Source organism: Schistocerca cancellata, chromosome 2, assembly GCF_023864275.1.
Source record: "Schistocerca cancellata isolate TAMUIC-IGC-003103 chromosome 2, iqSchCanc2.1, whole genome shotgun sequence".
NCBI classification, from domain to species: Eukaryota; Metazoa; Arthropoda; class Insecta; order Orthoptera; family Acrididae; genus Schistocerca; species Schistocerca cancellata.
The window spans coordinates 864,514,406-864,772,756 of NC_064627.1; the positions used below are offsets into that span (position 1 = coordinate 864,514,406).

The 258,351-nt window shown below is 40.2% G+C and overlaps 1 protein-coding gene across 5 annotated transcripts; it reads left to right on the forward strand.

The window, feature by feature from the left end:
• The first annotated feature begins 82,004 nt into the window (after positions 1–82,004).
• On the forward strand, positions 82,005–243,544 carry LOC126162809 (ubiquitin carboxyl-terminal hydrolase 45). Of its 5 annotated transcripts, none has more exons than XM_049919550.1 (15): positions 82,005–82,105; positions 87,188–87,318; positions 87,605–87,744; positions 100,518–100,672; positions 128,968–129,083; positions 143,010–143,140; positions 158,806–158,967; positions 159,554–159,772; positions 175,663–175,905; positions 178,617–178,833; positions 184,683–184,937; positions 186,141–186,776; positions 194,333–194,517; positions 202,579–202,686; positions 240,709–243,544. In XM_049919550.1, exons 2-15 carry the CDS (start codon positions 87,222–87,224, stop codon positions 240,946–240,948), a joined length of 2,904 nt encoding a protein of 967 aa, XP_049775507.1. In that variant the 5' UTR covers positions 82,005–82,105; positions 87,188–87,221; the 3' UTR covers positions 240,949–243,544. The 5 variants fall into 5 exon arrangements, with proteins under 5 accessions (XP_049775507.1, XP_049775506.1, XP_049775509.1 ...); XM_049919549.1 differs by having other exon boundaries at positions 82,022–82,186; XM_049919552.1 differs by having other exon boundaries at positions 82,026–82,186; positions 100,521–100,672.
• Positions 243,545–258,351: the final 14,807 nt, after the last annotated feature.

A 258,351-nucleotide genomic window follows, 5' to 3' on the forward strand; every position in this document is an offset into this window, starting at 1 on the left:
GTGGCGTTCTTGGGAGGGTTCGAACCATTGTGTGTTATTACGTCAGACTTTATGTAGATGGTGCGGTCTTGTGTAATAAATTAAAGCCGCTATAATGCAATTATCTGTAATGACGTACTTTATGAAAAAGGCTGCTCAGATATTCATACGGATCTTGATAATTTTTCAAAGTGGTGCAAAGATAACAACTTGCTTTAAATGTTCAAAAATGTGAAACCGTGTGCTTCAGAAAATGAAAAACCGTAGTATCCTATGACTACAGCATTAACGAGTCAGAGATAGAACCTTTCGACTCACGAAAATAGCTGGGTGTAATAGTTTGTGCGGATGTGAAATATAACGATCACATAGGGTTAGTCTTGGGTAATGCAGGTGGTAGGCTTTGGATTATTGGTCGAACACTTGGGAAATGCAACCAGTCTACAGTGGAGGTTGCTTACAAATCAGCCATTGACCCATGCTAGAATATTGCTCAAGTGTGTGGCAACCTTAACAAGTAGGACTAATAGAGGATATTGAACTCAGTTTTTACAGTTTCTAACACACAATTCAACAAAATTGGACGTTTTAATTTCACAGAATAGGCATATGATTAGTGAAACTGAATAGTTCAAATTTCTGGGTGTTCAGATAGATGGTAAACTGTCGTGGAAAGCCCACGTTCAGGGTCTTTTTCAAAGACTTAATGCTGCCATTTTTACTATTCGAACGGTATCTGAAGTAAGTGATCATTGGACACGAAAATTAGTCTACTTTGCTTATTTTCATTCGCTGACGTATGGTATTGTATTTCGGGGTAACTCTTCCCATTCTAAAAGGATGCTTCTGGTTCAGAAACGGGCGGTTCGGGCAAGGAGTGGTGTAAGTTCGCGAACCTCTTGTCGACCCCTGTTCACTAGACTGGGTATTTTGACATTGGTCTCTAAATATATATATTCTTTACTATCGTTTCTTGTTAACAATATTAGCTTATTCCCAAGAATAAGCAGCTTTCACTCAGTTAATACTCGGCAGAAATCCGACCTGCATTTGGATCGGACGTCCTTAACTCTAGTGCAGAAACGTGTGCAGTATACTGCTGCATCCATTTTCAATAAGCTATCACAAGAATTCAAAAATCTTAGCAGTAATCCACGCGCTTTCAAATCGAAACTGGAGTGTTTCCTCATGGGTCACTCCTTCTATTCTGTTGAAGAGTTCCTTGATAAAATTAAACTGATTTTTACGTTATATTGTTTATTGCGTTTACTTAAACTTATGTCTTGACATTTTTGGGTTCATAAACATTTTATTTTTATATATTACCACTTTTATGTTGTAATTTCATGTACTGACACGTCCCATGACCTTGGAGATTTGTTCCTCAATTTGATCCTACGGAACTTGACGTGTAAATAAAATAAAATAGAAATACAGATAAAAGCAGCACGAACCGTCACAGGTTAGTTTAATCCATGGGAGAGAGTGACAGAGATGCTGAAAAAATTGAACTGGCAGTCACTTGAAGATAAATAAATACGGTTCCCCTAAAGTCTATAAATAAAATTTCAAGAAGAGACTTTAAATGACGATTCTAGTAATATACTGCTACTTTCTACGTAACGCTCCCGTAGGGATCGTGAGCACAAATTAGATTAATTATAGCGCACACAGAGGCATTTAAAGAGTTATTTTTCCCGCGCTCCGTACCTGATCGAATGGGAAAAATCCCTAATAATTGGTTCAATGAGACGTAACCTCAATCACGCACTTCATAGTGGTCTGCAGAGTATGGATGTAGATGTAGAAACTTGGTGCGAAACCTGTAACAGTGAAAGCTATGCAGTACAAAAAGGATTTATCGGAAGGAATATGTTCTGCCTATAACCAGGAGACCAGTATCCGAAAGCAAGCTTTACATCATAAATTTTATGGGAGATCATGACTACGTAGCCTTTCGCGAGGTAGTCCTTGGATAAAAAGTTCTCGGCTAACTCACGTCAAATTTGGATAAAATCCCAATCTTTAAATGAGGGGGCTATCATCGAGAGCGTGGAATGTTATCCGAATTTGACGTGGTATGTTAACGACAACTTCTTGTTATTTGGGGCTGAAAATCAGTCCGCAGACCAAGAACAAGAAAAAACTTTCTCTTAGCCAAAACGTGGAAGCATGTGGAAACGGCGAAGTTTCGTGACGATTTAGTGACATTCTTTATATTCGGCAAAAGAAAACAAAGTTCACTTGTAAATAAACTTCAGCTCATAAATACCACTCGATTGTCTTGTCCTCCGCACCATCTCATTAGATGTGTGAGACGTTGAGTGGCTTCTTACCCGTAATGTCGCTGAGAACGTTCATGCGATGCTGGTTCTTGCTGAAAGCTCTGTTGGAAACGGATTGAGACGGGCCAATCTGGATGACTTGCAGCAGCTCAGCCCTTCGGCGCGAAGCAAATTGATCCCTGATCCGTGAGACACGCTCCTCGTTCCGTTCCGCCAGAGTCTTCTTTCGGCTCAGTTGGGACGAGAATTCCTGCAGAACACCATGCCCAGCGTCACTGGGACACGTCGGTGAGTAGGCTACACAAATTCCAGTTTCCGTCACGAGACGCCCATTGAAAGTACCCATACCGTAATATGTGATTTAGTAGTCTCTGTGGCGGAGGTCGCTGGTGTGATGGCGCTTCATCCGGATATAGTCGGTTCCTATCCTCTAGTGTTTTCATAAGCAGTATCTAGATGGCCATGGGATGATGGATGGTTGGTTGCGTGCACCTGGCATCCACAAGTATCTAGGGTTAAATCTCTTACCTCTGCACAGTGTCTGCTGTAGTGTGGATATGAGACATTGTTAATAACAGATGTGGCAGGTAGAGACATTGTTAATAACCGATGTGGCAGGTAGAGACATTATATTTGGGGGCCTTCTTAGAGGACATCGAGACCAGTAGGCTATGAGCCACCACGAAGTTTCACATACTTCTACTTCATTTCCCTGGCCGTCCAAACAGGCACAAAAAGAACGCTACGTTAGTCTAGCAGTGATCAGCGAGAACCATTCACACATGATGTATACAGGATTAATTTGATACGCCAAGAAAGTCGATCGAATATACTACAGTAGCGTAGTATGCCCCTTGAACAGCCAGGAAGACGCATCGCAACGGACGGGCTGGAACAACTAGCTAAGGATTAAAACGTTCTTTGCACTCTATCTTTCGCACCTCGGTTGACATGGAGGAAACGCTACTCCGTCGTGATCACCAGTCGTTTTACTTCCCTGTTCAGTAAAGGCCTCCTGTAGACTTTTCCGTGCATTACGGTTTTCAGTCTACGCGTTCGTTCTGCATGTTTTCTAATGTCATCCCTGAACCTCCCATTAGGTCAGCGCCTCTGTCTTTTCGTTTGTCTGTGAATATGGCAATGGACTTCTTCGGTCCCTCTTACAATCATCATTTGCCTGGTTACTTTCCAGCACACGTCAGTTTCATTTTCACGTCAAACTGATTACATCTTTCAAAGAGAGGAGGCCGGGGAGGAGCAAATATTTGTTTGCAATCGAAACGTCATTACCTAGTGTCGTCCCTAACCGGATCCTTCATACGTAAGTTGAATGTTCTGAATCTTTCGTCAAAGATTCATGGTAACGAAAATTGTAGTTGACATAGGAGCAAGTGTTTTGCTGTGTTTGTAGCAATGTTACCTTTTTTATCTACTGAGAATATTGAAAAAAACTGTTGTTTTCATAAATAAAATAAGGTTTTTATTTTCAGCAGCATTCAACACCCTTTGGAAACAGAAATTCAGAGATATAACATCTGTTAACGTTTGCAGTGAAATTTTCTCAGAAATAGTCATCATTTTCTGAATATGGCAATAGCCCTGCCACACCACCATTCCTGTAAAGAATCAATCTCTCATGTATAAATCAGCATCAGATCATATTTAATGTTTGTTGGAAGCCGTTAAGTACTCATCATCGAACATTTGATGAGTATTGTCTGGGCAACTTGCACCTTGACATCATGTCTGCTGGACTATATGTCGTACAGTGGTATAATTTTGTAGGTACATTCAGCGATATAAGCGAATACTATTTGCCACCTGTATTGCGAATAATTACTACTAGAGAAGTAATATATGAAAACGTCATGCCTGAAGTTGAAGTTTTACTTCCTGAATAGTGAAAATGTGTTAAGTGATAAACTTTTCTCCTTTAATTATTTTGTGGGGGTTATCAGCGAGAAAAAGTTTCGAAAATGTTGGAAATTATGTGTAAAGTTTGCTGGAAGTTGTTAAGTGCTGTCATTCTCAAACATTGGATCAGAGTAGTCTTGGTAATTTGCGCCCGCTAGTTACGCTGCATGAAGACTTTTAATACTTGTCTTACTGTAAACCTTTAACTTAAGACTATACCTCTTAATCAGCAGATAATGACACAGGTTTTAATTTTTAAATTCTGCCAATAATTATATGAAATACAGAAAGTTTTGTTATCCCTGGAAGCTGTTAGATAGGCAACATGGAACAGGAATAGAGTAACCGTTGGAGCCGTTTGGTGTAGCAGATATGCCAAGGCAGACTTCAAGATTGTCTCTGTCCGCCGCTGAAAGCTTGAACATTGTTGCAGAAGGTTCGGCCCGGTGATAGACAGTGGCGTAGCGTGATTGTAAAGGTTGGAGAGACTCTGCAGTTATTATAGGGAGACAAAATAGTACAATAAACAATAATTTAAACAAATGAAACAAAATGCATCAAATAAAACCACTACTACTACTACCACTACCACCGCCACTAATAATAATAATAGTAGAACTCCAGCAGCAAGAGAAGAAGCACAAGTGCAATGCCCCTGTCTTTTCTTTCCACGAATAAGTCTATAACTCGGTCTACAAAGATCTGATCACTGGATAGCTCTCCAAGTTGTGTCTTTTCTATTGCTAACGTGCTCAAACACGACAGCCGGATGTTGGACATTGAATACCTTAACTAATTCTTCACTCGTTTAAGAGTACTCATGCTTCGTTTGCTGCTTGCTGTAGTTGCGGATAGGGTCAAAACCAAACGCAGGAACTTGGTTGTTTCTTCATAAACGGAGTCTAAATCATTGTTAACAATGAACTTTAAGAGGATTCTTGGAGATAAGTGTTTTTTCGCATCAGCGTTTATGTTGCACAGTTCATTTTCAAGTTGTCCTTGTTTGAAAAAAGGGTGCTGTTCTAATAATTGAAGCAGTTTCAACTTTGGGAATTCTTTTTGATAGCTCGGGAAACACTTTTCGTTCAAAAGTTCAACAAACTGAATTTGGGGAAAGTCTTGAAACATGTGAACAATTTGCAAATCCAGTATCTCGTAAGTTAGTGCCCTGAGAGATGTCTTTTGACTGTCACAGAATGATAAGTTGCCATACAAACGCAAGTTGCATTTAATGCATTCATCAACGAATGTTTCCGTTCTTAACTGTCGTAAGTTTCTGAAAACAGTTCTTATTTCGTTGTGGCAGGCAGTTATATTGACAGATTTTGACTGAAGAGCATTAAAGAGATGATCAACATAAATAAAGCACCCTCGGTAGAAGCAAAGCAAGTAGACAAACGTAGGATCATCCATCCGTCGTTTCATTGCCACAGCACAGCTCAACGATTCTGGGTCCCACTGAGTCTGTATCATCAAATATGTAATTAAAAACACTATATAGCCCTGAGAAATGACTAGATGTTGCTGAAACTGCCCTGGAACGAAAGTTCCAGCGAGTGTTGCTTGCATGTGGCAATTTAAATTCTTTCTCAGTTAGCAAGACAGTTCGTTTTGATGATTTGCTGAAAAACGGATGGAATGCAGTAAGATCACTTACAAACATGCGTACTTGTATGATTTTGGAGGCATGTAACAGTGCCAAATTCAGTTGGTGTGCATAACAATGAACAAACAGCGCATAGGGACAGAACTGCTTCACCAATTGTTGTAGCCCTTCCTCTCTGCCCGCCATTACTGAAGCGCCATCATATGTTTGACTAATAACTTTTCCTTCCACATTCCATTCTTTCAATACTGCATGAAAAATGTTTGACACACCTTCAGCAGTTTTATCTCCAGAAACATCGTAGAGTCCAACGAATCTTTCCTCAATTTTGTCTGCTATACGGTACCTGAATATTATACTCATTTGACTCTTGCATGACACGTCTAACGTTTAATCAGCCTGAATCGAAATGAAATTGCAGTTCTGAATTTCAGATTTTATGTTCTCATTCACTGCCAGAGTTAACATTTCTATTACATCATTCTGTATATCTGGAGAAGTTCCTTTAAAGGTTGGAGAAGATGACAGATGGTCTCGGATTAACTGTTCTCCTTGAGCTAGTAAATTCCAGATAGTTACCTTTGTTGCTGGAGGATTCGTATTCTCGATGGCCGCGAAAGGCTAGTTCTTGTTTACAAAGAAATACAATTGCCTGAACAAGACGAGCCAATACTCTGCTGCTGGATGCAACTTGTTTGTTGTATTTTGTTGCTGCCAGACGAGCGGCTTTTGCCCAATAACTGAAATGATTCTTTGTTCTGCAGGTGACGTTTTGATATCTGATGCTTTTGTGCTTTCCTGTCAGAGTTCTTTATTGTACAAACGCTCTCATTGCATCATTCCTTTTCACCACCAAACAGAAGACATATATAACAATATAACCTGTTATTACTGCATTCGCAGTCTGCCAAGCATACTTTTCGTACCAGGCTGTCTGAAAAATGCGTTTTTGTTTGGCTTCATTTAAAACTACGCTGAGTATAGGAGTAGGCCATTTGTCCTTCAATTCGCACTTTTTTTCGTACGTTAATGTAGGAAAAGGCGTTTTTAATAAAAATTCTATAAGGTGTTCAGTTGCTGGCTCACTCATGTTGGCGACACAGTAAAATATGCACTAAAATGACACAAGAATGACTATGAACACAAACCGCGCGACTGTTCACTTCCGTGCTGAAAGCCAGCATAGAAGCGGCAGAGACTAGTCTCGATGCCTGCTAGCAAGTGCAGCACACAGGCCTTCGCGGGAGAGGGTAAGTGGAGGGGACGCAGGCGCACACAGCCAGGTAAGGGCGGAGACTGAGAGCAGTCGAGTCTCAAGCAGGCAGATAAACCAATACTCAGAGTGCGGCGGCGCGGACTACAAAGCTGATGTCTTCGCACATTTTGTGCTCTTAGTAGAAAGTTGTTTATATTTTTGTTATGAATTACTATTGCATCTTTTTTAAGCACGAAAACAGGGAGACTAAGTCTCAAAGTCTCCCCTCACGCTACGCCACTGGTGATAGAAACGTTACAAGGCCTCCGGGCTCGTGGCCAGGGCCGATTTAGGGCACAAGCAACACGGCCGCCAGAGGCGCCACAACTGTTAAGATTTCTATACAGGGCGTATCACAAATAATAGGGCTATTCGGAAAGTAAGGAACGATAGGTCGCGAAATGGAAACCACAGTGAAAATCAAAACTGTTTTATTTGCAACGGTTAGCTACACCTTCCAACTACTTCTCTGCACAGCCGCCGCTCAGACTTTGGCATCTGTCGTAGCGTTGTACCAACTTTTCAATCCCTCATTACAGAAGACAGGTGCCAGTGCTTTTCGACAATTTTATACTCTGGACTGCAGCTCGTTGTCTGTGTCAAAATATTGTCTTCATAGCCAGCGGTTCATCTGAACAGAGATGAACCTCAGGGGCCGGTCTATGTCGACGAGCGGTTCAGTCTGGAACCGCGCGACTGCTACGGTCGCAGGTTCGAATCCTGCCTCGGGTATGGATGTGTGTGATGTTCTTAGGTTAGTTAGGTTTAAGTAGTTCTAAGATTAGGGGACTGATGACCTCAGATGTTAAGTCCCGTAGTGCTCAGAGCCATTTTTAGACCTCAGGGGTAGCCAATTACGGGATGTATTTTGGGTGATCAAACACATCCCATCGAAAACGCTGCAGGAGCATCTTCATTGTCCCTGCAGAGTGCGGCCGAGAATTGTCGTGTAGAACGAACCGCATGACAGCTATGTTATGTAGATTGCATAGCTTCAGGCGAAATCTTTCGCCAGGCCCTCATACTTGGCGGAAGACGTTAATTTCTAGCCATCTTTACGTTCTCACTGTGGGCTCAGAACGGAAAAGAGCGACCTGATGCGATCGACAGGCGTACTATACACAGTGCCCAACGCATCTGTGCAAAGCTTCATCAGATTTTCACTGTATTTTCCATTTTGCGACCGATCGTTCCTTACTTTCCGAATAACCCTCGTAATAATGGGGCGCCAGGCTGAGAGGGGCGCGAAGAAACACACACGCGCACACACACACACACACACACACACACACACACACACACACACACATTGACGAGCCAAAACATTATGACCACTTCCCACCGTGAGGCTGAATGCCTCCTGGTAGTGTCGCGGGCACACGTGGTGCAGTAAGGAAAGAATGAAAGCGAGAGAGACGAATGGGTAGTTATTATAGCGAAGATATGGGCAGCAAATGCGGGAATCCACTGATATGAGGGTATTCCCCCAAGTAAGGTCTGATATTTTTTTATAAGTACATAGACCTGTTTATTTCTACAATGGTTTAGATCAGTTTACAGCTTTTCGACATAATCACCATTTCTGTTGATGCATTTCTGTAGATGCTGTGGCAGTTTTTGTGTACCCATGTCGTACCCCCCCCCCCCCCCCATGAACCATGGACCTTGCCATTGGTGGGGAGGCTTGTGTGCCTCAGCGACACAGATAGCCGTACCGTAGGTACAACCACAACGGAGGGGTATCTGTTGAGAGGCCAGACAAATGTGTGGTTCCTGAAGAGGGGCAGCAGCCTTTTCAGTAGTTGCAAGGGCAACAGTCTGGATGATTGACTGATCTGGCCTTGTAACAATAACCAAAACGGCCTTGCTGTGCTGGTACTGCGAACGGCTGAAAGCAAGGGGAAACTACGGCCGTAATTTTTCCCGAGGGCATGCAGCTTTACTGTATGATTAAATGATGATGGCGTCCTCTTGGGTAAAATATTCCGGAGGTAAAATAGTCCCCCATTCGGATCTCCGGGCGGGGACTACTCAAGAGGATGTCGTTATCAGCAGAAAAAAAAACTGGCGTTCTACGGATCGGAGCGTGGAATGTCAGATCCCTTAATTGGGCAGGTAGGTTAGAAAATTTAAAAAGGGAAATGCATAGGTTAAAGTTAGATATAGTGGGAATTAGTGAAGTTCGGTGGCAGGAGGAACAAGACTTCTGGTCAGGTGACTACAGGGTTATAAACACAAAGTCAAATAGGGGTAATGCAGGAGTAGGTTTAATAATTAATAGGAAAATACGAATGCGGGTAAGCTACTACAAACAGCATAGTGAACGCGTTATACTGGCCAAGATAGATACAAAGCCCACACCTACTACAGTAGTACAAGGTTATATGCCAACTAGCTCTGCAGATGACGAAGAAATTGAAGAAATGTATGATGAAATAAAAGAAATTATTCAGATAGTGAAGGGGGACGAAAATTTAATAGTCATGGGTGACTGGAATTCGAGTGTAGGAAAAGGGAGGGAAGGAAACGTAGTAGGTGAATATGGATTGGGGCTAAGAAATGAAAGAGGAAGCCGCCTGGTAGAATTTTGCACAGAGCACAACTTAATCATAGCTAACACTTGGTTTAAGAATCATGATAGAAGGTTGTATACATGGAAGAACCCTGGAGATACTAAAAGGTATCAGATAGATTATATAATGGTAAGACAGAGATTTAGGAACCAGGTTTTAAATTGTAAGACATTTCCAGGGGCAGATGTGGACTCTGACCACAATTTATTGGTTATGACCTGTAGATTAAAACTGAAGAAACTGCAAAAAGGTGGGAATTTAAGGAGATGGGACCTGGATAAACTGAAAGAACCAGAGGTTGTAGAGAGTTTCAGGGAGAGCATAAGGGAACAATTGACAGGAATGGGGGAAAGAAATACAGTAGAAGAAGAATGGGTAGCTTTGAGGGATGAAGTAGTGAAGGCAGCAGAGGATCAAGTAGGTAAAAAGAAGAGGGCTAGTAGAAATCCTTGGGTAACAGAAGAAATATTGAATTTAATTGATGAAAGGAGAAAATATAAAAATGCAGTAAGTGAAGCAGGCAAAAAGGAATACAAACGTCTCAAAAATGAGATCGACAGGAAGTGCAAAATGGCTAAGCAGGCATGGCTAGAGGACAAATGTAAGGATGTGGAGGCTTATCTCACTAGGGGTAAGATAGATACTGCCTACAGGAAAATTAAAGAGACCTTTGGAGATAAGAGAACCACTTGTATGAACATCAAGAGCTCAGATGGAAACCCAGTTCTAAGCAAAGAAGGGAAAGCAGAAAGGTGGAAGGCGTATATAGAGGGTTTATACAAGGGCGATGTACTTGAGGACAATATTATGGAAATGGAAGAGGATGTAGATGAAGATGAAATGGGAGATACGATACTGCGTGAAGAGTTTGACAGAGCACTGAAAGACCTGAGCCGAAACAAGGCCCCCGGAGTAGACAACATTCCATTGGAACTACTGACGGCCTTGGGAGAGCCAGTCCTGACAAAACTCTACCATCTGGTGAGCAAGATGTATGAAACAGGCGAAATACCCTCAGACTTCAAGAAGAATATAATAATTCCAATCCCAAAGAAAGCAGGTGTGGACAGATGTGAAAATTACCGAACAATCAGTTTAATAAGCCACAGCTGCAAAATACTAACACGAATTCCTTACAGACGAATGGAAAAACTGGTAGAAGCCGACCTCGGGGAAGATCAGTTTGGATTCCGTAGAAATACTGGAACACGTGAGGCAATACTGACCTTACGACTCATCTTAGAAGAAAGATTAAGGAAAGGCAAACCTACGTTCCTAGCATTTGTAGACATAGAGAAAGCTTTTGACAATGTTGACTGGAATACTCTCTTTCAAATTCTAAAGGTGGCAGGGGTAAAATACAGGGAGCGAAAGGCTATTTACAATTTGTATAGAAACCAGATGGCAGTTATAAGAGTCGAGGGGCATGAAAGAGAAGCAGTGGTTGGGAAGGGAGTAAGACAGGGTTGTAGCCTCTCCCCGATGCTATTCAATCTGTATATTGAGCAAGCAGTAAAGGAAACAAAAGAAAAATTCGGAGTAGGTATTAAAATCCATGGAGAAGAAATAAAAACGTTGAGGTTCGCCGATGACATTGTAATTCTGTCAGAGACAGCAAAGGACTTGGAAGAGCAGTTGAACGGAATGGATAGTGTCTTGAAGGGAGGATATAAGATGAACATCAACAAAAGCAAAACGAGGATAATGGAATGTAATCGAATTAAGTCGGGTGATGTTGAGGGTATTAGATTAGGAAACGAGACACTTAAAGTAGTAAAGGAGTTTTGCTATTTGGGGAGCAAAATAACTGATGATGGTCGAAGTAGAGAGGATATTAAATGTAGACTGGCAATGGCAAGGAAAGCGTTTCTGAAGAAGAGAAATTTGTTAACATCGAGTATAGATTTAAGTGTCAGGAAGTCATTTCTGAAAGTATTTGTATGGAGTGTAGCCATGTATGGAAGTGAAACATGGACGGTAAATAGTTTGGACAAGAAGAGAATAGAAGCTTTCGAAATGTGGTGCTACAGAAGAATGCTGAAGATTAGATGGGTAGATCACATAACTAATGAGGAAGTATTGAATAGGATTGGGGAGAAGAGAAGTTTGTGGCACAACTTGACCAGAAGAAGGGATCGGTTGGTAGGACATGTTCTGAGGCATCAAGGGATCACCAATTTAGTATTGGAGGGCAGCGTGGAGGGTAAAAATCGTAGGGGGAGACCAAGAGATGAATACACTAAGCAGATTCAGAAGGATGTAGGTTGCAGTAGGTACTGGGAGATGAAGAAGCTTGCACAGGATAGAGTAGCATGGAGAGCTGCATCAAACCAGTCTCAGGACTGAAGACCACAACAACAACAACAACATGTCGTACCAGCTCGCCACCAACTGTTCAGAAAGTTATGAACCTTATCTTTCACCTCGTCGTCGGAGCTGAATCGCTTTCCGGCCAAATGTTCTTTTAACCTAGGGAATAAGTGATAGTCACAGGGCGCCAAGTCAGGACTATAGGATGGGTGGGTGATTATGGTCCACTGAAACTGTTGCAGGAAAGCAACGATTTGCCGAGCAACGTATGGGCGAGCGTTGTCATGGAGAATGTGTATGCCCTTGCTCAACATTCCTCTTCTCCGGTCCTGAATTGCCCGTTTGAGTTTTTTCAGAGTCTCACAGTACCGTGAAAGGTCTCTGCTGGATTCCTTTCATGTTAATTTCTTAAATCTGTTGTCATTTACGGCATAAATTCCTCTTCTAAATTTACTGTGGCGTTTCTGACTATCTGGGAGGAGCCTGAGTAGTGGAACGTGTTACTTTTACACATAAACAAGAACGATCTGTCACACTACTACACTTTAAAACACAGCTTATATGTAATTCATGTCACACAGTCTCATACGGAACCTACATCCGCTTTCTTTTATATACTGTATATGATAAGATACTGTCATCCCCCTTCCCTTCTGTGTGAGAGGATGAATGAGCAAATGTATTTCTAGTTGCATGCTTGAGGGTAGCAGACAAGCCTGTCTGCTAGAGAACAGTAGGACCAACGTCGGAACAGGTAGCTACGCTTTCTAAAAGCAAAGAGGTTTCTATCCTTAGTATGGTCCTGTCCGTCCCTTGTCATGTTGGTATAGGAAGCCGTCCCTCTGGCCACCTCCGTTTGTATTGGTGAGCCACCCTCAGGAAGGGACCACGTCAGTCTGTCCACGGCGAGCGTCTGAAGTGGTAAGATCTCCAGCTAAGCGTGTGTCTGCTAAGTCCGTAGCACAATGGATTTCTTAAGATCAGCCTAACTGAAAATTTAATCACCTTTATTTCAGGTTTAGCTCTAAAATATCTAATGTTATCTTAAATTGCAACGCAGTGTAATTCGAGTGTGAAGTTCAGAATATATTCTGGTAGTTGGTTTGTCACTACTTTATGAGTAAAGTGGAACCACGTGTTGATCAGTAACTCTAATAGCATCATCAATCTTCAATGCAAATGTGCGTGAGACTATAACGACTCGTCTTGACAATATTTTTCAATATAGCAACTTTTCTTTATGTTCAACCCACGTGGGGTGTACTTTGTGAGACCAGTACCACATGCTTACACAATTGTTTGACCCATCAGGTTAATAGTAAGACGATAGTAACCAGTTCGAGGTTTTTCTTTTGTAAATTGCTTTTCGATCTAATTTATTTTACTTATCAAAATTATTGTGGAGTTACACTCTTTGTGTAAACCAAGTTGACCACGTGAAGCATGTGTTGTAATCATCAAAGTAGCCCTCAGCTATTCTTTTCGGGAAGATTTCACAAAGAGTTAATATGAATTTAGTATACCAGTGTGTGGTAATTAAATGACGAACAGGATTGTGCTACGAACGTAACTTCTTTGGGGAAAATTGAATCGGTTGGTTGTGGTTAATTTCCTCTTGCATATGTTTCAACGTTCTTTGTGTGTTGTTTTATGAATGCAGTGTTGTATGCAGTCTCTCAATCTTGGCTCCATATTTGATGTGTTCTGTAAGATTACAAACTCACATTTTCACAATCCTAAATAAGGCACCAGTTTAGTTATGAATCAAGTTTAATATGCTGAAATTTCAATGATCAATGTTAAAATAAATTTCCAAATATAAACTGATTTATTTCTTTTTATTTAAATTCTCTTTTATATATATATATATATATATATATATATATATCTTTTAATAGTCATACGACAACCGGTGATATATATATATATATATATATATATATATATATATATATATATATATATATATCACCGGTTGTCGTATGACTATTAAAAGATTATAATTAATGTTAGTCTGGTTGGGAATTTGGTAAGCTAGACTGGATACCTGGTGAAACAGTTGCGCAGTATTGCAAGGTTAAATTCCCCAGACAGCTCACAGCTTTTAACCCGCTTTTATTGTCTATCAGTACCGCTTTCATGGCAAATTAAAGCAACAACGTTACAACCTGTCAGCGTTAATTGTGGTCCCAGCGATTCAGCTCCGACGACGAGGTGAAAGAAGAGGTTCATAACTTTCTGAACAGCATGGCGGCGAGCTGGTATGACATAGGCATACAAAAACTGCCACAACGTCTACAAAAATGCATGGACAGAAATGGTGATTATGTCGAAAAATAGCTAAATGTTCAAGCTGTGAACTGATGTAAACCATTGTAGAAATAAACAGGTCTATGTACTTATAAAAAAATAGGAGACCTTACTTTTGGGTTTACCCTCGTATAAGCGGTTTTCACAAAGGGCACGTTCATGTAACGCTGCCGTTGGAAACGAGCATCTCTGAAAAGGTGAAGCTGGACGCCTGTTGGTGTACTACTGTCCTGAGCGCCTGGGGAAAGTGATTGAAGGATGGTGAAACCACGAGTAGGCCATATGGTTTTGTAAGACCACGTCTCATGATAAAACGTAGAGGATGGAGGGTCCACCACTGTGTAATCCAGGATAGACAGCGATCTGTGGCAGATCTGCCGGCAGAGTGCAATGCTGGTACAGGCAGAAGAGTTTCGAAGCACACCGTTCAAAGGCCATTGTTGAACATGAAGCTCGGCATCACATGACCCCCACGTGTTCCTGTGTTGACCCAACGATATCTTCAGTTATGATTGCAGTGGGCACAGCACCACTGAGTTTTCACCGTGGATCATTAGAAACGTGTCGCCTCCCGAATACATCGCCTTTCTTGTTACACTAGGTCGATGCTTTGGGTCCTTACACGCCGTCATCCAGGCGAATGGCTGCACGAAATATGCACCGCGCCACAGGTGCAGGTCGGTGAGGACAGAATTATGCTACGGGGTACATTGAGTTGGGCTTCCATACGATTTGTGGTGATAGTCGAAAGCAACATGGCACCAGTGAACTACGTGAGCATTATTGCGGACCACCTGCGCCGTTTCATGCTTGAAGTCTCCCCCTACAGAGATGACATCTTCCAGCAGGATAACTCTCCGTGTTAAAAGGTCAGAATCGTGTTATATTGATTTGAGAGGCATTATAGTCAATTCACATTGATATTTCGGCTAGAAAATGTGCCTGATCTGTATCGACTGGAATACATGTCGGCCGCCAGCTGCGTGCCCTTAAACCACCATCCTGTAATTTGCGGGAATTGCTTGACCTGTGCGTAGCAGTCAGGTGCCACGTTCTTCTGCAATTCTGTCAAGGACTTGTAGAATCCTGTCAAGCAGAATCTCTGTTGTACTGTGTTTAAAAAGTGGAACAACACGCTATTAAACAAGTGATCATAATGTTTTGGCTCATCGGTGTATATACGGTTATCAGCCGGAACATTATGACCACCTACCTAATTTCACGTATGCCCACGTTTGGCACAGATAACTGCGGTGACACGTCGTGGCTTGGAAGAAGTGAGGCTTGGAAGGTCGCTGGACGGAACTGACACAACATATGCATACACAAGTCACCTTAATTCCTGTAAACTCCGAGGAGGGGGGCGATGAGCTCTGACGCCACATGTACTCACATCGCAGATGTGTTCGATCGGGTTCAGATATGGTGAGATGGGGGGAGATGGAGGAACTCGCCACTATGTACCTCCAACCACTCCAACACACTCCTGGCCTTGTAACGTGGCGCATTATCTTGTTGAAAAATGCCAGTGCCTCCGGGAAACATGATCGTCATGAACTGTGCGTTGTCAGCAACCAGTGTACGATACTCCTTGACCGTCATGATGCCTTGCACGAGCTCCACTGAACCCGTGGGTAGCCAAGTGAATGTTCTCTAGATCATAATGGTGCCGTCGCCAGCTTCTCTCCATTACACAATACAGGTGTGAAGGAACTGTTCCTCAAAAAGACAACGGATTCGCGCCCTCCCATCGCCATGAGGAAGAAGGTATCGGGATTCATCAGATCATGTAATCCTCTGCGACTGCGCCAACGTCCATTGCCGGTGGTCACGTGCCCACTTCAGTCGTACTCGCCGATGTCGTGGTGTTAACATTGGCACATACATCGGTCATCGGCTGTGGAGGCCTATCGTCAGAGGTGTTCGGTGCACTGTGTGTGCAGACACACTTGTATTCTACCGAGCATTCAAGTCCGATGTTAGTTCCACCATAGTTCGCCGCCTATCCTGTTCTATCAGTCTGCCCAGCCGACGACGTCCTACATCTGTAATGATCGGTGGGCCCCAAACCCAAGATGTCAGGACGTGGTTTCTCCTTCGTTTCGCCACGTGTTGAAGATACTCACAACAGCATTCGTCAAACATCCGACAAGTTGTGCAGTTTCCGAAATACTCGCGCCGTGCCTCTAGGCCATCACAGACTGCCCCTGGTCAAACTCAGATAGAACGCCTGCCTTCCCAATTCCACACACGGACACAACGCTCACTGATACTACATGAACTGTGCGTATATCTGACTAACACTAATTCGTCGCCAGGTGACGCAGCTGTCGCCTGAATGGGTTTATATCGACAGTAGGTCGGTGGTTCAAAATGGTTCAAATGGCTCTAAGCACTATGGGACTTGACATCTGAGGTCATCAGTCCCCTAGACTTAGAACTACTTAAGCCTAACTAACCTAAGGACAGCACACACATCCATGCCCGAGGCAGAAATCGAACCTGCGACCGGAGCAGTAGCGCGGTTCCGGACTGAAGCGCCTAGAACCGCTCGGCCACAAGGCCGGCAGGTCGTGGTGATAATGTTCTGGCTGATCAGCGTTTAATATAAAAATATATATGTAATAGTTAAAGAGGAAATCTATATGAAATGTAAATGTTCGTTTGTTCAGAATCGTAAATCTCTGGAAGTTCTTCACCGATTACTTCGATATTTTGACACAATGTTGCATTCTAACATGCACGTGTTTATACACTGAAGCGCCAAAGCAACTGGTAGAGGCATGCATGTTAAATACAGAGATATGTAAACTGGCAGAATACGGCGCTATGGTCGGCAACGCCTATGTAAGACAGCAAGTGTCTGGCGCAGTTGTTAAGATAGTTTGCTGCTGCTACAATGGCAGTTTATCAAGATTTAAGTGAGTTTGAACGCGGTGTTATAGCCAGCGCACGAGTGATGGCACACTTCATCCCCGAGGTAGCGATGAAGTGGGGATTTTCCCGTATGACCATTTCAGGAGTGTACCGTGAATATAAGGAATCCGGTAAAACATCTAATCTCCAACATCGCTGCGGCCAGAAAAAGATCCTGCAAGAACGGGACCAACGACGACTGAAGAGAATTATTCAACGTGACAGAAGTGCACCACTTCCGCAAATTGCTGCAGATTTCAATGCTGGGCCATCGACAAGTGTCAGAATGCGAACCATTCGACGTAAGAACATCGGTAAGGGCTCACGGAGCCGAAGGCCCACTCGTGTACCCTTGATGACTGCACGACACAAAGCTTTACAATGTTACTTATAATCCGTCTCGCCGGCCGCGGTGGCCGTGCGGTTCTGGCGCTGAAGTCCGGAACCGCGGGACTGCGACGGTCGCAGGTTCGAATCCTGCCTCGGGCATGGGTGTGTGTGATGTCCTTAGGTTAGTTAGGTTTAAGTAGTTCTAAGTTCTAGGGGACTTATGACGTAAGATGTTGAGTCCCATAGTGCTCAGAGTCATTTGAACCATTTTATAATCCGTCTTGATTGCATAAAATGTTTATTCACATGACCGGTTTCGATTCCTCTAGAACCATCTTCAGATGTGCAATTTCGGTTACAGAAGTAACCCGTCCACACACAGCAACCTTCACATGCTGCGTCACTGAGTACAGGTATTCAAAGATTAACTTAAGTCTATAGAACATTTGTAAAACAGCGCAAATGGTTCAGTTTAAAAAAAAAAATGCTCAGGATGATTTTCAGCGACAGTGGCATATCTCTGTAAAAAGTCTTGAGAGAGTGAAAATGAAAGTGTTTCGTCCACAATGTGCCCACAGGCTCTTCTTATAATCTAGTATCGTTGGTACTTTTCAAAGTTCTTAAAAAAAATCGGTGGTGTGTGATATGGAGGGCGTGTAGGTCATCTAAGAGCGCAAAACTTGAAGGACAACAATTCTGTTGAAACCGCATACAATCATGAGTCAAAAAATTATGACCACTGTGGCTGCCCATGACAAAACTGAATCCCACCGGATGACGTGGCGGGTAAGTGACGTGGTGAAGAAAGTACACGGTATGTCCCCGTCCCCTTACGACTGTGGCTATGAAAAATAAAAGTCATTGATTATGTTCACAAAATCAGTGTATTTATTCAAAATGTTCCCCTGAATTAATATACAGCTGTAATATTTTTTGAAACGGTCACTGTAGTATTTTCTGGAACTGTATTTAGTATTGCAGTAAAATGTTCTTGGGTGACCTTAATTGCATCGTAATGGCGATTTTTCATTGCCAACTTCAGTTCGAGGGACGATCAGAAGTCGTCTGGGGCCAAATTCGGCGAACACGACGGGTGATCAAAAATGGTTCAAATGGCTCTGAGCACTATGGGACTCAACAGCTTAGGTCATAAGTCCCCTAGAACTTAGAACTACTTAAACCTAACTAACCTAAGGACATCACACACAGCCATGCCCGAGGCAGGATTCGAACCTGCGACCGTAGCAGTCCCGCGGTTCCGGACTCCAGAGCCAGAACCGCTAGACCACCGCGGCCGGCACGACGGGTGATCCAGGACTGTGATCCATTTGCTGGGCAAAAGCTCGGACACAATCTTCACTTTGTGGACTGGGGCGTTGTCGTGGAAGAGCAACCAGGAACCTGCATCTCGGTATTCGGGTCAAATTTGATGCATTCTCGCCCACAGACACACAATCTGCTGCTCCAACGCTATTTTAAGACGAATATCAGACACATACTGTTACGTTTGTGGCCAAGCCGCCTGCTGCACTGACGCTATTGCGTTGACCTACGCGGTTGTTGTTGAAACTTCAGGGATTGTAACGCCGCAACTCGCCACGAGATAGCATTACAGTTTCGAATTTCACACTAGCGGTCCTAACGGAACTGGAACACACTGTATATACAGGGTGGTCCATTGATAGTGACCATGCCAAATATCTCACGAAATAAGCATACAACGAAAAAACTACGAAGAACGAAACTCGTCTAGCTTGAAGGAGGAAATCAGTTGGCGCTATGGTTGGCCCGCTAGGTGGCGCTGCCATAAGTCAAACGGATATCAACTGCGTTTTACGCCCTCATTTTTATTAAATATTCGTGTAGTACGTAAAGAAATATGAATGTTTTAGTTGGACCACTTTTTTCGCTTTGTGATAAATGGCGCTGTAATAGTCGCAAACGTGTAAGTACGTGGTATCAGGCAACATTCCGCCAGTGCGGACGGTATTTGCTTCGTGATACATTACCCGTGTTAAAATGGACCGTTTACCAATTGCCGAAAAGGTCGATATCGCGTTGATGTATGGCTATTGTGATCAAAATGCCCAACGGGTGTGTGCTATGTATGCTGCTCGGTATCCTGGGCGACATCATCCAAGTGTCCTGACCGTTCACCGGATAGTTACGTTATTTAAGGAAACAGGAAGTGCCGGTCGTTGTGGCTGAGCGGTTCTAGGCGCTTCAGTCTGGACCCGCGCGATCGCCACGGTCGCAGGTTCGAATCGTGCCTCAGGCATGGATGTGTGTGACGTCCTTAGTTTAGTTAGGTTTAAGTAGTTCTAAGTTCTAGGAGACTGATGACCTCAGACGTTAAGACCCATAGTGCTCAGAGCCATTTGAACCATTTGAAACAGGAAGTGTTCAGCCACGTGTGAAACGTCAACCACGATCTGCAACAAATGATGATGCCCAAGTAGGTGTTTTAGCTGCTGTCGCGGCCAGTCCGCACATCAAAGCAGACAAATTGCGCGAGAATCGGGAATCTCAAAAACGTCGGTGTTGAGAATGCTACATTAACATCGATTGCACCCGTGCCATATTTCTATGCACCAGTAATTGCATGGCGACGACTTCGAACGTCGTGTACAGTTCTGCCACTGGGCACAAGAGAAATTACGGGACGATGACAGATGTTTTGCACGCGTTCTATTTAGTGACGAAGCGTCATTCACCAACAGCGGTAACGTAAACCGGCATAATATGCACTATTGGGCAACGGAAAATCCACGATGGCTGCGACAAGTGGAACATCAGCGACCTTGGCGGGTTAACGTATGATGCGGCATTATGAGACGAAGGATAATTGGCCCCATTTTATCGATGGCAATCTAAATGGTGCAATGTATGCTGATTTCGTACATAATGTTCCACCGATGTTACTACAAGATGTTTCACTGCATGATAGAATGGCAATGTACTTCCAACATGATGGATGTCCGGCACATAGCACGCGTGCGGTTGAAGCGCTATTGAATAGCATATTTCATGACAGGTGGATTGGTCGTCGAAGCACCACATCATGGCCCGCACGTTCACCGGATCTGACGTCCCCGGATTTTTTTTCTGTGGGGAAAGTTGAAGGATATCTGCTATCGTGATCCACCGACAACGCCTGACAACATGCGTCAGCGCATTGTAAATGCATATGCGAACATTACTGAAGGCGAACTACTCGCTGTTGAGAGGAATGTTGTTACTCGTATTGCCAAATGCATTGAGTTTGACGGACATCATTTTGAGCATTTATTGCACTAATGTGCTATTTACAGGTAATCACGCTGTAACAGCATGCGTTCTCAGAAATGATAAGTTCACGAAGTTACATGTATCACATTGGAACAACCGAAATAAAATGTTCAAACGTACCTCCGTTCTGTATTTTAATTTAAATAACCTACCTGTTACCAACTGTTCGTCTAAAATTGTGAACCATATGTTTGTGACTATTACAGCATCATCTATCACAAAGCGAAAAAAGTTGCCCAACTAAAACATTCATATTTCTTTACGCACTACACGAATATGTAATAAAAAATGGGGGTTCCTATTTTTAAAAAACGCAGTTGATATCCGTTTGACCAATGACAGCGCCATCTAGCGGGCCAACCATAGCGCTTTCTGGTTTCCCCCTTCAAGCTAGACAAGTTTCGTTCTTTGTAGTTTTTTCGTTTGACGCTTATTTCGTGAGATATTTGGCCCGGTGACGATCAATGGACCACCCTGTATAAGCGGAGCAGATATGAAAGAAGTATCATTCTAGCAAAATACGTGCCACATTTGGGGAAATTCACTGACCTAAACGACATTCACAGAGGGCAGATTATTATTGCTTGGCGCCTGGAAACGAACATTTTGGAAACAGCGAAGTGGGTCGATTGTTCGCATGCTACTGCCTCGAAAGTGGTTGGAGGACGGCGAAAGCACGAGCAGAAGGCAAGGTGTTGGACGTCGACGACTCATTACAGAACGCGGAGGTCAGTGGCTTTCCTGCTCTGTAAAGGAGGATACGCGGCGATCTGTGACAGATCTGGCGGGCTCCACAGCAGATGACCCTTACATGTTTCTGTGTTCATCCAACGACAAAGTTATTTCCGTTTGCAGTGGCCACGGAATCATCGAGACTGGACATTGCATCAATGGAAACGTGTCGCCTGATCACGTTTCGTGTGATACAAGCTCGATGGTCATGTCCATATATTCCACATATGCCGTCACAATGGCGTAAAGCTGCTCGAAGCACGCACCTTACTATGGGCCTAGGGTGGTGGGGGCAGTTTATTTCGCTGCGGCCATACACATGGACATCTCTGGTGTCTGTGGTAGTAATAGAAGGCACCATGACAGCTGCGGACTATGTGAACAATATTACGAACCATCCACATCACCTTATGTTTCGTGTCTTCTACCATGATCACCGTCGGTATCATAAGACCAGAATCGTGCTACAGTGATTTGAGGACCGTGGTAGTGAACTCAAACTGATGTCTTGGTCAGCAAATTCGCCTTATCTGAACCCGAGGGTATACTATAGGGCACCTGCTCCACACCCACTAACTACTGGTTGCGAGCTAACATCCCAATGACGTTCGGGCTCACATACAGTTCCTCTTCGTCGAAATGTTTTGGCTCAAACTCGTCTAGGGGTTGAACCGCATCTGTCGCATTACACGCCCTAAATTAGACACTTGTGACCCTCTGGTTAAATTGTCTGGCTGATGTCAAGTTTGCAAAATTGTGTGAAACAAAGTTCATGTAATATATAATAGTAATAATAATATCTGGAATTAAATTAAAGACCCATAAATGATGTAGGCCACACAGTTGAGATTTGGTTAGAATAATGTTTATTCTGAAAGAAAACTAATAGCGAAAGTGGTCGTATTTAGAATTACTATTACACTCGAGCGCATATCCATTTGATACAGTTCCATAATTCACAATCTCTCATCGCGACACATTCCAATACTCCACATCGTTAACTACGCGAAAAGTTAAAGAGTTCACTCCAGGCGCGCTGCTGCTCACCGCTCAGAGACTTTAGTCCCGCGATACCACACAACACGAAATTTTCCAAGTCGTTTCACTTCCTAGCTGCCTAAAGACTGACTGTCCGCTTTCACGTCTCAATCCGAACTGTACCCTTTGGTGTCTAGAGCCGAACTGTCCTCGTTGGTGTCTCGACCAGATATGCCCTCTGCCCGTCTCCGATCGCGTTTCCCGCGCGCCGAACATCTTTGCTCAACTGACTAGCGCAGTTCCCCTTCCTGAAGCCATCCATCTGATTGGCTACAGCTTATTCTACAGTATTTTACATTTTAACATACTTAAATAATCATTGCTTGACCACTTTCACGTACTAAATAAAGTAACAATATTATCCATTACATAATAAACGTTAAATTCTTTTACATAAAACCAATACAATTTCCTCTTAACTTTGAATGTCACGGCCAGTAGCCTTGCACCAATGTGCTTTCTGATAAATAAATAAAGAACAAAAGTAAACTTTACAACAAATATTCTATTACCTAATGATTCAATAAGGTGTCATGCTGTCATCGTTCAGTGTGTTTTGTGTGGAGGAAATGATGATCTGATGCTTAACTGTAAATACTGATAATTTAAATTTATTATATCGTTTAAATAAATAAAGTTACAGAGTTGATAGTTACAACGTTTGTCATTTTAATGATGCGCTTCTATATGAAATGTCTATCGTTAAGATCGACCAAAGTGTTCATATTTTAGCATTCAGGCCTTTGTTACAAAACTTGTCAATTTCACTTTAACAGTAGATCCTAAACTATTATAGGTATGCTCAGTAATCAAGTTTTTTGGGATCACGCTGAAAATTTATGAGGGATGGTTGATTAAAATTACTGTGGCATGATTTCCTGCATTACTACAGAATTAAATAGTTTTCATATATGTTTCTCTTTATGGCCGATCTTAGGTCCGGCATATTTAGCACTGCTACGTCTCCTCGGCTGCAAAAGCCTTCTACAGGGTTTCCTATTACGTATGTTCTCGTTTTTCTCACTCGCACACTACAGCGCATAGGCCTCAATAGACAATAGACGCCTGTGAGTTTCCCCATTTCGTGGTGAATCTGCGCCCCTCGTGGCACACGGTCCTCGATGACAAGGTTAGATTCACAATTTCTGTAGGCTGACTCTTACGGCCATATATTTAAATGAGAGCGCAATGCTCGTTAACTCACATGGTCTGTAATTTACAGGATTTCCATGACTTGTGGATAGACACCTGGTGCTACATAACTTCGGTAACCCACCAAAGACCCCGTGCCACACAGAATCGCAGCTGTACTGTGTTCCAAAGGTAGATCAACACGCTAATAAGCAGGTATTCATCTAAAGGCTGTTAGAGTATTAGCAGACACGGCATTTGGTTAAACAACAAAATCAAGTATTTTATAACTTTGCCAAGACGGGAGTGTTGGCGTGGTGCGACAACAAAAGCGAACAGTTCTGTCAGGTCACGTGCGTAACGGTACTGAATAAGGAAATAGCGATGGTAACCCACTAATCCCAAGTGGCGTCAGATCAAGAGACTTAAAGTAAACAGAGAGCCAAGAGTTATTTTTGTCTACTTCTCTAGTCTGTGAATTACTCTGAAGTGTGCGGCATAGGGCACATTTTATTCTCTGTATAATAAGATACCTTCGCGTTTGATTCACAGATGGATCGAAGAAAGAACGACTTTTACCTTCACGATTATAAGGGAATTACAGACGTAGTTGAAGGAAAATGGTTCAAATGGCTCTAAGCACTATGCGACTTAACATCTGAGGTCATCAGTCCCATAGTCTTAGAACTACTTAAACCTAACTAACCTAAGGACATCACCCACGTCCCTGCCCGAGGCAGGATTCGAACCTGCGACCGTAGCAGCAGCGCGGTTCCGGACTGAAGCGCCTAGAATCGCTCGGCAACACCGGCCGGCCTCAAAGCCAGTTCTTGCAGTTTTCTAAGCAGAGACTCCCGAGGTATGCGAAGTATCTCTTAGAATGACTGCCACTTAAGATTTTCAACGTTTCTGTTACACTCTTCTGCCATTCAAACAAGTCTGTGAGTGTTTGCACATTTCCCAACTGATACATGCTTGTACAAGTCATACAAATGTTTTGCGTGCAGTCTCTTTCGTGTATAATTGTAGTTTCCCAATAACATACCAGTTTATCGAAGCTTCTACATCTACGTCTACGTGGATACTCTGCAAATCACATTTAAGTGGCTGGCAGAGGGTTCATCGAACCACCTTCACAATTCTCTATTATTCTAATCTCATGTAGTGCGCGGTAGGAACTAACACCTTTATCTTTCCGTATGGGCTATGATTTCCTTATTTTATGGTGGTCATCGTTTCTCCCTATGTAGGTGGGTGCTGACAAAAAATTTTCGCATTCGGAGGAGAAAGTTGGTGAATGGAATTTCGTGAGAAGATTCCGCCGCAACGAAAAACGCCCTTTTTTTAATGATGTCCACCCCAAATTCTTGGCATTTGCTCTACCAACAACTGAGCGTATACTGTCGTTCCACTTTATACCTCTACGCATTGTTACTCTCAAGTATTTGTACGTCACGTATGGTTTCAGCTACGGCTCATTAATTCTGCAGTCAAAAGCTGCCAAGCTCTTGTTGTTGTTGTTGTGGTCTTCAGTCCTGAGACTGGTTTGATGCAGCTCTCCATGCTACTCTATCCTGTGCAAGCTTCTTCATCTCCCAGTACTTACTGCAACCTACATCCTTCTGAATCTGCTTAGTGTATTCATCTCTTGATCTCCCTCCACGATTGTTACCCTCCACTCTGCCTTCCAATACTAAATTGGTGATCCCTTGATGCCTCAGAACATGTACTACCAAACGACACCTCCTTCTAGTCAAGTTGTGCCACAAACTCCTCTTCTCCCCAATTCTATTCAATACCTCCTCATTAGTTATGTGATCTACCCATCTAATCTTCAGCATTCTTCTGTAGCACCACATTTCGAAAGCTTCTACTCTCTCCTTGTCCAAACTATTTATCGTCCATGTTTCACTTCCATACATGGCTACACTCCATACAAATACTTTCAGAAACGACCGCCTGACACTTAAATCTATACTCGATGTTAACAAATTTCTCTTCTTCAGAAACGCTTTCCTTGCCATTGGCAATCTACATTTTATATCTTCTCTACTTCGACCATCATCAGTTATTTTGCTCCCCAGATAGCAAAACTCCTTTACTACTTTAAGTGTCTCATTTCCTAATCTAATTCCCTAAGCATCACCCGACTTAATTCGACTACATTCCATTATCCTCGTTTTGCTTTTGTTGATGTTCATCTTATATCCTCCTTTCAAGACACTGTCCATTCCGTTTAACTGCTTTTCCAAGTCCTTTGCTGTCTCTGACAGAATTACAATGTTATCGGCGAACCTCAAAGTTTTTATTTCTTCTCCATGCATTTTAATACCTACTCCGAATTTTTCTTTTGTTTCCTTTAATGCTTGCTCAGTATACAGATTGAATAACATCGGGGATAGCCTACAACACCGTCTCACTCCCTTCCCAACCGCTGCTTCCCTTTCATGTCCCTCAACTCTTATAACTGTCATCTGGTTTCTGTACAAATTGTAAATAGCCTTTCGCTCCCTGTGTTTTACCCCCACCACCTTCAGAATTTGAAAGAGAGTATTCCAGTCAATATTGTCAAAAGCTTTCTCTAAGTCTACAAATGCTAGAAACGTAGGTTTGCCTTTCCTTAATCTTTCTTCTACGATAAGTCATAAGGTCAGTATTGCCTCACGTGTTCCAACATTTCTACGGAATCCAAACTGATCTTCCCCGAGGTCGGCTTCTACCAGTTTTTCCATTCGTCTGTAAAGAATTCGCGTTAGTATTTTGCAGCTGTGACTTATTAAACTGATAGTTCGGTAATTTTCACATCTGTCAACACCTGCTTTATTTGGGATTGGAATTATTATATTCTTCTTGAAGTCTGAGGGTATTTCGCCTGTCTCATACATCTTGCTCACCAGATGGTCGAGTTTTGTCAGGACTGGCTCTCCCAAGGCTGTCAGTAGTTCTAATGGAATGTTGTCTACTCCGGGGTCCTTGTTTCGACTCAGGTCTTTCAGTGCTCTGTCAAACTCTTCACGCAGTATCGTATCTCCCATTCCATCTTCGTCTACATCCTCTTCCATTTCCATAATATTGTCCTCAAGTACAACGCCCTTGTATAGACCCTCTATATACTCCTTCCACCTTTCTGCTTTCCCTTTTTTGCTTAGAACTGGGTTGCCATCTGAGCTCTTGATATTCATACAAGTGGTCCTCTTTTCTCCAAATGTCTCTTTAATTTTCCTGTTGGCAGTATCTATCTTACCCCTAGTGAGATAAGACTCTACATCCTTACATTTGTCTCTAGCCACCTAGAGTAGTATCACATACGCAACGTATAAAAGGCCAGTGAATTGGCCGAGCTGTCATTTGTACTCAAGTGATTCATGCGAAAAGGTTTCCGATGTGATTATGACCGCACGATGAGAATTAACAGACTTTGGACGCGGAATAGTAGTTGGAGCCAGAAACAGGAGACATTCAATTTCTGAAATCGTTATGGGATTAAATATTCCGAGATTCACAATGTCAAGAGTGTGCCGAGAACACCATATTTCAGGCATTGCCTCTCACCACGAACAACGCAGTGACCGACGGCCTTCACTTATTGACCGAGAGCAGCGACATTTTCTTAAAACTGTCAGTTCTAATAGGAAAGAAACACTGCGTGGAATAACCGCAGAAATCAGTGTGGGACGTATCCTTTAGGACAGTGCGGCAAAATTTGGTGCTAATGGGCTATGGCAGCAGACGACATCGCTTGCAAAGCCTCTCCTGAGCTCGTGACTATATCGGTTGGACCATAGACGACTTGAAAACCCTGGCCTCGTAAAATGAGCCCCGATTTCAGTTGGTTAGAGCTGATGGCAGGGTTCGATTGTGGCGCAGACCCCACGAAGCCACGGACCCAAGTTGTCAACAAGGCATTGTTCAAGCTGTGGTGCCTCCATAATGGTGTGGGGAATTGACTGGAAATGATTGTGTCCGGCTACATGGAGACCATTTGCACCCATTCATGGACTTCATGTTACCAAACAGCGATGGAGTCTTTAAGGAAGACAGTGCGCCTTGTCTCCATGCCACAATTGTTCGCATCTTGTTTGAAGACCATTCTGGACTATTCGAGCGAATGGTTCAGTCACCCAGGTAGCCTCATATGAAATCCATTGAACTTTTACGCGACATAATCGAGGTCAGTTCGTCCACAAAATCGTGCACCGGCAACACTTTCTCAATTATGGACGGCTATAGAATCAGCATGGCTCAATACTTCTGCAGGGGACTTCCAACGACTTGCTGAGTCCATGCAACGTTGAGATGCTGCACTACGCCGGGCAACACGAGATCCGACACGATATTAGGAGGTATCCCACGACTTTTGTAACTTCAGTATATAAAACTGCTTCTAAGTATTGTGCGGAATAAAAACCGATCAGTAACACCTACTCACTGCTTTCTACATAGAGAGGCTTTAATGGTGAAGACTGTGGACGGAAATAGTTTGGGTGACGTCATTCAAACGACAGTTTGATTATCTATGGAAAAACTCGTCGTGCAAAATCGGGAGTGTTTGAAGAGCTCTGTAAAGATCGTAAAGTGCTCTTATTCTACAGCAATATCCGTTGGCTTTTCAAAGGAAAAATATTTTCCAGAGTTCTAGAACTTGCATTTTTTTAAAACTAATGATAATAAAATGTTTGGTTACTGTGAATGTCATAAAAACCCCGTTTGGAGTGCTGAGCTGGCTTAGCTTTCCGATATTTTCGACAAACTTAAGTTTTGAATTCAAGTAGGCAGGAACTGCATGAAACGATGATGTTATCATATGATAAAACCAGCGCATTTTCGAAAAAACTCACACTTCAGATCCCGGTCATAGCAGAGAATGATTTAACTGCTTTTCTAGCTACGGTTACCGCGTGAATAGAGTTGAATACTGAAGGGAAAAAAGGGAAAAATCAGACAGAGGAACACATAACAGGACACGTATCCGAGTTACAAGAAGGGACAGCCAAACACTTTCCCTCGATCTCGAGTGCCGGCAGGGAGTGGCTGATTGCATCTGACGAGGAAAACGTATCCAAAGCAGAACTAAGCAGCTCCGAAAACGAGCAACGTGTCGAAGTATCATCAAGTACAGACCTGAAACTGAAGTTTAAAGAAAGTGCTCCCAATGTTCTTTGGATCTCAATCAAAAGTGAATATTCGCATATCGCGAATAAAGTAATTTCATTTGCCCTTTTGAACCTCCTAGCTCTGCGAGTCTGGATTCGCTACATTGAATAAATAAAATTTGACATCCCTCCGTGATGCGGGCAGCGAGGTAAGTGTGTGTATGTTAAGAGTTCGTCCACACATAGACCCACTTTGCAACACTTTTATTTATTTTTGTATTTCTCATGTTAATGTTTATCTTTTATGTTCGTGCTTAAGAGTCGTAAGTTTCTTTATGTTCATATGTTTCTCTTCGAGAGTCTTACGTAATTAATTTGTTTTATAGCTCGTATTCGCCCCATAATAATATGTATTCTATGTACTACCCAACCATGATATTATTGCACTTGGTTGTTATCACAAACACTGGGTGACGTTACGGTAAACAAGTACAGTGGTGACTAAAGAAAACGCGTCTCAATGTCAACGCTTTCAGGTGATTTGTACACATACTATCAACCCCAATTACACCCTGAGTTACGATATGCCGACCGAAGTTCCCTAACCCTCGGGTGCAGTAATATTGTGGTCGACTTATACTTTATGTGTTTTTATGTTCCTGCTGAAGAGTAGTAAGTTTCATTTATTGGATGACTTACGTTTATGTTCATATGTTCCTATTCAAGAGTCTTACGTAATAATGTTGTAAAATTTGTCTCTTAGATGTTCCCTAATTTTAAAAAAAATGTTGTATGTAGTTTATGAGTTCGGTTTTTTGCATCTGGGAAAAAAGTCACAGTTAGGAGTGCCGCTAAAGTTTAAAAGGTAATTTGGTGTGCCAAAAAGAAAAAAGATTGAGGAACACAAGTCTGGTCATAGACTGAGAAAAAGGAAATGCAGATCAAATAGTCGCCCTTGTGGCGTAATATCCTTGAAACTTTTCTGCCTTCACAGGTATGCTCTTCATGGTGCTTTATTGTGAAAGAATAAATTCGACGAATGATAGAATCCACAGTATTCATTAGTAGAGGACAATGTTCGTTTCAACGCAGTGTATATTGTTGCCAAATTTATTCAAGATGGCGGCTCCCCATGGGTGAACCCACTTCCTCTCTGTGAGAGTTAAATGTGGCAACCTAGCAATGTTAACGTCACCGCCCACACTCTCCAATATTCTTCACTTCCCCTCCCCTCATCCACTTAAGAATTGGCTGGAAAAAGGCTCAGTCTGTACTTCATTGCTGCAGATGAGGGACTTACGGTAGTGTCTTCAATTATTTTTTTTTAATTTTTGATGGTGTTATCCCACTGGAAGAAGTTCCTAAATTTTGACAGAGAAACTGAACTGACAATTACCCTACAGCCTTGTTTCTTGAAACTCAAATAAACACAAATGCTAAAAATTTACATAGTGATAGAAAAATGTTCATGTGAACAAACGTATCTCATGACATAAAATGGGCAATAAATTTGAGTAATACATTGGTAATTTATTTAAATATTAATTAAATTGCTGGGAAAAGTGTTCAATTGACAAGATGTTGATGTGGGACAGAGAGTACTTTTTTAACGGTGAACGAAATGGTTTACTGTTATAAAATGTGTATAAAAGTCAGTGTCCAGTATAACCTGTTGTAGCCGGCCGAGGTGGTCGAGCGGTTCTAGGCGCTTGAGTCTGGAACCATGCGACCGCAACCGTCGCATGTTCGAATCCTGCCTCGGGCATGGATGTGTGTGATGTCCTTAGGTTAGTTAGCTTTAAGTAGTTCTAAGTTCTAGGGGACTGATGACCTCAGATGTTAAGTCCCATAGTGTTTAGAGCCGTTTGAACCTTTATTTTTATTTTTTTATTTTTTACCTGTTGTCTACAGCTGAGAACTGCATACATACACATGGAATGGAGGGATGTGATAAGAGAGGGGCGTAGGAGGCAATACTTTTCAGCAAATAGTGGTGATGTAGTTGCGTTTCTGCCTACTGTTGTTCGTATTTTAGGTATTTGGGCAAGCTCTGTTTAAAAAGAATAGCTCGATGTAGTCACAGGGCTGAGTCGCACGTGTCTGCTTTCATGGTCTACAGCTAATTCACTACAAATAATCCTGCAGTCAAATAGTCTATGCATTGGCTAGAATTGCGAGTTAATAAATTACACAGAAATATAAAATAAAATTAAGTAATAATATAATAAAAAGGGTTCTGCTCTAACGTCTGTAATTGCTATAGGCGGCAGAGAATTATGATGAATATTGTTTATTCAAGAAAGGACATCTCATATAAACGGGAAGTCTTCCTAAGATATTCAATTGTAAACAGACAGAAGATACCCTTGCCAAATGCAGTGAAGTTACGTTGAGAGCATTACGAGAATGGTAGAAAATTCCCCAGACTAAACACTCCTCATAGAGACGCGAAAACTAAGTCCTTTCCTGATTACAATAGACGAAATAGTCAACACCTCAAAGCAATCCAGCGTTCAACATGATGATTCACAATTTAACACACGTGTTGCAATGAACAGTAACTCGTGCTCTTCTGTTCTCAGTTCCGTACTACAGGCGGAAAAAAATAGACTCCTAGTCTGGAACACATTCAGACGTCTCGAAATATAAAGTGCCTTCAGAAATTACACTATGTTAGCGCCGTTCGCCGCCCAGAATCAACCACCCACTCCATCAAAAGACACACGATGCCACAGGCAGGTTTTCCCTTCTTCCCAAACTCGAAAGAAAGTGTTTAGAATCGCTGTCTTGAGTCCTTCACTCGGTAAGTCCCAGTGTCCACTTGGCTCCAGCAATGGTCCGCCACTGTACAACTCTCATTGCCTGAAGGCCGTCCCCAACAAACATGCAATACGTCGTTCTCAGGTTCTACATACATTATCTACATCTACATCTACATCCATACTCCGCAAGCCACCTGACGGTGTGTGGTGGAGGGTACCTTGAGTACCTCTATCGGTTCTCCCTTCTATTCCAGTCTCGTATTGTTCGTGGAAAGAAGGATTGTCGGTATGCTTCTGTGTGGGCTCTAATCTCTGATTTTATCCTCATGGTCTCTTAGCGAGGTACACGTAGGAGGGAGCAATATACTGCTTGACTCTTCGGTGAAGGTATGTTCTCGAAACTTTAACAAAAGCCCGTACTGAGCTACTGAGCGTCTCTCCTGCAGAGTCCTCCACTGGAGTTTATCTATCATCTCCGTAACGCTTTCGCGATTACTAAATGATCCTGTAACGAAACGCGCTGCTCTCCGTTGGATCTTCTCTATCTCTTCTATCGACCCTTTCTGGTACGGATCCCACACTGCTGAGCAGTATTCAAGCAGTGGGCGAACAAGCGTACTGTAACCTACTTCCTTTGTTTTCGGATTGCATTTCCTTAGGATTCTTCCAATGAATCTCAGTCTGGCATCTGCTTTACCAACGATCAACTTTATATGATCATTCCATTTTAAATCACACCTAATGCGTACTCCCAGATAATTTATGGAATTAACTGCTTCCAGTTGCTGACCTGCTATATTGTAGCTAAATGATGAGGGATCTATCTTTCTATGTATTCGCAGCACATTACACTTGTCTACATTGAGATTCAGTTGCCATTCCCTTCACCATGCGTCAATTCGCTGCAGATCCTCCTGCATTTCAGTACAATTTTCCATTGTTACAACCTCTCGATATACCACACCATCATCTGCAAAAAGCCTCAGTGAACTTCCGATGTCATCCACAAGGTCATTTATGTATATTGTGAATAGTAACGGTCCTATGACACTCCCCTGCGGCACACCTGAAATCACTCTTACTTCGGAAGACTTCTTTCCATTGAGAATGACATGCTGCGTTCTGTTACCTAGGAACTCTTCAATCCAATCACACAATTGGTCTGATAGTCCATATGCTCTTACTTTGTTCATTAAACGACTGCGGGGAACTGTATCGAACGCCTTGCGGAAGTCAAGAAACACGGCATCTACCTGTGAACCCGTGTCTACGGCCCTCTGAGTCTCGTGGACGAATAGCGCAGAAATTCTATGACAGCACGTTGCTTCTGACGAACGTCAAGTGTAGCAGCCATCTTGAAGACATGCTGTGACGGCGCCACTCACGGGGAACAGGTTGAACTAAGTCTGAAAACAAGTGGGAAGGATGTATCTACACACTGCAAAACTTTCACACATGCAAAATGAAAACTGTGTTTTTACAAATATAGCCTGGATTTCTTTCGGAGTGACCCTCGTAGAAACAAGTTATTTCATTGTGTCACTCTTCTGCGTCTTCAGTGAAATGTCTTTAGTGAAACCAATAAAAAATACTACACTGTAACATACACCGTCCGCCCAAATAGTCTAGAGACTGGTTTTCTTGCTGGCGTATAACGCCTCATCGCAGCTGCTGTAGTGGCAGCTTGGACTAACAACTGTAAACAAGAGATGAGCATTAGACCAGTTAGTTGCGAGCAGGCAGTGTTAAGGAGTAGGCGTGCGTCCGCCGTGCCAACATGTGTCACAAACTGCAATGTAGCAATATATCTAAATCGAGTGTGTAAGACATCCAGCAGAGTTTTCCGATGAAGAGAATAGTGTACGTAAACTTTGCCCCGCACACCTTGACCCACGAACAAAAACAAAACGACATATGGACACCTGTCGCGCCTTGATTGATATAAAAAACGCGGACAGTTCATTTATGGAAAAAAACTATTATGGGTGACGAGATTTGGTGTTAACTATACGAAACTACCACAAAACGACAAACTGCAGAAGTTCACATGAAGGGTCAATGCTTTGACGACATAACCAACATTCATGCCTGTGCGAAGTACGAGTTGAAAAACATCCCAAACAAGGCTTTTTCAGAAAGTTTCGTATGATTGTATGAACATTCTGTGCGTTGTACTCAAGTGGAGCGAGGAGAGCTACGTAGAAAACTTGAAGCATTAGAACCACCATCTTAACTTTTCTCTATTTAGGTTGATACAGCCTCGTAACTTTTTAGTCTGACAGAGTAGATATCTATTAGTAGCAATATCAAGGACAATAAAATTTGAGGGTCAGTGCTTTTTGTAATGTTCATCCTAATATAATATTTTTGTTGTTCTTAATTTGGGACTCAAAATGACGACTTAACCGCGACCAACAAATATTTTCTCGCCAGTACAATGGTTCAAGGCACAAGGCACATTTCGTCACCTTTTGTGACTGCAATGGATAATGAGGGCTTAAACTGTGGAATATTTTTGCATCTATCCATGGCATCTGACCTCATCAGCCATGATATTTTGCTACAGAAACTGTATTGCTATGGAGTATGTGGAAAAGCATATAGCTGGTTTCAGTTGTATCTGTGCAATAGATATCAAAGAGTTGAAATAATAGATAATGGCACAGAATATTACTCAACATATCTGAAAGTCGACTGTGGTGTACCCCAGGGTTCTGTTCTAGGCCCTCTGCCCTTCTTAGTTTTTATTAATGATTTTCCTAACCATCCAACAAGAGCAGAATCAGTACTTTTTGCAGACGATACGAGCCTTTTTATCAAGGGAGTTAGTGAAGCTGACCTACAAGAAAAAATAACTTCAACAATGAATGAGGCAGCTGAATGGTTCAAGGACAATTACTTAATTATAAATGACAAAAAAACCACTTTGATGAATTTTAGGCACATAAGGAACACAGTAAAAAATAACACAAGAGTAGAGATTGGGAAAGGTCTGATAGAACAAACTTCTTTTGCAAAATTTTTAGGTGTATGGCTGGACAATAACTTGAGATGGAAAAAACATGTTGAACTATTGAGTAAAACACTTAATGAATACTGTTATATATTAAGAAAACTTAAAGAAAAGTGCAATTTTGAAACAGTACTATGTGAAGAAAAGTGCAATTTTGAAACAGTACTATGTGCCTACTACTCTTACATACATAGTAATCTAAGATATTGTATTATATTTTGGGGGAATACAGGTTTCACAGAAAGTTGTTTTAAGCTCCAAAAGAGAGCTATTTGTATTCTGAAGGATGTAGCCTACAGAAATCCATGTAGAGGACTCTTCATCGAGTTGAAAATTTTGACCCTCCTTAGTTTATTCATCTATGAATCAGTATGTTTCCTGAAGTATAATCAAGAATTATCTTCTCTAAACAGTGAAGTACACGACTATCAAACCAGAAACAGGCTTGATTTCCATATAAACATACATTCAAAATCCCTATGCCAAAATAGTATGATGTATCTGCCCAAAATAAATAAAAAGCATACAAAACCTACATATATGTAAAAAGAATTAAAGAGGCTACTATTAGGTCAAATTTTCTGTAATGTTGATGAATTTCTTTGCTATCTAAACAGATAGTGCTCATCTTTTTATTTTTCTGCATAAACCTTTGTTTTTTCCAACTTGCGTGTAAAAAGACGACAAAATACGTGAAGTGTAATTAAGAAAATGTTATTTCCCTTAATTGTTAAAAATATAAAGCATGCTCTCTCTAGGCTCTCTCTCTCTCTCTCTCTCTCTCTCTCTCTCTCTCTCTCTCTCTCTCTCTCTCTCTCCCTTTCTCTCTCTTTCTATGTGACAATTCCTGTATCATGTATATGATAAAATGGATGATAATAAATTGAACTGAATTGAAATCGAAATCAGTGAGCAAGAGTATATACGATTACAGAGATTTAAATTACTCCCACTGCGTCTCTGGTGTAGCAAGTATACTGTGCTAGAGCAGGCATAATATACTCATAAAGTGTCGTATTTTAAGTATCGTTTGACTGAGACGCTATAAGATGAAGCTTGCAGAATATGTGGAAGCTTTGGCACGCTAGCACACAGATTCACTTGTGGAACAGCTTCACGATTTATGAAGCTAGCTGTTGGTTGTCTCGTCACTGATCGACGTCTTCTGAACGTAAAAGGGAGACGCTCCAGCCCAACGGTGTACGATGCCGGCACACCAAACGCAACGCTGCCTTTTAGATTCGTAGACAGTGCCAATTACATCAACTGCTGGTTATTTGTCCTACAGTGAAAGCAAATTTTGGCGTTTACCAGAACAAATAAACACAATGCAATTGTAGGTAAAACAAATTGCAGGCTTCGGTTCATTCATAGAGTATTGGGAAACTGCAGTGAGTCTAGAGAAGTGTACGCTTACCTGACACTTCTGCGACCCATCCTAGATAATCTTTGAGTTTGTGGGACCCATACAAAATACACTTGGATACCTCCTAATATCGTGTCGGAACTCGTCTTGTCCGGCGTAGTGAAGCAAGTGGACACCACCTGGACTCAACAAGTCGTTGCAGTCCCCTGTAGAAATATTGAGCCATGCCGCATCTATAGCCGTCCATAACTGCCAAAGCATTGCCGGTGCAAGACTCTGTGCACGAACTGACCTCTCGATCATGTCCTATAAATGTTCGATGGGACTCATGCAAGGCGTGCTCGGTGGCCAAATCATTCCCTCGAAACGTCCAATCTCGAACAACTGTGGCCTGGCGACATGACCCATTGTCATCCATATGAATTCTATCGTTGTTTGCGAAAATGAAGTCCACAAATGGCTGTAGACGGTCTTTAAGTAGCCGAACATAACCATTTCCAGTCAATGATCGGTTCAATTGGACCAGAGGACCCAGCCCATTCCATGTAAACACAGCATAAACCATTATGGAGCCACTACCAACATGCACAATGCCTTGCTGACATGGGTCCATAGCTTCGTGGTGTCTGCGCCACATTTGAACCCTACCATCAGGTCTTACCAACTGAAATCGGGACTCATCTGACCAGACCACGGTTTTCCAGTAGCCTTGGGTCCAACCGATATGGTCAAGAGCCCAAGAGAGCCGCTGCAGGCGAGGTCGTGCTATTAGCAAAGGCATCCGCATCGGTCATGTGCTGCCATAGCCAGTTTTCCCAAAATTTCGCCGCATTGTTCTGACGGATATGTTCGTCGTACGTCCCACATAGATTTCTGCTATTATTTCGCTCAGTATTGCTTGAATCTTAACACAAACACCGCGGCTCTACCACTGCGTTTCCGTGGTGAGAGGTAATGCCTGAAATTTCGTATTCCGGCACATTCTTGATCCTGTGTATTTCGGGGTTTGAATTCCCTAACGATATCCGAAATGGTATGCCCTGTGCATCTAGTTCCAACTACCATTGCGCATTCAGAGTCTACTAATTACCGTCGGGCAGTGACAATGACGTCGGAAATCCTTTTACATGAATTGCTTGAGTACAAACGACAACAGCTCTTTCAGTACACTGCCCGTTTAAACCTTGTGTACGCGAAACTACCGCCAGCTGTGTAGGTGCATATTGGTATCCCACGACTTTTGTCACCTCAGATGTATAAAGAACAGTAAAATAATAAATGAAAAGCACCAGTTTGCTTTTGTTCTACAATATAACTTTTATTGTGTTAACCGGTTTTCGGCTTACAAGACCATCTTCAGACATTTATTGAGTCTTCTCACCAAATAAGTTACAATGTTTGCAAAAAACATTGGAAGAGAAGTAACACATCTAGACTGAAGCAGAAACATACAGTAAGTAACATCTTTGACAGTATGGTGGTAATGCAATGAAAAAGCAAAAAACTGAACAGTAAATAAATAACAACGGAGTATACAGGAAAACCTTTAACACAAAATAGGAACAGCATGCCTACAAAACAGTTTCCATTAATAAACAAAAGTAATAAAATAAAATGAAATTAGTCCTAGACAAGGCTACATCAGGAGGTATGAAACATGGAGAGCGATACACAAACCAATTAAAAGAAGAAACAATTATCAATGTAACTACAGAATACGTAAGGTTGGTTGGTTGGTACATAAAGAACTTAACCAATATCAATAAGATAAACAGAATAAATTAATGCAGGAAAGTCTAGGCGTTTGGAGGAACATACAGTAAATGCAATCTTTGAGAGTGTAATGGTAGTGCATTTTAACATTAACATTATATTAAAAACAGTGGCTATGTAACAGTTTGCATTAAATAAATGAACAAAGTAAAATATGAACAATATCTGATGAGACAACTACAAGAGGTGTTAAACACGGATAGTAATACAAGTACTAGTTAAAAGAAAGCCTTAACTATTGAAACTACAGTCTATATGGAATACAAAGACAATTTCGATAAAACAAAAGAACTTAATGAATACAGGAAAATGGGAATATGTAGGAACAGACAGTATGGGAAGTTATGAACAACAGAGATGATTATATCAAGTTTAGGAGAGGGGAAGTGTTGAACTGTGTCAGGTCATTTAGGATTAGATCTGGACTTTGAGCAAGGTGCTCACAGGTGGGGCAGTAAATGTTTGAAGATGGCCTTGTAAGCCGAAAACCGGTTAACACGATAAAAGTAATATTGTAGAACAAAAGCACACTGGTGCTTTTCATTTATTATAAAGTTGTCTACCAAGAACCGACGGAAGATTGTGTTAACATGAGTAGGAAAATAATTGGTGCTGAGGGCAAGCTGAAAATCTCTGTATCTGTACTACACGCTACGAAAGCAAAAGGAGCTTCACAGCAAATCTAAACGTAGCGAAAACCTCACAGACAAAAGGAAACCAAACAAAGCCAAAATTAGTGAAGGCAGAGCTGTACGTGAGGCGTTCAACGAATTCGAAACTAAAATTCTATCTACCAACTTGATAGAAAATTCTAAGAAGTTTTGGTCTTATGCTAAATCAGTAACCATAATCACATCAGAAACCTTTTCACACGAATCACATGTGTGCATATGACAGCACCTCCAATGCACTGCGGTTTATACCATGTATACTACCTCTGTCTGTTTATGTGCATATCGCAGTCACGTGACTTTTGTCACCTCAGTGTAAGCCCAACGGAGATACCGAACTTAGGCTAACTAGGGCGGCACGAATCGTCATAGCCGTCATAGGTTTGTCTGACTCACGAGAGAACGTCACTGAAATGCTCAAAAACCTGAATTGGCAGGTGCTTGAAGATAGACACCAACTATCGTGTGAAATAATATTTACTATGTTTCAACAACTTTTTTTTTATTTTATTTTATTTTTTTTTTTTTTCAGAATTCCTCTCTTGTCCCAGTATCTTCATGTCAGAGTAGCACTTGCACACAACTTCCCCAATTATTGGTCTGTTAGATGTAGCCTTTACAAGTCACTCTAGTTTCGTGGATGTTTATCCCTGATGTCTCAGTACTCGTCCTATCACTCTGCTCCTTTATCTTGTCGGTGTTTCCCACATGTTCATTCCTTTGCCGATTCTGCGGACAACCTCCTCATTGCTTACCTTATCAGTCCACCGAACTTTCAACAATCTTCTGTAGCACATCTCAGACCCATCAATTCTCATTGTTCTTCCTACAGCGATGATTCACTACTGTCAATGCTGTGCTCCAAAAGTACATACTCAGAAATTCCATCCTCAGATTAAGGCCTATGTACCAGTAGACTTCTTTCGGCCGGGAATGCCCTGTTTGCCTGTGCTGGTTCGCTTTTCTCGTCCTCGCTTCGTCCGCCATAAGTTATCCAAGGTAGCAGAATCGCTTGACTTCGTTTACTTTGCCTTCACCCATTATGATGTTAAGCTTCTCGCAATTGTCATTTTTGCTATTTCTCATTACTTCCGTCTTTCATCAGTTTACTCTCAGTCCATATTCTGTACTCATTTGAATGTTCATTCCATTCAACACATATCGCAGTACTTCTTCACCTTCATTGAGAATAGCAATGTCATCAGTGTAACTTATCATTGAATTTTAATCCCACTCTGTAACACACTACTTTCTAGTCACTCAGGTGTACTAGCCCTGTATCAGACTTGTAGTCGCCCCAGTCAGTTTCCGGCGGCTAGGGGGAGATGGTTTTTGTTCGGCCTCAAAATGGACTGAATTTTTCCTAAGCCTTCCAGACTGGTGCCGACTGCAGTGGTCTAGAGTGACTTACAGGGAGAGATATTTCCACATGACGGCCGTTAGAAAAAAAAATGGCCTTAAGCACTATGGGACTTAACATCTATGGTCATCAGTCCCCTAGAACTTATAACTACTTAAACCTAACTAACCTAAGGACAGCACACAATACCCAGCCATCACGAGGCAGAGAAAATCCCTGACCCCGCCGGCAATCGAACCCGGGAACCCGGGCGTGGGAAGCGACGGCCGTTACAGAAAGGAATCTTAATAGTAGTAGACAACAGCTGACTGAAGTGCTGTGAGCACTGGAGTGGCCGATGACAGTCCCCTAATTCTGCTCTTGATTGCGAATTGTCTGGTAGGCCTATATGTTACACAATTTCGGGAGCGTTTGCAGTTCGCGAAATCGAGAAGCTGGCCATCAGCCGTCGTGAGGTTGAAGTATCAAGTCGTGGGCCTTCTGGGTCGGAGTTTGTGTTTAAATGTGATTATCGTTTTGGAGTTCCGGAGATACTGATTCTCCAGGATGTTACTTTTTCTATACGGTAAGGAAAGTGCGTTCCCGTCATGCGCGCTCTGAATTCTACTTAGGTGCTTCCCCTTCTTTTCAGCGTTTTTTGTGGGTTACTGAGCGAGGAACTGTTCTGTCAGAACAGGCCTCGGAGCAAAGCATGGAACAAATAATTAGCAGGAGAGAGTGTCGAATAAACGTGAGAGACTTGGTTAGGGGTAATTCGTACCAATAAACTTCATTTGTTGCTGTGCGAATTTGAGCGTGGGTGTTTTTGTAAGGTTTTTGCTACATTCACATTGAACTGGATTGCTATATTGTTGTGTGGACACTATCGGCGGGAGTTGTTACACGTTTATAGGATTTGTCGACCTGGCAAAAGCATTTGACGATGTAAAATGGTGCAAGGTGTTCGAAATTCTGAAAAAATAGGGGTAAGCTATAGAGAGAGACAGGTAGTATACAATAAGTACAAGAGCCAAGAGGGAATAATGTGAGAAGACGACCAAGATAGAAGTGCTCGGATAAAAAAGGATGTAAAACAGGGATGTCGCCTTTCGCTCCTACCGTTCAATCTACACATCGAAGAAGCATTGCTGGAAATAAAAGAAGGTTCAGGAGTGGATTTAAATTCAAGGTGTGTGTGTATTGAACCTGGGATCTAGAAACGACGGAGAGGCTTTGTTCCGCCGTAGCCCTCAGTGGTTCACAACCTCACAACAGGCCACAGCAGTCCACCCACCTCACCGCCGCCCCACACCGAACCCAGGGTTATTGTGCGGTTCGACCCACAGTGGACCCCCCCCCCCCCCCCCCCCCCCCGGGAATGTCTCATACCAGACGAGTGTAACCCCTATGTTTACGTGATAGGGTAATTATGGTGTACGCGTACGTGGAGACAGTGTTTGCGCAGCAATCGCCGACATAGTGTAACTGAGGCGGAATAAGGGGAACCAGCCAGCATTCGCCGAGGCAGATGGAAAACCGCCTTAAAAACCATCCACAGGCTGTCCGGCACACCGGACCTCAACACTAATCCGCCGGGCGGATTCGTACCCTCTCGGGAAGCAGCGCGTTGGACTGTGCGGCTAGCCGCGCGGGCAAAATTCAAGGTGAAAAGATATCAATGAAACGATTCGCTGATGACGTTGCTATCTTGAGTGAAAGTGAAGAAGAACTGCATGATCTGCTGAGTGGAATGAACAATCTAATGAATACAAAATATGGATTGGCAGCAAATCGACGAATGACAAAAGTAATGAGAAGTAGCAGAAATGAGAACAGCAGGAAACTTAACATGAGGATTGATGGTCACGAAGTAGAAGAAGTTAGGGATATCTACTATCTAGGCAGCAAAATAACCAACGACGGTTGGAGCAAGGAGGACAACAAACGCAGACTAGCACTGGCAAAAAGGATACTCCTTACCAACAGGAGTCTATTAGTATTAAACATAGGCCTTAACTGGAGGAAGAAATTCCTGAGAATTGCGTTAGGAGCACATAATTGAATGGCAGTGAAACATGGAGTGTGGGAAAACCGGAACAGAAGAGAATCGAGGCACTTGAGATATGGTGCTGTAAACGAATGTCGAAAAGTAGGTGGACTGACAAGGTAAGGAATGAAGAGGTTCTGCGCATAATCGGAAGGGAAACGAATATGTGGAAAACACTGACAAGGTGGAGGGACAGGATGATAGGACATCTGTTAGGCAATGACTGCCATGGTACTAGAGGGAGCTGTAGAGAGCAAGAACTATAGAGGAAGACAGAGACTGGAATACATCCAGCAACAAATAATTGAGGATGTAGGTTGCAAGAACTACTCTGAGATGAAGAGGCTGGCACAGGAGAGGAATTCGTGGCGGGCCACTTCAAACCAGTGAGAAGACTAAAAAAAAAAAAGGAAAAAAAGACCCTTAGCGCTGTAGACAATGGCGCCTTGACCTCAGGAAGGCATTTGACACCATCCCGCACTGCCGTCTAATGGAAAAAAACACTAGCTTATCGAGTATCGAACCAGATTTGCTGGATTCAGGACTTCCTTGCAGACAGAACACGACATGTCGCTCTCAAAGGAATAAAATCTGCAGATATACGTAAACGTAATCTCCGGAGTACCACAAGGAAGTGTGGTAGGAACGTTACTGTTTAAAATATATATGAACGATCTAGTACAAAGCTTCGGAATCTCTTTAAGACTGCTTGCAGATCATGCGGTTGTCTATAATAAAGTAGCAACGCCAGAAGACAGTATTGATTTCAAAATTACCTGTAGAAGGTTGACGAATGGTGCAGTCTCTGGCAGTTGACCCTGAACGTAAATAAATGTAAAACATTTTTAAAACACAGGAACAGGAATCCACTAATGTGCAACTAAATTATAGATGACAAATTGCTGGAAACAGTATATGCAGTAAAATATATAGGAGTAACTACCAAGAGCGCCTTAAGTGGAATGACCCCATAAAACAAATAGTAAGAAAAAGCACACACCAGAGCGAGATTCATAGGAAGCATCTTAAGGAAATGTAGTTCATCCACGAAAGAAGTGGCTTACAAGGCCCTTGTTTGACGAAGTCTTGAGTACTGTTCATCAATATCGGACCCTTACCAGGTAGGACTGATAGCAGATATACAGAAAATCCCACGAAGTGCGGTACGTTTCGTCACGAGATCGTTTAGTCTGCGCGACCGCTTCACAGAGGAGGAGGAGGAGGAGGAGGAGGAGGAGATTAGGGGTTAGCGTCCCGTCGACGTCGATGTCATTAGAGACGGAGCACAAGCTCGGATTAGGGAAGGATGGGGAAGGAAATCAGCCGTACCCTTTCAAAGGAAGTATCCCGGCATCTGCCTGAAGAGCTGTAGGGAAACCACGGAAAATCTACACTACTGGCCATTAAGATTGCTACACCACGAAGATGACGTGCTACAGACGCGAAATTTAACCGACAGGACGAAGATGCTGTGATATACAAATGATTAGCTTTTCAGAGCATCCACACAAGATTGGCGCCGGTGGCCACACCTACAACGTGTTGACATGAGGAAAGATTCCAACCGATTTCTCATACACAAACAGCAGTTGACCGGTGTTGCCGGGTGAAACGTTGTTGTGATGCCTCGTGTAAGAAGGAGAAATGCGTACCATCACGTTTCCGACTTTAAAGGTCAGATTGTAGCCTACCGCCATTGCGGTTTATCGTATCGCGACATTGCTGCTCGCGTTGGTCGAGATCCAATGACTGTTAGCAGAATAAGGAATCGGTGGGTTCAGGATGGTAATACGGAACGCCGTGCTGCATCCCAACGGCGGATCCCAACGGCCTCGTATCACTAGCAGTCGAGATGACAGGCATCTTATCCGCATGGCTAACGGATCGTGCAGCCACGTCTCGATCCCTGAGTCAACAGATGGGGACGTTTGCAAGACAACAACCATCTGCACGAACAGTTCGACGACATTTGCAGCAGCATGGACTGTCAGCTCGCAGACCATGGCCGCAGTTACCCTTGACGCTGCATCACAGACAGGGGCCCCTGCGATGGTGTGTTCAACGACGAACCTGGGTGCACGAATGGCAAAACGTCATTTTTTCGGATGAATCCAGGTTCTGTTTACAGCATCATGATGGTCGCATCCGTGTTTGGCGACATCGCGATGAACGCACATTGGAAGCGTGTATTCGTCATCGCCATACAGGCTATCACCCGGCGTGATGGTATGGGGTGCCATTGGTTACACGTCTCGATCTCCTCTTGTTCGCATTGACGGCACTTTGAACAGTGGACGTTACATTTCAGATGTGTTACGACCCGTGGCTCTACCCTTCATTCGATCCCTGCGAAACCCTACATTTCAGCAGGATAATGCACGACCGCATGTTGCAGGTCCTGTAGGGGCTTTTCTTGATACAGAAAATGTTAGACTGCTGCCCTGGCCAGCACATTCTCCAGATCTCTCACAAATTGAAAACGTCTGGTCAATGGTGGCCGATCAACTGGCTCGTCACAATTCGCCAGTCACTACTGTTGATGAACTGTGGTATCGTGTCGAAGCTGCATGGGCAGCTGTTGTACACGCCATCCAAGCTCTGTTTGACTCAATGCCCAGGCGTATCAAGGCCGTTATTACGGCCAGAGGTGGTTGTTCTGGGTACTGATTTCTCAGGATCTATACACCCAAATTGCGTAAAAATGTAATCACATGTCAGTTCTAGTATAATATATTTGTCCAATGAATATCCGTTTATCATCTGCATTTCTTCTTGGTGTAGCAATTTTATTGGACAGTAGTGTAAATCAGGATGGCCGGACGCGGGTTTGAACCGTCGTCCTCCCGAATGCGAGTCCAGCTTTACAGAGATGCCCAACAAACTCCAGTGACAGACACTAAGGGAGAGTATTAGTGCATCACGGATAGGTTTATTATTGAAATTTCGAGAGAGTACTTTCCGGGAAGAGTTGGACGACATATTACATCCTTCCACCTACATATAGAGAAATGACCACGATAAAAATAATTCGAGAAATTAGAGCTAATACAGATGCTTATCGACAATCATTCTTCCCGCGCGACGTTCGCGAGTGGAACAAAGAAGGAGAAATCATTTAGTGGTAACAGAAGTACCTTCCCCCACACGCCATCAGTCAGCTTACGGAGTACTGGTGTAGACGTACAGGTAGATACAGATCTTCCATACACGAATGGAACACAAAGAAACTCTAATATACGGCATCCCAGAAGGCGTAAGAACGCCATCTGCAGTGCTGCAATGAGAAATACTCTCCGCCATGCACTTCACAGTACTTTGCAGAGTGTGGACGTAGATGTAAATATTTTTCAACGAACTGCATATAGTGGCCACTAAGTCTTCATCAGCCTGCAAGGAGGTTTCATTGAATTCATGTCCTCAAGGAGGAGAAGAAAAGAGCTGAAGAGGTAAGCAATGTAATTTTTAAACCTCAACTCGTTTATGCTGATAAACATTCCGATGTTATTCCTTTTAATCTTGTTCAGAGGAATAACTCACTTTCAATAAATTTCACGATTATTTTACATTTGAAAGTCTAATGAAAGAGAATGGGATAAGAATGAGAAACGCACTTAGTTTTTATAATTTGTGTATTATTTAACTCATCATCTTAGTAATATATAAGATATTTTTATTTCTAGTTTTATGCGAAAGAAGATTACTTTTATTTTTGCAATAGAAAATGACTATGAAGCCAGAGCGAGAAGGCAAATAAATTGGCAAGTGGAAAGTAGGCCTGGAGGGGAAAGTCCTAAAATTAAGACATTGACAAAATAAATAGAAAAACAATAAAACATGGTTAGCGTTGCAGGCTATTAATGTGCATGCCCCCTATTTGATTCCCGGCATCTAGCATGGAAAAGTGTGGAATGGGGTCCACTTCAGCCTGGTGAGGCCAAATGAGGAGCCGCTTGACTAAGCAAGTAGCGAACATGACACGTAAGTCGTTCAAATGGCGTCGCATAGAAAGGCTGGAACCCACATGTCATCTGTTTACCCGACAGCGACACACTTACTGGCACCCGCCGCTACGCTTCACCGGGAAGTCTGCGGTATGTGGAGCGCGCTACGGCCGCATCTGTCTGTAACCCCCCACTCTTCCGCGCTGTTGTCCGGTGACGTGTCCCACCAAGGCCACCAGCCCAGTTGCGCTGAATCAGCTGACAGAAGCGATGATGGCTACCGTTTCTCAGCTGTTTACGCTGACAGCGTTCCGGGGTTCACAGTGCAGTCGCACTCTGCAGTCTGCAGCACAGCAGAGACAGCTGTGCGCGAACTCGTTACTCTCTCGTCTGTGTTTTCGGAAACACGGACATATCTAAATGAACGTAATTTTACTTATACCGACGTTGGTATATTCTTCAGTTCACTGTGACGAGTGTGCCAGAGGGTGTCTTGTCTTTTAGGTCTACTGTATACCCAGGTGATAAAAATCACGGGATACTTCCTAATATTGTGTCGGACATCCTTTTACCGTTGTAGTATGGCAGCTCGACCTGGGATGGACTCAAGTTGGAAGTCCCAAGCAAAAATACTGAGGCAGGCTGCCTCTATAGCCGTCCATAATTGTGAAAGCATTGGCGCTGCACGATTTTATGCACGGACTGACCTCTCGATTATGTCCCATAATTGTTCGATGGGATTCATGTCGGGCGTTCTGGGTGGCCAAATCATTTGCTCGAATTTTCCAGAATGTTCTTGAAGCCAGTCGTGAACAACTGTGGCCCAGTAACATGGCGCATTGCCATCCATAAAAATTCTATTGTTGTTTGGGAACACGATATCCCTGAATGGCTGCGAATTGTCTCCAAGCACCCGAACAATCAATGATCGAATTGGACCAGAGGAACCAGTCCATTCCATGTAAACACCATTATAGAGCCACCACCAGCTTGCATAGTGCCTTGTTGACAGGGGTTCATGGCTTCGTGAGGTCTGCACGACACTCGAACCCTGCCATCAGCTCTTATCAACTGAAATCGGGACTCAAAAGCCCCGGCCACAGTTTTCTAGTCATCTAGGGCCCAACTGACATGGTCACAGGCCCATGAGGCGCTGCAGGCGATGTCGTGCTGTTAGCAAAGGTTATGTCTCTGTTATAGCCCATTAACGCCAAATTTAGCTGCACTGTTAATGAATACGTTCGTCGCACGTCCCACATTCATTTCTGCAGTTATTTCACGCAGTGTTGCTTGTCTGTTAGCACCGAGTACTCGAAACAGACGTCGCTGTTCTCGGTCATTAATTGAAAGCCGTCGGCCACTGTGTTGTTCGTGGTGAGAGGTAATGTCTCAGATTTGGTATTCTCGGCACACTCTTGACATTGAGGATCTCGGAAAATTGAATGTGCTAACGATATCCGAAATGGAATGTCCCACGCTTCTAGCTCCAACTACTACTGCGCGTTGAAAATCTATTATTACCGTCGTACAGCCACAATCACCTCGGAAATCTTTTTACAAAAATCACCTGAGTACAAATGACAGTACCGCCAATGCACTGCCCATTTATATCTTGTGTACGCGATACAACCGCCATCCATTGACTTTTGTCACCTCGGTGTGTATTAAAGGTTTCTTTTTTCATTCTACGCATATATAAAGAATAGGAAAATAATTAGTGTTGAGGGCATGCTGAAAATTTCTGCATTTGTATTACATGCTACAAAAGCGAAATGAGCTTCACTGCAAAATTAAATGTAGCTAAAGCTTCACAGACAAACGGAAACGAAACGAAGTCAAAATTAGTGTAAGGAGGGCTGAACGGATTCGGAAGTATAATTCTAACTACCAACTTGACAGAAAATGCTAAGACGTTTTGGTATTAGGATAAATCAGTAAACGGATCGAAACTATCTGCCTAGACAATTTGTAACCATAATGGCACTGAAACACAGGATGACGCAGGACGTGTTACAGGCCCTCTATTGTTCCTGACCTGTATTAACGACATAGGGGACAATCTGAGTAGCCGTCTTAGATTGTTTGCAGATGCGTCTTGTAAAGTCATCAGACAATCAAAACGACTTGCAAAATGATTTAGATAAGATATCTGTATGGTGCGAAAAGTGGCAATTGACCCTGAATAAAGAAAAGTGCGAAGTTATTCACATGAGTACTAAAAGAAATCAGCTAAATTTCAATTACGCGATAAGTCACACAAATCTGAGGGCTGTAAATTCAACTAAATACTTAGGGGTTACAATTACAAATAACCTAAATTGGAACGATCACATAGGTAGTGTCGTGGGTAGAGCAAATCAAAGACTGCGATTCATTGGCAGAACACTCAGAAGGTGCAACAGGTCTACTAAAGAGACTGCTTACACCAAGCTTGTCCGCCCTATTCTGGAGTATTGGTGTGCGGTGTGGGATCCGCATCAGCTGGGACTGACGGATGACATCGAAAAAGTTCAGAGAAGGGCGGCTTGTTTTGTACTATCGCGAAAGAGGGGAGGTAGTGCCACACACATGATACGTGAATTGGAGTGGCAATCATTAAAACAAAGACGTTTTTCGTTGCGACGGGATCTTCTCATGAAATTTCAATCACCAGTTTTCTCCTCCGATTGCGAAAACATTCTGTTGGCACCCACCTACATAGGGAGAAACGATCAACACAATAAATAAGAGAAATCAGGGCTCGTACGGAAAAATTTAAGTGCTCGTTTTTCCCGCTTGCCGTTCGAGAGTGGAACAGTAGAAAGAAAGCATGAAGGTGGTTCATTGAACAGGCACTTTATTGTGAATAGCAGAGTAATCACGGAGATGTAGGTGTAGAAATACTAAACATCTTTTGCCAGAACTGTTTCATAGAGAAAGATCGAGGAAGATCCTCCTGTAAATAGGCGCACAAATCGAAATAAATAATCAAAGTAAACAAAATCAACTGAAATCAGTCAGCAGAGTATTCTACACAGGCTATGAGAAAGATCTTGCCCCTCTTTTAGCAGCAGTGTACTGCAAGTCTCTAGAGGAGCGAAGCGTTCCTAATGATTGGATTAAAGCACAGGTCATTCCTGTTTTCAAAATGGATTGTCGAAAAGACGCACAAAACTATACGCATATATCTCTAACGTCGATCTGTTGTAGAATTTGGAACATGTTTTAAGCTCGCATATTATGAGATTTCTGGAGATGGAAAATCTGTAGAGGAATCAACATGGATTTCTAAAACAATGATCGTGTGAAACCCAGCTCGCCCGGCTGTTGTGGCCGAGCGGTTCTAGGCGCTTCAGTCCGGAACCGCGCCACTGCTGCGGTCGCAGGTTCGAATCCTGTCTCGGGCGTGGATGTGTGTGATGTCCTTAGGTTAGTTAGGTTTAAGTAGTTCTAAGTCTAGGGGACTGATGACCTCAGATGTTAAGTCCCATAGTGCTTAGAACCATTTGAACCATTTTTGAAACCCATCTCGATCTGTTTGTCCACGAGACCCGGAAAGCAAGGGGCACCCAGGAAGATGCCATGCTCCTTGACTTCCGTGTTTTATAGTTTCGCACTGCCATCTAGTGAACAAAATATTATCTTACGGAATGTCATACCAACTGTGTGATTGGACTGAAGAGTTTCTAGCAAACAGAAGACAGTATATCACTGTGAAAGGAGAGGAGTCTTTAGACGTAAAAGTAACTCCGAGTGTTCCCCAATGTAGTGTTACACGACAGTTAGTTTTCATACTACAACAGTTTGTAAATGTTATAGTTGCTAAAGTCAGAAGTTCCATGAGGCTTTTCGCGGATGATGGTGCCGTATACAGAAAAGTCGCAACGGTTGAAAATTGTAGCGAATTGCGAGAAAACTTACGGAGGATGGACGCCTGCTGCAGGGAGTGAGAATTGAAAAAATGGTTCAAATGGCTCTGAGCACTATGGGACTTAACATCTATGGTCATCAGTCCCCTAGAACTTAGAACTACTTAAACCTAACTAACCTAAGGACATCACACATATCCATGCTCGAGGCAGGATTCGAACCTGCGACCGTAGCAGTCGCGCGGCTCCGGACTGAGCGCCTAGAACCGCTAGACCACCGCGGCTGGCGAGTGAGAATTGACCCTCAACATAAACAAATATAACGTATTGCGAATGTATAGGCGGAAAGACCATTTATTATATGATCACACGATGGCAAAACAATCACTGGAAGCAATTACTTCCATAAAATATCTAGCAGTATGCGTACGGAGAGATTTCAAATTAATCGCGAGTAAGGCAGATGCTAGACTGAGATTTACTGGAAGATTCCTCAGAAAATGTAGTCCATAAACAAAGGAAGTAGCTTACATATCACTTGTTCGACCAATACTTGAATATTGCTCGGCAGTATGGGATCAGTACCTGAGAGGATTTACGGAGGAAACAGAGAAGATCCAAAGAAGAGCGGCACGTTTCAGTACAGATTCATTTCGTAAACGCGAAGCCTGGCGGATTTGTGTCGAGGTCCGGTGAACCGGCCAGTCTGTGGATGGTTTTTAGGCGGTTTTCTATCTACCTCGGCGAAAGCGGGCTGGTTCCCCTTATACCGCCTCAGTTACACTATGTCGGCGATTGCTGCGCAAACAAGTTCTCCACGTACGCGTACACAACCATTACTCTACCACACAAACATAGGGGTTACACTCGTCTGGTGTGAGACGTTCCCTGGGGCGTCCACCGGGGGCCGAATCGCACCATAACCCTGGGTTCGGTGTGGGGCGGCGGAGGGGTGAAGTGGACCGCGGTAGTCGTCGTGGGATTGTGGACCGCTGCGGCTGCGGCGGGGACGGAGCCTCTCCGTCGTTTCTAGGTCCCCGGATAACATACATACATACATAGAGCAGTCGACCAGTATACTGCTTCCTCCTATATAAATCTCGCGAAAAGACCATGAAGAAAAAATTGGAGAAATTCGAGCCCAAACGGAAGCTTAAGAGCAATCGTTCGTCACGCGAACCATACACGACATTAGCAGATAAAGGGGGTAGTATCGGTGTACACAAAGCACACTCCGTCACACACCGTTAGGTGGCTTGCCGAATACAGATGTAGATGTCAATTGTAGACAGTGTCAAACCGTCAGTTCTTCCACAGTCAGTTGCTCTCTTGAGGAAGACAATAGTACATACTGTCGAAAGCTCGGATTTTCATATAGAATTAATGCTGTAAATCCACTGAGAACATTTAATACAACAAATCCATCGCAAAAGACTTAGTGGTTGTACCATAACGAATTACTTACTGCAGATTATACTTGTAAAAGTTAACCAACTTACATCTTACATCGAATCACCTTACGCCGTTTGTATCTGTAGTTAGGGACAACCGTGTATACCTAAAATGGTTGAGACTTTCGCGGCCGCCTGTTCACGCATTGCTGTTTGGCATGCTTCTCGGCATCTTTGGCCTAAGGCCGTCTGACTTTTCGCCAGCAGGAGTGGCTAGCACTGTTAAAGATTCGTCCTCGATAGCTGGTGACGAAACTGTGAATACCTCAGAGCGGCTTGTTACTACTCTGATTTTATCATTAGATTTTGTACGGGAGCAGCATGGAGATGTGTGTAAAATACTAATAGATTCTGCCCCGAAAATCGGGATCTAAAAATTTTATATGTAGTTTGCTCGAAATATTAAACCTCTTCAAACTCCTGCCAGCTAAATTATTTCTTAATTTCTGTTAAACTCGTCGAAGTGCTATAGATCCACAGTGATAAAAATCCGATACACCTGAGCAAACTTCAGAGCAAGCAGTGCAAGTATTTTGTAAGATATATCTGAGTGAAATAATAAAGTTCCCAGTATCCAATCGACAGATCAAAGCCTGGCCTTTGCTTCGCCTATAACCGAGCACTTGTGATCATTGCTCCACTTCATATACGCACACAATTTCACAACCAGGCATTTGTGTGAAATCACTGATTTCAGTTGTGAGAACTTAAGTGTGAAACAGAATCTTAGCGAAAGACCTCTCACAGGACACAAAGAAATTCTGATTGTTTGTGAAGGCTGTTAGTGGCACAAAAGCTAGTGTCCGGACGGTCAGGTATGATACAGGAACTGACATTGAGGGTAGCAAAGCAAAAGCGGAAATGCTGAATTCCGTTTTCGAATGTTCCTTCACAAAGGAACCCTCTGCCAGGCACTTAAATGTGATTTGCAGAGTATCGATGTAGATGTAGATGAAAGGAAAGTCCTGGAGTGCTGTTCCACTTTAATCCTCGCAAAACTGCAAATATGAGTAATATAGATATTAGTGCAGTGGCGCTGAAAAAACATCTGAATACACTAGAATCGAACAAAGCTCCAGAATTCGAAGGAATCCCAGTCAGATTCTATACAGCATCTGTGGCCGAATGATCACCTCTTTTAAACGTAATGTGTCGTAGATCCATACAACAATAAACCGTAGATCCGTAGAACCAATAAACGGTGTCCATTAGTTGGAAGAAAGCATATATCACGCCCGCCTACAAGAAGTGATGAACAGTCCGCTACCATTGACATCCAACTACTGTAGAGTCTGAAAAAGTAATCTAAGCTCACGTCAACCAGCATGGATTCCGGAAACATAGCTCATCGAAACTCACACTTTTCTCACTTGACACACGTAAAGCCCTGAAAAAAGGCAGTAAGATGGATGCAATATTTCTGAACTTGCGAATTGTATTTGACTTGGTGCCACAGCAACGCTTATTACAAAAATACAGTCAAGTGGGGCATAAAATGAAATTTCTGACTGGTTTGAGGTTTCCTTAGTCAATGAAAATGTTGGTATGAAAACTGCAGCGTTTACTAGGCGTCTAGACATGGTCATGTTGGAGGTGGTATAGCACTTAGCAAGCCCCATCAGTCAAACAAATTAGTAACAGCTTGCACTGTACGTGCTTGAGCACTGTCCTGCAAAATGATGGTCAGGTCCTGCAGAAAGTGCCATCACTTCTATCTCTATGCTGTTCATTTTTGGAACACAACCTACGACCAGCTTAGACGCAGAAGTCATGACACTTTCTGCAGGACCTGACCATCATTATACAGGACAATGTTCAAGCACGTACAGTGCAAGCTGTTACTGATTTGTTTGACTGATGGGGCTGCTAAGTGCTATACCATCTACTGCACTCCCCTGACTTAAGCCCTTGCAAGTTCAACTCAATTTCTAAACTGAAACACTTCACGGCATTCGCTTCAGAACTGCTACTAATTCGTCGGACAATAGACCGCGCCGCTAGAACTGTCAACACACTGGCTCTGCTTAGAGTATCCTACGACTTCCACATCGCAGGAAACGGGTTAAACACAATGCTGGTGACTACTTTGAAGGTCATATATATATATATATATAAATAGGGGTGGTCCACTGATAGTGACTGGAACAAATATCTCACGAAATAAGCAGCAAACGAAAAAACTACAAAGAACGAAACTCATCTAGCTTGAAGGGGGAAACCAGATAGCGCTATGGTTGGCCCGCTAGAAGGCGCTGCCATAGGTCAACGGATATCAACTGCATTTTTTAAAATAGGAACCCCCATTTTTATTACATATTCGTGTAGTACGTAAAGAAATATGAATGTTTTAGTTGGACCACTTTTTCGCTTTGTGATAGATGGCGCTGTAATAGTCACAAACATATGCCTCACAATTTTAGACGAACAGTTGGTAACAGGTAGGTTATTTAAATTAAAATACAGAACGTAGGTACGTTTGAACATTTCATTTCGGCTGTTCCAATGTGATACATGTACCTTTGTGAACTTATCATTTCTGAGAACGCATGCTGTTACAACGTGATTACCTGTAAATACCACATTAATGCAATAAATACTCAAAATGATGTCCGTCAACCTCAAGGCATTTGGCAATACGTGTAACGACATTCCTCTCAACAGCGAGTACTTCGCCTTCCGTAATGTTCGCACATGCATTGAGAATGTGCTGACGCATGTTGTCAGGCGTTGTCGGTGGATCACGATAGCAAATATCCTTCAAATTTCCCCACAGAAAGAAATCCGGGGACGTCAGATCCGGTGAACGTGCGGGCCATGGTTTGGTGCTTCGACGACCAATCCACCTGTCATGAATTATGCTATTGAGTACCGCTTCAACCGCACGAGAGCTATGTGCCGGAATTCCATCATGTTGGAAGCACATCGCCATTCTGTCACGCAATGAAACATCTTGTAGTAACATCGGTAGAACATTACGTAGGAAATCAGCATACATTGCACCATTTAGATTACCATCGATAAAGTGGGGGCCAATTATATCCTTCCTCCCATAATGCCGCACCATACATTAACCCGCCAAGGTCGCTGATGTTCCACTTGTCGCAGCCATCGTGGATTTTCCGTTGCCCAATAGTGCATATTATGCCGGTTTACGTTACCGCTGTTGGTGAATGACACTTCATCGCTAAATAGAACGCGTGCAAAAAATCTGTCATCGTCCCGTAATTTCTCTTGTGCCCAGTGGCAGAACTGTACATGACGTTCAAAGTCGTCGCCATGCAATTCCTGGTGCATAGAAATCAGGTACGGGTGCAATCGATGTTGATGTAGCATTCTCAACACCGACGTTTTTGAGATTCCCGATTCTCGCGCAATTTGTCTGCTACTGGTGTGCGGATTAGCCGCGACAGCAGCTAAAACACCTATTTGGGCATCATCATTTGTTGCCGGTCGTGGTTGACGTTTCACATGTGGCTGAACACTTCCTGTGTCCTTAAATGACGTAAATATCCGGCGAACGGTCCGGACACTGCATGATGTCGTCCAGGATACCGAGCAGCATACACAGCAGACGCCCGTTGGGCATTTTGATCACAATAGCCATACATCAACACGACATCGACCTTTTCCGCAATTGGTAAGCGGTCCATTTTAACACGGGTAATGTATCACGAAGCAAATACCGCCCGAACTGGCGGAATGTTACGTGATATCACGTACTTATATGTTTGTGACTATTACAGCGCCATCGTTTATCACAAAGCGAAAAAAGTGGTCCAACTAAAACATTCATATTTCTTTACGTACTACACGAATATGTAATAAAAATGGGGGTTCCTGTTTTAAAAAACGCAGTTGATATCGGTTTGACCTATGGCAGCGCCATCTAGCGGGCCAACCATAGCGCCATCTGGTTTCCTCCTTCAATCTAGACCGAGTTTCGTTCTTTGTAGTTTTTTCGTTTGATGCTTATTTCGTGAGATATTTGGTCAGGTCACTGTCAATGGACCACCCTGTATATATAGCACATTTTTAATTTCCATGTTTCTTTTTTATCATTTTTCATAAACAAGTAATATATTTCATCGTGAAACAGTTTTAAAAGGCTCATATTCTGATTAAAACTAAAGTCGTTCTTCGTTTTGGAGTGATAGTTTTATAATCAAAGAAATGAAATTTGTTTTCCCTTCATGAGAAATAAATTAAATGGTCTTCACTTCCATTAGAACAAGGGACTTCATTTACATCGGATAAGAGCTTAGAAGAAAGATAATGGGAAAAAATATCGTTGCATAGATAAGGATGATAACTGCATGACGTGAAAAGGAATTACATGTAGTAGATTAAGATATTAAAAAATAGGAAAACCTGTAAAACATTTAACTACTTGCTTCTAGTCGAGAGCTTCATACTTTGTCACAGCGCGTGCCGTATGATTGCTGAATTCTACATTTCTGAGCCACCGGGGACGCGGCGTGTTATCTTTGCTAGAGCCAATTCCTGCAATATTACTTAAGTGTATGAGATGCACACCAAGTAACACTAGCTGGGGATGTTAAACTTACCAAAAGACAAGCAGCGCGAATTTTCACCGGTTTGTTTGGGCCAGGGGAGAGCGTCACCGAAACACCGGAAAAACTAACTGGCAGACGCTTCAACATGGAATTCCATGATATGGCTGCCCAAAACATCACAGTATCTCCGCCATGTTTCACACTTGGGACCTGAACTCGGCCTGTTGTTGGAAACATTGTGAAATGAGACTCACCCGACCAAGTGACATTCTTCCATTGCACCATAGTCTAGATTTTATGGCTTCGATACCACGTTTTCCTATTACGGGCATTTGCATCACTGATGATTGGTTTTGGAGTTCCAGCCCGCCCTGAAGTTCCCGGTTTATGGAGACCCCTGCGTGTAGTTATGGTGCTGACGGGGTTCGCGAGTTCGACATTCAGTTCTGCGACTTTTGCAGCTGTCGTCCTCGTATTTCTCGCCGCACGGGAGTAGCCGAGCTGTCTGAAGCGCTGCAGTCGTGGACTGTGCGGACGATCCCGGCGGAGGTTCGAGTCCTCCCTCGGGCATGGGTGTGTGTTTGTCCTTAGAATAATTTAGGTTAAGTAGTGTGTAAGCTTAGGGACTGATGACCTTAGCAGTTAAGTCCCATAAGATTTCATACACATTTGAACATTTTTCTTAGTTCTCGTCACAATCCTCTTCAATGACCGTCCGTTGCGATCACTCAACACACAGTTTCGTGTGTTGTGACATAGCGGATGACGTTTTTCCGCTTTCCCCGCATGTGGTATGAATTCTCCATACTCTTGAAACTACACTTCGGTTCCCTTCGTTACGGAGACATCCACCATGCGATCACCAGCAATCTGCGCACGTTCGAATTCACTTAGCCCCCAGGTAATGCACTCACAACTACACGGAACACTGTTTTGTCCACGACTGAAGCTGGCGCTACAGACTTGGCAAGCATCAGCATTGATGTTGAAACATGTGTTCCTCGCGGTGTTTTCATGTTTTTGTCCGACCACTGTACTTACGAAATTTTCAGAATGAACATTAAATGAAGAATCTCGCTGCAGTCCCCTACGCACCATTACTGCTGAGACTGTGAATACAGTTTTAGACTACATCTGCATACACAGTATACAATCCGCAGGCCGCCTTACAGTGTGTGGCGGAGGGTAGTTCTGATATCACTATCTTCACCCCATCACGATCGTCGACAGAGCTCCATATCGCAACCTAATATCTCTGATTTTCTCGTCTTGATCATTTCGTGAGACGTACGTAGGAAGAAGTAATACGCTGCCCTCTTTTCTTAGAACGAATGCTCTCAAAACTTCAACAATAAGCCTCTCCCTGACGCACATCGCGCGCCATTCTTCGCGCTATCTATACGCGAGTGGAACGGAAGAAAACTTAACACGAGGTACTGTGGAAAGTGCCCTCTGTCAGATACTTCATAGTAGTTTGTAGAGTGTAAATTTAGATGCAGTCAAAAATACATACTTTTACATTTTTTTCACCTTAGAAACCTGTTACCAATGTTTGCACAAGGCGCATACTTTTAGGATATATGACTGAATATTATAGGCATTTTTGTCGAATAATACCTTGTCATAGACAAACATGACATCCGCGAAATACCTAAAATTATGACTAATTATATCCGGAATAGCAATAATATATTGAAACATTATCGGTAGCGTCTTATCGCATTTCCTTGCCATGTTACCGAAAATGTTTCTTACATCTTCGCCGATATCTCAGTTTACGACAGAAAGCTCTTAGTGAATGTTCACCAGTTAACCTGCGTGTGTTCATCACGAAATAATGGTTGAGCAGGCGTCTCTCGCCACTCGTAGGGTACTTTGTGACTGCAAGTCATTGTATTGTCAGCAACAGATCTTCCGAAAATGTACACTCCCTTGATGCTATGCCTTGCTAAGCGAAGAAGGGTGCAGACGCGCCTATAGGGATGGTGTTGACAAAATCGAGGGAAATTTTATCCTTATTCTAACAGCTAACCTCACAGCCATGTAAAGATGGCCAATATCCTTAACAATAAGTCGAAAAACCGCTCTTCGCATTATCCGATTCCAAATCAGAACTTACTCATCTGAAGCGGTTATGCAACGAGAGAGGTAATTACTTCGCTGTGTACGACATGTAGGAACTGCTGAGATGAGACTTCTGGATAAAGGCGGAGTGCGGCATTACGGGAAATGTAGTGGTAGATAAGAAGGGCACAAGATTGACAAATTACTCACTGTGGAATTCTAGCTGGCGACTTCCTGCAGTGGGTTGGAGCTTCCGCTAGGATAGTGCGGAACGAAGGTTGGCGCGAGCGCTCCGGAATCCGTAAGTAGGGGAGGATCTTACGCATAAACACAGCCTTCGCCGCCAATGAGTAACTGGTATGTCATCTGCCGACGTTCAACGAGCTTCAGAACCAGCGTCGAACGCCTGATCGTCAATCGTGGCTGCTTCAAGAAATATCTGCAGCGCATATATGTAGCTTGTACCTCCTGAGAGACGTCAAGTGCAGTTTCTGTGGTGTTTCCTCAGATATCAGTGTAGCTGAATCAGCCCCAACAAATTTCGCCCTGGTTTGCAGCGACTGCTACCACCATGCACCAGCGCTGCTTATTCGCTGGTGGAGTATCGGTTATTCTTCTTGTTTTACTGTCCCAGTTAATACAAGATTACAAGAGTGAAATTGCAGATATCTGCCGAAATGTCAGAGATAATAATGAGGTTTCAAAAAACCACGAGCCAAGAAGGGACTGTCAGTCAAGTGAGTCATATGCTTTCTTGAAATCGACGAAAAGATTGGGCTGTTTCGGATTAGAACCATTCCTACTACGAAGGAGAAAGCTTAAACCGAACCCTCACAGAAGCTAAACGACAAGGAACTGTTATATCAGTTGGTGAGCATTAAGACAAACAACTATGAACCAATAAAGGACATGGAGAAGGGAGATGGTAACATCTCTCGGAATGACACATAAATGAGAAATAACATGACACAGTATTTTGTAAATAAATGGTGAAAGTTCAACTACCAAACTGGAGGAGTCAAAAAGGGAGGAAATTATTCAAGATGCTGGGCCTCCCGCTAGCAAACACAGAAACAGGAATGAAGCCATGGTAGCAGGCATAGCAGGCATAGCGCCAAGAAGATCACGGCAGTTGGAGTGCAAAGATTTCAATATTAGTCCTAAGCACGATGTGCGAAAAAGGAAAATTTCTCTGCGATTGGGATGAAGATGTTACGTTTCCTCTGTTTACGAAATAAGACAGATGGAAACCCAGCAACTACAGGGGCATTACTCTACTGTCTCATAGTCTCAAGGGAATGGAACGGATATTATCTCTGTTGCCCCTCTGTGAAAGAAGCGGCAAGTGACATAAAAATCCTAGGTCCGACTGGGGATCAAACCGCAAGCTCTGAACCCGTAGTCGGACAGTTTTCTGTTGAACCACCGAGTCACACTTGACAACTAAATTCCCGCCAAATGATCACTTAATAACTAAGTACCCGCCAAATGATCTCTTTTGATATACATGCACCCAATAATCGATGGACAAAGCGTAACTGTACAGTGTACGGGGTAATATACTAGTACATATTGAAATTAATGACTAGGATTTTTTTAAGGAACGCTTTTAAGAGAAAGAACTTTCACCACAATCTGCAGATTGTATGCACTTATGACATCATTAACACATCGTTAGCATCTACGGCAGTGGTTCCCAACTTTTCTGAGACCAGTAACCTTGAGTGTATCTAGATATTAGCTAGTATCCCCCCCTCCCCCCTCCACACACACACACCACAATCATCAAAATTAGCAACTACGAGGGCTTTTATTTTTAAAATAACAAAGGATAAACGATATTTCGTTTTTGTAGCTGTTTTATTAAACAGTGAATTAATGAGTCAGTGAGACAGTGGTCCTACTTATTTGCAGTAACATTTTTTTTATAGAGTGATGAAGAAATTCTCAGTGCATCGCGAGTGCTGCCCACATCCTCTCAGAAAAGAAAGCGAACTATCCACCTTGAGGGCAGACACTTGTTACGAAACATGCCTTTCTGCACCGCTCCTCTTCCCTAACGACACTTCCTTCATCCACAGAATGCACCCCAACTTAAAGTCAACTAAGTTAAAATGTGCGTACTATACGTATTATCTGCAAATCACTTGACTGCTGGACTTCTTACTTCTGAAATGACAGAAACTGGAAGCCAGTAGGTAGTTACTGTTATTTTGTGCTGTCAATTAGTTCGCTTATGTGTTGCGAAATGAATATGGCTCAAATGGCTCTGAGCAGTATGGGACTTAACTTCTGAGGTCATCAGTTCCCTAGAACTTAGAACTACTTAAACCTAACTAACCTAAGGACATCACAGACATCCATGCCCGAGGCAGGATTCGAGCCTGCGACCGTAGCGGTCGCGCGGCTCCAGACTGTAGCGCCTAGAACCGCTCGGCCATCACGGCCTGCTCGAAATGAATACTGAAGCAATTTCTGGTCCATTGAGGTAACTACCTACAGTACGGAGAACTCATTTTCATATGATATTTAAACATTTGTGATGTACATGTCTCAGTTTTACCGTGATAGATCCATGGTATAAAGTACAAACTAGACTGAGGTGACAGGAGTCATGGGATAGCGATACGCACATATACATATGGCAGTAATATCGCGTACACAGCGTATAACAGGGTAGTGCTTTGGCGGAGCTGTCATTTGTACTCAGGTGATTCATGTTGAAAGATTACAGACGGGAATTAACAGACTTTGAACACGGAATAGTAGTTGGAGCTAGACGCATAGGTCAGTCATTTCGGAAATCCTTAGGGAATTCAATATTCCGTTATCCACAGTGTCAAGAATGTGTCGAGAATACCGAGTATCAGGCATTACCTCTCACCATGGCCAACGCAGTGGCCAACAGCCTTCACTTAACGACCGAGAGCAGCAGCGTTCTCGAAGAGCTGTCAGTAGTAACAGACAAGTAACACTACTTGAAATAACCGCAGAAATCAATGTGGGACGTACGTATCTGCTAGGATAGTGCGGCAACATTCGGCGTCAGTGGTCTATGGCAGCAGATGACCGAAGCGATTGCCTTTGCTAACAGCACGACATCGCCTGCAGCGCCTCTCCTGGGCTCGTGATCATATCGGTTGGATCCTAGACGATTGGAAGACCTGGACTTGGAGAGATGAGTCCCGATTTCAGTTGGTAAGAGCTGATTGTAGGGTTCAAGTGTGACGCAGACCCTACAAAGCCATGGACCCAAGTTGTCAACAAGGCACGATGCAAGCTTGTGATGGCTCCGTAATTGTGTGGGCTGTGTTTATGTGGAGTGGACTGGTTCCTCTGGTCCAACTGAACCATCATTGAAACGAAATGGTTATGTTCGGCTACTTTGCAACCATTCGTGAACTTCAAGTTGCCATGACAATGCGCCATTTCAAAGGAGTCACAATTATTCGTGACTGACTTGTAGAACATTCTGGATAATTCGAGCGAATAATTTTTCCACCCAGACCGTCCGACAGGAGTCCCATCGAACATTTATGGGACATAATCGAGAGACCAGTTCGTGCGCAAAATCCTGCACCGGCAACACTGTCACAATTATGGACGGCTATAGAGGCAGAATGGCTCAATATTTCTGCATGTGACTTCCAACGATTTACTGAGTCCATGCCATGCCGTGATGTCGTGCTGCAGAACTATGCCGGGCAAAGGTGGTCCGACACGATTATAGGAGGTACCCCATGAATTTCGTCACCTCAGTATATGTGTGTAGGTGTGTAGTTGGTGGACTACGTGAGGAAGACGTCGTTCACATATTCGTTTCAAGAGCTGTAACCTCCATCACTAAGTGTCACACGTTATTGCTAGTTTTTGAAAGAAAAACGTAATTATTGGTGACCTTTGTACTTAATATTACAGTCTTATGAAATAACGATAATAATTATGATCTTTTGAAAATAATTTAGTTTTTTGATTTAAACGCAATCGAAGCCGTTTGTTTTTAAGCCTCAGAAAATGTCGTTATACCCCTCAGGAGGCAATTATCTCCAGCTTGGGAACTAATGGTATATAACGTGACCAGCGCCAGTAGTCAAGAAAAGACCGATTGTGTAAGTTCGTTTCTGCGTCGTATTGACCTTGAATTCCTTGTTTGTTAAAGAAGCGATCACTGGTACCGAAATCAAAACTCTCCTACCTTAAAAGAAGAGAGCCACCTCGCACTGAAGTTGGGGAATAAAAGCTAAGTACACAATTGACCCCGGCGGCCGTCCGTAATCGGCAGGTCACTGCCAGAAACTGTGGGTCCTGGCCTGGCCTTTCTGCTACAGCAGGCGATTTGGAATCAATTCCTTCTTCCTGAGAGTCACGGAGGTGATATAAAAATTGTATGAGGCAGCAGATGATCCCCACGCCTTACAGTATTGCGACGTGTGCAACAGTCTTAGGTTCACAGTCCTCGATCATCCTCCATACAGTCCCGACTTGACCCCATCCGATTATTATCTGTAAAGAACACCTTCAAAGACTTCACTTTGATAGTGATGAAGCGATGCAAGCAGAGATGAGGTTGCGGCCCCGTCAACAAAGTCAAACTTTCTACAACGACGGTATCAACAAACTGGTCTCCCGTTTGGAGACAGTGACACAGTGTCACTGTGTTGAGATGAGAAATAAATATGTATACGTGAGGAATAAAGATGTAAAATGTTATTAAAGTTTTTTTTTTAAAAAAAGCTTCAAGGGTTCTCATATAAAAAATTCGGAGGCATTAGTTTTCAGCACGCACTTGTATTATTTCTGCTCCTATTGTCAGTTTGTTACATAAGCTGTTGACTCGATTTTCGATTGTACAGAATAACTGGGGTGGAGGGACTATCGTTTTTTATTGGTGGGATGGCACACCTCCATTAGTCCAACGTAATAGTGGATACCACATAGAGTGAAAAAATTTTAGGACGGAACGTTACTATGGCCTAGACAAAATAACATGTTTTTTTTTAACGCGAAACAAAAATTGTTTAGCATGATAAAATTTTGCTTCTCGGACGAACAAATATGCTCGTTTTTGCAGTCGCATCGCCATACAGAATTATATGCATCTTCTTAGACCTAACAAAAAAAAAAAACAATGATGTCACTCTTACCAATATCGTTTCGCTTTTTTGTGCTTTAAATACAGCCACTGCCGTTTTTTTATGAACAGTGACAGAAAATCTAGATGAAAACAAACTGATACTTCGCTTAAAATCAAGAATTGCTTAAGACAGTTGGTAAATAACAGAGGTCGAAAACGGGAATCTATGAAGAGTTTGGCCTTGCTAACACTACACTATTGTCGATGATTAAAAATAGAGTTCATATTACGGCACTGGTAAGTACATGTTACACACAGAGAGAAAACGCATGAGAACGACTGAACACAAAGACGTTGAGATGTTGTGCCGGCAGTCCCGGATCTACGATATTTCCGAACCGGCAGAAAAACTTGATGGTGGCGCCGCCCTCCCCCCACTCCCACCCCTCGAGCGTTTGAGACTGGACGTCAAAAATTAAAAAAAATTTTTTTTCAAAAAGTGTTCATTTTGTAGCGCAGATCTTTCTGAAGAATTTGTTGTATAAAACTTATATGTTCGAGGAAACGTAAGAAATGTTGTTTGGTGTTAGTGTGTCAAAGTGCAGTGCCATGCGTCATCACAGAGCATTCTTCTATCGCACATCACTGTTGTTTCGCTCTGTGGAATTCAAATTTGTGTATTTTATAATGGAAGTCATCAAACCTATATTCAGGACAGTAGAAATTAAAATATTTTGTGGTGCCTTTCCTGCTCCCAGTCGGCCGGTTTGTCATCCTAATCCCCTTAAAAAATCACAATTAATACTGGGTTGGATTATTTGTAACCAGGAGAATAAAAACTCTTCAGAAAATTTGCATTCTTTGTTGCCTATTAGTTAATAACTTTCTCTTTTGTGTGACATAAAATTAAATATAGGAAACATAAAACCAGACAAGAAACAAGCAAGACAATATACATTTCTTGAGTCCTTAGGACTCAGTATTGTTTTCTCATTAATCTTGTTTACAGGGCGTGCTTTCCTTTTTGCGAAAGAATCTGTTACCTCGTCAAAGTTCGTCAGACGTTTTTCTACATGAAAAATCAAAATGTCTTTGCCTAATATTGAAAAAGCTGTTAATACAAATGGTACCCAAAACTGGTGGTTTCTCTATTAGATTACGTCTATTTTGTCACTGCTAGGTAAAACGAAATAGGCCTTTCTAATATTGTAGTAATTGTTACGCACGCCAGATAAGCGAGATTAAAACAGTCTCGCACAAATGGTTACTTTTATCCACCTCATTTACATGAATAACACGACAGAATATAATTCACGAAGTACCAATATCAAATGCCTATTACGCTAACTACAAGCAAAAAGTTTTATATTAGGAAATAGTTTCACATTTCATTCATACGCTCCAGTTTCTCAAGCATGATATCGAAAAGAAGTAGTGCAAAATTTTTATGTACATTTCGAATCGCCACATTGTTCCACATAATTTGTGTGAAGTCCTCGTTTCTTCTCCTTCCTCGTTCTAACAATCTTGTCATCACTAATTCTGTAACTGTTGTTGCTATTCACAAAACTTATTCTCCGGTTAACTTCACTAACCCTGCCAGAATCACCAGTTTAGTTATCTCACGTTTGTTTTCCGGTTAGACGTTATTATGTGTTCGTGCAACGCGTTTTTTGCTCTATCTCGGGAACAAAATTAACCAGCTGATAACCGCGAACTGTACAACTGGCCCTATAATAGCGTAGCGATGTCAAAAAGTTTCTCAAAATTTCATTTTCTTGAAAACACCAAGACGATAATATGAAATCTTTCTTACCTGTTATTCTTGTTAGTCGTTTATTTCCACTCTGGTAGTCGCTAATAATTATAACAACGCTGATCATTCGCACACTCATTGGACCACATAAAGAAACGGCGACTGGCATTCACCCGTTCGGGTTTGTTCGCCTCAACCTTGTCCCCTTCTGCGGGAAAGCTTTTTATTTCTAGATGCGACGGGGATTGCCCTGGCAGAGACGTTAAATAAACTATGCACGCCTTCAAAAATCATCTTATTATTCAGAAATCAACTCAGAATGTGTTGAAAAATGTTCGAAAATCAACAGGGATGCGTTTCATAATCATATGAATAATCGACAGACCTTGTGAAACAAGGCCTTTTTTCCCCAAGAATATGAATTCGGCACCACCTGAAATTGTCGCCCAGGGCAAGATACCCCATTTTGCCGCCCGCCACCCCTCCCCCTCCCCCTAGATCCGAGCCTTGTACCGGATGCGCTTTTGGTCGACTATGAGCAATCGCCTTATCCACCTCGCACGCAGCTTCTTCACAGCCAATTCTCCTTGCAGGATATTGTGCACTCGCTCAGTTGAAATGCCTACAGTCTCAGCAGTCAAACGAATTTTATTCGAAGCTCTTGCTTTACCATATCATCTAATTTGTCAATGGTTCCTTTCGCAGTGATCTCAATTGGACGTCCGAAGCTCGCTTCGTTCTCGGAGCTTGTCCGATCACGTTTAAATTCGTTAAACAAAAAGTAAATGATCCTCAGTCATGGTGCAGTGTCCGCGCGAACTTAATGAAGGTCTGTTTTGATTTTTGCAGCGATCCATCCATTCAAATGAAAATGTTTAATAACAGCACGAAAATCGGTTTTCCCAGTTTTCAATCACAGTCGACGCACTGACCAATTCAGAGGGCAGTCAACATTGTTGAAATTCTTTATGCGATCCTTAGAATAATCGAGCATACCAACCATGAAGGCGCAACAGAAATGCCAGCACCTCGGACCCCATTTGCACCGGTCTTCTTGTTAATTGGTTCTGAGCACTATGGGGCTTAACATCTGAGGTCATCATTTCCCTAGAACTTAGAACTACTTAATCCTAACTAACCTAAGGACATCACACACATCCATGTCCGAGGCAGGATTCGAACCTGCGACGTAGCAGTCGCGCGGTTCCGGACTGAAGGGCCTAGAACCGCTCGACCACCACGACCACCTTCTTGTTAATTGGTAGACAACATAAATTAGAATGTTATGCGTCCCCAATAAGCTAGCTGCAATAAGGGAGCAAAAAGTTGGCCAAGTGTCCTCCAAGTACTGATCGTTATAACTTTGCACCGATCGAAACACTTCGTGTCGAGTGTTCCTGTTTCATATTGTTCGCAGCCTCAGCGACTTTGAAGCTGGGACGAAATGTTGTTGTGATTTCTATATGAGCGGAAGCTTAACTGATTAGTAACAGGAATAGTACTTATATTTAAATGTATTCTCTAATAACAGATACCATAAGAAATGTTTACTAAATGTTTTCTTCTACTCATTGCGTTGCAGTACAAGAATCTTAATTTGATATCATATTCCTTTTACAATTACTGGGTGCTAAAGCGCCGCTTCCGGGATGCGGATGTTTGCCACCACTGGATCGATTCCACCCGGCGGATTGACGACAAGGGTGAGTATGCCGGCCAGCCTACATGTGATTTTTTGGCGGTTTCCCACATCCCTGTGCCTGAATACCGCTGTGCTTCCGATGTCCCGCCTCAGTTTCATGATTCGCAAACATTTAGAGACTTTCGCTCACTTTCACATGAACAACGCTACATGCAGACTGTTGGGGTACGCGCTTTCCGTCCCGGGGGTAATGGATGGCGACAGGAAGGACATCCGGCTCGAACTAACTGTGCCATGTCAGTATAGTAACAATTCCAGCCCCGCACCAATACGGGACAAAGGCACAAGTAAAAGAAAGAATAATATTTCTTTTTACAAATATGTACCACATTTGAAGCTTACTGTTTCTATGATGCGCATTCGTGAATCCATGTTACATCTGTTTGAAATTTATACCACAGCTAATTGGTACGAGGGACACACGCCCATAAGTTCTCAGCACTGGGAAACAAACAACAAAACATTCCCCCTATCACATCCTCTCACACCACAATGACGAAGCTTTCTGCCCTTGCATCCAGCTCCGCCCCTGAGGTGACTGGCCAACTTTTCGCTGCCTACTCTTATTTCCTCTGGTACATTTTCGATTCGATGAATGAATTAGGTACAGCCAACAGTTACAAAAAGTGAGTATTTACTCTTTACCAGTTTCGGATACACGTAAGTTATATTTCTTCAGAAACAATTAAAAGTTAATATTTGTTGTAAATGGAAATTATTTGAGACCAATAAAGAATAAACTCGATACACTTGGTTGTGTCTGACTTCTTCGTCGAATTAAATTATTGTACTGCTGATGACAATGATCAGCTTTGCTTATGATATTAAAATACTCTGATATAGCGAATAACAATTCAAAATTGTTACGTACCGATTTGAGAACAATTAGATTTCAGTGGATGTATTCAGAGTCGAGTGTTGATGCTAACTAATGTCTCTGCTCTCGAGGTAAGCGATCAACTTTACTTAGATCACGGCCGAATTCACCAACCAACATCAATGAAAAATAAGCGCATTTTAAAATATTTCTCTCTCTCTGTAAGTATTTTTGTTTGATACTGAGCAGGAAAACTTCACTCTTAAGAAGCTGCTATATTATTAGAATTTTTGAATTCTATTGTTAGTCGCTAGACGCGTATTATTATAAAACACGGCTGAGAATGTCGGGTCGCACGAGTACTTGATTTGGGTCACATGAGGCTAATGGGGCACAGAGCGACGACCACTGGTCTTAAGAGAACAATAACGGTATTGATAGGATGTATCTGGAAACTTCCTGTATTTGTCACTGAGAAAACTTAATAACCGCTGTGTTTCAAAAAAATTATTGTAAAAAATGCGTTAATGGTGTCCAATGTGTCCATCGATTGTATTGTCAATATGCATACACGGCAAAAAAATTTAAAAAATATATAAAAGTACAAAATATTATATACAAACTGTTTATGTACATTATGTGTATTGACGAGCCAAAACATGACCACGACCCACCATGAAGCACAATGCCATCTGGTGGCATTGCGAGCACCTGACATGGCAAGGAAAGTAAATGAGCGGAGCAGAGAAAAATGAGGAATCATTTTTTGCGTACGAGGTCCTGACGTCACACGGGCGCCTGTTCCGCTCCTACCTCGCTAGGAGTCTGTCCACGTTCTCCCGGCTGGTGGAGTGTCCACAGCGCGGTCGACCCGTGTTGGTGTGCCGCAGCGATCGGTGCTCGGCCCCCTACCGTACTCGCTCTACACAACCGGCGTAGGCTAGCACACTGGACTCGCATTCGGGAGGACGACGGTTCAATTCCGCGTCTGGCCATCCTGATTTAGGTTTTCCGTGATTTCCCTAAATCGCTCCAGGCAAATGCCAGGATGGTTCCTTTGAAAGGGCACGGCCGACTTCCTTCCACGTCCGACGAGACCGATGACCTCGCTGTCTGGTCTCCTCCCTCAAACAACCCAACCCCAGCAGCCGATGTCCCGAAGGAGGCACGCGTCCAGCTGGCGCTGTGCGCAAGTGAAACCGTCCTCTTCAACAAAAATGTGAGTGCAAAGATACTTCGCCACCACCTGCAGCTCTCTTGTGACATCCTTGGTGCCTGGTGAACAAAAGTTCAATGCCACGAACAGTCAGGTACTATAAGGAGATTTTCACTCTGCAGCGGAGTGTGTGCTGGTATGAAACTTTCATATCAGCGCACACTCCGCTGTAGAGAGAAAATCTCATTCTGGAAACATCCCCCAGGCTGTCGCTAAGCCATGTCTCCGCAATATCCTTTCTTCCAGGAGCGCTAGTTCTGCAAGGTTCGCAGGAGAGCTTCTGTGAAGTTTGGAAAGTAGGAGACGAGGTACTGGCGGAAGTAAAGCTGTGAGGACGGGGCGTGATTCGTGCTTGGGTAGCTTAGATGATAGAGCACTTGCCCGCGAAAGGCAAAGGTCCCGAGTTCGAGTCTCGGTCCAGCACACAGTTTTGATCTGCCAGGAAGTTTCACTCAGGTACTATGTTCACATGGCAGGTGCTTCCTCCTGTGCTGCCTCCAGCCACTATCTCAGGAGGACCCATCCACTGGTCTACAAGGAGCGAATACCTGGGGTTGACCCTGAACCGCCGTTTCACCTGGCTACCCCGTACGCGGGACATCCGCAGGGCCTCCGCGCCTTATATCGGCTTCTCAACACGGCGTCTACTCAGCCTCCGAACTGTAATGTCACATTCTACTTGGTCATGATTCGCCCTGTGCTGGAGTATGCTGCCATTGTGTGGGGTAGTGCTGCTCTGACCCACATCAAGCGACTTCAGACAGTGCAGAGTCCGGCCATACAGCTTGTGCTGAACATCTCGCTCAACTACCCTACTCACCAGGTTGATGTGGACGCTGGCATCCTGCTCCTGGACCACCCTTCCATCAGACTTCACGTCTTTTATATGAAAGGGCACAGCTGTCTGACACCGTCTTCATCCAACAACTGGGAAATCAGGCTCATCCTTGGATGGACACAAGTTGGGTAGACTTATTTCAGGGGTGTGGGACGTTTGCAACATCACAGAATAACTTCTTGGACGACTTCATGCCGTGATACCATTTCGAACTTGATGTCACCAATTCAAGTCAGAATCACACCGGGACTGCAGGAACAGATCAAGACTCCTTAAGTTGCACAACATCAAGCCTGAGGGGGTATGTCCTTCGTGAGTAAGTGGGGAATAATTCTAGCAACGACACGGACTTCAAGGGTGGAAATCCATTGCCATAATTGACTTTGACAAAGGGCAGATCCTTATAGCACGGCGCCTGGGAAGGAGCGTCTCAGAAACATCGTATGTGGTCGGTTGTTCGCTTACTGCAGTCGTGAGCATCTATGAAAAATGGTCCAAGGACAGTGTAACCACGAGTACGTGACAAGATGTTGGATGTCTACGCCTCACCTCAGGAAACGGAGTTCGGAGGCTTGCCCATTCTGTAATGGCAGGATAAACAGAGAAGCAAATCTGAGAACAGAGTACAAAGCTGGTACAAGTATTGCAGAGCACACTGTTCAGTTCATATTGTTGGACATGAAGAGCTGCAGCAGATGCCCTTTGGTATTCTCCTGTTTTCCAGTGAAATCATCAGCTGCAATTGCAGTGGGCACTGGTTCGTCAAGACTGGACTTAGACTAATGAAAACATGTCACCTGACCAGATGAACCACGTTTCTCATTACTCTGTGTCAGTGATCGTGTCCGGATACTCCATCATCCAGGTGAACGGCTGCTGGAAACATGCACTGCACCATGGATGCAGATCACTAGGAAAAGAGTTATGCTATTGAGGACATTCACACGAGTCTCCATTGTACCTGTGGTAGTAATCAAAGGCACCTGTGACATGTGAACTATGTGATCGTTGATTACATACAGTTGATGTTCCTGAGACGTACTGAGTCTCACCTTTGTCTAAGATAATGATGTAGACCGAAGCAATGAATTAAAATGTGTACCAACGTCGAGAATCACAATGGACTGAGGCTTGAGTTGGCATTTACATGAGGGAGGAAGACGTGCCACCATATTCCGTGCAGCTGCAATGCCAGGGTGGCGCAATGGCTAGCGCATCTACCTAACAACAAGGAGACAAGGGTTCGAATTCTAGCGCTGGTGCAAAATTTAATTCATAGTTTCGGTCTGCATCACTATGTGATCGTTGTTGCCGAATACTTGCATCTATTCTCTCTTGAAACTTCTTGGCAGATTAAAACTGTGTGCCGGCAGTTTCGATCTGGCAGGATGTTTCATATCAGCGCACACTCCGCTGCAGAGTTAAAATTTCATTCTGGAAACAGCCCCCAGGTTGTGGCTCAATCATGTCTCCGCAATGTCCTTTCTTCCAGGAGTGCTATTTCTGCAAGGTTTGCAGGAGAGCTTCTGTGAAGTTTGGAAGGAAGGAGAAGAGATGCAGCGGAAGTAAAGCTGTGAGAACGTATTGTGAGTCGTGCTGGGGTAGCTCAGTCAGTAGAGCACTTGTTCACGAAAAGCAAACGTCCTGAGTTCGAGTCTCGGTCCGGCGCACAGCTCTGATCTGCCAGGAAGTTCCAGATCAACGTACACTCCGCTGCAGAGTGAAAATTTCATTCTCTTCTCTCTTGATTCCTTCTTCTGCAGTGATGGCGTCTTCCAACAAGTAAACTGTCCATGCTACAAGGCTGGATTCTTGCGACAGTGGTTTGAAGAGCATGATAGTGAGCTCACGTTGATGTTTCGGCCACCAAATTCGCCTGATCTGAATACGATGGAGCACTCTGCGACGCTATCGGGCGCCATCTCAGTGCCTGTAATTTACGAGAATTACGTAACCTGTGTAGACGTCTGGTGCCATAAACCTCCGTAAATCTACCAAGGAATTTTCAAATACATGCCACGCAGAATCGCGAATTGCATTCCAAACACGCTGTTAAGCAGATGCTCATAATGTGCCTCATCAGTATATCTACAATAGTAAATATGAGAGGGAACGTGAAGTGCTGTACTGTAATGGAAATTAGCTTAGCTTGAAAATGTAGTACCACTTTTTCCGCATTCTTCGAATAAAAATATGTATTTCGGTTTCTTCTCTTTCGTTTTAAGCCTTTTTTATTGTACTTAGTACAGGTACAACTAGCGTTTTGCAACTAATATCTTCCGTAGACATGGTGAATTTTCCCAACACCTTGGCAGTAACTATGAAGACTTCGCTTTTACTGATCCTGTATTGTATGTATTGTACGTTAACTGGGAACCTAGAAACGACGCAGAGGCTCCGTCCCCGCCACAGCCGCAGTGGTCCACAACCCCACGACGACTACCGCAGTCCACTTCGCCCCTCCGCCGCCCCACACCGAACCCAGGGTTATTGTGCGTTGGACTCCCCAGGGAACGTCTCACACCAGACGAGTGTAACACCTATGTTTGCGTGGTAGAGTAATGATGGTGGTGTACGCGTACGTGGAGAACTGGTTTGCGTTACATAGTGTTACATACCCCCCCCCCCCCCATGAACCATGGACCTTGCCGTTGGTGGGGAGGCTTGCGTGCCTCAGCGATACAGGTGCAACCACAACGGAGGGGTATCTGTTGAGAGGCCAGACAAACATGTGGTTCCTGAAGAGGGGCAGCAGCCTTTTCAGTAGTTGCAGGGGTAACAATCTGGATGATTGACTGATCTGGCCTTGAAACATTAACCAAAACGGCCTTGCTGTGCTGGTACTGCAAACGGCTGAAAGCAAGGGGAAACTACAGCCGTAATTTTTCCCGAGGACATGCAGCTTTACTGTATGATTAAATGATGATGGCGTCCTCTTGGGTAAAATATTCCGGAGGTAAAATAGTCCCCCATTCGGATCTCCGGGCGGGGACTACTCAAGAGGACGTCGTTATCAGGAGAAAGAAAACTGGCGTTCTACGGATCGGAGCGTGGAATGTCAGATCCCTTAATCGGGCAGGTAGGTTAGAAAATTTAAAAAGGGAAATGGGTAGGTTAAAGTTAGATATAGTGGGAATTAGTGAAGTTCGGTGGCAGGAGGAACAAGACTTTTGGTCAGGTGATTACAGGTTTATGAATACAAAATCAAATAGAGGTAATGCAGGAGTAGGTTTAATAATGAATAAAAAAATAGGAGTGCGGGTTAGCTACTACAAACAGCATAGTGAACGCATTATTGTGGCCAAGATAGACACAAAGCCCATGCCTACTACAGTAGTACAAGTTTATATGCCAACTAGCTCTGCAGATGATGAAGAAATTGATGAAATGTATGACGAGATAAAAGAAATTATTCAGGTAGTGAAGGGAGACGAAAATTTAATAGTCATGGGTGACTGGAATTCGTCAGTAGGAAAAGGGAGAGAAGGAAACGTAGTAGGTGAATATGGATTGGGGGGAAGAAATGAAAGAGGAAGCCGCATTGTAGAATTTTGCACAGAGCATAACTTAATCATAGCTAACACTTGGTTCAAGAATCATAAAAGAAGGTTGTATACCAGGAAGAATCCTGGAGATACTAAAAGGTATCAGATAGATTATATAATGGTAAGACAGAGATTTAGGGACCAGGTTTTAAATTGTAAGACATTTCCAGGGGCAGATGTGGATTCTGACCACAATCTCTTGGTTATGAACTGCAGATTGAAACTGAAGAAACTGCAAAAAGGTGGGAATTTAAGGAGATGGGACCTGGATAAACTGAAAGAACGAGAGGTTGTAGAGAGTTTCAGGGAGAGCATAAGGGAACAATTGACAGGAATGGGGGAAAGAAATACAGTAGAAGAAGAATGGGTAGCTCTGAGGGCTGAAGTAGTGAAAGCAGCAGACGATCAAGTAGGTAAAAAGACGAGGGCTAGTAGAAATCCTTGGGTAACAGAAGAAATATTGAATTTAATTGATGAAAGGAGAAAATATAAAAATGCAGTAAATGAAGCAGGCAAAAAGGAATACAAACGTCTCAAAAATGAGATCGACAGGAAGTGCAAAATGGCTAAGCAGGGATGGCTAGAGAACAAATGTAAGGATGTAGAGGCTTGTCTCACTAGGGGTAAGATAGATACTGCCTACAGAAAATTAAAGAGACCTTTGGAGAGAAGAGAACCACTTGTATGAATATCAAGAGCTCAGATGGCAACCCAGTTCTAAGCAAAGAAGGGAAGGCAGAAAGGTGGAAGGAGTATATAGAGGGTTTATACAAGGGCGATGTACTTGAGGACAATATTGGAAATGGAAGAGGATGTAGATGAAGATGAAATGGGAGATACGATACTGCGTGAGGAGTTTGACAGAGCACTGAAAGACCCGAGTCGAAACAAGGCCCCGGGAGTAGACAACATTCCATTAGAACTACTGACGGCCTTGGGAGAGCCAGTCCTGACAAAACTCTACCATCTGGTGAGCAAGATGTGTGAGACAGGTCAAATACCCTCAGACTTCAAGAAGAATATAATAATTCCAATCCCAAAGAAAGCAGGTGTTGACAGATGTGAAAATTACCGAACTATCAGTTTAATAAGTCACAGCTGCAAAATACTAACGCGAATTCTTTACAGACGAATGGAAAAACTGGTAGAAGCGGACCTCGGGGAAGATCAGTTTGGATTCCGTAGAAATGTTGGAACACGTGAGGCAATACTAACCTTACGACTTATCTTAGAAGAAAGATTAAGAAAAGGCAAACCTACATTTCTAGCATTTGTAGACTTAGAGAAAGCTTTTGACAATGTTGACTGGAATACTCTCTTCCACATTCTAAAGGTGGAAAGGGTAAAATACAGGGAGCGAAAGGCTATTTACAATTTGTACAGAAACCAGATGGCAGTTATAAGAGTCGAGGGGCATGAAAGGGAAGCAGTGGTTGGGAAAGGAGTGAGACAGGGTTGAAGCCTATCCCCGATGTTATTCAATCTGTATATTGAGCAAGCAGTAAAGGAAACAAAAGAAAAATTCGGAGTAGGTATTAAAATTCATGGAGAAGAAGTAAAAACTTTGAGGTTCGCCGATGACATTGTAATTCTGTCAGAGACAGCAAAGGACTTGGAAGAACAGTTGAATGGAATGGACAGTGTCTTGAAAGGAGGATATCAGATGAATATCAACAAAAGCAAAACGAGGATAATGGAATGTGGTCGAATTAAGTCGGGTGATGCTGAGGGAATTAGATTAGGAAATGAGACACTTACAGTAGTAAAGGAGTTTTGCTATTTAGGGAGTAAAATAACTGATGATGGTCGAAGTAGAGAGGATATAAAATGTAGACTGGCAATGGCAAGGAAATCGTTTCTGAAGAAGAGAAATTTGTTAACATCGAGTATAGATTTAAGTGTCAGGAAGTCGTTTCTGAAAGTATTTGTATGTAGTGTAGCCATGTATGGAAGTGAAACATGGACGATAACTAGTATGGACAAGAAGAGAATAGAAGCTTTCGAAATGTGGTGCTACAGAAGAATGCTGAAGATAAGATGGGTAGATCACGCAACTAATGAGGAGGTATTGAATAGGATTGGGGAGAAGAGAAGTTTGTGGCACAACTTGACTAGAAGAAGGGATCGGTTGGTAGGACATGTTTTGAGGGATCAAGGGATCACAAATTTAGCATTGGAGGGCAGCGTGGAGGTTAAAAATCGTAGAGGGAGACCAAGAGATGAATACACTAAGCAGATTCAGAAGGATGTAGGTTGCAGTAGGTACTGGGAGATGAAGAAGCTTGCACAGGATAGAGTAGCATGGAGAGCTGCATCAAACCAGTCTCAGGACTGAAGACCACGACAACAACAACAACAGTGTTACATAGTGTAACTGATGCGGAATAAGGGGAACCAGCCCGCATTCGCCGAGGCAGATGGAAAACCGCCCAAAAACCATCCACAGACTGGCCGGTTCACTGGACCTCGACACAAATCCGCCGGGCGGATTCGTGCCGGGGACCAGGCGCTCCTTCTCACCCGGAAAGCCGTGCGTTAGACCGCACAGCCAACCGGGCGGGCTTTACTGGTCCTACTTGACCACTCCATTTCATATCACTACACGTTGCCGCTTTCAGGTAGTAGTATGAGGGTGGTTTTATAAGTCTGGTAAAAAAAGCAAGAAAAAATGTTCGTTTCTTAAACAATTCACCATATATCTCGACAGTCTCCTTTGAGAGACGTACACTTGGTCCAGCGATCCTTCAGATTTTTCATCCGATCGGAAAACAAGTCCTGTCAAAATTTACAAAATACTAATTGACTGCACTATCACTTCCTCACTTGATAAAAATTTCTTCCCAGCAAGCCAAAGTTTCAAGTTAGGGAACAGGAAAAAGTCACTTGCGGCTGAGTCTAGTGAATAGGGTGGATGAGGAACCAATTCAAAGTCCAGTTCATGCACTTCCAACACCGTTGTCGTTGATGTCTGGGGTGGTACATTGTACTGGTGAAAAAGCATTTTTTTACATGCCAGCCTTGTTCTTTTTACAGCCAAAGAATGTTTCAAACGATCCGACAATGAAGCATAGTGGGGTCTAGTTACGGTTCTTCTTTTTTCCAAGTAACCTATGGGGATTATTCTTTGGGAATCCTAGAAAGCAATGGCCATCACTTTACCAGGTGAAAATATGAGCTTTTTCTTCTTCTGTGCACTTTCACCAGCCTTTGTCAGTTGTTTTGACTGCCTTTAGGACTTTGGTGTGCAATGATGGATCCAGGTTTCATCAACAGTGACAAATCGGCGCAAAAAGTCTGGCGGACTGCTATTAAACATCGCCAGACATTGTGTTGCAATGTTGTGCTGGATGCGCTTTTGGTCGATGGTGAGCAATCGCGGCATCTACCTCGCACACATTTTCTCCTAGCCAGTATTTCATGCAGGATATTATGCACCCATTCAGGTGAGATGCCTAGAGTCTCAGCAATCACACGAATGTTTATTCAGCGGTCTTCCTTTACCGTGTTATTTAATCTGACCAATGATTCTCTTCATAGTGATCTCAAGTGGACGTCCCAAACCGCTCTTCGTCTTCGATGCTTGTCCGATCACGTTTAAATTCGTTAAACAATAGGTAAATGGTCTTCTGTCATTGTGCAATGTCTGCGTAAACTTCATTCAGTTCTGTTGTGATTTGTATGGCAGTTCGTCCCTTCAAATAAAAATGTTTAATAACAGCACGAAATTTGGTTTTCCCCATTTCCAATCGCAGTTGATAAACTGACCAATTAGGAGGGCTGTCAACAATGAACTGTACGCTGTACATTGTTGAAGTTCCTTATACGATCCTTTGAATAATCGAGCTTACCAACGATGAAGGAACAACGTTGGTTTTTCATGGAAATTTACGAGACTTATCAAACCACCCACGTATGATATACCTTGACTTGTTATACCTCATTAATCGTCTACGCAACAGCTACTAAATTCTTAATTTCTTGACGTGTAAAACTTCTAATCTCTCAACAAAACTGCCAGTTTTGCACAGGTGATACTTTGCGAAGATATGAATGAATATTACTTTAAATAAAAAAATAATGAAATAAATGAACGGAAAAGAAACAGATTCTCGTAAACAGCCACTTCACATGCAAAAGTCTGACATGGCGACTAACAGTACCTTCTAAATTATTTATACTATCATGGACAGTAACGAACGTATCACACTTCTACAAGGCTTAACCGAAGGAAGGAAAATTGGGTTTAAAATCCCGTATAAATCGAGGTCATTAGAGACGTAGCAAAAGCTCGGATTATGTCAAGGATGGGGAGTCGGCCGTGCTCTTTCAAAGGAACCATCCCGACATTTGCCTGAAGCGATTTAGGGAAATTACGGGAAACCTAACTCTGGATGGCCAGACGCTGGTTTGAAACGTCGTCCTCCCGAATGCGGATTAACCGAGATTGCTTATGTGTCTGTGAATTACTCTCCTTCCGAGTGACTGCTGTATTCCACGTGAAATAAATTTAAAAAAGCACCAGTCACACGCTACAACACAAAGTTTGTCAATTATCTGATGGCAAAAGCAGCTGAACTTAAACGTTTTAGTAGAGCTACTACTATGTGGGTTTTCCAATTTATATCTCCATCCATATGCACACCTAAGAACTTGAAACTTTCTACCCTGTTCATTATTTTTTGTTAGTTCTCTACATAAATAGGAAGTGAGGTACTTTGGCAATACAGAACTCAATGAGCTGTGTTTTTTCATTGCAGGGAGAATAGGACAACACAGGTAAGGTGATAAGAAGCTATACAGTGTTTCTAATTTTACTGGATAAATTTCAGTAATAAAAATATGTAACAATAGCAGCGCACAAATTGCCTACCTCCAAAGTAAGACGGAGAAGTACTTTCATGTGTAGTGAGTCGTGAACCCTCTGGTTCCTCTTCAGTGGAGGTGGTAATCGTCGCTGGTAACCCCAGCATCGACAAGAATTTCCTTCATAGTCTTATCATGCTTGCAAGCGTCGCGTCCACAGTCGTGGCCCAAAGGAGCCAATATTCAGTTCATCGGGACGTTAACCATGTAAGAATAGAAACAAGTGCTTGGGTCTCGGTTCCACTTGCTGTCAATTAGTCAACGTCTAACCTATTTGTAAGAAATAGAAAAGAGCCTATAGTGGATTCCTTTAGGTTCAGATTTACACCACAGTTGTCATACAAGATGAAACTTTTCCAACAAGCATGAATGAAGTCATCCTTGTTTAACAATACAAACTACGCAATCAGAAAGATAGATTTCTTTGGGCGTGTTCAACAATGAGGGTCGCCTGTTGTTGGAAACGAGTAATGAGTTGTCGGATCCTAGATTACTTCCCTTTTCCAGTCATGACTGCTCACTTTTAAACCATGTCCGTCCCACCAGCGCCACGATTAAAGCGTTCCTAGAGGTGATGAGGAATTTGTAACTGGCCCATCGGGGTATCAGGTATCAATCACGCCGAACTGTATATTGTTCTCAAAACAACAAACATAATGGAAATTGCCAATACACTTCCTTCAATAACTTATTCACAGCGGCTATCAGATAATTCATCGTTCGTTCACTTGTCCATGTTTGCACAGTTAAATGGACAATTTCGCTATATGCCATGGTCGGATAATGCATTGTTCACTGTCAGAGGGGCATGGTAAAAGGAAATTACACTGTACTCGAGTGCAAAACGAGCAGCAAAGTCTTAACAGTAAACATCGGCCACCTTATTGTTATTGTGGTAAGTGGGCCGGTAATTCAGGCTGCAGTATCGGAACCAGCTGAGTGGCCTCGAAGCTGTTCCTGCGTGTCCTTAGCGGTCTCCAGACTATCAACAATACTGCGCAATACATCGGCGGTTGCCCCCAGCCAACAAAGCGATAGTGCACAAACTTCGTGTTAAATCTCGGACGTGCAAACATGGCGAATACCGAGATTAGTTGTTATTTATTTGGCTCGTGTGAAGAAAAAGAGGCAATGTAGATAAATGGAAGAGCGGTGTAAGAAGAGAGCGTGATTGACACATGATAATTTACTAACTGATTTGAGTATAAGTGAGACAAATTATTACTGGAACGTTCTGAAGATGAACGCTTGCTCATTTGATGTACTTCTGCAAATGGCTATACCAATAATTGTAATTATATCTACGTACTATTTATTTATTTAAATTCGATTTTAAAAATGCAAGAAGTTCACAAATTTTTATTTACATTGTGTCGTTGTTGTTGTGGTCTTCAGTCCTGAGACTGGTTGGATGCAGCTCTCCATGCTACTCTATCCTGTGCAAGCTTCTTCATCTCCCAGTACCTACTGCAGCCTACACCCTTCTGAATCTGCTTAGTGTATTCATCTCTTGGTCTCCCTCTACGATTTTTACCCTCCACGCTGCCCTCCAATACTAAATTGGTGATCCCTCGATGTCTCAGAACATGTCCTACCAACCGATCCTTTCTTCTAGTCAAGTTGTGCCACAAGCTCCTCTTCTCCCCAATTCTATTCAATACCTCCTCATTAATTATGTGATCTACCCATCTAATCTTCAGCATTCTTCTGTAGCACCACATTTCGAAAGCTTCTATTCTCTTCTAGTCTAAACTATTTATCGTCCACGTTTCACTTCCATACATGGCTACACTCCATACAAATAATTTCAGAAACGACTTCCTGACATTTAAATCTATACTCGATGTTAACAAATTTTTCTTCTTCAGAAACGCTTTCCTTCCTATTGCCAGTCTACATTTTATATCCTCTCTACTTCGACCATCATCAGTTATTTTGCTCCCCAAATAGCAAAACTCCTTTACTACTTTAAGTGTTTCATTTCCTAATCTAATTCCCTCAGCATCAGCCGACTTAATTCGACTACATTCCACTATCCTCGTTTTGCTTTTGCTGATGATCATCTTATACTCTCTTTTCAAGACACTGTCCATTCCGTTCAACTGCTCTTCCAAGTCCTTTGCTGTCTCTGACAGAATTACAATGTCATCGGCGAACCTCAAAGTTTTTATTTGTCCTCCATGGATTTTAATACCTACTCCGAACTTTTCTTTTGTTTCCTTTATTGCTTGCTCAATATACAGATTGAATAACATCGGGGATAGGCTACAACCCTGTCTCACTCCCTTCCCAACGACTGCTTGCCTTTCATACCCCTCGACTCTTATAACTGCCATCTGGTTTCTGTACAAATTGTAAATAGCCTTTCGCTCCCTGTATTTTTCCTCTGCCACCTTCATAATTTGAAAGAGAGTATTCCAATCAACGTTGTCAAAAGCTTTCTCTAAGTCTACAAATGCTTGAAACGTAGGTTTGTCTTATTTACATTACGTTAACAATTTTTTGCCCTTCAAGGCATCGAAGGTCCAAAGTGTTGTCTTTAGCAGTTCGTCGGGACCAACTCCGCTAATTCGATGCACTCATAATTATTTTGAGTTAATTCTTATAATTTGTCTGCAACGAATTTAACTTGTATACTAACAAAAGCGCTTTCGGGTACTGAACATTTCCTTACATTTCGACAAAAGCTGATTGTATTTCTTTGTTTTCTTTTGGTGACACTTATACTCGTTTCATTTAACACGCCGTAAGGTTGACAATACCCTGCATACTTCCAATAATTCTCAAATGAAAGTGCATTCCTTTGATTTCGAAGCCATTTCTATTTCACAACAAACAAATCCCGCAAAATAACCAGTTCAACATACGAATCTTAGCTGACACAGATATACAATATTGGCCAGAGACTATACAGTCTAAGCAGTTTGTAAAATAAAAGTTGAATTTCAGTAGATCCGATAGTATATTTTACAATATATCGTACAACTCTCAGTGTTTTCCATAGAGTACGCGCACATTCCGCTGCACAAAGAAAATTCCTTTCAGGAAATGTCCCCCAGTCTGTGACTAAGCAGTGTCTCCGCAATATCCTTTCTTCCAGGAATGCTAGTCTTGGAAGTTTTGTAAGAGAACTTCTGTGACGTTTGGAAAGTAGAAGATGAGGTACTGGCGGAAGTAAAGGTCTACAGGCTTTCGTTCTTGGGTAGCTCATTTGGTAGAGAACTCGTCCGTGAAAGACAAAACTCCCGAGTTCGAGTGTCGGTCCAGCACACAGTTTTGATATGCTAAAGTTTCATAACAACGCATATTCCGCTAGAGTGTGAAAATTTCATTCTGGAGTAATAATCGATGATAACAAGTCACGAAGATGGTAATAAACATAAAAAGTAAAGCTGTCTTCAGCTGGAACTAGTTTGAGTGCCACCGTATTTTACTAGGTTTAGTTGATGGTACTATAAAACTGGCTCTGACACATGAATAAACTACAAGAAGCAATAATACTAAAATAACTTTTGTCATATAGACCAGTTGATAGGAGATGCATTGGAAATCCAAGAAAACATTTGTAACAACTCATTACGCGACAGGAATAGCCTAACTGCTTACTCATCAGAAGAAAAAGAAGAAGGACGCATTGGAGATTTTACGAACTTACCTTTTCCCGACGTGTGAATTGTTTTACCCAGCCAGACACAGTGGATCTAGCGTTTAACGAGGAACCTAAACTACAGAACGAGATTATTACTCGCATATTATACTCAAAGCATAGACAGAAGAATCTCTGATACCAACCTGGCATTGAACTCACAGGTTTGAGTTTATAGTCTGATTCTTACTCAATTAGCCATCAAGCTACACTCAGTGTAATTTTTCCTATTATTTTGATAATCAATTTATTCACGTGCTTTAACATTTGTCACGTATTTATGAATCTTAACAAACAGCACACATAAGAGGGTAGCAAAGTAGGCGAAGAGAAAAGCACTCCTTTGCTTTAGTTTTTATTGCTTAGTACGTTAATCATTTGTTTTCTGAACATATCTAACAACAATAAACTTGGCCCAAAATTGTACAACGGAGCCGAAACAAATTCGACTTGTGGGTAATGAATATTTTGATAGAATTAGTGGTACCCATATGTTGAAAACTTAATGAAAGGTTCGCCTTTCAACTGCGAATTTTGCTGTACTGTTCCGAATACGTATTTATATTTTATGGCACTTTCCCCAAAGCAGTTTTGTATAGACCAATGACTATATTTCATTGCATGTCAAGTCACGTGACTCCTTAAGAAGACCAAGGATTCGTGTGCTGAGAGAATTTTTTTTATTTTATTGGCTTCTTGTAGCAAAACAACACTGGGAGAAATACGCATGTCGATTATCTATGATTTATGATTTCTCAATCATATCAGTAGAATTTTGTCTGGAGTCCACACAGGCCATGCTTCATTTCATTCCTCACTCAACTAGTGCTACATCTGTAGCACATTGAATACGGAGGACGCCAAAACTTAACAAATAAAAAAAAACTGTTTGTAGCAGGCTAACCAGACACGATATCTAGTAACTACATTTGAAAGTTAGCGCCGTTTCACCAGAGATTAACTCTTCAGACCTGGAAGCGCTGTTCTTGTAACCCCTCTGATAGTTGCCATGAGGTTGTCGTACGAAGGTGATGGTGTTCGTGATGCCCAACTTTGGAACAGATATATCAGTACAGAATTAAAATAATGACATTTTCTCGTAAGTCGATAACTTAAAAAAGGTGAAAGACGTTGTCAGCTATTCGTGTGGAACTGTACTATCCTGTCTAAGCGAACGCTTGTGAGTAAAATGTTGTTGTAGACTGGTTACCGAAAACCCTACTTGTGGCACACTGTTTAATTGAAGTTACTCCGTACAAAAGATAATTGATGTTGGTGTAGTCATCGAATGCCAGATTGGTCTATAGTCTTGCAGGCTTATGTTGTGTTTATACTGCGAACATCTGTGAGTGAGCACTTCTAGGGCTACGTTGTGTTGTTGTGGTGACACTTAATGGAAGGTGAATTACCACTGCCATCGTTTGATGTGGCACTTCTCATGAAAATTGATTCGTTACATTTAGTGAAGTAAACAAGTAATTGTCATTCCCTGTAGTCAAAATGGTCAGACTGAGCACGAGACAAAGCACCTGAACACGTCTAACTCACCTGAGGAATACTGCACGTAGCAGTTGCTGCCATTCATAACATTTTCGCCTTGATGCATGGTGCTTTATTATGTAAACAGTAACAAGGCAGATAATTATTTTGATATTGTTCCTACAAATTGTGCTAGTATGCCATCCTTTTAAACTATGTCAATTTTCTTGCGCCTTTTAAGGTATGCCCCCCCTTCCTGAATTTACAGAATCTTTCGAGATTGTTGTTAATATTACTTCTATTCATTATCCGCAAATGTGGCTACTCGGGCACGGTAGTTCATTGGTATTGTAGTTAATTTGCAGTTAAAGACATCAAAGGCCACTTTTGACGCACTATTTCTCAGCGTTTGAAGATCAGTTTCTTAACACAAAATTGTAACTAGCCTTGAATAACAAATAAAATAGCTATTAGAGGACATGATTCTGGATATGTGGCCAGTATGTTGATATTGCAGTGTCATATTTCTTTTCATAAAGAAAAGTGTTTATAAATTGTTAGAAAAGCACCAGTTGGCTAGCGTAGAATGAACTAAATTTAAAAACATCCACTTTGGAACAGTGGTTTATTCATAGTTCTCACATTTATCTAATCTGTAAAGAGCAAACACAATTATTAATTTGAGTTTCGTGCTGACCAACATACTATGCTTCTGCCTAGTTATGTTTTTTGTTTAATGAATAGAATAACTTTTCATTGGCATGGCGACTTAAACAAATTATCTGAGCCTTTGCCAACTGTATGCATTTAGGCTTATATTATTTTACTGATGGCAGAAGAGTGTACTTCCTAAAGTAATTTATTTGCCACCATGGTTGAAGTAGATATGTGCTATAATAATTTTACCAATTTTTCCTCCCCATACTTGCACCATGATTGGGCTTCACTGTGCTTCAGCTTTGCAAGATTGCACTTTTTCTACCAGTAGCTCCGAGATTGAGTGAGTGCTAGATGAAACAGTGCAGGTGTGTGTGCTTATTTTGTAGATTCTACAAAAGTTGCAAAACGGCTAAACCACTGGGCTCATGCTCAATGTCAGAATTGCAGAATTTATCATCTGATCCTTTGAAATTGATTAAATATTTAAGGTCAATGGAAGCGTCCGATTCTGCTCATCTGCTTTGACCCATGACATAAGGTGGTGTGGTGTGTGACGTCATTACGGTGCGGAGATTGAGTTGGTTGTGTTTGTAGATGTTGTCTTGTTGTGTTTTATGGTGTTCTCCCCCCCCCCCCCGTGTGTGTGTGTGTGGGGGGGGGGGAGAGGTTTATTTTGTTTTTGGGATGGCTAACCGAAATTGTTGGTGGTAAGTAATTGTTTCTTTGGGTCTATTTTTCTCAAGTTGTGATGGTTTGTGTATTTATTGTGTATTGAATGTGTTTTAATTTACGTAGGGATATTTGAGTTTTTAATTTTTGAGGTGTTGTGTTTTTGGTTTTGTTTTTCGTAGTTGTAGGTGTTGGTTTTTACGTGTCAGTAGTTGTAGTTGACCTATATAGTTGTTTTGGTACCGTCAGCTGTGGTCAAGGGGAATATCTGATTCCAATTTCCGTAGTTTTTGCTGTAGGCGTTGGTGTTTTGGTATCGTCAGCCGCCCTTGACCTATATAGGTCAAGGGAAGTGTGCGATTCCTGTGTGTTTTGTTATTATTATTATTATTATTATTATTATTATTTTTTTTTTTTTTTTTGTTCGTCATCTTGTGGTTTTGGGATGGTGGTGAGTTTTTTTTTTTTTTATTTTATATTTAGCTTGTACCCTCCCAAAAAAACCCAATTTCCTGCGGTTGTCTCGTTAGTTTGATTGTATTTTTGGAGGGAGATGCTGTTGTCTTATTTATACGTATTTTCGTGTTTGTTGCCTTGTGTGTGTAGTGATATCATAGGCGCCATATTGGAGTCACTTAGAATAGCCATTTCCACTGTATTGATGACGTCATGGGACAAAGCAGACGGATGGAATCGGACACTTCCGTATTCCCAATATTTATATACTTGTCATAATATATCCACAGGAATCTTTGTTCCCAAGCACTAATTCTTCTGGTGAGATATTTTTGTGTATTGACTGATAACAACTGCGTTATCGGGAATAATGCAGAAAGCTCCTCAGCAGCTTTGCATGGGTGTTGAAGTGATGCTGGTTCCGGCGGGGCCGGGAGGGGCAGGGGGTTATGCAAGAGGCATAGGCATTCCTATAAGGAATGAATGTTATGAAGAGCACTCCATCCCAGTCATGCATTTTTTTGCAGTTGGTGATTTGTTTACATTGTATTACAGTTTCCCTGAATATACTTTGGAGTTAACAGTTGTTCTTAAAAAAAGGTACATTAAATATGAAGGGAACATGGAGCCTGGTCTGTGCTCCAGATCAATCAGTTATCATAATCTTTATTTTGTATTCACATTTGTTAGTTTCGCCAACTCACAAGTGAATTATCACCTTTCAGACTAACAGATACCTTGGCTCGACTGCTGATTAGACTGTTGACAGAGCCAAGATTTTGAAGGGGACTTACTATTACCACACACTGACCCAATATGGACTCCAGTTGAGCTTATTCTTGATGTGGAGAAGACCTGTTACCATACTTCCAAAAAAGTCATTTCAGGACATAATGTTGTTAAGTTGATATTAATTTGTTCTAATAAGTTTGAAAGTTGGCCTGAAGATCCGTAATGATAAAACTGAAACAACAGGTAAATGACACACTGGAAACAAACTTGTACAAATTATTAATGAAGTTATTAAACTGATTGATGGGACAATTAAAGATGTGTAGGTGGTTAAGGAAAGAAACAAACAAGAGTAAGTGGCCTGGATGGTCTTTGTAAAATAAGAGGAGCTGTGAGAACTAAGCCTCTGGTGTGTCTAAAAATCATTGTTTGCTAATTTAAACTCGCGGCAGAGACTCGTGGAAATTTATTCCGAAAAAAACATTAATTACCTGAGGATTGCTTTCCAGATAATGGAGAGTGGTATGTTAGGAATTGTGGAAGAGATAGGAAAGTAAACGGATAGATTAGCAAATATGTTGGAGTGGAAGATTTAATTATAATTATAAAGGAAGTAAAATGCTGGTACCTGGATGTAAAACTGTATTATTGGATGATATTGTATGATTAAATTAAATTGTGATAGTTTGTGATTTGAGTGGTGGGGATCAGGCATCAGCCAACCACAGCTTTCTTTGATGACAAACATTCTTTGTGTTACTTGTTTGATAGCTAAGTGCAGAGATAGGTTACATGGGTTAGAGGTGGAGAGCCAAACACAGAGTGATGCCTTGTGTACATGGAAAAGCAGATTCGCCCCTCCCCCCAACCCCTCCACCCACACTACTGACATCTGTCAACAACAAATTGATTTTCTATGGTGGACCAAATAGATGTATATAGATGGACCAAATAAACTCTTTCTTTCTGCACATGAGAATGAGAATGCTTCACAGAAGAAGAATGAATATTAGGCATTGTGTTTCCTTAAATTTCAGGATAATTTAATGTTTTTCATTAAGTCATCGGCCTTTCTGATGCACATATATGGTAGGAGTTATGTAGTGACACCCCTGTTCGCTTTTCCCTTCTGCTTATGGTCTTATGAATAGTGCAGTCCATTGGTGTATTCTTTGAACTGTGACATATGTTTCAGAGACAGCACCTATGATGTTTCTTTGTGTGTCGTAATAAATGTCATAAGAGTGTGGACCTATATCTCATGGTAGTTGGCTGGAGTATAAACAGACGAGAACTTGAGACTGCATGAGAAAGGAGGATTTGAATGTGAGCCACCCCCATGTCCCTCTATATATTGCACCCCACCCTGAGTAAAAGACTGATTTGTAATGCTGTCCATTATGTAGGTTGACTGAAGCTAACAATTTGGTAGTGAGTTGAAGCTAGTGAGTGTGACTACGAAATATTTTGGTAACAGATTGACCTGTAGCAATGCCACAGTTCTGTATTTACTTAATCTTTAGTGCACTTTTTTCATAAATAAGTAAATACGTAGAAGCTATAATACGTATTAGGCAAGTCCCTGACAAATATTTTTTATTCACTGAATTTCGTTTTCAGCCAAAACTCCCCTATACTCACGAGGGCCCCAGTAGTTTGTTAGTTTTTGTTCTGGAGATGTCGTGTTTGCTGGAGATGTCATCCAGTAGTTCTTTCTTGAGCCACAAATATCTGCCATGTTGACATCATTGTTGGTGTGATATCATGATTTTTTTAAAGTGTATGTGTGGTATATGTTGATAAACATGTGTGAAAAGACTAGTTGGTGATTCGTGTATTATTTGATACAGTTTCCTGAACTTATCTTGCAGTTTCAGTTTCGATAGTGAGAAATGAGTTAAATTTGGTGTCATTGTAGACCAAGGGCTTCACTATAGATCAGTTTTTCTATCACTATTCGTATTCTGTAGTCACATTAATTGCCTTACCAATTCCATACCATAGTTCATCGTAATCTAGACTTTGGTCTACGTTAGAGGTCAGTCTGTCAACCCAAACAAGGTATCGGGAGGGGGGTTGGTGGTGGAGGACGACGACACTTTCAGTCCCTTACTCAGTCTTAGGTGTAAACGGTTCCATGGTGAGCTTTTGTATTGGTGTGTAACACACATTGTTTTACATTCAGTTTTCAGGTAGCCAGAGCACACTTAAATTTTAACATGGGAAAAAAGAAGAAGAGTCGTCAACAAGAGCCATCCTTGCAAAATGGAGCTGATTCAACAGATTCTAATGATGAAAATCAGGCTAGTGCTACAGGTAAGAGTGTGTATTCTACATTGAGCTTATGCTTTGCTTAGTTTATGGCGGTTGTGTGATGATACTCAGTGTTGAAACAATAGTTAAGGAAATATTGTTATATTAATCAGTAAGAGTCTTAAACCGTTACTTAGATGTATGTATGAACTGTTTTACAAAATGTAGGACAATGATGTACAAATCTGTAGTTAAGTTTTGCAGGAGAAGTTTACAGTCAAAAATATTTAAATTTCTTTTCAGTTGTTTGTTCAGTTTTTGATATTATTGAAATGTTTTTTTAATGCAGGTGGTAAGTGCTGTCCCCATGTGACAAAAGCAGTTGATTTCACAAGAGTGAAGAAGGCACTGAAACCAGGAGGCATAGCAAGTGAATGTGCAGAATGTTTAAAGAGTGGTGCTGGGGCAACAGTATCAACTGATGGAATAGTAAGTGGCTATTACTACCCACATATTAAGACACCTTCAGTTTGGTAAAATTTAGATATGGTAGAGGATGGCCCAACTTGTGAAATAATTATAACACAGACGGATAAGTACAGAAGTATTGGTTAAGTATTGGGCACTGTTCTAAAAATTCAGAACTCCTGTACTTAGTGGTGGCTTTCTATGTCAATATATAAATGAAAAAGCATCCCATTCATTTGACATCACAGTTAGTGAGTAGTTTTAATTTAATTTTCAAGGGAGAGCAACAAATTGAGTGTTTTTTGAATTATTTTTATTTCTGGTGTGTTTCTTCAGTGTGATTTGTTGGACAGGCTGTAATTAAATTATAACAGCATATGATGAATTGAGTTTTATTTCTTGAATAAAACGAAGACACTTCAAAATTCCAGACACAGAACATTTCCTTGAAAATAATGCAAACACATGCAAAGGTATGCAAGACAGTGTTCCGGTCAGAAATGGCAAAGATCATGAGACACTCTATCAGCACAACAAGCTATACTGTGCAACACTCCCACTCTTGTTTGCTGATTGTAAAGACACAATCAATAATTATTTACAATCAGATAGAAACTTTTCTTTTGACAGTGATTTTGTGAACATGTCTGCCAGTTGATGTACTGACTTCAAGTAAGGAACAAGAATAGAATCATCAATCAGTTTTGTGAAATGTAATTGCACTTCTTATCAATATGTTTAATCCTTTTGTGATGATCATTGTTTCTCATTAATTGTGATGCAGTTTGGTTGTACACAAAGTGTAGTTGGTTGTTCCATGTTAACTCCAAGCACCTGTAATAACGTGCAAAGCCAGGTGATGAGCTGTATCAGATGCTCCGACATACTCCGCTTCTGTTGTGGATCTGGCAACACATTTTTGCCTGCAAGATGATCATGTGACAGAAGTTTAAGCTTATTACCACTGTGTTTAACTCCTTTGTCTCTTGTACCTTGGAGATGCTTTAGAATTTGCTTAACAACAGTTGAGTGCTCAGGCCCAGGGTTGTTAAAGAAAAAAACTGACTGAGTTGATTGATAGAAAACATGTCACGTCTTGTCATTGTGCAGCAAACATCAGTCCACCTACAGCCTCATGAAATGGAACATTTTCCATAGATTTCTGATTTTCGTTTGCTGAGCACTGTCCTAAATGCAACTGTAAACTGCAGTTAGTGGGTGTTGCGTAGGACTTGCAATTGTTCATGTGAAATTTGTCTAAGGGGTGACTAATGTACCCCTCATTGCAGACAAAGTAACTGGGATTCCCAAGCACAGTTTTAAAATGAGTTTTGAATTCTTTGTGTATTTTATTTATAGTTGTTGTTGATTGACTCATAATTAGTCCATCGTCAACAAAATAGATAAAAACAGTTCTTGGCAGTCAGTTTAAGCACAAAATACACAACTATCTGAGTGAAGCTGTTTGAAATTGAAACACTTAATAACTGGAAAATTTTTTGATTCTGACATTGAGGACTCTTTCAGTCTGTAAATGCTTTTGTTTAAGTTGCAGACTAAGTATGCATTTTCACAAATAAAACCTTCAGGCTTTTTCATGAATATATCATATTGCAAATCACCATTGAGAAAATTGCTTCATGACAATATAATACACTCCTGCCAAAACTAAAAAATGTGAATTGATTCATACCGAACAACAGGTGAAAAAATTTCTCTGTAATCAAGTCCAGTTTTCTGAGAATACCCTTTTCGACACAACCTAGCTTTATACCTCATTATGCTACCACCTGGTTTAGTTTAATTTTGTAAACCCACTTACAACCAACAGTCTGGTGATATGGAGGTAGACCAACTAAATTCTCCCTATTATTTAGTGCCAATGATGGTGTTTGATCTTTCATTGGTTTGTACTACTCGTCAGAGTCTTTGGGTGCCATCACCTCCCTGAAAGCTTGTGGTTCATCAGTGATTGCTGCATAAACCACATAATTTTGGAAACAAACTGGAGAGCAAAGTTCGTAACGGTTTCTAAGATTTGTTCCTGACTGAGCAGCCTTTTTAGTAGCATAGGATCCGTGGTCTTGCACAAATTCCTCTTCTGCAGCTGTCAGGAAGTTATACTTCTGTGTAACATTCTTGGGCCTGAGTGTTGTAGTGTGCTCTGTGGCATTTTCATCGAAAACTACATCTCGTGAACAAGTTACCTTCTTTGCTGTGTGATCATACAGCCTATAGTTGTTACTGTAACCAACCATTACCATCATCTTTGATTTACTTTGAAATTTGGACCGAAACTGTTTGTGAATCTGCAAAAAGCATTCAGCACCAAATCTCATCATATGCTTTAATGATGTTTCCTTCCTGAACCATTCTCATAAGGCACCTCATCACTATTAGGCATACATAGACAGCAATTTAGTGTACAGACTCCCATGTTGACAGCTTCTGTCCAAATTATGTCTGGAAGACAGAATTGATAAGCATTGTGAGAGCACATTCCACTTTAGATCTGATTTCACATTCAACTTTAACATTCTGCTGTGGTGTATGTGGTGAGCTGGATTCATGGATGATACCAGTCTTCTTGAAATGATTATCAAGTTAATCATTAACAAATTCTGTCCGAATATCAGTCCTTATAACTTTAAGCTTATTCCTTGCCTGCCTTTCTACAAACTGTTGAAACTCTAAGAACACAGAGGCGACGTAAATTTTGTTCTTGAGAAAATGTAGAAATTTGTATGAAATACAGTCATCTTTAAATACAAGAAAATAGTTAGCTCCATCTAATAATGTGTGTTGCATCTTTCCACATACTTAAACATGAATAAATTCTCCTGGAGCACAGGCATGAGTCTGAAAATTTGATCTAAATCCCTTCCTATGCAATTTAACATACTGAGAGAGAAAGTTACTTAAGGCATTTTATTTTATTTCTGGGATCACATCACAGTCAGCAATTTTCTTCAAATATTTGAAATTTACATGTCCCAACCTCTTGTACCATAACAGAGCTAAGTCAGAAGATGCACAGTTTGCTTCTTACATATTGTCCATGCAAAATAACATTCTGTAACATTGATTTTCAGCTGTTACATTACTTGCCACTAGGCTAATACTAAAGACCTCAATCTGATTATTATTAAATGTGGCTTCCGAACTTTTACTGCCTACATCTCCCCTTGAAAACATTGTTGTTGTTTTTTTTGTTCTCCATATAAGATACATACAGTGTAACCTCCAGTGTATGAGGTTCCCATGCTCCATTTACTAATGCATTTAACTTCTTTGATCAAATACCTTCAGCAAAGGCAACTGAATTATCTCCTATCTGAACAGGAACTTCAAACTTCCCTAATGGTTTGAGCATTAAAAACTATTCCTAACATGACTTCATGTGTTTTGACCTAGTGCTATCAGCAAGACAAACCGTATCACAGTTAGTAACCAAAATGTTCCCCATTTTTGCACTCTGAGCTTGATGTTTAGCTTCTTGAACTTTCTCTTGAAAATTTCATGTCTTTCGTGCAGTCAGCCTTATAATGAGCATTCTTTTGACAGTAATATCAATCAGCATTCTTCTTACTCGCAGACCTTTTGCTTAAAGTGCTTTTCAAACACTGATTCTGATTTTTAACCCTTTTGTAATTACCATTGACAGCAATGAATGCAGTTGCCGTTTCTCCACTCTGTGACACGTTGCTCGTCTTGCTGTTAAATTATCAAACGTCTGCCTGCTTTTGTCACAAGAGTCCCATGTTATAACAAACCAACCATGTTTTATCAGAACTCTGCCTAAAGCTCTAGCAATCCTGTCCATCTCCTACTGGTACACCAAAATCTGCAATGGGGCTGTGCCAATGCTTCAACTTTACTAATACATTGCGCTGTAGTATCACATAGTGACATCTTATAATCAGAGAACTGTCATTTCAATGCTACTTTATTTATTGCAGATTACTGCTCATGAATTACCTTAAGCCGATTCCACGTACCATTTGCTGCAGCACACAACATAACAGTTTCAGCTGGTCAGATTCTGTGCCAAATAAAATAAAAAGCATTGCTTTTACGTTAAGCTCATACCACAAGTTCTGTGCATCTGCATCTGTGTCTTCACCATATATTACATCTCTAATGTCAGCAGCCTCTCGTAATTTCTCAACTTGAAACATAATTTCCATTTGATACTTCCATAACTGAAAATTACCTCCATCAAATTTTTGTATGTTGAAAAGCGTCATTCAGTTTATCTTTCACATTTTTACTTTCCAGGTAAAACACTTGATGTAATTGAACACATTTTTGAGACGAGATTTTCGTGAAGAAAATAAAGCATTGCCACCAGTAAATTAACATGTTTTTCTAGGCCCATAAACTATTGGATAGGTGATGATTAAATTATAACAGCATATGATAAACAGGTTTAAGTTTTTGAGACACTTAAAAACTCGAGGCACAGAACTTTTTTTTTTTTCCATTCAATGCAAACACATGCAAAGGAAGAAGACAGTGTGCTGGTCAGAAGTGGCAAAGGTAGTAAAATATCAGAAATACAAAGACATTATATCAGCACAACAAGCTACACTGTGCAACATGATTATTTTATCAAACACGCTTCCTGTGATAATGGACTCAGATCTGAGTTCAGTTTTTAAGGATTTTTGCTGTCACCACCATCAGCTTGCCACATTGATTGATTTTTATCGGACCCAATGCCCCCTTCTATGATAATGCTGAAAATTGATGAAGTACATCACTGGACAGGCTTAATCAGAGCATTGTACCAACAAAACAGAAAGCTCGTGGAACAAAGTTACAACAGTATGGTCAACTATGAAAGGGGTATGTGAAGTATGTTGATGAAATAGCTACACTTTTAGCAATCCTATACAACAGCTTGCTTGATGAAAGGCTCATGCTCAAAGACTGGAAAGATGAGTAGGTCATATCTATCAGTACACAAAAAGAAAATAGAAATAATCCACTGAATTGTGTATCTGTATCATTGAAATTGATTTGCAGTAGAATTTTGTAAGCTACACTATGTTGCAACATCATAAAATACTTCATAGCAGACAATTTATTAGACACAGATTCAGAAAACATCATTCTTATGAAATACAGCTGAGTCTTTATTGACACTAAGTAATGAGTGCTGTCAACAGGGGATCTCATTTTTGTTGCACAATTATAGTTTTCCAAAATGCTTTTGGCACAATTTTTCACAAACAAATTTGAAAGAAATTGTGTGCCTATGGAGTATTGTCTCAGATGTTTGATGTATTAATGATTTCCTTTCAGAAAGGTAATGGTTTGTAGTAACTGACAGGAAGTCATTTAGTGAAACCAAAGTGGTGTGCGGCTGCCCATGAAAGTATTAGAGGGTCTCTGCTATTCATAATCTATATAAATGATCTACTACACAATGTGAGCAGCCCTCTTAGATTGTTAGTGAGTAGGGCCAATGTGGAGACAGATTGCCCGGCCTCGCCCATTCACCCTGTGAGTGGACAGGTGGCCGCACCTTCAGCAGCGTGTGAGCAGGCACATGGAGAGAGGGGTTTACAGTTTATTGAGAGCTCCAATGTTAGGTGCTTTAGGAGCCCCTTAGGCATATAGCATTCAGGGCTGGTGTGCACTCGGTATGTTTGCCGGGGGGGGGGGGGGGGGGGGAGGGGGGGGGACTCATCCGAGATGTGGAGTTGGCCTTGCCAGTGGCTGTGGATCTCTCTCTCTCTCTCTCTCTCTCTCTCTCTCTCTCTCTCTCTCTCTCATTTTTTTTCAAACACCAGTTATCGTAGGTCTAGCTTCAAAATCCTCTTAATAGTGATATACTTTCAAAAAGCTTTTCATCTCCTATTTGACCCATTTAGGAGTGGAATATCAGACAGTCCATTTTTAAATAATTCCTACAGTATAAGAGCCACACCCTCTCCAAACTTCAAAGTTTCTGTCCTAGTGGTTTGGGCTGGGCAATGATGAGTCAGTGAATCAGTCTGACCCTGTTCCGCCCTCATTAGGGGTCGAATTTCCAAAACAGTTAAACACGTAGATTTTCATCTCTAACCAAAAGCAGATCACCATTTTTCGAAGATTTCACTTTAAAAATGCTTTTACAATGAAATATTTTCATAAAATGGTTCAGTCCCTAAACAATCCTTTTGGGGTTGAATTTCCAGAAACAGTGGCATGCGTATGTTTTATTTCTAACTGGGAAGCCAAATAGAAATTTTCATATATTTAGATTCAAAAATGCTTATGCAATGAAATATTTGCATAAAAACTTTCATCTGCCATTTTACCTCCATAGGGGTTGAATTTCTAAGAACAGTGAAACACGTTTTTTTTAATTTCTAATTGAGAAGCCAAATTTTTAATTTTTGTAGATTTAGTTTGAAGGCTTTAAAATGAAATATATTCGTACAAAATCTCGTCCCCTATTTCATGCCCTTAGAGGTTCAATTCCCAAAGTACTGAAGCACATATTTTTTTATCTGTGATCAAGAAGTCAAACTACCAATGGTCATAGAGGTAGCTTTGAAAATGCTTTAGTAGTTCTGTAATAATGATATATTTTTTCAAAAAAAAAAAAAAAAAAAAAAAAAAAAAAAAAAAAAAAAAAAAAAACTTTCCCTCCCTGTTTCAGCCATAGGGTTAAATTTCCAAAAATGCACACTTCTTTATTTCTGAGCAATTTTCATAGGTCTAGCTTCAAAATTGCTTTAATAGCGACATTTTTCAGAAACAACTCATCATCCCCTATTTCACCCACTAAAGGTTGGAGTTTTGATAAATACCTTTTTAAATGACCGTCCAGTATAAGATTCACACTTCTCGAATATAAAGTTTCTGTCATTTGTGGTTTGGGATGATGGGTGGTGATGAGTGAGTGAGTCAGTCAGGACATTACGGTACCTTTTACGTGTAGATATTACAATTACAAACAACTTACACTGGGACAGTCACATAGAAACTGTTGTGGGTAAGATGAGCCACAGAATACTTTGTTTTGGCAGAACACTTAGAAGATGCAACAGATCTCCTAAATAGATTTTCTACGCTACAATTGTCCATCCTTTTCTGGGGTATTGCGGCATGGTATTGGATCCTTACCATATATGATTGCCAGAGGATACTGAATAAGTGCAATGAAGAGCAGATCGCTTTGTATATATGTAACTGAAATAGGGAAGAGTATATCACAGATATGATAAATGGATGGTTGTGACGATCATTAAAACAGACACCTTTCATTGTACTAAGATCTTTCCATGAAATTTCACTTACCACCTTTCTCCTCAAAATGCCAAAATAGTGTGTTGATTCACACCTACATAGGAAGAAATGACCGTCATAATAAAATAAATCGGAACTTTCCTGGAAAGATTTAGGTTTTCATTTTTCCAGTGTGCTATTCAGAAGAGAGATGGTAAAGTAGTAATTTGAAAGTGTTGCCTTGAACTGTTTGTCAAATACTTTGGTGTGAGTGCAGAATAGTCATGCAGATGTAGGATAGAATGACAATGTGCAACATATCACACCTCTCTTGTCTGAGAATGAAACTGTTAATAAACCACCAAAGTTAGAAGAAAAAAAAGAAAAAAAGTCACTCGCTGTCAGTAGTTCTCAAGTTACATAAAATTTTTTATAGACGAATCGCACGGTTCCTTTATGAAAATGGATGCTCATAAAATAGGGTGCATTAATTGTCGAAGAAGAGTGGTGAAAATCTTGAAGATTGTGGACTTGTTGATGGATTTGAAAAGTGAATTGCTGTAGAGGAACAGTACATAATCCTGTATAGTGATTTGAGATACATACTAGTAAAGTTATTCATCAACTCAATTGAATCTTCATCCCATTTTCTGTTTCGAATTAAATATAAGTTAAAGTATAGTGTCTAATGTCAGTTCGCATATGCATAGTATCCATATTTTTGGTATCGCATTGGCTACCCTCACTCTGGAGTACTGTACGTCAGCACTTAAATTTCAAGATTTGTAATAGGAAGAGGAGATTTTTTCGAAGCTGCTCACCATAATTGAAAAAGGTATTTGTCGGCAAGATACAAACATGAGGCAGCCCCTAAAATGAAGAAATAGGTGTATATATTTTACACAAATTTGATAACAAAAACTGCCAGCGTGTAACTTGTGTTTACTTTGTGTCACAAACGGACAGTTATGTTAAGATTTCTGGCCACTGGGGAAACATTCCAGTCATTGGCCTGTGCAACAAGAATTACAGCAAATAACATTGGCTATTGCAGATAATACATTTTATTGAATTAATAAGAAAGGCCCAGAATCCTCTTTTGGGGGGTGGCAATAAGTTGCAAGAGGTGTACATTAACCTTGAACCTGCTACTTTTTACTTTCTAACTCACGATGCTATCAGCTACTCTACTACAGCTTCAATACCTCCTTATTTGGCAATAAGATATATACAGTCTAAAGACTGTACCTGCAAATGTCATTATTTGATATTTAACTGTGACAGATTGTACCAAAACAATTTGTTTTTGATAGATCACCATAGTGCCATAGCATTGAAACAGTCTACTTTCAAAGCACAAAGTTATAAAACTAAAAACACCAAATACACGAAGCATTTAAGTACCAGTATGTAGTTTCCTGTCATTTTATGATAACAGATTGTAGCTAAAACAACACATTTTTGAGAGATCCTCAATTTGCATATGCTTTAAAACAGCTTATATTCCTTCCATTTACTATATGATAAAGAAAACCCTCAATGTACAAAGTTTAATTATATACAGTATGATGGCTCCTAAGTTTCACTTGTAACATAAAAACGACGTTGCATCTCATTAGGCACATTCCTCTGCACAGAGCAAAAATCTGGCATATCAAATTCTTCATTTCATGCTCCTTATCCATGTGTGTTTTTACATCCTCTTGTAACCTCCCCCTCACTTATCGACCTTAATGATAGTGAGAAATTAAACCGCGTGTACCTAATGGAAATTTGGGAAAAGCAATCGTCACCGAAGTTAATCTGTCGGTAAAGAGGGAGGAAAGGGTTACATCTAAATGAAAGGAAAAATGCAAATGAAACTGATGGAAATTAATTTTGAAAAGGGGTAAAGTTAATAAAGAAAGTAAATGTGCGGCCGTTACATTAACAATTAACTAGCGGTAATTAGATATTTGAGATTTGGGGGAAATTATGGTCGCCAGTCCTATGCACAATTACTATAGTAACTGAAAAAGAAAGGTTATTACACATATAATTAGCACTAGAAGCGTGGCAACTGAAGGTTGACACGTGTAGTGTGAAAACTGAAAGTTTGCCAGAAGTAATAAATTTCGCTACACTCTGACTTAATTTAGCAAAATAATTAATAAAACCGGAAAATTGAAAGTTAATTTAGCGACTGAAATTAATAGTGAGCTTTGTTTCTGAAGCACATCGAAATTCAGTAAAATACGGTTAGTCTTGGGCTACCTCAACAATCATTTCAAAAGCTACTTGAATCTACGCAATTTAGAAATAAGAGATTTAACTTTGAACTTGAATTAAATGATTCTGAACAATTAACAATAGTAAAATTTAGTACGTACCAAGCTGAGCTGCAGTCACAGGTAAGCTAAAATATGGTAACAAAACTCGCACTCTTAATTTGTGCTTGTGTAATCTAAATATTGTAGCCAGCTATGAATACTTTAACTGAACTTTGAACTTAAAGCAGTGAAATGGAATGATATTACTTTAATGCTGGCGTATGAATTTCAACGACACTCGGGCTCATTCCGGAAATGGAAGGGACCCTGCTTGGTAATGCAATTGGGACAATGAGCAACAAAGGTTCATGCTACGTTGCTGTAATTTTGTGATTTGAACAGTTTTAAAAGCTGAGGTCTGCCATACAGTTCTAAAACTTTACGTGCTTCCAGTCTTCCTTGTTGGTTGATTGAAGGTTTGAAGCCGTCGATCGAGGAGGTGGCGACAGTCATTCATTGTCGGCTGTTGCTGTTGCAGAAGCTGGATGTCCTTCTCGACACGCTCACCAGGCGAAACGGGCTCTTGATGTGCGCCAGCTAATGCTTCCCGTCCGTAACACTGTGTCAGAAACTATCATAGGAAGTCGAGCGCAATTACATGCTGCCAAACCCCGAAAGCGCGGCAACTCGCGGGAGCGTCACACAACACACCTGCTCCCCTGCACTACTACAGCCAGACTCCCTCTGCCCGTGCTCCGTGCGGCAGAGTTAACACTACCAAAGATCCTAAACACTTTGGTTCGCCACACGACCTATCGATGTAATCGTTCGATAGCATATTTTTCCCTAGGCAAGACCCAGCGTAAAAATACAAATAGTATTTACAAAACAAACCAATTATACATTGACATAAATGCATAAATATGTATATACAAACAGTAAAACAATTACAATATATAAAGACACAGAAATGTCATATCTTGAGGTAACAAAACACGGAAAAAAATTATAGTACAATAGATGGAAATAGGAGGATATGCATTTCCGGCGTTACACAGTATGGATTTACCTCAGTCATCATTATCTTAAGCTGCTGATCAGTGTTATCCTGTCAGCCTTATATGGCGTATGCCAAGAACAGTATAACCTTCTTGGTAAGAGGCCGCCAACAGTGTTCCTTAATTCATTGACAGAAATTTCAGTTTTTGTCACATTAATTGCAGCAGCATATTCAAAATAGTTAACTCTTGGGTGCTGTACGAATGCACCAAGAAAATTGTTTCAAGTACTTGACTGAGAAATGTGTGAGGGTTCTTTCTTGTCTTTCAGAATTTAGTTATACTTATTATTTTGAGGATGTTATAAGAATTCTGAAAGTTACTTTTAATCATAATATTCGCTGATTGTCATACTTCGGGGTTTGAAGACATGGTTCTTCTAAGACACATGCATTTTACAATGCATTTGCTAGGTCATATTAGCAGACAAAGCATGACTGCTTTAGTTCTACAGGGTATTTGCACGATGATGACTATTTTAGCCGCACAATGTTAGGTTTACCTAAACACTGTATTTAAAAGTAGTGGGTGTAGTACACCATCAGAGAATGTGATAGGCAGTGGTGTTGCTGGAAGTCAGTCCCATTTTTAGTGTGTGCAGAGGCTTTGAAGGTGCCATCCAGGTGGCCATTCCTCATTTGAAAGGTGCAGAAAGGGTCTTCTTTTAAACAGACACCTTAGTACCATACTGCTGCTTACCCTGTCGTGGCAACCATTTGTTAACAATAGTTCAGCAACCATTAATATTTGGGCTTGCATAACAGTAATGGAAATACCTGCATGGAACAGTATGTAAAATAAGGGAAAGGCAACCACTCACCTATAGCGGACTGCAGTGAAGCGCACAAAAATGCAACAGATAACAGAATTCGCATTAGCTTTCGAGCTCGTGGTCTTTTTCTTGTACAATATACATTCACACACACACACACACACACACACACACACACACACACACACACACACACACACACACACAATGTAAACTTCCACAACGAGGCCATTACTACATGGATTTGTGTTCAGTTGTCTGTGCGAAAGTGTGGACTTTCACTAGAAGACTAGCGAGAGGTTGAAGTATAGAATTTTGTTTCCTGTTACTTGTTTATAAGCTCCACACATCAGTCCTTAGATGTGAGCGGTTGCTATATTCCCTTATTTTATGTTATATTTGAGATTCAAATCCAAAGTTATTTTTTAGAAATGTGCTTAACATGATTCTTTCAAGGCACTTGCATTTTACAATGCATTTGCTAGTTTCTGGGGAGCAGACGAAGCATGGCTGCCCTAGTTCTACATGGCATTTGCATGATGCTGACTATTATAGATGCGCATTGTTAGGTTTATCTAAATGCTGTATTTAAAAGTAGTGATTATAGTATACCATCAGGGGATGTGATGCGTAATATACATCAGGTAACTGCCTCTCCTAGACCAGAATTACCTTAGACGTGACAAATTTCAGGAAAAACAACACCCTGAGTGAGGGACAAGCACTTGATGTAGGGGACGGGGAGGATCAGGTCACAACATACTCAGCATCCACTAAAAACATATGTCATTTAGTATTGTGTGAGGTCACCAATTGGCAGGAAGTATCGTACTGGTCGAGCCTGTAGATGACAATTCCCTGCCCTGAGAAAGAGTTCTCCACTTCATTGTAGATAAAAATGTGTGTATCTAGCAACATAATGTGCTTTTGTTGATGGGACATTAAAAGAACAGCATTATGAAACCACCAAAAGCTGCTATAGTGTGTGTGTGTGTGTGTGTGTGTGTGTGTGTGTGTGTGTGTGTGTGTGTTTGTATTCGCAAACTGTTTTCTGTCAACTGACTTCCTTCAAGTTGTAAATTAACATTACCTTAGTTGAAAGGACTGTTTCTTGCCATTAAATACATAATTGATTTCAGTTACAGCAGCTATCATGAACACATACATCTGTTATATATTTTTCATTTATCACCAAGTACTACAATAGACAACCATTTGCAGTGTTCAACATACTGTCTGGCCAAAGTCATATTGTAAACAGCTGGTTGAAACAATTATGATTTTGATGCCAAGGAACCTTTCTTAAAACTTGGTGTAGTGTTAATATCTGACTGGTAGTTGTTCACTTGTTCAAAACTTGATGTCTGAAGAAACAGCATGTTACAATAGCTTTCGGTGCTTCTGTGATACCATTCTTTAAATACGTTGAGGTTGTGCAATACTATTTATAGAAAATATTTTGAACCTTTAAAAGTTAAGACAGTAATCCCTCAGCAGGATTCTGGTTCCATGGGAGGCCTGTGGCTCTGCCTCCGCTGTGGGCATCAGGGCTGCGGACGCATGCGAGCACAGCATGCCCTCAAGCACCAGCGGACCCCCCACTCGGACAGCCATGCCCTCGCAGTCAACACGGAGCAGTGGAAGATTTGGTGGGTACTAACGCACTTCCATTTTTGGTTTAGCTGTGATTTATTCTCTCTCTCTCTCTCTCTCTCTCTCTCTCTCTCTTCTTTCTGGAGGTACCTGTTGCTGCTGTTTCTTGTGTTTTTTTGTATGTTATGTGTTTAAATCTTTTTAACTTAGTGAATCCACTTTTGTTAATTTTTTTGCTTCAGAGATGGTAGGAGAGCTGTTTTGTTAGCCTGTTGACATTCAACCCGTGTGTGTGTGTGTGTGTGTGTGTGTGTGTGTGTAAATAAAATCAGTCATTTCCTTACTGTTTCTGTTAGTTGTTTCTGTATTTTGATACTTTTCATTATTGCTTCTTAATTTCTTGGCCTCTGTGCTTCTTATGTGATCTTAAATGTTCCAGAGGATTCTTTGCTCTAATATTTCTTGTTTGTTTAAATGACAATTCAGTGCTGGGCATTCCCTTACGTAGAGGCATTCTGGTTTCTGTACCACGTTGTAATACATTGTTTTTGCGTTTCTTTATGCCCACTTTCTGCTGTAAAAGAAATGGAATACGATGTTAGTTTCATAAACACCGATGAAAATGGCTTTAAGAGTAATATATTACATTTTTATTGTCTCTAACTGTATGCTGTCACCTTCTTTTACTGGCATATAAAATATGTACAAAATCATCTCTCTGTAGATTATCAAAAGTGGTAAATTATTTCACAGTATCAAAGGCAAAGATCAGTTAAGGAAACTGTAAATTTGCAATAAGACAGAATTGCTGGTCAGTTGCTGCCTCTACTTGATTGCTCACAGACGTTGAAAACCTACACTGACGGAAAAAAATTGCTACACTAAAATGTAATTAACATAGAGTAATGAAATTCCAGCAATACATTTGTCTAGGTAACATAGTTAAGTGATTAACATTGCAAGGTCACAGGGTGAAGTAAGTGTGAGATAAGCCATTGCAAATGTGAAATGTTGGTATGTTAATAACCAGTGTAACTGCCAAAATGTTGAATGCAAACATGAATGCATTGTGCTGTACAGGTGCCAGGTATGAGTTTCTGGGATTGAATTCCATGCCTGTTACACTTGGTCAGTCAATATAGGGATGGTTAATGCTGTCTGAGGATGACACTGGTGGTGTTGTCTGATGATGTCCCATACGTGTTTGATTGGAGATGGATCTGGTTATTGAGCAAGCCAAGGAACCATGTTGACACTATGTGGAACACGGTAGATTGCAACAGCAGTATATGGGCAAGTATTATCGTGTTGCAAAACATCACCTGGAATGCTGTTCGGGAATGGTGGCACACCAGGTCAAATCACGAGATCGACATACAATTTTGCAGCCAGAGTGATTATAACTCTTTAAGTGTAGCTCCACTGTGTCTAGGATGCAGACTGGTTGCTTGCAGGTCCTTGACTGGCTTCCTCCTAATCAACAAACGGCCATCACTGGCACTGAGGCAGAATTGGGTTTCATCCAACGAGCTCTCACTTGACACCACTGGAATCGCAAATGGTGATGGTTTGATGTCAGTGAAATGCCTGGTAAAGAGCATTTGGAGCTGTAACTGACTAGTAACAGTTCACTGTGTCACTCTAGTGCCAACTGCTGCTGCAGATGCAGTATGATGTGCCAGAGCCATGCACTGAGCATGATGGTCTTCCCTCTTGGTAGTGCTACTTGGCTGTTCAGAGTCTGGTCTTCTTGCGGCCATACATTCTCATGACCACCGGTTCCAGTGATCGTGTACAGTGGCTACATTCCTGTCAAGTCTTTCTGATGTATTGCAGAAGGAACACCTAGCTTCTCGCAGCCCTGTCACATAACCTTGTTCAAACTCTGTGAAGTCTTGATAATGCCGTCTTTGCTGCCTTAAAGGTATTTTTGTCTAATGTAAACTCACCATATCCAAACTCAAAGGTAAGTAATGCTCACAACTATTACAGGGTGTATTTAAAGCAAACATGATTCACATCCTCATAGTGGCACTACTAGCGCCACTTTTATATGAGTGGCATGAAATTTGAGTAGACATCGTCTTTCAAATGGTGAAACACGCCTACCAACTTTCATTTGTGTTGCACGATTCCTCCTTGATGGATGTTGCAGTTTTTTTCCCCGTTGGTGTGTATTCATTTTTTGGAACTTGAATGTTCCTTCCTCAGAGGAAAGAAGGGAAAGCTGGAAAGGAGAGCAGATCACTGTCACCTGTTGTGGAGCAGAGGGCAGGTGAAGATGAAGGGAAAGGCATTGGGAAGAATGTAATTTCTACTGCTGAATTATGATAGGCACCCTGAGTAACAGTTTCTTCTACACTGACTAGGTGTATGTCTACGTCTGCTCAAGAAATAATAGGACAAATACTCTGAAACTGTAAGTGAAAGAGGAAAAAAAAAAGATTATTAGTTACAAATCCATTCTTGGTGATCATTTTTAACTTGTTTTCCCTGGAGAAGATCGGAACTTAAAGCAGTGAGCATTTGTGGCAAGTCAAAAATGTGTGTACTGGATTGAGATTTGAATCCTGATCTTTGCCTTTCATCTGTAATGCTTTACAAAGTTATTTAATACATATTGTAGTGCCTGTTTAGTTCCAGTAAATGCTTGAGAAGCTCCAGGCCTGTGAAGCCTTGGAGAGAATAATTGTATTGAGTCATCACTCTTCGTGACAAGATTTAATTAAGAGAAAATGTGGATTACTGTTGATTAAATTGTACTTGCAACTCAGCTACTCCTTCCTGTGATTCAGTGGGTAAACAAACAGGCACACAAAATAAGTACATTGACCTTTCTCTTCTTATTTCTGAGAGAGATTTCTTAGCAACAATTTTTCTTTTAATCTTCACATTTATGGAGATCTGAAACACTAAATGTACCCTGTTGACAAATTTCGGTTATCACTAATCTACATTTAGGATTTTGACTGTTTTTCTGCTGTGATACATGGTGTGGTGATACATGGTGTTGGTAGGCATGAGATTCATACCAAAACGGCTTCTTGTCAGCCTTACCTCTCTTGCTCCTTATTATGCTGACTGATCAAGAGATGAGAATCTGAGTGCTCCCTGTAAAATTGCTGTCACCTTGATCATTAGCATCTGACCTCGCTAACAAAAACGGGTGTTTCAATTGTAGCATGGTTAAGATTATTTAGGGCCAGAGGGAAGGGCTACAGAAGAAACTGATATACTGCATATTGAATTAAGATCAGTATTATGCTCTCAAGAACAATGTAAAAAAAATGAAACAGCTTTCAGAAAGTGGGAATAGCCCAGAATCCTCAGTTTCAGATTACAAATGGCCTCAATAAGCTATGCACAGAAAATTGATAGATGATTTAAAATAGATAATAGTGAGAGTTTATCCAGCCTCTCATAAAAAAATATATGTAGTATTTAGAGAGAATCAGTCAAGGGAGGATACACACACAACAAATGAGCCATGAGATTTGGATGAGGAAAGAGAACACAAGTGTACCAGCGTGTTGCTTATCACCAGTGCAATGTACAGTAGGCAGTGGACCACCCACAGGCCTGTACACAAGCACATGTTGTCACTGTGTTCATGATCCTGTCATGCATTATTGAAAAATGCAGTTGTGTTCTCATGTCTTTACTGAACACATTTGGCTGCAAAGTAATTATTTACAGAATGTGTCACGGTTAAGATGTTCGCTGACTTGCATGTCAGTCTTATGATAAACTGTAATCAACCAATGAAGATCAGGAAGTTCTTCAGATTTAGGTTCAGAGCCTGTGGCTCCTGGTTTTATCATCTTGGGATGACAAACTAGTGTTGCTACTCTGGAGGAAAAATAGTTCAATATAGCCAGCCTGATTAGGGGGCAGCACTGTCTCTCCTACAGCAAGTCAGTGTGTGTGTTTTGGTGTTGTCATTGTCCTTTTGGTCTCGCCTTGACAGATCCTTTAAAAAAAAAAAAAAAAAAAACCACACACACTTAATGAGTAACTCACCCAGAAACTTTTCCCACTGCTTATTGTCACTGGGGAGTAATCCCCTCCAACTCTTGTGCCCGAAGGAGCAGCTACTGGCTCCGAGAGCTTGTAAAAGTTAAATCCTTTTGTGTTTATGCCATTGCTTGATGAGTAGATTTTTTTATCTATTCATTTATATTATATGGTTATAATAGAAGGAAACATTCCATGAAGGAAAAATATACCTAAAAACAAAGATGATGTGACTTACCAAATGAAAGTGCTGGCAGGTCGACAGACACACAAACGAACACAAACATACACACAAAATTCAAGCTTTCGCAACAAACTGTTGCCTCATCAGGAAAGAGGGAAGGAGAGGGAAAGACGAAAGGATGTGGGTTTTAAGGGAGAGGGTAAGGAGTCATTCCAGTCCCGGGAGCGGAAAGACTTACCTTATGGGGAAAAAAGGACGGGTATACACTCGCGCACACACACACATATCCATCCACACATATACAGACACAAGCAGACATATTTAAAAGTCTGCTTGTGTCTGTATATGTGTGGATGGATATGTGTGTGTGTGTGCGAGTGTATACCTGTCCTTTTTCCCCCATAAGGTAAGTCTTTCCGCTCCCGGGACTGGAATGACTCCTTACCCTCTCCCTTAAAACCCACATCCTTTCGTCTTTCCCTCTCCTTCCCTCTTTCCTGATGAGGCAACAGTTTGTTGCGAAAGCTTGAATTTTGTGTGTATGTTTGTGTTCGTTTGTGTGTCTGTCGACCTGCCAGCACTTTCATTTGGTAAGTCACATCATCTTTGTTTTTAGGTACATTTATATTATATTATCAATACACATAATAAGTATGTTTACTCTTTGTCTTCATATTTCTATTATACGTTCATTAGAAACAGTTTTTCTTTTCGGAGTTTTGAACACTAAACCTTCTCTGTGGACATGTTTGTGTTATCTTAATGTACATCAAGGAATTTGGCTATTTTTCTACTGTGGTAGATGATTATACCAGAAATGAGACTGATATCGAAATGACTTCGTTTTGGCCTTATCTTTGATCCTCGTGCCACAGACTGGCTGGGAGGTAAGAGTATGAGTACTCCCTGTACTTTGCTTCATTCTTAACAATTTTTTTGCGTAATGACACTTAGCCCTGTGTCAGTTGAATCAATCTGTGTAACTGCAATAGCGCATTTTCAGATTACCAACCTGGTTTCTCGTAGTTAATCCCTCTTTATTATTGATAAGATCCACTTTTTGAACCCCCAACTAAACAATAACAGTTTTTGCATAACAACTTCACTCTTATTTTCATAATCCCAATTCCTTGCCTGCTTGGAGAAACTAGTTCTCTGAAGTTATGGGTTTCTGTTGACATAGTTCAGTGGCGGCTCGTAGATATACATTCTGGGTGTTCACAAATTTTTAAATCCATATAAATATGAGAGTGCAAAATTAATAGCATCAGCTGTTTAACAGTTGTGCTCATAAACACATTTATACTACTTTAGCTGCTGTCAATAATAATAATAATAATAATAATAATAATAATAATATACAGAGGTGACATATCAAGCTAAAACTAAACAAAGGTCACTACACTACGCATACATTGATTACCAAAAAGCTTCTGATAGTGTACCCCACTCATGGTTACTACAGATATTGGAAATATACAAAGTAGATCCTAAATTGATACAGTTTCTAAACATAGTAATGAAAAACTGGAAAACCACACTTAATATCCAAACAAATTCAGATAACATCACATCACAGCCAATACAGATTAAGCGTGGAATATACCAAGGAGACTCATTAAGTCCTTTCTGGTTCTGTCTTGCTCTGAACCCACTATCCAACATGCTAAATAATACAAATTATGGATATAATATTACTGGAACATACCCACACAAAATCACACATTTGCTATACATGGATGATCTAAAACTACTGGCAGCAACCAATCAACAACTCAACCAATTATTAAAGATAACAGAAGTATTCAGCAATGATATAAATATGGCTTTTGGAACAGACAAATGTAAGATAAATAGCTTAGTCAAGGGAAAACACACTAAACAAGAAGATTACATATTGAATAACCACAGTGACTCCATAGAAGCGATGGAAAAAACAGATGCCTATAAATATCTAGGATACAGACAAAAAATAGGAATAGATAATACAAATATTAAAGAAGAACTAAAAGAAAAATGTAGACAAAGACTAACAAAAATACTGAAAACAGAATTGACAGCAAGAAACAAGACAAAAGCTATAAATACTTATGCTGTACCAATATTGACATACTCATTTGGAGTAGTGAAATGGAGTAACACAGACCTAGAAGCACTCAATACACTTACACGTTCACAATGCCACAAATATAGAATACATCACATACATTCAGCAACAGAAAGATTCACATTAAGCAGAAAGGAAGGAGGAAGGGGATTCATTGGCATAAAAAACCTACATTATGGACAGGTAGACAATTTAAGAAAATTCTTTCTAGAACGAGCAGAAACTAGCAAAATACACAAAGCAATCACTCATATAAATACATTGGCTACACCACTGCAATTTCATAACCACCTCTACAACCCTTTAGATCACGTAACATCAACAGATACGAAGACAGTAAATTGGAAAAAGAAAACACTACATGGCAAGCACCCGTATCATCTAACACAGCCACACATCGATCAAGACGCATCCAACACATGGCTAAGAAAAGGCAATATATACAGTGAGACGGAAGGATTCATGATTGCAATACAGGATCAAACAATAAACACCAGATATTACAGCAAGCATATTATTAAAGATCCCAATACCACAACAGATAAATGCAGACTTTGCAAACAACAAATAGAAACAGTAGATCACATCACAAGTGGATGTACAGTGAAACCTCTATATAACGTTTTTCAAGGGACCACAAATTCTGAACACTGTATAGAGGAAAACACTATAAAGAAGAAGGCTTCCAAATAATAATTATAGGGCATTACTGAAGATCAGGATACCACTAATCAGCTTTGACAAGTGGTGCCATAGATGACGTTTTAAATTTTCACAACATATGATATTCATTGCAAATCATCAATGTATCAACTGATTAGTTTTTTTAATTAAAACAAGGGGCTCGGTAGGTGGATGGGTGAAAGTAAATGGATCAGTTTGTACAGTAAAAAGTGATAACAGATTCTTAAGATTGACATCATTCTCCAAAGCTGACAGGTGGTATCCTATTCTTCAGTTGACCCAATTACAGAATACGAGCCAAATTTTGTTTATGATATACTGAACATATTACATAAAAACACAGTAAATGGGACAGATTAAAAAAGAATGTTACAAAAAAATTACTTCAATAATTAAATTATCAAATGGAACTTAAATTTGCACAAAACTCTAGGAATCTAAGCAATCTGAAAATAACATACCTACGATTTTTTAAAATATTCAAGCAGGCTTGCTTGTTTTCTGTTTCTCCTAGACTCTATGGCAATGATTTCTTGCTCCAAACGAGCAATTTGAACTACTGTTCTGTCCTTAAGTCTATGGGCCATCATGTACCTCCTGAATGTTTCAAAGGCTTCAGCTGCCTTAGTATATGAGGGCACAGGGTCATCTTCCTTGTCACTGTCACTTTCACTACCACTATTACTCTCCAAGCTTCTCTCTGCAGTCAGCTCCTCGATACTTTGTACTCCTGTGGTCGCCACGTTGCCATCCACAGCCACAACGTCCTCAAAAGTGACAGAATCACTGCCTATTAATTGGTGAAACTCTTGCAAATCACTTGCAACTTCTTCCACAGGAGCTGCCATCTCATTCTCACAGAATCCCATTTTTGTGAAACAGTTTTTAATAGTTTCAGCACTTACTTCCCTCCACGAGTACATAATTAAATTTATTGCCTGTAAAATGTTCAGTTTCATTTGTGAGCTTTGCTGGCTTCCCAGTTTTCTTTGGTCCATCAAATTCAAGGCCTTTTTTACAAGGGCTATCCTATATTTAACCTTAAGGGCGTGAATTATGCCCAAGTCCAAAGGCTGCAGACGGCTGGTGCAGTTGGGTGGCAGGAAAATCACTTTAACATTTCTCAGAAAGGGTAACGTCTGGTGGATGTGCCGCACATCTATCCACAAACAGCAGCACTTTTCTCACAGCACTCCCCATTTTGGCTTCAAATTCCCTTAGAAAACGTAAAAATATTTCACTGGTCATCCATGCCTTGGCATTGTTTGTATATTTGCACGGAAACGTGGAAATGTTTTTGAAGCACCTCGGATTTTTTGGCTTCCAAATAACCAAAGGTTTCAGTTTTTCACTGCCATCAGCGTTTGTACACAACAAAACGGTAAGACGTTCCTTGCTCTTCTTACCGCCATGGCAATTTTCCCCACGAAAAGTAAATGTCTTATCCGGCATTAAATTGAAAAACATGCCGGTTTCGTCAGCGTTATAAATGTCACGCAGTTTGTAGCCCTGTATCAGATTAGGGAGAGTCTGTATCCACTGAGCTACAGTTGGTTCGTCCACACTTTTACTTTCTCCACATTCCGATTTGTACACAACACGATGACGCTGTCGAAATTTATCAATCCATCCATTGGACGCCTTAAAATTGTCCATTCCTAACTGAAGTGATATTTGAAGCGCCTTCTTCAAAATAGTTCCGTTTATAGGAATGTTTGCAGCACATGCTTGCTGAAAGCAAGTTAATATAACTTTCTCCATTTCGTCGTAAGTCGATTGTTTCAAACGCATAAGTTTCGAATTTCCACAATTCTCAGACCCTTCCATTATCGACGATCTATTTTTCATAATAGTGTTGAGTGTTGAAGGGGCCAGTCCCAATTTCTTCGCTAGCTCCACGCGACTCACGCCAGGAGATGCCTCCACTTTTTTAATAATAGAAACCTTCTCTTCCAGCGAAATATTCTTCCGCTTTTCACCCATGTCCACTGATGAAAGCTTTAAAAAAACGTTATATCGAAGACACACACTTACAAGGCACACGAACTGTTTGCTGCTCAGCTCACACAACACGCTACTAAGTACTAATACAAAGCATCGACTGAAATGGCGCCAAAAAGATTGCAAGCAGAATGTGCGTCACGTGACTGGGTTTTGCCACTGACATATGAAATACGCTGAACGCGGGCTTTCCGAGCCAGTGCAAACTGTGAAACAACATAACGGAAAACGATGCGTCTACATCCAGTCACTTAAATGTTATAAAGAGGTAAATAATTGACCAGGGTTCCAAAAATATGAGCGTTACATGGAGGAAACTGTAATATAGAGGAAACACTGTAAAGAGGAAAATTTAACATTGTTTATATGGGCTTTTAGTCGGGACCGAAAAAAACGGACGTAACATAGAGGAAAACATTATATGGAGGAACGTTATAAAGAGGTTTCACTGTACAGTACTAGCAAATACAGAATACCCCAGAAGACATGACAATGTAGCAAAAATAATACATCAACAGCTTGCCTTACAACATAAACTTATAAAACAACACGTTCCCACATACAAGTATGCACCACAAAATGTACTGGAGATTGATGAATACAAATTATACTGGAACAGAACCATTATAACAGATAAAACAACACCACATAACAAACCTGACATCATACTCACCAATAAAAAGAAGAAATTAACACAACTAATCGAAATATCCATACCCAATACAACAAATATACAAAAGAAAACAGGAGAAAAAATTACAATTACAGAAATCCGTAATTATTGATACATGTTCAATTACCCGAAAGTTCCTAAATGCAATATAACATATACCGTACAGTTAAAAGGAAGTGACGCTTGATCAAGGTCCGCGTCACGTCCCATTTTCAACCAGACTTAACGTCTGAGAAAGTAAAGAAATAATAATAATATGCATAACTTGTCTGTAAAAGGAAGACTTGTTGTCATGGAATTTTGTTGTTTTGCACATAATTAAGTACAGTTTATGGCAAGAACGAGATAATGTTTAAGCTCTTGCTACTCTCTGTTTCAAATTTCTGTGTAAGTGGGAGTTTTTCATGTTTTTTTATTTTTTTGGACTAAGGTACAAGCTCCCTAATTCATGTATTAGTTATCAAATTAACTTCTGGGTTGAAAATCGGGCACTCCTACCTTGCACCCACATAGCGTCATACACTTATTATACACTTCTTTGTTAAACGTTTGCTTTTTGTCACGCTGATCTGATGTCTTCACTTTCTCAGACAACGAATCTGGTCTGGAATGCCCTAGTTTCTTTGTGCTTAACTTTTCCTGGTAATTATCTTTTCTGTTAGCACTTAATACAGCTGGCTGTTGTGGCCGAGTGGTTCTAGGTGCTTCAGTCTGGAACCACGTGACTGCTACAGTCGCAGGTTCAAATCCTACCTCGATGTGTGTGATGTCCTTAGGTTAGTTAGGTTTAAGTAGTTCTAAGTTCTAGGGGACTGATGACCTCAGATGTTAAGTCCCATAGTGCTGAGAGCCATTTGAACCACTTAATACAGGTTCAACAGAGTTCATGTTGACACTCCACAGGAAAGCCGATTACTGCACAGTAGACAACCAACTCCAAACACAAACCACCATTTGCAAAAATGATTAAATTCAAGTAGTACTATCAACCAACAAGGTCACTTGACTAGAATACAGACGAGGCACTGAGAGCCATAAGAGCCAAAAGCACACGGTCTTCGACCCACCAATTTATTTGAATATCAAAGAAATCAGTGAGACAGCTTTTCATGAGTGTTCAAATATATATACAATATGGCCCTACAGTACAGATAAACCATAAAATCAACAGATGTCTGGAGCACGAATAAATGCTGCAGTCTCAGAATCGATGGTGATGTGTTTTATGGTTTTTCGTGAGAATGGATTACTCTGTTATAAAATCCAAAACTTTATGTATCATATCTCATTCAGGACCCCACAAACTGATATCTGATCTAATTTTAGTATATAGTGTGTGAATGTGCATACCTGTGGAGTGTGCTACCACATAGTGGGGTTTATGGTGAATGTGTGTGCTACCACCTGTGGCATTGATGTAAACCAGTAGTTGAGTGGTAAGGGCTGGCAGTGCACACTGTGAACTGTACACTTTGTTCATCAAATCTGTATGTATTTGGTCTGTAAGGCAATTATGTTATGTCAGTTACACTTGCACAGTTCCTTAAAATGTGCACAAGTGAAGGCTTGCTCACGACCCGGTGCCAAGTTTCGCTGAGTCTAGTGGAGCAATATGTAGCAGAGCAGGGTAGATTTTGTGCTGTGTATTTCAGATTACTGCATCTACGTTACTTTTAACGTCATTCAAAGAAAAATAACCAATAAATTTGCAAGGTGTCAAAAGTTAGGGTGTTCACATGCTCTTGTACTCTTAAACAGCAGCTGCCACTGGTGTAGTTTACATTGCTTGCACTGATGTTTACTGCACCTCAGGATTGTGGTTAGTATGAGCTATGTATTCATCTGGAGACAATCAATGACATAGATTGATCCTTCAATCTGATCTGCAATTGGCTGGTACTTAGAAAAGGAGTAGGGTGCGCCGGTCAGAACCACACCATGCAATGGCAAACATCTGAAGGGTGTATCCTGCAATAGGAGAACAGGTCCAAGTCATTTCCGTTCTTGCCAAACCATTCCTACTTGAGGACAAGTGTCTGTATCTCCAGATTCTTTCACAACTGAAACAGAGTTCACTCCTGAATACTTGTGATGCCTCTACTAGCAGAGGAAGTTTCTTACATTTTGCCTCTGGATCCTTCTTGTGGAACTACTTGCCGTGAAGAGTCTATAATCTTAAATTTAAATATACCTAACTAACACAGTCCTTGTCTGGACAATAAACGCCAAATGGAAAATTTTCTTAAACCGTTTATTAATGGTTCTGTCAACAGGCGTGGTAATTTATTAGAGGACTAGTTTCAAACCCTTACAGGTTCATTGTCAAGCCTGGCCCACTGTGACTGCACTGACAGTGCCTGGTCTTAATAATAACATAGAGTGGCAACACATGCTCTATAAATGTTAGCAGGATGAGCGAGTCAAAATCAGTTTGACTTGGTAAGAGGGATGTGTGAATTGTAGCATTCATTCTGCGAACATGTTTTTATTAAGATCAGGCACTGTTAATACAGCCTCAGTGGGCCAGGCATGAAAATGAACCTGTAAGGGTTTGAAACTGAAACTGATCACCTTATAAATAACTGCAACTGTTGACAGAACCATTAATAAACAAACGATTTAAGGAATTTAAATAAAGTTGCTGTTCCCTGTCAATGAAATGTTGAAACCAAAGAAATAAAAAACTTCTAACAAACCACACCTGAAACAACATTAAAGCAAAACAACTAAAAACATAATGTCTGGTTTTGATGTTAATTTCAGGAATTTTCTGAGAAATGGATCCATTAGTGGATGAAAGCCTTTAGATTGCTATTTTGGGTATCTGTTTTCAAGCCAGTGTCTACTACTAGGTACAAATGATTGCTGATCACCTTTTCTTTTTTACCTGATAAGGGCGTAAAAACAGGAGGTAGAATTTGGATATCTTGTTTATCTAGGTGATCTGAGCCACAAATGTTCCAATCAACACCATGCCACCTATCTTTATGGAAGTTGTTGGCAGTTCTGCCATGAGCCATTCTTTTTGTAGTGCTTCCTTACCTCTTTTGTTCTGGGGAGCGGTTTTTGTTTTCACATATGGGGCTGAGGATAATTTTTCCTTGTCTCTAGGGGGTGTGGCTGTATGTTTTGCTGACATCCATTCGGCCTGTGACCGGCCATGGATTAGAATGTTTATTGTGCTCTCAGATTGTGGGATGTACTTGGCCCACATGTTTTCCTCATCAGTGCACCTGGGTCGGCTTTTCAACTTCGCAGAAAGGTCTCTCGACAGGATTGGCTGCTGCATGGTAAACACCTCTCCTGTGTACAGTGATGTGCCCCACTGTTCGATGTTACACAGATCCAAGCTTGGGACATAAATTGGAGTCCATAGTCCAATAAGATTTGGTTGCCAAACTCTTCAGCGAAATGGCTCATGCATCTTACCAACACCATGGCCAACGTTGTTCTAACTAGATACAACATTATAGTCTTAGTGTAACAGTCTAGTGCAGCAAAAAAGCAGCACCCACAACTTGCCTTTAGATGAGGCTTCCCATTTTGCTACAGGTTGGGAGTGAGGGTACATGTTCCCGACCAGTGTGGTGGCTCAATTTTCTTGCAAAATTTTGTCAGTAAAAAGAGTAGGTGAAGGTTGATGCTCCTTAATTAGTCAAAAATGTTGCTTTCCTTGTCTTTTACATTTTTCCTGCCCATTTCCATATGATAGTTCAGAGTTTGGCTGTTATGTAGGAGCCTGCATGCACTGCAGTAAAACATTGTCACTTTTGTATGACAGTATTTCTTGCAAACTGTCACTTTGCTAACCTCTATTTCATTGAAATCAGCATGAAACAATATTTCTTCTAAATAATCCACTGGCTGCTTTAATCCTTATGCTTAATTTTTCTGTCAAAATAGACTGTAATAAATCTTAATTGCAAGTATGTCTGCTTGTTTGCAGATGATGACTTGTCTATTCTGCCCCTTTTGAAATCAGAACCCATAGAGGGAACACAGTTATTCAAAATTTTTTCTAAGGCTGGAAGCTTAGTTCTATGCAACAGAGGCTGAAATTTGCAAAGGTGGTATTCCTTGTATTGCAGAAATTTTTAACTAGTAACAAAATTATTCCTACCACCGACATACTTACTCTATGGATTTTGCTTCTGCTTTGGGGCAAATACCTGAATCCAGATCGGCCGGCCGGAGTGGCCGTGCGGTTCTAGGCGCTGCAGTCTGGAACCGAGTGACCGTTACGGTCGCAGGTTCGAATCCTGCCTCGGGCATGGATGTGTGTGATGTCCTTAGGTTAGTTAGGTTTAATTAGTTTTAAGTTTTAGGTGACTGATGACCTCAGAAGTTAAGTCGCATAGTGCTCAGAGCCATTTGAATCCAGATCAGATCAACAACATGACCCTCCTTCCCTAATTTGCATACCATTGACATATCTAACTTTCGATTGTCAAAATTTGGTTGCATATCTCCTCACTTCTATTATCACTGCCATTGCCTTCTCCTCATCATTGTCAACACATTTTAATGAGGTTAACAAACAATGGAAAGTTCAGGATGGAATCAGCCACCGCGGACAATGGCAGTAGCCATGTGTGTGAATTGTGCTTGTGAGAATGTGTGTTTCTTTTATTCTTCAGGAGGAGGAGTTTTGACTGAAAACTTAAATGTATAGCAGTCTTTTCATTGTGCCTGTCTGTGACGCCATGTCTCCTCTCTATCGTAACAATGTACCCTTTCAATAATATTATTAATGAGGTTAATAGTAAATCATGTGATCAAGTTAGTTCCTGCAGTGACCGTGTCTATGGTTAGGTTTGGTGAGTTAACACCTGCCAATTTTTTAAATCCAGACCTTATATAATATAGGAAAAGGTATGAATTCTATCTATTGTGTAAAAATGAACTTGGTTGATCTGTGTCTTACTATTATAAAGAAAGCCTGTAGAAATTTCAGCCTAACTAAGAAATTGTGCAGCTTACTAAGAAAAAATATTACTGTCAGTTGGGAGTAAAATACCCCTATAGTTTGATTAAAAGTATTTGATAGTTGGTAATTCACATGTTGGAGATGGCTTTGTCCAATCAGAGCAATCCCGGGGTATATGTGATCCGGCACAACAGGGAGATCTGGGAAAAACCCGGGAATTTTAAAAATCTGCGAGAAAATTGGGAAAAACCTGGGAATTTCTTAGAATTCCGGAAATTTTTCATTATTGTAGTTCCTAATTGAATTTTTTTGATTATAACTGGTAAGAACCCAAAAAGGAAATTACTGTACCTCGATACTGCAGAATAATACTGCAGCAATGAAACATGAACGAGAGAAAAAATGGAAATAAAACTTAAGTGCGGCTGTTAGCTGTGGAAGCAGTAGCAGCAAACAGTCAGATGCTACCCAGAAAAATTTTTGTGGCGCTCCCAAGCTGCCAGATTCACCCATATGGAGCAGGCTTCGATCGGGGGGAGGGGGGGGGTTGTCGCAAACTGGGGTATCTGCCCCAGGCATATTAGGCATTTGATATTGGTACTTTGTGAATTATATTCTGCTGTGTTATAAAAATGACCATATGTGCCAAAACAGTCTGGTTTATTTGCTGTATGTTACAGTGGCTGCAATATTAGAAAGGCCTATTTTGTTTTATCTAGCAGACAGTGACAAAATAAACATAATCAGATCGAGAAACCATGCGAGTCTTGGGTTCTATTTGTATTGACAGCTACTTCAGTATTAGACAATGACATTTCGATTTTTGATGTAGCAGAATGTTTGACAAACTTTGATGAGGTAATAGTTTCTTTTGCAGAAAGGAAAGCACCCCATGTAAAGCTGTAGCAAGAGTATAGAGAAAAAATTACTAGGACCTAAGGATTTAAGAAATGACTACTGTCTTGCTTGTCTCTTGTCTTTACTGGTTTATGTATCCATTATCTAATTTTATGTCACATGAAACAGCAAGTTACGAGCTAGTAGGGAATAAAGTGTGCAAATTTTCTGAAGAGCTCTTGTTCTCCCAGCTACAAATAACCCTATCCAGTAGTAATTGCGAGCTTTTTTTAAAGAGCGGTAGGATGTCAAACCTGCCCTGAATGGCATCCATTTCAAAATATATGTGTTTGAATTCCGCATAGTGAAATTCACTGACATACAATAGAAGAATACTGTGTGAAGAGGCATGGCACTGCACTTTAGCACACCTAAAACCAAATAACATATCTTACATTTCCTCGAACATATATGTGTTTTATGTATCAGACATCTTCAGAAAGATGTGTGCTACAAAATGTACATATTTTTTGTAAAGTTCTATCTCAACTGCTCGGGGCCGGAGCGGAGGGGGGAGGGGGAATATCGTAAATCCAGGGCTGATGCACAGACGATCTGAGTTGTAGTGGGGAGGTGGGTAGTCTCCACGTGACCCATATTTATGTTTAGTGATTTTGCTGTTTTCTCTTCGTTTAATGCTCTCACATCAAATAAAAACAGAATGGGTTTCTGTGTCCGTGAGCTATCGAATGAATTAAATACATCCACATAGCTACGGAAGGCTAAAATGTGTTATTAGCATTAACCACCTTGTAGAATGCTGAAGTTTTTTTGGCCGGTTTGCTACAGAAATTTGGCTTTCATTAATCTTTTCCACTGAGGCAGTCAATTTATTTGAAATGAAGTGTTTCATTCCACACTATTGGCTAGTTTCAACTGTTTGCTGCATTTCTAGTGCACATTTTCATCTTCTAGCGCATAGGGCGTTATGCCATAATAAAGAACCAAATGAGATAATACAGTACTGGTACTTGAAGAAAATTTACTTCCAGAAAACCAGCCTACTTCATTGGGAATCTGGACATACCAATGTGCACTTTAAACCGAATTTTGCATTTTAGTATGCTTCTCAAAATTCTGATACTATTGGATTATCCTCTGATGTCTTGTTTCTTTTATGACATAGTGTAAGAGCTTTTAATGTTTTACACGTACGAACAAACAGGCTTCCTACGTCATTGTAGTTGCGCAAGTGCAGTGATGCCTGTTATCTGGTGCGCTCTGGCAACTGCTGGAACAAACCTCTTTCTATCAGGTCGTGGGAAAAATTCCGAATGGTGGTTTGAAAAGCGTTACTTTCAAAGTAAATTTCCTTTTACGCAAGATGACCAATGTGTGAGAATATTGTAGTGCTTCGAGAATTTACACGTAAATTCTGGAACCACTCGACCTTGCTGGCCGGAGTGGCCGAGCGGTTAAAGGCGCTACAGTCTGGAACCGCACGACCACTACGGTCGCAGGTTCAAATCCTGCCTCGGGCATGGATGTGTGTGATGTCCTTAGGTTAGTTAGGTTTAAGTACTTCTAAATTCTAGGGGACTTATGACCACAGCAGTTAAGTCCCATAGTGCTCAGAGCCATTTTTGAACCACTCGACCTTCTGCCGCCTGGAACATGCGATATTTTAAAGATAAGTGTGAGAGAGAGCCCATTTACTGCACAACATCTGTCTGCGTGTGCAGGATTGACGTTGATTGAGGGAAGATAGGAGCTGCAACAGATGAACGGCACTGACAAGTGTTTGACGCAAGCGCCACAGACGCTGTAGGAGAGGACACGGAGTAATTAAATGCTACTCTTTGCTGTGTTAGTGAATGTGATGTGTGATTGTTGTTAAAAAACGAACATTTGAATATAGACTTTTAACTAACTTCATATCTTAACTCTAAACAAGGCAAGATGCAGGGGACTTCTATAAATTGTTTGGTTGTTAAAACCAGGCAATTGTGATTATGTTTAATTGTGTCTAATGGGAGTTGTCATAGTTGAGTTACAAGAACTTGTATGTTTATGTGAAACTTGTGGAGATAAAAATATACCGGAACTGAACTGAAAGTATGAGGTTACCGAATTATTTCCAGGGAGAGAGAGAATATTTGTTAGTTCCTCTAACCAGCATTATTTCTTTGAAGAAGCTGTGGAGATAGATTTCAGCCGCATATTCAGAGAAGAGGATCGGCTAAAAGTTTCAAGTAAGTCAACTGTAATAAGAGAAGTATGAAGTTAGTAATCCAGCTTTGCACCATTTCTCTTGTTGCCGAAACTGTTAGAACGTGGCGACTGACGTGATCAGGACTCGAAGAAAGAGGGATTTCGAAACAAAATCAAGATAAAAGGATATTGCGAGTTGCCATAGCAACCATTAGTAACAAGATAGGGAAATGGTTCACAGAGTTGGATTCTGCATAAACGGCAAAAAGGAGTGAAAATTAATAAATACTATACAAGAAAAGACGCAAGGAAAATTTCAACAGTTTAGACTAAGAAGAGTTATGACGAAAACTATTCGACGACGAAGATCCAGTGTGGGGAGTAAGCAGCACTCGCACACATTGTGGGGGCATGGACCCTGTAACTATCAACTTTCGCCAATGACGCCAGCTGCTGCTCATCGGTGCTGACTAGAAATCTGTTCACTGACACTGTTGCTGAAACCAACCTTTGACGCTGCCGGCGCCTGTGGTGTTCACCGGCGCTGAGTCCACACCTGCTCATCAACGCAGCTTAAAACTCTATGTGAAAGACAATTAACTGAGTGTGAAGTTAAGGACACTGTTCAATAATAGACTGTTAGTATAGTTATTATTGTATTGTATTGTATGGTAACCGGGGGTCTAGAAATGACAGAGAGGCTCCATCCCTGCCGCAGCCGCAGTGGTCCACAACCCCACAGCGACTACCGCAGTCCACTTCACCCCTCTGCCGCCCCACACTGAACCACTCTTTCAGGGTTATTGTGCGGTTCGGCCCCCGGTGGACCCCTCCAGGGTATGTCTTATACCAGACGAGTGTAACCCCTATGTTTGCGTGGTAGAGTAATTGTGGTGTATGCCTGCATGGCGAACTTCTTTGCGCAGCAACGCCAACATACCACACGACTAACCGGGCAGGCATAGTTATTACTCAGGGGTGAATTTTTTTAATGATAACTTGATCCAAAAGTAGAAAGAATACGGATCAAGAACAGCAACTAGCAGAACCAGCCACAGCTATTAGAGTGACTAGGGAAATGCCAGACTGGTCTGAAGTAGTGAATGTAATCAAAGCTCAAAGCGCCCAGATTACTACTTTTAAGTAAAAATCTAGAGGCTCAGAGTTTACAATTAAATTCTAGATTAGACGCGCAGAGTGCAAATTCAGCTACTTTAAGACAAGAACTAAGTCTAATTTAAGACTCAGTAAACACTCAGTTAAATGATAGATGATATGAACAGAAGACGGATTCAGCTGCTGTAAGAAAGGAACTAAGTGCTACTTTAAGTGAAAAACTAGAAGCACAGAGTGAGGTTTTAAATGCTAAATTCAATGCCTTAAATTATGAAGTGGAGAGTTTGCAATTAGATTTAAAGAATGAATTAAGTAATTCCCTGACTATCCATGTAAACCAACTGTTCACTGACTTTAGCCAGGCACAGAATAACCAATTTCAGGACTTAGCTAAAAAACTAGAATTTGATATTGTAGATAAATGTAATAATGTAGAAACTGAACTTTACGAAAAGTTAGGATCATTTCAAAGCATATGCACTGTTACAGTCGATGCTGTAAAGCATAGGCTGCACACCTTAAAGGAGAGTTTGGACAAACAGGATAAATTAATACCTATGGTCAAATTGCAGTCATGAGCATTCGAGTAGATGACTTGGAACGAAATGTTAAAGAGGAAACTAGCCACTTCAGACAATAGTAAATATAAGTAATCTGGAGGAACAGGTAGAGGAAATAATCGACCGAAAAGTTGCCGAGAGGGTAACTCCCGACAATGTTTCTTCAGATTTAGCTTCAGAACTTAATGATACTAAGAGAGCCATAGATAATTTATGGAAAGAATTCAAACTTATCCAGGATAAGGTAGACAAGGTGACTTCTCTTAACATGGTGTTAACCAGTGAGGTCAAAACTGACCTACAATAAGGGGCAAATTCTGGGCTATCAAGACAGTTTCCAAAGTTTAAGCCAGACGGGGAAGTACATCCTACTCATTTTCTGAAATGGTTTAATCGAGCCTTGCCAAAAAACTGGGAAGATTCAACAAAGATTGAATTTGCGTTGGGGTACCTTTTAGGAGAAGCTTCAGAGTGGGGCACAGTGAACGTAGAGAATTTCTTGTCTTTGGCAGACTTCCAGAAAAAGTTTAAGGAGAAGTATTGGTCAGCATGCACCCAGGAAAAACTAATATCCAGCTTTTAGGACCCAAAGTATTACAACAGTTCGTGGGGTATGATGCGAAAGTATTTTGACTGTCATTTAACGAGAGCACTTAGATAAGCCCTTGGAAGAAGAAGGGTTGGTGCGAATTTTAATAAGATGTTTACCCATTTACGCAAGGAAGGATATATTATTTAGTGGGTGGAAAACCGTAGAAGAATTATTATCCTTTAAAGACACACTTGATGCCTTAAACAAAGACCACAACGAGAACGTGCATCAAAGTGAAAATCACAATTTCAGAAGGGGTAGTAATAACAGTAATAGTAATTTGAAGAGACATGATGCCAATTTAACCTAGAGCGATCTGGATCTAGGGCCGGGGCCCAGGTCTTAGAAATATATTAGGAGGCTTGGTTTATAATAGGTATGTTAATTTCATGCATAAAATACCAACAAAAGAATGGTTGTTACTGGAAGAACCGAGCTTAACTGCCATTAATCCACATCCAATAATAATAATAGGAAAAGTAGAGAAGTTAATATATTTATAGATTCCGGTAGTGAAGTGTCACTTATTTCTAGCGTTTTCTTTCACACACTATGAACGAAATATCACTTACTGGTATTACCAGTAACGGGAGTGTACATAGTTGGTATTACTGGAACAAAGAGCAAAGTTATAAAACATGAGACCCAGGTGAACTGCAACATTGGGAATATCCCATTTCATCAGACACTCTTAGTAGTAGAAAATATCAATAGGGATATGTTATTTGGCTTAGACTGGGTATCAGAATTTAACATCATATTGAATTTTGAGGAGAGTCTTCTTTGTTTTGGAAAAGGTGACTACAAATATTGTGTAAAGTTTGTGACGGACAGCTATATTAGTAAACAAACAACTAAGAGTCGATGTCTGAGACTAACTGCTACAGCAAGATTGTCACCAGTGATTGATAACGCAAGTCACATATCACACCGTGCTGACACACAAAACAAAATAAATGAATTGCCAATATTAACCAGTGAACAAAAATTAGATTTGTCTAAAATTCTATTGGAATATGAAATAGTATTTTCTGATAGTTCGGGTAGTATTAGTGACTATGTATGTAAATTTAAAATCGAAGGTAGTAATCCATTTTTCTGTAAGCCTTATCCAATACCAGTAAGTTTAAAAGAAGCAGTTAAGGAAGAAATTGACAAAATGATTGACAATAACATACAAAGGGTGTTTGAAAAGTCCGTGCAAAAAAAAAAAAAAAAAAAAAAAAAAAAAAAAAAAAAAAAAAAAAAAAAAAAAACCACCCTTATGTGTTTTGGGTAAACCTTTTTTGTTTTTCGACATAGTCTCCTTTTAGACTTATACACCTCACCCAATGCTATTCTAATTTGTTGATCTCTTTCGAATACTAGGAATTGTCCAAGTCTGCAAGATAGCTATGAGTTGCTGCAATCACCACCTCGTTTGAATAAAATATTTATCCCGCCAGCCATTTCTTCAAATAAGGGAACAAATAATAGTCCGAGGGAGCCAAGTCTGGAGAATAGGGGGATGTGAAATGAGTTGGATTCCTATTTCCATTAATTTTGTGACCACAACTGCTGAGCTGTGTGCTGGTGCATTGTCATGATGGAAAATGACTTTTTTGTGGTCCAATTGCTGGTGTTTTTCTTGCACCTCAGCTTTCAAATGGTCCAATAACGATGATTAATATTCACCTGTAATAGTTTTACCCTTTTCCAGGTAGTCAATGAGGATTATCCCTTGTGAACCCCAAAAGAGTCGCCGTAATCTTTCCGGCCGAAAGAATGGTCTTTGCCTTTTTTGGTGCAGATTCTCCCTTGGTAACTCATTGTTTAGATTGTTGTTTGGTCTCAGGAGTATAGTAATGCATCCATGTTTCATTCACAGTAATGAAATGACGCTTAAAGTCCTGCGGATTCTTCCTGAACAGCTGCAAACCATTCTTGCAACACTTCACGCGATTCCGTTTTTGGTCAAGCGTGAGCAATCACGGAACCCATCTTGTGGACAGGTTTCTCATGTGCAAACATTTATGCAAAATATCATGTACCCATTCATTCAAGATGCGCACAGCACTAGCAATCTCGCACACCTTAACTCTTCTGTCATCCATTACCATATAATGGATTTTATCAGTGATTTCTGGAGTTGTAACCTGCACAGGGCATCCAGAACAGTCAGCATCACTTGTGCTCATGTGGCCACTCTGAAAATTTTGAAACCAATTATAAACTGTTCTAATCGAAGGTGCTGAGTCACCATAATGTTTATCAAGCTTCTCTTTAGTCTCCTGAGGCATTTTGTCTTTCATAAAGTAATGTTTAATCACGACATGAAAATCTTTTTCGTCCATTTTTTGACAATCACTCGACTTCCTTGATTCACACGAATGCCAAACACAAGGAAATAGACCAATATGGCTGAAACTTGGTGTGTGTTCTTTCCAAAGATGCTATTACCTAAACATGACCTCGACATGTGCCGGTGGTGCCATCACTCGGACTTTGCATGGACTTTTCAAACGCCCCTTGTAGTAGAATGTAGTACCAGCGTCATGAATAACCCCTTGGTAGTAGTAAAAAAGGCTGCAGGAGATGTGCGGTTGGTACTAGATGCTCGTACTTTGAATAAGCATATAGAGACGGAACGAGACACACACATTAACATCGATGAATTATTGTCCAAATTTGAGAAAGCACAGTGTTTTAGCACGATGGACCTGACTGCTGGGTATTGGCAAATTCGGATACATCCTGAATCAAAGAAAGATACAGTGTTTCTATTTGATGGGAAATCTTATCATTTTAATATGTTGCCATTCGGGCTACATATCTCAGTATCTGTGTTTATACGGGCACTGGACGAGGCGTTAGGAAGGGAATTGTTAAAGGGTTTAGTAATATATGTAGATGATATATTCGAAATCTCATCTACTTGGGAAGAGCATTGCCTGACCTTGAGTAAAACTCTGAAAAGGTTTAAAGAAAAAGGTATTACAGTAAAATTGTCTAAATCGCACTTTGCGAGGCAAGAGCTTAAGTTTTTAGGGCATATCGTAGGAGTGCAAGGAATTAGACTAGATCCGGAACGTATAAAGGCCATTAAGGAGTGTCCACCCCCTAGAAACATAAGACAATTGAAGGGATTTATTGGAATGGCCGGGTACTATAGATGATATATATGAAGTCAAGAGCTAAAAGACTCAAGAAACATTTATTAAGGAAGGGAATACTGTGGGTTTGGGACCAAGAGACCAATGTAAAAAGAGCACTAGTCGAATCACCCATATTACACTATCCGGTTACGGATGAGCCATTTAAAATTTCAACAGATACATCTGAGTATGGTATAGCATCAGAACTTTTCCAAGGAGAGTGGGGTCTGGAAAGTACAGATCACAGATCTATAGCTTTTGCTAGCCGGAGTCTTGACAAACATGAATTAAAGCCACAGAAAAGGAACTATTATGGGGTATTCAAAGATTCCAAACACTAATAAGGGGGTCAGAAATAAATTTATATACGGATCACCAACCTTTATCCTTTTTAATGAGCAGTCGATTATTGCATAGTTGATTACTGTGGTGGATGCTGTTTTTACAGGAATATGACATTAAAATACAGTAAATGAAAGGTTCTGAAAATATTGTACTTGATGATTTGTCTGTGTTACCTGTACACATGAAAGAGTTAAAACGTACAAAAGGGCCCGGCGAAATTTTTGCGATTAATTTTTTCACAGTAGAATATCCACGTAGCAGGGTACAAGATATGGCTTGAAGAATAACCGAAAACATCCATCATGATACCTACTTTACAGAAATATATGCCTCTAACATCATGGCTTGTATTGCCTCTAACGAAGGTAGTTGAAGGAACTGCAGATGGCTTGAAGATACACAAAAATACTGCCATCAAAATTTGTAAGGAGAAATACTGTGCAAAAAGGGAAAGAGCTGGTTCATCTAAACTGCACACACATGAAAAGAGGTTGAGGACGGAAACATGCATAACAAACTTGGACTGTCTTCAACATGATGCAGTTGCACAAATAATGCCAGAGAAGTGGAGAAATGTATGTCACACAGAAACCATTTTTAAAGAAACATGGAAAAGTGAAAGGAGTGTAGAGGGTAATATTGAAAATATAATTATATCCTTGGGCAACTCCAGTGGCTCGTCGATGGACCAGAGGTCAGATAATGACAGTGTCGAGGAAGAAAGTGATTCTGCAGTTGGTGGCATTTACCCTCTGGCTTAATTAATCTTTATTTTTCTGTTTGTATTTCCTATTTTTGACCAAATGGCATGTACTGCAGTTGCACAATAAATCTTCTCATTATTAAGGAATAATCCTCTGCACAAGTATAAAACTATACGTGCATGCTACAGTGATTGGTAAGTACTCGAGCAGTTTATGTTATTTCAATATTGTTAGTTATTGTATTTGCATGAATGATTCAGATCCATTTTAACACCCCTTACATATCGAATATGACAACTGAACATGATTCATTCTGGTTATTGTAAAAACAGTGCGCTTCCTGCTTCTTTTGTTGAGCTATACAAGTTCTAGGGACACATTGTCATTTTATACATGGAAGTACTTTGGTTAAGCCACAAGGCTATAACGACCCTGTAAAGTGAACTCAATACCACACATTAACGGTGGTATTAATAGATAGTCCAACAAGGAACCGCACAGCTGTTGCTGTTAAAACGATAATCCGTGCATACTCACCGGCTAATGAGCAACATCCCCCGTTCCACACTCAACTGTACTTCACTATCAATTACTTTGTTATTCTGATCCAGGTATAATGTAGTTTGTTAACGATTATTTTTACATGTCACCTTTGCACAACATTAAATGTGCTGAGTGTATCTTTCATCAGCTGCATATTTCTCCAAATACTGAGTTAAGTATGTACCAAGTTTCCTTGAAATTTCTCCGTGTGTTCAAGGCTTGTGCTCGAGTCTAGTTTACACCAGAGTAAACACAAGCAAACTAGCATTCTTTTTGGTGTAAATAGTAAGTGAGCATGAGCAAACAGCATTTGGTCATGTTTAGTTTGCATTCACCTATTTTCCGCTAGTGTTGATCTGTCAGTGAACCACCTAAGCAAGATCATGCACTCTCCACTACAGCGCTTGCTTGCTGCACAGTAAGCATTCATTTGATGTTTTGTGCACAACTACTTTTGTTATTGAACATGTGTTGTGTGAGCAGTGGATTGGTTAGAAGAGAATGTTATGTTGCTAACAAGAAGAATATAGGTGTTCCAGATGCTTGTGGGATCCAGGAGACCCACAGCACAGAATCTGTAAGGAAAATAGAATACTTGGTCAGAAGTCACCAAAGCACTCAAAGATGAAAGTGGGGGCTTAAGAAAGATAATAAATTCCATGTGACTAATGTGAAATTAAATATATATGGAAGTTCTGATTATTCTCACGGCTAACATTCAACGTAGCTGTGATTATATCACAGATGTATCACTATTATTTTAGAAGCTTTTGGTGGAACTATCTAATAAATGAATATTGCTTTCTCTCTATCTCCTTTACAACAAAATACATCGCAGATTTTATCAAGTAGTGTGTGTGTGTGTGTGTGTGTGTGTGTGTGTGTGTGTGTGTGTGTGTGTGTGTTATTGACGAAGGCCATTGGCCGAAAGCTTTAAGTGTGAAAGTCTTTTTGTTGTGCCTATCTGCGACTCAGCATCTTCGCTGTGTGGTGAGTAGCAACTTTCCTTCTCATAACATGTTACATTCCATCCTGGATTGTCCATTGTTTATTCTATTAATAGTATTTTATTGAGATTGTCTTCCTCATGCAAATTTTAATAAAATCCTGAAGTGCTTTGCAAATTGTATATATTACTGCAGACATCCAGAACTGTCAGAACTGTCGGAAGTTCCATGCGGCTTTTCGCGGATGATGCTGTAGTATACAGAGAAGTTGCAGCATTAGAAAATTGTAGCGAAATGCAGGAAGATCTGCAGCGGATAGGCACTTGGTGACGGGAGTGGCAACTGACCCTTAACATAGACAAATGTAATGTATTGCGAATACATAGAAAGAAGGATCCTTTATTGTATGATTATATGATAGCGGAACAAACACTGGTAGCAGTTACTTCTGTAAAATATCTGGGAGTATGCGTGCGGAATGATTTGAAGTGGAATGATTATATAAAATTAATTGTTGGTAAGGCGGGTACCAGGTTGAGATTCATTGGGAGAGTCCTTAGAAAATGTAGTCCATCAACAAAGGAGGTGGCTTACGAAACACTCGTTCGACCTATACTTGAGTATTGCTCATCAGTGTGGGATCCGTACCAGATCGGGTTGACGGAGGAGATAGAGAAGATTCAAAGAAGAGCGGCGCGTTTCGTCACAGGGTTATTTGGTAACCGTGATAGCGTTACGGAGATGTTTAACAAACTCAAGTGGCGGACTCTGCAAGAGAGGCGCTCTGCATCGCGGTGTAGCTTGCTCGCCAGGTTTCGAGAGGGTGCGTTTCTGGATGAGGTATCGAATATATTGCTTCCCCCTACTTATACCTCCCGAGGAGATCACGAATGTAAAATTAGAGAGATTAGAGCGCGCACAGAGGCTTTCAGACAGTCGTTTTTCCCGCGAACCATACGCGACTGGAACAGGAAAGGGAGGTAATGACAGTGGCACGTAAAGTGCCCTCCGCCATACACCGTTGGGTGGCTTGCGGAGTATAAATGTAGATGTAGATGTAGATGTACCTACTATTAAAGTACGAAACTGTTAGGGTATTAATTTAACTGTCTCCAGTTGCTAAAAAATCTGTATAATTACTAACTTTTCTTGAGGTTGTGTTGCTAATCAGTAATTAGTACTCTGCTTTTAAATTTTCTTCTGTTGCAATAGAAGCCAGCAAAAAGTGTCAACCAACATATGTGACGGGATTTAGAATTATCTTAATAAAGGCTGGAGGTGCAGTTTAGTGATAACTGCAGTACCTCCACGCATTTCACACTTGAACAAAAACCCAGCTGCCTACATTTTTCTTTCCTTAGGCCATTTTGCATGTTTTCTCAAAAATAGCGCTCTTACTATCCAAAATAATTGTATCTGAATACCCCAGATTTGTATTGTGGCTATAACTTGTGTGTTGTATGAAGTGAAACCTATAAGGCAGTTGAAAATAAATAAATAAATAAATTGCAGATTTTGTAGTATTAGCATTCTATACACTATATTTTATGTTCTCTGCCATTCCCTCCAATGTAAATGGTCATTGACAGGTATAAGTGAGTGGTAATGAACACTGTAAATTGTCTTCGAATTTATGTACAGTTGTGTTCACTGGTACTCACTCTTATGTAAAAGAGGCTTTACATGTCACTATTTTCCCACTCCTGTCTCCATTCCCATAAATAATGATAATCGATTGTCTCTGGGTACTAAAATCTTAACAAGTTTGGTTGAAATTGGTGTGTGTGTGTGTGTGTGTGTGTGTGTGTGTGTGTGTGTGTGTGTGTGTGTGTGTGTGTTTGTGTTTGTGGTTTTTGTGGGGTTTGTGTGGTTTGTGTGGTATGTGTGGTTTGTGTTGTTTGTGTGGTTGCGCACGCCTCCATCTCCAGAGAGAGAGAGAGAGAGAGAGAGAGAGAGAGAGAGAGAGATAAGGTAGGGATCCAGATTCAAGTCCCAGATTTTGCTTAAGCCATTTCAATATAACTACACATCCACTTAAAAATGGCTTAAAACTAAAATCAGCTAATCATTGTTTGCTAATAAATACATCCTAGGTGAAAAAAGGAATTTATATCTTTTACACAATTTTGTCATCACAAATTTTAATCTATGTATACAGTGCTGGCAAAAAATTTAAAAAAATCTATTTTTCACCAAGTTAATGCAGCTTATCTTGTGGTTAGAAGTAATAGCATACAACTAGATGAGCAAATTTTCTTGGCTCCCAAAATTTTACGGTACTGAACAAATTTGTACACATCCATATTTACATTTATGTTAGTCTAACACTTATGTTGTGTTGGGAACTGTGAAATATCATGTGTTTGCTGTTAGGTGGGCGGAAGAAGTTTCTGAGGATTGGGGAGAAGGTGTAAGATGTAATTACAGAAGAAGTGACTGGATAAATAGGTGAGAGGTTAACAGTGATGGTGTGTGAATAGGCACATGTGGAATGAGCGTGATGATGAGTATCAAACATGGAGAATAGAAAGATTCAAATATTAAAAACTGCAAATGACAAGTAGTAGAATTGGAGGTGGCAGTGTACAACAGATTTGGTTCTGACAGGCACCACATTGAAAAGACAGTTTACTGCCAGGTCACGGTTGCAGAAGTCTTTGGTAGATATGAATCAGTAGGGTGTCAATAGAAGTTAAAAAAGAAAAAAAAAGTGCATTAAAATATCAGCGTCTCATTTAAATATTGACACTAACAAAAAAACTTAATTTCTAGGTGTTACGAATGTGACACAGAAATAGATCCAGTCTGCAGGAAGAAAGTACATGAATGTGTCGAGTTCCTGAAGCGTCTAGAATGTCCAAAGCCAGCAAAGGAGCCACATTTAAATGGTAAGCATCAAAATATAAATTGTTACTTTTTGATGTATTTGCTGTATAATGTGTACAATGATGGATTGGAATACCACGTGGAAAACAAAATTGCTAATGACAAAAAGATTTGCAACTGCATTACCAAAAAGATCCTAAAAGTTTCTTGTTTCAATTGTTGCACAACTGTAAAAATAACAGATCAGAAATAAGAGAATGTAAAACTAAAAGACAACTCAGACACTTGATAGAGAAAATTGTGCTATATCTAATAAGATAATAAGTAAATTCAGAATTCTGAAGAGCTAGCTCCCCTTCTAGTAACAGCTGTTCCAGTTGGCTAGTACATGAGGCAGGTGACTAGAGACAAAGCAAAATTCAGGTGCCTCCAGTACATAAAGAGGGCTCTAACAGCAGGGATCCAGTTGATGGCAAATTTTTTTGACTTGTGTAAAGCTCTCAGTACAATTCCAATCATTGTGTAGTAAAAATAATATATTTATATGGAGTGTTGGTGCAGGTTACATTTGGATAGCAGACTTTGCAGCAAATAGAACTGAGGGGAAGCCCTCAGACATGGTCAACCGATTCGGCTGATATTTGGCAGGTCACTTGTATATATCCTAAAATAGAAGGCTCTAAGCTGGCATGAAGGTACGTTTGGGTTCACCCTCTTCAGACACCTTTATCTTGGAGAATGGGATGCCTCAAGGTCCTGATCTTAAGGTCATCCTCTTTGCTATAGACATTAACCCTATTATGGCCTGTCTACTGCCAGGCATGTCTGGCTTCCTTTTCGTTGACGAATTTTTGATCTCTTGCATTTCTCCATGGACATGCCTTCTTGAGTGGCGTCTTCACTGATGTCTCCATTGTCTTCACTTGTGGAGCATCGACAATGGCTTTGACTTTTCCACTGAAAAAACAGTTTGTATGAAATTCTGGCAGCACAATAGCTTTTTTCCACCATCTTTACACCTTAGCCTGTTGCTCTTCCATTTACTGAAACTACAAAATTCCTGGGACTCATGTCTGATGCAAAACTTTCTTGGTCCTCCCATGTGGTTTACCTGGCTACTCATTGCCCTGTGTGTCCTCAGTGGTACTTCCTGGGGTGCAGATCGAACAACCCTCCTCTGTTTATACTGGTCCCCTGTCCATTTGAAACTAGACTGAGGGTGTTTCGTTAATTCCTCTGCATGTCCGTCCATCTTACTCAGTCTTAATATTATCCACCATTGTGGAATAAGTTTGGCCACTGGCTTCTTTGACACTAGCCAGGTTGAGAGTCTCTATGCAGAAGCTGCCAAACTACCACTGTAATACCAGCCTGATGTCCTCCTTGCTTACCATTTGTCTACTACACCTGGCCACCTATTCTGTGCCCTATTTTTCAATGACTCGCTTGACCACCAGTATTTGGTGCGCCCTTCTTCTCTGTTACCTCCAGGGGTTCACTTTTGGCTACAGCGGCGGCACTTAACTTCACTACCTGATGGGTGTGAACCCTTCACCTCCTTGGCTTTGTGCAGCGGCCCATGTTCATCTTGGATTTCATTCACTTCCTGAGGAAACTACTCCAGATCTGAGCTATTGTTGTAAGTTTCTTGACCTCTGCACACAGCTTAGCAATACCGTTTTCGTGCACACTGAAGGCTCTAAAACTGACTGTTGTGTTGGGTGTACCTTGTATCTTTGGCATCAACATTTTTGATATCGGCTTCCAGAACTCTACTCAGTATTTATAGCAGAACTCTTCACTCTCTATCAGGCCACCCCATTACATTTGGCGACACAGCCTTTTTATTGTGTCATTTGCTCCGATTCTCTTGGTGGCCTTCTAGCCTCTGTGCACTGCACACAGTTAATCCCTTTGTGCAGTGGGTCCAAGAAAGCTTCCACATGTTCACTGTTGAAGGAGCCACTGTGATGTTCATGTAGGTTACTGGTAACATCTGTATGGTAGAAAATGAGGCTGCTGACGCTGCTGCCAAGGCAGCAGTCCTCCTATTTCGGCCTGCTGCAGTTGTCCTATCTTGGCCTGCTAGCTCTTCCATTCCTCCAGATGATCTCCATGTTGCCATCTATTGGCAGGTGATGTCACTTTGGCATCACCATTGCTCTTCTCTTCGTGGGAACAAGCCCTGGGGAATTAAACCTCTCCCAGTGGCTTGGCCAACCGCCTCTTGGCCCTCTCGTTGCAAAGAGAGAATTTTAACTAGGTTGCATATTGGGCTTTGTCTTTTTAGCCGTTGCCATTTGTTAAGTGGTGATGTCCCTCTCTGTTCATTGTTGTCAACCTTTGATGGTTTGCCATTTCCTTACCGAATGCCCTTTTTGTAATTGCATACTTCCTAGTGTATATTTGCTGTCTGAGTCATTGGCAGTTTTAGCAAAAAACGCGCGGGCTGTCGACCACATTTTACTTTTTATCCATCACAGCAGTATGGCGGGGACATTAATCTTTGATTCGGCACCTCCACAGTCTCTGTGGTGTATTTTGTGGACCTTTCTCCAAGAGAGAGTCCTTGGTAGTAGCTCTTTTCCTTCCATCGATTGGGCTTAACATGTAGTCGTTTTTTATTAGTGTTCTAAGGTTATGACATTGGCACTTATGACCTTAGTTGTTTTTGTGCCCTAACACAAAACAAAACAAAAAAAAAGAAAGAGACTGAGATACATCTGCATTTTCTAGAAAACCACCCCAAAGTTCAGGGCCTGCAGTCAATTCAGGATTGACAAAATTGATAGATAATTGAAAACTGAACATTTTCATTTTTCATAATAATATATTGGGTTCACATACACACATTCTCCTTGAAATTGAGGGAAGAAACTTTTATGACTGCCATTTACGAACCTGCATGTCCTCAATTAACTTTGAATAACTTGATCAGTAGTACTTGTCATATAAACATTCAAAGCAAATCCACTTGCAGAATCAAGAACATCTAATATATAGAATTAATTTTGATGTATACCAAGCATACGATAACATTGCCTGAAAAATTGGTGCTGAAAGTTGATAATGAATTTTACTGTGAATTGTTATTCCATCCAGGCAGTTGTGCAGTTTCTGGTAGGTTTTCAGAATCAGGCTGCAAGTTTGAAACCTCGAAATAAAGTTTGAAATTTGGTGATACAAATAAACATCACATGGTTGGCACACAGGTATGCAGTTCAATAGTGTTACTTCTACCGTGCAAGTTGGTTCAACCTTGCCATCTATAAAAATGTTGTCATACATTATGGTATTAGTTTGTTCATTCCGAGAATCCAATATAAAAAAACTTGTTGTTACAGTGGAACTTCGATTTTACAAGCAATGATTTTAAATTTTTCGTGATTTGGCACCATAAATTCGTAGCCTCTGTGGAAAACCCATAAGATCGATGCTAAAAATTCCCTGATTTTACATTTCTTCCTAGTAATGTTTACCTCATTTCTAGGTTCTTACTTGATTTCTCACTTGACTTCATCCCTTTTTTTCCTACTGGCATTTGATGTGATTCAACGAGTTCTAAGCGGCACGAAAGACAGATAGTTAACATCACGGCTTTTGGCAGAGTTAAGGGAATATTTTAGGTCTTTGTGGAGAGCTGAATTGTGAGAGAGGAAATGCTGACGTAATCCATGATCGATGTTGCCAACATAACTTGTAATGTTTAGCTTCACTGCACAATTATGATACGACTACTGCTAGGTTGCAGCATTAGCAACAGTATCAGTCGTCAACCTTTTAAATTCAAACAGTGAGTCTCGAAGAATTTGATTGATCATAATTGAGGAAACGTCGTCCATTCCAGCTAGTGAACTCTTTATCGGTTAGCGACTTGTTAAGTCACCTAATAGCTAGTGCAACCACCACACCACACTAACACACACAAAATGAGCTCGCCTAATGGATATGTGGAAAGGGGGTGCAGGTAGGGATGAAAGCATTCTGTGAAGTGCTGAAAACACTTTTTTTTTTTTTTTTTTTTTTTTTTCCTCCAGATGAGATGTGACAGAGATGTCATTCAGAAATAAAACAAAGGTTTTGCAGTAGCACATTTTAATGACTTCCATGTTCAAAACTGACATGATACAGCTGCAGCAACTACATACACTACTCGTGTATATACTTTGCACCGCAGATGCCACGTACTATAGATCAGAGATATTGGCAGCAATGATAGAGGCCATGAAGTGAAACTGTTGTACCTGAGCTTTCTTTCAAATTTACATTTTACACAGCGAACAGAAATTTCACTGAGCCCCCTTCTAATAAGCTTGTAATATCAATTGGGGAAGTAAACTCATTTTTTTACATCTCTGTTTCTCTCCTCAAACCTAAAATAACACTTTAACGGAAGTGAGCATATGAAGTGGGCCCACAGGGAAAGCATTAAACAATAACAGCAATGGTGACAAAGTATGTCATTAAGCAGATGTCCGCATCTATGCTTACGGCTTAACCACTTAGCTGCTGTGATGTTTTTGGTTTAATTCAAACATCGTCATAAACTTTTTGCCTTTTTCTAGGTGAGCACAAAGGGTGATCCCTCAAAAATGCACATTTTGAATGAATAATTTGTGGTCGTAGCATGTCTGAAAACAGCTTGATTATGTTTATGCAGATACCAATTTCAATTTTTTGATGAGTTTTTATATGCTGTTGCACATCTGTGATTTTTCAAGAACTGAGAAAATTCACCATCACAAATTAATGGGTAAACATGGTATTAAACTTCCTGGCAGATTAAAACTGTGTGCCCGACTGAGACTCGAACTCGGGACCTTTGCCTTTCACAGGCAAGTGCTCTACCAACTGAGCTACCGAAGCACGACTCACGCCCGGTACTCACAGCTTTACTTCTGCTAGTACCTCGTCTCCTACCTTCCAAATTTTACAGAAGATCTCCTGCGAACCTTGCAGAACTAGCACTCCTGAAAGAAAGGATATTGCGGAGACATGGCTTAGCCACAGCCTGGGGGATGTTTCCAGAATGAGATTTTCCCTCTGCAGCGGAGTGTGTGCTGATGAAGTAAAACTGTGAGTACCGGGTGTGAGTTGTGCTTCGGTAGCTCAGTTGGTAGAGCACTTGCCCGCGAAAGGCAAAGGTCCCGAGTTCGAGTCTCGGTCGGGCACACAGTTTTAATCTGCCAGGAAGTTTCATATCAGTGCACACTCCCCTGCAGAGTGAAAATCTCATTCTGGAAACATGGTATTGTACATTTAATTCCTTCACTTAGACAGATTTTGTACTAAGTATTGGAGAGTATTGTGATTGTTAATTGTAAACGACAATTACATGTATTTCTGCTCATATCTTGGACTGTTTTTTAACATTTTCCTTGATTCTGCATTTTCTTAAATTTTGCATTTTTAAGTACACACCACATGAAAAGGTGAAATAGGGATTTCACTGCATCAGGAATGTATGGGCTTACAATGTTCTTGAGATATGTTTTGTAAATTGTATTTCTCAATTTCTTGTATTTGGAGCAAGTGATGTAAATAATTTTTTAACATGTCTGGCTTACGATTGACTTCTTCTATATCAATCACTTTGACCCTGTTTTTTTTATAAGCACTTGAAAACATTAGGCAAAAATTTTCCAGTTGCAGTGATGGAGTATTTTTTTCATGTATGAATGCATTACACTATCAACTGCAACAAAGATTCGCTTTTCTCCCATATGCTATAATGTGAATCGAATGCTCATATTTGCAGCAGTGTTACTTGGAACTGATGTTGTAGAATGCTTAAAATTGTAGGTCTTTATTAACCCAAGTAATTTGAGAAATTTGTTCATCTATTTTGTTATTATTCATTATTGATTCACTTACTTTATTAATTCTCATATTACTACCAATTTCAGTGCGGAAAAATACAAGTGGAGGGAAAAAAGGACTGCTGAATGCATCTTTGAATTGAACATAGGTTCTCTGCTCACCAATCAGATGCCTTGCTCGCTAAGACAGCGATGCTTTTGTTGAACAGCGTATACCTTGTGCCTACATAATCTACAGTCATAATAATTTCTTTACTTGATTTCTAGGAAAGTGTGTGTTTGTGGACTTCATATATGATGAAAAATGCACAGTTTTCAATTATCTATTGATTCCGTCAGTTTTGAGTTGATTGGGAGTCGTGAACTTTAGGGGTGGTTTACTCAAAAACAGAGGGGTGATGAGGAAAATAGCTTAGTCTTTCTTTTTAGGCTGTACACAAATGGCCTACCAAATATAAGCCGAATCGTTTGGCCATATCTGAGGCCTTCCTCTTTTCAGTATGACATTCTTAATGAGACACTATTGGAAGCAAAAGCAGCATCTGGTTACTTCAAGGCATTGTCATATGACTGTGAAAAGATCTAACATTGTTTGACTGTGGGATCAGTGATCAGTCACTGAAATCACTCAGTCATCAAGTAAAGGGGAGTGGCTATCTAGAATGATTTAAGGTGGCGTAGTTGTTCAAGTGTAGTGATGGGGAGGAGATGCCATACTCAGTTTTATGGGATGAATTCTAGGGTAGGGCAATTGGTGTAGGAAAGATATTACATAAAAAAATCTTCATTTAGATGTTGTTTGTGGTTCTGGGATCTAACCAGATAGGATTAACAGAAGAAATAGAGAAGCTTCAGAATGGAGTTTATGGTAATACGGGGTGAGGAAAGAAGACATCAGAAATTGGGGGAAGGATAGGCTTCTGGGAAGAGGTGGTGTGCTGTGAGGCTGTTCCAGCACAATGGCAATTAATATCCTCTTCCCTTTGCACAAGGAATTCAATGTATTTTGTGTCTCCTTCCCTCTGCAGTTATTCATCATACAAAATAATCATGTTTATAAAGAAAAAAATAAATAAAAAGAGTTTATTTAGTTCCTTGGTGAGAACATAGTTATTTTGTTCCTTGGTGGGAACATGGTTGAAATTGGTCTATCAGAACAGTTTTCTTTGTGTTAAGAGTGTCACTTATTTATGGGTAAAGGATACTTTAAATTTTAAGGTTGTACATGTAGACACGCCCACCAAAATTGAGAGGATGGAGTATGTTGCAAGGGAAGGTAGTGATGAGCCAGGCTCACCTCATAAAAAAACAGCTCACATGTTGGCACAGCTAGCAATGAATGCTTTAACAGGGACAACAATCAGCATGGACTGAGGGAACTGAACTCTAGACAACACCATGCTGGTAACTTTATTATTTCACTGTTCAAAATCAGCAGCTCTCCCACTACATGCTTTTGGATACCAATTTAAGAGAGGCACAACTCGACTGTTACCATCACAAGCCAAGGGCAAGCATTTCCCACAGTTGGTGAGGGGTGACCACAGCGCTGAAGGTAGTGGGTGTGTCTTGTGCTGTACCTATGGTGCAGGGCTGTCAGGAAACCTGGTATCCCTCTTTGTAATTGCTAATATTGGTGACTTTTTACTGCACCAAGACTTTGATGTAGTTTTCCTCACATTTATTTGCAGCATAATAAATGTGCCATTGATATCACACTTAATGGGAGAACAGTAGAAGTGAAGGATAATTTAGTGATGTGACTAGCTGTACTGGTAATTTATAATTATTACATTTATTCACTTTGTTGATGAAGTGCTGATTTACATATCATCTATTCATCCCTCCACTTGGAAATATCCTACTAAATCATACATGTAGGTTATGTCTTTGTAAAGAGAGAATGGCAGCTGCAGCATTCACTCCTGCTTAGGAAATACCATGTTACAATTTGTTTAGTCATTATGAAAGAGTCCCACTAGTTAACAAATAGAATGGGGAATAATGGAAAAGTATTTTGCATTGGCGAGAGCCCTATTTATAAAGACACAAAGGCCCACATTGCAAATAGACAGCAAAACATATTACTTCCTCCAGAATACTTTTCATGTAGTGAGAATGATCTTGAAATTAGAGAACTGCAGGTCTATGCAGTTGATAGTCTTTCTTCTTATGTAAAAATTCAAGGTGGAATTGGAAAAGGGGTTGGGTGCATCTGATGCAATATGTATGTACCACTTTACTCCATAGGGTGATTTGCAAAAAAGAAAAAGAGAGAGGTAGAGAATATTGATTTATAAAATACACTATTTTGAAGTACATCCATTGTTGTATTTTAATTTGGTAATACTGAAAATTTAATTTATGAACAGAGGCACATTTCCATACTTGAGGTAGGGGTAAGTAGATTCAATTTCTGCAGTTTGGCTTAAGACTACATTTGTATTACCCATTCATGGCTTCTTTTAGGGATGAACAGCAGCAGACCTGCTTCAGCCCATGGCTGATTTAGGTGCTTTTAAATGGCCATCGACCCTTTCAATGCTGCCTAAAGTGGCCATGAGCTGCAGCAGTGGTGCTGCCCTTAAAAAAATAATCTGTTTGTCAATATTACAATTGTGCTTTTAAGTCAAATCTGCAGAAATTGGCTTTTCACAGGTATGGTTAAATTTGGGAAAGTGGTTACTGACTCTCCCATGTACCTTAAACACTTTCAAAGAAGCATGTTGATTGAAATGAAAGGTAGTGAAAATAGTTTTCAATTCATGTAAAGAAGAACCCACAATTTGATGGGCAACTGTAACTAGGGTAGAGCAGTTTTGAATGGCTGGGGGTATTAAGTGCGTTTGACCTGAAACTTCTAATAAAAGAAATTTGTTAATTATGAAATTTTTTGAAATATATAAAGGAAAATAATAATGTTTGGAAATATTATGGAATTGGATTGAGGAAAAATCTACTCGCGAAGCGGTGGCAGGAGAACACACATATAAAGGTATTTAAATTTGCAAGCTTTCGGAGACTGTTGCTCTTTCTTCTGGCAGAAAGGTTGAAGGAGAATGAAGGGGGATGAAGGAAAATGACTGGTCAAGTTTAGGAAATGGGGATAGTTCAGAAAAAGCACCCAAAACCCCAGGTCAAGGGGAGATGTACCAGACAGGATGAGGAGGAGAGGCCTTTCCTTCTCATCCCCTCTGGTAAGTCTTCCCTGATCTGGGGTTCTGGGTGACTTTTCCAAATTATGCCCATTTCCTAAACCTCACCATTCCTTTCCCTTCACTCCTCTTCCTTCTCTTTCAGCTCTTCTGCCAGGAGGAGGAGCCACTAGCTTCAAAAACTTGGAAACTTAAATACATTTGTACGTGTGTCCTCTTGCTGCCACTTGTTCAGTGTTAAACTCTACTGAAAGAATTGAAAGTGAAGAGAGTTTCATTATATAGCAGTTGGTCAGTACTGAAGGTGAACCTTCAGGTTATGGGGATCTTAAGACGGAGTGATTATACAGGGTGTACATAAAGTCCGGGAACACTTTCAATTATTTATTGTACAAGAACTAAACATTGTACAGATGTCATACATATTGCATTTTGAAGAGAAACTCTGAAAGTTTTTTACAGACATTCAATATGTGAACCATGAGTGACATGGCAGACATCAACACGGTAATCAAATTCTTAAATTCCTGGCATACCCGTCCCAGCATGGCATTGTCGATTGTGGCAGTTGCTTCCCATATTATCTCGTGGAGCTCTGCTACATCACGTGGTAGAGGCGGTACATACAATAGATCTTTAGAGTGTTCTCACAGAAAAAAGTCACACGGAGTGAGATAAGGCGATTGGGGAGGCCATTTCATGAAACAGCTGTCCCCTTCACAGCTGATCCATTGATGTGGCAGCTCCGTGTCCACGTACCTATGAAGTTCATGATGAAAATGGGATGGAGCCCCATCCTGCTGAAAGATGAATGGAGAGTCTGATTGCATTTGAGGCATCAGCCATTGCTGCAGCATGTCAAAGTAGAAATGTCCACTGACATTGCTCTCAGCGAAGAAGAATGGCCCGTACAGTTTTTGACGTGATAAGACACAAAAAAATTTACCTTTGGGGAATCTTGCTCAAATTCAATGCTTTCATGTGGATGCTTTGTTCTCCAGATTCGACAGTTATGCCTGTTCACTTTCCCATTAGCATGAAAAGTGGCTTTGTCACTAAAAATTAAGTGATCAACAATGCCATCCCCATCCTAATTCAGTTGTTGCAACTGCGAACAAAACTGAAAATGTTTGTCTTTGTCGTCGTCATTGAGCTTCTGCACCAGCTCCAATTTGAATGGTTTCATAGAGAGCTTATGTCGCAGGACTTTCCACACTGTCATTGGAGCCATTTCGAGTTCACGGGATGCACGACACACCGATTTCCTTGCACACCTTATGAATGTCTCTCGTACATGCTAGTGTGTCTCGTATGCACTCCACATTCACTTCACTCACACTGGGATGTCCGCTTCTCTTTGCCAGGTGTAAGCAACCCGTCGTAACGAATTTGTTGTGCCCGTGATATAAGGCCTTCCTTTTTGGTGGCTTCTTCCCGTGCTTGGCTCTAAACATCCGTTGAACAGCTGTAGCACACTTGTTTTTGTCGAACTTCAACACACAGAAAGCTCGCTCCACACCTGAACTTGCCATGTTTGCGACTAGCGCTAACTATCAGCAAGCATACCAAACTATGCTGTGGTGGTCTACATGAAAAAAAAATTTCAGTGGTTCTTTTCAAAATGACATATGTATGATGTCTGTACAATGTTTGGTTCGTGTGCAATAAATAATTGAAAATGTTACCGGACTTTCTGTACACCCTGTATTATGTAAATGTTGTTAGGGTCAGTGTGGATTACGTTACAGTATCTTATGACAAATTTAAGAATGATTAGGGTTTGTTTGTTTTTTTTTTTTTTTTTTTTTTTTTTTTTTTTTTTTTTTTTTTTTTTTTTTTTTTTAGGTACACCAATGCCTGTAGTCTGTCACTTTATGTGACATGTTCCAGAAAACCAGGTCTCTGTCATAAGATGGGTGAGGAATCGACAGAGATACGGTTGATAGAGGTTGATTTTTTTGTGTGCAGTTTTTAAGATAACATTCGGCACTATTTAGAAATGGAAAATGAAAAATATGAATCCAAATATTTATAATTTTTGGGGTGCATGCAGTGGACAGAAAATAGCAATGTAAATACCTTTCTGTGGTTAGTTACTGTTTTTCCAAATAATATCCTCATTACAGTCATCACTTGCAATTAACTGACATATGCATAAACCATTCAAAACTAAGTTTTGCGCCATCTACATATCTGCGAATCTATGTAGGTTTATTCTCAACAGGGAATGATAGAATAAGCCTTTGGACTTAGGACTGAAAAACTAAACAACAACAACAACAACATCAACAACCAAAATAAAGGCAGTCTGTTTGAAAGTGTACACTTTGCTAATCTGTGAAATAGAAATCAGTTGTGGATAACATTCAATACATTGTTGATCTACCACTTGCATTGTAAAATGCCTGGATCATACTTGGTATACCATCCACAATATAGTTGATATGTTGTTGCCTAAGCCTAGCCCATGTTTCCTTGAAGGCTTCTTTTATACTCATTTGGGTTCATGTCAAGAGATACTACAGGATATTCCATTTGGTTGGTTCCTGCCTTCTGCAGAAAGGTGCTCACAAGGTGGGTGTGGTGTTCTCATACATTATTGTCTTGGAAGTTGAACACAACTAAATGTTGAATGTTGGGCTGGAGGAGGCTCCTGTCCCAATGCTAGACAGCCCTGAGATTAGTCGTGATAGTGACGAGGTGTCAGACATTGGTACATAATACTGATACAAAACATGTTTGACCCACCTTGCTGCAAACCAATGGTACTGCGTAGCTTATACATATATTGGTACTTAGCCACCTCCATACAACATACCTCAGGTGTCAAACAAGTCCTGCATTCATCCATCAAGAGAACATGATGCTGTTGATCCAGGTTCAGCTCCAGGTATTCTCTTGCTCCCTAAACCATGTAAGGTTACTGACCTGGATTGTACATTGGTTGTAGTGCTACTTCTCTTTGTTGTCCATCTTCCTGCTACTGTATTACTTGGTTTAATGATGAGTTATTAAAGGACAAACACAAAACTGTATGACTTAAAGTTACAAACTTTTCACATTTATTGATGTCAATGAAATGGTGATAATCAGCTTTCATTCGATGATTTGAGCAGTTCACCTATCATACACCTACACTATGAGTGTTTTGACAGAGCAGAAATGTTTTTGCAGTACACTTTCACAGTTAAGTTCTATCAAACAACACGAAATTAACTTTGTTACACGGTCACTTCACTATCACTATCCAATTAGTATTATTGACTAAGCATAATAACTGTCTGTTTTTGATGGCAATTAGCACAGAGAGATGTTTAGTAGGTGATCATAAGGTGCTGTCTGACTTTATTACTGAGCACATATAGGTGCAAACTCATTTCTAATTTATTAAGAACATTTCAACAACTAACCGTATACTGACTTCAGTATTGACACAGAGATGTTGACTTTACTACAATACTGGTTACATGATGCTGTTGAAATGAGTGCAAACTACAGACTGACATATGGTAACTGAACATCTCGCTAGATAGACAGGGATTGCCTGAAGCATTGTCTTGCTAACATGATTATAAATGTGCATAAGAATACAAATCAAAGTGTGGTTTAACATATTAGTTATTAATATGAGAGAGCAAAATCAGATGACACAAAATCCCAATAAGCAAAAGAGCAATTTAACTATGACCTTTGTTATCAGAAAGAGTCAAAATTATGAGGACTATTTCATAGACATAATTTCTACTTCCAAGGGTGTTCCCAGAGGCGATGCCCCCCCCCCCCCCCCCCCCAATGTTGCTTAAAAAATTAAATTTTCCAGATTGAATAATTATCAAACTAACAAGTTGGTTGGTTCAAAATGGAAGAACAGAGCTTTGAGTATGAATAAGTTTTGAAAGAGCAAGTTAAAGAAAAACAATGATAAGAGGAAAATGGGAGCTTCTAAATGAGTATGCCAATTTGTAAACACACAGTTATTTGCTCACCAAAAATTTCAACTCCATGTGTTCCTTATGAATATTAAATTATAAATATTTCCTTATCAGAATTATTTCCAGGTAAATTAACCATACAATTGTAATGAGTAATCGAGAAATTACACTGCGAGTAACAAATAAAGTACAAATAAAGTATTGTGAATTCCTGCTTGAGTAATAATTTAGATATATTGTGTAACAATCGTATATGTGTTTTCCCCAAAATAGGGAGAGAGAGAGAGAGAGAGAGATCCCTAAATTGAAGCTAGCAGTCTTTCAGCTCATATTGTTGACCACAAGTGACTACTAGGCATCAGGTCTTCCATGTTTCGGATCTTATAAATACTTGAGCAGTGTCACTGTATAGTGTGTCAGTATAGGAGTGGCTTTGTGTAATCCCAACTCTCCCTGCTGTAAAGTGACAAAGTACACATGATCTAAACTTGAAATGACAGTTGGAGGCATGTTGAGTGACTGCTATACACAAGCTGCTTTGTTCCAGTTACACTGCACTGAAAATGTGCGTGTGTGCGAGTGTATACCTGTCCTTTTTCCCCCCTAAGGTAAGTCTTTCCGCTCCCGGGATTGGAATGGCTCCTTACCCTCTCCCTTAAAACCCACATCCTTTCGTCTTTCCCTCTCCTTCCCTCTTTCCTGATGAAGCAACCGTTTGTTGCGAAAGCTTGAATTTTGTGTGTATGTATGTGTTTGTTTGTGTGTCTATCGACCTGCCAGCACTTTTGTTTGGTAAGTCACATCATCTTTGTTTATGCAAGTGTTTAGTGGTGAAAACTTTGTTTTGAGCAGTTTTCATTATCAAAATTACGCTTGCAAGACCTCACAGGAGTATAAATGTTGAAATTTATGTACTGAAAGAATTCTTTTAATAATGGTTTGCTCATGGACTGTTGTATGTTGACATTTTAATGTAAAAATTTTAGGTTAAGTCTAATTGTGACTTAGCAATATGAAATGTTTGTTCTGATTTCGAGCCATGCTTTTCGTATGCTTCAGTTTCTCGACGTTTTCTATTGCAGGTGATGTTAACATGGTTAATGAACCAGATACAAACCAACCACTTTCAGATGTAACAAACACTATTGCAGTAGTGGCTTCGTCTGTTGAACAAATAAGGAAGGCTGTTTTGAATGATCTGCCAAGAGTGAGAGTGAGTTGTAATCTTCATATGTTATTTATTATTTTTTGTAGGGTGGCCAGTATTATAATTTTGATTAATAGTTTATACAGATAATACACAGAAAACACTGTTTTCTTTCCACAAGAAAAACAGTCCTTTACTTCTAAAATTTGCTCTCAAATGCTAAAGGAAAAAAATTGACTGCAAAATCAGTAATACATACAAACTAGTCAAATACTGGCTGAGAATGGGGGAGTGAAGTGTATCAGTTTATGGGATGCAATGGAGAGGGACTGTGTAAGTTTTCTTCTCCACCCAGTATCATTTGCTCCAAATTTGACTTTCATCTGAACAATAGTTATGTTATTAATTTATCTGAAAATGTATAGCAAGAAATAAATGTTGGATAGAGGTTTTTGCCAAAAGGAGAAAATCCTAGGACACTCGTATTCATGACTGTGTATACATTTCATGTATAATGTTTTACATAACAAAGGATTTTGACAGAGACTGAACAGCATTGCTATTTGCAAGCCTTAACCTTCATAGTTTACGTCCCAGGAGCTGAATTTGACAGTTACAGATACAGGAATAGTCTTTAATAACTGAAAATATGTAAGAACTTATAGCTTTGTTTGTGAAAGTGTGTGTCAGTCAGTTTTAAACTCGTGCATAGAATTTAATATTTCTATTATGTTTTGCCATAAACACTTGACTTTCAACAGTAGTGTATCACCTGTTCTTTACTTAGTCATCTCTTCTCTCTGTCTTAGTTTAGTTATCTATTTTATCACAATTTTGTTTTACCGCTACAGTCACAGGTTCGAATCCTGCCTCGGGCATGGATGTGTGTGATGTCCTTAGGTTAGTTAGGTTTAATTAGTTCTAAGTTCTAGGGGACTGATGACCTCAGAAGTTAAGTCCCATAGTGCTCAGAGCCATTTTTGAACAATTTTGTTTTGTCATTTCTTTGTCTGTCTGTTGATTACAAATTTTGCAGTTGATTTTAAATTAACTCCCCGATGACCTACACACTTGAAATTTTAAACATAGCTCAGAACTGGATGACAGTGCAATGTTAACTCATTTTCTCATTGGTCTGTTCAATTGGGGTTTGGGTGAGGGTCAAAAATTTTAGGAACACCTAACATCTAGGCTGCCTACAGGATTGACATGTAGTGCATGTTTTTCAGGGACATATACGCGGTTGAACACAGTTGGGTGGAGAGGTGCTAGGAGGAGATGGATACTAAGAGGGGAAAGGTTGAGATGGACAGAAACTGGGGGAGAAAGAAATGGGCAAAGAGAGAGGGCAAGGAGATGGACAGAAGGGGTTGGAGAGGAGAGGAGAGGAGAGGAGATCTCAGAGGTGTGAAGGAGGAGGAGGAGGAGGAGGAGGAGGAGGAGGAGGAGGTGGTGGTGGTGGTGGTGGTGGTGGTGGTGGTGGTGGCTGCAGTATATGTGACATATATCTACATCTACATCTACATTCATACTCCGCAAGCCACCCAGTGGTGTGTGGCGGAGGGCACTTTATGTTCCACTGTCATTACCTTCCTTTTCTGTTCCAGTTACGTATGGTTCACGGGAAGAACGACTGTCTGAAAGCCTCCGTGCGCGCTCGAATCTCTCTAATTTTACATCTCCTTGGGAGGTATAAGTAGGGGGAAGCAATATATTCGATACTTCATCCAGAAACACACCCTTCGAAACCTGGCTCTTGTGGAGTCTGCCACTTGAGTTTGTTAAACATCTCTGTAACGCTATCACACTTACCAAATAACCCTGTGACAAAACGCGCCGCTCTTCTTTGGATCTTCTCTATCTCCTCCGTCAACCCGATCTGGTACGGATCCCACACTGATGAGCAATACTCAAGTATAGGTCGAACGAGTGTTTTGTAAGCATCCTCCTTTGTTGATGGACTACATTTTCTAAGGACTCTCCCAATGAATCTCAACCTGGTACCCGCCTTACCAACAATTAATTTTATATGATCATTCCACTTCAAATCGTTTCGCACGCATACCCCCAGATATTTTACAGAAGTAACTGCTACCAGTGTTTATTCCGCTATCATATAATTGTACAATAAAGGATCCTTCTTTCTATGTATTCGCAATACATTACATTTATCTATGTTAAGGGTCAGTTGCCACTCCCTGCAACAAGTGCCTATCCGCTGCTGATCTTCCTGCATTTCGCTACAATTTTCTAATGCTGCAACTTCTCTGTATACTACAGCATCATCCGCGAAAAACCACATGGAACTTCCGACACTATCTACTAGGTCATGTACAAGGGCAAGGCCATGGGCATAAAGCTAGTATTTAAAGAAATAAAAATCTTGTATAAAATGTAGCGTATGATCAGTTATACTTGGTTATGTATTTTATTTTACAGGAAAATAACAAACATAATGATATACTATTAGCAGGTAGGTATAACACTATTCAATATGTTATCAGGGGAAAAGATACAGAAATAAACCTGAAATTTAACTTGTCTCTCCTCATCAGTATGTTTAAAATCATTTGAGATATTTCATACACAAGACTAAAAAACACAGTTATATAAATAAAAACAATTTTTTTATGTAACACATTTTAAAATCTAACTGAAAAGTATAAAAAAGTTCTCCTAGCCCCAAATAGGTTCCTAACACCTTCAGGTAGTTCTGAAAATTTGTGATGGTATGTATAAAATTCTTGCAACAGTTATGTATTGAATTGAACCCATGTTTTTCATCATAAATCTTGAAGTATTTTCGTAACCACTGACAAGCACAATCTGAATTTTTCAGAACTATCTGCATGGGGTTATGAATTTGTATGGGACTAGGAGAAGTTATTTTATACTTTGTACTCACTGTAAAAATGTGTTACATTACACATTTTTTATTTTAAAAATTGTTTGTTATTTACTGATTTTATTCTCACCGAAATGAGAACAGTAGTGAATATACTGCCTTCTATTATTTATATGGGTTCATTAGATTATGAAGGGGATTGTCTCTGAGCCCAATAATGATTTAACACCAGATGTAGTAACACAGATCGAATACCTTTGTAAATCGTCAGCTTGTCATCTTGTGTGAAAGTAATCTCATTTCGTCATATTGTATGCTGCTTCCTCTCTCAATGTCTGTTGTCTACATTAAATGGTAACATTCTTGAGCAGGCTTTTTGCTGTGTGACTGATTTATTCAAACACTTAATTTTCATCATTGTTCTGCGATACATTGTTGATACTTTGTGCTCACGTAAGTGTTAGCATTTCCTTTGAATTTACTGTACTTTTAAAGAATAACCAAAGTTCTGTATCATGGTGCATTAACTGTTCATGCAATGCAGTTATTATTTTTAATTGCAGCATGCTGACCATTGTGCTGATTTATTTTTCAGTTGTCCAGCTGAGTAGAATTTAGAGATGCACAGAAGTGCATCTGAATAATAGTTTCCTTGTTTCACTTCTACTCCTTGTACATAGCCCTTTCTATTGAAAAATCTTGTTGTTGTCTTCAGTCCATGCTACTGTATCCTGTGCAAGCTTCATCATCTTCAAGTAACTACTGCAACCTACATGCTTCTGAATCTGCTTAGTATATTCATCTCTTGGTCTCCCTCTACGATTTTTACCCTACATGCTGCCTTCCAGTACTAAATTGGTGATCCTTTGATGCCTCGGAACACGTCCTACCAACCGATTCCTTTTTCTAGTCAAGCTGTCCCATAAATTCTGCTTCTCCCCAATTGTATTCAGTATTTCCTAATTAGTTACGTGCTCTACCCATCTAATCTTCAGCATTCTTCTGTAGCACTACATTTTGAAAGCTTCTATTTTCTTCTTGTTTACACTGTTTATCGTCCATGTTTCACTTCCAAATGTGGCTACACTCCATACAAATACTTTCAGAAGACTTCCTGACAATTAAACCTATACTAGATGTTAACAAATTCCTCTTCTTCGGAAATGCTTTCCTTACCATTGCCATTCTATATTTTATATCTTCTCTACTTTGACTATCATCAGTTATTTTGCTCCCCAAATAGCAAAACTCCTTTACTACTTTGTGTCTCATTTCCTAATCTAATTCCCTCAGCATCACCTGATTTAATTCAACTACATTCCATTATCTTAGTTTTGCTTTTGTTGATGTTCATCTTGCATTCTCCTTTCAAGACACTGTCCACTCCATTCAACTGCTCTTCCGGGTCCTTTGCTGTCTCTGACAGAATTACAATGTCATTGGCGAACCTCATAGTTTTTAATTCTTCTCCCTGGATTTTAATACCTACTCCAAATTTTTCTTTTTTTTCCCTTTACTGCTTGCTCAATATACTATTTGAATAACATTGGTGATAGGCTACAACCCTGTCTCACTCCCTTCCCAACCACTACTTCCCTTTCATGCCCCTTGGCTCTTGTAACTGCCATCTGGTTTCTGTACAAATTGTAAATACTTACTTGCTCCCTGTATCTGACCCTGCCACCCTCAGAATTAGAAAGAGTATTCCAGTCAACACTGTCAAATGCTTTCTCTAAGTCTACAAATGCTTGAAATGTAGGTTTGCCTTTCCTTAACCTAGCTTCTAGCTAAGTCAAGTCGTAGGGTCAGTATTGCCTCTGGTGTTCCAACATTTCTATGGAACCCAAACTGATCTTCCCCGAGGTCAGCTTCTACCAGTTTTTCCATTCATTTGTAAAGAATTCATGTTAGTATTTTGCAACTGTGACTTATTAAACTGATAGTTCAGTAATTTTCACATCTGTCAACACCTGCTTTGTTTGGAATTGGGATTATTATATTATTCTTGTAGTCTGAGGGTATTTCGCTTGTCTCATACATCTTGCTCACCAGATGCAGAGTTTTGTCAGAGCTAGGTCTCCCAAGGCTGTCAGTAGTTTTAATGGAATGTTGTCTACTCCTGGGGCCTTGTTTTGACTTAGGTCTTTCAGTGCTCTGTCAAATTCTTCACGCAGTATCGTATCTCCCATTTCGTCTTCATCTACACCCTCTTCCATTTCCATAATGTTGCCTTCAAGTACATTGGTCTTGTATAGACCCTCTAAATACTCCTTCCACTTTCCTGCTTTCCTTTCTTTGCTTAGAATTGGTTTTCCATCTGAGCTCTTGATATTCATACAAGTGGTTCTCTTTTCTCCTTACACCTAGTTATATATGCCTGTACTTCCTTGCATTTGTCCTGTAGCCAACCCTGCATAGCCATTTTGCACTTCCAGTTGATCTCATTTTTGAGACATTTGTATTCCTTTTCACCTGCTTCATTTGCTGCATTTTTATATTTTCTCCTATCATGATTTAAGTTCAATATCTCTTCTGTTACCCAAGGATTTCTACTAGTCCTCATCTTTTTAGCTACTTGGTCCTGTGCTGCCTTTACTATTTCACCTCTCAAAGCAACCCGTTCTTCTTCTACCATATTTTTTTCTCCCGTTCTTGTCAATCAGTCCTAATGCTCTCTCTGAAACTCTCTACAACCTCTGGTTCTTTCAGTTTATTCAGGTCTCATCTCCTTGAATTCCTGTCTTTTTGCAGTTTCTTCTGTTTTAATCTGCAGTTCATGACCAATAGATTGTGGTCAGTGTCCATATCTGCCCCTGTAAATGTCTCATAATTTAAAACCTGGTTCCTAAATCTCTGTCTTGCCATTATATAACCTCTCTGAAGCCTTCCACTGCCTCCAGGCCTCTTCCACGTATATAACCTTCTACCATGATTCTTAAATTAAGTGTTAGCTGTGATTAAATTATGGTCTGTGCAAAATTCTACGAGGTGGCTTTCTCTTTCATTCTTTACCTCCATTCCATATTCATCTACTACTTTTCCTTATCTTCCTTTTTCTACTATCGAATTCCATTCCCTCGTGACTATTAAATTTTTGTCTCCCTTTGCGATTTGAATAATTTCTTTTATCTCATCATACATTTCTTCAATCTCGTCATCTAGACAAATGTAATGTATTGCGAATACATAGAAAGAAGGATCCTTTATTGTATGATTATATGATAGCGGAACAAACACTGGTAGCAGTTACTTCTGTAAAATATCTGGGAGTATGCGTGTGGAACGATTTGAAGTGGAATGATCATATAAAATTAATTGTTGGTAAGGCGGGTACCAGGTTGAGATTCATTGGGAGAGTCCTTAGAAAATGTAGTCCATCAACAAAGGAGGTGGCTTACAAAACACTCGTTCGACCTATACTTGAGTATTGCTCATCAGTGTGGGATCCGTACCAGATCGGGTTGACGGAGGAGATAGAGAAGATCCAAAGAAGAGCGGCGCGTTTCGTCACAGGGATATTTGGTAACCGTGATAGCGTTACGGAGATGTTTAACAAACTCAAGTGGCAGACTCTGCAAGAGAGGCGCTCTGCATCGCGGTGTAGCTTGCTCGCCAGGTTTCGAGAGGGTGCGTTTCTGGATGAGGTATCGAATATATTGCTTCCCCCTACTTATACCTCCCGAGGAGATCACGAATGTAAAATTAGAGAGATTAGAGCGCGCACAGAGGCTTTCAGACAGTTGTTTTTCCCGTGAACCATACGCGACTGGAACAGGAAAGGGAGATAATGACAGTGGCACATAAAGTGCCCTCCGCCACACACCGTTGGGTGGCTTGCGGAGTATAAATGTAAATGTAAATCATCTGTGGAGCTAGTTGGCATATAAACTTGTACTCTTGTGGTAGGCATGGGCTTCGTGTCCATTTTGGCTCTATAATAATGCAATCACTACACTGTTCATAGTAGCTTACCTGTGCTCCTATTTTTTATTCATTATTAAACCTGCTCGTGCATTACTCCTATTTGATTTTGTATTTATAACCCTGTATTCTTTGGACCAGAAGTCTTGTTCCTCCTGCCACCGAACTTCACTAATTCCCACAATATCTAACTTTAACCTATCTTTTTCCCTTTTTAAATTTTCTAACCTACCTACCAATTAAGGGATCTGACATTCCATGCTCCGATCCTTAGAACGCCAATTCGTTTCTCCTGATAACCACGACGTCCTGAGTAGTCCCCTCCTGGAGATCGGAAAGTGGGACTATTTTACCTCCAGAATATTTTACTCAAGAGGACGCCATCATTATTTAAGCATACAATAAATCTGCATGTCGTTGGAAAAATTTGAGCTGTAGTTTTCCCTTGCATAAGGCCAGATCAGTCAATCGTCCTGGCTGTTTGACCCTGCAACTACTGTAAAGGCTGTTGCCCCTCTTTAGGAACCACACATTTGTCTGGCCTCTCAACAGACACCCTTCTGTTGTGGTTGCACCTACAGTATGGCTATCTGTATTGCTGAGGCACAGAAGCCTCCTCATCAGTGGCAAGGCCTAAAGTTCATGGGCAGCGGGGAGGGGGGGGGGGGGGAGGGTTGAAATGTATGTATCTTGTCTGTTTGTTGTGCCTCAGTACAGACTTTCCTGGTTGGAATCCATTCGCGGTCATGCCATTGATCAGTCTCATTCTTTGTCTCCCTCTTCTCGTTGTACCTTCAGTCTTTCCCAGCCTTAACATGTTTTCCAGAAAATCATGTCTTCTCATAATATGTCGAAAGTAGGTCAGTTCTTTTTACAGTATCGGGCCTTCCAAGAATCAATCTGGTTTTATTTGCTGTAATAGTGACCTATTTGTTTCCTTATTTCCTTGGAACTGCCAGGATAGCAGTGTACATTAGTGTGCCTCTTCTGGGATTCAAGGAGATGCACTGGTTCTGGATCAGATACATCCAATGGATAAACAATGTTGGCCAGTGCACCGGACAGTCCGGATATTCTTTTTAGGTAGTTTCCTGCATTCAGCTAGCTGAATACTGGGCTGGTAGTGACATCTCACCTCAGTTACATGATGCGCAAATACTTCAAAAATGTTCTTTCACTTTTACATGTGATAACACTATACAGACACATGGGTTTTACAAATTTTGTCTGGGTGGGAGGGAAAGTGTTGGGACAGGGAGGGCATCTGGCTACCCTACCACTAATATTGTCAAATCCAGATTAACATGCCGACACCACTAAGATACAGGATAAGGCCAGGAAAAACAAGATGACCTCACTTCTTTGGAGAGTTCACTTTTTCAGAAGCTATACACCAGTAGTGTGCTGGATAGCCAGATGCATGCTGTATGACTGTGACAACCTTACCAAATTGCAAGATGGCAATGCTCTAATTTACATAACCAAATCTGTTAGCCTGTGGTTTGATGGACATATGAGAGAGCTATACACGTTTCTGTTTCTGGAGCCTAGTTGGTATTGTGGTAACCCTGTTGGCTTATTGCTGTCACATGTAGGCCTACTATATTTGAGACAATGTATGAAGATCCCTGACAGATTTCAGCTGCAAAGCACTAACGGCTGCAGGTGAATACAATAGGTGTCTACAGAGCTGTAACAACACTGAGGTGTTGCCATGGAGATGTTTACAAAATCACAATATGTTACTGGTTGATGTAGGCCTGTGAAGCTGCCACACCCAGCCCACTGCAACTGTCAGGGATCAGCTTATGCTGACTCAATTATAGATTGTGGTTTGAGCCTAGATGTTTACACTTCTTGTAATATTTGTTTGGACTCTTAAATTTCACGAAGTAATAGTCGTAGTCTTCAGTTCAAAGACTGATTTGATGCATGTCTCCACACTACTCTGTCCTGCGTCATCTCCTAAATAACTACTGCAACTACATCCATTTGAACCTGCTTATGGTATTCATGCTTAGGTCTCTCTTTACAATTTTCATTATGTATAGAGATATCTAGAAGCCGCGTAAAAATTGGCCACCACTATTTCTTTCCTCTTACACTCATTCTATATAACGCTACATTTTCATCCATTCAGTCAGTTCCTCCCATATTTTTGTTGTATTCTCCAATTACATTAGGTTGAGGTACAACTATTGTTTTCTTCTTTTGTCTAGAGTATTGGGCAACGGTGCTGACTGGACTGATACCATGGCTTGTGGGAGCAGTTGTTACTGTAGAATTATCTAGCCATCTGGCAATGATTATTCCACTTTCCTTGCTGCTCTTGTAATCAAAATCTCTCTTATTCCTTTTGGACATAGCGTTAGAAGGTATGAGATGACACTCTTTAGGCAGACAATTTTCACGAATAGTTCCAGTTGCACCAAAACCTCGTTGCTTCAGGTAAATAAACAATGTTTGTGATGTAAACAGGTTGTCAAAATAAAATCTGTAGGGAAGATGTTTGTTCTTTTCAGGAAGAGAATTGATCATTTGAATCAAAGGAGCAGCACATTTTCCAAATGATTTCTCATATTTTTCATTCCTCTGAGGATCAGCTCCTTGGTACATTTGAAAGTCCACTAGATAACCCATGGTTGTGTTTAGACACGATGCTTTGTACCCAAATCTAATGGGCTTACCTTTCAGAAACTGTTTACATCCATGTCTACCAAAATACTTTATCGTCCTCTCATCATAAGACAAATCTTGCTTAGGCTGAAAGTGGAGAGCAAACTTTTTTCTTAGCATATTTATTAATGGACAAAGTTTCCACATTCTATCATTAGCATCTATTTTTGTGTTGTCACACGAGTGAATGAATCTCATAATTGTTTCAAATCTGTTCCTTCTCATCGTGCTGTGGACCATTTCATTTCTCATGTCCAATCCAGAATCCAGTAATATCTTCTGCTAGGTAAAGGATTATAGCCAGAAAGAATTAGAATTCCTAGAAAACCTTTTATCTCTTCATATGTTATTTTTGGATCTGAGCAGTTCTTGAACAAAGCGTACTTTGTCGATTCAGTGAGAAGAAATTCAATTACTTCATCGTTCCAAAATAATTCGAAGCACTGAACTGGAGACAAGTTTCTGTGTTTACTATAATCACTCTCAGGAAATACAGAACTAACACTACGCAGATCGTCTTTTTTCCAATCTCTGATTACAGTTTTTAAGATCTGTGACTTTTCCTGTTCATCTAGTTTGTCATCAGAAGAGAAATTAATCTCAGGTTCACTACCGAACCTGTTTTTACTTGCTAAAACCACTTCTGCAACAGCCTGGAGTTGCCTTGGTCCAAAATTATCGACGTTTCCTCCCCCATCTTCTTCCACAGAATCTTCACCCAAATCCACATTAGCTTCAGGAGGTTCAATAAATATATCTGTTGCATCTTCTTCCTCCCCTTCAAGAATAGCCAGGATCTCATGGAGAGATAGACTTCTAAAGAGAACGAATCGTTATTTTCTCTGTTTTGCCTAGCGTGACATATATGCAACACAACATTAAAACTGTATTCATTAAAACTGTATTTGGAGCCAAAAAAATAAGAATTGCATTTTGTAGATAACCATTAACATAAATTTCAGTACTTTTAACATTATAATAAACCATAATTTAAACAAATTGTATTATAATTTGCGATAAAAAATGATACTTACTTCCTATTCCAAGACATAATCTCATTCTGAAAAGTCTTCCGTACTTGAAGCACCAGACACTGACCACTTAATGCTTGCAACTGACTGAAACCTACCTAAACATGAACAACAAAGCCTCCTTATCTGAAAGCCATACAACAATAGCCACTCCAAACACACATTGTTGCCGACGAGAGAAAACAATGACAGGCTGTTCCGTGACATATATGTTACACTAGGCAGAAATGGGTTAAACTGACAGTTTACGGGAAGGAAAGTTACTACTCGCCATTGCATTGGAGATGCTAAGTTGCAGATAGACATAAAAAAAAGGCTCTCACAATTAAAGCTTTCAGCCATTAAGGCCATTGACAACAATAGACACCCCCCCCCCCCCCCCCACACACACACACACACACACACACACACACACACACACACACACACACAGACTGTAGTCTTACGCAACTGAAACCACACTGCGAGCAGCAGCACCAGTGCATGATGGGAGTGGTAACTGGGTGGGGGTAAGGAGGCGGCTAGGGTGGGGAGGGGTGGGGATATTATGGTGGGGGTGACAAACAGTGAAGTGCTACAGTTTAGGCGGAGGGCAGGGGACAGGTGGGGTGAATGTAGCGGAAAAGGAGAGAAACAAAAAGACTGCTGAGTGTGGTGGTGGGATGACGGCTGTGTAGTGCTGGAATGGGAACATGAAAGGGGCTGGATGGGTGAGGACAGTGACTAATGAAGGTTGAGGCCAGAAAGGTTATGGGAACATAGGATGTGTTGCAGGGAAAGTTCCCAGCTGTGCAATTCAGACAAACTGGAGTTGGTGGGAAGGATCCATATGGCAGATCCCTCAACATGCAAACTGACCTTACATCCACAGAAAGAACTGCAGTCTACCATCTAAAAACTAATCCCAACCTTATAATTGTACCTGCAGACAAAGGCTCCATCACTGTTATTTTGAACTGCAAGGATTACCTGGCAGAAGGACTCCACCAGATTTCAGATACTTCCACCTACGAACCTTGCCACATTGACCCCCTTTTCCAGCTGGAGTAGTTTTGTCATTTCTGGCTCTCTCATATATCTTAATGATTATGAGGCAATGTCTTCTACTGCAGGGGCCTTGTCACCTCTTAGGTCTTTCAGTGTTCCATCAGATTCTTCTAAAAGTATCATATTTCCTATCTTATTTTCACTTACTCCCATTCCCCATTCTATTGTATTATCATGAAGTTTGTTTCCCCAGCATAGACCCTCTGTATATTCCTTTCATCTTTTCCTTCTTTGCTTAGTGCACGTTTGACATCTGAGATCATAATATTCATACAGGTGCTTCTCTTTTCTCTAAATGTCTCTTTATTTTCCTGTGGGCTACATCTGTCTTTCACCTAAACCACTGCATTGGTCCACTAGCAATTCCTGCTTAGCCACTTAGCCATTTTGCACTTCCTGTCAGTTTTCTTTTTTAGACATGTATATCCCTTTTTGCCTGCTTCATTTGTTGCAATTTTATATTTTCTGCTTTTATCAATTAAATTCAGTATCTCCTTTGTTATCCAAGAATTTCTATTAGGCCTTGTCATTTTACTTTCACAAAAAGTGGTGCCTAATAGCTTCAAAGACCATGAGGAGAACCGAATATTGTGGGAAAGAATAAAAGAACTTGACTGTCTCTGAAAAGGATTAGCTAGAAGTAACCAGCCTTTATCACTTGTCAGCAATTTAGCAATTGTTAAGTGACTGTTCCTGTACATCCAACTCTTGCAGCCCTTTGTCCTTAGCATTTTGATGCTGTAGACAGAGTTGTGGCTGTGACTGGTGCACTTCTGAGACTCATTTGTTGTAAAGAAGCTCCACCGGGTAAGTTGAGTTCCCCTACGGTTACTGAACAAAATTGTTTTCTGAGTATGCAGATAATCTCAGTGGATTACAGTGCACTGCAATCTGCTGAAATGTTTGTAATAGACATGGAGGAGGTCAAGCCAACACTAAATAGTGGGGAAAAAGTATACACTAATTTGTTAAGAGTTTTATGGCAGCACTGCACTTAACCTGCACTTAACCTGTACTCAGTGAAGAAATGACATCAGTCTTGTCATTCTCTCGTGATCTTCGACTTTTCCTGACGTTAGTAACGGATAGCAAACTAGTACTGCTTCTCGCCTGTTATAACTCCACTCAACTTACCCTGAGTCACTTACATTTCTCTGTTCATGGTTGAATCTTGATGTTGTTAACTCTAAAATAAATGGACAGCTCAGAATTGTAGACAGCAGGAGAGAGAATGCCAGATGTTTGTATACATACCAAGTGTTCTGAGCTTGCAGTGTACAATTACTGAGCAAACTATAACTCTTCATGTAACCACTACTGCTGAAAATTTTCTTGCAGTCATTGTTTAGAGCTTGTCACATATTTAAGTTCAGTTTCTGCTATAGAGTTAGCACTTCATATTTACTTTCTACTGGCCTGCTGTTGTAATGTCACTACTGTACCAGCCCTACAGGGTGATGGGAAGCATTCCATTTTATTCTGTGATGTAGTCTGTTAAATTTATTTTTCATCTGTGCGTTAATTAAAAATTCAATTCTACGAGAGGATTTTTGAAATTTTTGAAAACATAGTCAGCGATCTTAAAAGTAGTTCAAAGTAAAATTTAAAACAGTCTTGATCGCAATCTTGTTAAAATATTTTTTATTGGAGTGAGTGACCGGTTTCGACTCTGTGGAAGTCCTCTTCAGACTCCAGAGCGGTGGATGTACACTGCTAGATGAGTTCCGTCGACTCTCAACGCTCGTGTAACTGCTTCAATAAGTAAGTTATGCATGTCATCCCAAACCAAGACCGTTACACAACAAGAGTGGTGCATTGTCAGAAGAGAGTACGTGTTCTGTTTCCTCCAACACAGTTACACTGTGGTATAGACAACAGCTGCATCACAGTGGGGAATGAAATAGTGTGGTAACTGAAAATGTTCTCCATAGTGGAATTATGCGGGACAGTAGGATTCTTGTGGACGAAACATCTGTTGTACACAGATTCACTGTGAAATTCTGGCAATATATGGACCAGATGTGATGTTACATCCAGCTGTAGTGAAATGGTGCCGACAGACAATAATATCCAGGCAGTCGAGGAACTGACTTGGTGCAATCACAGATTGTCTGATGATGAGGACATTCATGTAGCGCTTTTCAAATAGCTCTTGACTATGGAGTGGATTTCTATCTTCACGGAATTGAACAATTGACAGAACTTTCGATCATTGTGTACAGATGCTTGGTGACAATGTAAAAAATTAGTGTTTAGTATCTGTGGCACTTTGAAGTGTAGTTTACCATTCAGTAAAAGTTACTTGGCCTGCCATTATAATGTGTAACTTAACTTTATGAAATTGTCTCATAAGTTTCCTATTGCACAGAAATCTTCAATGACATGCCATTTAAGTGTTGTATACTCAATAACTTTCAGTTTTATGAAAAAAGAAGCTGATACACAGGTTTAATCAAGTGTGCTTGTTATCTGTTCCTCTCCAGTGTTCCAAGAAATGTTGGCATTCAACTAGATTATTATTACAATTAGCAATCATTCTTTCAAGTCAATGATAGTTAGCTGATGATGTTGCTGCAGGCAAGCTGCACCAAATAAGATGGAGAAAGGGTAAAGCATAGTTGGCCTCAAGAAATGGCCAATCACTTTTCAGAAACCCTTACTTTTGAATATTCAACGGACAATAATTTGGCAGAGTTAAGATTTGCTGTATCTTATAAACATTGGTAATGCCTTGAAATGACTAAATGCGTCAAAACATCTGAGGACTCTGTCCAGATAAGCAGGATTGAAACAATGTCTTTGTGGCCTGTGTAGTAAATTTCACGATGAGACTATACACCGACCAAAGCAAAAGTGAAAACACAGTTGAAATATTCAGTCTAATGCTCTGCATTTTATCTACAAATTGCATAACTATTTGGAATTGGGAGGGTGTTCTTCATTTACAGGTAGCACAGTTGGGGTTCTCTGGGCAATTCGTGATTATTATTTGCAGTGATTGCTCTCATTTTTCTCTTCCATTTGCCTCTTTTCTCCAAGTATACTTACCTTTTTTATCATAGGGCTGTCTTAGGATCCACTGATGTGTACAAATTGAAGGAAGTTTTGTTGAGAAGAGATGAAGGAAACACTTAGGAGGGCTAGGACTGTGATAGTTTCTTAAAAATTTGTGGGCGAGTCTTATACAATTAGAAATAAATATGGGAGGAGAAGCACAGATGATGACACGCTGAAATGATGTATAACAATAATTGGAGAGACTGTCACTAGTCACTGGTGAAGGAAGACAACCTAGTCTCATAAGGGTTTGGACATAAAAGATTGCTTATGACCTAGTGGCAATATGGGCCACTTAGTGAATGTTTTCTGAAATTAATATATTATGTCTCTTCTCTTGTCATTTCAAGGTTTTACGTGACGTTATTCACAGCAACACTGTTTCCTTTTGGAAAACTGCCTGTACAGATGGTTTTGATATTATTGACGGTATAGAAACAGGGGAAAGGCAAGTAATGAACTTGCCACAAGAGTACCCTCTGAGTATTTGTTCTGACAATAACAAAGAAAAAGTTATAATGACTAATCTGTTTTTAATGCTGATGCTTATAAATGTTTGTCTGCCTCCATAGCTGAGTGTACATTGTAGATGGCTACCACGTGGAGGATCTGGTGCTATTTCTGGTGCTGCCAAGGATTTTTCTGTAGTGTGCCTCATGATACCAGTTTAGGATCTACTTGATTGTGTAGTAGCTGCTCCACGGTCTGGAAAGTCACCAAAATGGTCAAAGAGCAGTGTGCTCACCAGATGCCCTTCCATACTGCATGACACTGCAATGTAGGGGATGACACAGTTCCGAGTCAAAATCCCTTGGCCTTCATGGCTTGGATGAGAAACTCATGGTGTTACATAACACCTTGAATTCCTTGTCCAGGCTGTGAAGGCCGAAGGGAGTCGACTGGCTGCTGTGTCATCATCTGCCTTGTGGTATCGTGTGGTTTGGAGGGGTACATAGTTAGCTCACACACAAATTGGAAAGATAACTGGATTAGAATTTTTGATGCCTGTGTTTACCACAGGCCAATAAAATTTAAGACAGTCATGAGCATAATAGGTATGATGGACAGTTGGTTTGACAGGTTATTAGTAGTTTAGGGAAGGATAAAGCCTTTTGTCATGCTTGCCTAAGCCCATGGCTTTTTTTGTGTCACAGGGTTTGAAAAATCTGGGAAATACTTGCTTCTTCAATGCTGTCCTGCAGTGCCTAGCTCAAACACCCTTCTTGCTGCCCGTTCTGGAGGAAATGAAAGAAGCAGGTGCGAAATTTCAGCTACCAGGGGGTGCCCACCCACTGCTGGAAAATGAAGAAAAATTGGTAAGAAATTGTGTAGTATTCATTATTAATTTAATGATGCCATATTTTGTATTCTCAATATTTAGTCTCAGATGGATTGTACAATTAAGCCCCCATTGGTCATCCTATTTTTTCAGGAGTTAATATGACTTTAACATGTGACAGTGCTTTGGGAATCCAAGGGAAGAAAAAAGGCCCCATTGAACCCTTAATCAAATTCCATTTTTGTTGCAAGGTTTGGTTGGAGAAGTTTGCTCTGATGTTTATGGAGCATCATTGTGCTGCTTAAATCAGTGTTTAGATTGTGGTAGCTTTTCTTTATTTGCACTTAAATTTGTTACATATTCTGTCTTTGGAATATGATACATTTAGTTTAATAGAAGATTACAAATAAACAAATACTGTGTGTGTGTTCCTTCTGGTTAGTTTTCGTTACTGTTTTGAAATAGCTCCAATTTTATCATTTGTAATTTTTAGTTGATTGCAATTCATATGGACAAGAATTTTCACAACTCTTTGGTTTGTTGTTGTCCAACCTTACAGTATTAGAATGCCACAGCTAACACTGTGGAACGACATTGATCTTACAGCCTACTCTTTTCTCTAGCCTCCACTGGAAGGTGATCTATGCAAGTGGCGGGAACTGACAGAGTTGCTGGTTGACATACTGCACCAGCTCCGGTCAGGCCGAGTTGAAATACTAGATCCCCGGCAGCTGCTAGATAAACTATCTCAGCGCTGTCCACAGTTTGCTGGCGGTGATCAGCATGATGCACATGAGTTACTCAGACACTTGCTTGAAGAAGTGCGCACCGAAGACCTTAAGGTGAGTGGGTTAGTGGGCTTTTTTTCTTTTTGATTATGTGCAAAGCGTGATAATTTTGGAATGCATTTGTGTCCATATGTAGAGAGATGGAATTTCAAATAATACGCATGTTTTCGTGCTCTTACAGAATTTAAATGAAGTTGTCCTTAATCTGAAAACTGCTTTCATTAAGCTCTGTACAAAAAATTTCTTTCCTTGCTTCCATTTATCCAGTATAACATTATAAATACTGGAAAAGTTGAGACTATAATTGCAGACTTTCCTTTGTAAAACAAAGTGAGCATAATATTTAGCTGCTCATCAGACGTTGATGTCTCCATTAGGTAGAAAATGCAACATGCTCGGAAAAGTGAGCATAAGGATTTAGCTGTTATGACAATAGTTGTATTAGATATAAAAAGCGACTGGAATAACACGAAAGTGTCCCTGTAAGAAAGGTAGCAGAAGTCTCTCACAGGTGTATAAATACCACATTTGAATTGAATTCCATGTCTACATTGAAGAAACAATCAAAATTGTTGAACACTGCTGGTAGATGGAGACAGCTGTGTTGTTGCACTTAGAGATACTGTTTCAAGACGAATGATTACGAAGTTACAAAGTGTAATAAGGCTTTCCCATTTATAACAAATGTCCCCAGGTGCTTCATTGCCAGCTAGTGGAAGTTTACAGAGTGAGTGTAATATCACAAATACAGGCATGGGTTTGGTGGTAGGAATTTGAGGAAGGCAGAACAGAAGTGTGAGACGAGGAAAGGTCAGGAGAATCAACTACGTCCAATTCTGATCATGTTGAAGGGCTAATTCACACTTATCATTGCAGTTGCACACAAACTCAACATCTCCATTAGCAGTGCAGTGGATATTATGCACAACATATTGGACTATCAGAAGATATATTCTCGCTGTATGGTGTGGCAACAATATACCATGGCAGCTCTCAGATGAGAATAATGCCAAGCAAATGGGGTTATCTTTCGTGCACTTTAATGCGGTATGAGGCAGATATTGATCCCTTCCTCTACTGTATTGTCATGGGTCGAAATGTGGCTCTCTTGATCACATGTATGAGCAGAATGGGCTATGTTTCATAGAGGTGCCTGTTTTGAAATTCGTGGTGATTTGTTAGAAACTTTCTAATCGCAAATAAGTTCAAAAATGTGCTTGACTTCTGAGCCATGAAGAAAGTTATGGCTCAGTCTTTTGGGACACACACTGTGTGCTGCTGTGATGGATTTGCTCATCCATGAAGGACTGTAAGTGCTGCAGGTTACTGATATGTGATAGAATGGTTACAGAAGACAGTTTGGAGAAAATGACTGGGATTGATTTTTAAAAGTGTTGTGTTGTTGCATGACAATGCCCAACACCACACTGTTTCATTTATGTTATTTGGTCCAGATTTCCATTGGGCTGTATTGTAACACCCTCTGTACAATATGGGTCTCTCACAAAGTAATTTTTGTCTCTTCAGTCTGTTAAAGAAGCACTTGTAGTCACTTTAGTACTGATTCTGAGGTTCAGCATGCTCTTGTTAAATGGGTTCTAGACCTGTAGCTTGATTTTTAAGCCAGTTTTGACAGGTTGGATTTCCAATGGAGCAAATACTTGCACAGCCACTGTGGCTGGGGAACAGTGATATCTTCCAATGCTTTAGCAATGTTGTGCATATTTTTTGTTTCCTGAATACATCCTTTCTCACTAACAGCTTGTTACTATACCTTTAGACACATCTTCATATCGGAGAATTAATTGAAGCATGTGTCCCGAGTAATACATTAGGCAAAGCAGTGGCCATGCTGCTGAGTAGTATGTAGAAAGCAGCTTTAGTGAATTCATAGTGATTGCTGGACAGCGATATTCAGCACATAGTGCTAATAAGGTAAGCTAGATTGTTTATCAAATAAGAAATAAAAAATAAGTGATCAGAGTAAAACTGGGCCCCTAGAAAGCAACTTCGGCAGAAATAATGATAATTTGAAGTTAGTGGCCACCAAATTCAATGATTACTTCATCACAGTGGCAGCAAACATTGCACCCACTAACAAACCCACAGTCTAAGGGCAGTGTCTGTGTTTAGTAATCAGAACATCCTCTGTCTCGGGTTTGAACTTTGCCACTTCTTAAATTTTGAACAAAAATCATCAATTACGGCTGAAGGCTTCCGGTAAAAAGATACCCTTGTTCTATGAATGGGCTTGTCAAAAAGGGTGGAAGAGCAGATAGAGGTTCAGTGCATTATCTTGCCCTTGGAATGGGAAACTGCCCCAAAGATGCATAAGAATCAGGAATGATCAAAGGTTGCAGAAGCCAATGGCATCCACTGCCTTAAAGAGACACAAAGTGTATCCACAGCACATGTGGCCTGTAATTGCAGAAGTGTCATGATGATCTCTCCATTGGCAAAAAGATTGTGGACTAGTCCCCCATTCGGATCTCTATAGGGAACTGCCAAAAGGGAAGTGACCATGAGAAAAAGATTGAATAACTGAAAAAAGAGTAACATTCTATAAGTCAGAGTGTAGAATGTCAGCAGTTTGAACATGGTAGGAAAGCTAAAAAATCTGAAAAGGGAAAGTTAGAGGCTCAATTTAGACATAGTGGGGATCAGTGAAGTGAAATGGAAAGAAAATAAGGCTGTCAGGTCAGACGAGTATAGGGTAATATAAACAGCAACAGAAAATGGTATAATGTGAGTGCAATTCATTGTGAATACGAAGGTAGGGTAGAGAGTCAGTGTTCTTACCATCAGAATTGACGGCAAATGAACACCAACAGCAATAGTTGAGATATATATGATGACTTAGCAAATTAAAGATGAAGAGATATGAGTATATGATGATATTGAGCAGGTAATTCAGTACATAAAGGGAGGTGAAAATCAAATAGCCTTGCTTGATTGGAATGCAGTTGTGGGGGAAGGAGTAGAAGAAAGGATGATGGGAGAATATGGGCTTGGAAGTAGGATGTAAAGACGAGAAAGACTAATTGAGTTCTGCAGTAAATATCAGTTAGTAATAGTGAGTATTCTGTTCAAGAATCACAAGAGGTGGTGGTATACATGGAAAAGGCTGGGACATACAGGAAGATTCCAATTAGATTACAACATGGTGAAGCAGGGATTCTGAAATCAGATTGGATTGTAAGGTGAATCCAGGAGCAGATGTAGACTCATATCGCAATTTAGTAATGATGAAGAGTAGGTTGAAGTTCAAGACACTAGCCAGGAAGAATCAGTACCCAAAGAAGAGTGATATGTAAGTACAAAGGAATGAAGAGAGGCTTGAAGTTCCCTGTGGCTGTATATATCATGATAATGAACAGCTCAGTAGGCATGTCAGTTGAAGAGGAATGGATATACCTAAAAAGGGCACTCAGTGAATTGGAAAGATAAACATAGGTCTAAGAATGGTAGCTGTGAAGAAACCACAGATGACACAAGAAATACTTCAGTTGATTGACGAAAGAGAAAAGTACAAAAATGTGCAGGGAAATTCCCCGTAATACAGAAATACAAATCACTTAGGAATGAAATAAAAACAGGAATTGCAGAGAAGCTAAGGTTAAAAGGCTGCATGAAAAATGTGAAGAAATTTGAAAAGAAATGATTGTTGGAAGGACTGACTCAACATACAGAAAAGTCGAAAGAACCTTTGATAAATTTTTTAAAAAAGCAGGGTGGTAACGTTGGGTGCAGTGGAAATTCCTCTGTTAACTGCAGAGGAGAGAGCACTTAGGTGGAAGAAGTACATTGAAGATGTTTGGGGGGTGGGGGAACTTGTCTAATTACATGGTAGAACAGCACACAGGAGTCAACAGGGAAGAGAGAGGGAATCTAGTATTAGCATCAGAATTTAAAAGAACTTTAGATGAGTTAAGATCAAATAAGGAAGAAGGGATAGATAACATCCCTTTGGAATTTTTAAAATCATTGGGGGAAGTGGCAACAAGACTATTCATGTTGGTGTGTAGAATACATGAGACTGGTATTACACCATCAGCCTTCCGGAATCATCATCCACACTATTCTGAAGATAGCAACAGTTGATAACAATAGTGCATCCGAGTTAGTGGGAAGAATAACCATATGGAAGACTGGAAAAGAAATTGAGGATCTTTAGATGACGAAAAGACTTGGCAGTGGAAAAGGTAGAGAGGTATATCTGATGAACTGCATAATGGAAGCAAGACTGTAGAAAAATAAAGACATGTTTGTAGAATTTTTCAACACTCAAAAAAGTGTTTGACAATTTAAAATGATGCAAGACATTCAAAATTCTGAGGAAAATAGGGATAAGCTATAAGGAAAGGGGAAAAATATACAATATGTACAAGAACCAAGAGGGAACATTAAGACTGGAAGACCAAAAACGAAGAGCCGGATTAAAAAGGGTGTAAGACAGGGCTGTCATCTTTTGCCTCTACTGTTCAATCTATACATCAAAAAGCAATGATTGGGGGGGGGGGGGGATGAAGAGTCTGATTAAAATTCAGTTGAAATGATATCACTGATAAGATTTGTTGATGCCATTGCTATCCTGAGTGAGAGTGAAGAATAATTACAGGGAATGCAGATTGAGAGTAAATCGTAAAGAGATGAAAGGAATGAAAACAAGCAGAAATTAGAACAGCAACAAATTTAACAAAAGAATTGGGGATCATGTAATAGACAATGTTAGGAATTCTGCTCTCTAGGCAACAAAACAACTCATGATGGACAGAGCAAGGAGAACATAAAAAACAGGTTGTTGTTGTTGTTGTTGTTGTTGTGGTCTTCAGTCCTGAGACTGGTTTGATGCAGCTCTCCATGCTACTCTATCCTGTGCAAGCTTCTTCATCTCCCAGTATCTACTGCAACCTACATCCTTCTGAATCTGCTTAGTGTATTCATCTCTTGGTCTCCCTCTACAATTTTTACCCTCCACGCTGCCCTCCAATGCTAAATTTGTGATCCCTCGATGCCTCAGAACATGTCCTACCAACCGATCCCTTCTTCTAGTCAAGTTGTGCCACAAACTTCTCTTCTCCCCAATCCTATTCAATACCTCCTCATTAGTTACGTGATCTACCCACCTTATCTTCAGCATTCTTCTGTAGCACCACATTTCGAAAGCTTCTATTCTCTTCTTGTCCAAACTATTTATTGTCCATTTTTCACTTCCATACATGGCTACACTCCATACAAATACTTTCAGAAATGACTTCCTGACACCTAAATCTATATTCGATGTTAACAAATTTCTCTTCTTGAGAAACGCTTTCCTTGCCATTGCCAGTCTACATTTTATATCCTCTCTACTTCGACCATCATCGGTTATTTTACTCCCTAAATAGCAAAACTCCTTTACTACTTTAAGTGTCTCATTTCCTAATCTAATTCCCTCAGCATCACCCGACTTAATTTGACTACATTCCATTATCCTCGTTTTGCTTTTGTTGATGTTCATCTTATATCCTCCTTTCAAGACACTGTCCATTCCGTTCAACTGCTCTTCCAAGTCCTTTGCTGTCTCTGACAGAATTACAATGTCATCGGCGAACCTCAAAGTTTTTACTTCTTCTCCATGAATTTTAATACCTACTCCGAATTTTTCTTTTGTTTCCTTTACTGCTTGCTCAATATACAGATTGAATAACATCGGGGAGAGGCTACAACCCTGTCTCACTCCTTTCCCAACCACTGCTTCCCTTTCATGCCCCTCGACTCTTATAACTGCCATCTGGTTTCTGTACAAATTGTAAATAGCCTTTCGCTCCCTGTATTTTACCCCTGCCACCTTCAGAATTTGAAAGAGAGTATTCCAGTCAACATTGTCAAAAGCTTTCTCTAAGTCCACAAATGCTAGAAATGTAGGTTTGCCTTTTCTTAATCTTTCTTCCAAGATAAGTCTTAAGGTCAGTATTGCCTCACGTGTTCCAACATTTCTACGGAATCCAAACTGATCTTCCCCGAGGTCGGCTTCTACCAGTTTTTCCATTCGTTAGTAAAGAATTCGCGTTAGTATTTTGCAGCTGTGACTTATTAAACTGATAGTTCGGTAACTTTCACATCTGTCAACACCTGCTATCTTTGGGATTGGAATTATTATATTCTTCTTAAAGTCTGAGGGTATTTCGCCTGTCTCATACATCGTGCTCACCAGATGGTAGAGTTTTGTCATGACTGGCTCTCCCGAGGCCATCAGTAGTTCTAATGGAATGTTGTCTACTCCCGGGGCCTTGTTTTGACTCAGGTCTTTCAGTGCTCTGTCAAACTCTTCACGCAGTATCTTATCTCCCATTTCATCTTCATCTACATCCTCTTCCATTTCCATAATATTGTCCTCAAGTACATCGCCCTTGTAAAAACCCTCTATATACTCCTTCCACCTTTCTGCTTTCCCTTCTTTGCTTAGAACTGGGTTGCCATCTGAGCTCTTGATATTCATACAAGTGGTTCTCTTCTCTCGAAAGGTCTCTTTAATTTTCCTGTAGGCAGTATCTATCTTACCCCTAGTGAGACAAGCCTCTACATCCTTACATTTGTCCTCTAGCCATCCCTGCTTAGCCATTTTGCACTTCCTGTCGATTTCATTTTTGAGATGTTTGTATTCCTTTTTGCCTGCTTCATTTACTGCATTTTTATATTTTCTCCTTTCATCAATTAAATTCAATATTTCTTCTGTTACCCAAGGATTTCTATTAGCCCGCGTCTTTTTACCTACTTGATCCTCTGCTGCCTTCACCACTTCATCCCTCAGAGCTACCCATTCTTCTTCTACTGTATTTCTTTCCCCCATTCCAGTCAATTGTTTCCTAATGCTCTCCCTGAAACTCTCTACAACCTCTGGTTCTTTCAGTTTATCCAGGTCCCATCTCCTTAAATTCCCACCTTTTTGCAGTTTCTTCAGTTTCAATCTGCAGTTCATAACCAATAGATTGTGGTCAGAATCCACATCTGCCCCAGGAAATGTCTTACAATTTAAAACCTGGTTCCTAAATCTCTGTCTTACCATTATATAATCTATCTGAAACCTGTCAGTATCTCCAGGCTTCTTCCATGTATACAGCCTCCTTTCTTGATTCTTGAACCAAGTGTTAGCTATGATTAAGTTATGCTCTGTGCAAAATTCTACAAGGCGGCTTCCTCTTTCATTCCTTCCTCCCAATCCATATTCACCTACTATGTTTCCTTCTCTCCCTTTTCCTACTGACGAATTCCAGTCACCCATGACTATTAAATTTTCGTCTCCCTTCACTACCTGAATAATTTCTTTTATCTCGTCATACATTTCATCTATTTCTTCATCATCTGCAGAGCTAGTTGGCATATAAACTTGTACTACTGTAGTAGGCATGGGCTTTGTGTCTATCTTGGCCACAATAATGCGTTCACTATGCTGTTTGTAGTAGCTAACCCGCACTCCTATTTTTTTATTCATTATTAAACCTACTCCTGCATTACCCCTATTTGATTTTGTATTTATAACCCTGTAATCACAGGTAGCACTGGCAAAAAGGGCATTCATGGCCAAGATAAGTCTACTAGTATCAAATATAGGCCTTGACTGAAGGAAGAGCTTCATGAGAATGTACATTTGGAGCACAGCATTGTATGATAGTGAAACCCAGACCAGAAGAGATGAAAGCTTTTGAGCTGCTACAGAAGAATGTTGAAAATTAGATGGGCTGGTGGGTGAGGAATGAGGTGATTCTCCCTGGGAGTGGTGAGGAAAGGAATATGTGGAATGCACTGGCAAGGGACAGGATGACAGGCTGTCTGTTAAGAAATCAGGTGATAACTAACATGGCACTAGAACGAGCTGTAGAGGGTAAAAACTGGGGATTGGAATATACTCGGCAAATGACTGATGACATAGATTACCACCAAGAGACATTAAAGTTCTCTGCTGTTCAGTGAACAAGACATTTGTGCTCTGTGCCATGAAAACAACAGACACAAATTTGCTTTTGATCAGCACACATATCACTGAGTGTGACACAGGGTTCATTGACTTCTAGATCACATGGATGAACAGAGTGGGCTAAGTTTCATAGAATTGCTGTTTTTGAAATTTGTATCAGTTTGTTAGGGTCTTCCTAGTCTCAAATAAGTTAATAAACTGTGTTAACTTATTCTGACTGACGTCAGTGTTTGAAGCTGTAGTCAAACACATCTGTCTGATGACACTTCTTTAAAACAGGAATATGACACTTCTTTAAAACAGGAATGGTCTTCACATCTTCATGTTGCTATAAGTGCTTTGTTCCTCTAACCGACTGTTATAAAGTTGCTGTTAGTATGCAAGAAAATCCTTTTGTATATCTATGAATAGGGACAGGAAAAAATCGGTGTTACGTATTTTTTGCACAGTGTTATTTTCTGGCAAGCTCTTCCTATTATCAATTATATATTTTCGTCATATTTAACCATTTTCAGCGCTATGTTGAAAATGGAGCTATTCCTCTAAGATAGGGGGGCCAAACATGAGACCAAAGTATAGAAAAATTATTTTAACAAAAAAGTTTGGCACAAATAATTATTTAAAAACAAATACCAAATGTAAAAATGAAAATAACAGTATGCTGCAGATTTTTATTAATGACATGTTTCACACTTCGTCATATCGTTCTTGAGCTGTGAAGACCACAGAAGCCGGTCTCAGAGGCTCAAGAATGATCTGAAGATGGCACTAGAAGTGTGAAACGCATCATCAGTAAAGTATCTTCAACGAAGACTATTATTTCAATTTTTAACATTTATATACTATTGCTGCACTCGGCCAGAATGGTGTGGAGTTGATACATATATTTTAAATACTGCAAAAAAAAAAAAAAAAAAAAGAAGAGAAAAAAAAAGGAAAAAAGACGATGTATCCAACAGATTGGAAAATATACAGAACTCCCCTTGTTTCAGGTCCGCAATTTGTTTTTGACACTCAGCAATTTTTCTCACCAACTTAAATATTTATGTTAAATAGTTGAAATTTCGTATGAAATAGCAATAATGAAACAGTTTTTCGAATGACAGCATTATCATTATTTCAGTGTTGTCTTCAGAGAGATTGTGCTGCCTGTCTGTCAGTACTTCGTTATAGTTTGAAAAGTCTCTGGCTGTCAACATTGGAACAAGGGAACCAAACGGCTTTCAGTCCTGCAGCTGCAAATTGCTGATTGTTTCAAATTGCTGATTGTCGACTGCAGTTGCCTATAGACATTTCACTATGTCAACATGTCCCAACTACATTGACATTTGGTTATGAATAAAATTCCGTAGAGATTGATACCCCTTCAGAGTATGTGCAGTACTAAGAACAGTCATCCCAGGTACAGATTGCAAGATCCTGGCCACTTTGGAGTTAATAGGATTGAGAATTATTGTCTTTGGATGAAAACAAGAATCCAAGGCGTTGAAAACTGATTTACTTGGATCTGTGACACCATGAGAGTTGACAATCTTGTTTGGAAGTGCAGTCCAGTTCACTTCATTCCCCCCTTAATTTCTGCCTCAAGCACTTCCCTCTTTATCGTTTTTAAAATCTCACTGTTTTCATTGCCAAATATTCCTTTTCCCACAATACTGAAGCATACTTAAACATGCTTCAACTTTATTCAACTTCTTTATTCAAAGTTCATGTGAAGTTGGATGCTTTGAAGTCGCTAAGAAGACAGCCATGCTCATCAAGTCTCTGTCTCTGGCATGTTCTTTAACAAACATGGCCTCTGCAAGAATCCTAGTTACATCATTATCTGCCAGTGAAATAATATACTCAATGCCTGCATTCGACAGCTCTTGCATATCATCACTGTGGAAGAATTCAATCATTATCTCAAAATATTTTGCTATGTAAGTGGCTGTGGAGAGCCAAGAGTTCCTTCATGCAAAAACTGTAAGAGGAAAAATCTTTCTCTTGAAGAAACTGCAAATATAAATGTTTCCTCTTTCCGGTGTTTAAAAAAGCACTCTTTAAATAAGGGATTGTATTATTTAACTTACGAAGTTCCTTGGAATAAATTTTAGCAGTTAGATTAATTTTACGTGCCCAGCATTGAACATGGATTAAATTATCACCTATTATTGTTTTCAAGGAGTCGACACATTTGTTCATCTACCTAGCACTGTCACTCACTACTGCCTTAACATTATTGTACTGTATATTATATGTTTCAAGAGCCCCAAAATAGCACGAGCACATTGTGTCGAGTTCGCTGCATTGAGAACTTTCACACCTGCCACAAAAATTTCTGCTCATTTCAAGATTCAATAGTTCTCAACAAAACAGCAAAAACACAACGGCCTCTTCCGTCAGTGGTCTCGTCGGCTAATATATCATCTTTCCCTGCTAGTTGTTCCATTACCCCAGGTTTCCTTTGCTGTTGTATTGTAGGCAAATAGTCTCTCTTTGCTTTACAAAATGGGATGTTGCTAGCACCTAAAAAGAACAGTCTGTTAGTTATCTGAACCTTTAAAATAATGTGATACTGTACAAAGAGTAAAATAGGGGGAACCGGAGTAATTGGAACGTCAGGTTATTCGAACAATGGCCTACAAACAGTAACCCAAGCAAGTTAAAGGTACCAAGAAGTTGTTGTGGATGTGTAACAATTAGATCTTATGCTTAAATTAATACCATTATTTAAGATTCACTAATTAGATTTTGGTGAAAATTTCTGGATATGTAGTGCTGAGGTTAGGTAGGTTCCTGACAGCCCTACAATACATTCATTTATTATAAGTGTGAAGGAGTGGGACACACTGTTTCAATACCTCCAGATGTGGTAATTAGAACTTACAGTTGCAGACTTAACATTATTATTTTTTTAACAGTTAATGGTTTGTCCCTTAAATAAGATACAAAGATGGGAAAATTGGAAAAGTCTGAGCATTAGTATAAATTTTAACTGAAATATCTGAGTTGCTTTGGTTTGAAGCTTTGCAAGTATTCAAAAAGATATTAATTTCTGTTCTAATTGCTCCGGTGCCCCCTATTTTTTTTTATCAAAGATGAGAGGTACAGACTTCAATTTTGAACTGATTGGGAGTACACATAAAGTGAGTATTCACCAAAATAATTTTGAGGCAGGCTGTAGCCACAATATAAATAAAAAAGTAACACCACTGCTCACCTTCATGAACTCGTTCATCCACTGCCGAAAGTCTTCGTTCTCCAGTTTGTGGAGTGGAATGTTGGCCTTCAAAAATGTTTCCACAGTCCTTTCGACCAGATATTCACAATCGCTCTTCTTCTTTTTTGCAGTTTCAAAGCTGCTGCTAATTGTAGACTGCTACTTTATTGGCAAACTGGTCTGCTTCAACTTGTTGCTCTTATGTTTTCTGGTCTGCACATGTTTCTCTATAGAATCTTTACGCTCCCATGAAACTGTGATATTGTAGATTTTACAAAACACTGTTAACGTATTGGGAACATACAATCAATTGATTTCAAATTCTCGCACCCTTTCGTCAGCGGTGACTGCAGGCTTCGGCATTTCACAGAACACATGTGTTCATTGCTGAGTCTAGAATAAGAATACAATGGGAAAAAAATCAGATGGTAAAAATGAGTATCTGAACAAGGGACTGCAATAGCTTTGAAATGGTCGAAAACCGTGTCACAAACAAAACATGAGTTAAGTGAAGTGTACCCCTACTCTAACCCAGACAGCTATGCGCATGCCCGAATCTGGCAGCGTGGCAGTGTCAGCAAAATTTTTCTGGGTAGATTCTGGCTTCTTTCTCTCACTGCTTATACACGTGACAGCCACACTCCAAGTAGCCAAAAGTGCGAGTAGGCACCACTTATACACGATTTCAACTCCGCGCATGCGTGGCAAGCTGTCTGGTAAATTCTTAAACAAATCTTATTTCAACGAAATTTGAAAACCAGCATATTGATATTAATTGAAATTTTGGTAAGTTAATACATGCAGAAAAATTTGCACTCAGCTTTGAAAACCACAATGCAATTGGTATATGCACAATATTGTTTATTCGCGAGGGTTGGCAGCGACCGTATGCAAAACAGTTGTCCTGCCAATGAATGGTGTTTGTAAACTTGACTAATGGCTGAAACACAAGCATGTACAATATTAACGTGGTTTGCGTGCTATCGCAGAGTACACCTTTTTCTTTGGTTGACTGATTTGAGAATGGGTTCTGATATGCGAAACTGGTCATCAGTTAAACAAAAGTAACTGAATTTTGCAACTATGGCTGTTTTCTACATCAAACTGGTTAACTCAAGTTGCTGTCATGTTGTTATTCCAGTGTGCTGGAAATTCTAAAAGATGAATTTTATATAGCTGCTTGTTTCCATAGGAGAAATTAGTGCTGTCCTGTAAGATACCTGCCACACCAACCATTCGGAACTTATCATATATACGGAAATAAACACCCAAATATTTATTTCATTCTTCGATCTCCAATCAGATGGTAATGTTATCATCATTTATTGCAGAACATACTTTTATTACATTTTCGGATTTTTCCTTTACTTTTACTGTAAAACATGGTAGTCATAAGTTGAAGACGGTGTTGGCAGTGTTCATGCCCACCTCCTTCTGTGAATACATGCATTACATTCATAGCAAAGACCCAGACTGTGTTGACAGTGCTACGATGGAAAAAAATACGTACTAGCATGCAAACCTACATCCATTCGTATCATAAACCACGAAAATATCCATCACGTTATGGCTTACTCTTTCGGCTATTGTCTCAAGTGTCAATGATCACATTTCTTCAAGCCATATATTGTTGCTGCATTATTAACTCCATTTGATGAGCAGGATGATGTGTTTGTGATATATTATCATTGTGCCATTGCTTGGAAACAGCATGATGTGACACTTACACTACAAAAGAAATAAATAATCAAAATTCATACAGTAGTCATTTGTATGTGCTCGCAAAAGTTGGTAGTCAAAAGGACACAGTGACACAACGAATGCAAAAAGTAGTGAGACGGTTGAACATGGAACATTTCAGCATTAAATATGTCGCTAACATCATTAGATTTACGACATTCTTACCAGGAGAGACACAAATTTTGTTGAAAAATGCCGATTTTGCATTACTTCCTTAAAAACAGCCTAATTCACGTTACTTCCTTAAAAACTGATGAATTCGCATTATTTCCTTAAAAATCACCACCAAATTCGCGTTATTCCTCGTGTTATTGTTGAAATGAATTTTTCCAGTCCCTATCTATGAAGAATCAAACTGGTGTCTCCTTAGGCTCTGTACCATTTGTTCATTCAAGCAGTTCTATTTGATTTCTGGTTGTAACAATTACTTTTCTGCATGTGTCATTGTAGTTCTTATGTGGTAGTCAAAAGAAGGAACCTCAGTATTATCTTCTGCGGGGAACAATTTCAAAAGAAGGAACTCATTATTTCCGCCTTCTCTCTTTGAACTGTTAACATACCATTGTGATTAATGAATGACTGGATAAATGGCTTTGATCTGTGGACAGATTTTAAATTAGGTGAAAATTTCTTAGGACATCTTGTCTAGTAAGAGCAAGACACACAACCGAGGTTCAAACAAGAAGGAGAAAATTAAGTTTTTTAGTAGGAATGCTCTTGGTACTCCCTTTGAGTCAGTCATTGTACACTGAGGTGACAAAAGCCAAGGGATAGTGAGTGCACGTATACAGGTGGCTGTAGTATTGCGTGACAAGGTTTAAAAGGGCAGTGCATTGGCAGAGCTGTCATTTATACTCAGGTGATTCATGTCAGAATTTTCAGAATGATTTTGGCTGCACAACGGTAATTAACAGACTTTGAACACAGAGTGGTAGTTGGAGCTAGATGCATTGGACGTTCTACACTCCTGGAAATGGAAAAAAGAACACATTGACACCGGTGTGTCAGACCCACCATACTTGCTCCTGACTCTGCGAGAGGGCTGTACAAGCAATGATCACACGCACGGCACAGCGGACACACCAGGAACCGCGGTGTTGGCCGTCGAATGGCGCTAGCTGCGCAGCATTTGTGCACCGCCGCCGTCAGTGTCAGTCAGTTTGCCGTGGCATACGGAGCTCCATCGCAGTCTTTAACACTGGTAGCATGCCGCGACAGCGTGGACGTGAACCGTATGTGCAGTTGACGGACTTTGAGCGAGGGCGTATAGTGGGCATGCGGGAGGCCGGGTGGACGTACCGCCGAATTGCTCAACACGTGGGGCGTGAGGTCTCCACAGTACATTGATGTTGTCGCCAGTGGTCGACGGAAGGTGCATGTGCCCGTCGACCTGGGACCGGACCGCAGCGACGCATGGATGCACGCCAAGACCGTAGGATCCTACGCAGTGCCGTAGGGGACCGCACCGCCACTCCCCAGCAAATTAGGGACACTGTTGCTCCTGGGGTATCGGCGAGGACCATTCGCAACCATCTCCATGAAGCTGGGCTACGGTCCCGCACACCGTTAGGCCGTCTTCCGCTCACGCCCCAACATCGTGCAGCCCGCCTCCAGTGCTGTCGCGACAGGCGTGAATGGAGGGACGAATGGAGACGTGTCGTCTTCAGCGATGAGAGTCGCTTCTGCCTTGGTGCCAATGATGGTCGTATGCATGTTTGGCGCCGTGCAGGTGAGCGCCACAATCAGGACTGCATACGACCGAGGCACACAGGGCCAACACCCGGCATGATGGTGTGGGGAGCGATCTCCTACACTGGCCGTACACCACTGGTGATCGTCGAGGGGACACTGAATAGTGCACGGTACATCCAAACCGTCATCGAACCCATCGTTCTACCATTCCTAGACCGGCAAGGGAACTTGCTGTTCCAACAGGACAATGCACGTCCGCATGTATCCCGTGCCACCCAACGTGCTCTAGAAGGTTAAGTCAACTACCCTGGCCAGCAAGATCTCCGGATCTGTCCCCCATTGAGCATGTTTGGGACTGGATGAAGCGTCGTCTCACGCGGTCTGCACGTCCAGCACGAACGCTGGTCCAACTGAGGCGCCAGGTGGAAATGGCATGGCAAGCCGTTCCACAGGACTACATCCAGCATCTCTACGATCGTCTCCATGGGAGAATAGCAGCCTGCATTGCTGCGAAAGGTGGATATACACTGTACTAGTGCCGACATTGTGCATGCTCTGTTGCCTGTGTCTATGTGCCTGTGGTTCTGTCAGTGTGATCATGTGATGTATCTGACCCCAGGAATGTGTCAATAAAGTTTCCCCTTCCTGGGACAATGAATTCACGGTGTTCTTATTTCAATTTCCAGGAGTGTATTTCTGAGATTGTGAGGGAATTAAATATTCTGATGTCCACAGTGTCAAGAGTGTGCCGAGAGTACCAAATTTCAGGCATTACCTCTCACCACAGATAACGCAGAGGCCAATGGTCTTAACTTAACAATGAAGTACAGAGGTGGTTGTGTAGATTTACCACTGCTAACAGACAAGCAACACTACGTGAAATAACTGCTGAAACCAGTGTGGGACATACGACAAATGTATCTGTTTTTAGGAAAGCATGGGGAAACTGGGCATTAATGGGATATAGCAGCAGACAACAGACATGAGTGCCTTTGCTAACAGCACGACATTGCCTGCAGTGCCTCTACTGGTCTCGTGACTGTATCAGTTGGACCCTAGATGACTTATAATTGAGATGTCGTGCACGACATCTTGCACCGGCAACAATTTCACAATTAAGGACAGCTATAGAGACAGCATGGCTCAGTATTTCTGCAGGGGATTTCCAATGACATGGTGAGTCCGTGCCGTATTGAGTTGTTGTGCTGCGCTGGTAGAAAGGAGATGCTACATGATATTAGGAAATATCCCATGACTTCTGTCACATCAATGTAAGGGGTGAGCTATTTTTCTAATTTAGTTTAAAGAAATCAGCTTTGATGAAAGTTTGATATATTGGTACTTTTTCCACAGCGCTATCAGAAGACTATCATGGCAAAATTAGGACTGTCACCAAAAACAGATCCAGCATCAGTGGATGAGGAGGTGAAGAAGAAAGCAAAAGTGTATGGCATGCAGGCACAGGAGCTAGTGCTGCATCCAGAACAGGTGTTCAAGGGGCATCTGGTGAGCACCCTGGAGTGCCAGGACTGTCTCCACCACTCTCAACGGATTGAGAGCTTTCTCGATCTCAGTCTGCCCATTAATAGCGATAAGGTGAGTCTGTGGCTATTTGTGTGACCACACATTGAATTGTACTACTTAACAGTGTATTGAAGAAAGATTCCTAGGCATATGTTGGTATTCATAATTGGAACTGTCCTGATTATTTGTGAAACAGTCTTTCGCTTGGAGGACAAAAGTTAAATAGCACTTTGGGTGTGAGGGGAGTGCAGCTATGAATTAGCATTCACAAATGGTATCACCTACACCTCTGCTTGCAAATTTAAACTGGATTTCTAACAGTGAATGTAACATGGGATTACCTTGCCTACCATAACTCCCCATCTCATTAACTTTTATATAACAAACATTATTAGTTTCTCTTTTTCCCAGCAATCTCTCTTTCTGGAACTAACATAATCAGTTTCTCTCTTCTCCCAGCAGTCTCTAGTAACAAACTCCTTGTTCCATACTGTGACTTTCACAGGTGTTGTCAGCCAAACTTGCGTCTGGACCGTCTTCCGTTACTGTGAAATCAGGAACTTATTCAATACTACTGTTGTGCATGGTAAACAAGTTAGACTAATGTATGGGATTCATAGGCAGTTCACTCGTTGCTAGCGTATTCATTTTTTACAGTGTCAGTTGTTATATCCAGTTCCAAAATTAACCTTTCAAATGTGTGGGATGTACACATATGTGATGTAGCTGTCAAGACAATTGCCCTGTTTTGGAGTAGACTTGTGTAACGAAACAAAACGCTTTTTCTGAAAATTCCTTAATGCTTTCATTGCGTATTACTACCTTAACTGTAGTTTAGTAGATTCACACTGTCATTTGTTAGCATAATTAGCTCATTAATTTCTGTATGACCGGTCATGACAAAAATTGTTGTTCTCAGTCATTGTAGAAGCAGATGGGATAATGTTAATTTTATGCATAATTGAGAGCATTAACATGGTTCAGTCTGTCATGACGTAGATTCACTCTCAGGTGAACAAATCACTCTCTTTTTTGCATGTTAAACTGGTTTCTGTTTTCAAGAATGACATTTATATCGTTAGTAGCATATTCTCTGAGTCATACTCCTGTGACAGTATTGGGCATGCCCCAAATAGAGGCTTAGACCTCATAAGCAGTTCTGTCCAAGTTAGCCACTCAGAATGTCTCATAGACTGTCTATTGTTTTGTCCTTCTCAAAACTTATTAATGGCATTCCACAAGTTTCAGTTGTAGTTGCTGTCTATAAATAACCTTCCATCTTACACTGATAAAGCAGAAACTGTACTCTTTACTGATTATGCAACCATCAAACTCTAGCCCAACAGAGCTTCAACAACAGAATGAGCAATAAATAAAATATTCAAAGATGTTATTGATTGTCAGTGAACAGTCTGTCACGGAACTTACGAAAAACAGTCCATTCAGTTCTGTATAAGGAAAGATGTGTCACCATCAATAACAATATAACGTAGGGGAAATTCAGTGCGTAAAACTGGCTGTTCGAAGTTCCTGGTCGTGCATATCAGAACTTGAATTGGAAATCATATATTACATATATTCTCAAATGCTCAAGCTCTGCAACATTTGCTCTACATGTAATTTCTGATTTTGATGACGAAAGCATTAGAAAGTTAGCTTACTTTGCATACTTCCATTCATTGATGTCATAGAGAATAATTTTCTGGGGCAGTTCCACAATAGAATAAGCATTCATTGCAAGGAAACATTTTTAAGGATGCTAATGGTATACATCCTCAGTATTCATGTAAGCAACTGTTAAAAAAATTAGTAATGCTAACAAGTCTCGCAATGCATTTACTGTCTCAAGAAGTTTGTTGTGAAGAATCGGGCAGTATTTGAAAAGAATAAATTATTCATAAATATAACACTAGAAAGAAAAATATCCTCCACTAAGAAAAATATCCTTCACTATTCACAACTTAATGTTATTCTCGCACAAAAAGGAACAAAATGTGCAGCCATAAAAATATTTGACCATCTCCCTTGTGAATTAAAGGTCTTGGCAGATAATGATAATCCTCCTCTGTAGATGATCATATTAATAAGCAGCATGTGTGGGGTTGGGTTACATTTATCAAACTTTGCTGCAAATTAAGATTAAAAGAAAAAAAATTGCTATATGTATATACTATGTAAAGCTCTTTATATAAATTTCAAATATGACGACTTCCTCTAATTGGTTTTGTTAACTGTATATGGTGTTTTAATTAAAAGAGGTATGCCTATTTTTACAGTAAGTACATTACAACAGTGAACTGTTTCTTTTTGCCCATCCGATAACCTCATAATAGGGATGCAACAAAAGTTTCTGACATTGTTCGCTTTAACTCTGGGAAGTCGTCATCATGTTGATCAATGAGTGCAATGTTTGTTACAAATTTGGTTTCTTTGGATTAATGATCAACTTCGGGGTGCCATCACTTAATTTTGATGACATTTATTTACTTCATTCAAATATTTCTAGTAGTTTTCGATGGTTAGTTTCATTTCTCAGCTCATTTGTACACTATGTGCATGGAACAAGTGGGGGGAGTCTTAACATGTATACCTAACTAGCACAGTTGGTGGATTCCTGTAAAAAAAAAAGAAAAGAAGTGTAGTGATACTGTAATTCTGTGTCAAAAAAATTGTCAAGTTACCTGACTGTAATGAAAGGAGCCTGTCCCCATTAAGTGAATAGAACATTAGCTGATTCTGTGATATATAGGAGTGCTAAGAATATTTGTGATTGTCATTTGTAGCCTCAGCCTCCAGCAGTGAGGAAAAAGAACAGCATGGAATCATTTGATTTCGGTGGGAATTCTACAGACGATCACCCTTCAAAACATCAGCTGAAAAAAGAACGAAGAATGCAACGTAAAGCCAGAAAAATAAAGAAAGGATTTAATGCTGATCCACACAAAGCTGAACCAACAATAGCAGAGGAAACAAACAGCAAAAGGAATTCTGGAGAGTCAGGTAAGCGGTTTTAAGGTAGTGAGAGAGGGGCACAGTGGTTCAGTCCACTAGACCTGCCTTTGGGAAGAGTGGCACCCAAATCTTTGGCTGACCATTCAAAAACAATTTTTCTGTTGTTTCTTTAAATAACTTCAGGAAAATACTGAAACAGCACATTTGAAAATGTCTCAACCAAAACTGTTAGATCGTTGTACAGTCCACATATGTACTCCATCTCTAGTGACTATGTTATTGCTGGGACATGAGATCTTAAATTCCTTTCCTTTGCATTACAGAGCTTACCTTTGCTAAATGATTGGTTAATTACAGAGATACGTGGGCATGCCAGAAGGACCTCTGAAGAATATAGTTCTGTGCAATAAAGGGAGAGTAACTAAGGCTGTGAAATTGACCAGTTGAAGTAATTTTGAATATTTAGTATAAAATCTGCTTCATTAAAATAATAGATTTTCCATTCTGGTCAGTGTTGATCTAGACAAATTACAATAGACCTAAATGTGTATGAAGATAATACATCAATAATTAATAGTGTTAATTATGTGAATAATTTTGAACTAACTGTTACTAACTGCTTTTGTAGTTTAGAAAATGTGGAAATACACTCCTGGAAATTGAAATAAGAACACCGTGAATTCATTGTCCCAGGAAGGGGAAACTTCATTGACACATTCCTGGGGTCAGATACATCACATGATCACACTGACAGAACCACAGGCACATAGACACAGGCAACAGAGCATGCACAATGTCGGCACTAGTACAGTGTATATCCACCTTTCGCAGCAATGCAGGCTGCTATTCTCCCATGGAGACGATCGTAGAGATGCTGGATGTAGTCCTGTGGAACGGCTTGCCATGCCATTTCCACCTGGCACCTCAGTTGGACCAGCGTTCGTGCTGGACGTGCAGACCGCGTGAGACGACGCTTCATCCAGTCCCAAACATGCTCAATGGGGGACAAATCCGGAGATCTTGCTGGCCAGGGTAGTTCACTTACACCTTCTAGAGCACGTTGGGTGGCACGGGATACATGCGGACGTGCATTGTCCTGTTGGAACAGCAAGTTCCCTTGCCTGTCTAGGAATGGTAGAACGATGGGTTCGATGACGGTTTGGATGTACCGTGCACTATTCAGTGTCCCCTCGACGATCACCAGTGGTGTACGGCCAGTGTAGGAGATCGCTCCCCACACCATGATGCCGGGTGTTGGCCCTGTGTGCCTCGGTCGTATGCAGTCCTGATTGTGGCGCTCACCTGCACGGCGCCAAACACGCATACGACCATCATTGGCACCAAGGCAGAAGTAACTCTCATCGCTGAAGATGACACGTCTCCATTCGTCCCTCCATTCATGCCTGTCGCGACACCACTGGAGGCGGGCTGCATGATGTTGGGGCGTGAGCGGAAGACGGCCTAACGGTGTGCGGGACCGTAGCCCAGCTTCATGGAGACGGTTGCGAATGGTCCTCGCCGATACCCCAGGAGCAACAGTGTCCCTAATTTGCTGGGAAGTGGCGGTGCGGTCCCCTACGGCACTGCGTCGGGTCCTACGGTCTTGGCGTGCAGCCGTGCGTCGCTGCGTTCTGGTCCCAGGTCGACGGGCACGTTCACCTTCCGCCGACCACTGGCGACAACATCGATGTACTGTGGAGACCTCACGCCCCACGTGTTGAGCAATTCGGCGGTACGTCCACCCGGCCTCCCGCATGCCCACTATATGCCCTCGCTCAAAGTCCGTCAACTGCACATAAGGTTCACGTCCACGCTGTCGCGGCATGCTACCAGTGTTAAAGACTGCGATGGAGCTCCGTATGCCATGGCAAACTGGCTGACACTGATGGCGGCGGTGCACAAATGCTGCGCAGCTAACGCCAACACCGCGGTTCCTGGTGTGTCCGCTGTGCCGTGCGTGTGATCATTGCTTGTACAGCCCTCTCGCAGTGTCCGGAGCAAGTATGGTGGGTCTGACACACCGGTGTCAATGTGTTCTTTTTTCCATTTCCAGGAGTGTATTTCTCGCAGAGTATGGTGCAGTATGTCATGCTGCTATAGGCTTTTATCACCCCTCCCCCAACCTCCAACTTTTTACCCGATGAAAGAATTGCATTACTGACTCAATTACTTAATCAGATTGGGGAAAAAAAATTATGTCACAACTTTACTAAATGACGCAATTGGTTGATGCAATACATTCTAAAGCATCAAGGAATTGTCAGTTGGATAATGCCAGGAGGTGTGTGCAGGATGGAGGGTCTGCACAGGATAGGCTACAGTCGAGACAGAGAAAGAAGATCCTTGACAGCTTGCTGTGCTGTTGTCAGCTTTCAGGTGTGAAGCAAAAATGGCTGCAGGTAAAAATAATTGTTATCTACAGAGCTGTGACAACATGAGGCATTGCCATAGAGATGCTTATAAAATCACATTATGTTATTGGTTAAGCTATGCCACGCCCAGCCCACTGCAACTGTCAGGCATTAGTTTTTGCCAGCTCAGTTATAGTATGGGAGAGAGCTATGTAAAACCAACTTTTGGGTTCCATTACTTCTCCCACCCTCTCTCTCTCTCTCTCTCTCTCTATCTCTCTCTCTCTCTCTCTCTCTCTCTCTCTCTCTCTCTCTCTCTCTCTCTCTCTCTCTCCCTCCCTCCCTCCCCTCTCTCTCTCTCTCTCTCTCTCTCTCTCTCTCTCTCTCTCTCTCTCTCACACACACACACACACACACACACACACACACACACACACACACTGGGGTTTCCAATTTCCTCCTAGTCCCTAATTGTATTTTCATGCCACTATAATTTCTCTTCCTCTTCTGTCTTTACATTTCACTCAATACCTTCTATCATCTCTGGATTGAAACCAGCCCAGTGCTTATCATTGTAATGTCTTTGACTTCCTGCTGTCCTTTACACATTCTTCAGCATCTTTGAGGACGTAGAAAGACAAAACAGGTGAATCCCTATCAGTATAGTGTCAAAGTGACCTGTCACTTACCGTATTTACTTGAATCTAAGGCGCACTCAAATCTAAGCCGCACCTGAAAAATGAGACTCGAAATAAGGGGAAAAAAAAAATTCCCGAATCTAAGCCGCACCTGAAATTTGAAACTTGAAATTCAAGGAGAGAGAAAAGTTTTAGTCCGCACCTCCAAATCGAAACAAAGTTGGTCCATTGTAATATGAGGCACAATTTAGGTCGAATGAATGACGATACACCTATAGTAGTTTGGTTCGAGTTGTAAGCTTAGCAGTTAAGCTTTACCAGGTAGCCCTTGCTATGCGTCAGGCACTCCGTCCGTATTTATACGGGTACCCTTCCTTTTTCATGTGCTTCGTCTGGTTTGAATCGATTGCTTATTTTGCTTTCATCTGATAAGTGCTGTTTTCTTTGTTATAGGTGTTTACGTCACTCTAAGCTGAAAATGCATTACTGTACTGTGTCTTGCATTGTTTGTCGCATTCTGATAGTGTGTGTTTACGGCCTGTTGCCGCTCGCAGCATGGCTTGCTTTTGTGCGTTACCGCCGCTTACAATTTAAAAAAAATTTAAAAAAAAGGAGAGGAATCATCTCATTAACGAAACAATGGAAAGAGACTACTATTTGTTGTTGCTTACACTGCTGTTTTCTTTGATAATGATCAACAAGAACCAAATAATAGACTGCGTATGATTGAACATGTTCTGAACGAGAGTTAGGTGAAAATTTTTCTCCGTTTGAAAATCTTTGCGACCGCTTCTTTAGTACATCAAATTCTGTACATAAATTAGTCATCTTACATTTTAAAATCTAGTCAGTTGCCGTGCTTCATTTCTGATTGTATCACTTTTAGGCATAAGAATAATGTGAATATAAACATGACACGATAGGTATATTCTTCCGCATTTGCTGTTGTCTCACTCTAGTTTTGTAGTTTATTAGGCAGACAGGATTTAAATGAGATAGCAGCAAACACGAAAGAATACATGGCAAAATGTTTATATTCATATTATTCTTATGGTGAAGAGAATACTGTATGTGATTCACATTTCATCAGGTTCCTATTAGCAACCATCTCTTCTCACAGGTAGGCAAAAATTCAGAACGTAGAGTTGGCCATATTGACAAATATCCCAAACAGTCTTGCCAGTTGGATTTTCATAGTACATTGAAATTCTGCTACATTCGAAGATGAACAATACGGAATTTGTTTTTACTTTGTTGAATAATGTATGAAAATGCAGTGGTTGAAACTCGGGGCAGAGAAAAAAAGCTCGTCTTGCACCTTTTTTTATATTTATTTACTGACGCAGAGGTTTTGGCGCCAGTATTTATCTTTGTGCCTACAAATTATGCCTGTGTAGCGCTACATATATTCAACGGCAGAAGTTAGTTGTGGCGGCACCTATCAACATTTATCAGAACTTCCACTTTGCACTCGATTCTAAGCCGCAGCCGGTTTTTTGGATTACAAAAACCGGAAAAAAAGTGCGGCTTGGATTCAAGTAAATACGGTATATCCAGCTGTCCCAACCATCCCCACTTTTCTTCTAGAGACAGGGAATTAAAAAGTTCCAATAGCAAGGAATATTTTTTTCTACTTTTAAGTGTATCTGTTGGCAGTATTTGGAGGACCTCATGAATGTAAGTACTGGACAGCCATTCTGTCTCCTTATAATTCAGTATTTTAGTGTTAAGCTAGTGAAACTCCTTTCCTTATTTAGCTGAATAGCCCTGCAGAAACATGTCAGTATATATAAGTTCTTACAGTTCTTTGAATTGCAGAAGTATATTTTTATTGAGGTAAATTTCTGCATTTTGGAAGCAGGCTGAAGCTAATTTGAAGAATACGGATGGTAGTTTATGGCAACACTCCTCTGAATTACTTCATCTCATTACTAGAACATACAGTAGAACAATAACCAGATTGTGATGACTCAGCCTTCACCAATCAAGTTGATTTTAGCCATTTTCCCATAGCTTCAGTAGAGATTTTATATAAAAAAAAATTTAAAAAAAGATTGGAGTACCACTTTCAGGAAAATGTTTCTTTTGTGCACCACATTTTTGACTAGTATTACAATATGGAAACAAAAACTTTGAATGGTACTACATTATGGAATAAATACAAATAATTTTTTCCTATCTCAACCTTCACAAAATTGCAAAAGCCAGAGGGCATCATTTTAGTCAATATTGTTCTGTTCCTCTACACTGCATCACCATTTGCTGTGCAATATGTGTTTTATTTACATTTACCCAAAATTTGATCATTAGACCAATTTCCAAGTAAAGAATGAGTAAATCAAATAAAACTGTATTACAATTGCTTCAGAATAAAAAATTGTACATCAGACATGATCAAAAATATATGCAATATGAAGTGAACTTCTCCATATTTACTTTAGTTGCAAACTTTTGATTGGAGTCATATTAGTGGCAGTTCTAAAAGGTTTTATATAATATTCATTAAAAAAAGTCTACTGATACAGATTTTTAGTTTTTTATACAAACATTGCCTGAACTCCGAATTACATCTGTGGAACACTGATGAGGATACTTAAGAAGGAATTGAGATTGTTATGAACCATTTTTGGACACACAAATCAGATACATACATATTTTCCCTACTGAAAAAGCTAACTTGAGAGAACTTTAAGTTGTGTGGTGTTGGTGTTGATACTGGATGTGAGTATGGGGAATTTGGTAATTCAGACAACTTATTTGTATATAATACTCTTTATCAGTGGCAAAATATTTGCAGAAAATGGTTTGTTGTTTGATAATTTGTTTAGTTGAGTGTTAGTACAAACTTGGTTGCAGTAAGGCCATTAGAAATAAGGTGTAAATAAATGTTGGTCTGTTTGATATGCAGAGCACAGTGATGCTGATGTAGAAGATAACTTGGAGCAAGAAGCAACACTGGCACCAGGGCAGAATGGAGAGTCTGGCTACAGCTCAGAGAAGGCAGATGTGGGTCGGGAGGACTCGGGAGCTTCAAGCCCCATTTTGGGCGCTCCACTGCTCTGTGATGAGTATGCTGATTACAATGACGATGAGCACATTGTGGTGGGGCCATTGCCCAACAATGGTGATTCAGCATTAGCCAGCCCTGGGTCTCCAACTGCTTGTGAGTATTCTGAATGCAATCATTGTGAGCAATTTTTGTTTTCATATAAGCAGGTTTTTGTGCTGTTTCATGGTTTTGTGTTGTTGATCGTGTAGGTTGTATTTGCTATTATACAGGATGAGCCCAGACTCATGAAATTTTGGAGGTTGTGCAGGAATATTTTAAGAGTATTTTTGTAGGAATGGGATAGCTTCGTAGCCTATCCTCCATCTGTACGTAGAGCAGGCAGCAAAGAAACCATAAAGAAATTTGAGAAAGGGATTAAAGTTTAAAATAAAGCAATAAAAACTTTTACATTTACCAGTGAAATTCTGTCAGAGATAGCAAAGGGCATAGATAATCAGTTGAATTGAATGTGTAGTGTCTTGAGAATAGGTTCTAAGGTGAACATAAATAAAAATAAAGCAAGAGTAATGGAATGTAGTTGAATTAAATCTGGCGATACTGAGAAAATGAGATAAGGAAATGAGACACTTAGTTTTGTTCTTTGAGCAGTAAAATAACAGACAGTGGCCTAAGTAGAAACATTATAAAATGTAGCCTTGCAGTACCAAGAAAATGGTTTCTGAAAAAGAGATAAGTTCCTATTCAGTATTAATTTAAACATTAGGGGGTCGTCTTTGAAAGTAATTTTCTAGAGAGCAACTTTGCTGTGAAAAGTGAATGATAAACAGTAAAAGCAATAGGAAAATACAAGCATTTGAAATATGCTGTTACTTAAGAATGCCAAAGATAGGTTTATTGGATGACTAATTAAAAGGTAATGAATAGAAATGGGTAGAAAATAGCTTTGTGACACAACTTAATAAATGAAGGGCTAGGTTAACAGGGTATATCCCGGAGCATCAAGGAATATTTGATTTGGTAATAGCAAGGCTTGGGCACAGTGAGCACATTCCAGTGGATGTATTTGTATGTATTATGCTGAATAGGAGAGACGTAAACATAAGTCATCTGAAGAGCTGCAGAAAACCAGTCTTCAGACAGTAACATGCACAATAAACTAGTAGTACTGTCAGAAAGAAGCTTAAGCAGTTGGTAATGAGCAGTGTGATTGTTGCTTTTGCAAAATTTGCACCAAAGTTAAGTTGAAGTTATAAAGACCTAGGTTTTAAAAGGCGTAAAAGTTTTAAAAGAAGTAAATATTATTAAGTAAATATTATTAAGTAAAGAAGTAAATATTAATACATTTTCTGTTCATAGGTGCAAGAGAAGCAGACCCATTGTCCATCATACCACTTCCTCCACCACCACCACACTCACCTTCACCGACACTGTCACTCCCGGGGCGGTCTGAGCTGACACTCTCACTGCCACAGATAATCCCTCTGCCTCCACCACCTGCATCTTCACCGACAGGAGCACCCAGTCCTGCCTCCTCTGATGTCAGTGTGGAAGTTGCATGTGGCAGCCCCGTGCCGGATATGGGTTCGGCTGACTTTGCTGATCTGGAGGATAGGCCGTTCTCTCGCTTTGGATTCCGTGAGGCAGATGACATGGTGCCCACACCCAACCAGTCAGTTGGTGAAGAGACACCCGTTGTGGACATCTGCAGTGGAATTGGCACTCTGTCTTTGAGCCCTGGTGGTGCAGCTGGTGATGAGACAGGTGCTGTTCTGAATGGTGTAACAAGCTGTACACCATCTCCCATCTTGTCACCTCCATCACCTGAGGGAACAGATGAATATGATACCAAAAACCGAACTCTTGCACCACGGTATCAGTGCGCAGAGGCAGAGTGTTCAGTGCTCTCCTGCTTGAACCAGTTTACTGCAATTGAGCTGATGACTGGTAACAACAAAGTGGGCTGTGTGAACTGCACCCAGAGGCACAACAAAGGTGAGTTCAGCAGCAAGATTGATTCACGAGTCAATCACATTGGCTGCTAACTAAATATTGTTGATGTAGCCTTATTTTTGAAGTATGATTTTATCTCCAAGAAGACTGTATACTCAAATATAACATTGATTTTTTATTAGCACATTTGAGGATGGGCATTGAGCTCAGTTTTGCAAGATTCATGCTTACATATTTGCTATTTGTGTGATATGCGCAATAAAATGCCCTCATTTTTGTTTTAGTATCATGTAACTTATACTCATGGTCTCATCCATTTGAAAATGGGAGTAATGTATCTTTATTATTTGCTGTTTCCCTTCCTTAACTCTTGATAATACTGCTAGAAGTTTCATCAGAAAACTGTATCCCTGCCTCCTCGCGCACGCGCGCGCGCACACACACACACACACACACACACACACACACACACACACACACACACACACACAGCAACAGCTGCTTGGGTTTCTACCCCTCACAAAAAGTTAGCACTTTTTCATTTAGCATTAGCGCTTGTACATATGGGTGCAGCAATCTTCCCACAATTTTAATAAAAATTCCAAGATCAGCGACATGTTTTCTTGGCATAATACTATGAAAACCACTCACATGTTGGGCATCTGCTTCTGTGACCTCCTTGCAGTTTTAAGTAAGAAGGCAGTACCACATGTAATCAATAAGACACATTACAGCACTCTATCCCGTACACAGCCCATGCAGTTATTCTTAGTAATTTGAGAGCTATTTATGCCAAACTCTGTATGTTACTAACTTGCTTCTATCACCGAGATTGCCGTTGTATTCTTGTGCAGTTGCACTGTATCTAGAGGTAGCTAGTTCAAGCAGAAGTGAGACCGAGGAAGTTCTGAATCGCCATATTCTTTGTCAGCGTGTGTGGCTGGTGCCCATCGATCTTGGTACCTGACTGTCAGCTCAGCCACCATATGACAGAGTGGGCTAGTTGAATTAATATGTGCTGGGCCGACGTCTCGCATCCTGCTGAATTAACGGACAGCGAGGTGCTGGTGTGATAGAAGTGGTAACCAAGTGGTACCACACACTGCATTGTTTCATCTACATAATATACCCATGAGTTTGATTTTCATTTTTTGTATAACTAAGTAATTGTTGTACTCTTCTATATGTATTTCAGTTGTCACATTTGTCGTCCTCATACATTGAAGAGTACCCACTTTCACAATGCCTATTTAAATATCATCACTGATATGGAAGAAGTTGATATTTTACATGCTGCAATAATGTGAATTAATCTGGGTGTTTCAATTGCCTGATGGTATTACAGTTCCTGTGGTAGTAATAGCACTCCCTTAATGCAAGTGATTCATGATGTAAGCTATTTTATGTTCTCATTAATAGTTTGTAGTTCTATGTTCTTTTATACAAATGACAGTCTAGAGATTTTACAGTGAAAGCAAGGTAGTCATGAGATTGCCAGGCAGTGTAATATGTTTTGACATATCTTAAATTATGGTACCTAATTTCAATATATCAGTGATGAATTTTAAGACTGTGTGTGAAAATGTTCTTCGCTTCATACAGTCTGTATGATTTTAACTGCATTTTTGCAGTATAACTGTGGTCGAAATGTTCAAATATTCAAAAATAAATTAGAATAACAGTTGCAAAATTCCACTAAAAGTATTTGTGTGTTCAGATTTAACTTTGTGGTTATTTTTCAATTCTTAACTGCTGTGCCTGACCAATAACTTTCATTTGTGGACTGTTGACTGTGCAGCACACACAAGCTTACATTGGATCTCAACATGCTATCACTTATTGTATTTCAGCTTTTGGTAACGGTAAACCATTGCTCATATGTACAGTTTATCATACATTTACTCATTACGTTACATTAATGAAATTTTTGACAGTTCTCTAGGCCTCTTCTGTCAACTGGCTGTGGCATTGTATTGCATTGTCATGATGTATTCGTTACTCAGTGGCACACCACGCTGCGCCAAACCAGCACGCCATTTCACAGAGATTACAAAAACCTCGCATAGGCACCACAGCTTGTGGGGAAAACTGTCATTGCCGTCTGTGGCATGCAGCCATATAAGCTTAATGTGCAAAACAGGCGACAAAAGCCCACAAACAGCTTTCCATCCTTAACCACTAAACTATTGTGTGGTTTCAACTATCGTGACCCTCATTCGTCAGCTAGGTAGGCATAGAACTACACATCACTCTGCCAGAGTGATATGTTACACCAAACAGCCTAAGGCAATTATACAGTATTTATAAAACTCAACTTTCTGTAACCCACATTTTGTGTGGTAGTACCTTATCTTGGGAATGGTTTAGTAGTAGTTCTTGTACACCAGATATGAGAAGCAGTACATATGTTATGTATAAGTGTTACAAAACTTGAAAAATGGGGGTAGAAAAAACTGGCCAGAAGAAAATTTGTTAAAATTAGTGGCAGACAGTAAAGAGTAAGTGTGACTAGGCTTTGCCTTTTCTTGCATGATATCTTGTGAACTATGGATGAAGGACAACAGGTGGCTTTAATTTCTCCAGATTTCCGGAAAGTGTTCAACTCAGTACAACATTGCAGACCGTTAATGAAGTTCTGAGCATACAGATTAGGTACTCAGATATGTTAGTGGTGAGAACACTTTTGATGTAATAGAACCTAGTATGCTGTTAAAGACGGCAAGTGTTCATTGGAGACAATGGTACTGCCACAAGTGCCCCAGGGAAGTGTGATAGGAGTGCTCTTGTTATCTGTATACATAAAACTATGTAAGAGACAACGTGAGCAATCTGCGACTGTTTGCTGTTAATGCTGAAGTCTGCAGGAAATTATTATTGCCTGAGTGATTGGAGGATGATACAGGATGACTTGGAAAAAATTTCTAATTTGTGTGATGAAAGGCATTTTTCACCAAAAAAAAAAAAAAAAAAAAAAAGGTCAGTGTAAGGAATATAAATAATCAGTTTTGTTTTACTTGGGACTTCTAGGGACATTTAGCTAATCTGTAAAGGAGACCATGTACAGAACACTTATATGACCCATTCTAGAGTACTGCCAGAGTGCTTGGGGTCCCCACCAGGTTGAATGAAAGGGAGATATGGAAGCATTTTAGAGACAAACACTTGGATGTTATGGAAATGCTCTATGAACACAGCTGTGAATACATTTAAGGAAGATGATGATCTTATCTTGCAACACTATTGAAAAAGTTTAAAGGACTGGAATTTGTGACAAACTGAGAACGGTCCTACTGCTAGCAACATACAAGACAAGATAAATCAGGGCTCATATGGGAGTAAGGATATAGATAGTCATTTTTTCCTTCCTCCACTTGCAAATGGAAGAGGAAAGGGAATGACTAGTGATTTACAAGGTACCTTCTGCCATGCAGCATTGGTGTATGTAGATATTGATGATGTATAGAGCAATGCTGTAAATGTCACTCCAAATCTCTAGCCTTGGGAGCTATAGAGTAAAAGGAAAATGTGTGCTAAGCTACTTAAATTAACTCAAATCTGGAATAATAGTTATACTCAAAACTTTTAATACTCTCGGTCATTAATGAATCTAAAACGTCATGTATGAAGAGTGTAATTCTCATATTCGTCGTCTTCTTCTTCTAATTATTTTGTTGAGTCCTTTTACTGTCATGGACACTTTTTATTGTTTAATGTACATTGTAGCATTTGTTATCAGTTACAGAAAAACACTGTTTTTGATTAATCTCTGGGGATCAAAATATTTTTTTTCCTGAGTGATGATTATTCTTAAAAGGTGCTTGATGTCTTGCACTTTGAAGTGTTTCTCAGTCAGAATTGGTACATAGTAAGTAGGGACAGTTTGGCTCAAGCCATACAAGCTGCCCAGCTGCCACTTGGGGCACCAAGTTTAGAAGAGCATCCAAGTGGAAGATTGGTATACAGTGTGTATTGCAGTTTGTGGCGAAAGTTGACATGGGTGAAACAGGGAGGACTGTCAAATGATAAGTTGCCCATGTGGAAAAATGTTCATGGACCAGAACTGTTTGTAAGGTATTAGTAATATTCTTATTGTGAGCTCCAAACTAAGTAGAGCTTCGCATGAAAATAACTTTCTTTTTTCAGATCCTAATATACAAAAAGATATGACTTGTGAGAAGAATTAAACAGAGCTTTGAAAGACCTAAGTCAAAACAAGGCCCTTGGAATAGAAAATATCCCCTCAGACTTGGAGAAATGTTACGGAGAGCCAATCATAACAAAACTGTTTCACCTGGTGTACAAGATACGTGATACTGGAGAAATACCATTAGACTCAGAGAAGTATGTAATAATTCCAGTTCCTAAGGCACTACCCAATGTGAACACTACTGACGTATCAGATTAATAAGTCATGGTTCCAAAATACTGACATGAATGATCTACAGAAGAAAGGAAAAACTGGCAAGGTTTGACATCCGGGAGGATCAATATGAATTCTGTGGAAATGTAGGAACACCTGAGACAATGCTTCCCCTAAGTCTTACGTTAGAAAATGGCTGAAAAGGCAAACATGTTTACAGCACTCTTAGGTTTAGAGAAATCTTTAGACTGTTGACTAGAGAATACTGTCCTTGAAATTCTAAAGGTAGCAGGGTAAAATATAGGCAGCGAAAGGCTATCTGCAACTTGTATAGAAACCAGACTTCAATTATATTAGCTGAAGGATATTAAAGGTAAACAGTAGTCAAGAAGGGAGTGAGACAGGATTATAGCACGACTCTGATGTTATTCAGTCTGTAGACTGAGTAGCTATAAGGAGTAGTCAGATAAAAATGAAACAGATGTAAAAAAGGAAGTAAACAGTTTATTATTTCAAAAGTAATTGGCATAACTGTCCATATATTTATCCCATTGTGTGACAAGATGGTCAGTACCTTAAATAGATGGCCACAAATGTCCTCCTTCAGCCCCCCCAAAAAAAGCATGTTGAGAGATTGGGACTATTTGGAGGATGTGTAAGGGCTTCCCAGTGAAACTTCTGTTGGGCATTATCCTGCAGCAGAATGATGCCATCCATCAACAATATACTGGTGTGCATTAATTTTGGTGCCATGAGCCAAAACGTCAATCAGCAGCAGGCCCTAGCAGTCAAAGAAAAAGGTTGGATTGAGCATGCTCAGATTTGGATTTTTTTGGTGGGATTGACTCCATTGTACTTCCATTGTTGGCTCTGGCACTTCCTCTCCGGCTAAGTACAATGACAATATTGTGCAGGAAACAATACTCTTCATCATGATACCATTCCATGTGCTGCAATGATGTAGACATTAATTTCAACTTCTTTAAATGTGAATATTTTAGGTTAGGCTTTACTGTGGCTGTTATTAACATTAAATGAAACAACAAGTTTACTGTTACCTGTCACTGTTCATTTATCTCCACAATGCGTTTCAAAGGTTTAATCCTCCATCATAAGGAAGATTTATTTTTGTTAGTATGACATTAGTGTGTGTGTTCTTTTAAGATTTTTTGGAGGAACTTGTGCCACTGTCTAGTGGAGAAACAAAACACTATTTCAGAAAATGGTTTTGGGTTTTGACAAAAACTTAACATACATCAAAAAATAAAAATAAATTAAGTAAAATAGAGTACCTCCAGTGGTCACAGGTTCCTTTCATTGTTGTAACACATCACTATTAGGTGCAAGAATGGTGTAGCAGAAGACAAAACATTATCACAAAGTACAAAGAATATACATCGTAACAACACCATTACAGAATAAACTTTAAAGGATTTTGGAGATGTTTGTTTTGTAGTGTCGAATACATGCATTGGAATAAATATTTCAGCTGGTATATAAATCCGATTTTTACAAGTTAATATAGCTTAAACTTCTGGTCTTCTGTCAGGCTATGGGTAAACCCATTGTGCACAGATTTTCTGTACCTTTGGATACCCTGTTATGAAGGTGTGAGTAGTACCATGACTGATGCCCAACATGAGCCAAATATCTGCCACCAACTACTGCCCACCTTTTCCGATGACAGTAAGGGTAATGACACAATAAGACTGCACGGGCTGATTGCTGTCTTTCCATGACACTTGACCTCAAAATAGTTTATTTCATGAAAACCCTTGCACATCAGATATTCTGTTTGCCATACACAGCAGACATTCAGGCTTGAATTTCGCTTCCTGACAGTCCTTCCCAGTCGGAAACTGCACTAAACCTCGCTGTTCCTCTTTTGTGGCTGCTGTAGAGAAGTGGGTTGCATACATGATTCAGTGACCTCACATCGAGCATGACTGATAGACAAATGGCACTGCTGTGGACATTCACATTGTTCCTTTCTGATCCCAATAGAGAGCACTTACACACACACACACACACACACACACACACACACACACACACACAAAACCTGCATTACCAATGTCTGCTCTAAGCAAGCAGAGGGAGGGGGGGGGGGGGGGAGGGAGAGAGAGAGAGAGAGAGAGAGAGAGAGAGAGAGAGAGAGCACACCAGTTGTGAAGACTCATCACTCTCTCTCCGGAGCTTATCTAGTTGCACTAGAACTATCAAGCTTCTTTTCACATTCCTCAGTTGTTTTTGATTTGCTTGCTTTGCTATTTTGACATAGGAACATGTGAACAAATATTTTGTATTTGTTGCTAGGTGGATGACAATATGTATAAAATATTTTTCCTGATTTATGAGTCACCCTGTGCATTGAACATCACTCCATCCTACAGTGATGGTCTTGAGGGAAGACAGACATGATTTTGTGCAGTCTTTTGATATATGTATTATTCACAACACAACTTGCCCTATCGCAAACAGTTCATCCAGTAATATTGTTAACAGACTAACGTCTCATGTCACATAAAACGGTACTTTATGTTTGCAAATCGTCAAATTTGAGAATTTATTTTTACATCTCTCTGTGTGATATAGCTTGTAACAATTTCTGGTAAACTTTTTACATTCAACTGACCTGTGAGTTAGTGAACACAGTCAGAAAAGGGAATGTTGTTGATAATTCTTCCGGGTTATATGGCCGTGGTCCATGGAATTCTTCTATTCCTAACGTTTCGTCCAATACTACATCGGACATTCTCAGAGGTATGGCTGGTCCTGCTGAGTCCTGCCGGCTGCCGGCCATATAACCCGGAAGAATTATCAACAACAGTACCATCTGGTCGTGAAAGCCTTCATTTTATGATTAGAAAAGGGAATGATGAGCAAAATACCCTCTGTCATGCTCTATACAGCTGTTTGTGAGATATATGTGTAGATATATATATCTTTGGTAATGTGATGTTACGCACTTCTACTAGGCAGAGACAACTTGAGCATAACTGGATTTCTGGAAGGAAGGGCAGTGACATAGTTGATACAATGAACTAATTAAAATGCAGTAACTGTTTAATTAGAGGTCTTGTCAATTGTGAAACTAGTCGTACTTATTCGACAATGTCTCAAATCGTGTATTTGTTAACAAGACATCTTCATGTTTTGTTGCAGTCTTGAAATGATAATATCAGTAAACTGTAGATTGTAAGGATTTTGTTTGGCTCATAGTCCTTTCTTTTTCCAGGAAAAGAGGGTAAGATGGTGTGCACCAACTCCACGAAACAACTACTGATCAGCAGCCCACCAGCAGTGCTGATCTTGCACCTCAAAAGGTTCCAAGTTCATGTGAACACATTGCGGAAGATCACTCGCCATGTTACTTTTCCACTGGTTTTGGACCTTGCACCTATTTGTTCCACAAAATCTAAGGTAACTGAATATGTTAATTTTGTGTAACATAATATAGACCAACATCATGTTACAAACAGTGAAAAATTCAGGATGGAACAGTGCCAATATTATGAAAAGGGTAGTTGCTACTCACCATTTAGCAGGGATACTGAGTCACAGATAGGCACAACAAAAAGACTGCCAAAACAAAGCTTTTGGCCAAATGCCTTCATCAGACTAGACAAGACGCGTGCACACACACACACACACACACACACACACACACACACACACACGTACACGTACACGTGCATGTGTGTTGTCTATTCTGAAGGCCTGTTTGGCTGAAAGCTTTGCTTCACAGGCTTTTTTTGTTGTGCCTTTGTGCGATTCAGCATCTCTGCTATATAGTGAGTAGCAGCTGTCCTTTCCATAATATTAAAACTTTGTGATACAGCTAGATAACACATTTATCATAAATATTCCACTTTACTCTTATGGCCTGATTTAAAAAACTGATAATGTCTTGTATGTCTCACTGAAGAAGTACTGTTAAAAAAATTCAAAGGTACTGCTTTGAAATAGTTACTTAGTTGTTATGAAGATGCATTTATTCATGTATATATTTTAATATATATTGTCTATCTAAGGGAAAATTCACTTGAGAAAACTGTGGAATTGCAAGAAGGTATGACAGCCAGTACCTATCTTCAGAAGGTTAAATTCCATAAACTGCCAATACACACATGTAAAAGCCAAGAAAACTATCTTAGCTTTTTGCACTGTTAATCCATCTTTAAGTAGTCAAGAGAGAGAGTTTTAGGAAGATTTTAAAGGAGGTCCAGGTTGCTCAGGCCCTAATAAAGAGGGATATACCTGTTGTGAGAACAGGTGGGACAAAGATGAAAGGGGCCGCATCGGAGTAGGAGATAAAACATAGTACATTGGTAAGCACTGTGTCAGTATTAGTTTAGAGATGATAGAACTGAGTGAGAAGAAAAGACGCTTTAAGAGGAAGAGAAATGAGAACTGTGCAATTAAGAGCTAGGAAAAAAGTAGAATAGGATGAAAATCACAATGAGTAAATAAATGCTACCAAAAAGAAATAGGATTGGTTGTTAACCAAGATAAAGTTCAGGAAGGTGGTGAATAAGGGCCTATCTTACACAGCAGTTTCCTTTCTTTGGAGCTCAGGAAAACTAGTACCAGATGGGAAGACTCAAATGACCCCTGTAGCATAGCGTGCTATCTGGTCATTAGACACATTCTGTAGAGCATGCTTAGAAATTGAATATTAGATTATCCCAGTATTTGAATTTGAAAACATTTTAAAATGTCTCATCATTCAATTTCTTATTTGCAGTCTGCAGTGTACAAAATTATTATATACAACATTAGGTATCACATGTTTTTATGAATTGTAAATGTATATAAATCGCTGACAAAAATGTGTATCAGACTGTGAAAAATATAACTACTGGAATTTCAAGCAAATTAGCACCCTGATGAAAATGCATAATTGATGTGACACATACTAAATCCACTGATGTTAACCTATAAGATAGCTGATATCTAGATCTGCAGTAAAACCAGATTCCTGTGACACTGCTGTAAATACCTACCTTGTTTTCCAAATCATTGTACAGTCATAGAGAACACTAGTTCCCTATGGAATCCAATCCCATGCATGTCAGTTTTGGTTGTGAATGAATACAAAATGCTAATAATACAAATATTTTATTAAATTATTAGTTATGAAACATTGATGTTGTAACTGCACAGTCAATTGAGGGAAGTTTAAAATGTGGCAGATGTCCCATCTCAGTTGCCTTCACCTGTGTCACCTTCCTCAGTGAATTTTTCTCATTCATCTTCTTTACTGCTCATATCATCTGTGGTTATTGAATCATCATTGCAGTTGATGATAATAGGCTCGATTACAGTGTCTCGGATGACTTCTTTCTCAAAACCTTTCTGTAGATTTTCTGCGTGCTGAACACATTTCTGCCATTGTTAGGTAGTGGTGTTTTCCAAGGCCTCGTGCAGTAAGCAGTCAGTATCTGTGATTTTAAATGTGTTGTTTTATGCAGCTACTTCTTTCATTACTTGGGCCCAAATGAGTTCAGATCAGGCTGTACTGGCAATGATAAGGCTGTAAGCATACTACTTAGTGCCCCCTTTCATTTGCAAATACATTTAGCTCAGAAAGAGGTTGTTCTTTGTTTAAATGAACTTTATCCAACATATCAGCTTTCATTTCTGTAGATGAGAAGACAGTATTTTTCCAGTCAGCCAAGTTGCTACGTCACCCTTCTGTGTTTTCATTGTTGGCACTCAGTTCATGCCTGTTGAATGATACTTGGCATTGTCCATGACAGTGATGAAACCTTCCTCCAGTTAATTAAAAACACTGATCCCAGACCAGTTTTTAAACTTAGCTGTGTTCATTTCTGAATGATGATCTTCTGATTTGTGTGTTTTGCTACATCTGTAAACTAATTCACTTTCTTCAAGAAACCAATCTTTGCTGACCCCATATGTGCACCAGTCAGCATGGCCTCTTTCCCAACATATACCTTAAGGCCCCCCACATTGACTCAAATTGTACCACATATACTATAAAGAATGGTTTTGAATAACCCAAGTTTGTACAAATTGAATATAGGTACATCACCTGAAATCCATAGTGAATACATCGTTGAATTCTGGGAGGCCAGTATGTTGTTATATTCAAGTAGAAATTGTCTGCCTTCAGTCTGACTTTTGTATTTCAATCCTATATTGTTTAATATGTGTCGAGCAGATCCAGTAAATTTTATTTTTCAATTAACTTATCAGTTTTCCTGATGTTGGGTATTTCCACTGTTGTAAAATTATAGACATTCCGCCTCGCTTCGTCTTTATCTTAAGTCATTTAGTTTGATTAAAGAGCTGTGTTGTTTAATATTTTTCATGGGAAAATCAGACATTGGGGACTTTCCCTTACAACATACATGCAGGATAGTTCTTAAACCAATGCCACAAGCTGCTGCGCAAGTAACCTTCACATTAGCAAGGTTTTTTTTCTTACAATGGTTGTTTTTCAGTAGCATATCACCACACACACACACACACACACACACACACACACACACACACACACACACACACACACATATATATATATATATATATATATATCATCACTTTTGATTTTCCCTACATTCTGCAAGTCTTCCCTAAAGGTAGTATATATTGATGCTAACACTGCAGCACCATTGTCTACAAGATGTTCAGTTGCCTTTCTCAGTCACATTCTTCCTGATGTCCAAGTGCGTCTTGTTTGTTGGAGCTGTTTGTAAACCCAGTCTTCAATTTTCAGCTTTCACAAACACTCTCGCTCAGTAAATAAACTGCATGAATAATACCATAAAATATGCTTTTGCTTTGTGGTAGTTTATCAAAAAAATGTACACACCATCTTGTTACTGACACTCTGCTTAGTGCTTAGGCTAGAACTAGGCAACAATTGTTGCTCAGTGTTGCCATTTTTTTGGAAAGGGGGGGGGGGGGGAGAGAGAGAGAGAGAGAGAGAGAGAGAGAGAGAGAGCTAGCTTTGTGAGATGAGGCCAGTAGGCCTGACCAGAGCTGTAGTAGTGTTTCATATGTTGCTCTGCCTTTGGTGTTGTCAGGTTTTCAAGCAGTGGTGTTGGAACAAGTGTTATTTGGTGAAGGGATGGGGCTGGTTTTACAGTGGGAACAATTGTAGCCATAGGAGAATTGGGTTAAGAATAATGGTCTAGCAGTGCCCTAATGTTAGAGTAGGATTTTGTGAAGGTTAGAAGGGCAATGGAAGACAACTGTGGGTGATAAAATAAGTCAATCTTATGTGACTGGGCTCTTGATGTAAGCCATTTGGTTGTCACCACTTCAGTGTCCTACATGTCAATTTTGCTGCTTATTTATTTCAGCAGCTTCTTATTTGGCCTCATGAGGCTGAGTGTACACCATTTCAGAACTTACCACCACTGACAGTTAAAACCAGGTCCATTATGTCAATAGCCATCAATACTGACCACTAGACGATGGAGGCAGCAACTGTGGGTGCTTGGGAAGTGATAATTAAGTGACTAGAGAAAAAGATTTCTCTATTTCCAGTACTCAGAATTTTATCTTGTTTAATTTTAAGAGATACATATTTTGACAGTAGTAGAAAAAATACAGGAATTGCAGGGAAACAATACGGTAAGATTTTCTTTATGTGGCCTATGTAAGGAGTCCAAAAATTACTTTCTGATGACAAGCTTCCTACTATTTAACATAAGCATGTCAAAGGTGCACTTAATGTCAGAATTTTGAGCGTTATGGAACCAACTTAAATTACTCTAAAGGGAATATTTTAGGCAAATGTAGAGAAAAAGCTGACAGGCCATCATGGATAAGTGATCCAGAATCATGTCTAGTTAGTCACAGATCACCACACCCCATAAGTTGATGCACAGTCTCTTTGGAAAATAAGATCTGGTGCTATTTGAGCATTTGAGAAACAACAAATAATACAAACTTACTGAAGTTACTGCAGATTTGATCTTACTGCAGCAGACAGATAACTAACTGCCACTTTTTTCATTTTAAAGTGTACACCAAACATTCACGTTTGAGTCACCTCTCATACCGTATTTACTCGAATCTAAGCTGCACTTTTTTTCCGGTTTTTGTAATCCAAAAAACCGCCTGCGGCTTAGAATCGAGTGCAAAACAAGCGGAAGTTCTGAAAAATGTTGGTAGGTGCCGCCACAACTAACTTCTGCCGTCGAATATATGTAGCGCTACACAGGCATGCTTTTAAGGCACAGAGATAAATACTGGCACCAAAACCTCTGTGTCAGTAAATAAATTTAAAAAAAAAGGTGGAAGACGAGCTTTTTTTTCTCCGCCCCGAGTTTCAACCACTGCATTTTCATACATTATCCAACGAAATAAATACAAATTCCGTATTGTTCATCTTTGAATGTAGCAGAATTTCAATGTACTATGAAAATCCGACTGGCAAGACTGTTAGGGATGTTTGTCAATATGACCAACTCTACGTTCTGAATTTTTTCCTACATGTGAGAAGTGATGGTTGCTAATAGGAACCTGATGAAATGTGAATCACATGCAGTGTTCTCTTCACCATAAGAATAATACGAATATAAACATTTTGCCATGTATTCTTTCGTGTTTGCTGCTATCTCATTTAATCTTGTCTGCCTAATAAACTAAGAAACTAGAGTGAGACAACAGCAAACGCAGAAGAATATACGTACCGTGTCATGTTTATATTTGTAATATTGTTATGCCTAATAGTGATACAGTCAGAAATGAAGCACGGCAACTGACTAGATTTTTAAATCTAAGATGACTAATTTCTGTGCAGAATTTGATGTACTAAAGAAGCGGCCACAAAGATTTTCAAACAGAGAAAAATTTTCGCGTAACTCTCGTTCAGAACATGTTCTATCGTACACAGTCTATTATTTGGTTCTTGTTGATCATTATCAGAGAAAGCAGCAGTGTAAGTAACAACAAATAGCAGTCTCTTGCCATTGTTTCGCTAATGAGATGATTCCTCTTCTTTTTTTTTTTTTTTTTTAAGCGGTGGTAGCGCGCACAAAAGCAAGCCATGCTGCGAGCGGCAACAGGCCGTAAACACACACTATCAGGATGCGACAAACAATGCATGACACAGTACAGTAATGCATTTTCAGCTTAGAGTGACGTAAACACCTATAACAAAGAAAACGGCACTTATCAGATGAAAGCAAAATAAGCAATCGATTCAAACCAGACGAAGCACATGAAAAAGGAAGGGTACCCGTATAAATACAGACGGAGCGCCTGACGCATAGCAATGGCTACCTGGTAAAGCTTAACTGCTAAGCTTACGACTCGAACCAAACTACTGTAGCTGTATCGTCTTTCATTTGACCTAAATTGTGTCTCATATTAGAATGGACCAACTTTGTTTCAATTTGGAGGTGCGGCTTAAAACTTTTCTCTCCCTTGAATTTCGAGTTTCAAATTTCAGGTGCGGCTTAGATTCGGGAATTTTTTTCCCCTTTATTTCGAGTCTCATTTTTCAGGTGCAGCTTAGATTCGAGTGTGTCTTAGATTCGAGTAAATACGGTAATCTGTTTCACTTAACCAAGGGCCTCGAGTCCCAGTTGCACATAAAATGTCGATTAATTGCAGCACATGAAGCAATTCCATTCTGTACTGTACTCCACATCATAGTCCACTAACACTTTGAACTTCCAAAATAACAACACTTGAGATATGGAATTGGTTACCTTTTTGGTGTTAATTGAAAACACTGACATGAAATTACTGCTTTTGGGCAGTTAATTTGCTCCAAATACACACTGTGATGACACCAGAAACTGCATCCTGACAGTGACTTGAAATATACACATCTGATAATAAAAGCTCACCTACTATTGCCTTTGTAATGCTTTAATACTAATACTCTGTCACAGTGTTTATACTCAGCTAAGAACACTGCCAGGCTGCTACTTATAGCAGCAGCCTTAGGCAGTAATTAATAATGTCATGTTTTTCATTAATTATAGGTAAATTGTAATTTGAATGATGATACGAAAAAGTAAATAATATTAAATCAGCCATATCAGACTTTGGAAGTAATAATTCCAAGTAAAAAATGATTTGTATTCTTGTATTTTGCTGTAAGACAAGACATCCCTTTTTGATGTCATATGTTCATCCACATTCATGCTTCACTGAATTTCAGTATGGAAACCATCTATAAATTGTTAAATGATAGTTAAAATCTTTTATCGTATGTGAAATAGAAAGTATGCTAAATCCAAAAAAACAGTTATTTTCAGAAAACTTTGATTTACAGAATTTTCGAAATAGATTTCAGAAATATGTTATGATAGAAGAATGTGTGCTGCCCCAAAATTGTATCTAATACAACTAAAAACATTTGAAATTTAGAATTTTGTGGTTAACTAATTGCTTTCTCGGAATACGCAAGAATTGGGGCTGTAAAATTGCTAGGTGATTGGCTCTTAATTTGTATTTTTAAACTTTGGCATTGCGATGAACATACGAAATCATTGAATTGTGATATCTCCTGAACTGATAGACTTAATGCAAAACTAAATGCATCACAGTGTTCACAATAGAGAAGTTTGTAACTGTAGGTTCTAAAATAGTCCAAAAACTGAAAAATAGTTGACAAACCCTTTGTGCATATACAGTGCAGTCACAGTTTTGTACTTCGGGAAAAAAGTGATGAGAAGTTTTGTTAGGTTGCCTGAAACATGTTATGTTTCACACTACCATGAAAGTTCACGTAGGCCTTAAGACAAACATCCAGAATACATGATATTTCATCTGCAGTCGACATTTGTGTAAAATATATGTCTCTTAGTGGTGCTCTAGAATTTTTTGGGACTCTTCAGAAAAAACTGTCTCGGTTATTTCAATCCCCCACTCCCCCGCATTAATCAGTTCTGCATTAACACATTAGAATCTCTCTCCAGTTTTGCTGCAATATAAAATTATGGTGCACACTGCACCTTTGTAAGTAGCTGCTCTCTAATTATAACCACCCGGTGCATAGAGATTATTAGCAGTTCTGTGATGCTTCCTGGAGACATACCTGTTGGCACCTTAATTTCTGTCAATCATAGCCTATAATGAAATATAACACACTGGCTCTATCAGTCACAATATATTTCAGGCATTCTCATATCCTTGTCAATACGTTTTCAACATTTTGGTTTGTTCTGCTCATAGTTGTAACCATAGTGATTTAAAATAAACTGCAATTAACAAAATGTTGTGTATGACTTATCATGTGAGAGCTGCTTTAAGGAGCACGTACAGATTAGGGCACTCAAACCAGTATGCATATTTTGTATGCTTGTTATGGTAGTACTTACCTATCATTTGTAGTAACTAAATGGGAGACAGTGTATGAAACACACAGCCTTAGAACGTTTGAAATGATTATTTCTTAAAGACTCACACCTTTATTTCTGATACCCAGATTTAGAAAATATTTACTGATATGTGTTGCAGTTGCTAAGAGCCCTTCCATTCTTTTTTCAGGAGTCTCCAACTGTGAGGACAGATCAAAATCAAATAATGTATTCTCTGTATGGCGTAGTGGAACACAGCGGAACACTTCATGGAGGGCATTATGTTGCATTTGTCAAGGTAAATATGATTTATCAGAGGTATTTGACTTCAGTATTGTGTTTTAAAGAAGCAAATAGGGTCATTCCATGTCAAATCATCCAGAAATGTTAGGAAATGACGCCCATTGTCACGCAAATCCATGAAATTTTGGATAGTGGAAGTTTACGTAGATATATTCACATTTCCAAAATGTAAATGCAGCAGGTGAATGACTTTTTCATTTTTGATAATAAGTTGTGTAGATTCAGGCTTTCATAGATGAGCTCCTTTATAATTTAAAAATGCAATAGTTCCTACAGTTTTTGCAGCGGAAGCTGCTGCTGCTTTTTTTTTTTTTTTTTTTTTTTTTTTTTTTAAAGAGGAAGGTTTATATTTTTATAGTCCTGCTTCTTGTAGTGAATATCCATCATCCACAACCCAGAAAAAATTGTAAATTATTTCTTTTAAACAAAATCTGTGCATGGACATTATAATTTTAAGGTATTGCCCCCTCATAGATAACTTTGAAAAATTCAGGATATAGACATAATGGGAAGTGTGAAAAACAATGTTATTGTAAAAGAAATATTGAAGTTGATATTTCATGACTACCATGTCACCACTAAATTGCTGAAGTTAGCTGCACTGGATTTCCCTAGGAACAAATCATATCTGGGAACACTACATGTATTGCATCATCCAGTTCCTTTGTTTTAAGCCGTGTTCACTGAGCATGCACTTCTGAGCTCTTGTACTGGGTTGTACCCAGATTCAATTATTGGTTGAAAATTCAGTTGTTGCAGTTTTTAAATATTCACTCCAAAACAAAAGTAATTCCCCTAATGTTACAATAATAATGTAAAATACTTTTGTAATGAAACAATGGGATAGAAAGATTTTTCATTATTTAATTACTTTTTAGGTTACACCAAGCACCTTTTGAATTATTTATGACAGTTATTGGTTTTATGGCTAAAGTAGTGTGGAAAGTACAAGTAGGCAGTGTTTCTTGGACAGTATCTGCAATGTATATGTCATAATGCGGTGACTTGTGTGAATGAACCGACCAGTGAAGAACAAGAACTTTTATTATGGCGAAGCAACAGTCTTTCATACTGTGATTTAAGTGTTGTGTGTGTGTGTGTGTGTGTGTGTGTGTGTGTGTGTGTGTGTGTGTGTGTTAAACACAAAGGCAGGTACCTTCGCAGATTATCTCTACATAAGACAATTTGCCGTGAACCCTTCAAGTGCCATAAACGTGTGAAATTAGTTTAGAAAAGGCAAAAGCCTTCAAAATGAGAGGCTTTAGCATTATTCCTGGGGAGAAAATGTGCCCACTCCATATCAAACTTATCTATGAAAAACGAGCAAGTGATGATTCATCGCCAGGCTATATAATTGACAGTAATGTGAAGGTGCAGACTCCTGAAAAATCTGTGCTCAATACTAGCTTAACTAGCTTAGGAGTATCTCCTGCATTCAGTTGCTTAGCATAGTCAGTACACAGCAGCCAAATGAAAATTGGAATCGGCAGCTGGGGCTCCTGCAGCAGGGCGGGGGCGGTTCGTACCTCGTACTGGTCGTATTAAATGTCCATGTACCTCAGTACGGCTGCCGTTCAACGTCCCTTCACTCTGCAATCATAGGTACTTACCAGGCAGCGAAAAAGGAACATTGAAGAAAAATGCCACCTAATACCTACCCTGCTGAGGCCGTGTAACTCTAGTAGTGAGAAACAGTTCTTCAAGGCCATATTTATCAATATTTTGGGCGGTAATATGGTGTATTTTTGACTTTAATAAGTGTATGAAAATTCCAAGACAACGCCTTTTATTGCTTAGGCAAAAATTGGGAATGGCTATCAAGTCCACATTTAGTGAGATACTACTCTATCATTCTCAGTTCACAGTCAAAACAACAAAATTCACATGCAGAAGCAGCCAGAAATCCATTTCCAGTCCGACCTGATGGAATACGCAAACCAGCGATCACTGATCCACTACTATAAGTGATTTTCACATTCGGTCTTATCAGTTGTCTTCTATAATAGAAGTGCTCGCCAAGTATTCCATAATGAACACAGAATATGCTACACTGATTTTTCACTAAATGCCGAAATCTCACACGCTCATAACTTTCCAACAAATCAATCCAAAAAGTCCTGCTTTCGTCAGAATGTGCGTAACTGCAACAGCTTTAGTCATGACTCATACTAAACGCGAGAAACTCGGTATTCCTTCATTTTACACATAATGCACACTGTGACATCTAACATGACCTTATACGTCCCATAGCTAGTGAGCGACTATATCGATGCTACCCCACTCCCTGCCTATCTAACTTTCGGTGCATGGGAACATCTTAATTCTGACTGGCTGATAAGTCTGACTGACCAATCAGAATGATCCTTCTAGATCATTCTTGCGCAAAACTAAACAGCGGCAATCACTAAACAGAAAGTCATTGACGTTATTCCAAATGCAAATAGTTATGTATTGTTTAATAAAAATGACTGAAATGAAAAATAATCTTGAAATTAATTTAGAAACCAATTACACTTCCAACTGATATTCTGGCTGCTCTTTTACAAAAGCACGCCCACCTCGACATACATCATAAACAACGTGGGTATAATACATCTTTCTCACTGTCCAGTTTCAACAAGTTTTACAGAAAATATCGAATTTTAACGTACGTCCCACATACACACTCTCATTCATTCCCATTTATTCACACGACAATATAATAACCAAATATTATTTTTTCATGAATTTTATACTACGAAATGCAAGGTAATTAAAGTTTTTGAAAAAAAAAAAATCCCATTAAATTATTTTATATACTGAAAATTCTGGTAATGGGTTCAAATGATAACAAAAGACCAACTGTTATTACTCCTATCAAAGTTTTGTTAACTGAGTGAATGTCTGTTTTATGACTTTTAAGTAATTTTTTTCAATCTCCAAAACTATAACAGATAAAAAGCTGAAATTTTGACGAGATCTTCTACTGAATAACAGAAAGTAGTATACCAAATTTGAAACTAATTGGATAATATTTACTGTAGTTTATTTATATCTAAAAACAAAGATGATGTGACTTACCAAACAAAAGTGCTGGCAGGTTGATATATACACAAACATACTCACAAAATTCAAGCTTTCGCAACCAACGGTGCCTCTATACTTCCGCCTCGACTGACATCTCTGCCCAAACTCTTAGCCTTTACAAATGTCTGCTTGTGTCTGTGTATGTGCTGATGGATGTGTGTGTGTGTGTGTGTGTGTGTGTGTGTGTGTGTGTGGGTGGGTGGGTGGGTGTGGGTGCGCGCGCGCGTGTATACCTGTCCTTTTTCCCCTTAAGGTAAGTCTTTCCACTCCCGGGATTGGAATGGCTCCTTACCCCCTCCCTTAAAACCCACATCCTTTCGTCTTTCCCTCTCCTTCCCTCTTTCCTGATGAAGCAACCGTTGGTTGCGAAAGCTTGAATTTTGTGTGTATGTTTGTGTATCTATCAGCCTGCCAGCGCTTTCGTTTGGTAAGTCACATCATCTTTGTTTTTAGATATATTTTTCCCATGTGGAATGTTTCCCTCTATTATATTCATATCTATAGTTTATTTAGATTCATAGGGGGTATGAATATACGTTCGTACTAGATGACATGGCAGCCCGTTCTCATGCTGGCTCGTAGTGACAGCTATGCTATGAGTCATCACTAAGACACAATTCTGCAGCCTCCTTTCAACCACCAGTTCCACGTCTGTGTATCTTACTGGAATAAATGTTATCCCGTAATAATTTGCTGCTTAACACTCCGAAAACTAAAATTTCACATACATATCAAGTTGAGCTGGCTGCTGATGCAAGCACTATCCCTGACAGTGATTTAACAGAACTGGAAGAAAAGGCAAAACATCATGATCAACTCATGGACAAAATCAAATAGAAAATTGAATATGCAAATAAGTGTGAAAAAAATTCAGTTACTGACTCTTGTGCCGTCAACTTGGTCTCGACAGAAAGTCAGTTCCAGATTTCGGGTTTCTGAATATTTGGTACGACAAGAAAGAGCTCTTTTAATGGAGTAGGGCATTTTATCGATGGCTGAGCATAAACGAGGAAAGACATTGCCACGTGATACAGTGCAAAAAAGAAAGAGTTTTAATTAGGATGATGAAAACACAAGAATAATGCCTGGGAAAAAGACAAAGTGAGCACCAGCAAAAATACATATGAACAAAAGCATCTTGTTTTAAGTAATTTAACTGAACTGTGTTAAAAGTATCCTAAAGACAAAGTAGGATTCTCAAAATTTGCTTCTCTTCGACCAAAACAGTGTATACTTGCAGGATCATCAGGAACACATACCATGTATATGTGCATTTACCACCAAAACGTTAAATTGCTTCTAAATTCTATTTCTATTAAAGAAACATGCCAAGATCTAATTAAAATAATATGTGATGTAAATAACTGAGCCTGTATGATTCGTCTGTGTAAAAAATTTCCCTGCCAGTTCATTGCTTAAAACTCACTTAGAAAATGAAACAGAAGATGGTTCAGTACAATCAATGGGTATCAACTGATCGAATAACTGTAAGTGTTCAAATCACTTCTCTATCAGAATTCTGTGATACATTAAGAAAATTGAAAAGAATTGCTCCATGTTCTTTTATTTCTCAATCACAATCTGATTATCTGAAAATGAAGAAGGAAACACTTGATGATTGATCAGTGTCAATTTTAGTGGAGTTCAGCGAAAATCTCAGTTTTGTTGTTAAAGATGAAGTACAGGGGTACCATTGGAACAATGGCAGCTGCGCTCTTCGCACTGTCCATGTATGTTACAAAAAGGACAAACAGTTGCATGCAAAAAGTATTTGTATTGTTTCTGATGATCTCGAATATGATGTTGCCTTGGTGTACCAGACATTACAAGACTGTACTGAATTTTTTTAAAGTGTGAATTCCCAGAAATTAATCTTGCATATGTTGACTATTTCACTGATGGTGGTGCTGCACAATATAAAAATTGTAAGAATTTCAGAAATATCTGCTACCATGAACGTGACTTCAATGTAAAATGCAGCTGGTCCTTTTTTGCTCCCAGTCATGGCAAATCTCCCTATGATGGTATTGGTGGCACTGTTAAGACTTATCACAAAAACAAGTTTGCAAAGACTTATCACAAAAACAAGTTTGCAAAGAGTTTATAAAGACCAAATACTTACAGCTTCACAGTATTTGAATTTGGACGCGAGAACCTGCAAAGCATTTCAGTTATCTTTGTTTCAAAAGATGAAACTGTACAAGTCAGACATTATCTTTCTGAGCGCTTCACAAGTGCAAAAACAATTCCTGGAACAAGTTCTATGCATCACATTGTACCAATATCACCAACCAAGATTGGAGCAAAAAGGCTGAGCTGTGATATGGATTTTAGTATTGTGCATGATTTCTCAGATGCACTTTCGACACTAATGCCAGAATGCACTGTGCAGCCTAACTGCTATGTTCCATGTACATATGACTCTTCTTGGTATTTGGGAATTGTTGAGAAGGTGAATTGTGAAGGAGGAGATGTTACAGTAAGGTTCATGCATCCTCATGGACCATCCCCGTCCTTCTGTTGGCCTGATAATGATGTTTGCGATGTTTCTTTCTCTCATATTCTGTGTGAAGTTGATATAACCACAGCAACAGGCCGTACTTATTCTCTGAGCAGAGAGTCCTCAAAGTTGGTGGGAGAAAGTGGTTTTCAGTGTTGATAATATTGACTTTTGACAAAATGCTTAAGTATTATAAACAAAATGCTATGTATTTTTACATTGAGTTAATTTGGTTATTGCAGATGTAAGAAAGTGTTCATATGTCATGTAATGTGCAAGTTGCCCTGTATTTTATAATGTGTAATTTTGTTTCGTAAATTAAACTTTTTGTTCAATTTGGATTTTGTTATGTGTACTTAAGTTGTTAATGTCTCTTGGCTAGTAATTGTATTTCTCTCCAGGATAAATTTTTTCCCCAGTGCCATTCATTTCTCAAAACTGATTTTTTTGTGTGATGAAACTTTATTATTTGTAGATCACTTTCTAATTTTTTTCAGTGTTTTCCAGAGGGGCAGTTGTACAAAATATTTTTTTTCTAATTTAACAATAAAATTAATTTACAAAAATTTAATTGGACAATTCTAACATGTTTTCAAAAACTACATGTCTGAAAGGATATTCAGGGAAAAACTGTCAGCATACCATTTTTTGTTAAAAACTGCAGCCAGTTTTCAAATTTTTACAGTTTGCTTTGAAGTAACGCATTACATCAAACTTTCAGCAGTTGCTACCAATAGAATGTATATAATGCAATAAAAATTGGCAGAAGTTCACGATATTAGATACGAAAGCAGTACACAAAGTCTCAAGTTCACAACTAGACAATGGGTGTCATGGCCTAGATGACTTGACAGGGTGTATACAACAAGGGACAACTGGCAGATCCAGGAAAAACCCGGGTATTTTTTCATCCGGAAGAAAACTGGGAAAAAACCCGGGAACTTTTTAGAATTCCGGGAATTTTTCATTGTTATAGTTTTCAGTTAAATTTTTGAATTTTTGTAACTTTGGACTGGTAAAAACCAATACTCTGACAAAGAATATTACTGTGTCTTGCTACTGCAGAATAATACTGCAGCAATAAAAAACGAATGAGAGGGAAAAAAATGAAAATAAAACATAAGTTGCAAAGGAAATGCACCAATACAACAACAAAACACAGTGCTCATACAAGTGTCTGCCAACAGCAAAATGTGTCAAAGGCTTTAGGAAGCTATGCAATGTAACATAACAACAAATTGCCTCCGATGAGCGTGACGTCACAACTGTTTACATTAGATTCGTTTTTAGCGGTTGCGAGTGAGCTTATGTGCATGTGGAGTTGAGTCGCGTATGAGTAGTACCTTCTCCTGCTTCTGGCTACAGAAGTGTGGCAGTTAGCTGTATAAGCAGTAGCAGCAAGCAGCCAGACGCTATTCAGAAAAATTTTACTGGTGCGCCTAAGCTGCCAGATTCACATATGCCCAACAGGCCCGGAACTAGGGGCCGGGGGCAAACCGGGATATCTGCCCCAGGTGGCAGTTTCAGGGGGGCAAATTCATATTATTGAGTAAAAAGACCTTTCTTCACAAACAAATTCTGAGTTGATTTCTGAATGAATCATAAGTTGATTTTTGAACACGTGCATAGTGTACGTGATGTCTCTGCCAGGGGAATCCCCGTCGCATCTAGAAATAAAATTTCCTGCAGACAAAGGAGACGGGTCTATACGAGCTGAGTGGAATGAAGTCGAACGGGTGAATGCCGATCACTTTTTATGCGGTTGACTGGGTTTGTAAATTATCAGCGTTGTTATAATTACTAGCGAATTCCATAGATTCAGACCACCAGAGTGGAAATAGATGACTAACAGGAATAACAGGCAACAAAAATCACTTATTGTCTTCTCCGTGTATCCAGAAAATTTTTGGCCAGACCTCTACACTACTAAGGACCAGTTATACAGTCCCCGGCTAGCAGCCACTAAAGTTCTGTTCTGGGAGTAGTGTAGAAAACTCATTGTACGAACACGTTATAACGCCTAACAAGAGAATAAATGCGGGATAACTAAAGCAGTGATTGTGGCAGGGTTAGTGAAGTTAACCAGAGAATAAGTTTTGTCACTGGCAGGAATAGTTACAGAATTAGTGACGACAGGATTGTTTGTTAGAATGAGGAAGGAGAAGAAACGGACTCACACAAATTACGGAAGAATATGACGGTTCCAAATTTTATACAAAATTTCGTACTACTGCTTTTCGATCTCATGCTTCAGAAGCTAGAGAGTATGAATGAAATGTGAAACTATTTCCTGACATAAAACTTTTTGCTTGTAGTAGGCCTTATAGGCATTTGATATTGGTACTTAGTGAATTATATTCTGTTGTGTTATGAAAATGACCATTTGTGCCAAAACAGTCTTGTTTATTTGGTGTGTGTACCAGTTGCTGCAATACTAGGCAGGCCTCTTTCGTTTTATCTAGCAAACAGTGACAAAATACACGTAACCAGATCGAGGAACCACACCAGTCTTGGGTACAATTTGTATTTATTAACAGCTCTAATGTATTAGACAACGACATTTCATTTTTTCATGTAGTAAAAGGTTGACGAACTTCGATGAGGTAATAGAGTCTTTCCCAGAAAAGAAAGTACGCCACATAAAGCGGTGGCAAGATTACATAGGAAAAAAAAGCTAGGACTTAAGAATTGAAGAAATGTGTACTATCTATCTTGTCTCTTGTCTTTACTCGTTTTATGTATCCTATATTTAATTTCATGTCACACAGAACAGCAAATTACTAGCTAATAGGCAATAAAGACTGCAAATTTTCTGAAGAGTTCTTGCTCTGCCAGTTACAAATAATCCTATCCAGTATTAATTGCGAGATTCTTTTTAAGAGGGCAGGATGTCAAACCGGCCGACTGTGAGCACGAGAGGCACCACAGTACATTTTAATTTCCACTGGCCTGAATATAGTTTGATGGCACCCATTACAAAATATTATGCGTTTGAATTCCACAGAGCGAAATAGGGAGATGCGTGATGGAAGAATGCTGTGTGAAGAGGCGTGGTACTGCACTTTGGCACACTTAAGATCAAATAACATGTCTTATGTTCCCCCTTCAGAAAGATGTGCACTACAAAATGAAGGTATTTTTGAAAAGTCGATTTTTTAAATTTTTGGTGCATTACTTCAAACGCTCGAGGTTGGGGTAGCGCCACTATCTAATATTGCTCAGGTTCGAAAATATAGTAGATCCGGACCTGATGCATAGAGCAGTCTGAGTTGTAGTGGGGAGGTGGTAGTCTCCATATGTTTACGTTAAGTGATTCTGCTGTTTCCTCTTCGTTTATTGCTCTCACGTCAAATGAAAACAAAACGGATTTCTGTGGCCGGGAGCTATCAAGTGAATTAAAATACATTCACACAATTACGGAAGGCTGAAATATGTTATTAATTTCAGATTTTATTTTGTTGCCATCTTTCTGACAGTCAATTGTTAATCGCCTTGCAGAACAGTGAAGTTATTTTTGTCGGTTTGTTAAAGAAATTTGTCTTTTATTCATCTTTTCTGCTGAGGCAGTCAATTTGATTGAAACGAAGTGTTTAATTCCACACTGTTGGCTAGTTTCAACTGTTCGCTGCATTTAAAGTTCACGTTTTCATCTTCTAGCATGTATGGCATTATGCTATAGTAAAGAACCAAACATGAAATAATACAGTACTGGTACTGCAAGAAAATGTACATCTGAATCTGGACATATGAATGTGCACTTTAAGCCGAATTATGCATTTTAGTATGGCTCCCAAAGTTCCCATGCTCCTGGAGTATCTTCTAATGCCTTGTTTTTTTATGACATAATGTAAGATCTTTTAATATTTTGCACGTACGAATGTACGGGCTTCCTGCGTCATTGTAGCTGTGCAAGCACGGCGTTGCCTGTTATCTGGCGCTCCCTGGCAACTGCTGAAACGAAACTATTTCTAACAGGTCGCAGGAAAATATTCCGAATGGTTGTTTGAAAAGCATTACTTTCAAAGAAAATTTCCTTTTATGCAAGATGAACTCTGCACGCGAATGTCCGATGAATATCTTAAATCGCAGAGCGTTTGACTCTCATTCAAAAATCAAATGTTTGAGGACGACCATTTAGAATATTTTTGAGCCCAGAAGATCAGACATTTATGTCGTTGTTAAAAATTTTACTGGCACATTTGTGTGATGTATCTTAAAGAGTAACACGCACAAAAAAGATCAACATTATGTGTGAAAGCTTAGCTTCTCATGCAGCTTATTAATCTTAGAGACCAATATTATATGTGTAAGCTTTTCTTTTCTTGTAGCAGCACTATGTATATTAATTTAAACCGTTACCTTTTCCTATTTGTGTGTTCGCGCTACTAAACAGTGATGTTGCTATTGGCCGACTACATCACATATCCTATGCTCTGAATATGCTCTGTCATTGGCTGGCGGGATCTCTTGACATGAGCACTACGACTGGTTTACAAAAGCGCATCACAGTCTCAATTTCAATCCTTCGGAAACTAATGTGCGGTGTTTGGTGGAATTCGAATTTATACTTTCGTGCAATACGAAAATATGCAGTGTACATGTTGCTACACATCAGACATCTTTCCAAAACATGTCTTTTCCTCTGAGTTTCGTTTTCTAAAGTGCCAGGAAATTCTACGCCGGTGTGTAAAACCACAACCATTGAAAGAATTGATAAGTTTTACAGTTCTGAGGAAAATTATACTATCACTTACCACGGAAAAAGTTTATTTTCATCCAGGATGAAGTGTATTTTTAACCGGGAAATCCACAAAAATTCCGGGAATTTTTTTTCTTCGTCCACATATACACCCTGCTTGAGATGGAATGGCCCAATATGCAAAATTAAACTACAGCAAGCTAAAGAACCTATATCTGCCATGATATAGTAGAATGGAAAAAAGACCTGACACTGTTCTACTGAAGAGTTTTGCAGCAGTTACTGGACCCTTGTCACAACCATCACATATCAAGTTACCCCAATTTAATGCCATGTAAACCTAGTTCTACATCTACACTCTGCAGACCACTGCAGAGTGCATGGCAGAGGATACATCCCATTGTAGCTGTTACTAAGGTTTCTTCCCATTTCATTCATGTACGGAGTGCAGGAAGAATGATTGTTTAAATGCCTGTGCGTGCTATAATTACTCTAATCTTGCCCTCACAATGCCGGTGTGCGTGATACACAGGAACGGACTTCAGTCCACATCAAACCCACCAATCACCAACAGTATCTACACTTTGACAGCTGCCAACCCTTCCACACCAAAAAATCCCTCCCATACAGCCTGGCCACCTGTGGCAGATGCATCTGCAATGATGAAAACTCCCTTGTGCAGTATGCTGAAGGCCTCACAAAGGCCTTTGCAGTACACAAAGATCTCCCGAGCCATATCCCCACTCACACCTGCTCCTCATATCCATCCCAAGAACCAATAACAGAGAAGCACCCCCTTTGTCACCTTATACCGCCCGGTATTGGAACGACTAAGCCACGTCCTTTGTCAGGGCTTTGATTATTTATCATCCTGCCCTGAAATTAGGACATCCTACCCAAGATACTTGCATCCCCTCCTAAAATGGTGTTCAACTGCCCACCCGACCTCCACAGCATCATAGTCCATCCCTATGCCACTCCCATCTACATACCCATGCCACAGGGATCATACCCTCGTGGAAGAGCCAGATGCAAGACCTGCCCCATCCACTCACCCAACAATACATACTTCAGTCCCATCACAGGCTTATCCTATTCCACCCAGGCCGCCTGTGACAGCAGCCATGTTATATAGCAGCTGTGCTGCAACTACTGCACAGTGTTTCAAATCAAATTGATATTACAACCAACCAGCTGTCAACGAGAATGAATGGTCAGCGCCAAACTGTTGCCAAAAACAAGATGGACCACCCAGTGGCACACCATGCAGTGGAGTACAACATGGAAGATTTAAATGGCTCCTGAGCTGTGCAGATGGGAGCTATCCTTACAGCACATCCTTCGCTCCTGTAACCTCCCTGGTCTAAACCTAAGGTAACTTGCTGTGCCTACCCACCCACCCCCCTCTAGTGTGTGTGTGTGTGGGGGGGGGGGGGGGACACCATGCCTTGTCCAGTTCCCCCACCCAATTCGTGTCAGCTAGCTGTGTGTTGCTATCTCATGCACTAGTCTGCGAAAACACGTGCCCAACCGTCTGCCACCTGCCCCCTTAGCCCACAGACGGCTCCCCACTGTACCACGAGCTGCTAGATGCTTCCCACCAACCCCTCCCTGCCTCCCGCATCTCTCCATCCCTCACCGCGAAAATTCTGGGAATTCCCTACCCCACCCCACCCTACCCTACCCCACCCTACCCTACCCTACCCCACCCCACCCTACCCTACCCCACCCTACCCTACCCTACCCTACCCTACCCTACCCTACCCACCCGTACCCGTACCGTAGACAGGCATGTGCGTGTGAGTGAAAGTGTGTGATTGTGCACATGTTTTTCCTACAAGCTTGAAAAAGGAAGGTCTTTCTGAAAGTTAGCAAAACTCTTTACCTTTTGTTTGTGTACCTATTGGCAACGCAGTGTTTTTGCTTTTCGGTGAGTCATTTCCTTTATTCCTAAATTACTCATAGATACCACATAATGTTTGAGCCCAGAATATATTCAAAGATTGTACAAGAAATTGATGTCAAGGATATTGAATGGTAGTTCCATGGATCAGTTCCGCTACTCTTGTTGTAAATGTATGTGACCTGTGCTTTCTTCCAACTGTCCGTCCCCAGTAGCTGAGTGGTCAGAATGACAGAATGTCAATCCTAAGGGCCCGGGTTCGATTCCCAGCTGGGTCAGAGATTTTCTCCGCTCAGAGACTGGGTCTTGTGTTGCCCTAATCATCATCAATTCATCCTCATCGCCGCATGAGTCACCAAAGTGGCATCAAATCGAAAGACTTGCACCCGGCGAACGGTCTACCCATCAGGAGGCCCTAGTCACACGACATTTACATTTACCAACTACTGAGCACGGTTCTTTGTTCAAGGGATCTGTGATGGAGCATAGTTACAAGGGAGGTGAACTCTGTCACAAATTTAAAAGGGAGTCTGATAGGGATTCCAGCAGTCCCTGGAGCTTTGGTCAGTCTTAACTCTTTCAGCAGTTTCTCAACACTACTCACATTAATTCTTATTTCACTCATCTTTCCAGTGGCATGGGAATTAAATAGGGAAAGTCTCGTGGGTTTTCCTTTGTACAGCAAAGTTTGAAAACAGAGTCAAACCTTTCTGCTTTTGCTTTGCTACCCTCAGTTTCAGTTCCTTGGGTTTCGTGAAAAATCATTTGACAGTATTTGCTACAGTATAGTCATTGAAGGCTTCATGCATTGCTCTCTTGATAGCCAAAATCATTTCTCTTAACATATCTCTGTCTGTAGCCTTATTCTTTGTTTTGTACCTATTTTACAGTAGTATCTGTTCCTTTAGAGGTTTCTTTACAGTGACTGTATACGATGGAGGATCCCTTCCATTATGAACTGTTTTTCTGGGTACACAACAATTAAGTGCACATATATGAAGATAGTAACTATTCCCAAAAGAATAGAACATGTACATCTACATCTACATTTATACTCCGCAAGCCACCCAAGGGTGTGTGGCGGAGGGCACTTTACGTGCCACTGTCATTATCTCCCTTTCCTGTTCCAGTCGCATATGGTTCGCGGGAAGAACGACTGTCTGAAAGCCTCTGTGCGCGCTCTAATCTCTCTAATTTTACATTCGTGATCTCCTCGGGAGGTATAAGTAGGGGGAAGCAATATATTCGATACCTCATCCAGAAACGCACCCTCTCGAAACCTGGCGAGCAAGCTACACCGCGATGCAGAGCGCCTCTCTTGCAGAGTCTGCCACTGGAGTTTGTTAAACATCTCCGTAATGCTATCACGGTTACCAAATAACCCTGTGACGAAACGCGCCGCTCTTCTTTGGATCTTCTCTATCTCTTCCGTCAACCCGATCTGGTACGGATCCCACACTGATGAGCAATACTCAAGTATAGGTCGAACGAGTGTTTTGTAAGCCACCTCCTTTGTTGATGGACTACATTTTCTAAGGACTCTCCCAATGAATCTCAACCTGGTACCCGCCTTACCAACAATTAATTTTATATGATCATTCCACTTCAAATCGTTCCGCACGCATACTCCCAGATATTTTACAGAAGTAACTGCTACCAGTGTTTGTTCCGCTATCATATAATCATACAATAAAGGATCCTTCTTTCTATGTATTCTCAATACATTACATTTGTCTATGTTAAGGGTCAGTTGCCACTCCCTGCACCAAGTGCCTATCCGCTGCAGATCTTCCTGCATTTCGCTACAATTTTCTAATGCTGCAACTTCTCTGTATACTACAGCATCATCCGCGAAAAGCCGCATGGAACTTCCGACACTATCTACTAGGTCATTTATATATATTGTGAAAAGCAATGGTCCCATAACACTCCCCTGTGGCACGCCAGAGGTTACTTTAACGTCTGTAGATGTCTCTCCGTTGAGAACAACATGCTGTGTTCTGTTTGCTAAAAACTCTTCAATCCAGCCACACAGCTGGTCTGATATTCCGTAGGCTCTTACTTTGTTTATCAGGCGACAGTGCGGAACTGTATCGAACGCCTTCCGGAAGTCAAGAAAAATAGCATCTACCTGGGAGCCTGTATCTAATATTTTCTGGGTCTCATGAACAAATAGAGCGAGTTGGGTCTCACACGATCACTGTTTCCGGAATCCATGTTGATTCCTACATAGTAGATTCTGAGTTTCCAAAAACGACATGATACTCGAGCAAAAAACATGTTCTAAAATTCTACAACAGATCGACGTCAGAGATATAGGTCTATAGTTTTGCGCATCTGCTCGACGACCCTTCTTGAATACTGGGACTACCTGTGCTCTTTTCCAATCATTTGGAACCTTCCGTTCCTCTAGAGACTTGCGGTACACGGCTGTTAGAAGGGGGGCAAGTTCTTTCGCGTACTCTGTGTAGAATCGAATTGGTATCCCGTCAGGTCCAGTGGACTTTCCTCTGTTGAGTGATTCCAGTTGCTTTTCTATTCCTTGGACACTTATTTTGATGTCAGCCATTTTTTCGATTGTGCGAGGATTTAGAGAAGGAATTGCAGTGCGGTGTTCCTCTGTGAAACAGCTTTGGAAAAAGGTGTTTAGTATTTCAGCTTTACGCTTGTCATCTTCTGTTTCAATGCCATCATCATCCCGGAGTGTCTGGACATGCTGTTTCGAGCCACTTACTGATTTAACGTAAGACCAGAACTTCCTAGGATTTTCTGTCAAGTCGGTACCTAGTATTTTACTTTCGAATTCACTAAACGCTTCACGCATAGCCCTCCTTACGCTAACTTTGACATCGTTTAGCTTCTGTTTGTCTGAGAGGTTTTGGCTGCGTTTAAATTTAGAGTGAAGCTCTCTTTGCTTTCGCAGTAATTTCCTAACTTTGTTGTTGTACCACGGTGGGTTTTTCCCGTCCCTCACAGTTTTACTCGGCACATACCTGTCTAAAACGCATTTTACGATTGCCTTGAACTTTTCCCATAAACACTCAACATTGTCAGTGTCGGAACAGAAATTGATGACTGTACAGCTTCTCTAGAATAAATGATAATTAATCGAAACCCTCAGCTGCCGACAGGTGTTGTTGATTTACCTCAATGAGGACAGCTGATAATGTGTGCCCCAACTGGGGCTCGAACCCGGGATCTCCTGCTTACATGGCAGACGCTCTATCCATCTGAGCCACCGAGAACACAGATGAATAGCGCAACTGCAGGGACTTATCCCTTGCACGCTTCCCGTGAGACCCACATTCCCAACTGTCCACAATCTACAATCGTAATGTTCGTAGTAGGTATTTGCCCATCCACTCATTACTCGTGCCCACTAAGGAGATGAGTCCCGTAAGAGTTCGGGCAACCTGTGCACATTCGCACAGAACGATGGTCAATGGCTGGGTAGCCTTTAACTATATATAAAGATAGTAACTGTTCCTGAAAGAACATATACCATTGATGATCGTGCAGCTTCTCTAGTATAAATGATAATTAATTGAAACCCTCAGCTGCCGACAGGTGTTGTTGATATCATTTCGATTGATTATCATTTATTCTAGAGAAGTTGCCTGTACCAAGATAGTCAAACACATTAGTTTTGTCACATACTTGAGTACGATAGGCAAAAAGAAAGAAACCACCATCATTGTCCATCATTTGATTGAGAATAGATGTACACAACAGAGGATCAGTGGTGGCTACTCTGGGTCAAAGAAAACACTGGATGAGATGAAAATCAACTATTAAATGCCATACAGAAACAACTAAGGCTTACAATTCACCTGTGTGTCATTTCACTATCTTTGTGCAGCAGGAGTACCAACTTGTTAATGGAAGCAAATGTCTTCATTCGTTCATTACCTCTTGCTGTGATTGGCTGCTGCCTGTGGAACGGAGAATGATATGAGCAGTGAGAGTAATGGATGGGGCAGTACTTGCATGTGACAGGTTGAGAATTTGAGTCAGACGGAAAGTTTGTCTTGATGGCCGAGGCTGTTAGGTAATTGTTCTAGAGAAGCAGAGCATCCAGATTAGTGCACTGGTTTGGCACAAATTTTCAACCTTCGCTATTGTTTTATTTCAACACCTGCAGATGGCCAAATGTAATGTAATCGTGTAATTTATACAGCCACTGTGCCACCAGTGTTAGAACAGACACTACACATCTATATCTATTTTTGTGCATATATGTTTTGTGCTAATGAGGTCATGTGTGTCTCCCAGTACTCTTCAGTTTTACAGTTTCTAACATATGAAAATCAGTCCATCAGCCCAGTGCAGTAGCACCTTTGTTTTCCAAAAACACACTCTTATGGACTCATTAGCTTTCCTTGACACACGGGGGTGGGTGGCGGCGGCGGCAAGTTCCTTGTTGAGCATATGTGTCATGAATTATCTTATGCTACTCATTCAAATGACCATGCCCCCATCATGCCCCCATTTGTCTGCTTGTAACTGCAGAATCTTTCTTTACAATTTACCAACAATAATTTGAAGATCACCTACTCCATCAGTCCAAAAAGTTATTGGAGTAATAAAAGAAAAGAAAATTTAAGATGTTAGTATGAATGCTGCAGGTGTTGTACAGTCTCGCCCAGCCCCCCAATTTGAGTATAACATGCAACATGCGCAGTGAAACTCAGAAAAGTTCCTCTCCATATTGTTTTCACCTCATGTGTTGCATTGACTTAAATGATGACTGCATCATCAAAGTGTTCACCCTTCGTCTGAATTATGATTTTGAGAATTAAAAGGGGTCATTTGGTGCCAAATCAGGTGAATATGGGTGCTTATTGAGAACTGGCACTTCTTGTTTCTCCAGAAGCCATGTAAGAAAGTGCATTTTCATGCAGCAAGAAGAAATCCCTCCTCTTCCATTGTAGCAGATTAACTCTCTGAATCCTCTTCCACAACTGATTGATGACACCCAGATAATACTGGGTCTTTACAGGGGTGCTAGTGGGAACAAATTCCCTGTGGGTAATGCTATGAGCATCACGAACTGTGAGGAGCATAGGCTTCGCTTTCGATATTGTCATTTGCGTGTCCTTTTGTCTTGCATGGTGTATACACCCAGGGACAACTGGGAAATCTGGGAAAAACCCGGGAATTTATTCATCCAGGAGAAAACTGGGAAAAACCTGGGAATTTTTTTCATCTGGGGGGAAAACCGGGAAAAACCTGGGAATTTAACATTGTTTTAGTTTTCAGTTAAATTTTTGTAATTTTCACTGGTAAGAACTGATACACTGACAAAGAATTTTACTATATCCCATCATTGTAGAACAATAATGCTGCCATAAAACATAAACGAGACAAAAAAAATTAAAATAAAATGTAAGCTGCATAGGAAGTGTGCCATTTACAACAATGAAACACAGTGCATCCACAAGTGGCTGCCAACAGCGAAACATGTCGAGACTACAGGACGAAGACTATGCAAGTCTTCATAACAAACTGCTTCCAATGACCGTGACGACACAGCTGTTCACATCAGGTTCGTTTGAAGAGTTGCTAGTGGGCTCTTGCGTGTGAGCAGTACTCTCTACCGCTATTGCCTACTTGAAGTGCGACTGTTAGGAGTGTTAGCTGTATCATCAGTACCGACAAGCAGCCAGATACTATGCGGAAAAATTTTTTTGGCGTGCCCAAGCTGCCAGATTTGCACATGCCCAGAGAAGTCTGAGTTGTAGTGGGGAGGGGGAATAGTGTCCACTTCTAGTGATTTTGCTATTTACTCTTTATTTACAGCTTTCATGTTAAATGAAAATGAAATATAATTCCGTGGCCGGGAGCTATCAAGTGAATTAAAATAATTCACATAATTACGGAAGGCTAGTTTCAGTTTGCTGATTTTATTTTATTTCCATGTTTTTGGCAGTCAAGCATTAATACCTTGCAGAACAATGAAGTTATTTTTGTCGATCTGCTAAATAAATTTGCCTTTTATTAGTCTTTTTCGCAGAGGCAGTAAATTTATTTGAAACGAAGTGTTTCATTCCACACCATTGGCTAGTTTCAACTATTTGCTAAATTTCAAATGCACATTTTCATCTTCCGGCACGTATGGCATTATGCCATAATAAAGGACCAAACACGAGATAATACAGTGGTACTCCAAGATAATTTGCATCCTGAAAAGTTTATATCAGGTTGGGCCTACATCTTTAATGCTATGCAAAATCTATAAATGCTATATACATACGGGCTTCCTACATCATCGTAGTTGTGCGTGGGCAATAACACCTGTTTTCTGGCATTGCCAGATAATTGGTGAAATGAATTCTACCAGGTCACGGGAAAATATTGCGAATGGCGGGTTGAAAAGTGTTACTTCAAAGTAAATTTAATTTTATGCAAGACTGTCCTTTGAATTTCTTAAATCACAGAGTGTTTGACTCTCATTTAAAGCTTAACATTTTGAAGACCAGACGTTTACGTCATTATTTAAAATTTTACTGGCACGTTTGCGTGATGTATCTTAAAGTGTAACAAATGCAAAAAAGACAAATACTATACAAGAAAGCTGAGCGTTTCTTGTAGCTACACTATGTACATTAATTTAAACCATTAATTTTTCCTACTTTTGTGTTAATGCTTCATAACAGTGATGTTGCTATTGGCTGACTACATCACGTGCCCTGTCCTCTGAACATCTGCTGTCATTGGCTGGTGAGATCATGTGATATGAGCTATGACTGGCATGCAAAAGCATTGCAATATCGATTTCACTAAAGTGCTGTGATTGCTGGAACTTCAATATATACTTTTGTAATACGAAAATAGGCAGTGTACATGTTGCTGCACATAGAAACTTGTCCCAAAATGTGCGTATGCATTGTTGTGTGTGTGTGTGTGTGTGTGTGTGTGTGTGTGTGTGTGTGTGTGTGTGTTCGTTTTCTAAAGTGCCCGGAAGTTCTAAGGCGGTCTGTAAAACCTAAACCTAAACTATTCAAAGCTTGATAAGTTTTACAGTTGTGAGGAAAAGTTTACTGTAACTTTTTTCCTTGTCCCTGTATACACCCCATCTTGGCAAACCATTCCAGAAAAGAATTGCCTGCATTTTTTATTTCAGTGAAGTCGCAGCAGGCATCCACATGTTGTTTTTGATCAGAAGCCAAGGTATGCAAGGCAGACTTTGCACACACTTTTCTCCTTGGTGAAACATTCTGGAGAATGCCTTGAGCACTTGATTTAGAGATTTTCGATTCTTTAGCTACAGCTCTGTGTGAGAGATGATGATGCTTGCTTTTCAAAAGACCACAAATGTTCTCAATGTTTCTGTTGGATGAACTTGAGGTGGGATGCCATAATCTCTTGTCAGCCTCTAAAATGTTTAAACTAATCAAACACCCCGCACAACTTAAACAATTAATACCTTAGGTTGACTTCGTAGACTCAGATGTCTCCATAGCCATTCTGCTGAGTACAACTTGAAATAAAATCACTGTTCATTGCTCCATCTGCTTGCTTCATTGCATTAGTGACACAACAGCATTGACACATTAGGATTGCACTTCCACCACTCGACAATGCTTGCTCACAATTGGCTGGTCGAATGCACATATGTTGCTTACAGTTGTTAATTCAAGTTGCCACCGCAGTTGTTGCACTGACATTGCTTGTACACTAGAAATAAAATCTTGTTCGGACTATTTGGATTTTTTTGGCACATGTAGTTCAGAACTATAATACCAATATCCAAAAGAAATTCAATGCACCTCTCAAAAATTCTCGAGAAAATAGGCTTTGAAGTTTTCAGAGTGCCGTTAATACCCTGGAGCAAGGTCATATTTTTGCCGAGCCATGTGGCTGCGTGGTTGAATGATTGACTGTCACGTGGATGGCTGATGTTTGATCCTGGATGTGTAAATTTTTAAACAGAGTTGCATGTTCTACCAGCATGTCTGTGAAATGTAAAATACACTAAGGTGAAAAAAGATCATTTAAATTTAAATAATCTTTATTAACAATCCTTTATAAAAAGTCAATAATTAAGGATTTATAGTTTCAGTGAAAACTGGATTTTTGTGTGTGATGTGCAATTTGAAATAAGAACATGTGTGCACATTTTTCATAAAAATTGATTATGTGTTAATAAGTACATATTTTGTGTATTTTAAATGACATATGTATAAAATTGAATGGAAAAAAGTGAAAAATATAGTGACTGAAATGAGACTTGACTCAGGGATTAATAGTATCGAGAGCTACCAATATTACCCCTCCCTTCCCCCCCTCCCCCCCCCCCCCTCCATCTTTATTCCTTGTGTTAATGTATTAAGGATGATCAGGAAGACCTCACAGTCAATTTTCTTAAGAATTTTTTGAGAGTTGCATAGGGGCAAAATGAGTCACCAGTGCAGTTCAGAAAAGTTTTATGAATCCATCACCACCTTCTGTAGCATAAACCAAATTTGAGCAAGCTTACTCAGGTTTTGGCATCAAACGTCTCCATTTTATTGAATGTCTTGGGTGCCACTGTCATGGACTGCTTCAGTCTTGATACTGACAGCAACAAGTGCTGTTTAAAAAGTTGTTACACACACACACACACACACACACACACACACACACACAAATTCCACTTTTACCAACACAGTACCAGCCTATTGCTGCTGGGTCTACACCCTAAACCAAATGATGACAGACTTTTTTCGAGTCTTCTCAGAGAGAATCCAAAGTTGACTTCTTCCTCTGGTTAGCAGGTGGCACTCTGCATTGTCACTGACAGCATACAACATGACTGGACCAGGATGCGTGTTGTCACCTGGTGGCATTCACCTGTGTTATCAAGCAGTTGTGGCTTCTCTACCTTTATCCCCTTGTGATCTAAATTATGTGAAGCAAATAGCAAATAAACATTGAGAGCAGGCAACAGTTCACTATTAGATGAAAGATTAGTGGCGGATGGACACATTTAAATATCTGAAGATTGGTCTAGCTTTTAGTATTATCTCTGTTTCTAGATCTAGCACATGTATTTCTCTGTCTCTCTCTCTCTCTCTCTCTCTCTCTCTCTCTCTCTCTCTGTGGTTCTTGAAACTTTGCGTAGTGTTTTATGAGGTAGGTTCCATCTTATTTTCAAGCATAAGGCAGTTCAAGTTTTTCAGCATGTCTGTGTTGCTCTGTGACAGAAGTGGAACAAACATGTGACCAATTGTGTTGCTCTTCTTTTTGTATGCTAAATATTCCTTCTCAATCCTGTTTAATATGAGTTCCAAATAGGGGTGGCAGTGGTTTATCAGAAATATCAATATTGTATAGAATTAATACTAATAAATTGATATTACACTGTTGATATATCAATATTATCAGTACTTACCGTAAATATATTTCAACATTTCTAATTTTGTGCTGGGTATTGAACATCAGTAATCTTCCTCCACTCTTCCTGTTAAATAATATTTATAAAACAGTCATTAATATTTATAGTGTGATGTTAAGGTATGACACCTCAGTTTGTGTATATGGTAAGTATTGAATTATTTTTTAATGAATTCATTTTGACTTCTTGGCAGTCTAGGTACTTTACATACAGCTCACATAGTTGTGTTTCCCCATTCTAAGTAAACTTAAACAACTTTGTTAATTCCCAATTAATTTGAAATCCTGAGCTCACCACTTCATCTGAATCAGTTTTTACCAAATTGTCTGAGAGTGAGCCTATTCTTGAACTGATGATTTATTATTAGTGATAGACTTAGGCCAGTTACTTCTGTTAGGGGTGATCGTTCCTTAGTGAGTATGCACTGGCGAGCCTAGGGTGCCAAGCCATTGCAGCACATTTTCCTTGTCTGTGCTGAATTTTACTTTACTATGTCATTACTCTGATTTGTTCTCTAGGATAGATTTCCTGCTGACAGTCCAGCTCACTTTTAGGATGTCGATTCTGCCTTCTCCCATTTTTTTCCTGTATTTCACTCTATTTATTTTGGTTAATTTGTGTTCGTTCCCTGCAGCACATTTTGACCTGTGCCTCTTAAAACTTTTTACAGATTGTGTGGTTCATGCAGGGAAGGGTTGCTCAATAACAAGCATGAAAACCAGTTGATGTGGGGGATCATCAGGTACTCATATGGTGGATGCCCCCGGACCATGCAGCAATCACATTATTGTTGCCTGATCTGTCACCTTGAGCATGCTGAGGTGGTGGTCCCAGTCGACTTGGCAGGCACTTGGGACTCCGGACACTGGCCGTTGTGCCAGGTGGCCTTGTAAAGCTTTGTCACGGTCATTTTGGTTTATTTGTTTCGATTAATTTTTTGTGCTTACTGGACTATCCACTCGGGTATGGGAGCTATGTCTTTCAAATATTAAAATTACCCAGTTGATAAATGTAAAATGTCACTTCGAAATAATAACAGTACAAGTAAAATAACGTAATTTTATCATCCCTTTAACACATAACGTACTTCCCTAACAATGTTTAAATTCATCCACTCCTGTGTTAACAGTGAAGATCATGTAGCATTAATTCTGAAGTAACCATTGTTTCATTGCATTTCCACTTTAATCAAACAGGTAATAAGTGATCATGGAAGCCTTTTCATGTACATTCTGCTGTCAATATGTTTCTTCACTACATTTACTGATTCACAAATAAAACACTGTTTGTCATAAATCCCATAATTAATACCGTGTGCCTTTCCATGAAATAACTGAGTTACTGAAAGACTTTTCTTTTACAGTGTGACATAACACTTTCAACTCTTAATTATCTTTCTAACAGATTTTTCATACTATTTATTTGCAATGCAGCTGTGTGCAGCTGCTCTGTGCGAAAGCCTGACACTGACACTGTCTTCAAATGTTCCAGAAGGCAGGGATAAGTAAGGAATACAATATCAATATGTTGCAGTGTCAAAGATAGCAGTACTCCTTACATCTCCCCAGGAGAATTTTTTAAAAATGGGAAAAAAATATCTTTCTTGAAAACCCCCCAAAAAAGTAAATAGAAATATCTTAGAAATTTTGCCCAGCCACATGGTCCCCACAGAAGACAATCACACATTGCAAACAACACAGCAATGGCTCGTCCTGAGTTATTATACTGTAATACGATAAAAATATTAAGCACACTTCACACTCACTTGTCCCTGCACTGAAATTTTACAGTTCTTTATATTTGGATTAATATATGTGACAAGTGGGCAGTCAACACACACAGAAATGAAAATGGGTGTGTGTGTGGGGGGGGGGGGGGATAATAATAATAATAATAATAATAATAATAATAATAATAATAATAATAATCCCCGTGGAGGCCCGGGAAAAGAATAGGCCTCCGGTATGTTCTGCCAGTCGTAAAAGGCGACAAAAAGAACAAACCACTAATAGGGCTAACCCCCCTTTTAGTGTGATTACTTGGTTCAGGACAGAACTAAAGAAGCCTCGGACTAGCCAACTGGAAAATGATTTAAATCCAAATAGAGGTGTTTTGCAGGATATGCTTCCTGCAACCACCCTAGAAGGAAAACAAAGACAGAGGATGAGATGGTCAGATGAAGTTAATCGACACCTCATGTTCTGTTATTACCAAGCAATAAACCTAGGAACCAACACAACTGGATACAGATCCCAAGTATACACAACATTTATTACCAGATACCCAGAATTAAAATTTTTAACAGAACGACGACTAGCTGCTCAGATCCGTGTAATAATAAAAAATAACAGGATACCCCAGTCAGAATTGGAAAACATCAAACAACAAGTACAACAAATACTAGAACAAAATAATGTGCTATCAGAAGAAGAAGAAAATACAGTAACGGACTCAAACGTCCCAGAGAAAACAAACAAAGAACAAAACGTGTCAATTAAACAATCAGAGGAAAACGACAGCTTAAGACAGCCACCAGAACAAGCACAAATAGAACACGAAGTGACACACATGTTGGATATAGAAGAAAAATTTCAGCTGACATATATAGAATACGAAGACACAAATACAGACATTAGACCATTCTTGCATAGACCACCAAATAACCCACAAGTCGAAACAACAATAACAACTATCAACACAATCATACACAACAAAATAAATGAAAACACAACTATGGAAGAGTTAAAACTACTGGTTTATATAGGAGCACTCACTACACTAAATACACACACTAGGCAGAGATCAGAACCAACCAACACACAGAAGAAACCCACAAAACCAGCATGGCAACACAGGCTACAGATCAGAATAGAAAAACTGAGAAAAGACATCGGACAGATAACACAATTTATAAGAAATGAAATATCAGACAAAAAACGAAAAAGGTTAGGTAAAATCTCACAATAAGAAGCAATAGAGCAATTAGAGGAAAAGAAGCGGAAATTACAAGCATTGACCAAACGACTTAGAAGATACAAAAAAAGTGAAAATAGAAGGAAACAAAACCAAACATTCAACACAAACCAAAAGAGATTTTACCAAACAATAGATAACACACACATTAAAATAGACAATCCACCAAACATAACAGACATGGAACACTTCTGGAGCAACATATGGTCAAACCCGGTACAACATAACAGGTATGCACGGTGGATACAAGCAGAAACAGACTCATACAAGATGATACCACAAATGCCTGAAATGATAATTTTGCAACATGAAGACACCCGAGCAATTAATTCTATGCACAATTGGAAAGCCCCTGGAAATGATAAAATAGCAAATTTCTGGCTAAAGAAGTTCACCTCAACACATTCACATCTAACTAAATTATTTAACAGTTACATTGCAGACCCATATACATTCCCTGATACACTTACACATTGAATAACCTATCTGAAACCTAAAGATCAAGCAGACATAGCAAACCCAGCTAAATATCGCCCCATAACATGCCTTCCAACAATCTACAAAATATTAACTTCAGTCATTACACAGAAATTAATGACACAACACAGAACAAAATTATAAATGAAGAACAAAAAGGCTGCTGCAAAGGAGCATGAGGATGTAAAGAGCAACTGATAGTAGATACAGAGGTGACATATCAAGCTAAAACTAAACAAAGGTCACTACACTATGCATACATTGATTACCAAAAAGCTTTTGATAGTGTACCCCACTCATGGTTACTACATATATTGGAAATATACAAAGTAGATCCTAAATTGATACAGTTCCTAAACATAGTTATGAAAAACTGGATAACCACACTTCATATCCAAACAAACTCTAATAATATCACATCACAGCCAATACAGATTAAGCATGGAATATACCAAGGAGACTCATTAAGTCCTTTCTGGTTCTGTCCTCTGAACCCACTATCCAACATGCTAAATAATACAAATTATGGATATAATATTACTGGAACATACCCATACAAAATCACACATTTGCTATACATGGATGATGTAAAACTACTGGCAGCAACCAATCAACAGCTCAACCAATTACTAAAGATAACAGAAGTATTCAGCAATGATATAAATATGGCTTTTGGAACAGACAAATGTAAGAAAAATAGCTTAGTCAAGGGAAAACACACTAAACAAGAAGATTACATATTGAATAACCACAGTGACTCCATAGAAGCGATGGAAAAAACAGATGCCTATAAATATCTAGGATACAGACAAAAAATAGGAATAGGTAATACAAATATTAAAGAAGAACTAAAAGAAAAATATAGACAAAGACTAACAAAAATACTGAAAACAACTGACAGCAAGAAACAAGACAAAAGCTATAAATACTAATGCTATACCAATATTGACCTACTCATTTGGAGTAGTGAAATGGAGTAACACAGACCTAGAAGCAATCAATACACTTACACATTCACAATGCCACAAATATAGAATACATCACATACATTCAGCAACAGAAAGATTCACATTAAGCAGAAAGGAAGGAGGATGGGGATTCATTGACATAAAAAACCTACATTATGGACAGGTAGACAATTTAAGAAAATTCTTTCTAGAATGAGCAGAAACTAGCAAAATACACAAAGCAATCACTCATATAAATACATCGGCTACACCACTGCAATTTCATAACCACCTCTACAACCCTTTAGATCACGTAACATCAACAGATACGAAGAAAGTAAATTGGAAAAAGAAAACACTACATGGCAAGCACCCGTATCATCTAACACAGCCACACATCGATCAAGACGCATCCAACACATGGCTAAGAAAAGGCAATATATACAGTGAGACGGAAGGATTCATGATTGCAATACAGGATCAAACAATAAACACCAGATATTACAGCAAGCATGTTATTAAAGATCCCAACACCACAACAGATAAATGCAGACTTTGCAAACAACAAATAGAAACAGTAGATCACATCACAAGTGGATGTACAATACTAGCAAATACAGAATACCCCAGAAGACATGACAATGTAGCAAAAATAATACATCAACAGCTTGCCTTACAACATAAACTTATAAAACAACACGTTCCCACATACAAGTATGCACCACAAAATGTACTGGAGAATGATGAATACAAAGTATACTGGAACAGAACCATTATAACAGATAAAACAACACCACATAACAAACCTGGCATCATACTCACCAATAAAAAGAAGAAATTAACACAACTAATCGAAATATCCATACCCAATACAACAAATATACAAAAGAAAACAGGAGAAAAAATTGAAAAATACATCCAACTGGCTGAGGAAGTCAAGGACATGTGGCATCAGGATAAAGTTGACATTATACCAATTATACTATCAACTACAGGAGTCATACCACACAATATCCACCAGTACATCAATGCAATACAGCTACATCCAAACTTATATATACAATTACAGAAATCCGTAATTATTGATACATGTTCAATTACCCGAAAGTTCCTAAATGCAATATAACCTATACCGTACAGTTAAAAGGAAGTGACGCTTGACCAAGGTCCGTGTCACTTTCCATTTTTAACCAGACTTAACGTCTGAGAAAGTAAAGAAAGAAATAATTATAATAATAATAATAATAATAATAATAATAATTCCTGTGCAAATTGATTTAGCCTCCGTGGTTTACCACTTATCCTAATCATAATTTTTCTCAATAAACAGGGTCATATTTACAATGATAAGAACTTATTCACAAATACCATAGGTTGTGCGAAAAATAAGAGTGCTGTACAATATTGTCAGTTCTCAAAGAATTCAAAACTTTGTATACCCTTCTTTTTTCCTAGCTCAGCATCACTCTAATTGTGCATTACTTTTACTTCCTTTAGTCATATTTTCCTAATCTCAGCAATTATGATATCTCAACTGTCCTTACCTTGATCAGTGTAAGCAAAAGGAATGTTGTTATACACATATCGTATTTACCTAAATGTAAGCCGACCTTGAATGCAGGCTACACTCCAGAAACGAGACTCAAAGGAAAAAGAAATTACCCTAGTTTCAAGCCAAACTTATGAATCAAATATGACTCATCATATAATGGATAACGTATAAAGTGGCCCCACCTCTTAGGGATTTGCGGGGAGTACTACGTGTTTGTAATAATTCATATAGAATTAAATGCAGCCTGTTGGGCTACTGTTACATCGCAAACACTGACAACAGTGAGTATTCACAATATCTATCAAAATATTTCAACTGGAACTGGGGCAGCTGGGGCCACTGAGACTTTTCTAGACCGTACCACAGCATGTGTTAGTTTTTGCATATCACATTAATGTCATCTGAAGTTTTTTTTTTCTTTTTCTTCGAATGAAATAGTGTTTTCATCCAAGAAAGTTACATTTTGGCCTGACAGAGTATCACATTTGATTTAAAGGATATAAACTGAGTGAAGACCAGTCCACGTATTCAGGACACTGATTTGTATCATCTCTTGTAGTGGTTAGACAGCGTACTTTATTAGATTACTTTTTAACATTGTAAACAGTATAATTTGTCTACATACAATCATCTCCAACACAAATGATCCACGCAAAGTGTGAACTGTAAGTATTGTCATCACTGCAGAAAATCTTTCTCCTGCAGTGTCTCCTATGCCTGTCAGTGTTGTTTGGCAAACAAGTTAGGGTGTGACTGTGTAGAATACAGGTGGCTGTAATTACAAACTACATGCAGGTGGTCTGTGAAGGGTGACATCACAGGCGAGTCTTACTGCACTGCTTACCTGAAAACAGTGGAATTTCTCGTTGCATCGTAAATATTGACAGTATTGAGAAATGTCTAGATGTACTAAGTTGGTGTATAAGTTAGTAGCATTTTTATTTTGCATGTTAGTGTTCCTGTTGTGAGTTTATTTATAGATTGTCATTTTTTATTTGTAGTTCACTGTTGCTATTTTGAGTTACATATTGTCATTTTGTCATTTGGAGGTAGTGAATGGGGCTGTGGACACTAGAAAATTAAGTGCCAGGTGGAAAATTCAGAACATTTCTGACATGTTCTTGTGTCAGAGTTCAAGAGAGGGGTGACGGCAGCAGAGGCTGTGTCTGGGGTAATGCCATTGGACAGAGCACAGCAAGAAAATGGTTTTCTCATTTTAAGGAGTATCTTTTTGACATTAGTGACTCTCCCCATTCAGGAAGACCTTTGGGGTTTGATGAAGGTCATTTACATGCATTAATCCAGAACAATCCGCTTGAGTGTATGTGAGAACTGGCAAATGTGATGAACTGTGATCATGCCACCAGTGTGCAAGATTCGCATGCAATGGGGAATGTTTAGAAATTGGGTTTATGGTTACCAAATGCTATAAGTCAAAATCAAAAATAAGCAGTTGGCCATATGTGCATTGTGAACAACACTGACCATTCCTATCCTGCACCATTACTGGTGATGAGAAATGGTGTCTTTATGTTAACGTAACGAAAAGAAAGGAAGCACCATTTGCATGAAGTGATGCTGCTGCATTCTGCTAGACCAACAAAAAACACTGGACAGGAGTTGGGTTGGGAAGTCATTCGGCACCCACCTTACTCGCATAATCTTCCACCATCAGATTTTCATCTTTTCTGCTCTTTATTGAAAACAGCCTTCAAAGAGCTTCCTTTCCAGGTGAAAATGCACTCCAAACATGGCTCAACGAGTTCATCTCAAAACTACATGATTTATAGTCGCAGATACAAAAAGATACCCAATGTTGGCAAACAGTTGTAAATAGTGAAGGAAAATATGTCATTGATGACTAAAGTCTTTGTTGTGTTTATTGAACTTGTGGGAAAATGCAACAAACTTGTGCACCAACCCAGTTCATTGACATGTGCAGACAGCTTCTGAATGGAGCTGGAACTGTCAAAATGTAAAACTGTATTACTCGTGCTTTCCAACTTCTGCACGTTTCTGCAGTTTTGATGGTGTGTGTGTGTGTGTGTGTGTGTGTGTGTGTGTGTGTGTGTGTGTGTGTGTGTGTGTGTGCGTGCATGCGTGCGTGCGTGCGTGCATAAGTCGTGTTTTTACTGGTATAAATATATGAAAAACTGCTAAATTCAAAGTTGAGCAATTTTAAATTTGAATTTCCCACTTGATAAAAAAATAATTAACTTAAGTACTTGTAACACTAACAAAATGGCTTCTGTGGCAAAGTAACTATGTACAGCAGCTTCTAGCAACATACTTAGGTTTTGCCCCTGAATCTAAGCCACAGACACATTTTGGACCATGAAAATCATAAAGTAAGTCAGAATCAAACAATAGAAAATCCAGAATGGACTGTAACAATATTATGAAAGGGAAGTTGCTACTCACCATATAGCAGAGATGCTGAGTTGCAGATAGGCACAACAAAAAAATCGTCACAAATAAAGTTTTCGGCCGTTAAGACCTTCGCCTACAATAGTTGAAAAAACACACACACACACACACACACACACACACACACACAAAACTGCAGTCTCAGGCAACTGAAAAAAGGTCAGCTTGCATTTGCGTTAATACGATAACTGCTGCTCAGTGCGTTGAAGAATTCAAAGAAATGCAAGCTTTCATTAAGCAGGAATTCAATTAGTTACCAGCTGGCTACTTAACGGCATTTTACAGCTGATCATCCTATAGATCATCATTTCTCATGATCAGATTGGGAAACAAAAGATAATATATACATCTATGGAAAACATGACCTCGACCACTTTTTTGGTCCTGTCTTCCTCAGTTGCGTGTAATATTATGGTATATTGATAATTTTTACTTATGGACCGTCGGACAGCAACTGAATAAAACACAGTTTTAGTGTCATACGCGTTTCGCCTTTATTTTCTACAAGGCATCATCAGTGGCAGGTTGCGTGGACAATTTCTTACATATTAAGCTCCTGTTGCATTTTTGGTGGTGGTGTTCTTCTTATGAATGCCAATTTGCGGGTTTTTTCCCCACATACCACAGCACTATGAACTGAACGCTTATATCAATGTGTTTTATTCATCTATCTTGACATAAAGAGTTAAATAAAAATTGGATGTGTGGGTTATGTATGGCAGGTAACAAATCTGTTATTTACAGTTGAAATAATGTTTTTAACACAAAGAAATACAAGGTGGTGATTGTCAGTTGAAACTAAACACTTGCAAACACACACATAATTGACGCTATACTTTTGTACACTACAATTTAAGCTCTGTGCTTATTCACTGACAGATGGACATAGCAGCTGACTTTGACATTTCTGCTCTTGTTGAGGATGCCAGGCAAACTGCTGTGTGCTTCAGTTATTTCATAACAGCCGGCAACATGTTGGTGGCGAGATTTAAACAGAGCAACTGCACAGTCCCTCCAAGCAGCATTGGCTCCATGGAGGCACAGCTGGTGGCGACTACCAGAGTCAGTGCCGGCACATCCCCCACCTTCTAGAATGCAGATGAGGTGAGGTACGGTGGTAATGATGACTCCATCACCGGAACCCCCATTCCGTGATGTCTGAGTGCAACGAATGTGGAAACAATCACACGGCACAGTGTCTGTATGCCTGACAAGAAACCAAAGCACACACACCATGTAACACTCTTAAATTTTAAATGTTGCAATTATGAAATGCCAAAAGAAAGGAAATTTTACTGTTCACTATAAGGACAGTCTTCATTGCTGCTAACTTAACACACATTTAGTATTTTAACATATCAGTACATAATTATTAAATAAATCGCTGTTCATAAACATTTGACAGTTCTTCTTTTCATAAGTGCCAGTCAGGATTCTTTTGGCTGTATAGTGCACAAATCATCGTGTCGACCTCTTCATCTTCCTCTTTCTTCTCCACTTCCATTGCATAATATTTATGTTTTTGTAAGTGATCGGCCTATTCTGCTTTGCGCCATTCTGCGCAATCTTTTCTCCTTTTATTTCTTCCTCTGTTTCTGTCCACCTGTTGCAGAGCCATAATTTTCACACGTCTTTGCAGTGGTAATCACACCTTCTCTTATTCCTTTTACTTGTATTTTCTCTCGACTTCATTGCTTCTTGTCTATTCTGTCTTGTGTGGGTCTTCTTTGCATCTATCTACAGTACCAGTTATTGCACCACTTAGATGAACACAAACTTTGAGCAGTAGGCGTTGTGTCGTCCTGCATACAGTGTTCTCTTTATACTGAACTTTAAAATACTGAGTTTTTTCAAAAAGTCTGTATACATTTTGTCATATCTCTGGTAATATGGATGGTCGCAAATAAAATTTAAACTCTCATCTTTTGTTCTTTTAGACCAATATGTATTTAAGAACATCTCAATCTCTTTATATGACGAAATTTCCTTTTCTTGCTCCCCAAATAACATGTATTCAAGTTTCTTTTCTTGATCTATCAATCACTGACATTTCTCTTCTAAATCCTGTGTTTGTTTTCTAACAGTCTGCTCCAGTTCCTTTGTGGTGACAATCTTCGTATCCTCTGCTTAAATATTCCAGTTCAAAATACATTCTTCATCTACTGACAAGACATCTGAATCTCCACTGAGAATGTGTATAACCAGTAAGGTCTCTGCATCATCTGCTTGATCCTTCTGTTTCAGATTACATTCTTCATAGACTGACAATGCAATACTATCACAGTCTGTGCTTGTACTAGTCATTTCTTCACCTAAGATTGCAGTACCTGTCATTCTGCATGACATACGAAGTTTAGAACTAGGTATTTCAATTAACAAGTCAGTGACTGAAGTTGCTTCTAATTGTGTCTCCACTGGTAATGAACAGGTGCTTTTTGCATTTCATGACATACGAGGTGTGTCCAAAAAATTCCGGAACATTCGTAAATTCTCGCCAATGGTATGTGGGAGCAAAATGCATATGGCATCGCTGCATATGCCTGTGTTTAATGTGTAACTGCCCGAAGTTTCATTGTTGTATGTCTGTTAGTTATTGTTCAGTGCTGTATTCAGTGGAACGTTGTATCGCACAGTTTGTGAATTTCAAGATGGCAGAGTTAGAGGAGAAACACATCTGCATTAAATTTGTGTGAAACTAGTGAAAACCTGTACAGACACACATCAAATGATACAGGAAGCCTAAGGTGGTCAGTGCTTAAGTCATACTCGCTACAGATGGTGGAAACGGTTTAAAAAATGGCCGGACAGATGTTAAAGATGACATCTATTGATGGTGCTCATGTCAGGAACGTCAACGAAATTGTGCATGTCAACCAAAGACTGACTGCCCGAGGGATTGCAGAAGAATGTAACATTTCCTTTGGATCATGTCACGAAAACCTGACACATCATTGTGGAATGCATTGTGTTGCCACAAAGTTCATCTCGTGGCTCAGTCAAGACCAGAAAGACCTTCACCTCACAATCTGTGAAGAGCTTTTGGATCGTGCAAGTGAGAACGAGATGTTCCTTAATAGAATCATAACTGGTGATGAGACAGGTCTATGGTTATGATGTTGAGACAAAGGTTCAATCTTCACAATGTGTTGGGAAGACCGAAATAAGCTCATCAAGTCAGGTCAAATGTCAAAGACATGCTGACAGTTTTCTTTGACTTCGAAGGATTAGTTCATTGTGAATTTATGCCACAGGGACAAGCTGTTAATCGGTTGTACGATCAGGACTTGTTGTGATGCCTGTGAGAAAATGTGAGAAGGAAATGGCCTGAAATGTGGTGAGACAGTTCATAGCTCTTCCATCACATCAATGCACTGCACATTAATCCCTGTTGGCACGTGACTATTGCACGAAAAACTATGCTGCCTCATTCTCTGTAATCTCCAGATCTGGCCACTGTGGACTTTTTTTAATTTCAGAAGTGGAAAACTTATTTGAAAGGACAAAGATTTGCAATGATAGTTGAGATAAAAGAAAATTTGCAGCTGGCAGTTTGCATGATCCAGGAAGAGGCATATCAAGACTGTTTCAGGAAGTGTGTCAGTTGTGGGGGAGAATACTTAAAAGGAGACCATGTAGAATAAGTGAAAGGTAAGAATAGAAAAATATTGTGGACACAGTTCCAGAATTTTGTGAACAGATCTCGTACGTGTGTTTCTCTTCGTGGCTCTCTTCAGATATCGTCGCTGTTTCTTCTCTACATTCCTTAACAATTTATTTTACTTCATCACCAATTTCCTTTTGACTTTCTTCCACTTTAGTTACCTCAACCAGCAGTTTGGTATATGATGTCGCTTTCATCTGTGTTCCCATTTGTATTGAATATTTGGATGATGAATAGGCATGTTTTATGTTTCTTCAGATGCTTCTACTTGTTTCATTTCCAGGGTCACTGCAACTAACTTATCTATATTCTTTAATTTTTTTATATATTTTTAAGTTCCTGCCTCTTTCCTAACCCGTCTCCTCCACCTCCTTTATCTTTAATTTTCATGTTCCCCTAATTTATTTGTGCATTTCTCTTCACCCTATCCCCAAGATATGGATATCTGTGTTATTAAAACTGATTACCTCCCTTGCCTATACCTTTTCTTTCTCTGTCAAATGAATTCCTGAAACGCTAATTACTGGTACTTGTTCCTTTTCTGATGACATTTTTATGCTTGAAAGTCAAAAAGTACAAAACACTTCATACACATGAAATTCACCACATGCCTAATGATTATGTTCGTCTACAGCAGCAGTTTTAAACTACATACAATTGGCGTTACTGCGGCACCTGTTGGTTGCTGTGTAATGGTGTGATTCTGCAGACCGCAGCTTTTATCTTATTGAGATGGTTGTCTCAGACCACTGCAATCCAAGATGTAGAATTCCTCATCTTATCTCAAACCACTGCGCTCCAGGATTCTGTATATTTCGGTTTCACACGTGATTCTGTTGAAAATGATGTTCTCCCCATGGAGTGTTGTTCCGTTATCAGTTTTTTTCTCATTCCTGAGTATCGAATTGCTACTCTGTACTAGAAAACAATTGTCCGTGCACATATACCAAATGTAAAGCTGCATAATATTCTTCACGAAAGAGCAGTCATCCTTCATGCGGCACCAGACATAAAGCTCTGTCGTCGTCTTTTCAGTTTATTTTTTTGTAGATTAATTTTTCCAGCTGTTGGGCTGTAGTATGGCAGCTTTTCACAGAGAATCCACTTCATTATGAAATAAATCTATGTTCCTAACATGAACAGAGGTCTCTTATACATTCCAAATATTAAAGTTATTCAGTAGAAAAATTTAAAGTCTAACTTTGAAATAATAATAAAAGTCAAATGACTTTATTTTATTGTCCCTTTAGCACATAACTCACTTCCCTAACAATGTCTAAACTCATCCAGTCTTTTGCTAACAGTTAAGCTCATTTCACATTCATTCTGAAGTAACCATTGCATTTCCACATTAATTAAACAGTAATCACTTATCACAGAAGCCTTCACATTTACATTCTACTATCAATATTTTCCTCCATGACAATTACTGATTCATAAACATGTCACTGTTTCAAACCAAACTTCATAATTATTCCCACACACCTTTCCTCGAAGCAACTAAATTCTTATAATACTTTTCTTCTACGATATGACATAAAACTTTCAACTCGTGTATCTTTCTGCCAAATTTTTCATATTATTTATCCACAACACAACTGCTTGCAATTGCTCTGTGTGGAAGCCCGACAGTCACTCTCCTCTGCCCACAGTGAGACCACTACTGCTCGGGCGTTGTTGTCATTATTCAGCAAACAATGCTTCCTCCATGGAAGAGGCACACTCAGCTTCGAAAGTTCCAGAAACCAGTGATAAGTAAGGAATATGAGATTGATATGTTAAAACATCAAAGATAACAGTACTGCTTCCGACTGTTTTCTCTATCTGGGTGGTGCTTGCAGGTAGAGCCCTCATCCAGAGTAGACAGCATCATAGCGGATATTTTGGCATCAAGAAACTACCCAGTGTATCAGCCAGTGTTTGTGAGGATCTGGCAGGCAGTCTCTTCAGACAGACCGCAATTTAGTACCAATTATTATGGTCTTACGTACTTTCCCTTGGTTACTCCATGAGGGGAAAACAAAACTGTAAGATTTGCAGTCAGTTATTCTCCTCATATTCTAGTTTGCCCTCCTTTGTCTCTACTAAATGAATGCTTTTTGTTGGAGGCTATTGAAATCTTACTAGGTGAACTCTTTTCTCTTAGCAAATTACAAAGTGATTCCATCTTAATTAAGAGTCAGATCCTATCCTTTCCTGGCTGTAAACACCCCATAACAACCTGGACATGGTACAGTGATTAATTTTTCACCAGGACCCAACACTGTAAATGAACGAAGAACTACGCACATACTCAGGGAGGTGGGGGATCCACTTTCTACATTGTGTATCAAGGCCCGCCAGACAACAAACTAGACACCGGCACGGCACATTCATCCTCATTTTTGAAAGAGATTTATTTCCAGAAAAAGGTCAAAATTGTGTTACTGCTGCAGTGTGAAGTTATATTTCTCACTCCTGTTTTGGTGTTCTACATGCTACTGCTTCAGGTATATGTCTTCCTGGTGTATATATGACCAGTTTTGTGGAGACTTTGGCTGGCTGCTTCTGGCAAAAATTTATCAGGGGCACTACCACCTATCTGGGTAAATTGTCAGAAAGACATCCTCCCCAATTTCTGAAATGTGCTGACCAACTGAAGGAATGCAAAATCCAGGAACTGGAGGTCAGATTGCCTCCGCTGTTTTGAAGCTCAGAAGAAGTGTAATTTGTATCCAGTTTGAGTGATATTGATCTTTGTCACTATTGTGGGTAGGTCATCAACAGTATGTGGTGTATTTGCTCCATTGCACAGCACCAACTGATGGTTGTACAAATTAACTTTCCCATGGAGTCGATAGGCCCTCCTTTCTCTAGGTTCCTGCATCACCACTTTTGGGAACCACTCACCGCACCTGGCTGGGGAAGCAGCGTCCTCCTGTGGCAAATACTGGTGACAGAGCTCTGTCTCAAGAACCATCTTCCTGCAACTCTACAGATCAGAGTGTCGACACCAGCCAGTAGCTGGAATAGCCACGGACTGAGAGTCCCAGGGCTGCCTGCTCTTATTTCATTCCTACACCTACAGTGGATGAGATCTCTGAAGAAAAAAAAGGTTGTGAAAGGGGAGAAGGAGAAGGAGGAGAAGAAGAAATCTCAGGAGAAAGTGACTGAACAGATTTTCGTATGTTTTGCACCCCCACTGGTGACATACAGTGATCCTGAGACTTTACCTTTCCTCCTGGCTGGTTCACACCTAACCAAGACACCCTCAGCCTGATGATCCAGTGGAACAGCAATGGATATTAAGGGCACCTGCTGGAACGAAAACTACTAATTTCCTCTTGTACTAAGATTTGTGTTGTTCTCAGAGAAACCCGTAGTGGTACCATAGTTTTTGATTATTTCATAGAAATGACAGATAAATCTTTAATCTTTTAAAGCAAATGAAGCATTGTACTTCATTGCAATGTCACTTCATAAAAATATTTCCAGACTAGGGATTGACACCGTTCTGCAATACAACGTATGTTTGGCGACGACAGCGAGAAACTACTGTATAGACCAGGTGGGGGCAAGTCTTGCACTCTGTTCATACTGTGTACCTTAAGCTATGACACACACCATCAGGGACATTATTGTGTTGATAATGCAGTACAAATTCTTATGCCGTGTTTGTTGCTTGTTTCTGCCAGCATTGTTTTCTATAATAACGCAATATTTCAAAGCAATACAAATTTTATGTGTAAAAATTACTTCTTTTTGAAAAAGGTTTATTTTAAAATGAAAAATTTTAGCACTGCTGCTATAGTTAATAGATATTTCAGGTTTTTTACTCAGTTATTAGTAAAAAATAAAATGTACCTCTTATAACTGAGCTCAAACAAATACCGAAAAATACCGTACATTCATAATTCAAATATCAGTATCAGTTTTAACCATTCAGTTTTTTTCCCATCCCTAATTCCAGCTATGATTCACTGATATTGTAGTAAGAGAACCTTACATTTTTGTGTTTTGTTGAGTGCACAGTTTTAAATTTGTTTTATAAACATTTAAAGCAAGTGCTAGTCTTTGCACCCCTGTGAAAAATTACAGTCAATTTCATCGGCGATGTATAATTTTGCAAAGTTATTCCTCCTTTCAGGTATTTCACATCTCTTACGTCACTTTAGATTACATTTTTTGTGTCTTTTTAAGCAAGCATTCATTAAAATATTGAATATTTGTTGTTATCGTCAAGACTTCTCATTTCTTTTTCTCAAAAAAATATAAGACATCCTAGGTTTGCTCACTTTTGAAACAGTAGTGCTGTAACTGTTATGTAGAATTTCTGCAGGAGGTTGTAACCTGTATGTGAAACTTTGAGAGCAATAGTAATATGTCCGCACACGTTGTCTAATGTGTAATTTTAAGTTGTTACAAACTTGTAGAAGAATAAAAATTTTTGATTACAGGTGCGACCAACATTGTCGGAAGATGATTACCGTTGGTCATTTGTCCCCACATCACAAGGCTCCCACAGAAATACATCTCAGGCAATGAAGAGCCAAGCACAAGGCACTGCAGAAGGTGGAACGTTCACTCCGCCACCAGGTCGCTGGTATTATGTCAGTGACTCTAGAGTGAGAGAAGTTGAAGAAGAGGTTGTGATGCGCAGTCAGGCATATATGTTGTTTTATGAGCGCATATGGTAGCAGGTGAAGACTGTGTGTGTGTGTGTGTGTGTGTGTGTGTGTGTGAGTTCTTCAGTGGTGTGCGAGGTGATGGCATTTATTTGCCAGCGTGTATCAATTATTTTGTTGGAAGATATTTATTTGTTATAATGATTTAGTTCTATGAATGTAAGATTACAACACCCGAAAAGAAATATCCCTACATTTTTGAACGGAACTATTTTAATTCCTCCACATGTAGTAAACTGTGAAGTAACCCTTCTGAACTGTGTGTGTGTGTGTGTGTGCGCGCGCGTACTGTATCTTTTACACTGTTTTCTTGCAGATCCTTCTGAGGATTTTGTTATGAAATTTTCTGAAGCGTAGTAGCCATTAAGGTTTGATGTGTAGAAATGCTTTGTTGGTGGTATATTCGTGTTGCTCAGAACGATGATCCTTTTCATTTGAGTGAATGTTGCATGATCAGTGTCAGATTTGATTCATTAGTACCTACCTTATAAGGAAATCTGTCCATGTTTACCAAAACAGTTGAGGTTTCATCCATAAGAAAGTTCCTTCATGTCGTGCTGGCATTTCAGTTGTTGTTAATGTTGCTGTTGTGATGTGTTTTGCTACATAACTATTTTTTGTGTGTGCAGGAAAATCTCTGTGGTAGTTGACACTATTTTTGAGTCAGAAAGACTGGTGTAATTGTTGTGTAGCTCTGGGCAAGTAGTTAATGTTTTGACTGAGGCCATCTGTCTTCTTATCTTTATATAATGGAAAAATGATACATTGTTCTGTTATATTTGAGAACACTTCTTTTTTTGTGTTGTTTGGTTTTATATCAGTTCTCAAAAATGAAGTGTTAGCTTATATGGCATTTTTCTGTCTATATTTATATTCCTCTCGCTGTATACTACTGAGTTATGCTGTGTGCAGAGAGCTGTGTGATAAGAAAGTCATTAATTATTACAGCTAAGAACAAAAATGCGAAACTGAATGTAGATAAGAGGAGAATTTTACAAAATTATGTGTTTGTGAAAGTTCAGTTATTTAAACAGTGTTAATGAGAAATTTCTAAGAAAACATATCAGGGAAGGTGTTCATTTATTGAACTTGATTATAAATTCTGTAGGTGTTTAAAAGGATGAAGTAATGAAGTGCAAGTTACAGAAAAGAGGAAGTACAGAATAATATTCATTTTATAGTTACAGTATTCCTTTCCTCACATGTTTCATATAAATTGAAAATACCAGATGTTGTCACAGAGATGAAGCAATGTGGTAGCAGTAAGTCTCAGTGAAGAGTTTACAACAAGAAAGATAGTTTCATATGAAATGATAGAAAAAATGTTGCTCTTTAACAGATGGAAAATTGGCCAATCTGTACGAAAGCTACAAGGACAGAAAAACAGAAGGAAAAAAAAATTGATGATGACAAGCAAATACTAAGTCCACATCTAAAAATTTTTATGTAACTGGCCATTATTTCTAAACTGCAGGTACTCTTTATCTGTGTTTTCTAATCTATGCTACTCAATTGTTTACTGAAGGGAACGGTTTTCAGAAATTGTGCTGGCTAAATTAGTTATAACTAAATATTTACACAGTTTAAAAATAAATTCATTGAAATGTATTGCATACTTATGTCCATTGTTGTATAAAATATTTCTCAGAATTTGTGTGCTATATGAATGTGAGTTATGTGAAGGTATGTTTTAAAAAAGTGGAAGTAAGTGTGATGAACAAAGACATTTGATGTAGTAGGATGGAAATTCTGGACACTGTAGTGGCCAGTAATACGGTGTGTGTGTGTGTGTGTGTGTGTGTGTGTGTGTGTGTGTGTGTGTGTACGTGGGCGTGGGCGTGGGTGCGCGCGGGCGCGGGTGCGCGCGGGCGCGCGCGCATAATAATGTGACCGTAGAATTATTTGCCTTGTTAAAGGTACAAAGCAGTTTAGCAGTTTGAATATAAATTGCAGTTATTTTGTCATTTCATGGTAATACATTAGTTCGATGATTTTTAACAATGATATGAGGAGCTGAAGGTACCTGACCAACTCTGAAGAGGAGGATTTTGTATTGAGATTGAAATTGTGAAAACCAGACTTTTATGTGATAACTTACGTAAACTATTTGACACGATACAGTGAATGAAAAATTATTGGTGTTTTATTCTGTATGCAAAGTGGCATGTCATTCGTTTCATATGGAAATTTGTTTGCGACACTTCAAGTAGATGATGTTAGCATGGTGGCATGTTGTTAAAAGTAAAATCTAAATTTCACTGTCTGTGTTTGTATGCACCATCTCTATGTACTATGCCTAAACAACTACTGCAGATCTGAATGGATATGTGTGACATAACACTATTATGATTGTAGTAATCACATCTCCCTACAAATGACCAATGGTGCATTATTGTTATGAAAAGGACCAGCACCTTTGTTGGAAATGGAAGACATGTGACTTCGCAGTGGCACGCTGCTTAATGTTAAATTGGTCCAAGGGGTTGCTGTTTGATATATATATTTGACTCTCGCCCTCCCCACTCCACCTCCCCTCTACGTCCCTCTCTCCCCTCCCCCTCTACCTCCCTCTCTCCCCTCCCCCTCTACCACCCCTCTCTCCCCTCCCCCTCTACCACCCCTCTCTCCCCTCCCCCTCTACCACCCCTCTCTCCCCTCCCCCTCTACCACCTCTCTCTCCCCTCCCCTCTACCACCCCTCTCCGCCCTCCCCTCTACCTCCCCTCCCCCTCTACCACCCCTCTCTCCCCTCCCCCTCTACCACCCCTCTCTCCCCTCCCCCTCTACCACCCCTCTCTCCCCTCCCCCTCTACCACCTCTCTCTCCCATCCCCCTCTCCCCTCCCCATCTCCCTTCCCCCTCCCTACCCCTCTCCCCCTCCCTACCCCTCTCCGCCTATCTCTCTCATTTACCCTTGTATTTATTTATTAGACCTGTGTTATGTCATTCTGACAGGGTAGTCTGAGAGTTTCCTGCACACATTTTTGCTTTTTTTTTCTGGGAAAATAGTTGAGACATTATTAGCAGTGTTTTTCTTGTGGAAGAATATTGTTACAGTTTTGTGTTTAGGGTGCAGTTCCTGTGATGAAATGTCTTGACTGATAACTGCATTTTGCAGAGGAATTGTCTGTATTGTTGTATTTGATCTTATTGAAGGAGTTGTTTATTTATTGATTTATTGTAAGTTTTATTTAAGTGGCGTTACTTGTAAGTAAACAGCTATTTTTATTTATATTGGTTTGTATATGTGCATTTCATATAATTTTTATGTCAGCATTAAATATATTTCATAATAATTAGCTCTGTGAAGTTTTAGATACATATACTTCTTGAGATTATTTTGAAATGTAACTTTATTACCTGAAATATATTTACATATGAGGGTGTTAGTGTTTTAATTTAACCAAGCCTGCCATATTGGTGCTCTAAAACTATATTTATTAATACTTTAATTAATATTTTACTGCTTATTTCATTTATTCGGCAACAAGAAAAAAAGAAAGGAAGGACAGGCTGATACATCACAACTATTGAGCCAGTGCACACTTATTCAAGAGCTGTGGGATTTAACTCAATCAGTATGTATGAATGATGAAGATGTGACCATTTTCTGGTTCCTTTACAGGCCCAACTAAGCATTTGCTCAGTATTGAGGGTTTCACTTAACATTTGTTCTTAGTTCTAGTGGAGGGTGTCATCAGTCATCTGGATTACTAGTGCAACTGAGGCATTTAAGTGTTAAACCCCAAAATGAGAGATTTAATTGTAATTACATATGCTGTTTTATGAGTATTGTTTTCCACAGTTTCATTTGGTCATTTAAAGTTGGTGGGATAATCTGTGTGCCTGGTAACTGAATATTTGTAACTTAGCTTCTGCCATTGTTTGTTTATCTTAACACGGGTTGATAATAGCACCAGATTGTTCCAATGTTTCAACAATATTATAGAAAGGATAGATTGCTACTCTCCATGACGGTGACACATTGATTTGCAGACAGGCACAGTGAAAAGGATGTTACACAAGAGTCTTTTCTTTGTACCTGTCTGCAGCTCAATGTCATCTTTATGGTGATATTATTGTTGATATCATGTAGCTTGCATTTATCGTGAGGCTCTTGCCCAACACAAAGTCCCAAGTGACTGCAAAAAAGTGCAGGTGACTCCTGTGTATAAGAAGGATGAAAGAATAGACTTGCTAAGTTACAGACCAATGTCCTTAACATCGATTTTCTGCAGAATTATTGACTGTATTCCGATTTTGAATCAGAATCAACAGAATTTTAGAAAACATGTCTTGTGCAGCAGTCAGCTTCTCACATGATACACTGCGAATTATGGATGAAGGGCAATAGGCGGATTCCATATTCCTAGATTTCCGAAAAGCATTTGAGATGATGCTTCACTGCAGACTGGTAACGAAGTTACAACAAGCACATGGAAGACGTGAGTGGCGTGAAGACTTTTTAAGTAACAGACATTTATGTCTCAAAATTTTAAACAAGGTTGACAGGAGTAACCATAAACAAATTTTCAATGTATGAAGTATACAGCCAACTGGCTGCATACGTTTAATGTAAAAACCTTGAGTAGGTTTTGATACCAGTAAGGGTATCTTCTTTGGTAGGAAGTCATGAATTATGTGACACCATGTGACTTCCTTCTGAAAAAGATACTCTTGCTGGTATCGAAACTTGGTCAAGGTTTTTACATTAAACTTATGCAGCCGGTGGCTGTATACTCCACATACAGGGACAAGAGTATTGTCAGGAGCGCCCGAGGGAAGTGTAATAGTGTAACACCGAAAATGCAGGATGCATGGCACCTGCTACCAATTATTAATTTTTTTTATTGTATGTAAATATTTGTAATTTAAATGCTTTCTTTTAATAAGTAAGGACATTGCTTCACTGTATGTGTAAATTTAGGTAGAAGTCTGTTGACATTTCATTGTATTTATCTGTGTCTTACTGTGAAACTTATAAGCTCTGGGAAAAAGCCAAAGAAATTGTTATTTGCATCGACTAGCAACCATAATAACAGTGCTTGTGTGTTGTAGAACCTTTGCGTAGGGAGTTGTTGCGCAGAGCGCGCGGAGAGTGTGGGAGACGGTTTCCAGTGCTTGTAGTGTGCGGAAGTGTGGTGTTAACGCTCTCGCAGTAGAGAGTACCATTTTCGGTGACATCATGTACGCGCGTCAGCCAGATGTCTAGAGCAGGAGTACGGACAGTGGACGGGCGGAAGTGGCTGTATTAATTACGATTGCCTGTTTCTATAATTAGCCATGGCTCCACAATATGCTACCGTCGTCAACAACAGCAGCAGTTCCAGCAACACAGTTTCGTCGTCAGCTCCGAGTTTTGTCATATGCACAGCACTGAAGTAAGACTGTTCATAGGTAGAAAGTATTAACGGCTAACCCAGCAGCACAACTGAATGTGATTTGGTTGAGAAGATTATTTATTTAAATAATAATCAGTTAAACTCTGGGTGATTGTGTCCTCATTGCCCCCAGACATTGTTACCAAGCAGAATCCTTGTTCTTTTTTTTCCCCCAATATGCTAACTGAGTTTCATAAGAAACAAATTGAATAGTTAAAGACAATTTATTAATGAAAAATTTATCTTTTAAGAATTTTAGCCTCAGTCTAATTTCAATTAACCATTGTACAACAGAGGCTTCAGTATATGACCAAAGTAAAGCAATTTCATTTTTCAAGTTTGAGAATCAGTCACTGGAAAAAATTCAAATCTAAAGAAATGCACAAATTAAGAGTGTGGAAGTTTTGTTATATTTCATATAGCAGGGAGCACATGGCTATTTGGTTTGGTACGTATTCTAGTATTTAATTCTGTTCAAGTCAGTAAAAAAGGCTCAGTTGTTCAGACAATAATATGAAATTCAATTTTCAAAATAAGTAACGCCAAAGTAAAAAGTGCTTGCTTTTTTTTTTCTAAATTTCTTTGATGACTTTACGCCGAGGTCACTGAAAGTCATTGTTTACGTAATGAAGTTCAGTACTAACATACAGTTTAATTGCATACTTTCAAATCATTACTTGACTGCCTTTTTCAAAATAATGCCAAACATAATGTAAGTGTGACTTCGCAGTTTTCTTTACCATTACATACTCGCTTAAAATTAGTGTTTAAAAAAAAAAATTGTGGCAACCTTAAATTGCTATGTCAGTGTTTAGTAATACATATTGTTCTTTCCCGTCATCTTTTACAGGATTTTGGATGCAAATTGCCCTAGTGGGCTGGCGACCGTTATTTACTTCCTTTTCGTTCATTAGTGTAACTTTTGGATTCATGATCAGTGGTACCCCTTTCTGTCCAGTGTTGTTAATGAGTGAATGCACAAAAAACGTTCATTTTCCGAATTATAGCCCTGTTTGGTTTAATTACTTTTATATTTAGTAGAGTTTCCATCAGAAGGGTTGGTTGTACACTTCCCTCCTACTTACTGGGAAAAGATAGCCTTATACAATTAGAAAAAATCCATTAGGCATACACGCGATCCACGGTCATATTTTATATCACAAGCAGGGTTAGTCAGAGGGAGGTTACAATAGGACCACTGTTGTTTTCTATATAAATAAATGATCTGAATATAATAGAGGGAAACATTCCACGTGGGAAAAATATATTTAAAAATAAAGATGAAGTGACTTAACAAACGAAAGTGCTGGCAGGTTGATAGACACACAAACAAACACAAACATACACACAAAATTCAAGCTTTCGCAACCAACGGTTGCTTCATCAGGAAAGAGGGAAAGATGAAAGGATGTGGGTTTTAAGGGAGAGGGTAAGGAGTCATTCCAATCCCGGGAGCTGAAAGACTTACCTTAGGGGGGAAAAAAGGACAGGTATACACTCGCATACACACACATACCCATCCGCACATACACACACACAAGCAGACATTTGTAAAAGCAAAGAGTTTGGGCAGAGATGTCAGTCGAGGCGGAAGTACAAAGGCAAAGATGTTGTTGAATGACAGGTGAGGTATGAGCGGCGGCAACTTGAAATTAGCGGAGGTTGAGACCTGGCGGGTAACGAGAAGAGAGGATATACTGAAGGGCAAGTTCCCATCTCCGGAGTTCTGACAGGTTGGTGTTAGTGGGAAGTATCCAGATAACCGGAGGGTGTAACACTGTGCCAAGATGTGCTGGCCGTGCACCAAGGCATGTTTAGCCACAGGGTGATCCTCATTACCAACAAACACTGTCTGCCTGTGTCCATTCATGCGAATGGGCAGTTTGTTGCTGGTCATTCCCACATAGAAAGCTTCGCAGTGTAGGCAGGTCAGTTGGTAAATCATGTGGGTGCTTTCACATGTGGCTCTGCCTTTGATCGTGTACACCTTCTCGGTTACAGGACTGGAGTAGGTGGTGGTGGGAGGGTGCATGGGACAGGTTTTACACCGGGGGCGGTTACAGGGGTAGGAGCCAGAGGGTAGGGAAGGTGGTTTGGGGATTTCATAGGGATGAACTAAGAGGTTGCGAAGGTTAGGTGGACGGCGGAAAGACACTCTTAGTGGAGTGGGGAGGATTTCATGAAGGATGGATCTCATTTCAGGGCAGGATTTGAGGAAGTCGTATCCCTGCTGGAGAGCCACATTCAGAATCTGATCCAGTCCCAGAAAGTATCCTGTCACAAGTGGGGCACTTTTGTGGTTCTTCTGTGGGAGGTTCTGGGTTTGAGAGGATGAGGAAGTGGCTCTGGTTATTTGCTTCTGTACCAGGTCGGGAGGGTAGTTGCGGGATGCGAAAGCTGTTTTCAGGTTGTTGGTGTAATGGTTCAGGGATTCCGGACTGGAGCAGATTCGTTTGCCACGAAGACCTAGACTGTAGGGAAGGGACCGTTTGATGTGGAATGGGTGGCAGCTGTCATAATGGAGGTACTGTTGCTTGTTTGTGGGTTTGATGTGGATGGACGTGTGAAGCTGGCCATTGGACAGATGGAGGTCAACGTCAAGGAAAGTGGCATGGGATTTGGAGTAGGACCAGGTGAATCTGATGGAACCAAAAGAGTTGAGGTTGGAGAGTAATTTCTGGAGTTCTTCTTCACTGTGAGTCCAGATCATGAAAATGTCATCAATAAATCTGTACCAAACTTTGGGTTGGCAGGCCTGGGTAACCAAGAAGGCTTCCTCTAAGCGACCCATGAATAGGTTGGCGCACGAGGGGGCCATCCTGGTACCCATGGTTGTTCCCTTTAATTGTTAGTATGTCTGGCCTTCGAAAGTGAAGAAGTTGTGAGTTAGGATGAAGCTGGCTAAGGTAATGAGGAAAGAGGTTTTAGGTAGGGTGGCAGGTGATCGGCGTGAAAGGAAGTGCTCCATCGCAGCGAGGCCATGGACGTGCGGAATATTTGTGTATAAGGAAGTGGCATCAATTGTTACAAGGATGGTTTCCGGGGGTAACAGATTGGGTAAGGATTCGAGGCGTTTGAGAAAGTGGTTGGTGTCTTTGATGAAGGATGGGAGACTGCATGTAATGGGTTGAAGGTGTTGATCTATGTAGGCAGAGATACGTTCTGTGGGGGGCTTGGTAACCAGCTACAATGGGGTGGCCAGGATGATTGGGTTTGTGAATTTTAGGAAGAAGGTAGAAAATAGGGGTGCGGGGTGTCGGTGGGGTCAGGAGGTTGATGGAGTCAGGTGAAAGGTTTTGTAGGGAGGCTAAGGTTCTGAGGATTCCTTGAAGCTCCGCCTGGACATCAGGAATGGGATTACCTTGGCAAACTTTGTGTGTAGTGTTGTATGAAAGCTGACGCAGTCCCTCAGCCACATACTCCCGACGATCAAGTACCACGGTCGTGGAACCCTTGTCCGCCGGAAGAATGACGATGGATCGGTCAGCCTTCAGTTCACGGATAGCCTGGGCTTCAGCAGTGGTGATGTTGGGAGTAGGATTAAGGTTTTTCAAGAAGGATTGAGAGTCAAGGCTGGAAGTCAGAAATTCCTGGAAGGTTTGGAGAGGGTGATTTTGAGGAAGAGGAGGTGGGTCCCGCTGTGACGGAGGGCGGAACTGTTCCAGGCAGGGTTCAATTTGGATAGTGTCTTGGGGAGTTGGATCATTAGGAGTAGGATTAGGATCATTATTCTTCATGGCAAAGTGATATTTCCAGCAGGGAGTACGAGTGTAGGACAGTAAATCTTTGACGAGGGCTGTTTGGTTGAATCTGGGAGTGGGGCTGAAGGTGAGGCCTTTGGATAGGACAGAGGTTTTGGATTGGGAGAGAGGTTTGAAGGAAAGGTTAACCACTGAATTAGGGTGTTGTGCTTCCAGATTGTGTTGATTGGAATTTTGAGGTTTTTGGGGGAGTGGAGCTGGAAGTGGGAGATTGAGTAGATGGGAGAGACTGGGTCTGTGTGCAATGAGAGGAGGTTGAGGTTTGCTGGAAAGATTGTGAAGGGTGAGTGAGTTGCCTTTCCAGAGGTGGGAAACCAGGAGAATGGATAATTTTTTGAGGTGGAGGGTGGCATGCTGTTCTAATTTGCGGTTGGCCTGTAGAAGGATGCTCTGAACATCCGGTGTGGATGTGGGAGAGGCAAGATTGAGGACCTTTATTAAGGATAGGAGTTGATGGGTGCGTTCATTGGCTGAGTTGATGTGTGGGTGAAGGACTGCTTGGCTTGTTACCGGTAGGTTCGAACAGTGTGCAAGTATTGTGGAGATAATTCAAAAACTCAAATGGAGGGAAAGGCGACACTGTTGAGAAAATTTGGAGAACCATAATTGAAGCTGACTGCAGAATGATTTTATCGCCACCAACGTACATTTTGCCTAATGGCCACAAAGGTAAGATATTAGTAATGAGGGCTCATATTGAGGCATATAGACAGCTGTCTTCCCCTCACTAAGTTTGCAAATTGAACAGGAAAGGAAATGACTAGTAGGGGTACAGGATACCCTCTGCCATGCACTGTACAGTGGCTTCTGGAGAACGTATATAGATGTCGATATTCCAACCAGGACTTCCTGTTGTTTGATTGTTCCAGTGTTTTAGCTGGCAATCTCAGCAGTACAAAGTTGTTGGTGTTGTTGTTGTGGTCTTCAGTCCTAAGACTGGTGTGATGCAGCTCTCCATGCTACTCTATCCTGTGCAAGCTTCTTCATCTCCCAGTACCTACTGCAGCCTACATCCTTTTGAATCTGCTTAGTGTATTCATCTCTTGGTCTCCCTCTACGATTTTTACCCTCCACTCTGCCCTCAAATACTAAATTTGTGATATCTTGACACCTCAGAATATGTCCAACCAACCGATACCTTCTTCTAGTCAAGTTGTGCCACAAACTCCTCCTCAATTCTATTCACTACCTCCTCATTAGTTATGTGATCTACCCGTCAAATCTTCAGCATTCTTCTGTAGCACCACATTTTGAAAGCTTCTATTCTCTTCTTGTCCAAACTATCTATCGTCCATATTTCACTTCCATACATGGCTACACTCCATACAAATACTTTCAGAAACGACTTCCTGACACTTAAATCTATACTCAATGTTAACAAATTTCTCTTCTTCAGAAACGCTTTCCTTGCCATTGTCAGTCTACATTTTATATCCTCTCTACTTCGACCATCATCAGTTATTTTGCTCCCCAAATAGCAAAACTCCTTTACTACTTTAAATGTCTCATTTCCTAATCTAATTCCCTCAGCATCACCCGACTTAATTCGACTACATTCCATTATCCTCCCCCCCCCCTTTTTTTTTTTTTTTTTTTTTTTTTTTTTTTTTTTTTTTTTTTTTTTTTTTTTAACCCTCCTTTCAAGACACTGTCCATTCCGTTCAACTGCTCTTCCAAGTCCTTTGCTGTCTCTGACAGAATTGCAATGCCATCGGCGAACCTTAAAGTTTTTATTTCTTCTCCATGGATTTTAATACCTACACCGAATTTTTCTTTTGCTTCCTTTACTGCTTGCTCAATATACAAATGGAATAGCATCGGGGAGAGGCTACAATCCTGTCTCACTCCCTTCCCAACCACTGCTTCCTTTTCATGTCCCTCGACTCTTATAACTGCCATCTGGTTTCTGTACAAATTGTAAATAGCCTTTTGCTCCCTGTATTTTACCTCTGTCACCTTCAGAATTTGAGAGAGAGTATTCCAGCAGTCAACATTGTCAAAAGCTTTCTCTAAGTCTACAAATGCTAGAAATGTAGGTTTGCCTTTCCTTAATTTTTCTTCTAAGATAAATCGTAGGGTCAGTATTGCCTCACGTGTTCCAACATTTCTACAGAATCCAAACTGATCTTCCTCGAGGTCGGCTTCTATCAGTTTTTCCTTTCGTCTGTAAAGAATTCGAGTTAGTATTTTGCAGCTGTGACTTATTAAACTAATAGTTCGGTAATTTTCACATCTGTCGACACCTGCTTTCTTTGGGATTGGAATTATTATATTCTTCTAGAAGTCTGAGGGAGTTTCGCCAGTCTCATACATCTTGCTCACCAGGTGGTAGAGTTTTGCCAGGACTGGCTCTCCCAAGGCTGTCAGTAGTTCTAAAGGAATGTTGTCTACTCCCGGGGTCTTGTTTCGACTCAGGTCTTTCAGTGCTCTGTCAAACTCTTCACGCAGTATCGTATCTCCCATTTCATCTTCATCTACATCCTCTTCCATTTCCATAATATTGTCCTCAAGAACATCGCCTCTGTATAGACCCTCTATATACTCCTTCCACCTTTCTGCTTTCCCTTCTTTGCATAGAACTGGGTTTCCATCTGAGCTCTTGATATTCATACAAGTGGTTCTCTTCTCTCCAAAGGTCTCTTTAATTTTCCTGTAGGCAGTATCTATCTTACCCCTAGTGATATGTGCCTCTACACCCTTACATTTGTGCTCTAGCCATCCCTGCTTAGCCGTTTTGCACTTTCTGTCGATTTTGTTTTTGAGACGTTTGTATTTTTTTTGCCTGCTTCACTTACTGCATTTTTGTATTTTCTCCTTTCATCAATTAAATTCAATATCTCTTCTGTTACCCAAGGATTTCTACTAGCCCTCATCTTTTTACCTACTTGATCCTCTGCTGCCTTCACTATTTCATTCCTCAAAGCTACCAATTCTTCATCTGCTGTATTTCTTTTCCCCATTCCTGTCAATTGTTCCCTTATGCTCTCCCTGGAACTCTGTACAACCTCTGGTTCTTTCAGTTTATCCAGGTCCCATCTCCTTAAATTCCCACCTTTTTGCAGTTTCTTCAGTTTTAATCTACAGTTCATAACCAATAGATTGTGGCCAGAGTCCACATCTGCCCCTGGAAATGTCTTAAAATTTAAAATGTGGTTCCTAAATCTCTGTCTTACCATTATATAATCTATCTGATACCTTTTAGTATCTCCGGGATTCTTCCATGTATACAACCTTCTTTCATGATTCTTGAACCAAGTGTTAGCTATGATTAAGTTATGCTCTGTGCAAAATTCTACCAGGCAGATTCCTCTTTCATTTCTTGGCCCCAATCCATATTCACCTACTACGTTTCCTTCTCTTCCTTTTCCTACTGTCGAATTCCAGTCACCCATGACTATTAAATATTCGTCTCCCTTCTCTATCTGAATAATTTCTTTTATCTCTTCATACATTTCTTCAATTTCTTCGTCATCTGCAGAGCTAGTTGGCATATAGACTTGTGCTACTGTAGTAGGCGTGGGCTTCGTGTCTATCTTGGCCACAATAATGCATTCACTATGCTGTTTGTAGTAGCTTACCCGCACTCCTATTTTTTATTCATTATTAAACCTACTCCTGCATTACCCCTATTTGATTTTGTATTTATAACCCTGTATTCACCTGACCAAAAGTCTTGTTCCTCCTGCCACCGAACATCACTAATTCCCACTATATCTAACTTTAACCTATCCATTTCCCTTTTTAAATTTTCTAACCTACCTGCCCGATTAAGGGATCTGACATTCCACACTCCGATCCGTAGAATGCCAGTTTTCTTTCTCCTGATAACGACCTCCTCTTGAGTAGTCCCCACCCGGAGATCTGAATGGGGGACTATTTTACCCAAGAGGACGCCATCATCATTTAATCATACAGTAAAACTGCATGCCCTCGGGAAAAACTATGGCTGTAGTTTCTCCTTGCTTTCAGCTGTCCGCAGTACCACAACAGCAAGGCCGTTTTGGTTAGTGATACAGGGCCAGATCAGTCAATCATCCAGACTGTTGCCTTTGCAGCTACTGAAAAGGCTGCTGCCCCTTTTCAGGAACCACACATTTGTCTGGCCTCTCAACAGATACCCCTCCGTTGTGGTTGCACCTACGGTACGGCTATCTGTATAGTTGAGGCGCGCAAGCCTCCCCTCCAACGGCAAGGTCCATGGTTCATGGTGGGGGGGGGGGGGGGGGGGCAGTACAGAGTAATAATATTTAATCCTTTAAAGCCTTGAAGCTGGAAGTTTGCACACACAGTAGAACAGCTGATCACAGAAACAGTGCAGTAAGAAATGGACTTACGTTTGGTATGAGACTAGTTGAAATCCCTGTCCAGTGATTCAGATTTAGCCTTTGCAGTTTCCTTAAATTGCTTGAGGCAAGAACTGCAGTAATTCGTGTGAACAGACCGTCACTGATTTGAATCTAAGACAGTGATGTGTCTTGAACGACTTAATTGTTAAAAGGATGTTAGACCATAGGGTTCCTTCATTCCTTTCTTTTCTTAAAGGCAGGCACTGACAGGCTTTCTTGCCACATGTAATGAGTCATTGTCCCAGAGTATACTGTAACACATTAAGATTAACATATTGCCCATGAATCGGCCAGCTCTTCAACTATTACATACAGCACCGTGAATTATTGCTGTTAAAGATTGTTGTAATTACCCAGTTTTTGTGCAACTTTGTATAACCGTCTGTAAAGATAATAGTTAAGAACAGTAAGAATTTCAGCTTTTATCTAAAAGTAACGTTTTGTATATAAAAAATTACCCAAAACACAGAATTATGATAGTATCCCAATTGTAGATTAAAACTGAAGAAATTGCAAAACGGTGGGAATTTAAGGAGATCGGACCTGGATAAACTGACTAGAAGAATGGATCGGTTGGTAGGACATGTCCTGAGGCATCAAGGGATCACAAATTTAGCATTGGAGTGCAGCGTGGAGGGTAAAAATCGTAGAGGGAGACCAAGAGATGAATACACTAAGCAGATTCAGAAGGATGTAGGTTGCAGTAGGTACTGGGAGATGAAGGAGCTTGCACAGGATAGAGTAGCATGGAGAGCTGCATCAAACCAGTTTCAGGACTGAAGACAACAACAACAACAACAGTATCCCAACATGTTAATATTGTCCTTAGAAGTTAGTGAAGAATGTTAATTAAGTACCTGACCCTTAAATAACAGTGTAAATAACATTTTGAGGAAAATATTAAAATTTACATAATAGTTTTATTTTGGGACAGGTAGTTTATTGCAGGATGGTGATACTTTCAGTTGCTGTGTTGTCTGAGTGAATGAATGTAGCAAGTACATGAAGTGTTGAAATTGTTAAGAACTGTGAGTGAGTGTGGGAGTCAGACTGTGCAACTTTGATGTCACATATGTGGGGTAAAATGATGATTGTAAAGCGGCCAGTCGTGGGTGCCGTGAACTGGGGTGATGGGGACCCAAGGGTGAATACTGGGAAAATTTAATTAAATGAAATCTCTCGCTTGTGTTTTTGTTTAAGGTGTTGGGACCAATGCAGTTAAGATGGCCATTCTGTAGCTACAAGATGTGTAGGTGCCAAGATCCTGTTTTTGTTTGTTTCATGTTAGCAGACATTTTAGTCTGCTGCTAATCTGCATGAAATTTTTATACCTCTTAAACTGTTGTTTGGTGCTAGCTAGTGACTGGATTGGCGTGTTACTGGAGTTATATTCTCAGTTCAGTGTATTTTGGTGAGTATTTATACACAATAAATGTTTAGTTACCTTCATTCTGAAAGCAACCATTTACTCATTCTGAAAGCAACCATTTACTCTGTTTATTTTAAGTAGCATTTCTATAGTTGTATTTAGGTGAATAGAGATAAGACGAAAAATACCAAAAATATTCTGGTAACATATTTATTGCAGACATTTAATTAGATAACACACAAAATTTATTTTTACAACTTTGTTTGCAAATTGGTTAACCTAACCTCATTGTTAACCTCCTTCCAGTGATTCATGATGCCTAGGACTTCCAAAAGATACTCTCAGTTGTACATTATTATGCTGTTGATAATGCAGGCAGTTGCTCCATATCGAAAGCAAAAAAATAAATAAATAAAAATAAAAAACACCATTATGCGAAGCAATCCAGAGACACTCCTGCTGGAAGTACTGAGATCAAGAAGAAAGATGATCAGACTCATTATCCTAACCACCTTGAACGAGAACTTGTAGAATGTTGTATAATTTGTGCAGATTGGGGGCTATCCTTTAAGTGCCTTTGACTTGTGTTGTTTCATAAGATATCACTTGGACAAAGAGGGCAAGAATGTAGCTAAATTTAAAGACAGCACACCTGGTATGAGTGGGCACGTGGCTTCCTGACCAGACGCAAAACTAAACACTCTCAACGCTCAAAATATTAAAAGGAGCCAAGCACAAATGTCCCCAGTAATTATTAACACTTTCTTTGATGAGCTGACAGCATCAATGGAAGGTACTGGAGTCAGTGTACCATCACATCTGATGATAAACTAAGATGAATCTTCAATCTCTGATGACTTAGGCCAATGCAAACTTATTTTTTAAAACATGATGCAAATACCTAGAGAAGGTGATAAATCAAAATAAGTCCATTGTATCTGTCATGTTCGCAGTGTCTGCTTCTGGGATGATGCTGCCCCCCCCCCCCCCCCCCCAATGATATAATCTACAAATCAGTTTATATGTATGATTTATGGACTGATGGTGGTCCTCCAGGTGCCTTCTGCAACTGCCGTTAAGCCTGGCTAGATGAAGGAAACTGCTTTGTTGACTGGTTCCAGACCTTACCGTCCTTACTACATGAATTTGCTGGGAGGAAGCTTGTGATACGTGACATTTTAAGTTCTCGCGTATTGCCAACAGTTGTGAGGCTATGTGAGGAACGTAACATGATGTTTGTTTTCCTTCCTGCAAATTTGATGCATTTGACACAACTATTATACGAGGGTTGTAACTTAAATAGTGGCAACTATTTATCACAACTGATAAAAAAAGAGTTACATGTTTGCACCTATACTGTCCTTCAAAGTAGTCACCAGTGTTGTGTAGAACCTGTTGCCAGTGATGTGGAAGGCATAGTTTACCATTAGCAGAGCCTGTTCTGTTGATGGTGCGAATGGAGCGGTCTAAAGTTAGGTGATTCTCGTGTATGACTGTGATGATGTTATCCTAACGCATTACGTTCCTCCATGGGGAGCATCAATGCACAGTCTTACTGTTTGTTTTTGGAGCATCATCTGCGACCAGCTATGTGAAAGAAGCGACGACACTTCGTGCACAACCTACCCGTCATTGTGCATGACAGTGCACGGACTCATACAGTGCAAGCTGTAGCTGCTCTGTTCAGTCAATGGGACTGGGAAGTACTGTACCATCCACCATACTTCCAAGTCCTTGTGACTTTGATTTGATTCCGAAGATGTAGGAACCACTTCGTGGCATTCGCTTCAGAACTATTCCAGAGATTCGACAGGCAGCAGACAGCTCCATTGGCACCATCAACAGAACAGGCTCTGCTAACCGTATACTATACCTTCCACATTCTTGGCAATGGGTTCTACATAATGCTGGTGACTACTTTCAAGGACAGTAACAGGTGCAAACATGTAGCTCTTTTGTATCGATTGTGAATAAATAATTGCCACAATTTAAGTTCCAACTCTCTTATGTTGCCCTTTTCCACCCACTCAAGACAAGTTGGAGAAAAGCTCTTGAGAACAGTAAATCGAAATCAAATGTCAAAAGCAGAGCATTTGATAAAAAGTGTTTTCATTTCCTACTGAAGAAAACATTAAACTCAAGGAAAGAAGTGTTGAAAGATCATATCCAATCTAATTTTCAAAAGGCAGGTATATTTCCTCTTTAACTGGAAGAAAGTACTTGACTACATGCCAATTGAACGTGAAAAACGTGAGGGAACTGCTGCCCCAGCCACTGCAACAGATAGTCTGCCAGAATTCTTAAAACTGATGTGTTACAGGAATGATGAAGCAGAGCGGACTTTCAGAAAACCAGTTATCGGATGATAAAGAAGAAACTATTCCAGATGAAGTAGACACATCTGTAGAAGATGCACAAAATGGTGATGCGGCCATTGCAGATGACGAGATAAACAATTTAAAGGAAGGAGACTGAGTTAAGGTCAAGTTTTCTTATGACAAGTGTGTGAAGGTATTCATTGGAAAGGTTCTTTAAGTTGATAAGGAAAATGGACAATAC

Bases quoted from the DNA above. Each gene is read 5' to 3' on its own strand.
- LOC126162809 (XM_049919550.1), top strand. From the start codon at position 87,222: ATGGGAAAAAAGAAGAAGAGTCGTCAACAAGAGCCATCCTTGCAAAAT. The intron at 178,834-184,682 runs GTAAGCGGTTTT...TTTGATATGCAG, and splicing joins AAGGAATTCTGGAGAGTCAG to AGCACAGTGATGCTGATGTA. The intron at 194,518-202,578 runs GTAACTGAATAT...TTCTTTTTTCAG, and splicing joins TTTGTTCCACAAAATCTAAG to GAGTCTCCAACTGTGAGGAC.